Source organism: Chiloscyllium punctatum, chromosome 42 (genome assembly GCF_047496795.1).
Source record: "Chiloscyllium punctatum isolate Juve2018m chromosome 42, sChiPun1.3, whole genome shotgun sequence".
NCBI lineage: Eukaryota > Metazoa > Chordata > Chondrichthyes > Orectolobiformes > Hemiscylliidae > Chiloscyllium > Chiloscyllium punctatum.
In genome coordinates, this window is record NC_092780.1 from 40,149,845 (window position 1) to 40,438,202 (window position 288,358).

At 42.7% G+C, this 288,358-nt stretch overlaps 3 protein-coding genes across 8 annotated transcripts in view; all 3 read left to right on the top strand.

The window, feature by feature from the left end:
* Positions 1-20,964: 20,964 nt before the first annotated feature.
* LOC140465914 (integrin beta-3-like) lies at positions 20,965-120,472 on the top strand. The gene is made up of 15 exons (XM_072561847.1): positions 20,965-21,099; positions 44,936-45,021; positions 57,314-57,512; positions 63,430-63,682; positions 69,902-70,064; positions 76,885-77,046; positions 79,056-79,151; positions 82,380-82,469; positions 82,946-83,080; positions 89,532-89,964; positions 104,352-104,571; positions 109,102-109,202; positions 110,399-110,518; positions 113,599-113,765; positions 114,728-120,472. Exons 1-15 carry the CDS (start codon positions 21,030-21,032, stop codon positions 114,797-114,799), a joined length of 2,367 nt encoding a protein of 788 aa, XP_072417948.1. The 5' UTR covers positions 20,965-21,029; the 3' UTR covers positions 114,800-120,472.
* Positions 120,473-131,003: 10,531 nt separating this feature from the next.
* Positions 131,004-191,306, top strand: mettl2a (methyltransferase 2A, methylcytidine). The gene is made up of 9 exons (XM_072561848.1): positions 131,004-131,117; positions 131,662-131,753; positions 133,702-134,102; positions 156,053-156,102; positions 159,074-159,134; positions 164,541-164,680; positions 168,434-168,540; positions 189,253-189,318; positions 189,776-191,306. Exons 1-9 carry the CDS (start codon positions 131,020-131,022, stop codon positions 189,925-189,927), a joined length of 1,167 nt encoding a protein of 388 aa, XP_072417949.1. The 5' UTR covers positions 131,004-131,019; the 3' UTR covers positions 189,928-191,306.
* A 43,156-nt stretch (positions 191,307-234,462) lies between these two features.
* tlk2 (tousled-like kinase 2) overlaps positions 234,463-288,358 on the top strand; it is a 206,894-nt gene continuing 152,998 nt past the window's right edge. For 3 of the 6 annotated variants that reach the window (XM_072561849.1, XM_072561855.1, XM_072561850.1), the window contains exons 1-2: positions 234,489-234,589; positions 271,693-271,877. In XM_072561849.1, the coding sequence (XP_072417950.1) occupies positions 271,817-271,877 (61 nt within the window). In that variant the 5' untranslated portion in view covers positions 234,489-234,589; positions 271,693-271,816. Of the gene's footprint in view, positions 234,590-271,692; positions 271,878-271,967; positions 272,131-288,358 lie in introns of all 6 variants that reach the window. The other 3 variants (XM_072561854.1, XM_072561853.1, XM_072561852.1) reach the window with 3 other exon arrangements.

The following is a 288,358-nucleotide window of genomic DNA, read 5'->3' on the forward strand; positions in this document are numbered from 1 at the left end:
ACATTCAGAGCAAGGGAACATTCAGAGCAAGGGAACATTCAGAGCAAGGGAACACTCAGAGCAAGGGAACACTCAGATCAAGGGAACACTCAGAGCAAGGGAACACTCAGAGCAAGGGAACACTCAGAGCAAGGGAACATTCAGAGCAAGGGAACACTCAGAGCAAGGGAACACTCAGAGCAAGGGAACACTCAGATCAAGGGAACACTCAGATCAAGGGAACACTCAGAGCAAGGGAACATTCAGAGCAAGGGAACACTCAGAGCAAGGGAACACTCAGAGCAAGGGAACACTCAGAGCAAGGGAACATACAGATCAAGGGAACACTCAGAGCAAGGGAACACTCAGAACAAGGGAACACTCAGATCAAGGGAACATTAAGAGCAAGGGAGCATTCAGAGCAAGGGAGCACTCAGAGCAAAGGAACACTCAGAACAAGGGAACACTCAGATCAAGGTAGCACTCAGAGCAAGGGGACACTCAGAGCAAGGGAACAGTCAGAGCAAGGGAACACTCAGAACAAGGGAGCATTCAGAGCAAGGGAATATTCAGAGCAAGGGACCACTCAGAGCAAGGAAACATTCAGAGCAAGGGAACACTCAGAGCAAGGGATGATTCAGAGGAAGGGAACATTCAGAGCATGGGAACACTCAGAGCAAGGGAACACTCAGAGCAAGGGTGCATTCAGAGCAAGGGAACTTTCAGAGCAAGAGAGAACTCAGAGCAAGGGAGCATTCAGAGCAAGGGAGCACTCAGAGCAAGGGAACACTCAGAGCAAGGGAGTACTCAGAGCAAGGGAACACTCAGAGCAAGGGAACACTCAGATCAAGGGAACACTCAGATCAAGGGAATACTCAGAGCAAGGGAACATTCAGTGCAAGGGAACACTCAGAGCAAGGGAACACTCAGATCAAGGGAACACTCAGATCAAGGGAACATTCAGAGCAAGGGAGCATTCAGAGCAAGGGAGCACTCAGAGCAAAGGAACACTCAGAACAAGGGAACACGCAGATCAAGGGAGCATTCAGAGCAAGGGGACACTCAGAGCAAGGGGACACTCAGAGCAAGGGAAAAGTCAGAGCAAGGGAACACTCAGAACAAGGGAGCATTCAGAGCAAGGGAATATTCAGAGCAAGGGATCACTCAGAGCAAGGAAACATTCAGAGCAAGGGAACTTTCAGGACAAGAGTGAACTCAGAGCAAGGGAACATTCAGAGCAAGGGAGTACTCAGAGCAAGGGAACACTCAGAGCAAGGGAGCACTCAGAGCAAGGGAATATTCAGAGCAAGGGTGCATTCAGAGCAAGGGAACACTCAGAGCAAGGGAACACTCAGAGCAAGGGAACACTCAGAGCAAGGGTGCATTCAGAGCAAGGGAACTTTCAGAGCAAGAGAGAACTCAGAGCAAGGGAGCATTCAGAGCAAGGGAGCACTCAGAGCAAGAGAGCATTCAGAGCAAGGGAACACTCAGAGCAAGGGAGCATTCAGAGCAAGAGAGCATTCAGAGCAAGGGAACACTCAGAGCAAGGGAGCATTCAGACCAAGAGAGCATTCAGAGCAAGGGAACACTCAGAGCAAGGGAACATTCAGAGCAAGGGAACTTTCAGAGCAAGAGTGAACTCAGAGCAAGGGAACATTCAGAGCAAGGGAGTACTCAGAGCAAGGGAACACTCAGAGCAAGGGAGTACTCAGAGCAAGGGAACACTCCAAGCAAGGGAACATTCAGAGCAATGGAGTACTCAGAGCAAGGGAACATTCAGAGCAAGGGAGCATTCAGAGCAAAGGAACACTCAGAACAAGGGAACACTCAGATCAAGGGAGCATTCAGATCAAGGGAACACTCAGATCAAGGGAACACTCAGAGCAAGGGAACACTCAGAACAAGGGAACACTCAGATCAAGGGAACATTCAGATCAAGGGAACAAACAGAGCAAGGGAGCATTCAGAGCGAGGGAACACTCAGAGCAAGGGAACATTCAGAGCAAGGGAGCACTCAGATCAAGGGAACACTCAGAGTAAGGGAACATTCAGAGCAAGGGAACACTCAGAGCAAGGGAACACTCAGATCAAGGGAACATTCAGATCAAGGGAACATTCAGAGCAAGGGAGCATTCAGAGCAAGGGAACACTCAGAGCAAGGGAACACTCACAACAAGGGAGCATTCAGAGCAAGGGAACAGTCAGAGCAAGGGAACACTCAGAACAAGGGAACACGCAGAGCGAGGAAACATTCAGAGCGAGGGAACACTCAGAGCAAGGGATGATTCAGAGGAAGGGAACATACAGAGCAATGGAACACTCAGAGCAAGGGAACACTCAGAGCAAGGGTGCATTCAGAGCAAGGGAACTTTCAGAGCAAGAGAGAACTCAGAGCAAGGGAGCATTCAGAGCAAGGGAGCACTCAGAGCAAGAGAGCATTCAGAGCAAGGGAACACTCAGAGCAAGGGAGCATTCAGAGCAAGAGAGCATTCAGAGCAAGGGAACACTCAGAGCAAGGGAACATTCAGAGCAAGGGAACTTTCAGAGCAAGAGTGAACTCAGAGCAAGGGAACATTCAGAGCAATGGAACACTCAGACCAAGGGAACACTCAGAGCAAGACAGCATTCATGAGCAAGGGGGTACTCAGAGCAAAGGAACATTCAGAGCAAGGGAGCACTCAGAGCAAGGTAGCACTCAGAGCAAGGGGGTACTCAGAGCAAGGGAACACTCAGAGCAAGCGAACATTCAGAGCAAGGGAACATTCAGAGCAAGGGAACATTCAGAGCAAGGGAACACTCAGAGCAAGGGAACACTCAGATCAAGGGAACACTCAGAGCAAGGGAACACTCAGAGCAAGGGAACACTCAGAGCAAGGGAACATTCAGAGCAAGGGAACACTCAGAGCAAGGGAACACTCAGAGCAAGGGAACACTCAGATCAAGGGAACACTCAGATCAAGGGAACACTCAGAGCAAGGGAACATTCAGAGCAAGGGAACACTCAGAGCAAGGGAACACTCAGAGCAAGGGAACACTCAGAGCAAGGGAACATACAGATCAAGGGAACACTCAGAGCAAGGGAACACTCAGATCAAGGGAACACTCAGATCAAGGGAACATTAAGAGCAAGGGAGCATTCAGAGCAAGGGAGCACTCAGAGCAAAGGAACACTCAGAACAAGGGAACACTCAGATCAAGGTAGCACTCAGAGCAAGGGGACACTCAGAGCAAGGGAACAGTCAGAGCAAGGGAACACTCAGAACAAGGGAGCATTCAGAGCAAGGGAATATTCAGAGCAAGGGACCACTCAGAGCAAGGAAACATTCAGAGCAAGGGAACACTCAGAGCAAGGGATGATTCAGAGGAAGGGAACATTCAGAGCATGGGAACACTCAGAGCAAGGGAACACTCAGAGCAAGGGTGCATTCAGAGCAAGGGAACTTTCAGAGCAAGAGAGAACTCAGAGCAAGGGAGCATTCAGAGCAAGGGAGCACTCAGAGCAAGGGAACACTCAGAGCAAGGGAGTACTCAGAGCAAGGGAACACTCAGAGCAAGGGAACACTCAGATCAAGGGAACACTCAGATCAAGGGAATACTCAGAGCAAGGGAACATTCAGTGCAAGGGAACACTCAGAGCAAGGGAACACTCAGATCAAGGGAACACTCAGATCAAGGGAACATTCAGAGCAAGGGAGCATTCAGAGCAAGGGAGCACTCAGAGCAAAGGAACACTCAGAACAAGGGAACACGCAGATCAAGGGAGCATTCAGAGCAAGGGGACACTCAGAGCAAGGGGACACTCAGAGCAAGGGAAAAGTCAGAGCAAGGGAACACTCAGAACAAGGGAGCATTCAGAGCAAGGGAATATTCAGAGCAAGGGATCACTCAGAGCAAGGAAACATTCAGAGCAAGGGAACTTTCAGGACAAGAGTGAACTCAGAGCAAGGGAACATTCAGAGCAAGGGAGTACTCAGAGCAAGGGAACACTCAGAGCAAGGGAGCACTCAGAGCAAGGGAATATTCAGAGCAAGGGTGCATTCAGAGCAAGGGAACACTCAGAGCAAGGGAACACTCAGAGCAAGGGAACACTCAGAGCAAGGGTGCATTCAGAGCAAGGGAACTTTCAGAGCAAGAGAGAACTCAGAGCAAGGGAGCATTCAGAGCAAGGGAGCACTCAGAGCAAGAGAGCATTCAGAGCAAGGGAACACTCAGAGCAAGGGAGCATTCAGAGCAAGAGAGCATTCAGAGCAAGGGAACACTCAGAGCAAGGGAGCATTCAGACCAAGAGAGCATTCAGAGCAAGGGAACACTCAGAGCAAGGGAACATTCAGAGCAAGGGAACTTTCAGAGCAAGAGTGAACTCAGAGCAAGGGAACTTTCAGAGCAAGAGAGAACTCAGAGCAAGGGAACATTCAGAGCAAGGGAGTACTCAGAGCAAGGGAACACTCAGAGCAAGGGAGTACTCAGAGCAAGGGAACACTCCAAGCAAGGGAACATTCAGAGCAATGGAACACTCAGACCAAGGGAACACTCAGAGCAAGACAGCATTCAGAGCAAGGGAACACTCAGAGCAAGGGAACACTCAGAGCAAGGGAGCACTCAGAGCAAGGGAACACCCAGAGCAAGAAAACATTCAGAGCAAGGGAACAGTCAGGGCAAGGGGACACTCAGAGCAAGGGAGCATTCAGAGCACGGGAATATTCAGAGGACGGGAACATTCAGAGCAAGGGAACACTCAGAGCAAGGGAACACTCAGAGCAAGAGTGCATTCAGAGCAAGGGAACTTTCAGAGCAAGAGAGAACTCAGAGCAAGGGAGCATTCAGAGCAAGGGAGCACTCAGAGCAAGAGAGCATTCAGAGCAAGGGAACACTCAGAGCAAGGGAACATTCAGAGCAAGAGAGCACTCAGAGCAAGGGAACACTCAGAGCAAGGGAGCACTCAGAGCAAGGGAGCACTCAGAACAAGGGAACACTCAGAGCAAGGGAACACTCAGAGCAAGAGAGCATTCAGAGCAAGGGAGCACTCAGAGCAAGGGAACACTCAGAGCAAGGGAGCACTCAGAGCAAGGGAGCACTCAGAACAAGGGAACACTCAGAGCAAGGGAGCATTCAGAGCAAGGGAACACTCAGAGCAAGGGAGCATTCAGAGCAAGGGAGCACTCAGAGCAAGGGAACACTCAGAGCAAGGGAGCACTCAGAGCAAGGCAGCATTCAGAGCAAGGGATCACTCAGAGCAAGGGAGCACTCAGAGCAAGGGAACATTCAGAGCAAGGGAACACTCAGAGCAAGGGAGCACTCAGAGCACGGGTACACTCAGAGCAAGGGAGCAGTCAGAGCAAGGGAACATTCAGAGCAAGAGAGAACTCAGATCAAGGGAACACTCAGAGCAAGGGAGCACTCAGAGCAAGGCAGCATTCAGAGCAAGGGATCACTCAGAGCAAGGGAGCACTCAGAGCAAGGGAACATTCAGAGCAAGGGAACACTCAGAGCAAGGGAGCACTCAGAGCACGGGTACACTCAGAGCAAGGGAGCAGTCAGAGCAAGGGAACATTCAGAGCAAGAGAGAACTCAGATCAAGGGAACACTCAGAGCAAGGGAACATTCAGAGCAAGGGAGCACTCAGAGCAAGGGAGCACTCAGAGCAAGGGAATATTCAGAGCAAGGGAGCACTCAGAGCAAGGGAATATTCAGAGCAAGGGAGCACTCAGAGCAAGGGAACATTCAGAGCAAGGGAGCACTCAGAGCAAGGGAGCACTCAGAGGAAGGGAATATTCAGAGCAAGGGAGCACTCAGAGCAAGGGAATATTCAGAGCAAGGGAGCACTCAGGGCAAGGGAACATTCAGAGCAAGGGAACACTCCGAGCAAGGGAACATTCAGAGCAAGGGAACACTCAGAGCAAGGGAAAACTCAGAGCAAGGGAATATTCAGAGCAAGGGAGCACTCAGAGCAAGGGAGCATTCAGAGCAAGGGAACACTCAGAGCAAGGGAGCAGTCAGAGCATTCACAGTCTGAGGGATCCCCCAGGAAATTTCATTCTTTTGTTCCATGTCCTTTTGACTCACTTACAGGCTAGGCAGCTTCTAATACTCAGAATGAAAGAATCCTTTTCCTGAAAAGTAGGAGACTAATCTTATCTGTCAACTGTGACCTTCAAACCACACCTGTGCGTGAATGACTTGGAAGAGGGAGTCGAAGGGTGGGTCAGTAAATTTGCAGATGATACGAAGATTGGTGGAGTTCTGGATAGTGAGGAGGGCTGTTGTCGGCTGCAAAAGGACTTAGATATGATGCAGAGCTGGGCTGAGGAGTGGCAGATGGACTTCAACCTTGTCAAGTGTGAGGTTGTCCATTTTGGAAGGACAAATAAGAATGCAGAATACAGGGTTAACAGTCGGGTTCTTAGTAAGGTGGAGGAGCAGAGGGATCTTTGAAAGTTGCCACTCAGGTGGATAGAGTTTGTAAGAAGGCCTATGGTGTATTCGCGTTCATTAGCAGAGGGATTGAATTCAAGAGTCGTGAGGTGATGTTGCAGCTGTACAGGACCTTGGTAAGGCCACATTTGGAGTACTGTGTGCAGTTCTGGTCCCCTCACTTTAGGAAAGATGTGGAAGCTTTGGATAGGGTGCAGAGAAGATTTACCAGGATGTTGCCTGGAATGGAGAGTAGGTCGTACAAGGATAGTTTGAGAGGCCTTTTCTCATTGGAACGGCGAAGGATGAGGGGTGACTTGATAGAGGTTTATAAGATGATCAGAGGAATAGAGAGAGTAGACATTCAGAAACTTTTTCCCCGGATACAACAGAGTGTTACAAGGGGACATAAATTTAAGGTGAAGGGTGGAAGGTATAGGGGAGATGTCAGGGGTAGGTTCTTTACCCAGATCGTGGTGGGGGCATGGAATGTGTTGTCTGTGGGAGTGGCAGAGTCAGAATCATTGGTGACCTTTAAGCGGCAATTGGATAGGTACATGGATGGGTGCTTAAGCTAGGACAAATGTTCGGCACAACATCGTGGGCCGAAGGGCCTGTTCTGTGCTGTATTGTTCTATGTTCTATGTTCTAACCCACACTAGCACACATGAACATCTCAGCTCACTAGTACACCTTCTGCCACCAGCACACACAGATCCAAGGTTGAACTAGATTTTAATTGGTGTTCTTGTGTATGCTGGAAAGAAGACAAAAAAACACATTTTTATCCAAACGCACATTTTCTATTCCATCATGTTAGTAATGATATGTGGGGTTACGACGAAAAAGCAGGAGATTGGCACTAGATAATAGGACCTGTACAGACAGGGTGGTCTCCTTCGGCACTGAAACGATTTTGTGATTCTGTGATTTTCACAGTCTGAGAGAGCCCCCAGGAAATTTCAATTTCATAGAATCCCTACAGTGTGAAAACAGGCTATTCAGCCCTACAAGTCCACACCAACCATCCGAAGAGTAACCCACCCAGATATATTCCCTTATTACTCTACATTTACCCCTAACTAACGCATTTAACCTACACATCCCTGAACACTATGGGCAATTTAGCACAGCCAACTCACCTAACCTGCACGTCTTTGGATTGTGGGAGGAAACCTGAGAACCTGGAGGAAACCCACGCAGACATGGGGAGAATGTGCAAATTCCACACAGTCGCCAGAGGCTGGAATCAAACCTGGGTCCTTGGTGCTGTGAGGCAGCAGTGCTAACAACTGTGCCACTCTGTAAAGCAGCATTTGTAAAGCAGTTCTCCCTTTTAAGTCCATCACTGTGAAACTTCCTTGTACAGGGTGCACATGGAGGCTCAGAGGTTAGCACTGCTGCTTCACAGTGCCAGGGACCTGGATTTGATTCCAGCCATGGGCAACTGTTTGGGTGGAAATTCTCCCCATGTCTGCATGGGTTTGTTCCAGTTTCCTCCCACAGTCCAAAGATGTGCAGATTATGTGCACATTTAGCATGTATTGTGCTAAAATGCAGGCTTGGTGGATGAGTCATGGGAAATGCAGGGTTACAGGGATATGGTGGCATGGGGCTGGGTGAGATGCTCTTCGGAGGGTTAGTGTTGACTCAATGGGCTGAATGGCTTGTCCTCACACTGTAAGGATTCTATGACTTTGTCAGGTATGCCATTCTAGACTGTCTCCAGACAGCCAACGAGTTTATATCCACAGTTATCTTTTGTCTGTACATCCTTTTTTTTTTAAACAAACACATGCTGCAATTAAAAGATCAACATGTCTGTAGATACTTCAGCAAGGTTGGTGACTTGCTCGCTGAGCTGATAGGTTTATTTGCAGACGTTTCGTTACCATACTAGGTAACCTCATCAGTGTGTCTCCAGAAAGCGTTGGCATTCTGTCCCTTTTGCCGTGTGTGTGTTTGGGGCCATTGGGGTTGGTGGTGTTATTTCCAGTTTTATTGCTGGTTCTGTTTCTGAGTGGTTGGGATATGGTGTCCAACTCTATATGTTTGTTATGGAATTCCAGGTTGAGTACCAGGCTTCCAAGAATTCCCGTGATTGTCTGTTTGGCTTGTCCTAAGATAGATATGTTGTCTCAGTCGAATTGGTTTCCTTCATTGTCCATAAGTATGGATTCAAGTGATAGCTGATCATGTATTTTGATGGCTAGTTGTGTTCATGTACCCTGATGCCTAATTTCATTCCTGTTTGGCCTTTGTAATGTTTCTGGCAGTCTTTACATGCTATTTTGTATAAAGCATTGGTCCTGTTGGTTGTGGATATCTGATCCTTTATAATTGTCACAGTGTGACATAGTCTTCAGAAACAAAAAGCATAGTCCACTGATACCTACATGACAGACCCCAACAAGAAGACACAACACATCCAGACATACTGGCCACACTGTCATACATCAAGGACATATCAGGTATGACCACCAGACTACTTCAACCCCTGGGTATCATGGTAGCCCACAAACCAAAAACTACACTACGACAGCTACTGGCAAGTATAAAGAATCCAATACCTATAACCAACAGGACCAACATCATATGCAAAATGCCAAGTAAATACTTCCACAAACACTACATAGGTCAAACAGGAAGGCAATTCACCATCAGGGTACATAAACACCAACTAGCAACTAAGAGACATAATCAGCTATCACTTGTATCCATACACATGGACAAAGAAGTACACCAATTCGACAGGAACAACGAATCCATCCTAGGACAAGCCAAACAGAGACATACACAAGAATTAATGGAAGCCTGACACTCAACCCAGAACTCCATTAACAAGCCTCTACAGTTGGATGGCATATACCAATACCGAAGAAACAGAACCAGAAACAAAACCAGAAGTGACATGATCCAGCCCAGCAAACCAAGACACATAAATAGCAAGCAGGCAGAACACCAGCAATTCGCCGGATGATGTTACCTAGAATGGTGACAAAATACCTGCGAGCAAACTTACCAGCTCAGCAAGCAAGACAACAACCTCATCCACAACCTGAGCTATAAATCTTCTCAAAACTCTGAGGTACTTCAGTGTTCAGATCCATCATCATGACAAATTACAAAAAGGTTATATGAATATAAATTCTTCTTACTTGAAAGCCAAACTATTGAATTCTGTTTAATGTTGTGCCCCTCATTTTGTAATCAAATTTAGTGCAGTTAAATATGCCATATCCTTTGACATTAATTCTTATTTATCTTATTCCCACCTAGATGTTCAGCAACTTCAAAACTCTAAACATTAATATCCACCTCCTCAGGGTTTATTGCTCCTTCATATAATTTTGTGTCACAACCGGATACCATTTTTATCATTAACATATGTGAGCCATTCATGTGAAAGATACCATTAGCTGTGTGAAATCATCTGACAGCATTTGTGAAGAGAATGCAGAGTTAACACTTCGGGTCCAGTGACCCTTCTTCAGAATTGATTGCAGCGAGGAAAATTTATGCTGATGATGGGGTGGGGAAGGAGTGGGTGTAGATGGAGCCCACAGACAGAGATAAAGACCCTTAGGCAGACTAGGAATTGGCTGATGGTAAACTAGGGAAGGAGAAAATCTGATAATGGGGACAATGAGTAGGTGAAAATGGGTTGGTTGTGCTAAAGTAGCCCATGTCATGTAATGTGGGGTGTGGTGCTGGAAAAGTGCAGCAGGCCAGGTAGCATCCAAGGAGCAGGAGAATTGACGTTTTGCTCCCATTGATCAAGGCTAATTTGTTTCTCAACTCCATTCACCCGTCTGCTCCCTGTAATATTTAATCCACTTATTAATTAAGAATCTATCTATCTCTGTCTTAAATACACTCAATGACTTGACCTCCACACCTTCTGTGGCAATGGGTTTCACAGATTAACCATCCCCTCGCTGAATAAATTCTCTGCTATCTCAGTTCTAAAAAGATCACCCTTCACTCTGAGGCTGTGCCCTCAGGTCCAAATCTCCCCTTCTAGTGGAAACATCGTCTCCAATGCTGGTCTTTAATGAAAGGCACCGTGGGAAAAGATGTGGTAAAAGAGGCTAAGCTAGTGGCATTAGTGAAAGTAGTAAAGGAAACTCCAAGAAAAATCAAGGAGTTGCAGGAGAGCACACAGCCTAGGCATTCTATAAAGAATTTGCCTCTTTGAGTAAAGTTTACTCAGAAAGAACAGGGAGAAAAAGGAATGAAGTTATAATTTTGAGAGATACAGGATCTAGCCATTCTCTAATAGTAAGAGATGAATGTATTCGCACTCTTTCTGACTTGTTACCTGTGGTAATTTGTGGGATAGATGGACAGAAATTTAAGCATTCCCTTATGTAAGATCAGGTTGGAGTGCCAACTCAAGACTGAGGAAGTTACACTGGGACTGATTGACAGAGTGACAGTTCCAGGAGTACAGTTTCTTCTTGGGAATGAATTAGCAAGATAAGAGTGACACCCCTTGTTGCGGAGAAGCCAAGGAAGACCAGGGAACTGAGGAGTTAAAAGAGAAAGTTTTCCAGACTGAAAATCCCATGATCATAAGTCATATCATGAAGTAAAAACTAAAGACAAAGACGAAGGAGTTGAGGTTCAGTTAGCAGACACCCTGAATGACGCATTGATGCAGGAAAAACCTGAACAGGCAGAAGATCAGGCAGAAGTGTTTAGTCCTGAAAAGCTAATGGACTTACAATAGAAAGATGAGACAATAAAAGATATATATATATATATATATATATATATATATAAAATATAATATATAAATGCATACTCAGAAAAGGAGTCAGAATATATTCCTGAGGGTTATTATCTTAAAGATAGAATCCTAAGACGAAAATGGAGACCACAGCAGGTTAGTGCAGAGGAGAAATGGGCAGAAGTGCAGCAGATTGTGTTGCCAGTAACATACAGACAGGAAGTGTTACGGGTAGCACATGAATTACCAGTGCAGGTCACTGAGGTGTAAGGTACAAAAGCATTTCTATTATCCTGGAATGCACACGGATGTGGTTAACTTTTGCCATACGTGTCATACATGCCAAATGATAGGTAAGCCACAGGCAGTAAAAAAAACCAGCACCTTTGTTGCCATTCCTGCATTTGAAGAACCTTTCACATGGGTTATGATTGACTGTGTAGGTCCCCTCTCGAAAACTAAAAGTGGAAACCAGTACTTGCTAACAATAATTGATGTGTCTATCAGATTTCCAGAGGCAGTTCCATTGTGGAGTATTAAGGAAGAAAAGGTGGAGAGGAGCTAGTAGCTTTCTACATGCTGTATGGGCTACCCCGAGATACTCAATCAGACCAAGGGTCTCATTTTACTGCTAGGGTGTTTAATGAAGTCATGGATAGCTCAGGCATACAGGACTTTAAATCCAGTGCGTCCCATCCTGAATCCCAGGGAGCTTTGGAAAAGTGGCATCTGACCCTGAAGGACATGTTAAGAGCATACTGTCAAGGTTATGCGAATGATTTGGATAAATAATGATTTGGATGAATTCGACTGGGACAACACTACCATTATAGGGCAAGCCAAACAGAGTACAGCCAGGGAATTCCTAGAGGCATGGCACTCATCCACAGACTCTATCAACAAACACATCGACCTGGACCCAAAATACCGGCCACTACAGCGGACAGCTCGAACTGACAACCGGAAGCGGCAGAGACAGGCCACTATAAATGCCGGAGGAAACAGCACAGAAGCGCTTCACAGGAGGCTCCCAAGCACTGAGGATGTCACCTAGACAGGGGACGAAACGTTTGCAAGACAAATTCCCAGCTCGGCAAACAGAACCACAACGAACACCTGAGCTACAAATCTTCTCCCAAACTATGGAGAAAGGAAGCTTGGAATTTACGACCTAGTGGACTAAGGAGAGTAAAGAGTTTGCTTGTCTGGGACCAGTTTAGATCACATCTAGTAAAGAATGCTGTTTATAACATCTGAACATATAACACAGACGTAGCTGTAATTTCCGGAAGACTTACAAGTGTTTTTCAACCAACAGATGTTGTTATCAATAAGCCATTTAAAGACATGATGAGAATGAAGTGGATTAACTGGATGCATGATGGAAAAAAAACATACACGAAAGGAGGCAGTATGCAGGCTCCATCACTGCCACTGATCTGTGAATGGATCATTGATTCATAGAAGGAAATAAATTTCAAATGCATTAGATGGTACAGAGGACAATTATCCATAGGATGACATGGATGAAGAAGAAGTGGACGATGTGCTACATCTAACTATGGACAGCGAAGATGAAGAGGATCCATATAAAGATATCATTCATCCTCATGCTTATGAAGCTTAATTTGGTTCCTAAGATGTTGAACAGTTTGATTTAGCAGAATTTTAATGAACTTTTGTATTTGACATGTTTAATTTAAGATGTATCATGTAATTGTGATTTAAAGACTTACTATATTTCTACTTGACTAAGGCCTATTATATTTCTACTTGATTTTTTTGTACGTATAAATAAAAGCTTACAAATTCATTTTTGTTTCTATTGTCTTTATCTAGTAATTACCGTAACTCATTGTATTTTTTTTCTTTATTTGTTTAGAGACCAGTTGGGCTTCTGCAAATAATACATCAGTTCAGACTGTAGCATGAATTTCAACTCCTCAAAAATAGTATCCATGTAATAGTTGACCCCATAAATATAACATTAAAAAAGTCTAAAAACTGTTGACTTTCACACACATATATACAATATGTGTCTTACTGTTCAGACATTAGGCCACTAGAGGGAGTTGAGTAACTCAGGAGCTCTGACAGCTATTCACAGCTGCCTTGCTCAGTGTGAGTTGTGCGTAGCAGTGCTGCCACACTCCAAACTGATTGCAAGGCAGAAAGTTGTCAGTCTCATATTTCCGAGTCACAAGGTTGGGGCTCCAGCCCCATTCTCAAGACTTGAGCATGAATCCTGGAGTGACACATCAAGTGTAGGACTCAATCTGTTTCTCCGTAAGGTGGAAGCGGGTTGTATAAGAGGTGGATGCCCCACTATGTAAATCAGGGGCAATAGGATCTCCTGAACCTGTTCTAATCAATACTGAGAGACACTTCCCACATTAATCATGGTCTCTCTCAGAGGGTAGAATGTTTCTTGGTTAGTTGGTGAGTATCTATATCATGCTGCTCACCAACCATGGCTGTGTGGGACAGGCACAATAGATTAATTGATCTTTACATGTCTTTCATGTTCATACGTTAACAGTATTAAGAGGGTGCTGCATCATCAGAGGTCCAATCAGAGGGGCAGGAACATTCTGGCTGGATTTCCTTAGGCTTTTCCCGGTATTAGGAATTCAGTAGAAAGACGTCCTGTGTTAAACATTGTTCAGGTTAGGCCACAGGCACTCAGGAATAATTCTTAGAGAATCTGTCTTGTTAAAGCAACCTCTTGTCCTTCAATAAAAGCAAAATACTGCAGATGCTTGAAATCTGAAATAATAACGGAAAGTGCTAGAAAACTTCAGCAGGCTCACCAGCATTTGTGGGCAGCACAGTGGTGAGCACTGCTGCCTCACAGCGCCAGAGACCTGGTTTCGATTACTGCCTCGGGCAACTGTCTGTGTGGAGTTTGCACATTCTCCCCGTGTCTGTGTGGGTTTCCTCCGGGTGCTCCGGTTTCCTCCCACAGTCCAAAGATGTGCAGGGTAGGTGAATTGGCCATGCTAAATTGCCCGTAGTGTTAGGGGAATGGATCTGGGTGGGTTGCTCTTTGGAGGGTTGGTGTGGACTTGTTGGGCCGAAGGGCCTGTTTCCACACTCTAAGTAATCTAATTCCCTGTTCCAGTGCTTTCCCGGGTCCCCACTTCACAACTCTTTCTCCAAACTATTAATGATGTCTTCAGTGCTATTCCCTGTTCTTGTCTGGAACTGGAAAATTTCAAAAATTTTGCTTCCTATTTCCTACTTTCTCTCACCTTCACCTGGCCCAGCTCTGACACTTCCCTTCCCTTCCCTTCTTTGACTTAATATTCTGGGAATTCTGGGAATAGACTATCCACCAATATCCACTGACTAATCTTCCTGACACCCTGCTTGCAAGGAACCCACTCCATTCTCCCAGTCTCTCTATCTGTACTGAAGATGACACTTTCTATTGGGGTGCCTCTGATATGTCCTTTCTTTTTTCCCAACAACACAGTTTACAGGGTCTTCAATTATGTCTAACCCATCTGTCACACTTCTTGCTGCGCTCTTTGCCCTCCCTGTTAGAACAACAATAAGGTTCATATTTTCCATCCCACAAGTTTTCACATTCAAATGATCATCTCCTGTCATTTCCACCACCAATGTGCACACAGAAACAATTATAACTCACAAGAGGTTTTGAGACTGATTTAAATTTACAACTGGAAAATTCACTCAGATTTGCACATCCTCACAACATAAATAATTCTAACATTGATCCAAAAAGGACAGACCTCAATTTCAGTTTGCTGCTAAGGGATAAACCCACAAAGAAGCCAACATAAAAACATACATTGCTTCACAGTTAACCTGCTTGCTTGCTTTTCCATCCTCACCTTCCCTCCTCTCCTATCTTTCAATCCTCCCTTTGAGGTTGGAGATTGGCCGTATATCCACATGAGGTAGAATACAATAGCACAGTAAGTTGTGGTCTGCCAGTATCCTGGCTTTGCCAAATGTTGAACTGAGATAAGGGTAAGCGTTCCTGAGATGTACTGAGACATTTCTGAGTTAAGGTCAGCTGTACTTCTGTGACAGTGGCATTTTTTACCAGTGGAATCAAGGGAGGGTAGCTAAATGAAATATAGTGAAAAGTGGATGGAGGTGGCGGTGTATTCGTCATAGTGTCTTAAGAGTCCTACAGCACAGCGATAGGCTCTTTGGCCCAAACTGATTCATGCCAATCAAAATGTCCATCCACGCGAACCCTATTTCCCTGCACTTGGACCATATCCTTCTAAACCTTTCCTATCCATGTATTTGTCCAAATGTTTTTTAAATGTCCTTAATGTACCCCCCTCAACCACTTCTGCTGGAAGCTCATTCCATATGCCTACCACCATCTGTGTAAAAACGTTGCTCTTCATGTTCCCAATTATTATTTCCTCTCTTATCTTAAACTGTATTTTGGGGGGAATTGAGGAACTGCAAAAGTAAACAAAAATAGTTGGAGTTATGTACAGGCCTCCAAATAGTAGTCAGGAGCTGAGGGACAAGATACGCCAGGAGACAGGAAAGATGTGTAAGAAAGGCAAAGTTACAGTGATCATGGGGGATTTCAATATGCAGGTGGACTGGGAAAATCAGGTTGGTAGTGGATTACAAGAAAAATAATTTGTGGAATGTCTACAAGATGGCTTTTTGCAGCAGCTTGTGGTGGAGCCCACAAGGGAACAGGCAATACTGGATTTAGTGTTGTGCAATGAAGCAGACTTGTTCAGTAGGCATCTAGTTGATTTTAACCTCACTGCGAATCCTCTTCCAAGGATACCCACCTTGAAGAAGTTCTCCTCCTCTCTCTCTACAAGAATCTCAGTGAGTCTTTCTCTTTCTCACTGCACCCCCCAGGTCATCTCCTCTGCCCTTCAGCCTGCTCTTCAGCCATGTGCTGAAACAGACTCACTACCACAGCCACATCTCCTTCCTCAGTGCCTGCCTCCACCTATCCCACTCTCAGCTACCTTCCCCCCCAGACCCACCTCCCTCCACCCTGAGCTCCCAGCCTCAGTCCTGATGAAGGACCTTTGCCCGAAACGTTCATTCTACTGCTCCTCAGATTCTGCCTGACCTGCTGTGCTTTTTCAGCACCACACTCACGGCTCTGATTTCCAGTATCTGCAGTCCTCACTTTCACCTGAATATTAATGAGGTAACTCATGGTGTGAACAACACTCCTCTGAGATCGGAAACTGTTCTGCCCACAAGTCCATGTGATGCCAGCATCATTTCTCTGTATTAAGCCTTTCAGACCCTTACACTTTTATCCAACACCTTGGCAAAGTTTCATGTAATTTTGAAAAATCTGAAATGTTGACTCTATATTCGATCCTGCAGCAGTATGACACAAATACAAGCCACAAGGTAAAAACAATGACTGCAGATGCTGGAAACCAGATTCTGGATTAGTGATGCTGGAAGAGCACAGCAGTTCAGGCAGCATCCAAGTAGCTTCGAAATCGACGTTTCAGGCAAAAGCCCTTCATCAGGAATAAAGGCAGTGAGCCTGAAGCTTTATTCCTGATGAAGGGCTTTTGCCCGAAACGTCGATTTCGAAGCTACTTGGATGCTGCCTGAACTGCTGTGCTCTTCCAGCACCACTAATCCACAAATACAAGCCACAGCCTACCCCAAAAAATCCCTGCTGTCGGCTTGGATTACATTGAAGATTAAGAACATGTTTAAAGGAGTTGTCAGCTTAGATAGAGATGGACTGTTTCCTCTGCTGGGTAAGTTCAAAACAAGTGGCATAAATGTAGAGCTACACCATTCTGGGTGATGTCAGAAGGGTAATGTTAGGGATGGGAAACAAATGGAGACCATCCAACGACGCCCACATCCCACAAATGAGTAATTTTAAAAAAAACATTTCTTCACACACTGGCTTTTAGAAATCTGGAATATTTTCCCTCAACAAGGCAATGAGGCTAGATGTAAATTAGAAGTTTGAAAGCTGTAATTGATTGCGTTTTTTAAGTAAGAGATATAGGAGGTGAACGAAACTCTGACACAATTCAGGCCTAATTCAACTGAACGGTTGAATAGGTCTGGGTTCAATGGTCTCCTCCTAGTTCTGTATTGCTGCTTTTGCGTGTGTATATCTAGGATTAACCGGTCTGTTGCTGTTTATTGTCCAGGTTATTGTGTGAAGAGTGGTTGTCTGAGATTCACAGGAGCAAACCCCCACCCAGGAGATACAGCAGATAAATACAAAGTCTGGAATGAATGTGTCTGAGAGTCAGAGGAAGTTTTACAGCTCTTCTTCATAATCAACTTGCCTTCAGAGATCTGCTTTCTCATTCTTTCACAGAGTGGAGAACAGTTCAGCAGATTCTCAGACAGAAGGATGTTGGGCATAGACAGCAGGCATTTCGCCTGCTCGAAGATTGAGATTTGCTTGAATGACTACACAGCTGTCACAAGCTTTAACTTCACTTTTCCATCTAATTATACTTAATCATTGCTTTTGTTCCTTACTAAATCATTTATCTCAAAGAACACAGCATTTTTTTTAAGAACTGCATTTTCTCATCATTTCCCTCATAGCCTCAGAACCCCCTTGGATCTGTCCCTGTCACCATTACATGGGACCAGAGCAAAATGGAACAATCTGAAGGTCTCTGTGGAAACTGTTGCTTTGAAATTGTCTCTACAGTTCAGTGGTCAAATCATTGGAAGGAGTATCGCTGCCTATTGGTTTCATCTGATGACCTGAGCTTCAGTTATCCCATCTGGGCAAAGTGTCAAACTGGATGGTGAGGTTTACCACCATCTGATGGCCTCAGTATAGGTTTCACTCTCTGTACCCTTCCAAGATTCATTTAAACTGCTCCTTCCCTTGCCACAAGTAAAGGGTGTTACCTAGAGATAAAATTCTGTAAGGGTTAACCTTCTTGTTACACAGGCTCCAACCATTCCACTGATGTCATACATTGTCTGTGAGTGGAGACAAAGAGTTCTATCCTCACTTTCAGACATATCTGTATCAGCTCCCTCAGGTCCTAGAAATGATAGCTAATGAAATGTAGCTGCATTTATTGCTATTGCGCAATATACCTTTTCGTTATCTAAAAACAGCACCTCTTCTGTGATAATATTCCATGGTGGTGTATCATCCCCCAGTCATCACTAGGTGGATCCAAGAGAAAGAAGAATTGGTGGCATGAAACTAGTGCAAACTGCTCTCACTGACATACTGTCAGAGGTGCAAATATCACAAGGTACCAGGAGTGATCATCTGGAAACATGCTTCATTGGCCTCACCGCCTTCACACCTTGCCTTTGATGTTGAGCACCTGTGACAGAAGCAGTAGAGTGTACATAGCTGACAGCTACTGAGCATTCTGATTGGCCTGGGTCTCCAAGGTGACTGCTCCTCCTTCCATTGGGGCAGCCACAGTCTCACACACTGTAGCACGCAGTACTCAGAGGGCAGTCAGACTCCTCTGGTGTATGTTGCAATGCCATTCAGTCGCAACTTGCAGTTAGGGCTGCCTGCAATCCTTTTTTCTCAGTTGTCAGACCTGGTAGGTGGACTCTGATTGGTCAGAGTGTTGCCATGGAAATGCAGCAAAGATTAACAGTCTCTGAGACCCCTTACGTTCCCATGAGAAAGATGCAATTTATGAATGAATTCTAATATTTTCGGTTATAACCAATTGTCCAAACCAAGCAAAATTTAGAATTGGCAGGTCTTTAGGACATTACCTGGCTCCCTGGATTAATAGTTCAATGATAATTCTAGTAGACCTTCATCTCCCTCAAACTGTGAGTTCAACCAAGGCTGCCCAGGTCGGCAAAACTCAAAACTTCATGCCATCAATGGGATACAGTATTTCCCTCTTTTTCTGGACGGACTGCAGCATGAGGACTCTTAAAGGCCCAGGGACAACTTGTTCCTGCTCTATGACATCTGCACAGGAATGGGAGTCACCAACGCTGCTTCCTGCTGCTCTTACCTTGCCATGAGCGAAGGCCTGATGGCTTGGATTTTAAGTATGAAGCTTAAAACTGCCCTGTGTGATTCGGTGTTTAACTCACACTGCAGTCAAATTGAAAGCACATAATTAAGTGAGAGAAATTGTTCTGGCTCATTATGGAGTGAGGCCCTGTATGACACCTGATCCACGGCCTGTCTTAATATCTTCGATAGATTTCCCAGCTCCTTATCTAGCGGGTTGACAAAGGTGACCAATATTTGCTGTCGTTCAAACACATGGAAATCAGGTTTTACCTCCGAGTTCATTCTGTCATTGGCACCTGACTGAAGCTTTCTGTCCAATACTTTCACCAAAGTGAGTATGCAACAAAATAACGGCTCACAGCAGGTCTCACCTCACAGCAAGATCAGACTTCTGGATATCTACAAATTTGGGATGTTTGAGGTTGGAGGTTGCACACCCAGATTCAGTAACTGAAATCGAGCTGATCCAACTCAGAGTTTTCAGCTGTTCATTTTGGAAGTGAATGCAGCTGTGGAGAAACTGGGGACAGCTTTGCTTTGTGAAGGAAGTATGCACAATGGAAATATTGCTAACCCAGCTGACACTCAGAAGGTTTCTGCTGTGAAGGGTTTGTTTAGACGTGTAATTCAGAGCCTTCCTTTTGAGAGCTCATATAGGTGTTGAGCATAATTTTATGATAGAATGAATAACTCTACGCAGGAAGTGAGAGAACAAGTGAATAATTAAATTCCCAGCACCAGCACCGAGAGCTCAGGATTAAGACTGGAACAATGAAGAGTGAAGAATTTGTGAAATTTGTCACACAGAACTTGTGGCTGAAGAGACAGGAACTACAAAATGGTTCGTTTATCGATTCAGAAGGGATAGCATCTTCAGCATTTAATGAGACCATAGCAGTAAAACACCAGTCAGCTTAATGAATCTGTTCCACTATTCGATGAGATCAAGGCTGATCTGATAAACCTTAACTCCATTTTCCTGCCTTTTGCTTATAATTCTTAAGTGATTTTAAAAAGTCTATCTATCTCAGTTTTGTATATACTTAAATTCAACCTCAACAGCCGAGTTTTGTGAGGAGAATGATACTGGAGGGAGTATCGGGGGAGTGGGGAGTGGCAATGAGGGCAGCAGGAGAGGGGATGCAGCTCACCACGGGTATTACTTTAACAGAGTCCAGGTAAAGACTGAGTTTTCTTGGAATCTTGGAGCAGGTTGTTGTGTCAGGTGATGGCTTTGGAGAGATGCAGGTTTACCAGGAAGCAGCCAGAGGCTAGAAAATTTCAGGTTGTTTTCTCTGAAGTGGCAGAGGGTGAGGGGAGACTTGATAGAAGTGTATAAAGTTATGAGACGCATTGATAGGGTTGATGGTCAGAATCTTTTTCCCCATAATTGAAATGTTATATAATAGGGGGCATGCATTTAAGGTGAGAGGGGCATGTTCAAAGGAGATATGAGGGGCATATACGGGGTGGCAGACACAATTGGGGTGGTTTAAGGGGCTTTTAGATAAGCATATAAATATGTATGAAATGGAGGGTTATGGGGCAAGGGCAGGCAGAAGGGATATGTTTAACTTGGCGTCATGTTCGGCACATATCGCGGGCTGAAGGGTTTGTTCCTGTGTTGTACTGTTTTATGTATCTGTCCATAGCCTGTGTACATTAATATCAACTCCCTCTGTATATATGCATACTCTCTGCCTGTGCGTGTTTCCTCACTCTCTGAATATATTGATGTAGGTGTGTGTGTTTCTGGTCCCCCAGGCGGCGCTCCATGATCTGATATTAAAAGTCCGGGCGGGGTTATAAGTTGGGAAAGTTTTTTTTCCCCTCTCTCTCTACCTGTCTCGCTGCTCAGTGTTGTAAAGATTGTCGAGCCGGCGGCTGCTTGTTTCAGTCCCACAGCACAGTGTCCGAGCCTCAGCAATGGGAACACTCAGCCTGGGAGCTGGCTGCATCACACTGCTCGCTGCTCTGTGCATGACCACCGTCTGGGGTAAGTACAGCGGGGTACAGGAAACTATTTTTGGAATTAGTTCATGTGAACGATCCAGCGGCAGTAGGAGGATGCGGTGAATGGATGAGGATTCTAATGGAGAAATGAGATATTCCTACAGGGGACTTGCTCCTGAGCACTGAGACCAATGTCTGATCAATAATAGCCAGATTGCTGCCACCCCCGTTTAAATACTGGCAGCTAGATTTTAAAGATTCGTTTTTATTTGTGAAATGAAGATCTAGCTATTTTTGACGTCCAGAGTGAAGTATACCTACTGCCAAATTAAATGAACATGGGTCAACAGCTGTACATTTAAATCATTGTGGGCACATTTAAAAAAAAATGTATGGGACCTGTAATCTGTAAATGTATCGAGAGAAAGGCTGGAGAAGTGTTGAGGTGTAATGGATGATGATTCTTCTAGGCCAGAAACTCTGGGTTCAAGTCCCACCCCAGCAATTCATGGCCACGGAAGGTGTCGTTATTAATCTGTAAATCTTTCAGATGCTTCTTCTGGTGGGATAGTGTGGCTGAGTTTCCTGTTCAGCCACAACCATGTGAGAGCTGCAACTCAACTCCATACTCACATTAAAAGACATCTTTGGTCACCTGGCTCAGAGGGAGTGCCACACACTCTGTAACCGATTGCAGGAGGGTGTAGACAGATTGGGTGGACAGAGCAAGTCAAGTTCAACACAAGAAGAGTGTGATGTGGTTTATTTCATTAGGAAGAATCAGGGCACCCAATACCAATTGGGGTGGCAGAGTAGCTCAGTGGCCAGCACTGTTGGCCCGACAGCGCCAGGGACCTGGGTTTGATTCCACCCTTGGGTGGCTGTCTATGTGGAGTTTGCACATTCTTCCCGCATCTGTGTGTGTTTCCTTTGGGTGCTGGGCTTTCCTCCCACAAACCAAAGGTGTGCATGTTAGGATGGATTGGCCATGCTAAATTGTCCTGTAGTATCCAAGATGGGTATGCGTGGTGGCTTAGCCATGGGAAAATGCAATGTTTAAAAGTAGCAGGTGTGTCTGGGTGAGATGCTGTTGAGAGGGTCAGTGTGGACTCGAAGGGCCAAATGGGCTGCTTCCACGCTGTGGGACTTTTATGAACAGTGCAATTATAAACAGCATCAAAGAAGATTAAACTTTTTTTTCACAGAAATCATTGAGCACTCTAAATGGAGGCAAACCGTATGAAAGATTAAACCTGTATATAATACTGTTAAGAATGTGAAAGCTTTAGAGAGGGTGTAGAAGAGATTTGCTAGAATGAGTGTAGAATGTGGGATACAAAGTGTGTAGGGCTAATGGATAAGAGAAGTTGAGATTGTTCTCCTTGGAGCAGAGAAGGCTAAAAGGAGATTTGGTTGAAGTGTTAAACATCATGAAGGGCTTCAAAGCAAGAAACTGTTTTCAGTGGCTGAAGGGTTAGTAATGAGACACCATAAATTGAAGGGATTTTTTTAGAGAAAGGAATTCAGAGGAGATATAAGAAATTTTTTTATGTAAGGAGTGGTTAGGATTTGGAATGCATTGCCTGATAATATGGTGGGTACAGATTCAATAGCAACCTTAGATTGATTTTTGAAGGAGAAGCTACTGACAGGACTGATGGAAAAGGCCAGTGAGTGGGCCTAGGTGGATTACTCTCAAACAGGCAGCATGAACCCGATAGGCTGAATGACCTTTACACGCTGGTACAGTTCTACGATTGTAAGATTCTGTAATTGCAAATATGTTGGGCATGAGGTTGGGGAAAATGGTGATTTTCTCTGTTGTAAGATTGGAGACAGACAATCACCATAATTCTGTCTTCACTGGGTTACAATGTATGAATTTAGGCAGATTTCAACCAAGCAACATCAAAGTACAAAGAGCAGTACGACATAGGAACAGGCCCTTCAGTCCACTGAGACTGTGCCAACACAAGATGCCTTCTGAAATGCAAAACATTTTGCCTCTACATGCTCAGTATTCTTCTGTTTCCTGCCTATACATATATCTGTCAAGATGCCTCTTAAATGCTGCCATTGTACCTGCCTCCACCACGTCCCTCTTTGTAAAAATGAAATTGCCTCTGACATCTCATTTAAACTTTCCCCCTATTACTTAAAACCTATTTCCCCAAATAATTTACTTTTCTATGCTGGGAAGAAGACTCTGACTCTCTATTCTATTCATGTCTCCATAATTTTGTAAACTTGCATCAGGTTGTCCTCATCCTTCAATGTTCAAGTGACAACAAACCAAGTTTGTTCAATCTCTCCTCGAAGCTAATACTCTCCAAACCAGGCAACATCCTGATAAACCATTTTTGTATCCTTTTCAAAGCCTCCACATCCTTCTGATAATGTGGCATCCAGAACTGTATGTAATATTCCAAATGTGACCTCATTAAAATTCCATACAGCCACAACATGACTTGCTAAATTTTATACTCTGTGACCTGACTGATGAAAAAAAGCATGTCTTATGCCTTCCTAAAGTTAAAAATCATACAACACCAGGTTATAATCCAACAGGTTTATTTGGACTATAATCTGGTGTTGTATGATTTTTAACTTTATCCACCCCAGTCCAACATTGGCTCCTCCACATTATGCCTTCTTGATCACCTTATCCACTTGTGTTGCCACTTTCAGGGAACTGTAGACTTGTACACCTTGATCAATCTGTACCTTAATGCTACTAAGGCTTCTGCCATTTACTGAATAAAAATTATTCATTTGTAAACGAAAGTTGAATGTAAAGTAGTTTTGAACATAACTTTTTAGACCTCCAACTTGCAATTGTGAATCGCTTTTAATTGTAGGACAGATACAGAAGTGGAGCCATTATCTCGTCAGTACAGCTTGTTTCCAAATGTATCAGCAAAGTTTAAACTCCCGTTCCTGGCTAGCCTTTCTGTTCCAATTAATCTTCCTTTAAATGCTTGCAGAAGCAACATTTGTAACACTTCTGTGAAAATATGTGGGATGTTTTGGACATCTTAGATAAGGTGGAAGATAGTAAATCATAATTATGAGGTAGCAACAGTCCCACAGATTACAAGAGTGAAGCTTTTCTGCCAGTATCCTATCATTGACCCCATTGACTCTGTCATCATGACCTAGCATACTCTTGATTCCCCAAAGCTTTAGATTTAAAATGATCATCCTTATGTTTAAGTCCCTTTTTGTCCTCACAACTCCTCTAACGTTGCAGGTGGCACAGTGGCTCAGTGGTTAGCGGTTAGCATTGCTGCCTCATAGTGCTAGGGACCTGGGTTCAATTCCACCCTCAGTCAACTGTGTGTGAAGTTTGCACATTCTCCCCATGTCTACGTGAGCTTCCTCTGAGTGCCCTGGTTTCCTCCCACAGTCCAAAAAAGTGTAGGTTAGGTGGATTGGCCATGCTAAATTGCTTATTGTCCTTAGGTGAATTGGCTATAGGAAATTCAGGGATGAGGTAGGGGAATGGGTCTGGGTGGGATGCTCTTAACAGGTAGTTGGTGTGGATGTTTTTGGGCTGAATGGCCCGTTTCCACACAGTAGGGATTCTGTGTATCACTTCCATCTAACATCTCTGTTCTTTTAATCCTTGTACATCTGCTTTCATTCTTTACTCCTCCAATGATGGCTGTCAAAGTATCTGGTTCCATGCCCTAGAATTACCTTCCTCAGTTTTAGTGAACCTTTCTTCCTTCCAAGACCCGCTGCACATCTTTAAAACCCATCTATTTGCCAATATCTTCATGCCAATTGTTAGCTTGGTTCATGATGCTCTGAGGTACCTTCAGATTTTCAGATACGGTGAAGTTGTGAACTAAAGGCTTGTTCTGGGTCATGACAATAGTGGAGAATTGTGTGAAGGTCAACACCATAATCTACAATGCATCCTTAAACTTACACCCTTTTGTCTGCTATTAGTAATATTGTTGCTATGTGTGTATCAGCCATTTCCCCATATTTTAGTTCATAAGTGTCAACTGTGAGTGTGTTTTGTGTCTTTAACACACAATGGTTAAAGACTGGGGTATGAACAATCATGACCACATCACTGTAGAATTGTTGGTATTTGTCTATGAATAGACAAGTTGAATTGAGTTCTGGCATTTCTCTATGAAAACCTGTCCAGAGTGTTTGATTCACCAACTCTGATTAATTTAATAGTACTCTCTCTCCTTAATATCATTGAAACTCACCAGCTAACGTAGGGAATTTTGAACTGTTAAAAGCACTGGATTTTTTAATTTAAACTACTTTTATTCATAAAATTTGTAAGGGAATATTGCAATACACTCTAAATGTTGTAATTCACATAGTGCAATTTGGCTCATTTACATTAAATGTTTTTGTGCACCTAATCCCACTTAGAATGCAGATTATGTCTACATTTATATCCTTCACCTGTTCAGGACACTGCAGTTTAACAATCAGGCAAGTCCCAAATCCACCTAGGCTGGAATTGAACTCCATGCTGTTGGCACCAATCTATCCATACCAATTGCCTTCCTCTCCCCTCCAAAACGTCTGAGTTGCTATATCAACATTTAAAAACATGTTATATCTTGGAGCTATGGAAAATGATCTTAAGAGCCTCCAACTTCTTTCCATCACATTGCTGACCAGAAATCGATATGATTCTTACCATCTGCCATTGGTTTATTCTCAATGTGTTATACCATTCTTAGGGATACATCAATCCTGGAATGGAACTTGAACCTGGAGCCTCTGGTTCAGAGGCAGGGACACTACACACTGCACCAGAAGACCTGACATTTACATTACATTAGATATTCCTTGGGGGGGGTTTTAGGTTGTGTTATTATGCAATACATTGCTGATACCATGAGGTGGACTGCCTGGATACCAACCACCTGATTGTGGTTGGGCTAGAGCGTTACCAACAATGCCAGTGTGAGGAGTTGTTCAGCAGTCTATGGTGGAGGATCGGCCACAAATAGTTGTCAGCAGAAGACCCTCTTGTCTTGTGTAATAAAGAAGTAGTTTAGCAGGACGTGGGTTACATTAACAGCATGTGGGAGAGAAGACACATGTGCCTTCAGCAGAAGACTGGGCCATTCAACAGCTATGTGATATCATCCAACTGGGCAGAGCTTAGTATAGCTTAAACATGAACTCTTTCAGAATCATTACCTTGTACATCAGGCTTTTCAACAGGTCCCAGGTTCTCAGTATACATTAGCAGAAAAGCCTTAAACTGTGGCATTTCTCCATTGAGCCTTTGTACACTTCAAGAAGGTCAGGGCTGATCCCATCCCACAATATCTAAATCAACTCAGTTTCTGGGAAATAATGATCACAATACAAATGAAGTTTGAAATAATGTACTTTACAAACATGAATCTTAAACCTAAAAATAGCCAAATACATTGGAATGAGGGAAAAGCTGGTAATGGTTCATTAAGTAGATAAGTAAAAAGTTCAGTAGATAAATAAACAGTGGGAAACATTTAAAGAAATAATGCAAAATGTTCAACAAAAATTAATTCAATTTAAGAACAAAACTTCAGCAAAAACATGCTATCCATGGTTTATCAAGGAGGTCAAGTTCAGTATTGGATGTTAAAAAAGAGATTTTGCAAAGAATATTCATAAATCTGGGGATTAGGAGTGTTTTGGAAACCATGAAAGAACCACCAAAAAGATGACAAAAAGAGAGGCGATAGAATTTTACACATAAATAAAAAGGAAGAGAGTAGTTGAAGTAAATGTTGGTCCCTCGAATCAGAAACAGGTGAAGTTATCATATGAATAAATAGCAAAGACATTGAATAAATATTCTGACCTATCTTCCCTAAACAAGACTAAAATATGTACCAGATATACAGGGTGAACTAAGGGCTATTAAGAAGGAGGAACTTGAGAAATATAGAAACAAAAAAAAGGAGCAGGAGTAGGCCATTCAGCCCTTCAAGCGTGCTCCCCCATTCAATATGATCATGGCTAATCATCCAACTCAGCCATATTGGATGAAACCCTGTTCCTGCTTTCTCCCCTTTGGCCCTAAGAACTAAACCTAACTCCTTCTCAAAAACATTTGTCCTCAACTGCTTTCTGTGGCAGAGAAATCCTCACCCTCACCATTCTCCGGGTGAAGAAAATTTACATAATCTAAAGAAAAGGGATCAGAAAAATTTAAGAGAATAAAGTCTAACATTTTACCAGGATCTGTTAGTCAGATTGTCTCTACAACTATTATTTTTGAAACTATGCATGTACTGCCGATAATTTTCCCAAATTCAAAGCACTTTCATTGGATTGAAAGTCAGCAAATGCAACACCACTCTTCAACAAAGGAAGAGGAAACAGTATAGGGAGCTACAGGCCAGTTATCCTGATAATTGTGATCTGGGAAATACTGCAACAATATTAAGGTGGTTTATCAATTACTTAAATCATTTCATAATTAGACAAAATATGTGCACAAATTTGGTCTCCTTATATAAAGTAAGATATACTTGCCTTGGAGGTGATAGGATGAACATTTATTGGGATTGGCTCCTGCCCAATGAGAGGGTTTTCCTGTAATGAGGGGCTGAGTAAATTGGGTCTATATTTTCTAAAGCCTATAAGAATGAGATGTGACCTCACTGAAACCTTCAAGATTCAAGCATTTTGACAGGGTAGGTACTGAAAGGTCATTTCTTCTGACTGGGGAATCCAAAACATGGGGTCACATTCTGAAGATAAGTCTCATGATAAGGGGCCATCAATTTGCACTGAAAGGAGAGGAAACTTGTGAAGTTTTGGATTTCTCAATCCCACAGGATTATTGGCACTTCATCATTGATTGTTTGTGCTGGCATTGACAGATTTTTTAGTCTCTGAGATTCAAGGGAATTGGGAAACCAATAGAGAAATAGAATTAAAGCTTTTTATCCAATGATTGTAGTGTATTGAATGGTGGGACAGGCTCAGTGAGCCATATGATCTATTCCTCCTATTTCTAATATGGTTATCACAGGCTGTCACTTCCAGGAATACGTCTCTTCTCAAAAGACCTGACAGCCTTTGTCAGCTTGTCCAAAGTTGGTGGTTTACATGGTTATCGCACTTGTTGTCATTTGCAGTCTCTGGAATAGAAAACAGGAAGAACTGAGTGGCACAGTGGTTAGTACTGCTGCCTCACAGCTCCAGGAACCTGCATTTAGTTCCACCCTCACGTGACTGGCATCTGTGTGGAGTTTGAATGTTGTCCCTATGTCTGTGTGGGATTCCTCCAAGTGCTCCAGTTTCCTCCCACAGTCCAAAGATGTGGAGGTCAGGTGGACCGATCATGCTAAATTGCCCATAGTGTCCAGGGGTATGCAGGCCAGGTGGATTAGCTATGGGAAATGCAGGGTGGTTCTGGGTGAGACTGTTTTAGGCAAGTCAATGTGGATTTGATGGGTTGAATGGCCTGCTTCCATACTGTAGGGATTCTGTTATCTGTGGGCTCCTCATTATGCAGTTTGCCATAAAAGAATTTAACAATCTTAGCCATTAGGCTACGATGATGGTATTGAGCTGTCCTCTTGCTTCAAGCTGCTAATGACCAAGCTCTCTACGTGTGCCTTTGGGATAATGTTTTAGGAAATAATAATGTCTCATCTAATATGACAGTAGTCAAACATGCTGAAGTCAATGTAACCTGTATTAAATTACTTCTTGGTACACCAGCATGTTCCTGTTCTGTCCCAGACTTATTTGCAGTTAATTATTTAAGACCAGTACACCCTGTTAGACTGGTATGAGTAGAAGGTCAGTGGCAGTAAATCTAACCAAGGAGATCCAAGCAGAATCTCTAGGCTTTTCTAGACATGTTCTTCTGTATCTCCTTTTGTTTTCCAACATCTTTAAAGATGAAAAAAAAGCAACTCTGTGGTGAGTTGATCAGGTACAGTTTTTCTATTTCCTTTTTTTATTGTTTTATCGAGTGATTTGGTGAAAACTTTCCTTTTTCGTTTACCTAAGCTAAAACTAAAGTTAAATTTAAGGTTAAAAATGGCAGGAGATCACAGGCCCATGTGGGAGTTCAGGGTCAGAGCTGATGTCCCTGGCTCCTTCACGTGCAGGAAGTGTGTCCAGCTGCAGCTGTTGTTAGAACGCATAATGGCTCTGGAGCTGCGGATGGATTCACTTTGGAGCATACGCGATGCTGAGGGAGTCATGGATAGCACATTTAGTGAAGTGGTCATACAACACATTAAGATTGCTGAGAAAGAAAGGGAATGGGTGACCAGAAGGCAGAGAAAGAGCAGTAAGGAAGTGCAGGTGTCCCCTGAGGTCATCTCCCTACAAAACCGGTATACCATTTTGTATACTGTTGGGGGAGAAGGCTCACCATGGCTGGCTCTGCTGTACAGAAGGGCAGAAAAATGAGTGGAAGGGCTATAGTCATAGGGGATTCAATTGTAAGGGGAGTATGCAGGGCGGTTCTGTGGTCGAAAATGAGACTCCTGAATGATATGTTGCCTCCCAGGTGCACAGCTCAGATCGGCTGCAGAACATTCTCAAGGGGGAGGGTGAACAGCCAGCTGTCATGGTGCATATCGGCACAAACTATAAAGGAAATAAACAGGATGAGGTCTTATAAGCAGAATTTAGGGAGTTAGGAGCCAAGTTAAAAAGTAGGACCACAGAGTTAGTAATCTCAGGATTACTACCAGTGCCACGCGCTAGTCAGTGTAGGAATGATAGAATAAGCAAGATGAATGCATGGCTTGAGAGATGGTGCAGGAGGGAGGGATTCAGATTTGTGGGACATTGGGACATGTGGGACATTCTGGGGGAGGTGAGACTATTACAAATTTGATGTTCTCCACCTGGGCCGGACTGGAACCAATATCCTTGGGGGCGCTTTTGCTAACGCTGTTGGGGTGGGTTTAAATTAATGTGGCAGGGGGATGGGAACCAAATGAAGAGATTAGTGAACAGTAAGGAAGCAGTAACTAAAGCCTGGAAGGAAATAGATAATGAAGTCAATGTGACTAAGGGGAAGAGGAGGCAGGGAGCAGATGATGAACGCAAAGGGACTGGTGGTCTGAGGCAAGAAGTGTAGTTAGTAAGGCAGATAAACTTAGGCTTGGATTAGTAGCTGGAAGTATGATGTTATTGCTAATACTGAGACTTGGTTGAAGGTAAACATCTCAGGATATTGATGCTTCAGGCAGGATAGAGATGGAGGTAAAAGGGGTGGAGGAGTTGCATTCCTGGTCAGAGAAAATATCATAGCTGTGCTGAAGGAGGGCACTATGGAAGACTTGAGCAGTGAGGCAATATGGGCAGAGCTTAGAAATAGGAAGGGTGCGATAACAATTTTGGGGCCGTACGACTGCCCTTGCAACAGCAAACGTGAGATAGAGGTGCAAATATGTAAACAGAACATGGAAAGATGCCGGAGCAACAGAGTAGTGGTGATGGGAGATTTTCCCAATGTTGACTGGGATTCACTTAGTGATAGAGGTCTAGATAGAGCAGAATTTGTAAGGAGCATCCAGAAGGGTTTTCTAGAGCAGGATGTAAATAGTCCAACTTGGGAAGGGGATGTACTGGATCTGGTGTTGGGAAATCAGCCCAGCCAGGTGGTTGAAGTTTCAGTAGGGGATTACTTTGGGAATAATGATCACAAGAACATAAGTTTTAGAATAGTCATAGACAAACACAAGAGTGGTCCTAAAGGAAGTGTGCTAAATTGGGGAAAGGCCAACTATACCAATATTTGGCAGGAGCTGGGGAATGTAGATTGGGAGCAGCTGTTTGAAGGAAAATCCATATTCGGTATGTGGGGGGCTTTTAAAGATAGGTTGATTAGAGTTTAAGAGAGATAGAAATAGCAAGGTTAGGGAACCATGGATGACAGGTGAAATTATGTGACTAGCTAAGAGGAGAAAGGAAGCATACATAAGATCTAGGCAACTGAAGACAGACAAAGCTTTGGAAGAATGTCGGGAATGTAGGACCGATCTGAAACGAGGAATTAAGAGGGCTAAAAGGGGTCATGAGATATCCTTAGCGAGCAGGGTTAAGGAAAATTCCACAGCCTTTTTTTATCTATAACGAGCAAAAGGGTAACCAGGGATATGGTTCGCCCACTCAAGGACAAAGGAGGAAAGGTATGCTTGGAGTCAGAGAAAATGGGTGAGATTCTTAACGAGTACTTTGCATCAGTATTCACCGAGGAGAGGGACATGGCAGATATTAAGGTTAGGGATAGATCTTTGAGTACTCTAGGTCAAGTAGGCATAAGAAGGGAGGAAGTGTTGGGTATTCTAAAAGGCATTTAAGTAGAAAAGTCCCCAGGTCCGGATGGGATCTACCCCAGGATACTGAGGGAAGCGAGAGAGGAAATAGCTGGGGCTTTAACAGATATCTTTGCAGCATCCTTGAACTTGGATGAGATCCTGGAGGACAGGAAAATTGCTAATATTGTCTCCTTGTTTATGAAGAGTAGCAGGAATACTCCAGGTAACTATAGACTGATGAGCCTGATGTCAGTGGTCGGGGAGCTGCTGGAGAAGATACTGAGGGATAGGATCTATTCCCATTTGGAAAAAAATGGGCTTATCAGTAATGGGCAGCATGGTTTTATGCAGGGAAGGTCATGTCTTACAAACTTAACAGAATTCTTTAAGGAGGTGACAAAGTTGATTGATGGGGGAAGGGCTTTGATTGATGGTCGTATACATGGACTTTAATAAGGCATTTGATAATAGAACATAGAACATAGAACATAGAACAATACAGCACAGAACAGGCCCTTCGGCCCATGATGTTGTGCCAAACTTCTAACCTATATTAAGCACCCATCCATGTACCCATGCAAATGCCGCTTAAAGGTCGCCAATGATTCTGACTCTACCACTCCCACGGGCAGCGCATTCCATGCCCCCACCACTCTCTGGGTAAAGAACCCACCTCTGACATCTCCCCTATACCTTCCACCCTTCACCTTAAATTTATGTCCCCTTGTAACACTCTGTTGTACCCGGGGGAAAAGTTTCTGACTGTCTACTCTATCTATTCCTCCGATCATCTTATAAACCTCTATCAAGTCACCCCTCATCCTTCGCCGTTCCAATGAGAAAAGGCCGAGAACTCTCAACCTATTCTCATACGACCTATTCTCCATTCCAGGCAACATCCTGGTAAATCTCCTCTGCACCCTCTCCAAAGCTTCCACATCTTTCCTAAAGTGAGGCGACCAGAACTGCACACAGTACTCCAACTGTGGCCTAACCAAAGTCCTGTACAGCTGCAACATCACTTCACGACTCTTGAATTCAATCCCTCTGCTAATGAACGATAATACTCCATAGGCCTTCTTACAAACTCTATCCACCTGAGTGGCAACTTTCAAAGATCTATGTTCATAGACCCCAAGATCCCTCTGTTCCTCCACCTGACTAAGAACCCTACCATTAACCCTGTATTCCGCATTCTTATTTGTTCTTCCAAAATGGACAACCTCACACTTGGCAGGGTTGAACTCCATCTGCCACTCCTCAGCCCAGCTCTGCAACATATCTAAGTCCCTTTGCAAACGACAAATGCCCTCCTCACTGTCCACAACTCCACCTATCTTCGTATCATCTGCAAATTTACTGACCCACCCTTCGACTCCCTCATCTAAGTCATTAACAAAAATTACAAACAGCAGAGGACCCAGAACTGATCCCTGCGGAACTCCACTTGTAACCGGGCTCCAGGCTGAATATTTACCATCTACCACCACTCTCTGACTTCGACCGGTTAGCCAGTCTTCTATCCAATTGGCCAAATTTCCCTCTATCCCATGCCTCCTGACTTTCCGCATAAGCCTACCATGGGGAACCTTATCAAATGCCTTACTAAAATCCACGTACACCACATCCACTGCTCTACCCTCATCCACATGCTTGGTCACGTCCTCGAAGAATTCAATAAGACTTGTAAGGCAAGACCGACCCTTCACAAATCCGTGCTGGCTGTCCCTAATCAAGCAGTGTCTTTCCAGATACTCATAAATCCTATCCCTCAGTACCCTTTCCATTACTTTGCCTACCACAGAAGTTAGACTAACTGGCCTGTAATTCCCGGGGTTATCCCTATTCCCTTTTTTGAACAGGGGCACAACATTCGCTACTCTCCAGTCCCCTGGTACCAACCCCGTTGCCAGTGAAGACGAGAAGATCATTGCCAACGGTACTGCAATTTCCTCTCTTGCTTCCCACATAATCCTAGGATATATCCCGTCAGGCCCGGGGGACTTGTCTATCCTCAAGTTGTTCAAAATGTCCAACACATCTTCCTGCCTAACAAGTATCTCTTCTAGCTTAACAGTCCGTTTCACACTCTCCTCTTCAACAATACGGTCCCTCTCGTTCGTAAATACTGAAGAGAAAAAGGTTCCCCTTGGTAGGCTGATGGAGAAAGTGAAGTTGTATGGGGTCCAGAGTCTTCTAGCTAGACGGATAGAGAACTGACTGAGCAACAGGAGACAGAGAGTAGTAGTGGAAGGGAGTTTATTAAAATGGTGACCTGTGAACAGTGATGTTCCACAGGGATCCATGCTGGGACCACTGTTGTTTGTGATTTATATATAAATGATTTGGAGGAAGTATCGGTTGCCTGATTAGCAAGTTTGCAGATGACACCAAGATTGGTGGAGTAGCAGATAATGAAAGGGTCTGTCAGAGAATACAGCAGAATATAGATAGATTGGAGAGATGGGCAGAGAAATGGCAGATGAAGTTCAATCCAGGAAAATGCGAGGTGATGCATTTTGGAAGATCCAATTCCAGAGCGAGCTATACAATAAATGGAAAAGTCCTAGGGAAAATTGACATACTGAGAGATCTGGGTGTTCAGGTCCATTGTTCCCTGAAGGTGACAATGCAGGTTAGTAAAATGGTCAAGAAGGCTCTCCTTCATTGGATGGGGTATTGAGTACAAGAGTTGGCAGATCATGTTACAGTTGTATAGGACCTTGGTTCGACCGCATTTGGAATACTGCGTACAGTTCTGGTCACCACATTACCAAAAGGATGTGGATGCTTTGGAGAGAGTGCAGAGGTGGTTCACCAGGATTTTGCCTGGTATGAATGGTGCTAGCTATGAAGAGAGGTTGAATAGATTAGGATTATTTTCATGAGAAAGACAGAGTTTGAGGGAAGGTCCTGATTCGGGTCTAAAAAAATCATGAGCAGTATAGACGGGGTAGATAGCAAGAAGCTTTTTCCTAAAGTGGGGGCTCCATTACCCGGGATCACAAGTTCAAAGTGAGATGGGAAATGTTTAGGGGAGATATGTGTGGAAAGTTCTTTATGTAGAGGGTGGTGAATGCCTGGAATGCATTGCCAGCGGAGCTGAGAGACGGGCATGATAGCGTCACTTAAGATGTATCTAGACAGTTACATGAATGGGCAGGAAGCAAAAAAAACCAACCCTTAGAAAATAGGTGACAGGCTTGGATGGAGGATCTGGATCGGCGCAGGCTTAGAGGGCCGAAGGGCCTGTTCCTCTGCTGTAATTTTCTTCATTCTTTCTTTTTATGAAGAACCTCTCGATGCTAGTCTTGATTGCTTCCCATCACCTCAATTGATCCACTGTTTCACCATTCTCCTATTTTTGTAATACTTTTAACATCCTCGATGTTTTCTTAGATCAGCAATTTCATGTCTAATTTCCACATTTCCCAGGACCTTCAGCCAGCAGGATCTTCTAGCTGCAATAATAAGGTTCTTGTCATCATCACTATTACCCTGACTTCATTAGGTGTGAGAGGAGCACTTGGAAAGTAGCCAGTAACTCATTCTATAATGTTGGGATGCACACTTTGGTTAACCAGACTGGTGGATTTTTGTAGATTGTGTGTATACAAAGAAATGGCTGCCCAACACCTCCTTAACTTAGGAGATGGTGAAGATGGGTCCCTGCAGCAGACAAAATGGGCTGAGAAACAGGAATTAATTCCTCCTGACCTGATCAAAGACTCTCCAATGGATACCATGTGACCAGTGCCTTTCAGCGCTGAGGAATGGTCTTCTACACTCCAGCAAGAACTACAAGTCGGCATTGGCTTTGCTGAAGTTATCACATAGTGATTCATACACTCTCCCTTTAAACACATTTTAAAAAAATAAACATATATGATTGAAAGTCCAATCAATGCAGTCAGCTGTGCTGCTCTCAGCACTGAGATCTCTTTCTGGATATCTCTGGTATCTGGAGGAATACTGTAGGGCTGATATTGGCCTCATACAGTGAGTTGGAGAAATCAAATGGTCTCCACTTGTTCTGGCTTTCCCCCCGCTCCATGCCGTTCCTGGTTTTGCAAAGTGCTTTTCCCTGTCACTAATTTCCAGCAGGTTTCAGAGCTGGGATTTGCTGGGTACTGCATTTGGAACTCAAGGATTATTCTGTGCCTCGGGCATTTTGCTGTTTATTTGGACACTGGTGGTTTACAAATCCCACACGCATCCTGCTGCACCCCCCCCCCCCCCCCCCTCCCAGACACCCCATCATCTGTTGAGTGATATTCTCTGCTGTCTATCTGGATAGACACCTTGGTGATTCCTCCACCCACTATAGTTTCTTTGCAGCTATAGAAGATGTGATACCTACCCAGTTATCTCTTCCCTCCTCACTATCCAAAACCTCAGACACACATTCCAGGTGAAGCAGTGCTTTACCTGCACTTCACACAACCTAGTTTTCTGTATTCACTGCTCACAATGTGGACTCCTCTGTATTGGGGAAATGAAATACACATAGAGCAACTGCTTTGCACAGCACCCACATTCTGTTAACAAAACTGACACTGAGCTTCCTGTTGCCTGCCACTCTGACGCATCACTGTGTTTCTTGGCCAATATCTCTGTCTCAGGATTGTTGCAATGCTCCAGCAAAGCTCAATGCAAGCTGGAAGAATAGCACGTATTTTGCACATGGGATCTCTGCAGTCTTCAGGACTTAATATTGTGTCCAATCATTTTAGGGCCTGACCACCTTCTCCCATATCCTTATACGAACCCCCATACACCTGACCTTAGGAGGTGATGACCTAGTGGTATTGGCTATTAATCCAGAAATCTAAAATAATGTTCTGGGGACCTGGGTTCAAATCCCACCACAGCAGATGGTGGAGTTTAAATTTAATTTTTAAAAATCTGGAATTAAGAGTTGATTGATGATCATGACACCGTTGTCAATTGCTAGAAAAACCCATCTGGTTCACAAATGTCCTTTAGGGAAGGAAATCTGCCATGCTTCCTGGTCTGGCCTACGTGTGACTCCAAACCCACAGCAATGTGGTTGACTCTCAACTGCCCTCTGAAATAGCCTAGCAAGCCAATCAGTTGTATCGATCGCTAGAAAGTCACAACAAAGAAAGGAGACCGGACAGATCATCTGCCATCATCCTTAGAACCAGAAAAGACAATGGCAAAAACACAAACAATCCTGTCGACCGTGCAAAGTTCTCCTTACCAACATCTGGGAGCCAGTGCCGAAATTAGGAGAGCTGTCTCACAGACTAGTCAAGCAACAGCCTGATATAGTCCTTCTTACAGAATCATACCTCACAGATAACACCCCAGACACCACCATCACCGTCCCTGGATATGTCCTATCACACTGGCAGGACAGACCCAGCAGAGGTGGCAGCACAGTGGTTTACAGTCAGGAGGGAGTTGCCCTGGGAATACTTGAAATCAACTCTGGACACCATGAAGTCTCATGGCTTCAGGTTAAACATGGGTAAGGAAACCTCTTACCATGTACTGTCCTCCTTCAGCTGATGAATCTGTACTCCTCAATGTTGAATAACACATGGAGGAAGCACTGAAGGCGGCAAGGGTGCAAAATGTACTCTGGGTGGGAGATTTCAATGTCCACCACCAAGAGTGGCTTAGCAGCAGCATTACTGATTGAGCTGGTTGGGTCGTAGAGTCATAGAGATGTACAGCATGGAAACAGACCCTTCGGTCCACCAGATCCATGCCAACCAGATATCCCAACCCAATCTAGTCCCACCTGCCAGTTCCTGGCCCATATCCCTCCAAATCCTTCCTATTCATATACCCATCCAAATGCCTCTTAAAAGTTGCAATTGTACCAGTCTCCACCACATCCTCTGGCAGCTCATTCCATACACGTACCACCCTCTGCGTGAAAAAGTTTCCCCTTAGGTCTCTTTTATATCTTTCCCCTCTCACCCTAAACCTATGCCCTCTAGTTCTGGACTCCCCGACCCCAGGGAAAAGACTTTGTCTACTTATCCTATCCATGCCCTTAAAAGTTTGTAAACCTCAGCCTCCGACGCTCCAGGGAAAACAGCCCCAGCCTGTTCAGCCTCTCCCTGTAGCTCAGATCCTCCAACCCTGGCAACATCCTTGTAAATCTTTTCTGAACCCTTTCAAGTTTCACAACATCTTTCCGACAGGAAGGAGACCAGAATTGCATGCAATATTCCAACAGCCTAACCAATGTCCTGTACAGCTGCAACATGACCTCCCAACTCCTGTATTCAATACTCTGACCAATAAAGGAAAGCATACCAAACACCGCCTTCACTATCCGATCTACCTGCAACTCCACTTTCAAGGAGCTATGAACCCGCACTCCAAGGTCTCTTTGTTCAGCAACACTCCCTAGGACCTTACCATTAAGTGTATAAGTCCTGCTAAGATTTGCTTTCCCAAAATGCAGCACTTCGCATTTCTCTGAATTAAACTCCATCTGTCACTTCTCAGCCTATTGGCCCATCTGGTCCAGATCCTGTTGTAATCTGAGGTAACACTCTTCGCTGTCAACCACGCCTCCAATTTTGGTGTCATCTGCAAACTTACTAACTGTATCTCTTATGCTCACATCCAAATCATTTATGTAAATGACAAAAGGTAAAGGGCCCAGCACCGATCCTTGTGGCACTCCACTGGTCACAGACCTCCAGTCTGAAAAACAACCCTCCACCACCACCCTCTGTCTTCTACCTTTGAGCCAGTTCTGTTTCCAAATGGCTAGTTCTCCCTGTATTCCATGAGATCTAACCTTGCTAATCAGTCTCCCATGGGGAACCTTGTCGAACGCCTTACTGAAGTCCATATAGATCACATCTACTGCTCTGCCCTCATCAATCCTCTTTGTTACTTCTTCAAGAAACTGAATCAAGTTTGTGAGACATGATTTCTCACGCACAAAGCCATGTTGACTATCCCTAATCAGTCCTTGCCTTTCCAAATACATGTCCATCCTGTCCCTCAGGATTCCCTCCAACAACTTGCCCACCACCGACATCAGGCTCACTGGTCTATAATTCCCTGGCTTGTCCTTACTGCCCTTCTTAAAAGTGGGACCACGTTTGCCACCCTCCAGTCTTCCGGCACCTCACCTGTGACTATCAATGATACAAATATCTCAGCAAGAGGCCCAGCAATCACTTCTCTAGCTTCCCACAGAGTTCTCGGGTACATCTGATCAGGTCCTGGGGATTTATCCACTTTTAACTGTTTCAATACATCCAGCACTTCCTCCTCTGTAATATGGATATTTTGCAAGATGTCACCATCTATTTCCCTACAGTCTATATCTTCCATATCCATTTCCACAGTAAATACTGATGCAAAATATTCATTTAGTATCTCCCCTATTTTCTGTGGCTCCACACAAAGGCCGCCTTGCTGATCTTTGAGGGGCCCTATTCTCTCCCTAGTTACCCTTTTGTCCTTAATATATTTTTAAAAACCCTTTGGATTCTCCTTAATTCTATTTGCCAGAGCTATCTCATATCCCCGTTTTGCCCTCCTGATTTCCCTCTTAAGTATTCTCCTACTTTCTTTATACTCTTCTCAGGATTCACTCGATCTATCCTGTCTGTACCTGACATATGGTTCCTTCTTTTTCTTAACCAAACCCTCAATTTCTTTAGATTCCAGCATTCCCTATACCTACCAGCCTTCCCTTTTACCCTGACAGGAATATACTTTCTCTGGATTCTTGTTATTTCTGAAGGCTTCCCATTTTCCAGCCGTCCCTTTACCTGTGAACATCTGCCCCCAATCAGCCTCCAATCAGCTTTGCTTAATACCGTCAAAATTGGCCTTTCTCCAATTTAGAACTTCAACTTTTAGATCTGGTCTATCCTTTTCCATCACTATTTTAAAAAGAATAGAATTATGGTTGGTGGCCCCAAAGTGCTCCCCCACTGACACCGTAGTCACCTGCCCTGCCCTTATTTCCCAAGAGTAGGGCTAGTTTTGCATCTTCTCTAGTAGGTACATCCACATACTGAATCAGAAAATTGTCTTGTACACACTTAACAAATTCTTCTCCATCTAAACCTTTAACACCATGGCAGTCCCAGTCTATGTTTAGAAAGTTAAAATCCCCTACCATAACTACCCTATTATTCTTATCGATAGCTGAGATATCCTTGCAAGTTTGTTTCTCAATTTCCCTCTGACTATTGGGGTGGTCTATAATACAATCCCAATAAGGTGATCATCCCTTTCTTATTTCTCAGTTCCACCCAAATAACTTCCCTGGATGAAATTACAGGAATATCTTCCCTCAGCACAGCTGTAATGCTATCCCTTATCAAAAATGCCATTCCCCCTCCTCTCTTGCCTCCCTTTCAATCCTTCCTGTAGCATTTGTATCCTGGAACATTAAGCTGCCAGTCCTGCCCATCCCTGAGCCATGTTTCCGTAATTGCTATGATATCCCATGCTAGACTGGGTCAGGACCAGGTGGTGAAGGAACCTAAAGAGGAGAAAACATTCTTGACCTCATCCTTACTAATCTGCTGGCATCTGTCCATGACAGTATAGGTAAAAGCGACCACCGCACTGTCCTTGTGGAGATGAAGTCCCTCCTTCACTCTGAGAGTGACCTCCATCGTGTTGTGTGGCACCTTGCGAAATGGGACAGACTTCGAACTGATCTAGCAGCTCAAGACTCGGCATCCATGAGGCACTGTGGGCCATCAACAGCAGCAGAGCTGTACTCCAGCACAATCTGCAACCTCATGGCCTGGCATATCCCCCATTCAACCATTACCATCAAGCCAGGCCATCAACCTGGTTCAATGGAGGAGAGTGTCAGAGGGCATGCCAGGAGCAGCATCAGGAATATCTAACAATGAGGTATCAACCTGGTGAAGTTACCAAAGAGGACTACTTGCATGCCAAATGGCATAAACAGCAAGTGATAGACAGAGCTAAGCGATTCCGCAACCAACGGATCAGATCTAAGCTCTTCAGTCCTTCCAGATCCAGTCGTGAATGGTGGTGGACAATTAAACAACTCACTGGAGGAGGAAGCTCCATAAATATCCCCATCCTCAATGATGGAGGAGCCCAGCACATCAGTGCAAAAGATAAGGCACAACAATCTTCAGTTAGAAGTGCCGAGTGGATAATTCATCTCAGGATCCTCCAGTGGTCCCCAGCATCACAGATATCAGTTTCCAGCCAATTCGATTCACTTTATGTGATATCAATAAACAGCTGGAGGCACTGGATATTGCAAAGGCAGCGGGCCCTGATAACATTCCGGCAATAGTACTGAAGACATGTGCTCCAGAACTTGCCACGCTGAGCCAAGCTGTTCCAGTTACAACACTGGCATCTACCTGACAATGTAGAAAATTGCCCAGGTATGTCCTGTCCACCAAAAGCAGGACAAATCCTACCTTGGCCAATTCATCTGGCTAGCACATCTTTGGATTATGTGAGGAAACCCACACAAACACTGAGAGAAAGTGCAAACTCCACATAGACAGTCACCTGAGGTGGGAATCAAACCTGGGTCCCTGGTGCTGTGAGGCAGCAGTGCTAACCACTTAGCCACTGTACCACCCTGAATACAAAACAACATTGACTGCTATCACAGCCAACCCATTGTCAGCCACTAATAATCCCCATTAGCAGCTATTGACTCTCCCAGGCTGACCTTTGCCATTTCCTTTGTCCGCCCAACTGTTTTTCTTTCTCAAGGCTCTATCTCCACCTATCAGTGACTCCTTCCTTTTTCTCCACCCATCTTCAGCATATCAACCAATCTTTTTACAGCCCCAATCTGTTTTGAAGAAATGTCACTTGATCTGAAACATTAATACCTGCCTTTTGACCTCTTGAGCTTTCTCCAGAATTGAGTAGGGTCAAGGCTCACCTAACACTCCTCACATGCACTTTCCTGCCCTTTCTTCATCACCCTTGATTCCCAACTGATCAAGCATTAAATATCTCAGCATTAAATATCCACAAAAATTTTGCCCCACAATTTTGTAGCAAGGAGTTCGAAAGACTCACAGCTCTCTGACAGAAGAAATTCTTCCTTATAATAAATTGGTGCCCTTTTTTTCTGAGGCTATGCCCTTTAGTCTCAGACTCTCCATGAGGGGAAACATGAAACATCATCTCAGCATTTACCCTTTAAGAAGCCTGTAAGTTTAAAGAGCTAAGCTCTTATTCTCCTAAATTCTAATGTTTTTAAATATGAGCCAGGTCTGACTCCAACCAGCAGAGATTCCAGTTTTGCTATGGTTTCTTGATGCCACATTTGGTTTAATGCAGCCCTTGTAACAAGGGCTGAGACTTTCACCTCCCCTCTAGAATTCAGCTCTTTTGTCCATGTTTGAGCTAAGGCTGTAATGAGGTCAGGAGCTGAGTGACCCTGGTGGAACCAAACTGGGCGTCACTGAGCAGGTTATTGCTGAGCAGGTGCTGCTAGACAGCAATGTTGATGACACCTTCCATCACTTTACTAATGATCGAGAGTAGACTGAAGGGATAGTAACTTGTCGGGTCGGATTTGTTCTGCTTTTTGCATATAGGGCATACTTGGGCAATTTTCCACATTATGAAGTAAATATACTTAAACAGCTTGGCTAATTTGTGTTATGTTCCGGAGCAGAAGTCTTCAATACTATTCTCATAATGCTGGAAAAGCATAGAGGGTCAGGCAGCATCCAAGGAGCAGGAGAGTTGAAGTTTAGAGCATAAAAGTGAATCAAATTGGCTGAGGACTCAATACTGTAATTGTAAGGACCATTGGAGGAGGCCAATATGGATCATTCATTTGACACTTCTGGCTGAAGATTGCCGTAATTGCTTCAGCCTTATTATGTACAGTAATGTGTACTCCCCTATCAGAGAGAGGGTTGGTGGAGGGTTGCTTTTCAGACTGGAGGTCTGTGACCAGTGGTGTGCCGCAAGGATCGATGCTAGGTCCGCTGCTTTTTGTCATTAATATAAATGCTTTGAATGTGATCATTGGGGGTATAGTTAGTAAGTTTGCCGATGACCTCAAAATTGGAGGTGTAGTGAACAGCAAAGCAGGTTACCTCAGAATACAACAGGATCTTGGTCAGATGGGCCAATGGGCCAAGGAGTGGCAGATGGAGTTTAATTTAGGTAAATGCGAGGTGCTGCATTTCAGAAAGGTAAATCAGGGCAGGACTTATAAACTTATTGGTAAAGTCCTGGGAGTGTTGCTGACCAAAAAGACGTTGAAGTGGAGGTTCATAGTTCCTTGAAAGTAGAGTCTCAGGTAGATAATATAGTGAAGGAGACATTTGGTATGTTTTCCTTTATTGGTCAGAGCATTGAACATAGGTGTTGGGAGATCATGTTGCGGCTGTACAGCACATTGGTTTGGCCACTTTTGGAATATTGTGTGCAATTCTAGTCTCACTCCTTTAGGAAGGAAGTTGTGAAGCTTGAAAGGGTTCAGAAAAAAATTACAAAGATATTGCCAGGGTTGGAGGGTTTGACTATAGGGAGTGGCAATAGGTCAGAGCTGTTTCCCTGGAGCATCAGAGGCTGAAGGATGACCTTATAGAGGTTTACAAAATCATGTGGGGCATTGATAGGGTAAATAGATAAGGTCTTTTCCATGGTTTGGGAGAGTCCAGAACTAGAGGGCATAGGTTTAGGGTGAGAGGGGAAAGATTAAAAGGGATCTAAAGAGGCAACCTTTTCATGCAAAGGGTGGTGCATGGATGGAATGAGCTGCCAGAGAAACTGATGGTGGCTGGTGCAATTATAACATTTAAAAGGTATCCTGCTGGGTACATGAATAAGAATGAGAGATATGGGCTAAGTGCTGAGCAAATGGTGAGCTGTGAGGGTTTTTTTCTTTTTATCAGTGTAATTTCAGTGAGAGGATGCAAAAAAAGAGAGAAATGCTGAAATTAAAGTTTTATTAATACTTGGGTTAAAAAAAGGAAAGTTTCAATATAAATTGTGCCATGCTGTGAGTTTTTGATGTTTAAAATTTTGGTTTGTTAAAACACTGGTTCAGAAAGTCCTTTTAATTATAGGGAATAAGCAGGCAGGGAAAGAGTTAAGTTCTTAGTTTTGTGAAACAAGAGGTTCAGCTGAGCATGACTCAGATCAGATAAGAACTTACAGTTAACAATGGGGTGCTGGAGGCAAGGATAATGGGTTAACAAGATGGAAAAGCAGTCGCTATGTAGAACTGTTTAACAATATTGGAAGCATTCAGTACGCAAGGTCAGCTAACAAAGGAAAAAGTATCCATTGTATAAATCTAGTTAACAAGGTTAAGAACATTCACTGTATAACAGTAAAGGGCTTGGTCTCTGCTATTGATATTTGTCGACTGTAACGATCACTCAATTAATATGTATGTTGCCTTATCTGGATGCTGCTCCTGTAAAGTGACTATATACTTCATTGAGAAACTACTCTTCCAGAGAAGACCGTGAACTCATCTCTCTGTGCACATGGGCGATCATTCTCTCTCTCTCTCCAGGGCCCTGAATAAAGATGAAAGAGGTAAAACTACACTGGATCTCTGAGCATTTTGCTTCAACTGAAGGGGAATGGGGCAGCAATGGGACTAGATTGATTTAGGATATCTGGTCAGTATGGATGAGTTGGACCGAAGGATCTGGTTCTGTGTTGTACATCTCTATGACTCCATGACTATGATTCTGTCATTGAGGATGGGGGTATTTGTGGAGCGTGTTCCTCCAGTGAGTCATTTAATTGTCCACTAGCATTCATGACTGATGTGGCAGAATTGCAGAGCTGATCTGTTAGACAGATTTTGCAGTTTGGTTTGCAGCTAATCCTGTTTGGTATCTTCGACAGGTTGAAACCTCATTTTTATGTTTGCCTGTTGTTGCTCCTGACATTCCCTCCTGTAGTATCCACTGAACCAGGGTTGTTCCTCTGGCTGAATGATAATGGTAGGTTAGAAGATATGCTGGGCAGTGAGGTTGCTTCTGTTAAATCTGAACAATTGTCATATTGGACTTGAAGCATTTACTCTTCTTTAGCTCTCCACAGATGCTGCCAGACTTGCTGAGTTTCTCCAGCAATTTCTGTTTTTATCACTAACTTTATATTCCATTTCACTTGCAGTGAGCAAAAGTAGTTCTTCGTAATGACTTGATGTACCCGCACACTAACTTTATGAGATTCATGGCTCATCCACGTCCTTAGATCCCATTCTCTTTCAGAGTTTGGGGGGGCTCGGTGGTTAGCACTGCTGCCTCACAGCACCAGAGACCTGGCTTCGATTCCAACCTTGGGCGACTGTGTAGAGTTTGCACATTCTCCCTGTGTCTGCGTGGGTTTCCTCCAGGTGCTCCGGTTTCCTCCCACAATCTAAAGATGTGCAAGTTAGGTGGATTGGCCGTGCTAAATTGCCCATAGTGTTAGGTGCATTAGTCAGGGGAAATGTAGAGAAATAAGGAATTGGATCTGGGTGGGTTACTCTTCGGAGGGTTAGTGTGGACTTGTTGGGCTGAAGGGCCTGTTTCCACACTGTAGGGGTTCTAAGTTCATATTATATATAGGTGTACACTTTGTCAATAATTGTTGTTATCTTTTTCTCAGGTGATAATCTCTGCGTATCAAGAGGAGCAGCAACGTGTGCAGAATGTTTACAAATTGAACCATATTGTGCCTGGTGTTCGCAAGAGGTAAGAGGGGGGGAATGCAGGTATTGTTGCTGAATTACCATCATCATCCTTGGTGTTACCGTGGACCCAGAAATTAAACTAGGCCAGCCATACAAGTATTGTACAGCTACAACAACAGGTCAGAGGTTAGGAATCCTGCAATCCTGACTCCCTAAAGTCTGTCCACAAAGCATAGGTCGGAAGTGTAATGCAATACTCTCCACTTGCCTGGATTGGTGCAGCTCCACTATTGAGCCGTAGAGTCATGCAGCACAGAAATGGACCCTTCGGTCCACCTAGTCCATGTTGAACAAAATTCCAAACTAAACTAGTCCCACCTGGCTGCTCCTGGCCCATATCCCTTCAAATCTTTCCTATTCAGACTTACCTAAGTAGCTTTTAAACATTGTAACTGTGCCCACAACCTCTCAACATCCTACACTTCAATGAGAAAAGCCCCATCCTTTCTTTATTACTCAAGCCTTCCATAATCAGCCACATCCTTGTAAATCTCTTCTGAACCCTCTCCAACTTAATAATATCTTTCCAATCCACAAGAAGTTTGAAACCATTCAGAACAAAGCAGCCTGCTTGATAAATACCCCATCCACCACCTTCAACACTCACTGCCTTCACCACCAATGTACAATGGTTGATATTTGTTCATTCTATAACATCTACTGCAGAACTCACCATAGCTCTTTTGACAGCCTCTTCCAAATACGTAGAAGGACAAGAGCAGTAAATTCATGGGGACAGGCCCACTTGCAAGTTTCCCTTCAAGTCATACACTATCCTGACTTGGAAATATATTGCTTTGCCTCCACTCTCACTGTATCAAAATCCCGGAACTTTAACTGCCTTCGTAATAGCACAGTGGGTGTGTCCACACCAGATGGACTGCAGCAGGTCAAGAAGGTAACTCAGCACTACCTTGTTGAGGGTGACTAGGGATAAGTGCTACATGCTGGCCCAACCAGAATGCTTCTAACTCATGAAAGAATAAAATGAAAGAAAAATGATACCCGTGAACTTTTAGTGGTTCTGCATGATTTTCAACTCGAATTGGGTTGGGTGATTCAGTGTAAATGTAAAGAAGAATTTGATTTGATTTATTGTAGTCACATGTACCTAGGCACAGTGGAAAGATTTGTTTTGGGAGCAGAACAGGCAGATCATCGTAAATAAGGACATAGAGATTAAAGGGTTTTAGACAGAGTGAGGCAAACAGGTTACACTGCCCAGGAGATGTGCAAAGCAAGGTCATCAGTATTTGAAGTTAGAACATAAGAACTAAGAGCAGGAGGAGGCCATTAGGCCCTTCGAGCCTACTGTGCTATTCAATAAGATCCTAGCTGATCTTCTCATGGACTCAGCTCAACTTACCCGCCTTCTCACTGTAACCCTTAATTCCTTTATTGTTCAAAGCCTCAACTGTGCTTCAATGTGTCATGCAGTGTCAATGATCTTCTTTGTGGCCTTAACATAACCCATCCTCACCCATGTACTTCATGATGGCCTAGCAGGCAGTAATAGTACAACACTTGGAGTTGTGCATGAATTACACTTCAGAACGCAACAGGCAATACTTCAACCCTGGAGTCACCTCAAATCATACTAACAGTAACTAGGTTATTTGCCTTAGATTAAGTTCTCACTAGTAGAAAAACAAAACAATGTTGTTTTCTGAACTTTTTGGTCCTTCCCAATTTTAAATAGCCGAAACGCTCCATTCCTACACTAGCAAGGTTTCAGTGTGTAAAGTAACTGTCGTCTTAGTAGACTAAAAGACTGTGTTTTCATTCATAGAAGCTAAAAATCACACAATACTAGGTTATAGTCCAACAGGTTTATTTGGAAATACAAGCTTCCTCTAACCTGTTGTGTGATGTTTAACTTTGTGCACTCCAATCCAACATCAGCACCTCCACATCATTAGTAGAAGCAGTGGTGGTTTAATCTGAGGGTCACTACACTACACTCAGGAGGTTGAGAAGGTGGGATCTAGAAGATAATCTCAGCCAGTGCAGGAATTGAACTTATACCATTAGTATCCCTCTACATCACAAACCATCCAAACAACTGAGCCAAACCAGATCCCTAGCTGCAGGATCCGTGCTTTACCAGAATGAAACACACTCAACTGTGTTCCCAAATATACAATTTCCAGCATTCAGAAGGACAAAGGCAGGAGGTGAATGAAAGCACCATCACCTGCAATTTTCTGTCCAAATTACGCAGATTTCATTGGGAGAGTTTCTCTGAATTGCAGTTAAAGACCGGTCCTTCAGTTCCCCACATTTACTTAGAGCAGACTACGTCAGATATTGTCTTAACATTTCAAATTTAATTTTATTCAGCTGTACAGGAAGGAAATTCAGGAAATGATTTATTTGTGTTTTTGAGACATGATAAATTTCAGCTTAACATGGTGGCCTTTTTTCAGTTCTTTGTTTTCTGTGTTATAAACTTGTTTGCTTTACATTGGCAATGTAGAGTCAAGTAATTTGTTTAATTTATAGTATTATATGTGTATAAAATAGGCACATGCTTTATGCTCAGGGTCAAATACTACCCTTGGAAATTTAACGCAGTGGCAAGTAAAATGTATAATAAATAAATGTCAGGAATTCCCTTCCTTCAGGAGAGTGATGAGCCACTTGCTTTTGATATTCAATCACATTAATATTGAGTTGTACGCATCAATATTCTAGGACATCACTAAGGGGAACAAATGGTGCTGGAGTAGGCCTTCTGAGCCCAGGGCCCATTTGCTACAACTGCTTTTCTTTTTGTTCCTTTCTTTTTTCGTTTTTTCTTTCTCTTTTATATTACTTACCTCTTGTTGAAGAGCTCAGTTGCAGCAACGGCACTGGTGATAACTAGTGAGCCCTGTGCGAACTCGTGGTGACAGTGTCAGAGGTGAGTTTGGGTTCCCTGTAACTTCTGCATTAACAAGGCAGTCCTAGTGCTGACCCATTACTGCTGTGGCGGAAGTAGGTGTTGGCCCAGCACAAGACCCAGTGACATCTGCAGTGGTTGCATCAGTGCAGTTGACCTGAAGTGGACTCATGGCAGCAGTAGAGTCAAGTTTAGGCTGCTGCGGTATCTAGTGGCATTGGAGATACCTGCATTGGTGAGGTTCATTGAGGACTCATAATGGCAAAGGCATCGGTGGAGGTGAGATGGCGCTGAAGAGCGGCAACTTTCATTCCAGTGGTGGCGTGACTAAGGGTCACCAGGCCCATGGCCCATGACTGAGCACTTAACAAGAAGACCTATAAAGTTGAACACTTTTTCTTTATTTCTTTATTTTTCTGATTTTATATTCTATGCTTTGGGCTATTTTTCTGTGTTTTAAGATGGCGCTGAAGAGTGGCGACACTAACGGACTTTTCAATGTAAATTGTTATGAAGATGTAAGGGATACTGTAAGAGAGTTAAAAGCGAGCAGAACTACCTGACACAACACCAAGTGTTCTGAATAAGGTAACACTGTAACATTTGGTCAACAGCTAGATTAGCTGGGTTGCCTGAAGATGACAAAACATATTCAAATTCGGTCAATCAGTTCAAATTATGCATCAAAATACCAAACTCCAATCAAGTTTGAACTTAGTATATTGACAATCTTAAGAGCCAGTGACACAATCCAAAGCTTTGGGGGTATAAGACCGGGAAAACCTGAACAGTTCGGAGAGAACTGCCAAGCCACCAGCAATTTTAGACTGCCCGAAAAATAGCTCTCTTAAAGGTACCTTTATAAATCAATGACCTGTGAAACAGAAATCCTTAAGAAGAAGAAAATCTACAGAGAAAGATACCAAGAGAAGATTCGACAGCTGGCTGGTTTTGAATTTTTAATTTTGGTAAATCTTAATCGGGGTTTTATCGGACTAGTATTCTAGAAGGGAAAGTAAAAGATAGGTTAGAGGAAGGAGTTGTAAATAGTTATTAGTTAATTATTCTCTGTTATACTTTAAGAAATAAAATTGTTACTTTTTACTTTAACTAGTTCTTGGACTCTCAAATTTTCACAGATGCAGACATGGGTAGCACATGAACTATCTGTGGGAGGTCAACTAGGGGTATGAAAGACTCAGGCTAAGGTACAACATTTTCATTGGCCTGGAATGCACAAGGAAGTGATTAACTTTTCTGTACATGTCATAAATGCCAAATGGTAGGTAAGCCACAAATGGTAATAAAACCAGCACCTTTGTTGCCAATTCCCACATTTGAAGAACCTTTCACATGGGTTATAATTGATTATGTGGGTCCCTTCCTGAGAACTAAAAGTGGGAACCAGTACTTGTTAACCTTAATGGATGTACCTACCAGATTTCTGGAGGCAATTCCATTATGGAGTATCAAGGCAAAAAGAGTAGTAGAGAGGTTAGTAGCTTTCTTCACACGGTTTGAGCTACCCAGAGAGATTCAGTCAGACTGAGGATCAAATTTTACTGCTAGGCTGTTTAAGGAGGTTATGGATAGCTTAAGTGTACAGCACTTTAATTCCAGTGCTTGTCATCCTGGGAGCTTTCGAAAGGTGGCATCAGACCTTGACGACCATGTTGCGAGCGTACTGTCAGGACTACCCAAATGATTGGGATAAAGGTATCCCATTTGTATTTTTTGCCATTGGCGATGCTCAAACGAATCTACTCAGTTCACTCCCTTCAAGTTAATATTCGGGCATGAAATGAGAGGCCCTTTGAAATTAATTAAAGAAAAATTGATGGGACCAAAGTCGGAGATCTCACATTTAGATATGTATCGGAGGTGAGGAAGAGACTAAATCGAGTAGGTGAGTTAGCTAAACAGCACCTAAAGAGGGCATAGTATAGAATGAAGCAGGTGGCAGATAAAAGCTCTGAGACTCTGTTTTCCCGAGGGGATGACCTGTTAGTATTGTTACTAGTGATAGGAGATCTCTTCAAAGCCAGGTTTAGTGGTCCTATCAAATTGAGAAAAAGTTGAGACAGGTGAACTATCTAGTAAAGATACTAGATAGAAAAGAAAAGGTGTTGGGTATGTCATGTGAACATGCTGAAGCCATATTATACTGAAGAGAAAGAACTGGAGAAACAGGTGTTAGTTACTGCCCTGCACAGTGAGGAATCAAATCCACATGATGTGGATTTTGATGTGCCTCAAAGTAGATTAAAAAATGAAGAAGTCCTTGAGGAGTGGGATAGGGTAGTAAACTATCTGTCTCAGGAGCATAGAATGCAGTTGAAAGATTTGTTACTGCAGTATAAAAATCAGGTGGGGAGGACCATTGCTATTGTACATGAAGTAGACATAGGGAATACTGCTCCGATAAAACTATTGGCTTGATCTTTTCAAAGCCAGACAGGTCCAGATGGACGCAGAGGCCATGCTAGACGAGGACATCATCGAACCAAGCCAGACCGAGTGGAGTTCACCGATCATCTTAATTCCCAAACCGGACGGGACTCAACAATTTTGCATGGATTATCAAAAGTTCAACACTCAAATCCAATTCCTAGATTGGAGGACTGTATTGAGACAGTTGGACAAGCCAGTTACATCACTAAGTTGGACTTACTGTGTGGTACCTTTTATCAGAGACATTGAAATAAATTTCTGTTTGTAACCCCAAATGGGCTATATCAGTTTAAAGTGATGCCCTTTTGAATGAAGAACGCACACGCCACATTCCAAAGTCTCACAAACAGAGTTGTGGCTGGGTTAATAAACTGTGCAATCTATGTGGATGATGGAGACATCTTTAGTAAGTCCTGGAAAGATCACATGGTATAGCTGGCAGAGCTCTTTGAACGAATACGAGAAGCAAAACTGGTGATAAACTTCAATAAAACTCAATTTGTGAAAGCAGAGGTGACGTCTTGGGACGTAACATCTGTCATGGAAGGTTCACTCCACAGAACACAAAGATGAAGGTCATCGAGGAATTTCCACGACCAACCTCAAAGAAAGAGGTGCTGCGATTCTTAGGACTCAGCAGATTCTATCGAAAGTTTGTTCCAAACTTCAGCAGTATAGTGGCACTGTTAAGCGATTTGCTGAAGAAGAACACAAAGATAAGATTAGATTAGATTCCCTACAGTGTGGGAACAGGCCCTTCGGCCCAACCAGTCCACACTGACCCTCCAAAAAGAAACCCACTCAGACCCATTTCCCTCTGACTAATGCACCTCACACGATGGGCAATTTAGCATGGGCCAATTCACCTAGCCTGCACATCTTTGGACAGTGGGAGGAAACCGGATCACCCAGAGGAAATCCACACAGACACTGGGAGTATGTGGAAACCCCACACGAACAGTCACCTGAGGCTGGAATCGAAGCCAGGTCTCTGGTGCAATGAGGCAGCAATGCTGACCACTGAGCCACCGTGCCACCCATACGTTTCAGTGAACAGAACCATGTCAGGAGGCATTCGACTATTTGAAAGTCATATTAACCACCAAACCAGTTTTAGCTACACCAAACTTTTCAAAACCTTTTAAAGTCGCCATCGATGCTAGTGATATAGAAGTTGGAGCTGTCCTCCTACAGAAAGATGAGGATGGGATTGAACTGTCAGTAGGTTATTTTTCAAAGAACTCAACATCCACCAGAGGAAACACTCCACAATCGCAAAAGAACTATTGAGTCTGATACTGGCCTCTCAACATTTTAATGTGTATGTCACAAACAATGTGTCTGAGACGGTTGTGTACATGGATCACAGTCCTCTTACATTCTTAGAACACTTTAAGGACAAGAATATGAGACTATTTCGTTGGAGTCTTTATGTTACAGACTTTTAATTTAAAAATCGTACATGTTGTAGGCCATAAGAATGTAAACACAGGTGCATTATTGCAGATTTAATTGACAAAGTTTCGATGTGATTTTATATATATATAATAATACATACAGACACACAGGTTTCTGGGAAGAAGTCCAGGTGAACATATATTGAAGTTATCTGTATGTTAGGGTAATGTGTTTAAAGGAGAAAGTGAGGACTGCAAATGTTGGAGATCAGAGCTGAAAATGTGTTGCTGGAAAAGCGCAGCAGGTCAGGCAGCATCCAAGGAGAGGGGGAATCGATGTTTCGGGCATGAGCCCTTCTTCAGGAATGAGGAAAGTGTGTCCAGCAGGCCAAGATAAAAGGTAGGGAGGAGGGACTTGGGGGAGGGGTGTTGGAAATGCGATAGGTGGAAGGAGGTCAAGGTGAGGGTGGTAGGCTGGAGTGGGGGTGGGGGTGGACAGGTCAGGAAGAAGATTGCAGGTTAGGAAGGCGGTGCTGATTTCGAGGGTTGGGACTGAGTCAAGGTAGGGAGAGGGGAAATGAGGAAACTGGAGAAACCTGAGTTCATCCCTTGTGGTTAGAGGGTTCCTAGGCGGAAGATGAGGCGCTCTTCCTCCAGCCGTCATGTTGCTATGGTCTGGGGATGGAGGAGTCCAAGGACCTGCATGTCCTTGGTGGAATGGGAGGGGGAGTTGAAGTGTTGAGCCACGGGATGGTTGGGTTGGTTGGTCCGGGTGTCCCAGAGGTGTTCTCTGAAACGTTCCGCAAGTAGGCGGCCTGTCTCCCCAATATAGAGGAGGCCACATCGGGTGCAGCGGATGCAATAAATGATGTGTGTGGAGGTGCAGGTGAATTTGTGGCGGATATGGAAGGATCCCTTGGGGCCTTGGAGGGAAGTAAGGGGGGAGGTGTGGTCGCAAGTTTTGCATTTCTTGCGGTTGCAGGGGAAGGTGCCGGGAGTGGAGGTTGGGTTGGTGGGGGGTGTGGACCAGGCGAGGGAGTCACGGAGGGAGTGGTCTTTTTGGAACGCTGATAGGGGAGGGGAGGGAAATATAGCCCTGGTGGTGGGGTCCGTTTGGAGGTGGCAGAAATGACGACGGATGACACGATATATATGGAGGTTGGTGGGGTGGTAGGTGAGGGCCAGTGGGGTTCTGTCCTGGTGGCAATTGGAGGAGCGGGGCTCAAAGGAGGAGGAGTGGGAAGTGGAGAAGATGCGGTGGAGAGCATCATCGATCACATCTGGGGGGAAATTGCGGTCTTTGAAGAAGGAGGCCATCTGTGTTGTACGGTATTGGAACTGGTCCTCCTGGGAGCAGATGTGGCGGAGACGAAGGAATTGGGAAATTGGGAATTGAGATAGAAATGGAGAGGTCTAGGAAGGGGAGGGAGGAGTCTGAGACAGTCCAGGTAAATTTGAGGTCGGGGTGAAAGGTGTTGGTAAAGTGGATGAACTGTTCAACCTCCTCGTGGGAGCATGAGGCCGCGCCGATACAGTCATCGATGTAGCGGAGGAAAAGGTGGGGGGTGGTGCCAGTGTAGCTGCGGAAGATGGACTGTTCCACATATCCAATGAAGAAGCAGGCATAGCTGGGGCCCATGCGAGTGCACATGGCTACTCCTTTGGTTTGGAGGAAGTGGGAGGATTGGAAAGAGAAGTTGTTCAGAGTGAGGACCAGTTCAGTCAGTCGAAGGAGGGTGTCAGTAGAAGGGTACTGGTTGGTACGGTGGGAAAGGAAGAAGCGAAGGGCTTTGAGTCCTTCATGATGGGGGATGGAGGTGTACAGGGACTTGATGTCCATGGTGAAGATAAGGCGTTGGGGACCGGGGAAGCAAAAATCATGGAGGAGGTGGAGGGTGTGGGTGGTGTCCCGAATGTAGGTGGGGAGTTCTTGGACTAAGGGGGACAGGACCGTGTCGAGATATGTCATTTCCGCCACCTCCAAACGGACCCCACCACCAAGGATATATTTCCCTCCCCTCCCCTATCAGTGTTCCGAAAAGACCACTCCCTTCGTGACTCCCTCGTCAGGTCCACACTCCTCACCAACCCAACCTTCACTCCCAGCACCTTCCTCTGCAACCGCAAGAAATGCAAAACTTGCGCCCACACCTCCCCCCTTACTCCCCTCCAAGGCCCCAAGGGATCCTTCCATATCCACCACAAATTGACCTGCACCTCCACATTTACTGCAACCGCTGCACCCAATGTGGCCTCCTCTACAGTGGGGAAACAGGCCGCCTACTTGCGGAACGTTTCAGAGAACACCTCTGGGACACCTGGACCAACCAACCCAACCTCGTGGCTCAACACTTCAACTCCCCCTCCCACTCCACGGTGGGGCAGGAGCAGACTGAGACAATGGGTCGGCTGGGGCAGTCAGGTTTGTGGATTTTGGGCAGGAGGTAGAAACGGGCGGTGCGGGGTTGTGGGACTGTGAGGTTGGAGGCGGTGGATGGGAGATCCCCTGAGGTGATGAGGTTATGGATGGTCTGGGAGATGATGGTTTGGTGGTGGGAGGTGGGGTCATGGTCAAGGGGGCAGTAAGAAGAGGTGTCTGCGAGCTGGCATTTAGCCTCGGCGGTGCGCTCAGATTTCTTCAGTTTCCTCATTTCCCCTCCCCTCACCTTGTCTCAGTCCCAACCCTCGAACTCAGTACCACCTTCCTAACCTGCAATCTTCTTCCTGACCTCTCCGCCCCCACCCCCACTCCGGCCTATCACCGTCACCTTTACCTCCTTCCACCTATCGCATTTCCAACGCCCCTCCCCCAAGTCCCTCCTCCCTACCTTTTATCTTAGCCTGCTTGGCACACCTTCCTCTTTCCTGAAGAAGGGCTGATGCCCGAAACGTCGATTCTCCTGCTCCTTGGATGCTTCCTGACCTGCTGCGCTTTTCCAGCAGCACATTTTCAGCTAATGTTTAAAGAATAGGAAAAAAAGAAGCCATCTTTTCATTGTGATGGTTCATGTTTTTTCTTAAGGGGGTTGAGGTGCTATGAAGGTGTAAGCTATACTGTATCTTTAACAGTTAAAAGCTATCAGAACTAGCTGACACAGCACCAAGTGTTCTGAATAAGGTAACAATGTAACATTTGGTCAACAGCTAGATTAGCTGGGTTGCCTGAAGATGACAAAACAAATGTAAATTTGGCCAATCAGTTTAAATTATACCCCAAAACACCAAACTGCAATCAAGTTTGAATTTAGTATATTGACAATCTTAAAAGCCAATGACACAATCTGATGCTTTGAGGGTATAAGACCGGGAAAACCTGAACAGTTGAGAGAGAACGGCCAAGCCACCAGCATGTACAGACGGCCCGAAAAATAGCTCTCTTAAAGGTACCTTTATAAATCAATAACCTGTGAAACAGAAATCCCTTAGAAGGAGAAAATCTACAGAGGAAGATACCAAGAGAAGATTTGACAGCAGGCTGGTTTTGAATTTTGAATTTTGGTAAATCTTAATCGGGGATTTATTTGGACTAGTATTAGAGAAGGGAAAATAAACGATAGGTTAGAGAAAGGAGTTGTAAATAGTTGTTAGTTAATTATTCTCTGTAATACTTTAAGAAATAAAATTGTTACTTTTTAACTTAACTAGTTCTTGGCCTCTCGAATTTTCAGTTTACCGCACGGAATAAATCTTTTCAGTGTTGCTGGTTTAAATTAGCAGGGGAGGTTTACCCCATGTCGTAACAAAATAATTTAAATCAAATCAAATTGAACTCGACCAGTTATATGAATGTTGCAAGACCGAAGTTTATTGGTGGTTGTGAACTCTGTAGTAAAAGGCTCATTTCCTGGCTTACCAAAGTTTCTTTACGCCCAGCAAACCACAAGCCAGAGTATGATGCAAGTCTCTCCACTTGCCTGGATGAGTTCAACTTCAATAACCCTGAAGAAGCTTGACATCGAAAATATAGCACGTAACCTAGCAACCTAGACTCCATGACTAAGCCAGGAGGCCTGGATCTGAATGAGAAGGAAGAACTGATTCATCACTCTTCCTCGGAGGATGATGCTGAAGCAGTGGACAACAAAGGAGTGAGGCCGTAGATGCTATTGCAGGACATGTGATGATTGACCATGCTTCAGCACCTCAACTGATTAGCTCCCAGGCTTATGCCATGTAGCATCCAACCTGAATCACAGAGAAATGTTTTCCATCCAGCATACATATCTATATAATCCCATTTCCATCCCAAGACATGGAATATAGGGTCTCCAATACTACCATCATCTGAACTTATTGTGGTATCATTTCAAGAGTGACATTCCAATATGTTGATGAGAAAGTTGTCAAGATGTGGTCAGCAATCATCACAGTCTAGCCTACAGCTAGAATATTCTTGCCAATAATACATATTGAACTTTTACAGTGAAACTGTCCACTGGTCAATCTTGTAATGAATCTGCCAAGATAGCAATGTCTCCAGCTGACAAACTGAGTTTTACAAAGAGCAGATTAGAGCAGATTGAAGTGGAATTCTGTAAAGATATATTTATACTGCAGAGACAATGCATCACAAACCAATAAAGGAATTAGAAATGTCATGCTAAGAATTATTGAGGTGGTTTGACATGTTATAGATTTTGGAGTTAGTTGTTTACCTCAACAGAGTGTAAAATTATCTCAGAATTTTTGGCAAGCCAATATATTGGACATTAAAAAAATTTACTGCTCAATGAACCGAACAGGCAATGACAGTTACTAAAATAGAAACTGATCTGGTTTTGGGGATCCTGTATTTAACAATTATTCACCACAGAACAGTTGGCTGTTTTAAACAATTTATCTAAGTGCAATCACACTCGTTCATCAGATATTTTCCACCAATCTTGATCTGTTCCTCCCAGTAGACCTAGGATCATGACAAAGTTACTTGAAAAGGTATAGCTCAGCTTAGTAACCATTAGGACAAAGGGAATGGTAGGGAATTTATAAACCTATTACACACATCTGTACTAAAGGTTGATGCTGACAGTTATGCTAAATGATTAAAATAAAACAATACTGGGGAATTGCAAGCCATGATCGGGCATAAAGACTGTCCAGTGAACCAATGTCCAATCCATTAGCCATTATCTTTTCTCACCTGAGAAATGGTAAAGGGATATTCATAATCGTTCCCATTGTAAAGGGATATTTTTAATGATGCTGAATCCAACATATTTGGAGTGCCTTTCAACTTATAAAATTGTAACATGCTTTTGAGGGTGATTGTCACTCTGTGAGGATTGAGTAATTGCCCCGTATTTTGAAGATCTCTGAATGAATGTGCCCATTGTAAACTGGAATTATTAGTGGTATAAATAGAAACACCTATTTTAAACTGGCATTGAGAGCATCTAAGGGGTTTGATGAGTCTGATTAGCTGCTTCCATCTCAGAACAACATTGCAGGATGTACTATTCCTGTCTTCCTTCACAAGTGTTCTTTATTGTGAACATTACTTTTGCAGACTCTGTTATAAGTTATATTTTTATTTACAAAGAGGATTGTTTTTTGACTCATTTCAGGACTTTGGGAGCAGCTCTTCATGGTGTGACCTCAAAGAGAATTTAATCCTGAAAGGCTGCGCAGAGAATGCGACCGAGTATCCCCAGAGTTATTTCCGAATTGAGAAGAACTTGCCCCTCAGCAGCAAAGGGTCAAGTGACAATCCGGAGAAAATTGTGCAATTTTCTCCTCAAAAGATCAGCCTCAGCCTGCGTAGAGGTATGGACTACACAAGAGCTACATCTCCTGTTTCCTGCACATTTTTGTCTCTATTCTCATGTCCATTTCTCCTCTCTGTGGGCAAGGGTTGGGAGAACCTCCCCTAAATCATGCATCTCCACCTTCGCAAACAATCCCTGAACTTTCCTTAGTGGCTTGATCACTGGAACTTATATTTCTAATGGCACCAGTAACTCCTGCGATTGAATTTACCATTGGTAAGTCGATGTTTGTCTTCCTGGATAAAGTGGGAGCGAGTTTGAGTTCTCCCTTAAGCTACAGCAATGCAAACCAATTTGGATGGAAACTCTGAGGCAGTGGCTGAAGTGACATTTCACTGCCCAAATGGAGAAAGACTCAATGTGATGACCCTGTGGAATTCATTGCCACAGAAAGTGGTTGACGCCAGACTATCATGTGTTTTTAAGAAGGAGGTAGACATAGCTCTTGTGGCTAAAGGGATTAAGGGATATGGGAAGACAGTCAGATAGGGTAGCAAGGTTTATGATCAGCTGTGAGGAGCTGAATGGCCGACTCCTGCTCCTATTATCTATGTTTCGATGGAAGAAAGAGCGTGTTTTAATACAGTACCTTTTACTACCTCAGAATCATAAGATATAAGAGCATTCAACCCAACAAACCTACTCTGCCATTCAATGTGATCATGGCTGATGTGATAATTCTCAATTCCACTTTCCCATCTTTTCTCCATAACTCTAGAATCCCTTAGTGATTGAAAATCTGTCTATCTCCATTTTAAATATACTTAATGACAAACTCTCTACAGTATTCTATGATGAATAACTCCATCAATGTACAATTCTCTCAGAGAAGAAATTCCTCCTCATCTCTGTCTTAAACACATGACCCCTTATTCTGGACTTACACCCTCAGGACCTAGACTCTTCCCCAAGGGAAAAGAACCTCTCCACATATAGCTATGTATCTTGTATGTTTTAATAAAGTCATTTCTCATTTTTCTAAATTTAAATGAGAACAGGCCCAATCTAATCATACTATCTTCATAAGACAGTCCCTCCAAATTGGATATTAGCCTAATGAACCTTCTATAGATTGCCTCCAATGTCAATATAAAGGCCCAAAACTGTTCACAGTATTCCAGTTGTGGTCGATTGTGTGCCTTGAATAGCTTTAAAATGAAGGCCAACTTTCTATTTGCTCTCCCTATTACCCACTTTACTTGCAAATTATGGACAAGACTCCCAAATCCCTTCTTCTCAATTCGGAAATAATTCTGGGGGTACTCGGTCGCATTCTCTGTGCAGCCTTTCAGCAATCTTTCTCAATTTAAATAATATTCAGCTCCTCTATTCTTCCTGCCAAAGTGCAAAACCTCACATTTCCCCACATTGAATTTCATCTGTTTCCAAGTTTTTGTGCACTTGCTTTACCTGTCTATGTCCCTCTGCAGACTCTTTGCATCATCAACAACACTTGCTTTCCCACATATTTTTGTGCTGACTATAGTACATTCACTTGCCACATCAGTGTCATTGATATATATTATAAATAATTATTGTTCCAGCACTGACCCTGTGGCACTACACTAGTTACAGATTACCATCTGAAAATGCCCTCTTTATCCCAAATTTGTCTTCTATTAGTTAGCCAATCCTCTATCCATACTAATATACTACCTGTGTACCATACCTTCTTAGTTCATCTAATGTGCCTTCTGAAAATCTAAATACTGCTTTCTACTGCTTTCCCTTTATCTATCTGCCTTGTTAGCTCCTCAGATAATGCTAATAAATTTGTCAGGCTTGATTTCCCTTCATGAAGCCTCGTTGACTTTGTTTGATCATGCAATTTATTTCTAAATGGTCTTTTATTACATCTTTTGTAATAGGCTCTAACATTTTTTTTCAATAATGACATTAAACTAACTATATTCTAGTTACCTTTCTTTTGTTTGCTTCCCTTTGTAAATGAGATTAGATTCCCTCCAGTATGGAAACAGGCCCTTTGGCCCAATAAGTCCACACTGACCCAATGAAAAGTAACCTCATCCAGACCTATTCCCCTACCCTATATTTACCCCTGACTAATGTACCGAACACTATGGGCAATTTAGCACGGTCAATTCACCTAACCTGCATATAGAGTCATAGAGATGTACAGACCCTTCCTATTCATATACCCGTCCAAATGCCTCTTAAATGTTGCAATTATACCAGCCTCCATCACTTCCTCTGGCAGCTCATTCTATACACGTACCACCCTCTGTGTGAAAACGTTGCCCCTTAGGTCTCTTTTATATCTTTCCCCACTCACCGTAAACCTATGCCCTCTAGTTCTGGACTCCCCAACCCTAGGGAAAAGACTTTGCCTATTTACCCGATTCATGCCCCTCATAATTTTGTAAACCTCTATAACGTCACCCCTCAGCCTCTGACACTCCAGGGAAAACAGCCCAAGCCTGTTCAGCCTCTCCCTATAGCTCCAATCCTCCAACCCTAGCAACATCCTTGTAATTCCTTTTTGAACTCTTTCAAGTTTCACAACATCTTTCCAATAGTACGGAGACCAGAATTTCATGCAATATTCCAACAGTGGCCTAACCAATGTCCCGTACAGCCGCAGCATGGCCTCCCAACTTCTATGTTCAATATTCTGACCAATAAAGGAAAGCATACCAAACGCCTTGTTCACTATCCTATCTACCTGCGACTCCACTTTCAAGGAGCTATGAACCTGCACTCCAAGGTTGCTTTGTTCAGCAACACTCCTTAGGACTTTACCATTAAGTGTATAAGTCCTGCTAAGATTTGCTTTCCCAAAATGCAGCACTTCGCAGTTATCTGAATTAAACTCCATCTGTCACTTCTCATCTTTGGATTGTGGGAGGAAACCCACACAGACACAAGGAGAATGTGCAAACAGTCAGTCACCTGAGGCAGGAACTGAACCGGGTCCCTGGTGCTGTGAGCCACCATGCCGCCCAGAACTGGTTGGGCAACAGGAGACTGAGAGTAGTAGTGGAAGGGATTTTCTCAAAATGGAGACCTGTGATCAGTAGTGTTCCACAGGGATTCATGCTGGGACCACTGTTGTTTATGACATAGATAAATGATTTGGAGGCCAGAATAAAGGTCATCCTGATGTTCTTGATAATAAAATAAGTACTATTGAAGTGTAGACACTTGTAATGCTAGACATGCTGTAGCCCATTCAAAACATATTGTGTACAATACATAACAAAGAGCAAAGAAAATTACAGCACAGGAACAGGCCCTTAGGTCCTCCAAGCCTGCACCGATCCAGATCCTCTATCTAAACCTGTCACCTATTTTCTAAGGATCTGTGTCACTTTGTTCCCTGCCCATTCATGTATCTGTCTAGATACATCTTAAATGACGCTATTATGTCCGCCTCCCACCACCTCTGCTGTCAACGCGTTCCAGGCGCCCACCACCCTCTGCATAAATAACTTTACACACATATCTCCCCTAAACATTTCCCCTCTCACTTTGAACTCATGACCCCTGGTAACTGAGACCCCACTCTAGGGAAAAAGCTTCTTGCTATCTACCCTGTCTATACTGCTCATGATTTTGTAGACCTCAGTCAGGTCCCCCTCAACCTCTATCTTTCTAATGAAAATAATCCTAATCTACTCAACCTCTCTTCATAGTTAGTGCCCACCATACCACTCAACATACTGGTGAACCTCCTCTGCACCCCCTCCAAAGCATCCACATCCTTTTGGTAATGTGGCAACCAGAACTGTACACTGTATTCCAAATGTAGTCAAACCAAAGCCTTATACAACTGTAACATGACCTGCCAAGTCTTGTATTCAATACATGCCGTGTGCCTTCTTGACCACTCTGTTGACCTGCGTTGCCACCTTTAGGGAACAATGGACCTGAACATCCAGATCTCTCTGTACATCAATTTTCCCTGGACTTTTCCATCTACTGTATAGTTCATTCTTGAATTTGATCTTCCAAAATGCATCACCTCGCATTTGCCTGAATTGAACTCCATCTGCCATTTCTCTGCCCAACTCCCCTTCACTGTCCACTGTCCACCAATCTTAATGTCATCAGCAAACTTGCTAATCAAACCACCTATAACTTCCTTCAAATCATTTATCTATATCATAAACAGCAGTGGTCCCAGCCTGGATCCCTGTGGAACACTACTGATCACAGGTCTCCAATTTGAGAAACTCTCTTTCACTACTACTGTCTCCTGTTGCCTAGCCAATTCTCTATCTATCTATCTAGTACACCCTAGACCCCATGTGACTTCCATAGGAGAAAACCATTTGTCCCTTGTTTCTAGTCCATATTCAATAATAGAAGATTAGTTGATCTGCTTGGGATTTTAACTTCACTTTTCTGTCAGCTCACCTGTAACCCTTGATTCCTTTGTCATACAAAAATTAGTATATATTTGAACCTTGAATATATTTGAATTATCAATTCAGTACCACTCTCTGACAAGCAGAATTCTACATAATAACCACTCTCTGAATATGAATCCTACTCAATTTAATCTTTTTTTGATCTGTGTCCCCAAGTTCTAAGCGCCCCAACCAAATACACATGTGGGTTCACAATTCAGAAAGATGGAAGAGAAACAGGTTTACACAGACCAATGGGAAAGTCTATTGACAGGATAAAGTTCCAAAGATCTCAAGTTCAGATTTCAGTAATAGTTTAAATTGTCTGTCACAGTCTTTTGTAATTTTTTTTCCCTTCAATTCAACACTTAATCAACTAGACCTAAATCATGTTAGAAATCTTTCTTTTAAACTTTCTTGCGTTTCCATATTTTTCCTCATCAAGAGAGGAGAGACGGATGCTTTTGGTTCGTAGACTCTGGAAGTTTCTCTCACTGCTGTCCTAACTCTAATAACTTTTAATAATCTGCAGCTCAACCAATCAGAAGGTTAGGATGAAAGGAAGGGCTGATGAAGGGCTTTTGCCTGAAACATCAATTTTCCTGCTTCTCGGATGCTGCCTGACCTGCTCTGCTTTTCCAGCACCACTCTAATCTAGACTCTGGTTTCCAGCATCTGCAGTCCTTATTTTTACCAATCAGAGGGTTGTCAATAAACAGACTTTCCTTTCTCAAAACACTCTCAGTGCCACTCAACCTCTGATTCTCTCTCTCATTGCTTCTAAAATCAACATTGTCAGGCATAACAAAGAAAAAATTGCACTTAATTTTCAAGTTGGAAAACTCTCCTGGTAATTATTATTTAGCAGTCCAACTTCCACTTCACCTTAGTCCCTTATAAAATGAAAATATGAGGTTTCACTGATGCTTTGTATGTTTGTTGTAAGTCCTCTACACTATATACTGCATCTCCTTTACAATAACATGGACAATGCTATGCCTTCCCTCAGTGTATGCTGGCTGCCAAACTTTTGCCGGCCACCCAAAATATCTTTATCCTTTTGTAGTGGTGTCTTTAATGGTGCTGGAATCCCAGGGCTAGTAATCTCTCAGAGTTTCCCAGTGTTGGCTGCTGGGATATCCAGCTGACAAAGGCCCTCAAAGGAATGAGCACCACCGAACAAGGGAGATAGGGATGGTGGGGAGGGAGGGCAAAAGGGTCTGAAAGTGTTAATACACCGGAGTGCCTTGATGATGTGAAATGGACTTGCAGACAAAGCCTCATGAAGGACTGAGGCTGAGCATTCAAGTCCTTCTTGTAGTCTCTGTAGGAATGTCTATCATAATCTGAGACTGCATCCCATGATTCTGGACCTCCATCCACCTTCCAAGTTCTTCTTACACCTATCATGTCGAGCCCTGTAGAATTTTGAATACCACATAGTAAGTGACTAATTCTGAAGAAATGTCTCTTGCCACTGATCCTGGATTCAGGATGTTGATTTCTCAGGTTTTCTATAAGTTTCTGCTTTCTCACTTCCCACAGGAGAATCCACATCATTCACAGTCCAGGTACGTCAAGTGGAGGACTATCCTGTAGACATTTACTACTTAATGGATCTCTCATTTTCTATGAAAGATGACTTGAAAACCATCCAGGAACTTGGCACAAGGGTGGCTAAAGAAATGGCTGAAGTCACCAGCAACCTGCAGCTGGGCTTTGGAGCTTTTGTCGACAAGCCAGTCTCTCCATATATTTACATGACCTCAGAAGCAGAAATCGAAAACCCCTGCCTTCGGTAAGCAAAGAAAGACTCATGTTTATATTCATCATCTTCACTAATACCATTGAAAATGGCACAAAGTGTGTAGGTAATGGTTCCCAATGCTCCCAACACTTGAGAAATCCTTGTAGACTGTCGAAGACTGGTGCTAATACTAATAGTAACAACTAATAGAGTCTTAAAGTTGTATAGCACAGAAACAGACCCTTCCATCCAACTTGTCCATTCTGACCAGATGTTTGAAATTAATCTAGTCCCATTTGCCAGCATTTGGCCCTTATTATTTCTACACTGGGAGGTGATGGCCAAGTGATATTATTGTTGGGCTGTTAATTCAGAGATCCAGATAACGTTCTGGGGACCTGGGTTTGAATCCTGCCACGGCAGTTGGTGGAATTTGAATTCAATAAATATCTGGAATTGAAAATTTTATGATGACCATGTCGATTGTTGGATAAACCATTTGGTTCATTAATGCCCTTTAAGGAAGGAAATTGCCATCATTACCTAGTCCAGCTGACATGTAACTCCTGACACATAGTAATGTGGTAAAAACAATAACTGCAGATGCTGAAAACCAAATACTGGATTAGTGGTGCTGGAAGAGCACAGCAGTTCAGGCAGCATCCAAGGAGCAGCGAAATCGATGTTTCGGGCAAAAGCCCTTCATCAGGAATAAAATGTGGTTGATCCTTAAATGCCCTCTAGGCAAATAGGAATGAGCAATAAATGCTGTCTGGCAAGTGTCATCCAGCAAATGAATTTTTTAAAACTTCACATACCCATCCAGATGGTGCTAATAACGCCATGGTCATGGGCTCAATCCCCACACTGACCAAGTTCGTCACTGGGGTTTAAAAGTTGCAGGTTCAAGCTTACAGGGTATGTGTTTATGGGCAACATGGTGGCTAAGTGGTTAGCACTGCTGTCTCGCAGCACAAGGGACCCGCATTCAATTCCAGCCTCGGGCAACTGTCTGTGTGGTGTTTGCACATTCTCCCCATGTCTGCATGGGTTTTCTCCGGATGCTCTGGTTTCTCCCACAGTCCAAAGATATGCAAGTCAGATGAATTGGCCATGCTAAATTGCCCATGGTATTAGGTGTCAGAGGGAAATGGGTCTGAGTGGGTTACTCTTCGGAGGGTCAGTGTGGATTTGTTGGGCCAAATGACCTGTTTCCATACTTTGGGGAATCGAATCTAATGGTTTTAAATGTTGTAACTGTGACCACCTCCACCACTTCCTCTGGCAGCTCCCACTGTATAAAAACATTGCCCTTTAAGTCCCTTTTAAAGATTTCCCCTCTCACCTTAAACCTATAAGAGGTACAGTTCGTAAGTTTGCAGATGACACCAAAATTGGAGGTGTAGTGGACAGCAAAGAGGGTTACCTCAGATTACAACAGGATCTTGAACAAATAGGCTGATGGGCTGAGAAGTGGCAGATGGAGTTTAATTCAGATAAATGCAAGGTGCTACATTTTGGGAAAGCAAACCTTAGCAGGACTTATACACTTAATGGTAAGGTCCTAGGGAGTGTTGCTGAACAAAGCGACCTTGGAGTGCAGGTTCATAGCTCCTGAAAGTGGAGTAGCAGGTAGATAAGACAATAATGAAGAATGAGTTTGGTAAGCTTTCTTTTATTTGTCAGAATATTGAGTACAGGAGTTGGGAGGACTGCATTGTTGATGGTGCCATTATTTAGATGACATTTTAAACCACGGCTCCTTCAAGTGTGAGATGAAAAGAATCTTAAGGGCTACTTCAGAGAGAAGCAAGATAATATCTTCATTATCCTGGCCAAAAATTATCCCTCAACTAACAACACAGAAAAGTAACACAGTTATCTGATCATGATCATTTTGTTGCATGTGGAAACATTCAGTGCACTAATTAGAAACTGGGTCCCCTGTTCTACAATGGTGACTACTTTGAAAAGTTGCTTTGAGGTTGTAATGCCACTTCTATCAGCATGCCAGCACCAAAACTATCTTACCCTCCCCTAAACTGTTCACACTGTACAGGCAACATTCCCTGCATGACACCCTGGTCCACCCCTTGTATCACTCTTAACACTTCCTCACCTCCCCCCCCCACCAACTCCCATGGGACCTTCCCATGCAACCATGGCAGGTAACAGTTGCTCTTTTACCTTCTCCCTCTTCAGTTTCCAAGGCCCCAAGCACATTTTCTAGGTGAAACAGCAACTTAGTTGTACATCTTTCAATCTTATCTACTGCATTTGCAGCTCAAAGTACATTCCCCTTTACGTTTGGGAGACCATACAAAGACTGAATGACTACTTTACAAAACAACTCCACTGTGTCCATATCGATGATCCTGAACTTCCAGTTGCTTGCCACATCAATTAAGCACCTTAAACATGTAGTAACAGCTCTGATTTGGTTCTGGTGCACCACAAACACTTCATTTTCTGCTGGGTCACTTCAATAAGGACTCAGTGTTGAGTTTGACAAGCTCAGAACATTGTCCTCCATTTGATTAAAACACCCACAATGTCACATCTGTGTCTTCGTGGTTTTTATCTGAGTGGAGCTAATCCATTTGCTTGTTTTCACACCTAGCATTAACACCTATTCTACATCTCAATAACTCCTTTACCACTATTTGCACTCCCTTTATCTTTCACTCTGGTAACCCTCACCATTTGTCCCATGTGTACTTCTTCCCATCCCATGATTTTTCAGCCCCCTTTAGTTCTAAAGAAGTCATACAGACTCAAAAAATTAAGTCTGTTTCTCTCTCCAGCATATTCTGTCTACATTTTTATAATTGCAAGACTTCCCTTATTTCTGGAAATTTACATTGCATAAATAAAAATAAAGGTTATGATTTTAGAAAGCAGACTTAATTTTACTTGTGCACCCAAGCTCAAGTTTAGATCAAGTTCTTTTATTATTGAGCCACTGGTCCCAGCACCATTTTTGTTCACTTTGTCTGAAGCCTCTCCAATCTTTCGCAGGAAGACTACTCAATAGTGGGGTGGCATGGTGGCTCAGTGGTTAGCACTACTGCCTCACAGCACCAGGGTCCCAGGTTTGATTCCAGCCTCGGGCGACTGTCTGTGTGGAGTTTGCACATTAGATTAGATTAGATTAGATTACTTACAGTGTGGAAATAGGCCCTTCGGCCCAACAAGTCCACACCGCCCCGCCGAAGCGTAACCCACCCATACCCCTACATCTATATCTACCCCTTACCTAACACTACGGGCAATTTAACATGGCCAATTCACCTGACCTGCACATCTTTGGAGTGTGGGAGGAAACCGGAGCACCCGGAGGAAACCCACGCAGACACGGGGAGAACGTGCAAACTCCACACAGTCAGTCGCCTGAGGCGGGAATTGAACCCGGGTCTCTGGCGCTGTGAGGCAACAGTGCTAACCACTGTGCCACCGTGCCGCCCACATTCTCCTCTTGTCTGCGTGGGTTTCCTCCCACAGACACAAAGATGTGCAGGTTAGCTAAATTGTCCATAGCGTTAGGTGCATTAGTCAGAGGGAAATGGGTCTGGATGGCTTACTCTTCAGAGGGTCAGTGTGGACTGGTTGGGCCAAAGGGCCTGTTTCCACACTATAGGGAATCTAATCTAATACAGCAGTAAACTAGTACTACCAGTGAGTGTACAGGATTTTACTGTCCTATTCCAGTGTATTACTGAACATGTACAGTAGCTTCAACAAAAATAAACTGCTGGAGAAAACCAGCAGATTTCGCAGCCTCTGTGGTGAGAGAAACAGAGTTAATGCTTCAGGCCAATGATCTTTCAGCAGAACTTTGTTTCTGGCATTTTCTGCTTTTATTTCAACTTTCCAGCATTTGCAATATTTTGGGTTTGTACACAATAGCTTCACATTGGTTGGACAGTCTTATTAAATGGTATGACCACCCAACTTTTGCTAATTGATGTCCCTTCACAATCAGCAATAATAATTTGTTTGTATATTATATTTTTATGTCATGACTCATTGGGTACCGTGCAAGTGGATAGGGTTGTTAAGAAAGCATATGGTGTTTTGGCTTTCATTAACAGGGGATTGAGTTTAAAAGCTGCGAGGTTTTGCTGCAGCTCTACAAGTCCCTGGTGAGACCACACTTGGAATATTGTATCTAGTTCTGGTCGCCCTACTATAGGAAAGATACAGAGGCTTTGGAGATGCTGCCTGAACTGGAGGGCTTGCCTTATGAAGAAAGGTTGAATAAGCTCGGACTTTTCCCTCTGGAGAGAAGGAGGAAGAGATCGAGGTGTACAAAATAATGAGAGGAATAGATAGAGTCAATAGCCAGAGAGTATTCCTCAGGGCAGGATTGACTGGTACGAGAAGTCATAGTTTGAAGATATTAGGAGGAAGGTATAAAGGAGTCATCAGAGGTAGGTTCTTTACGCAGAGAGTTGTGAATGCATGGAATGCATTGCCAGCTGTGATGGTGGAAGTGAAGTCATTAGGGACATTTAAGCGATTGCTGGACACGCACATGGATAACAGTAAGTTGAGGGGTGCGTAGGTTAAGTTACTATATTTTACATTAGGATTAAGTCTCGGCACAATATCGTGGGCCTAAGGGCCTGTTCTGTGCTGTACTTTTCAATGTTCTGTGTTCTATAAATCAAGCCTCACTGTAAATATGTTTTGATTGAGATGCTGTAAATCTTATTTTTCTGATTAACCTCCAAGATATGTAGAAATAGTTTGAGGTTTATTTACATGACTCAAACATCATGGAACTTTGAAGAACTTTCAACATCCAGGTTGTCATAGCTAGGATTTTCTCTAGAATTTTCTGAGCCTTGGCAGTTAGTCACTTGACTCATTAGCTCTACCCACAAGATCATACAGCCAAGCACTGCATAAGGATCAGTAATCAGACAGGCTTCATCAGACATCATGTAATAGTCCAGAGTGAAGCCCATATTGCATTTGGCATGGGAAATCTGAATATTCAAATTGAAATAGAAATTGTCGGTCCTCCACCATAACAGGCCTCAGCACGGATGAGAACCATCATGAGAGGGATTTCACAAGAGATTAAAGAAACTGGGATCACTGTCCTTGGAACAGAGAAAGCAAATTGGAGATTTAACATGTAGCATACATTCGATCCATAATTATGACTTTTTGATGAAGGAGCGAGTGAAGAACCTGATAGATTGATTGAAAAGCAGAAGTACGCAGAGTAAAGATGATTGTCAGAAGAATCTGAGGAAATGAAGATTTTTTTAAACCAACAAGTTACTTTGGTTTGGAATGTACTTCCTTGAAAGGGTGGGAATTTCTGATTCAACTGTAACTTCCAAACAGGATTAGATGTAGACATTTCATTTACAGGATGACAGGAAATGAGTTGGAGATATGGGACTAATTAGATGGCTCTTTCAGGGTGTCAGCCCAAATGCTGAATCACCTCTCTTTTTTTTAAAATTCATTTGTGTGACTTGGGTGTCGCTGGCTGGCCAGCATTGACAGCCCATCCCTATTTGCCCTTGAGAAGGTAATGGTGAACTGCTTTCTTGAATCGCTGCAGTCCACTTGCTGTCAGTTGACCCACAATGCCATTAGGGAAGGAATTCCAGGATTTTGGCCCAACAACTGTGAAGGAATGGCGGTATATTTCCAAGTCAGGGTGGTGAGTGGCTTGGAGGGGAACTTGCAGGTGGTGGTGTTCCCAAGTACCTGCTGCTCTTGTCCTTCTAGGTGGAAATGGTTGTGGGTTTGGAAAATGCTGTCTAAGGATCTTTGGTGAATTTCTGCAGTGCATCTTGTAGATAGTACACACTGCTGCTACTGAGCGCCAATGGGGGAGGGACTGAATGTTTGTAGATGTGGTACCAAACAAGCAAGTCACTTTGTTCTGGATGGTGTCAAGCTTCTTGAGTGTTGTTGGAGCTCACCCATCCAGGCAAGTGGGGAATATTCCATCACACTCCTGACTTATGTCTTGTAGATGATGGACAGGCTTTGTGGTGTCAGAAGGTGAGTTACTCGCCACAGTATCTTTAGTCTCTGACCTGGTCTTGTAGCCACTGTATTTGTGTGGTGAGTCCAGTTGAGTTTCTGATCAATGATGTTGACAGTGATTGTAACACTGTTGAATGTCAAGGGGCAGTGGTTAGAGTGTCTGTTATTGGTGACGGTCATTGTCTGGCATTTACGTGGTATGATTCTAAGCACAAGACCAATGTTCATTGACATTTTTGTGATTTCATTTTTAAGAATTGACAGGTCATGTAGACCTGTCTTTGGATTTATAAATGCACTCAAGCTGACGGAAGAAGTGGAGAAGTTTAATGAGGAAGTAATCAAACAGCAGGTCTCTCGAAATCGCGACACACCAGAAGGGGGGATGGATGCCATACTTCAGGCTACAGTGTGCACGGTGAGTAAAGGTAGACCTTGCCCATCACCCACCAAAGCTTCAGCTGATGTGGATCATCAGAAGGAAGGTCCTGCACCTCAAAGCACTCCCAGTCAGATTTCTTCTCTTAGTCCCTGCATAAACCAGCCTCCATCCTAATCCGGATGCCACTTTTACGGCCAGGACATCAACCAATTTACAAACTCCTCTCTGGCATCGTACACTTAACTTCCTAATGGAGATTATCACCATGTGGAAAAGAAAGTAATTAAAAAGCAAAAGCAGGCCATTACTCTAACCAGTTTGGGCTGTCATTTATCCATCACTGGCTCAAACGATATGTACCTCCTCTGCCTGAGTTTTGGAACTCCTGAATATCAGCAGTACCAGTGTAAACAATAAGTTTTGCCACTATATTAGCTATATGGACAACATGAGTCTCTCAGATTCCATTTCTCCTCTCCATCTCTGCGCAAGAGTTCCTCAGTGTAGTGTCCTAGGCCCAATCATCTTCAGATACTTCATCAATGGCCTTTCCTCCATCATAAGGTCAGAACTGGAGTTGTTTGCCAATGATTGGACAATGTTCAGCACATTTGTGACTCCTTAGATACTGAAGCAGTCCACATTCAAATGCAAAAAGATCTGGACAATATTCAGGCTTGGACTGACGAGTGGAAAGTAACAATTGCACCACACAAAGGCCAGGCAATAACCATCTCCAATAAGCAACAACCTAACCACCCCTTGACATTCAATGGTGTTGCCATCACTGATTTTCCCACAATCAACACTCTGGGGGTTATGATTGACCACAAACTCAACTGGACTCACCACACAAACACAGTGGCGATAAGAGCAGGTCAGAGGCTAGGAATACTGCAGGGAGTAACTTACCTGCTAACTCCTGAAAGACTGTCCACCATCTATAAGGCACAAGTCAGGAGTGTAATGGAATATTTCCCATTTTCCTTGATGAGTGGAGTTCCAACAGCACTCCGAAGGCTTGACACTATCCAGGACAAAATAGTCCACTTGATTGGTACCACATCCACAAGCATCCGCCGATGCTCAGTATGTACAAGATGCACTGCAGAAATTCATCAAAGATCCTTAGACAGCACCTTCCAAACCCATGACCACTTCCATCCAGAATGACAAGGGTAACAGATAAATGGGAATACCACCCTCTGCAAGTTCCCCTCCAAGCCACTCACCATCCTGACTTTGAAACATATTGTCATTCCTCCATTGTTTCTGGGTCAAAATCCTAGAATTCCCTCTCTAAGAGCATTGTGGGTCAACCCACAGCAGGTGGATGACAGTGGTTCAAGAAGGCACCTCAGCACCACCTTCTCAACAAAGGATGGGCAATAAATGCTGGCCAGCCAGCAATGGCTACATCCCATGAATGAATAGCAAAAAACAAATCCACATTTCTTTAGATGGGTCACTGAGCAGTGGCCAGGAATGTGGACAAGAGTTGGTGTCTTTCTTTGCTGAAGAATGACCAAGCAAGCCACATAGTTGTACAACCACGGACAATAAATGTTAGCGCGGCAATCACCTGTGAGTAATCTTTTTAAAATAAAAGTTGACAGAAAGTCTCCCAAGCTAATAGGAGACAATCTTTATAGCCCCAGAAACTGTGATTGAATCCAGTGTAATGGTATGGCAGTGAGGTGCCATATCACCAGGAGATCTCAGGGATTCTGTCCATGGGGCTGATGAGGGGAGTTTCAGGTTAACTAACATTGTCTCTCCCCACCCACAACTACATCAATGTTTTGTATGACCAATCACAGTCAAACTACTTAATGTCTCTGCCTCAAAACTGACCTGCAGAAAGAATCATGAGATAAAGCAGATCAAAGGTATGTAAAAATATGAATAGGCCATTTTTCCCTTCAAGTGTGGTTCCATCCTGTTAGGTAATTGATTAATTACATGAAATAAATTCCCTTCCGTTCATCCTTGAAAAAGAGAGAGAAGACAACTGATAGTCTGCGCAATGCCAATTCATTGAACCTTGCAAAGGGGTTAACTCTTTGTGGTCTGATTTGAATGCACCTTTGTTGTCTGCTAAATGTTGTTCTGTGCAATTTGTGTTTTTTTGTTCACTGGAGCTTGAAAATCTGAAATTAGTTTACATTTTGGGGAATGTTGACGATTTAAAAGTGTGATATGTGCTGTGTGTGAGCCAGTAGGGAACATGTATGGATAATGTAATGTCAGTTTAAGAAACTATCAGTGGTTGTGCATAGCAGAAATCTGTGACAAAATATTAATTTAAAAGGTTAGGTTCGTAAAGCTTGAGAAAACTTCATCTTTGAGAATTGGCTCCATGTTTGGAATTCCAGTTTCTGGCCAGAACGAACTTCAAATATTGTTCCCGCACATGAGTGAATCCTTGATTCCAGATAATAAGATTTGCTCATTGTAAAGATACTTGGGTGTGAGAAAATGCAAAAAAAAATAGGAAAATTAGAATCTTGGAAATGCAATTCTGTTTGAAAAAATTTCTATGGGAAGCGAGGAATAAGATAGCTGCTCCTCTGGCGATAATCTTTGCATCATCACTCTCCACGGGAGTAGTACTGGCTGATTAGAGGGAGGTGAGTGTTGTTCCTCTGTTCAGGAAAGGGAATACGGAAATCCCTGGGAATTACAGACCAGTCAGTCTTATAGTTTGATAAGCAAGGTACTGGAAAGGATTCTCAGAGATAGGGTTTGTGACTATTTGCAAAAACAGTTTGTTTGAAGATAGCACGGCCTTGTGAGGGGCAGGTTGACTTCTATGAAAAAGTGGAAGGGTGTGTTACTAAGTTTGCCGATGACACAAAGGTCGGTAGTGGTGTAGGTAGTGTCGAGGTAGATAGCTATTGCAGGCTACAAGACATTGTTAGGCTGGGTGAGAAGTGGCAGATGGAGTTCAACCTCGATAAATGCAAAGTGATTCATTTTGGAAAGTCCAATTTGAATACTGAATACAGGGTTAAAGACAGGATTCTTGGCAATGTGGAGGAACAGCGGGATTTTGGGGTCCACGTACATAGATCTCAAAGTTGCCACCCAAGTTGATAGGGTTGTTAAGAAGGCAGATGGTGTTTTGGCTTTCATTAGCAGGGGGATTGAGTTTAAGAGCTGCGAGGTTTTGTTGCAGCTCTATAAAACCCTGATTAGACCACACATGGAATGCTGTGTCATCTGGTCGCCTCATTATAGGAAGGATGTAGATTCTTTCGAGAGGGTGCAGAGAGATTTGCCAGGATGCTGCCTGGATTGGAGGGCTTGTGTTATGAAGAGAGGTTGAGTGAGCTAGGGCTTTTTACACTGGAGAGAAGAAGGAAGAGAGGTGACTTGACATAGATGTACAAGGTAATGAGAGGCATATAGATAGAATAGATAGCCAGAGACTTTTCCCCAGGGCAGAAATGGCTGTCATGAGAGGTCATAATTTTAAGGTGATTGGAGGAAGGTATAGGGGAGATGTCAGAGGTAGGTTTTTTACACCAAGATTGGTGGGTGTGTGGAATGCACTGCCAGCGGTGGAGTGCCAGCAGTAGAGTCATAGACATGAAGCACATTTAATTGATTGCTGAACAAGCACACAGATGGCAGTAAATTGAGGAATGTGTTGGAATGGTTGATCTTAGATTACGATAAATGCTCGGCACAACATCGTGAGCCGAAGGGCCTGTACTCTGCTGTACTGTGTACTACTGAAGAGCTGTAGATGTTATAAACATGGACTTCAGTAAGGCGTTTGGTTAGGTTCCCCATGGTAGGCTGATGGAGAAGGTGAAATTGCATGTGGTCCAGGGTGTATGAGCTGAATGGATAGAGAACTGGCTGGGCAACAGGAGAGTAGTAGTAGTGAAAGGGAGTTTCTCAAAATGGAGACCTGTGACCAGTGGTATTCCACAGGGATCCGTGCTGGGATCACTATTGTTTGTGATATATATAAATGATTTGGAGGAAGGTATCGGTTGCCTGATTAGCAAGTTTGCAGATGACACCAAGATTGGTGGAGTAGCAGATAGTGAAGGGGACTGTCAGAGAACACAGCAGAATATAGAAAGATTAGGGAGATGGGCTGAGAAATGGCAGATGGAGTTCAATCCAGGCAAATGCGAGGTGATGCATTTTGGAAGATCCAATTCAAGAGCGAACTATACAGTAAATGGAAAAGTCCTGGGAAAACGGATGTACAAAGATGTTCAGGTCCATTGTTTCCTGAAGATGGCAATACAGGTCAATAGAGTGGTCAAGAAGGTACATGGCATGCTTTCCTTCTTAGGACGAGGTATTGAGTAGAAGAGTTGGCAGGTCATGTTACAGTTGTATAAGATTTTAGTTCGGCCGCATTTGGAATACTGCGTACAGTTGTGGTTGCTACATTACCAAAAGGATGCGAATGATTTGGACAGGGTGCAGAAGAGGTTCATCAGGATGGTATGGAGGGTGCTAGCTATGAAGAGAGGTTGAGTAGGATTATTTTCATTACAAAGATGGAGGTTGAGTGGGGACTTAACTGAGGTCTAAAACATCATGAAAGGTATAGACTGGGTGGATAGCAAGAAGCTGAAAATGTGTTGCTGGAAAAGCGCAGCAGGTCAGGCAGCATCCAAGGAACAGGAGAATTGACATTTCGGGCATGAGCCCTTCTTCAGGAATTCTCCTGCTCCTTGGATGCTGCCTGACCTGCTGCGCTTTTCCAGCAACACATTTTCAGCTCCGATCTCCAGCATCTGCAGTCCTCACTTTTTCCTGGATAGCAAGAAGCTTTTCCCCCAGAGTGGGGAACTCAATTACTGAGGGTCATGAGTCCAAAGTAAGGGGGAAACGTTTAGGGAAGATATACGTGGAAAGTTCTTTACACAGAGGGTGATGGGTGCCTGCAATGCTTTGCCAGCGGAGGTGATAGACTTGGGCATGATAGCGTCATTTAAGATGTATCTAGACAGATACATGAATGGGCAGGGAGCAAAGGGATATAGATACTTAGAAAATATCGACAGGTTTACATAGAGGATCTGGATCGGCGCAGGCTTGGAGGGCCGAAGGGCCTGTTCCTCTGCTGTAAGGTTCTTTGTTCTTTGTTCTATGTTCTAAAATCTGAGAAAGCTGATAAAGGAAATAGGAAAGATAAATTTAACAAAGGAGGTGGACTTTTCCTAAAATATAACACTTATTTTGCAGAAGGAGGACCAACAGATGTAATTACATGCAAGAGTTTATATCCCTGTCCATTTTTTCCATAGTAGAATACTAATTAACCCATTCTACCTGACATGGAACGGATGGATGCATTCTTAGAAATTTTAATCCATGTATGATGTTATTTTACTGCTACTGGGAGAAGTAATCTGTGGATAGAGAACTGGAGGATAAAAAAACACAAATTAAGGAAGTGGCTCATTGGGGTTTGAGCAGAAGTTAACCAAGGGAACATTAAGAAGCTAGCAGCAGTTATTACAAGGAACACAGATGAACAGGGTGTTGGTGGAAGCGTGTTTTGTGTGCAATAAAGACGGGCATTTTGCCAAGAACCGTCCCATTAAGAACTTATGGTTCTAACAAGAAGGCATGCCAGGACAGGGATTTTAACAGACACAGAGTAATCTCTAGCCAGTTGCCAATGGAAATGGATAGTAACACAAGGCAGCTGTAGCATTCCACGGGAAAGGAAAACTGCAATATTGAAAAAGAACAGTTCCTGTTGAAGGGGTAAAACAAATTTTAGGACTATTAAATTACTGCAGGAATTTTGTAGAAAATTACACTGAACTACTCAGGCCCTTACAAAACCTTACCAAAGTGGGATCGGCTAGCTCAGAGAAAGCTGAAAGGGAACCTGAAAGGAGATAGCCTTTGAAAAAATCAAACAGACACTGGCCACCGCACCAGCACTAGGGCTCCCTGACCTGAAAAATCCCTTTCACCTCTTTTGTAGTGAAAACAATGGCAATCAGTCTGCAGTAGTGTTACACAGACAAGTTCCAGCCTGTGGGAAATTATTCAGCTAAAATGGATCTCGTCATGATGAGATAACAGTCATGTGTTCGAGCCATCCAGTGTGCTACCTGTGCACTAATGACATCCTCCCCCTTGACACAGCTGCGGATGGTGATAAAACACTTTCCACACAGTATAGTCCAGTTATTGGAAGCTAGCAAACTGAGAGGCGGCATGCTAAATGGGAAGCCACACTGTTGTCAGGAGACAAGTACATGAAAGTGGTTAAAGATCAGAGAGAGAACCCAGCAAACTATGTGAATCAGGAAGGAGAAACACATGATTGTATCCCCTTCATGGAGCAGGAAGAGAAGAGACAGGGTTGAGTTAAGGAAGAGCCATCAGAGGGACCAGATGTGAAATTAATGTTTATAGGTGGAGTGCATAAGTATTATGATAGTGAGGCCTAGACAGGGTGGGCTGTGGTTAATTTAGCAGGAAAAAGGACAGAAGAATGTCACTGTGCACAGGTAGCCAAACTAAAAGCATTAACTGCCGCCCTGCAATTAGGTAAGGACAAAGGATTAACATCAACACAGACAGTAGATATGCCTTCAATGTAGTCCATGACTGCATGATAGCATTGACAATGAGGTTACACTGTTACCCTTAAATAATTGCTATTAATTATTTTTCAACCAGTAGCAATGTCACTAAGTGTGAGACATCCAAATCCCATCAGAGATTCAATGGATGCAGTAAGACTTTTTCTACGAATTTTTGGAATGTTTGCCATATTTTGTTGTGTGTGTGTGTGTGTGTGTTTGGGGGTGGGGGTGGTAGTTGCTGGGAGGCATTCTAATGAATCCTTTGTTTGCTTCAGGATGATATCGGTTGGCGTCAGGAGGCCACACACATGTTGGTCTTTGTTACTGATGCTGGCTCACACTTCGCACTGGACGGCAGGCTGGCTGGTATCACCCACCCTAATGATGGGCATTGCCACATGAATCTGAACAATGAGTACAATGCCTCCACTATCCTGGTACGTTCAGAAAGCAATATAGTTCCAGTGGGGTGACGGCGCAGAATGTCTAAAGACTGCTGGTTCCATCAAGTTCCCACCATGCATTGCACTTCAGCTGTCTGAAGCACTGGTTGAAAATTCTAGATACATGCACTTGATTTCTGAACAGCATTCATCCATTTTGAGATCTCCCAGTCTACTACTCTGTCCAGCCTTTCCCACTCTCACAGCCACCAGTCTCCCAGTAGCACTGGTCAACAGTCATCAAGTATTCACTTTCTCAATCTACATCTGCTGTTGAGACCCTCCAATCTCTATCAGCTAGCCAAACATTGTCCAGTTCACTCTGCAGGGTGTTAGCTGGCCTTTCCACCAACTGTCATGAAATTGTAATAAAATTTTCATCACACAACACAATCGTCAGGCAAGACCCAGGGGGAGGTTTTTCTCTGAATCAGATGGTTGTGGTTAAAACATATACCGGTACAATGTTGAGGGACTGCTGCATTCTTGTAAGTAATGCCTCTTAAATACAATGTTAAACTGAGGCCCCAGCTAGACATAAGAACGAGGAGCAAACTATCTGGCCCATTGAGCCTGCTCTGCCATTCAATAAGATTATGGCTGATCTTTTCATGAACTCAGCTCCACTTACTTGCCCGCTTAATTCCTTTACTGTTCAAAAATCTGTATTTGCCTTAAAAACATTCAGCGAAGTAGCCTCAACTGCTACACTGGGCAGGGAATTTCACAGGTTCATAACCTTTTGGGCAAAGAAGTTCCTCCTCAACTCAGTCTTAAATCTGCTTTCCCTTATTTTTGAAGCTATGCCCCCTAGTTCTAGCTTCACCCACCAGTGGAAACAACCTCCTTGCTTCTATCTTATCTATTCCCTTCTTAATTTTGAATGGCACTGTTTTGAAGAGTTTGCTGGTGTCCACACATTGAAAAAGAAACAAATTTCACCCTGTTTATTTAACGGTCACAAATCATACAATCAGGTAACAATTTTCTCACTTTCCAGTCAGAGTGGCATGCCATAAATTATGAGGATGGACTGCCCAGAGTTAATCACATGAGTGTGAGGGGAGAAATGGGATCACGGTGAATAGCATCTCACTGATAAACTGTGACAATCAGCTTTCCAATCTCTTAAGATCCTACTGTGAGATATGTTACAACACAGCGGTGAGTCCCTCTGCTAAATAAAGCAAACACCTAGAAAAGCTCACCTCACCTCATAATCTGTTAAAGTATGGTGACAGAGAACTCCCAAATTCCACTATTTAAAGAAAAGATATCAATTTATTCCTTAATTCTAAAAGTTACCATTGAACAACAACTATTTACAACTCTAAGCCTCCTTTCTCTTAACTGCTTGTTATCTGCCTCCAACTCTATAACAATATACTGTTTCAATAGCCACCCATATTAAAATTACATCAACTTAATTTCAAAACCAGACAGCGGCTGTCGTCTTCGGTGTCTTCCTTCTTTTGGCTAAAGATCTCCCTGGGTTGTCTTCTGGCTTTTACTGGAAAGATATTTCATATGAAAAAAGTACCTTTGATAGAGAGTGTTTTGAATGGCAGTCTCTCTCTAAATGGCAGGTATTCTCACTGGCTAACTTTCAAAGTGTCTGCTTCTTTATACCCCTAATGTCAGATCATCTCATTGGTTCAAATGTTGACAAAACAGTAAATTCAAAATCGATTGGGTTTTAGTATCCTGAGGCAGAAGTTAAACTGATTGGTTAAATTAAAATGGTTGTAAACAAAGCAACCAAAACACAGGCATTTGTTTTCCAGCCAAATATTACATATTTTCAATTTTGCAGTGCAGTCTGAGGCTGCTAGTCAGTCACATGACAGGTGCCTGCAAACTCTCACTGCAAAACAGCTTTATCTCTCTCTTAAAGGTACAGTACGCTCCTTCAACAGATATTAAAACTGAACCAGGGCTTAAGAGAGGAGTTTTACTTAAAGTATCTGGAAACAAAACTCATCTTCATATGTTTCATGTTACAGGATTACCCATCACTTGCTATGCTGGCTGAAAAACTCACGGAGAATAACATCTTTCTGATCTTTGCAGTCACTGGTACAGTGACTGAGATATACAGGGTAAGCTTTAGAAAAGTGTAAGATCCTCATGAAAAGAAGAAGTGACAAACCCAAAGGCCAATGCAGATTCCTAAGGACATTGTCAGTTCTGCTAATGGGTTCACAGCGTCCTTTTCTGTCCCAGAGGATAGACAGGGAAACCTGAACAGGAGGTCGCTCCTGCACTGAATTCTAAATCTCAACTGATCATCTCATCTAAACACAAACCCTGTTTAGTCTCTTTCTGTTGGTTTATCCTGTGCTCATTTTCATTCTCTCAAAGAATGTAATCATTGTTGGTTAGTTATGTTCTCTATAACTCTATTGTTCTGTGTAGATCTGTATGTAACACGGACATGCAAGAAATATGCCCAAAACATTGATTCTTCTTCTCCTTTGATGCTGCCTGACCTGCTGCGCTTTTCCAGCAACACATTTTTAAGTTAATGCAAGAAATCAATCCAGGGAATGGTGCCTCAGAGCTGGGAATGTCACTTGCTTGGCCACTACTGATTACCCAGAGCTAATTGCCATTGAGGACGTGGTACAGAGCCCCCATCCTGAATTACAACAGTCAGTGTGTGGGTACACCCACGGTGCTGTTAAGAAGGCAGTTGCAAGATTTTGAGAGAGTGACAGCAAATGATGATATACTTCCAGGTCTGGATGGTATATAGCTTGGGGAGGAGCTTGCAGATAGGAGTATTCCCTGGTATTTTATAAGGCACTAGGTACCTGAAAGAATTAACTGACATCACAAGATAATCTTCATCCATCTAAAGGAACTTACCTGGGCGGACTTAACCAGAGCTGCACAGATTTCTCCATGTGTTCATCAGAGAGTATAATTAGCAGAGTGTCCAGTATATGTTAACAGCGTACTCTTACATTGACTCTGATGTCTTTGGCAAACAATCATGTATCTTAGATGTCATGTAACTAGCTGGTATGTATGTTGTAATCAGTCCAGAATCCCACAAATAAGAATGAGCTTGTCTTGGTTGAAATCATTTGTTACCAGCTTTACTCACTTGGTATAAGGAGCTTCAGTAGAAAGATTGGTGGCATCCAATCTACCATGATTAAAAGACCAAGTAATTACTTTGTAGATTGGGCAGCACGGTGGCTCAGTGGTTAACACTGCTACCTCACAGCGCCAGGGACCTGGGTTCGATTCCAGCCTCGGGTGACTGTCTGCATGGAACTTGCACATTCTCCCTGTGGCTTTTCTCCAGGTGCTCTGATTTCCTCCTACAGTCCAAAGATGTGCGGGTCAGGTAAATTGACCATTCTAAATTGCCCATAGTGTTAGGTGCATTAGTCAGGGGTTAATGTGGGGAATGGGTCTGGGTGGGTTACTCTTCAGAGGGTCGGTGTGGACTTGTTGAGTCGAAGGGTCTGTTTCCGTACTGTAGGGAATCTAATCTAATCTATTATTTTCCACTTCATTCATGCTCCTTCACAGTCTATTCTTCACAGCCGAGAATTATCCACCCATTCCTTGGCCTCCCCCGTGTACCAGTCCACTGCCTAGGGTATCCCATGAACCAGTCCACTCCCTGCACCCCCTCCCCCATGTACTAGCCCATCCCCTGGGGTCTCATACCAACTCACTTGCTGCACCCCCCTCCCTCACGTACTAGCCTATTCCCTGGGGTCTCCCATACCAATTCACTTGCTGCACCCCCCCTCCCTCACGTACTAGCCTATTCCCTGGGGTCTCCCATACCAATCCACTTGCTGCACCCCCCCTCCCCCACGTACTAGCCTATTCCCTGGGGTCTACCATACCAATCCACTTGCTGCACCCCCATCCCCCACCTACTAGCCCACTCCCTGGGGTCTTCCAACATACCAGCCTACTCCCCGGGTCTCCCTTTCCCCAGCCTATTCTCTGATCTCTCCCAAAATACCAGCCCACTCCGTAGGGTCTCCCATGCACCAGCCCACTCCCTTGCTTCCCGTTTATTTTTTGACTAAAAGATATTGAATGAGCAATTTACATCTGCCTTCACATTACGAATGAGTACCACAGTGCTGTCTGTGAAATTGGAGATATTTGACTTAATAAAAATAGATAGTAAAGGGAAGTGACAAAGGTCATAATCGCAGCAAATTAACATAATGCCTAGTCAAAATGGGATGAGAAATAGGGATTAATAAGGAAGTCAGTACAAAGAGCACAGCTGAGACACTAAATGGATACTCTACATCTCTCTATGGCAGTATCTTTTTTTGGTAATGTCGTAGTGGAAGAGAAGGTAGTTGAAGCATTGGGTGACAGGTATCGAAACAATACAATAAAACAAAGAACTATAGATTCCAGATATCTAAAATAAAAACAAATTGATGGAGAAACTCTGTAGGTTTGGCAGTATCTGTGATAAGAGATAACGTTTCAGGTCTGGTGGCTCTTCATCTAGTGAAGAGTCACTTGACTTGAAACATTGCTCTGCTTTCTTCCTACTGAGGCTGCCAGAACAGCTGAGTTTCTGCAGCAGTTTCTGTTTTTGTTACAGAAACAATGTTAGTTATTGACCAACACCCCTCAGACAGCACTTTCTAACTCTACAACAGCAGATACATCCCCATTTGCAAATTTCTGTCCAAGCCACTCACCTTCTTGGTTGGAAATATCATCAGTGTCAAAATCTCTCAAAATCTCTCCATAACAGCAACTCACTACCACCTTCTCAATCCTCCTCAAAAACAGTCATGGTGCCAGAGGACCAGAGAATTGTGAATGTTGTACCCTTCATTAAAAGAAGGTATGAGGATAAGCCCAGTTAGGACAAGCAGTCAATTTAGGGATAACAAAAGTATTAGACATACAATGAACTTTGACAAACATGCATTAATTAAGTAAAAGCTGCATAGATTTGTTGCCTCTTCAGTTGAACTTCATTTCTGGGCTTCTGTCTGTCAGTTTCCACGAAATGAGGAGGCTGATACATACAGCAATGGTAACAAATTGTTAAGGCCATACTTCAACTTCAGACACAAACAATTTCTGGGAAAAATCCTTACTTTCAGAAATGTGTGATGTTCACATTAGTGCCTATACAAAGTCACTGACAACAAGCTGGAATTAGGGAATGGATCAATACAAGGGATGAGCTTGAAATGGAGTAACAGGTTGGGTTGACAGTGAAATCAATTGATAACTGGCTTGATTGTCAATGTGAGGGGATATGTTGAAGCTTTCAGATGAATGAAGCCTTATGTTGTGTAATCTTGCTTACTCCACAGAGTTACACTAAAATGCTTCCTGGTTCTACAGTTGGGACTATTTCCAGGGACTCCAGCAATGTCCTAGATATCATCATTGATGCCTATCAGGTAAGTTTGAACACAGCTTGCAGAGGTAATTGTTTGAATCAACCTTGTCATTTACCTGAGGAGCAATGATTCAGGCTCCTGCAACTGCTCCTGCTCCTTCTCCCAAGGAACTCCATCCCAAATGACATGAATTCTGGATTATTAAAGGAGGTCGGGAAGGAGACACCTCGCAGAATTCTCCAATACTGTTTGGAAATGGGAAAAGTGCCACCAAGGAATGCAGGCTGAGGGATGTCTCATCCGTGTTCAAGAGAGGAAAGAGAGATAAACCAGTGGAAAATAGAACAAGCTCATATATAACTGGAAATGATAAATTAAAGATCCACAGGTCAGGAACTGAGAGGTGAGGGAAACCATTGATAAACGAATATTAGTCCAAGGAACTGCAGATCAGACATTGATAGGCCCGGGACAGCAGGACAAGCAAGAACAAAACTAGGCTTTAAACTAATGTCCATGTTCTTCCTTATCTTCAGAGAATCCGCTCCATTGTAGAAATGGAAGTTTTGAATCTGCCAAAGGAACTGTCAGTAACCTTCGATGCTCACTGTGGGGATAATGGATTTTTCCCAGGACAGAGAGTCTGCTCCGGGCTGAAGATTGGAGACACAGTAAGTAGAGCAAAAGGCAGCCCACTGAGCAGAGCTAAACACCAGCCTGTAGCATGGTAACAAGCACTTATACCCTTAGTCAATGCCCATCACAACACAACAAAGCTGGTTTTGGATCAGAAATATTGTACTGTCGGCACTTCAACACTCAGAATCCCAAAGCAACATTCTGAGATTTGTTCTGTGGGGTTCTAGTTCTTGCGCAGTCACTGCAGACCTTTGTAACTGTGCTCTTTGAGGTGAGTTTTGACTCCAATTTTCAATGCTGAAAATGTGTTGCTGGAAAAGCGCAGCAGGTCAGGCAGCATCCAAGGAGCAGGAGAATTGACGTTCCGGGCATCAGCCCTTCTTCAGGAATCCTCCTGATGCTGCCTGACCTGCTGCGCTTTTCCAGCAACACATTTTCAGCTCTGATCTCCAGCATCTGCAGTCCTCACTTTCTCCTCTAATTTTCAGTCCCAGGTTAGGACCACAGAGACCATACATTTCCTGTTCCTGCAAACCCAATCCTGGAAAGGCTTTTCCAGAAAGCTGGATGTTTATTTCACAGTGTTGGAGCATCCTAGGAGATGTGAGAAGGTGCCACTGGCTATGGATGAACCTGGCCACAAGGCATGCCTCCCTGCGCTGGCACTAAACTGCAGCACAATGGAAAAAAAAGTGAAATCCAAAGCATTGCTCCACCCCTTGACCTTCACATCCTCACCTCCCCCACACACAATGCCCACATCCCATCTGTGCTGACCTGTGTCAATTCAGTCAGCCCATGTCCCTCTACCCATCCCCAATAGCACCTCTACCTCTAATGCCCCTTTACCCATGCACATGACACCTCATTACTCTCATGCTAACCTACGCTGTAGTACTCGCCATCCCAGCCCTTTGTAGACCCAATGCCAAATTAGTGCCAACTCATACCACCACATAGCCCTACCCACTATATTTTCCTGCCCTTTACATTGTAACTCATCACCTCGAGTGAAGCTCAGGAGCCACTTTAAATTACATAATGTTAGGAGAAAGTGAGGACTGCAGATGCTGGTGATGCAAGTTGAAAAGTGTGGCACTGGAATAATACAGCTGGTCAGGCAGCATCCGAGGAACAGGAGAGTTGACAGTTCGGGCATAAGCTCTTCATTAGGAATTCCTGATTGGCAGAAGCTTTGCTATAGACAGTGCAGTTTCAACAATTTTTGTGATTCGTCAAAATGGACAACATCTGCTGAATAATCCTGAATGTGTGAAAACTTTGCTGTCAATCAATTCAGGATTGTCAGTCAGACTCATAGCATGACACACTTGTACGCAGTGTTCCTTTGGCTTTCTACGTACAGATCAGCAAGTTGATGAGGATTGCAGCAGTGAGTCTGGTTCTGGTTTTCACATTGAATAAAGTAAAAATCAGTGTGTCAGCTATTAAGTCATCCTATTCCGGTTCCTCAATACTGAACACTCCTTCCTATCCTATCTCCCCCTGTTGTGGACCAGACAAAAGTCCTTGAAAATATTTTAAGAAGGTAGTCTAGACACTAACTTTTTTCTTACTTTAAAGGAACCTGCAAAATGCTGTTCCAGATTCAATTTGACGGGTCAAGCTACTCAATGTTAAGCAAAACACAATTTACTCAAACACTATAGTTAAAATATAACAAAAGAAAGAGGAACTTGGAATTACTTAACTGTGTTAGCAATCTTAACAGATTAATAGATATAGTAACTATTACTAATTAAATGTTACAATTTGGTAACATTCCATAAACAGGCCCCAAGACAAAATTTGAAATTCAGAAATCAGATTTTCCCACACGCAACGCCTGCAGTAGGAAGAGAAACCCCAACTTCTCATTGTATCTGAGAGAAGGGAAGAATATCTTCTACTTCTACTTCTGCAAAACTCCAGCAACTTCTGTCTAATTTCAAAGCTTAAAAAAAAGCTAGAAATCCTGGTCTTTGAGAACTGGTCACACCCTTTCAGGCTGTTTTTACTGTTCCAACTTTTTTTAAAAATCCCAAGCCCTCACATGTGGTTTATGTTACCTTAGACTGCTCGATACCTCTCATTCAATCTCTCAAAAGAAACCAGACAAAATACACTCCTTGAAGTCACAGCATCATCACACTTCCCCTACTGTCTTTTTCTCTTTCTCCCACCTCAACCCAATCCCCTGCTGCTTTCCCATCATTCCTGACTGCCCTTCACCTCCTCCTCATTCCTGTCTCTCCTTGAAGTTTTCCCCTCCCTCCTCCTTCTCTTCTTTTTCTCCCATCTCTCCCACCTCCATCCTTTCTCTCCATCTTGTTCTCTGCTCAGTCCAAGAGGTGACATTGTTAGAAGCTCCTCAAAGAATGAAAGGTTTTGACAGGGTTGTTAAGAAGGCATACAGTGTTTTAGCTTTTATTAATAGAGGGATCGAGTTCCGGAACCATGAGGTTATGCTACAGCTGTACAAAACTCTGGTACAGCCGCACTTAGAGTATTGTGTACAGTTCTGGTCACCGCATTATAAGAAGAATGTGGAAGCTTTGGAAAGGGGACAGAGGAGATTTACTAGGATGTTGCCTGGTATGGATGGAATATCTTATGAAGAAAGGCTGAGTGACTTGAGGTTGTTTTCGTTAGAGAAGAAGGTTGAGAGGTGACTTAATAGATACATATAAATAATCAGAGGGTTAGATAGGGTGGAGAGGGAGAGCCTTTTTCCAAGAATGGTGACGGCGAGCACGAGGGGCATAGCTTTAAATTGAGGGGTGATAGATATAGGACAGATATCAGAGGTAGTTTCTTTACTCAGAGTAGTAAGGGTATGGAATGCTTTTCCTGCAACGGTAGTAGATTCACCAACTTTAAGTACATTTAAGTCGTCATTGGACAAGCATATGGACGTACATGGAATAGTGTAGGTTAGATGGGCTTCAGATTGGTGTAACAAGTCATCGCAACATCGAGGGCCAAAGGGCCTGCACTGCGCTGTAATGTTCTATGTTTTGATAGATAGAGGCAGCATAGATATTCCCACTTGTTTGGAAGTTTAAGCCGAGAGGACATCAATATACAATAATCCAATAAGAAATTCAGTAGAAGCATTGTCACCTAGGGAGTGGTGAGAATGCAGAACTTGCTACAGTATAGTACAGTTGAAGTTATTGTATTAATGGGAAACTAGATAATTACATGCCAATAGGGTGAAAGATGATAAGAGGGGAGGAGACTGGTGCGGTTCTTGAGTGATAACAAAACCAAGGGTTCAATTCTTGTTCCATCTAAGGTTACCCTGAAAGACATCCTTCTCAACATCTCCCTTCGCCTGAGGTGTGGTGACCCTTGGCTTAAATTGCCACATATCATCGCTCTCTAATGAGACAACATCTAATGGTACTCCAAGATGATGGTTTAAAGAGCTAGTACCCTATAACCTGGATACAACAATCAGAATTCAGTTAGAACATAGAACATTACAGCGCAGTACAGGCCTTTGGCCCTCGAAATTATGCTGACCTGTGATACCAATCTGAAGCCCATCTAACCAATACCATTCCATTATCATGCATATGTTTATCCAATGATAGAACATAATTAAATAGTTTTACATCATGTTAAAGAGAGAAAGATTTTACCCCATCCACATCACCCTTGTGGCACATGTCCCTGTGTAAACATTTCAGACTGAGCATTGCCAAAGGTGTAAATGAGAAATGTCTTGTGACATAAATTCCTTGTCAATGTCTAATCTACCTTATATTTTTAACCCATTTGTGACAGTGCATAAGAACAGCTGGGGACCAACTTACTGCTGAACATCAGGGCCCACATGGTTTTGAGCACAGAAGCCTCTTGTGGATATTACTGATTGACCTCAGCAATAGATGCCATGGAAACCACAGTCACCATGTGTCTAAGGAGCTGGTTCTGAAGAAGCTCTTCCCTCAATCTTACCTTATGTGCAGCATCAATTACTACATTACATTCCTTCAATAATAATTGCAATTAAGTTTTAAATTCCTTTTATGTAATAAAGAATTAGTCAGATTGTAATTACAGAACTTCCCAAACTGCAAAGGCGAGCCTAATTAAAAAGTATCCCAGGGCCTAAACTGAAGTGATTAAAAGGCAACAGGAAGTTCTGACATTTTTTAATTCCTTCAAGATTAACAAAATATCTTAACACTTCATGTTCCAAATTCTTTTTGAACCTAATGGACTAATGACTGGTACTTCAAACAAAGCACTGAGCTCAACATGTCCATATCAGTATTTAAGCTAAATGCAAGTTTCCTTGAAACTATCAGTATCCTATTCCTTTCTCCATTTTGCTCTCATCAAGAATTTACAGGATCCCTACAGTGTGGAGACAGGACCTTCGGCCCAACAAATCCACACTTACACTCCGAAGAGTAACCCACCCAAACCCATTCCCCTTACCTTATATTTATCCCTGACTAATGCACCTAACCTACACATCCCTGAACACTATGGACAATTTAGCATGGTCAATTCACTTAATCTGCACATCTCTGGACTGTGGGAGAAAACAGGAACACCCAGAGGAAACCCGCACAGACATAGGGAGGCTGTGCAAACTTCACACAGACAATCACCCGAAGCTGGAATAGAGCCCGAATCCCTGGCTTTGTGAGGCAGCAGTACTAACTACTGAGTCACCATGCCACTCCTAAAGGAATCCCCTTAAAGGAATCAAGAACTATTTTTATACTGGAGATGGTAGACATGATTGAAAGAATGGTCAGGTAGGATTTCAGAAATCTTCTGAAGAAGATGGTAGAAATGAAGATGGATAGGGAAGGAATATCAGAGATTGTTGTTGTTGTTGGCATGGACCATGCCATGCCTATAATGCAATGCCATGCCTATCAGCTGCAAACTCTGCTGAGAAAGACCCTTTGGATGTTCTGCCAGTTGGGCAGCATTATACCATTGTCTGGAATTAGGTCCCAAGAGGTGAAAATCTCTCCTGATAGCAGCTTCTAACCAATCAGATTCTGGTAATACCTGTGCTTGGCAGGAGGCTGAGAGAGAAAACCCAGATTTCAAGGATCCAGGAGAAAGGGAAGTGGTTTTTGTGGAGGCTGGACTTGCAGGGATAGAGATCATGAGGAGAGGGTGCAAGGGATTTGGAAGCAAGTGCAGGAGTTGGTTATCAGTCTTGACGTGAACGTTCTTGATCAGGCACCGAGGCCCTTTGATCAAGGACCAGATGGACTTTATCCTTGTTGTGGAAGGGAAGGGAATCAATTGCACCTCGCTCTTCTAAGAATACAAGGAACTACCTGTGGACTAGCACTAGAGACCAGTGCAGAGAGATGGTGACATGGCTAGGAGTTTATTGCTTTCCACTCTAATGACATTCCTCTCACTGCGTTAATGATAAGTTATCACATGAACTGCAGAAACAGTTAAGCATTACTTGTGCTATAATGACAGGGCTCTATTACAAACGTCTACTCAAACCTTAAGCAGCTATTTCAATTTGTAGACACAGGCAGACGTTGTTCAATTTTTAAAGGGCAGGGGATTTAAATAACATACCAAAAGAGAAATGCTGGAAAATCTCAGCAGGTCTGGGAGCATCTGTAAGGAGAGAAAAGAGCTGATGTCAGCTCTTTTCTCTCCTTACAGATGCTGCCACACCTGCTGAGATTTTCCAGCATCCACAGTAATTTGCTTTTATCCAGATTTAAGTAACATGATAGTTTGACAGTTTCACAAATCGTGTCCACCCTTCATGAGCTTTTATGCCTTCTCTAAAAATTGTAACACCTACAGTGTGGGATGTGATCCTTGTTCTAGTGAAATTGGTGTCTGTGCGAACTCAGCACTGAGGTCAGAAGTTCAGAAGAAGAGTCATACCAGGTACAAAATGCTTTTCTCTCCACAGATGCTACCAGATCTGCTGAGTTTCTGCAGCATTCTTTGTGATTGTGTCAAAATGATCTTGTCAGATTGGTGTTTCCCCCAAAGTGTGAGTCAAATAATGACAGCTAATACACAGACTGATGTCCACAGCACAAGTTCAAACTCCATATAAGTCACTTATTGTCAACCTCTCCGCTTAGTTGAGATATAGTGACCCTCAGTTTAAACTGCTGCCAGTCATCTCTCTGTATTGTGACAGCAGCCCTTTATTAGCTGTCATTATCAACCCAAGTGCAATAATTATTACGTATGGAGTAAAAGTGGCCTATGAATTATGACACAATGAATTCAGATAGACTTTAAAACTTGTACTCTTCTTATGACTTGGCCAACATTCTTCCTTGAATCCATTCCACCAAAGATCATTCTGGTCATTCAACTTGTCGCTGGTGGAATAATGGCATAAATTGATTACCAAATTTACCTTTCTTATTGCAGTGACAGTGTTTTAAGGAAGATGTACAGCACTTCAAAGTATCTTTAGCTTTGTAAAAATAGGAATTCTTTCCTTGTCTGCAGGTTAATTTCACGGTGAAATTGGAAGCCAGGGAGTGCCCAGTTGGTGAAAAAGTGAAGACCTTTACGGTGAAACCCATTCTGTTTAGAGATTCCCTGGAGGTGACAGTCGATTTCAACTGCGACTGTGAGTGTGAGAAAGATGCTGTAGAAAACAGCACTCGGTGCTCTAATGGCAATGGGACCTACGAGTGTGGAGTGTGCAAGTGTCTCCCAGGCCGCCTTGGACCATCCTGTGAGTGCACAGACAGTGATTTCTCAGTGACTGAAGAGGCCTCCTGCACCCCAGAGGGAGGTGGGCCCATTTGCAGTAACCGGGGGGATTGCTTGTGTGGACAGTGCGTCTGCCACAACAGTGACTTTGGGATCATATCCGGCAAGTTCTGTGAATGCGATGACTTTTCTTGTGGACGCTTCAAGGGCGAACTGTGCTCAGGTGAGTTGCAAAATCCACTACTACTTGAAAATGTCGATCAATAGTCTCAACATTTGTCCATCACCAGCGAGTAAGAGGCACCTGTCACTGCCCTCCCCTAGATTCCCACAGGATTCCTTTATTTGATACATCCTCACAAAGACTTTGGCTCAAACATGTACAAAGTCAAACATGTACAAGGGTAAGCTTCTTGGCCTTCGAGTCTCCTCTGCCATTCAATAAGATTGTGGCTGATCTGATTATCACCTCAACTCTACATTCCTCAATCAGCCCAATTAATCTTTCCCCCATTCTCTGGATAATCAAGAACCTATATACCACTGCCTTAAAAGTATTTAAAGATTCAGCATCCACTTTTGAAGGAGGAAATTCCAAAGATTCACAACCCTCTGAGATGTTTTTTCCTTTTCTCTGTTTTTAACCTTATTCTTAACCTTTGACCCCTAATTCTATATTCACCCATAAGAGGAAACACCCTTTCAATGTCCATCCAATTATGTCACCTCAGGACATTTATCAGTAATTATAAATTAGTGATTTGGAGTCAAATTCTCGAAACAGGGCTTAAATAAGTATTATCTTAAAATCATCTTGCTGCATGCAAATTGCATGCCACAATTTATACATTATTCCATTACAACCATTATGAAGATAAGACTGGGGAAGTTAGATTGGTTCTACTTACAGAAACGTAGGCTGAAGGGAGATTTGATAGAGGTATTCAAGATAGAGATTTGCTAGAGGTCTGTGTAGAGCAAATAGTGAAAAACTGTTCCTTATTCATGACCACACCGAGAATGAGAGACGACAGATTGAAAGTAATTGGCAAAAGGAACAAAGACAAGTGGCCAGACTTGGAATACCAGGGAGTGTGATGGAGGCAGGTTCAGTTGAAAATATTCATTAGGGAATTAAACTGTTATCTGTAAAGGAAAAGTGTGCAGAAGTTCTGGGTGAGAAATGGTTATTTAGAGATCCACTACTGACAGAATGAGCTCAATGGCCTCTTTCTAGACCCTATAATTCTGTGAGCACTTTGGAAGTATTTAGTTGGTTGTAAAGTCTTTTGGAAGATCCAGTGGTCATGAAAAGGGCTATATAAATGAATTCTATTTTATTTTTGAGGAAGGGTCACTGCACCCAAAATATTAACTCTGATTTCTATCCACAGATGCTGCCAGACCTGCTAAGCTTTTCTAGGAATTTCAGTTTTTGTTTCCATTTTATTTATTTGGTCTGACATGTTATGATCACTAATTTTACATAGGTTTAACAGCTGTAGCCATCTTCAAATGAGACGATTGCAAATAGTTGAATTTTAGTTGAAACACTATTCATGCCCTGTGTTTATTTCATTCTGGTTTTATTCGGGCTTATCATAAGACAAGCTCAATGGCATGAATCAGGCAGGCCCCAGATATTTATAAAAGCTGGGGGGAGATGGAAATGCAGACAACCTGCTAGGTGTAACAACAGAGTTTCGCATGAATCTTTTTAATCTGCAGCCAGTCAGATTTTGAGGAAGACCTGAGAGTGGAATTTAGGGAGAGAGCACACTGTCGATCATCAACTCACAAGCAGTGCCGGAAAGGCGCCTTTTTGAAAATGTGTTAATTCATGGGATATGGGCATCGCTGCCTGGGCCAGCATTTATTGCTCATCCCTAATTCTTCTTAAGAAGTCAGAGATGAACTGCTTTCATGAACTGTTGCATTACATCAGAGAAAGAAAAAAACAACTGAGGAATCAAGAAAAAGCTTAAAGGTAGAGGTAGATCAAAGAGGACCAATAACTGAAAGCTCCTGTTGGCACAAAGGGTGGTGAATATGCAAAACTCTCCTTCAAAAAGTGATGGTATAATTGGAACTTTGAAGACTGAGATTGATAGATCTCTGGTCGGGTAAGGGTATTATCAAATAAAGGACAAAGGTAGCTGAGTAAAGCTGAGGTACCGATCGGTTATGATCTCATTGAATGTTTGAGCAGATGGCTGGCTCTGCTTTCTTTTTGTCTTCCACTTTGTCATGTTATCGTTTCCTCATGATGTGATGATTCATCTCATCACAATCTGTGTTCTTACATTGAGCAATAAACCAAAATGTTTGCCCAGAAGGTATTTTTCACACAAGCCACAACCTTTACATAACGTGACAGAGAAAATGTTGTCTGTCAAATTAACTAAGCCACCCATATTCAGGCCTACGTCCCTCTGCTCGTCTCAACACCCTCTGTTCCTTGTGTCGCTTCCAATTAAACAACTTTTTCAGTACAGTCAGCTCCCTAAGATCTTGCTAGAGTGATATTTGTTAAGAAAACAGTTTTTGTTGCTCCGGTCTAACATCATGACTAGTTGTTGTAGACTTTAACACATCTAAATTATAAATGCTTAGGAAATACCAGACCAGGAAATTACATGCTCAAAATTCTGTATCTGCTAATTGCTTTCCATTCTTCACTCCTTCCTAGAGCTACCTAATTGACTAATCTTGTTGTCCCTCATGGACTTTCCCAAAGATTTTTCCTGAACTGGAAGCTGTTACCAAGATCACAGATTCAGTTCCTGTACTGGACACTATGGCTGTTGCCCTTGTCACAAGATAATGTCTTACCCCAACTTGCATTGTACAGAGAAAACTTGCAAGACTTTACATTATCAAGAAAAGATTGACAGGTTAAAATTCTGCTCTTTTGTGAAAACAAGGCAGAGGGGTGACCTAATAAATGTCTTTATCAAAAGCTTACATCATTTTAGAGTGCACCCAGAGCCAGTGTTTCATCTTGTGGGGAAAGTACAATTAGAGGATGTTATCATGAGATAGTCCTCAGAAGAGGCCTCACTCATTACAGAGAGATGATCAGAGGTGGATTTAACCAGAGGGTCACTCAGGCGAGGGGAAAGATTGCGAATGAGATTGAGAATGATCATGGTAACCTCAGCTAGTATGGGAATTGAATCCACACTGTTGGTCTCACTCTACATCACAAAGCCCCAGCAAACTCCAAAAGAACTGTGGTTGCTGTGAATCACAAACAAAAACAGAAATTGCTGAAAAAGCTCAGCAGGTCTAGCAGCTTCTGTGAAGAGAAGTCAAAAAGTTTTGGGTCTGGTGACCCATCCTCAAGACCTGAAACGTTAACTTTGATTTCTCTTCACAGATGCTGCCAAATCTACTGAGCTTTTCCAGCAATTTTGGATTTTGTCCCCAAAAAACACTGATGAGGAATTCAAAAAAACTTCTTTGCCCAAGAGAACATCACAGAACAAGGGGGGGTGGGAATCACTGAAGGAAATAATATAGATACATTCGAGGGGAATCTAGATACCCTCTGAAGAAAGGAATGGAAGGTGTGGATTTACATGAGGATAAATGTGAAAAGGCTCAGGTGGAGTATAAACACCAGCATAGGTTAGTTGGACCGAATGGCCTCTTTCATTGCTGTATGTCTGTTGTAATATATTGACACCAAAGTGCAATGGGCCACTGTAGTCCCCATGCTAATATTTTGTGCAATCCTTTCCTGTCAACACCTCTTCCATTGCAATGTTGCAGCATCTCAGGAAGTGTAAGTAGATGCTCAATGCACATGCAACCAGGCTTTGCTAAGTTAGCAATATTTCACCCGTGGGTGAATTACTTTTTGAGCCTGTCATTCTGATAAGACTGAACATAGAATGGCTCAAAAACATATGGTCTTTAAGAAAAATCTACCCTTGATTTGGAAATATTACACAATTCCCATAGAAATATAACTTCGAAACAATTTCAGTCACACTCTTGTAAATATGTGGTGTGTAGAAAGATACAGCATCAGATTGAGCTGTAAACACCTTTCTAATTGTCATTCCTACTGAGCTGGAACATTACATCTGGCCAGAGTATAATGAAACAAGTTACACACCTCACAGTGGAATTATTGATATTGCCCCATTTGATACCACGAACAACACGAAAGCTTAACCTTCCGTATCAAATGACGTTAGTTATGGACCACAAACAATTAGTGTTTCACAATCAGAGACAGAAATTACTGGAGAATCTCAGCAGGTCTGGCAACATCTGTGGAGACAGAAACAGATTTAACTTTTCGAGTCCGATGATCTTTCTTCAAAACCGCTGAGTTCTCCAGCAATTTCTGTTTAGATTTCAAATTTCTGATATCCTGCAGTTAGCCGTTTATTGTAGTGTTTCACAATATTCAGCAAACTACAGTGCCCCATCCTTAATGACGCAAGCAAATCATGTTGGTTTAACTTTTGAAGCTCATACTTTCAGGAAGCATCCAGTTTTTAGATGTCAGGTACACAGCCTCCATTTGTTCCTCTGACCCCATCAGAATGGAGGTACAACTTTGCCCCCAAAAACCCCAGTAACCATACTGGAACCCAGGTCCAACCAAAGAAATTCCTGGTAAAGATCCCATTCAGATCTTGACTGAGCTCCATGTTTCCCATATTCTGGGTTAGAGCCCTCATTCATCTTTGAGATGTTGTCATTTAACCCAACTATCTAAATTCAAAGAGAAAAGAAACTCTCAGGAGCAACTTTCCATTCAAAATTCTCATCCAATGTCCACCTGTAAAATATTGTTAAAATTTATTCGTATGTGGGATTTGAGCACTGATAACTAGACCAGCATTTATTGCCCATCCTCAATTGAGAATACAGTGGTGACTTATTTTCTTGAACTACTGCAGTCCATCTATTGAGGTAAACCCAATGTTGCAGGTTGGCCCAACAACAACTGATGACTCAGATCACTCTCTGTACCACTCTCCTTCAGAAAGAAGTGAGGATGGTCTCTTTGGGATCAATGTGATTCAAAGTTGAAACACCTGACTATTGAAGCTCAGAACCCAAGTTCACCATCTACAATCTGGTACTCAGAAATCCTATGCCAGGACTATACATATTCCTCATTTTGTGATTGATCCCTTAATTTGGTTCACAAGATATATCAAAGAACAGTACAACAGAGAGTCACACCCTGGCACAAAGGAAGATGGCTGTGGTTGCTGGAGGTCAGTTATCTCCACTCTGCAGGTGTTCCTCAATGTCTTCAGCTGCTCCATTACTAGCCAGAAATGGGAATGTTCGTTGATGATTGCACAATGTTCAGCAATGTTTGCAACAACTCAGTTACTGAATTAGTCCATGTCCAAATGCAGCAAGATCTGTACAATATCCAGGTTTGGGCTGACAAGTGGCAAGTAACACTTGGTCTGCACAAGTGCCAGGCAAAACCCATCTCCAACAAGAGACAGCACCTTCCAAACCCACAACCACTACATAAGGACAAGAAGGACGAGGATAGTAGATACATGTGAATACTATCACTTGCAGGTCCCTTTCCAAATCACATTCCATCCTGATTTCATTCTTGCTGGGTCAGAACCCTGGAGCTGTCTCCCTGACAACATTGTAAGTCTGTCTACAACAAATAGACAGTAGTGATTTTGGGAGGCAGCTAACCACCACAACAAATGCCAAGCCACATTTCCCACATCTGGGGAGTGCGTTTAAAAAAAAGACCATTCAGATTGGTACCAGCTCTTCCAAAGAGCAAGCACTTAGTCCTACTCTACCACTTCCTCTCCCTGCATTTCTTTTCTCCTTCAAGTGTATATCCAATTCCCTCTTGAAGGTTATGATTGAATCTGTTTCCAACATGCTATCAGGTTCCAAATTGACACCTTTTCTTTTCCTCATGTCTTCTTGGTCCTTTCATCTATTACCTTTAATTTATGATCTCTGGTTACTGACCTGTCAGCCAATTCCTCTTTATTTAGTCTATCCAAAGCCTTTGAGATTTTAAACACCACCGGCCCAATCAAATCTTCCCTTAAATGCTGCTGCTTACAAGAGAACAATCAAACTTCCTCCACTCCTTCCACATAGTTATAGCCTCTCACCCCTGACATCATTCTAGTAAATCTCAACTGGATGTTCCTCTTAAACAATAGGACCAAGAAAACAGTAGGTGATATTCCCATGATCTAAGTGACCCAGAATGTTTTGGAGAAACTCAGCAAATTTGACAGAATCTGGTATGACTTTTCTTCAAACTCGAAGGGTTAACTCTATTTCTCTCTCCAGATTCTGCCAGACCTAGCTGAAATTCCCCAGCATTTTCTGGGTTTATTCCTGCTCTCCAGCATCCATCATACTTTGCTTTTATTTTGTTAGAACCACATTTGAAGTCAGGGGTCCTAAGCCTTTCAAAACTGAAATGTGCCCCTTTGAGGAGAGATTATGTGCTTCATTTTTTTTTCTTTATTCTTCCATGGGATGTTGGCATTGCTGGCTCAGCCAACATGTGGTTACCCATCCCTAGTTGCCCTTGCGATTGTGGTGGTGAGTTACTTTATGAACCACTGCAGTCCAGTGGACCTGACTAAAGTTCCAGGATTTTGACATCTGTACATAGCAAAAATACGTGCATGAGACAAACCTGTATGTCAAAGTACAGTCTGATATGTTGATAGATGCTGTACTGGTCAAAAGATTTGTATAGTCATTGTAAAATCCTCATTCATAGAATTAGGTCTCAGACTTTGCAAAGTCTACCCATTGATGTTCTGTTTATCCAGTACCAAATGTCTGGCATCAAAATGAATTAGAAAAATGAGAATTTCCCTGAAGTGAACCATGCCTATCATGCCACAACCAGTATATCTATTGGCTGGAGGCAATTCCAGCCTAAAATTCTTAGAAAATGAATCAACATTTAACACATTGTGACTTACAAAATAAAATTTAGCCAGTGCTATTTTTAGAGTTCTTTTTTAAACTCTGTGGGTTGTGTGCTTTTTCCCCTCTGTTTAGTCATTCCACCCTATCAGGATTGAGGAGCACACATATTTGTGAGAACAGAGTGAAGCAGAATATCAACCCATTTGGTATAAAGGGAAGTTAAATAACCTCATGATGGAGAAAATAACAGATGGTGATGCTAGATCAAAAATGGAAGAGAAATATTCTTGAGAAGCATAAACATCCGCACAGAGCAATTGGTGTGAGCCTGTTTGCACTGTAAATTCTACATAAAAAACATATTGAGCTCCAATTCTGGAGAGGAAGTGAAGATTCTCAAACATTTCTGGCAGTAAAACGCTCAGACAGGGCTAAAGGCCACGACAAACCACCTCTTAGTCTGCTAACATGAGCTACCACTAAAATAACTCATTAGTATTAATGGGTACCGCTGTCTCTCTATTTGTTTATGAGATATGAATGTCACTGTCAAGGTCAGCATTTGTCACTGACCAAAATCACCCTTGAACTGAGTGCTTGCCTTAACCATTTCAGAGAGCAGTTCAGAGTCCAGAGCAGGCTGTTGATTACATGGACAGAATCCTCCTGGTCCTCACCTTCCACCCCATCAACCTCTGTATATGTCATCCTCCGCCATTTCCACCACCTACAAACAGATCCTACCACCACAGATACATTTCTCTCCCCACCCCAATCTGCGTTCTGAAAAGACCATTCCTTCCGCGACTCCTTTGTCTCCATGCCCGCCCCCCCCCGCCCCCCCACTCCCCCACCCCCACTCCCCCACCAACACCTCCCTTCCCAGCACCTTCCCCTACCACCACAGGAATTGCAAGACCTGCGCCCACACCTCTCCCCTCACCTCCATCCAAGGTCCCAAAGGAGCCTTCCACATTCATCAGAGTTTTACCTGCACTTCCACGCATGTCATTTACTGTATCCATTGCTCCTGATGTGGTCTACTGTACTTTGGGAAGACAGGACGCCTACTCACAGAGAGCTTCAGAGAACATCTCTGAACACCCACACCAACCAACCCCACCACCCTGTGGCTGAACACTTCAACTCTCCCTTCCACTTCGCCAAGGCCATGCTGGGCTTCCTCCATCACCAAACCCTAACCACCCGAAGTCTGGAGGAAGAACACCTCATCTTCCACCTTGGGACCCTCCAACCACATGGGATCAATGTCGATTTCACCAGTTTCCTCATTTCCCCTCCCCCACCTTATCCCAGATCCAACCTTCCAACTTGGCACCATCCTCATAACCTGTCCTACCTGTCCATCCTCCTTCCCACCTATCTGCTTCACCCTCTACTCTGACCTATCACCATTAACCCCACCTTCATCCACCTATCACACTCTCAGCTACCTTTCCCCCAGCCCTAACCCCCACCTCCCATTTATCTCCCCACTCCCTTGATTCACAAGCCTCATTCCTGATGAAAGGCTTTTGCCCGAAACATCAATTCTTCTGCTCTTCGGATGCTGCCTGACCTGCTGTGCTTTTCCAGCACCACACTCTCGACTGCAAATCACATGGTCAACTTCAATATTACAACAAGAGTAAGAAAAGTCAACCTCATTGTGGTTCTTGAGCCACGTGTAGGCTAGACCAGGCAAATAATAGCACAAGCACCACAATGGTGCTCATGTTATTTATTGTTAAAGTGGGAGATAGCAAAAAGTTTTTAAAAATTAAAATAAGTGCAGATTTGGCAGGTGGGCTTGTGTAATCAAATCCCTATAGTGTGGAACAGGCCCTTCAGCCCAACAAGTCTACACCGACCCTCTGAAGAGTATCCCTCCTAAATCCATTCCCCTACTCAATTACCTCAAACTATTACATCCCTGAATACTATGGGAAATTTAGCATGGCCAATTCACCTAAACTGCACATCTTTGGATTGTGGGAGGAAACCCATGCAGACACTGGGAGAATGTACAAACGCCTCACAGATAGAGGCTGGAATTGAACCTGGGTCCATGGCACTGCGAGGCAGCAGTGCCAACCACTGAGCCACCATGTCACTAGGAATCCAGATTTCAGGATCTGTATGAGTGCCATATCCTACAAGCTGGGCTTGTATCTTCTGAAGTTTGGAAAAGGAAAAGTGACTTGATTGAAATATAAAAAGTCATGAGTGATTTTGGCAGGACAGAGGTGGAAAGGATGGTTCCTCTTGAAGGCGTATGGGATTACACTTTCAAAATACAAGTTTGCCAATTTAAGACAAAGGTGAAGAGAATTTTCTTTATTAGAGAATACTGTGTCTTTGGAATGCTCTTAAAAGAGATAGAGTTAGATAGCACAATAATGAATGTGGTTGTGCAGTGATCAAATCGGTTAAGATTTTTTTCAACGACAGAAAATACTTGAGGGGCTGAGTGGCCTTCTCTTTATCTCCTGTTCTATTTCTTAATGCATCATAGTAGCAAGAGATTCTGCCCCCTTGGGCCTGTTCCACTATTCAGCCAGACTGTAACTGTACCTCAGCCCTCCTTTGTTCTTAATACCAATCGCTTAAAGAAATCTGTCTATCTCTGTTTTAATAGTTCAATTAACCCCACTGTGTCTACAACCTTCTTTGGCAGAGGAGTTCCAAATTTTCAAAACCCTTTGTGTGAAAAGGTGTGTCCTCTTTTTCCTCCTGAGTAAATTGGCTATAATTTTAAGACTGTAGCCCCTAGTACTGCACTCTGCCACAAGAGCTACTCAATTTTTAAAAAAATATTTTAAATGCTAAAATTAAGATATTGATTCTCAAACATTTTTGCCTGTAAAACACACAGGCAGGGCAAAAGGCCATTACAGACCATCTCTTGGCCCACTCACATGAGCTGCCACTAAATAACTCATTAGTATTCATGGGTACCAGCTTGGGCCAAAGGGCCTGCCCCCGTGCTGTAGGAGTCTATGACTCTATTGTACCTCTCTTTCTCTTTATTTTTTCCATGAGATATTGGCCTCACTGTTGAGGTCAGCATTTGTCACCAACCTGTAATGGCCCTTGAACTCGGTGTTTGCCTTAGTCATTTCAGAGAGCAGTACAGTGTCCATGGCAGAATGCCGATCATATGGTCAACTTCAACACTTCAACACAACTGGGAAGAGCCAACCACGTTGTGGCTCTTGAGTCACATTTAAGGTATACCAAGACAAGCAAAAAACAAAAAATAACTGGAGAAACTCAGGTCTGGCAGTATCTATGGAGAGAGAAATAGAGTTAACATTTTGAGTCTAATATGACTCTCTTCAGAACTTCTGAGGATAGCAGCAATGTCCATCACTAAAGGACATTAGCAAACAAAATGGGTTTTTACAACAATTGACAATAATTGTCACCATAACTGAGCCTAACTTTTAAGTCAAGATGACTGACTTCAATTTACCAGCTGCTACATGGGATTTGGATCCACTTCCCCCAGAACATTAACCTGGGCCTCTGGAGTATTAATGTCGAGAGTGTGGTGCTGGAAAAGCACAGCAGGTCAGGCAGCATCCGAGGAGCAGGAGAATTAACATTTTGGGCAAGAGCCCTTCATCAGGAAAACTCCCAGCATCAGGAAAACCTCAGCATTCTCCCCTCATGCATCTGCAGTTCTCACTTTCTCCAGCATCTGCAGTCCTCACTTTCTCCTCTGGATTATTAATTCCAGTTCTTTCTTGACCCAATTTATGGAAACTGTAAATACTACACTGATTTTTCAGCACTAAATGCTAACAATTTATAAAATTTGCTACAAAATGTAAGTAAATTATTAATCAATACTGGACATGCAAATATATAAAAATTATATCAAATAATAATACTGCAAGAGAATACATTTATTTCAATTTTTAGAAATGTTATAAATTCACAATAATTTTCTCAGAACTATTTACCTTACATTGATATTAATCAAACAAAATCAACAGAAACATCAATCTAATTCAGAAATGACATCATTGTTTTATGCACTAATGATGTCTCGTGATGCTTGCAGAGCACTGTCTAGATCTGTCTAGCTTGTCGTCATGAGAGTTATGGAAATAAAAGTGCCACCAGCCTGTTCTCTCACAGCCTAAATTTCAAAACTTAGGGGATTTGAAGACAACCAGGTCCAGTCCTGTCCTGTACCTATCCACAGTCCATTGGCTTGCATTCCCAAACAGTACTAAAGGGCCATTTTAATGAGCAAACATTGTTAGTAAAGAGACCCAAAGTATGTGGCAAGACATTTCAAGCCCATTATCTGATGGTGCCCATCCAATTAATAAGTGCCTGTGACAATTAGAAATTCAGCCCAAAAAATCTGAAACAGAATATTCTGAACAATAATAGCTGTTTGCCAGACAAGAATCTGGAGAGGAATCAAAAGCAGGTGGGAAAATGAGAGGCAAGGAAGAAAAAGGCTTGGGAAAAAGAGGGGAGGAGTTGAGAAGCCAGTCAATGTTTTGGGTAGAGATTGCAATCAGAACTGGATAGGAAAGGTAAGTTTTATGGAAACTGAACAGAATAAAAGGACAAGAAAAGCAAAGGTTGTAGGCCAGAAAAGCCAACTAATATTGAATTTCCTGTTTTTGTTTGGTTAACCCAGTTGCCTAACACGGTGAAACCATCTTTGTGTTTACTCAATAGGTTATGATTCACCCACTACTGAGTGTACACTTCCTCTTCGTGGAGACACAGCCCATTTCCCCAAACCCAGAGAATTTACCCACAGTCTGACAACTGTTAAGAGTTAGCAACACCCAAGTTAAATAGTTGCAAATCATACTACATTCTTAGATTAGGAAGGAGGGTGGGTTGACAGCTCACAGGGTTGTCCACAGGCATGTATAGTCAACATAGTCCCAGGAGACCATACAGCTGCTCTCTCATTAGAGAGAAATGACTTATGGGGGTTTAAATTGAGGTCACCACCCCTCAGATTAGGGGAGAAGTTAAGAAGGAGAGTCATACAGCACGGTCCTTCATGCTAACCTTAGCCAGTATAAAAATTGAACCTGCACAGTTGGTATTACTTACATTTCACACTAGCTGTCCAGCTAAATGAGCTAACCGACCCTCATATGCAACCCTGCATAACTATCTACAAGCAAGTGAACAATAAGAGAAATAAGATGCCTTTTTAACTATATATATTAGAACAGAATGTTAGTTTAAATGGGATATTGAAGAATGGCTATGAATGGCCTCTATTATTTAGGCGAAAATGAGGACTGCAGGTGCTGGAGATTAGAGTCAAGAGTATGGTGTTGGAAAAGCACAGCTGGTCAGGCAGCATCTGAGGAGCAGGAAAATCGACATTTCGGGCAAAAGTCCTTCATGAGAAACATTGATTTTCCTGCTCCTCGGATGCTGCCTGACCTACTATCTACCTTTTACTCTTTTCCTTTAAGTACATTTATTCTGGAATGTAAAGTTTAACAATACTGGATTTGAACAATTTGTAAGGTGGTCTTGTCGCGACTGTGTTTGTGGCTTTGGTCTGCTGGTTCTAAACATTCCTCCCTCATGATTAGGTCTGTTGTAGACTCATTGATAGAGATTGATGACTGCGATTGATCTGTAACCCTGTAATGTTTGTCCCATATGGTCCCATGAGAGAAGTAGGTATTAGTCATTTCTAATCTAGCAATTCTCTGTTCTCTTTCCTTCATTTGTTTTTCATATTCCAGAATTCTTTTGACCTTGTTTTCTCGCATGCTCCTATTCTGCCTACTGTCTCTTTCTTTCTCCCTCTTCCTTTTCGTTCTTGATTATTTCCTCCATCTTGTTCTTTCTCTTCCAACTAATGCACTGTTCTATGCCACTTCCCGTACTCTGTTTCCTCCTATATTTGGTGCTTTTTCTCCAGCATGTCCTTTATATTATTGAAAGAGGATAGGGTGTAGTGTGGTGGCCCATGGGGTGTGGAAGGTGAGTGCCAGATTAGCATTGTTTGTGGGCAATTAGAGCAAAGGAATGTCAAAAATAGAAGCAGGAGTGTATAATTTGGTCCTGCTCCACTCCTCAGTACAAACATGGCTGACCTTGAGCTTCAAATCCACATTTGTGCCCATTCCTACATCTCTCAATTCCCTGTGAAATCAAAAGTCTGGTCTATACCAGCTTTAAATATATTTAACAAAGGAGGACCACAATCCTTTAGGGGTACAGAATTCCAAATTGTCACAATCCTTAGAGTGAAGTAATTTCTCCACATTTCAGTCTTAACTGATCAGATGCTTATACTGGGACTATGCCTCCAAGTTCTGGTATTCCCCAGCCAGGGAGAGCATTTTCAAGGCCCATCTTCAAAGTCGTAATAAGATCACCTCCTATTCTTCTAAACTCCAGATATAGGTCCAAATTCTTCAGCATCTCATCATAGGAAAATGTCTCAGGCCAGGCACTAGTCTGTACTGCTTCCAACTGAATGCATTCATTCTTCCTTAAATACAGAACGAAGACCACACAAAACTGCATACAGTATTCCAGGTGTGGTCTCACCAAACCTCAGCTTAATTGTAACAAGACTGCTTTGCTCTTGTGCTATTATCGCATTGCATTGGGGAGGTAATGGCCGAGTGGTATTGTCGCTGGGTTGTTAATTCAGAGAACCAGATAATATTCTGGGATCTGAGTTTGAATCCCATCACAGCAGATGGCGGAATTTGAATTCAATAAAAATCTGGCATCAGGAGTATAATGATGGTTCACTAATGCCCCTTAGGGATGGAAACTCGAATCCTTTCCTAGTCTGCCCTATGTGTGACTCCAGACCCACAATAATGTGGTTGACTCTTAATTGCCCTTATGGGCAATAAATGCTGACCTAGCCAGTGATGCCCTCAACCTGAATAGAAAAAAAGATGAAGGCCAATAGGAATTGCTTGCTGCACTTGTATGGCACACTGTGTGTTCCTTGTTTATAAGAATATTAATCAAACTCAACATTTAGAAGTTGTTGACATGAATTATGAGTAGCTGAGGCCTCCTTTCAGCAGTTGGCAAGTCACAGCCTGAGATTGAGATTGGCTCAATTTATCCGCACTCTCTTTCAATAATATAAAGAATGTGGGAGAAAAACCACCAAGCGTACATGGAAACAGAATATGGGAAGTGGTCTACAACAGTTCATTTGTTGAAAGTGAAAGTACAAGATGGAGGGAGTGATCAAAAACAAAAAAGGAAGAGGGAGAAAGAAAAAGACTCCAGGGAGAATAGGAGAATGTGAGAGAAAACAAAAGATCAAAAGAATTCAGGAAATTGAAAAAAGAGAATATAACAAGACTGCAGGAGAGGATGAGAAAATCAAAGAAAGAAAAAAGGGATTTGCTAGATGGGAAATGACCAATACCCCACTTCTCTCATTTTCTTTCATCCTGGTACCCACATGGGACAAACGTAACTGAGTTACTGAACAATCGCAATCATCAATCTCTCTCAATGATTCTACAGCATTGTGCTTCCAATGTGTTAACCGATCCTCTATCGATGCATACATATTTTGAAAAATCCATGAGCCCTTTCCCCGTGCATGAACCTTTTGTGTGCCACCATGTTACATGCGTTTTGAAAGTCTGTGTTACTTCTACAATGTCTGTGGCTCTGACCCTCACTGTCATTCTTCATTCGCCACAGGGAACGGCAGGTGTGAGTGCGGAGAGTGCAAGTGTTTCCCAGATTGGACCGACAGTTACTGCAACTGCACCATCAAGACTGACAACTGTGTGCCCGCTTTCGGGCTGATCTGCAACGGGCGAGGTCACTGCGAATGTGGGAAGTGTGTTTGCACTAGTGGAGCATTCGGAGACCAATGTGAGAAATGTCCCACCTGCCCAGATGCCTGCTCCTTCAAAAGGTGAGTCCAGATTTCCCCATCACTCCCACAGCTCATCAAGCAGCTTGGAAGAAAGGCAGTGACATTGGTGCAGTTTTTCCATATTCCACTGCATTCCACTTTCCAATTACAGGCTTGACTGCCATTCACACTCTCTGAGTTCATCCTGAAGGGGAGAATGGGGAATTTGCCCATCTTGGTTGGGGCGATTGGAAGGAAGGACGATATTTGATCCAGAGGCTTCTATTCGCTGTGGCTAAGTGGTAACACTCATCTCTGAGCCCACAAGTTTAAATCTCACTACAGAAACCTGAACTCAACATCTCAGCTAACCTTCCTGGACAACACAGAGAGAGTACTACATTTGTCAGGGGAGGCTGTCTCCAAATTGAAACTGTATTTGCCCTCTTTGGTGTTTGTCAAAGATTTCATGCCACTAGTTTGAAGAAGAATAAAGGAGATAGGATGCCCTGAGGCAATATTTATGTCTCGTCAACAACACTAAAATAAATGATGCAATTATTATATTGAATCAAATTGGCTAATCTTGAAGGCATCTGAGAGACCACATCTAAAATATTGTGTATAATATTGGTCTCCTTATGTAAGGAAGAGTGTAAATATGTTAGAAACTGTTTATCAGACTAATACCTGGAATCGATGAGTTGTCTAATGTGGAAAGATTGGATAGGCTAGGCTCACATCTAATGGGGTGAAGAAGAGTAAGAGCCCTGCCGAGTTTTCACCATCCCTCCAGACCTCCCCCTCACTGAGGACGAACGATCAGTCCTCAGCAAAGGACTCACCTTCATCCCCCTCCGTCCACGCGTCAATGAATTTAATACACACCACGACGTCGAACAATTCTTCCGTCGCCTCCGCCTCCGAGCTTACTTTCACAATCAGGACTCCTGCCCACCTTCCGAGGACCCCTTCGTCCACCTCCAACACACTGCATCCACCTGCTGGCCTATTATCTGCCCTCGACCTCTTCATTTCCAACTGCCGCCAGGACATTAACCGCCTCAACCTGTCTACCTCCCTCCCCCACTCCAACCTCTCACCCTCACAAAGTGCAGCCCTCCAATCCCTCTGCTCCAATCCCGACCTCACCATCAAGTCAGCAGATAAAGGGGGTGCAGTGGTAGTCTGGCGCACTGACCTCTACACCGCTGAAGCCAAATGCCAACTCGAGGACAACTTTTCCTACCGCCCCCTCGACCATGACCCCACCCCCCATCACCAAACCATCATCTCCCAGACCATACAGAACCTCATCACCTCAGGAGATCTCCCACCCACAGCTTCCAATCTCATAGTCCGGGAACCCCGCACTGCCCGGTTCTACCTCCTTCCCAAGATCCACAAGCCTGACCACCCTGGCCGACCCATTGTCTCAGCATGCTCCTGCCCCACTGAACTCATTTCTACCTACCTCGACACTGTCCTATCCCCCCTAGTCCAGGAACTCCCCACATACGTTCAAGACACCACCCACGCCCTCCACCTCCTCCAAGACTTCCGTTTTCTTGGCCTCCAACGCCTCATCTTCACCATGGATATCCATTCCCTCTACACCTCCATCCGCCAAGACCAGGGCCTCCAAGCCCTCCATTTTTTCCTCTCCCAACGTCCCCAACAGTACCCTTCCACCAACACTCATTCGTTTGGCCAAACTGGTCCTCACCCTTAACAATTTCTCCTTCGAATCCTCCCACTTCCTCCAGATCAAAGGGGTAGCCATGGGCACACGTATGGGCCCCAGCTATGCCTGTCTCTTTGTTGGCTATGTAGAACAGTCGATCTTCCGTAATTACACCGGCACCACTTCCTCCGCTACATTGATGACTGCATTGGTGCCACCTCATGCTCCTGCGAGGAGCTTCAACTTCACCAACACATTCCACCCTGACCTTAAATTTACCTGGACCATCTCTGACACCTCCCTCCCCTTCCTGGACCTCTCCATCTCCATTAATGACGACCAACTTGACACTGACATTTTTTACAAACCCACCGACTCCCATAGCTACCTGGATTACACCTCTTCCCACCCTACCTCTTGCAAAAATGCCATCCCGTATTCCCAATTCCTCCACCTCCGCCGTATCTGTTCCCAGGAGGACCAGTTCCACCATAGAACACACCAGATGTCCTCCTTCTTTAGAGACCGCAATTTCCCTTCCCACGTGGTTAAAGATGCCCTCCAACGCATCTCGTCTACATCCCGCACCTCCGCCCTCAGACCCCACCACTCCAACCGTAACAAGGACAGAACGTCCCTGGTGCTCACCTTCCATTCTACCAACCTTCGCAAAAACCAAATCATCCACTGACATTTCCACCACCTCCAAAAAGACCCCACCACCAGGGATATATTTCCCTCCCCACCCCTTTCCGCCTTCCGCAAAGACCGTTCCCTCCACGACTACCTGGTCAGGTCCATGCCCCCCTACAACCCACCCTCCCATCCTGGCACCTTCCCCTGCCACCGCAGGAATTGCAAACCCTGTGCCCCACCCCCTCCCTGACCTTCATCCAAGGCCCTAAAGGAGCCTTCCACATCCATCAAAGTTTTACTTGCACATCCACTAATATCATTTATTGTATCCGTTGCACCCGATGTGGTCTCCTCTACACTGGGGAGACTGGATGCCTCCTACCAGAGCGCTTTAGGGAACATCTCCAGGACACTCGCACCAATCAACCATACTGCTCTGTGGCCCAACATTTCAATTTCCCCCTCCCACTCTACCGAGGACATGGAGATCCTGGGCCTCCTTCACCGCCGCTCCCTCACCACCCGACGCCTGGAGGAAGAACGCCTCATCTTCCGCCTCGGAACACTTCAACCCCAGGGCATCAATGTGGACTTCAACAGCTTCCTCATTTCCCCTTCCCCCACCTCACCCTAGTTCCAAACTTCCAGCTCAGCACTGTCCCCATGACTTATCCTACCTGCCTATCTTCTTTTCCACCTATCCACTCAACCCTCCTCCCTGACCTATCACCTTCATCCCCTCCCCCACTCACCCATTGTACTCTATGCTACTTTCTCCCCACCCCCACCCTCCTCTAGCTTATCTATCCACCCTTCAGGCTCTCTGCCTTTATTCCTGATGAAGGGCTTTTGCCCGAAATGTCGATTTTACTGCTCCTCGGATGCTGCCTGAACTGCTGTGGTCTTCCAGCACCACTAATCCAGAATGAAGAAGAGTAAGAGGTCACTTGTTTAAAATGTACAATATTCGGAGGAGTCTTGATCATGTGGATGTGGAGAGTATGTTCTATTGCACAGGGAAATCTACAACAGAGTCACAGTTTCAAAATAAGTGAGTGTCTGTTTAAAGCAGTCATAGAGTCATAGAGATGTACAGCATGGAAACAGATCCTTTGGTCCAACCCGGCCATGGTGACCAGATATCCCAACCCAATCTAGTCCCACCTGCCAGCACCCGACCCATATCCCTCCAAACCCTTCCTATTCATATACCAAACTAAATGCCTCTTAAACGTTGCAATTGTACCAGCCTCCACCACTTAATTTTGTCCAAACCGGTTCCTCCAAGATTAGTTGTGAATTTCACTGTTTGTTAATTTTCCCAGATGCACACCGATGTCCAGCAATACATGAATTCAAAACAGCAAAGGTAGTAACTGTGCAGGTTCTCTCTCTTTCTCTCTCCTGCACTGACCTCACCATGTGCTTCCATTGTCTGTTCTTCTCTCTTTTAAAACTACTGTTGTTTTGACTTTTTTTTCCAAAGTTCCAAAACAATGCAACAGCATATAAAACAGTAATTGCTGCTCCTGGAATTTGAGGAAATCACCTCCAGCACCTAAAATACCTCAAAAAAGGAGCAGCTGTTACAGCCAGAAATTTTTCCCGTCCTCCATCTTGGATTACCAACCTTTGGAAATCTCTTCCTTAAGATGATGGAAGTAGATTACTTAAATATTTTAAGGCAGTGGTTGATAGATTCTTGATGACCGAGAAGGTGAAAGGTTATTGGGAGGCTAGGTGGAAAGGTAATATGGAGATTACAAAAAGATCAGCTATGACCTCATGAATTGGGATGGCAGACTCGGAGGCCTTTTCCTGCCTCACCTTCTTTGTATGCTCTTATGATCTCTTTACTGTTTGAGGGAATTTACTATAAGCACGCTAGCTACCTTATTTCTTATATTACAATAATTTGGACATTTCAGGAGTACTTAGTTGCTTTGGGATGCTCTAAAATTGCAACGGCACTTCAGAAATGCAAATCTTCCTTTGAAGGAAGATTGAACAAAAAAAAACTAAAGAACCAGAAAAACTAACTGAGAAGCTCATTTGAAGAGAAAACAAATTTCAAAGTGAACACTGATGGGTCAAATCAGAAATAGGTTTGCTTGCAATGTCCTGTTAACCTGTTGATTCTCAGATTTCAAATCTAATGAATTAGTGAGGACCAGGAGAAGAAAAACTTGAAATTAATTTGCTTCAAAACCAAATAAAGTTTCATAGAAGTCTTAATTTTGTTTGCACCTCGTTCCTTCCTTCTTTCGCAGGAGCTGTGTTGAGTGTAAAGTGTTTGAGACTGGGAAATTGATGGAGAATGGCACGTGTGACAAGGTATGCAGGGATGAGATCCGAAGAGTGAGGACGTTGGGTAAGTTTCCAAAGTGACCTGTCAGGTTAGATGACTAGCATTCCTGCCTACACACTCAGACTAGAGCACTGGTGGAACAGCATCACCCAATAAACCTTTCCTAAAGGCATAATGTCACCCAGTAAACCCTTCCCCAGTCACAGTGTCCTCCAGTAAACCCTCCCCCAGTCACAGTCTCCTCCAATAAACTTCAATAAATTCCTGATGAAGGGCTCCGGCCCTAAATGTCGATTTTCCTGCTTCTCAGATGCTGCCTGATCTGCTGTACTTTTCCAGCAAAACGCTCTCAACTCTGATCTCCAGCATCTGCAGACCTCACTTTCTCCAATAAACTCTTGCCCAGTAATAGTGTCTTCTTATAAATCCTCAATAAAAACCGAACAAACTACAGATGCTGCAAATCAGAAACAAAAGCAAAAGTTGCTGAGAAACCCAGCAGGTCTGGCAGCACCTCTGAAGAGAAATCAGAGTTAATGTTGACCTGAAACATTAACTCTGATATAGGTCCACCACTGCTCCCAGACCTGCAGATCTTTTCTAGAGATTTTCGTTTTTGTTTCCAGTATGCCCTCCCCAGTCACATTCTCCTCCAATAACCCTCCTTAGGCACAGTCTCCTTCAGTAAATCCTTTCCAGTCAGTGTCCTCTAGTAAGTCCTTCCCCAACCACAGTTTTCTCCAGTAAATCCACCCTAGTCACAGTGTCCTCCACTAACTTAGCAGTTTCCTGTGTGGCACTTTGTCAAAGGCTTACAGAAAATCCAAAAAGATAATGGCCACTAGCCCTCCTTTGTCTAACTTGTTTGTTATAGGCATTGTTACTTGAGGATTGTGCAGTGAAGAGATTGTAACGAGGTCAGCCAGGTGCACCTCATGGAATATTGATTCCTTGATTGGACTAGATTAACAGTCCCAATCAGGGAGCCCTAGCTGACAGATATAAATAGGAGTGTCAGAGGTTCTATTAACTCTGAGACCTGACTCAGAGGAAGCTAGATCAGTGTCAAGATTTCTCCATGTGTATGTAAAGGGTGATGGGATATTGGCTTCTATGGAGTTATTGCAGGTTGGTTCTGGACAACAGAAGGTGATTGTGGTACGCTGCTGCAATGCCCAATTAGGAATTGGTGGCCAATTTGGTTATCTTTCCATTTCATTCAATCACACTTGATTATTGTCCTGTCCATCTCTCTGTAGATACAGAAACTACAGATGGTGTCATCTGTACCTATAAGGACGAGAATGGCTGTGTTGTTCGGTTCCGTTATCATGAAGAGTCAAATGGAAAATCGATTCTGTCAGTTATTGAAGAACCAGGTTAGACCAACAGTTATTCCTTGTATTGGCTCGGTTCCTCTGTATATGATTATTTTGTTTCTTTTTTTCAATTTTCATGTTAATCAATACAAATGCAATGTCTTGTAAAAATCATAATTTTACATCAGTGAAGGTTAAGGAGAGTGACATTCACTTCACACAAGCTCTAGACAATGACCAGTTCCAACAAGAGAGAATCTAACTATCTCCCCTTGATGTTCAATGCCATTACCATCCACAAAAACAACATCGTGGAGGTTACGAATGACCAGAAACTGAACTGGACTTGCCACATAAACACGAAGGTTCCAAGAGCAGGTCAGAGGCTAGGAAGGCTGCAACAAGTAACTCCTCTCCTGACTTCCTAAAGCCTGTCCACTATCTACAAGGCACAAGTCAGGAGTGTGATACAATATCCTGGATATCCTGGATACAATATCTGGATGAGTGCTGCCCCAACAACCCTCAAGAAACTCCGTGTTATCCATCATAAAACAGTCCACTTGATCCACAACTTTAAACATTTATTCTTTTCACTGCAGGAAATTACCAAGCTACCTTTAGCAGCACCTTCCAAAACCAGGACCTGTGTCACAATGAATTCATAGAAACTAAACCATCTTAAAGTTCTCCTCCAAGTCACACAGCATCCTGACTTGGAACTACATTGCTGCCCCTTCATTGTTACTAGGTCAAAATCTTTCACTTTAACAGTGCTGTCGCTGTACCTGCACCACATGGAGTTCCAAGATTCAGCTCAGCACCAGCTTCACAAAGGAAATTAAGAATGGACAACAAATGTTAGCCTTTCAAATTAGGATAACATCCCATGAACAAAGCAAACATAAGGTAGACAGTTCAAAATAAAGGTTTCAAAAGAAGGTAAAACCTCCAATCGGAGGAGGTTAGTAACCACCGGGCTTAGATTCATATTTGTGGGAAATAAAACTGAGATGACATGAGGATAGTGGTTGGGGTTGGAAGTAATGGTGCACAAGTTAGCTGTGTAGTTATATTTCTGAGCAGATTTTCGACTTGTCGTCCCGGTGTGAAACTGACATTGCAAATCAACAATGACATAAACAGGATTGTAATCTGGGCAGTTTTATTACCAGGCCTCAATTTGAAAATCTGCTCTGTCATTTTGCCCATTATAACAACACATTGCTTAATCCCCCTTCCAAGTTGATGTTGCTCCAACTGATGCTTAACAAGACCATTTCATGGCAATACAATTCAGCGAGTGATATAATTCAGCCAAGAGTATCACTTCTACCCTCTCATAGGAGGAAGTTCTGCTGCCAAGAGATGCTAACCACACTGATTGGCTAGCATCGGTAGTGAGTGCTGCTGGGTAAACAAGGGGATTTAGATTTCCGGGGTGAGGCAAGTCCAGAATCTTGGACAGGGAGGAATTGGGCAGTCTTGAGAGGGAGGTTGGGGGAGTAAGTTGTGGGTTTTGGAAGCTAGGCAGGGAGGAACAAATTGAGGGTAACATCTTTGAGGGGTTACATGTAATCCAGTTGTGCCCCTAACGCATGTCCAGCTTCCTCTCCCCTCACCTTCTTTCCAATAATACTTGGATCAACTGCCTTAGTAACAAGCTCAATCTGCCATTAATTATTAATTAAAACTAGCAGGCAGCCTGCCGACTTCAGTATCTGCCCATTTACTATGGGTTAGGTTGGAGGTGGATGGTGAAGGGCTACCCACCATATTTTATTATCTGATCTCACTGTGGAAAACATATCGTGTTGTGGGGGTGTGAGGCCTGCATAAAATCCAGCCACAAATGAGTATAACTATTATATCACCCTGATGCCACCTTTAAGGATTCCTGATATCAAGATCTCATCTGCATGTTTGTCACATTTGCTCATTTAAATCCTCATTTTCTGACACTTCTTAAAATTCATCAATGATCCTGTATGAGCCCTCGATGTTAGTTTTGTGTTTGAATGGCAGCAGGCAGTGGCGACATGCCAGCCTTATTAACATGCACAAATGGAGTCCCTGAAAAGGGGCCCCAATTTGCTGGGTAGTGCAGTGACTCAGTGGTTTGCACTGCTACCTCAGTGCCAGGGACCTGGGTTTTATTCCAGTCTTGGGCATTGTCTATGTGGAGTTTGCACATTCTCCCCCTGTCTGCGTGGGTTTCCTCCAGGTGCTCCAGTTTCCTCCCACAGTCCAAAAATGTGCAGGTTAGGTAAATTGGCCATGCTAAATTGCTCATAGTGTTCAGGGATATGTAGGTTTGGTACATTAGTCAGGGGAAATGTGAAGTAATAGGGTTGGGGAATGGGTCTGGGTGGGATACACTTTGGAGGGTCAATGTGGACTTGTTGGGCCAAATGGCCTGTTTCCACATAGTAGAGATTCAATGAATGTAATAGTTTCCCCTCTCTTTAACTCAAGATTCAGTCCCAAAACCAGATCACAAATCCTTTCCATTTAAAAATATATCGTTAACTGTTGCGTCTGCCTTTCATTCCTGGATATTTGATAACAAGGGGTATTAAGCACTCAATCCTGAGCATTAACTGAGCCATGTCTCTGTTGAACCTCATCCTAATCCCATGTGTTTTCAGCTCATCTCCCCATATTAGCTCCTTCTTAAACATTGCCAGAAAGAGACACGAAGTCAAGGCATTTTGTCTTGCACTCATTGAGTCTGAAAGATCTGTCCAGTTTGAATTTAGTTGGTTAATTTCCACTGCATTTCTATGACAACTAAAGTCCAACCAATGAGTGCCCTACTTGCCTGCTGTTTTTTTTCTGAAGTGTGTTTTCTCCAGTTTCGGTCCCAGTGGGAACAAACCAGAAAATGCATGTTTTTTTTGCCAAGTTTAGTTTCACCCTTAGAATTGATGTGCCTACAGTTTGATACTTTTTCTAAAATCCTTAATGTTGTTGTTTTTGGGGGTGTTTCTAATGTTGCTGCTATTTTTATCAGCTCCCATTGCTGCTCCCTTTTGCTATGTTCTGCTTCATTTCATCTTTTATCTAACATTGAGGAGGAGGAAGACCACTTTCCAAGTTGCTACATTAATGCAACATGTTTTCCTATTCTACCCCTGCAGAGTGCCCCCCACCAGTGAACATCCTGCTGATTATCCTGTGTTTGATGGGCGCCATCCTGTTGTGTGGTTTGGTGGCTCTATTGATGTGGAAGTTGCTGGTCACCGTCCACGATAAGCGAGAGTTTGCCAAGTTTGAGGCAGAAAGAGCCAACGCAAAGTGGAATACGGTAAGACACACACACGCGCACACACACCTCCCGACACAATCTCGAGCCCCGCACACCACATATAGTTCGACACATGTCCCTCATAGACTGATAGGAAAAGGCACACTGATTTGTTTTAATTTATTGTCAAGTGTATTTATTACAAATACACTGCAAAGTGTTGTTTAGTGTCACCACTGTCTGGCACCATCTTAAAACAGAAAACAAACAAAAACACAGAATATAAAGCCATAGAAATAAAACATTAAAGTTCATCTTATAGTCTTATAAAAATAAAGTTAGGTGAACTTTGGAATAGCTCTTGCTTCTAGCTCAGTCCTGAGCCTGGATCCAGGTTCCTCCACCCAACACCTCGACTCCCTGCTGCTAAACCGACAACACTGCTACAACTGCACTTTACCATGCTGCGGCTGCTGCTGGAGGAGTTGCCACTCTCCAGCGCCATCTTATCTCCACCAGCAATGCCACTGCCATGAGTTCACGCTGAGCCTACCTCTCCAATGCAGCCACTGCCTGTGCTGTAAGGACCAAACTTGCCACTGTTGCCACATCCACTGTCAGGCATCAAGGCCTAGCCTGAGACCTGCTCACTTGTAGCAGTGCACTACTGTTGGGAAACTGAATTCTATAAATGTGGTCAAACAGTGAACACCTTGCACATTAGCTAGTGTGCAAATAATGGTCATAGTTGATGATATTTAAATAACACTGTATTTTGTAAATTTAAAAACATGTTCTGAATAGTTCTGAAGTTCATCAATAGGTTTTAGTGCTGTGCGACTACTTTGTGTAAAGCTGTATTATACTAATCTTTATGTGGCTGTATACCCCTATCACTGTCTCACTGCAATGATCCCCTCAGACAGGTACTGCACTTACAATGTAACTGGGCTACATATTCTGTAAATGCACTCACTGAGCAAGATGCAGTTTCACCATGTTTACATCTTGTTTCCTTTCAGGACAACAACCCACTGTACCAAGGGCCAACGACAACCTTCACAAATTTCACCTACACCGGCAACACAGACTGAGGGGAGCATCGGCACTGAGAGGGTTATACAACCCACAGCAAGGAGAGCTTCAAATGGGCTGCATGGGGCACAAAAACCAAGGGGCTTAGCGTTTTATTTCTGAATGAAATGGCTTTCCTTTCACTGGCCAATGTCGCGCTGGACACAGGCACAACTTCACTCTGTAAAGCCTACCTTCCCTCAATAGTGGGTCACTCGACCTAGAAACGGCACTGAGACACAGTCAGGTGGCCCTAGTGTATTTCCTCAGTAGGTGTTTGAACCTGCCACAGTGAAGATTTCTGATATCTGAACAGTCTCTCTGAAGATCACAATAGGTCAGCACACTGCAGCATGTACACCTTCACAAAGGGTATTGATTGAGCAAATAAGACAAACCAATTTCTCTGACTAGTAGTTCTGTAACCAAAGGACAGAACTTTGAAGTCATTGTCAAAGAACCAAGGCAGAGATAAAGAAAATTGTTTTTTTACCTGAGCAATTATTATGATTTGAAACATGCTGGCTTAAAGGTTGATAGATGTAAATTCAACAGTAAATTTCAAAGGTGAATTAGTTAAATATTTGAAGGGATAATTTTGCGGGTCTTCTGGGACTAATTGGGTTGCTTCATGTACTATATGATTCAATCCAAGACTGCCAGCTTTAAATGCTGCTTTGCAGATAAGACCATAAGACATTGGAGTAGAAATTAGGCCATTCGGCCCATTGAGTCTGCACCACCATTCAATCATGGCTGGATAAGTTTTTCAACCCCATTTTCTCACTTTCTCCTGTAACCTTTGACCATGGTTGGAGCATCATAATTGGGCCTCAACAGTCCTGGGTTTAGGAAGCAGGGGAAAGGTCCCGTACCTGACTGTAATCCCATTGTTCCCACTGGAAGTGGGCAAGATTGGGTTTCAATTGATGCTGTCTGGGTGTGTTTGATCAGTTGATAGAGGTATACAGAGTTAGGGGAAAGGAAGGGAGAAACTGGTGGATCATCTTAGGAGACAGCAGAATCTATAAACTGACTCCAATTCAACTGAACGCGTCCTTACAGACACAACAGAAGCTGCATATTTGACTGCTGTGGGTACATATACTGCACAGCAGCTCAACAGTGTCACTTGATCCTGCTTCCCAACTCTATCCTGGGAATGTGGCTCAGTAACTCTATAAACCCTGTCCAATTTACATCAAGGTAAAGTTGCCGTAGTTCTGTTGGCCCATAGACTACTCTGCATTACAATCCAGCCAAATAAGCTAACCAACCCTCAACTATAACCTACAGTGGCTCAGAAATCAATGGAACTGAGTGCTGCAGACTGTATGGTGTGATGTTCAACAGATTCACTGAGTTCAGAGTAATGAAGGTGGGAAAGGAGGGAGAAGATGGGGAAGTTAACCAGGATTCCCAGTCCTGATTTACATCCCAGAACACTCTGCTCTTTAAATCTGTATAGGTTGCTGCACAAACAGCTTGAGACTGAAGCCAGAAAGAAATATGATTAAGTTATACATCCTGTGGTAGTGCTGTTTTCATTCTTGTTTATTGAATTTAGTTTAAATACTGTTGAAGTACCTCATATGTACATATTTATCTTCTCGTGGTGAAGGAAAACCAGTTCATTTCATTGAATATTTTCTAACCTCACACAATGAACATTGTTGACTGTTAGCACAATACAGAATAGCTTCTAATCATCATTCCCACTCTTAGAAGCCACAACCTGACAATTCATTCCAAAGTTTAAACACTTCTCTGCTGACAGAACTACCCCCGACAACTAACCTACAATAGCAGGTTGGACTTATGTAGGGCCTTTGAAGTGTAAGCGCGCAACATGGACACTGAGCTAATGATAGATAAGATGGTGTGATACAGTGGGAGGGTTTAGGTGAATGACAGTTCGGTCAAGGATATGGCTTTTTGATAGGAGGAGAGGCTGAGGGAGAGAAGTCTGGCCTCCTAAGCATCCTCCTAGTAGCTTCATAGAGATATGAGGTGGAGTTGGGGGTTGGGAATCTCCTGGCTGCTCCATAGAGGAACTCTCTGGTGATTGCCTTTCATGGCCTCAATACCATTGCTGGAGAGGTGCTCCCTCTAGTTGCTGATGTCTGCCTGCCTAAGCCTGACACCTTGCCTTTTGACCCACCCTTCCAGGGCACAATGACAAAGGGGTAGACTTTTCCCTCTGCCTATGCCACCTCTGTCAGCAGCATTGCCCAGTGCTGACTTTGATTGGCTGCCAGTTCTGAAGAGTGGACAGCATGATTAATTGGCTGGAGATATAGCAACAGGATTGGCCAGTGCCAGTAAAATAGCCACCACAATGCCACCATACATCCACACAGTCTTCAGACCACGGTTGCTCTCAACATCAAGATTCCTGGCTTGCTAGTAATATCCCAACCATCATTTCAATGAACAAGTGAATGTGTGACTAGTCCATCGGTGAAATAGACTGCCCATAGTAACAGAAGTTAACTTATTCCAATGCAGATTTGCTGGAGCTTCATCAGAAAGTAAGATTTTGTGACAGAACGCATGGGTATTTGAGACAACACTTGGGAGGATTGTAACACACCTGGGAGGAATCAATGACCTATAATTCTCAAGACTGTCTATATCACCAGTGATTTTATTTTCCCAATATCTGGGCTATTGCCAAAATGCTGATAGGATTTAATTGTGAAGCTTAGTCAACATTTCCATTACCTTTGTATGATACACCACCAAGAGGCTAGACATTGAACTGAATGGGATCGATCTCTTCCTTTGTCTCAATTCCAATAACCTTCTATTAACTGAGAAAATTCAATGTCCATGAAGTATGCTAATTCCCAGATAAAAGGGAGCCACACAAATTAACTTTTTGTCAACATTTTTTGTAGATATCTTAAATCAAGATATTTTGAAACACAATCAAGCCAGTTAGAGTCAGCATCTATTTGGTTGGAAGCAGTAGGGAGGTGTTTTGAGATGATTCTTGTTCTGGTTAGGAGCTAGGGGAAAAAAAAGAGGAAGGTTTCAGATTTTCTCCAGATAAACTTGGATTAGGAGCAGCTATGAAAACTGACTCCACAAGATTTTGAAATTGGCATAGGTTAACCTTTGTTTAATTATCTCTTTGTTGGAGATGGGTTCTACTCTATAATGCATGTTTTTCTTCTATTGCTTTTGTTGTGTGGTGACTGGAATTGGGGAAATTTTGCATTGTGATAAATGATAAATTTAACTGTATGCTGATGGAGTAACAAAATATCAGTCAGGTGTGGATAAGGAAACAAGTAGCACATTCTGGTTTGGTGATTCAGAATGTGGGTGATGTCCCACTCAGTCATTCAGCTCTCTTGGAGTTCCAGGCAGACTGATTCTAGGGTGTGTAGCCTGTTTGCCCTGCTGGCTAGGACACTTTGTTCCCCCTCAAGTTAGTACTATATGAAAGTCAGAAACACAAGTACCAAAGTCACTGATTGGACCATCTCTTGCAAGGACACAAAGAAGGATTACTATGGAGTAAAAGATAGAAAGACAACTGAGCAGAATTTGCCTACCCAGGGCCTTGGTTGACATGCCATTTGTCCTCAGTGCACCACAATTGAGGTGCCAGTAACTTAGTAAGGACACTTAGTGCTGACCATTGACACTGGGTAGCATGTGCCCAGGTATGGTTGTGGGATAGCCAGTTGACTCTCACTGTCTAACACAGAGTGAGAAACGGGCACCTGGCTGGCCACAAGACTGAGTTCTGTGTCAAGACAGTGCCTTCTGCACATAGAGGGAAGAACACCCACTTCCACAGCTCCTTTCATCACCCACTGAGATATTTTTTACAGGCAAAGTAGTGCTTTTTGAAAGTGTGGTCTCTGTTGTAATGTAGGAAATGAGGTAGACAATGTGTGTAAAACATTATCCTACAAGTAGACCAATGATAATGACCTAGAGAATCTGTTTTTGCAAAGTTGGTTGAAAACCGATATTGACTTGGAGACTGGAGAAAACTTCCACTGAAACAATGCCATGGAACCTGCTCTGTCCACATGAGAGGGCAAACAGTGTGGGCTAAAAAGAGGGAGGGAGAATGAGAGAGAAGTCTGTGAACACTGGCTTCTTCTGGAAGGGCAGGATTCTCATTTCACAACTCACTTTGTGTGAATTGATAGCACTTCTTGATCAACTCTGGTTACTGCAGGAGGTTTCATTTCAAAATATTAATCCATCTTTAAGCATAAGCCCTCAGCAAATCTGTCCAATCAGGTCATACTTTCCACCTGTCTTCATCTATCCCCACTTCACTACCCAGCTCCTGCCACCCCCTTTATCTGCAGTTCCTCTTACACCCACTCCCAGTCCTGAAGAAGGGTTACACCCGAAACGTTGACTTCTCCACCTCCTGATGCTGCCTGGCTCACTGTGTTCTTGCAGCCTCCTGCCTGTCTACTTTGGATTCCAGCATCTGCAGTTTTTTTTTGTCTCTCAGCAAATTTGTGGCCAAAGTTTTATTTACACAGAAATGTGGGTTAAACAATAACATCAGTGCTTTAGATTTTTATACATTTGTAAATATCAGTAAGTCTTTAATAAGTTTCCAATCCAGAACATAATGTGTAGTCTGGCTTTTAGTGTGATTATCAATCATTCCCAGGTCAGCTTTAACATATAAAAGTGCTCTGTCTTGCATTCTCTGCTGCTCCAGAATTGTAACCCTACATAAACATGCATCATACTGAATCATGACACCGGAAATGAATGAGTAACAGTTCAAGGTGAATTCCAGACACTCTGTGTCTACCTGCTGGGGATTGAGGTACTCCAGTCATATTCCATTCATACAGACAATGTAACCTCCAACCAGAGCTAGCAATGCAAAGAATAGGACAAGGGTCATCACTGAGCTCATTTCTTATACTGTCACTAAACAAACAGGTTAGAAACACAATTAAGACTGTTCCAGGAGTTCTGCTGGATGGGAAAGTGATTGGGATATCAGAAAGGGGAATCTGCTTCCTACCCCAATTCTCCAATCAGTACTCCTCACTTTTTCTTCCCACCCCATTACCTTTTCCACCCAGCCTCCCCCATACACCATCCCTCTAAACCCACTCCCACTCTACCACTGATCTCTCTCCCCAACACATCTCCACACCAATCCAGCCCCCACAGCATCACTCACCTTCCGTTCTACCACTGCCCCCTGTTGAGAAATGAATAAGTCAGAGGATTTTCCCTCGTATTGGAATTACAGCAGGGCTGGTCAAACCTAGTCAGTGGTTCCTTTCCTAACTGTGTCTCAGTCCGGAAGTCAGAGTGAGATGGGGGGTTTTTCTTCTAAACAGATTCTTACTGATCTGTGGAATGAGGCCACTCTGTGATAATGGTTAAGGCAGTTCTGTTCTCTGCTGGGAAGGAGACCTGTGTCTGAAAAGCCTTTGGTTTCTGAATTTTACAAAAGTGTTGTCAAGTATAAGAATTATAAGAAGTATAATTATCCACTGCTTTCAAACAGATATTATTAATACATTGAGACTGATGTAATAAAAATACTAATTTTATAACATCTCGACACAAGTGTGAGCTATGTGAAGTACATAATTCTCCCAACTGGATACTACTCAAGCAGTGTGTGTTCAGTGACAGGACCTTGTGATCATCCCGCACTAACGTAGGATTCTCAGATTACACAAATGAACCTATTTCGTTTTGAATGATAAAATGCTGCAGCATTTTGACACTGAAATAAAGCAAAAGTAACAACTTACAGCTCTTCCTCCTGTCATTAATGTAGATCAGACAGAATCTCTACTCTCCTCAAACATTTCAATCCACATTTATTACACTTTATACATGATTCAGGCTGACATACTATTATGACAACCCTAACCCAAATGTAGTACATTTCTTGTGTCACACAACTATTTAACCACTGCTACATTTCATCCATGACTGCCCCTGTCGAGAACTTACATATAAAGAAGGAGACTAGGCCGAAGAATAATGGCAGCACTGCAGCAATTCCAGAGGCTCACCACCACTTTATCAAGGATGATATATTATCTTTTCCAGTAATATCAACATTTCATAAAAGAATAAAAATGTGCATATCAAGTATCCAACTATTTCATAGTAGAATGTGTACACTGCAATTCATCTAAGGTACAATCCCAACATTGTAAGGATTTGCGATCCAGGGTTTTGATCCAACAATAGAAAGAACAGCAATACAGTTTGAGATTAAAATAATGTGTGACTTGAAGGGGAAACTGCAGATGGTGATGTTCCCATTTGTTGCTCATTTGTCCTTCTTTTGGGTAAAAAATTCTAAATCAAGGTTGCATTTGACCGAGTGTGGTACCAACAAGCCTGAGCAAAATTAGAGTCAATGGCAGTTAGGAAATGGATATCTCGCCACTGGTTGGAACCATACTTGGCATAATGAAAGATGGTTTTGATTGTTGGAGGTCAGTCATGTCAGCTTCAGGGTAATATTCTCGATCTAACTATCTTCAGACTCCTCATTAACGACCTCCCTTCAATCATAAGGTCAGAAATGGGATGTTCACTGATGATTGCACAGTGTTCAGCACCATTTGTGACTCCTCAAGTACTGAAGCACTCCTTATCCAAATATTTCAAGACCTAGATAATATCTAGACTTGGGCTGACAAGTGGCAAGTAACATTCATGCCACGCACTGTCACAAAGAGAGAATATAACCATTTTTCTCAACATTCAATGGCATCACTATCACTGAGTCCCCCACTATCAACATCCTGAGGATTACCATTGACCAGAAACTGAACTGAACTAGTCAGATAAATACTGTTGCTACTACAGCAGATCAGAAGCTATGAATTCTGCAGGAAGCAACTTACTTCCCGACTTCCCAAAGCCTGTCCACCATCTACAAACCATAAGTCAGGAGCATGAAGAAAAATTCCCCCCTTACCTGGATGAATGAAGCTCCAACACTCAAGAATACTGACATCATCCAGGATAAAACAGCCCCCTTGATTGGTATAACATTCACGAACATCCACTTCCTCCACCACCAATACTCAATAACAGCAGAGTGTACTATTTACAAGATGCACCGCAGAAATTCACCAAAGATCCTAACACAGCAACCCTTCCAAGTCTAAAACCACTTCCATCTAAAAGGACAAGGATAGCATAGCAGATACTTGGTAATGCTACCACCTGCAAGTTGCCCTCCAACCCACTCACCATCCTGACTTGGAAACATATCACTGTTCCTTCAGTATCACTGGGTCAAAATCCTGATACTCCCATTCTAGCAGTACATGAGTCTAACTCCAGTCCAAGGTGTAGCAGTTCAAGAAGGGAGCACACCACCACCTTCTCCAGGGAAATCAGCAATGTCCACATCCCATTCACGAATAAAAAACTTTCCTCCATGAAACATCCCACTATTATTTTAATATCCTCTCTATCATCCAATTATATTCTCCACCAAGATAACAGGTTATACACTCATACAGCTTGGAAATACACCCTTTGGTCCAACCAATCCGTGCCAAACATAATTCCAAACTAAGCTGGTCCCATCTGCCTGCTCCTAGCCCATTTCCCTCCAAACCTTTCCTATCCATGTATCTATCCAAATTTCTTTTAAATGTTGTAAATGTGCCCAAATCCACCACTTCCTCAGAAGTTCATTCCACAGGCGAACCATCCTCCGTGTAAAAAAAATCTTCCCCCATGTCTTTTTCAAATCTCTCTTCTCTCACCTTAAAAATGTGCTCCCCTCTTCTTGAAATTCCACATCCTAGGGAAGAGACAACTACCTTTAGACCATAAGACCATAAAAAGTAAGGCCATTCGGCCCATCGAGTCCACTCCGCCATTCAATCATGGCTGATGGGCATTTCAACTCCACTTACCCGCATTCTCCCCGTAGCCCTTAATTCCTTGTGACATCAAAAATTTATCAATCTCTGCCTTGAAGTCATTTAGCGTCCCGGCCTCCACTGCACTCCACGGCAATGAATTCCACAGGCCCACCACTCTCTGGCTGAAGACATGTCTCCGCATTTCTGTTCTGAATTTACCCCCTCTAATTCTAAGGCTGTGTCCACGGGTCCTAGTCTCCTCGCCTAACGGAAACAATTTCCAAGCGTCCACCCTTTCCAAGCCATGTATTATCTTATAAGTTTCTATTAGATCTCCCCTTAATCTTCTAAACTCCAATGAATACAATCCCAGGATCGTCAGCCATTCCTCGTATGTTAGACCTACCATTCCAGGGATCATCCGTGTGAATCTCTGCTGGACACACTCTAGTGCCAGTATGTCCTTCCTAAGGTGTGGGGACCAAAACTGGACACAGTACTCCAAATGGGGCCTAACCAGAGCTTTATAAAGTCTCAGTAGCACAACGGTGCTTTTATATTCCAACCCTCTTGAGATAACTCTATCTCTACTCCTCATGATTTTATAAATTTCTATAAGGTCACTTCTCAACTTCCTATGCTCCAGTGAAAAATGTCCCAGACTATCCAGCCTTTCTTTAAAACTCAAACCTTCCATGCCCAGCAATAACCTGGTAAATCTCATCTGAATCCTGTCAAGCTTAATAATGTCCTTCCTATAACTGGGCGAATAGAACTGTACAAAGTACTCCAGGAAAGGCCTCACCAATGTCCTTAGGCAAAAGTGAGGAATGTAGATGCTGGAAACCAGAGTTTAGATCAGAGTGGTGCTGGAAAAGCACAGCAGGTCAGGCAGCATCTGAGGACCAGGAAAATCGACGTTTCGAGCAAAAGCCCTTCATCAGGAATATTCCTGATGAAGGGCTTTTGCCCGAAACGTCAATTTTCCTGTTCCTTGGATGCTGCCTGACCTGCTGTGCTTTTCCAGCACCACGCTCACCAATGTCCTTGTCAACCTCAACATGACCTCCTTACTCCTATACTCAAAGCAATGAAGACAAGTGTGCTAAGAGCCTTTTTAACCACCCTGTCTATTAGTGATACAAACTTCAATTAAAAACAGTCACCACAGATCACACAGGCGTCCAGCATCTCCCACATGCTGCAGCCATAAGGCATTGCCTGCCCAACCATTTTATTTTATTTAACTAATCATTGTTTCAAGTTCAGAAAGAGAACTGCACAATAATTTATCGTTTGCATTAAGTAGTTTCACACATTAAGCATAGATTTAATCAATCACATGTATTTATTTAAGCTATTATCCCAATTTAAGCTATGGACTTCACGAAGGCATTTGACAAGGTTCCCCATGGGAGACTGGTTAGCAAGGTTAGATCTCGTGGAATACAGGGAGAACGAGCCATTTGGATACAGAACTGGCTCAAAGGTAGAAGACAGAGGGTGGTGGTGGAGAATTGCTTTTCAGACTGGAGGCCTGTGACCAGTGGAGTGCCACAAAGATCGGTGCTGGGCCCTCTACTTTTTGTCATTTACATAAGTGATTTAGATGCGAGCATAAGAGGTACAGTTAGTAAGTTTGCAGATGACACCAAAATTGGAGTTGTAGTGGACAGCAAAGAGGGTTACCTCAGATTACAAGAGGATCTGGACCAGATGAGCAAATGGGCTGAGAAGTGGCAGATGGAGTTTAATTCAGATAAATGTGAAGTGCTGCATTTTGGGAAAGCAAATCTTAGCAGGACTTATACACTTAATGGTAAGGTCTTAGGGAGTGTTGCTGAACAAAGACACCTTGGAGTGCAGGTTCATAGCTCCTTGAAAGTGGAGTCGCAGGTAGATAGGATAGTGAAGGCAGCGTTTGGTATGCTTTCCTTTATTGGTCAGAGTATTGAGTACAGGAGTTGGGAGGTCACGTTGCGGCTGTACAAGACATTGGTTAGGCCATTGTTAGAAAATTGCGTGCAATTCTGGTCTCCTTCTTATCAGAAAGATGTTATGAAATGTGAAAGGGTTCAGAAAAGATTTACAAGGATGTTGCCAGGGTTGGAGGATTTGAGCTACAGGGAGAGGCTGAACAGATTGGGGCTGTTTTCCCTGGAGTGTTGGAGGCTGAGGGGTGACCTTATAGAGGTTTACAAAATTATGAGGGGCATGGATAGGAGAAATAGACAATGGAGAGGATGGATGGATAGGATAAATAGCCTGGGGTCGGGGTCGGGGAGTCCAGAACTAGAGGGCATAGGTTTAGGGTGAGAGGGGAATGACATAAAAGAGACCTAAGGAGCAACTTTTTCACGCAAAGGGTGGTACGTGTATGGGATGAGCTTCCAGCGGATGTGGTGGAGGCTGGTACAATTGCAACATTTAAGAGGCATTTGATTGGATATATGAATAGGAAGGGTTTGGGGGGGATATGGGCCGGGTGGTGGCAAGTGGGACTAGATTGGGTTGGATATCTGGTTAGCATGCACAGGTTGGACCGAAGGGTCTGTTTCCATGCTGTACATCTCTATGACTCTATCTGAGTCCATGTGTGTCTGTTGATGTGGAGCTATTTGCATGTTGCTGAAACTGCATTATATCGAGGCAGGTGAATAAAAAACCATCACACTCAGGATGTGTGACTTGTAGGTGATTGGATCGGATCAAATCAGGACAACAAGTGTTGGGTGAGGAGGTGGAATCTTGATGGCAGAACAGGAGGGTGTTTGGTGAGAAAGCCAAAGAGCTACACAGAGAGCTTGGAGCCCTCAGGGGCTGCCAACGAAACAGCTAAAATGAAGCCATGTAGGTTAGATTAGATTCCCTACAGTGTGGAAACAGGCCCTTCGGCCCAACAAGTCCACACTGACCCGCCGAAGAGTAACCCATCCAGACCCATTTCCCGCTGACTAATGCACCTAACGCTACGGGCAATTTAGCATGGCCAATTCACCTAACATCTTTGGACTGGGGGAGGAAACCCACGCAGACACGGGGAAAATGTACAAACTCCACACAGACAGTCACCCAAGGCTGGAATCGAACCCAGGTCCCTGGTGCTGTGAGGCTGCAGTGCTAACCACTGAGCCAGCCCTAGAGGCAGATGAAATAAATGGCATATGTCAGAGTCAGGCAAAATGGAACCAAACCGTATTGTTGAAGAAGAGAGTATGAAACAGACTGGTAAGCTAGAGGAGATACTTGTTAGGAAGGAAGATGTGTTGGGCATTTTGAAAAACTTGAGGATAGACAAGTCCCCCGAGTCTGACTGGATATATCCTAGGATTAAGTGGGAAGCAAGAGAGGAAATTGCAGAGCCGTTGGCAATGATCTTTTCATCTTCACTGTCAACGGGGATGGTACCAGGGGACTGAAGAGTGACGAATGTTGTGCCCCTGTTCAAAAAAGGGAATAGGGATAACCCGGGAATTACAGGCCAGTTAGTCTTATTTCGGTGGTAGGCAAAGTAATGGAAAGGGAACTGAGGGATAGGATTTACGAGTATCTGGAAAGACACTGCTCGATTAGGGACAGCCAGCACGGATTTGTGAGGGGTAGGTCTTGCCTTACAAGTCTTATTGAATTCTTTGAGGAGGTGACCAAGCATGTGGATGAGGGTAGAACAGTGGATGTGGTGTACGTGGATTTTAGTAAGGCATTTGATAAGGTTCCCCATGGTAGGCTTATGCGGAAAGTCAGGAGGCATGGGATAGTGGGAAATTTGGCCAGTTGGATAGAGAACCGGTCGAAGTCAGAGAGCGGTGGTAAATATTCAGCCTGGAGCCCAGTTACAAGTGGAGTTCCGCAGGGATCAGTTCTGGGTCCTCTGCTGTTTGTAATTTTTATTAATGACTTGGAAAAGGGAGTCGAAGGGTGGGTCAGTAAATTTGCAGATGATACGAAGATTGGTGCTGTGGATAGTGAGGAGGGCTGTTGTCGGCTGCAAAGGGACTTAGATATGATGCAGAGCTGGGCTGAGGAGTGGCAGATGGAGTTCAACCCTGTCAAGTGTGAGGTTGTCCATTTTGGAAGGACAAATAAGAATGCGGAATACAGGGTTAACGGTAGGGTTCTTAGTAAGGTGGAGGAGCAGAGGGATCTTGGTGTCTATGTTCATAGATCTTTGAAAGTTGCCACTCAGGTGGATAGAGCTTGTAAGAAGGCCTATGGTGTACTAGCGTTTATTAGCAGAGGGATTGAATTCAAGACTCGTGAGGTGATGTTGCAGCTGTACAGAACCTTGGTAAGGCCACATTTGGAGTACTGTGTGCAGTTCTGGTCACCTCACTTTAGGAAAGATGTGGAAGCTTTGGAGAGGGTGCAGAGAAGATTTACCAGGATGTTGCCTGGAATGGAGAATAGGTCGTACGAGGATAGGTTGAGAGTGCTAGGCCTTTTCTCATTGGAATGGCGAAGGATGAGGGGTGACTTGATAGAGGTTTATAAGAGGATCAGGGGAATAGATAGAGTAGACAGTCAGAGACTTTTTTCCTGGGTGGGGTGGAAGGTATAGGGGGGATGTCAGGGGTAGGTTCTTTACCCAGAGAGTGGTGGGGGCATGGAATGCGCTGCCTGTAGGAGTGGCAGAGTCAGAATCATTGGTGACCTTTAAGCGGCAATTGGATAGGTACATGGATAGGTGCTTAAGCTAGGACAAATGTTCGGCACAACATCGTGGGCTGAAGGGCCTGTTCTGTGCTGTATTGTTCTATGTTCTATGTTCTTCATCTCTCACACCTGGAAAACAGCCGAAGATTCAGTAGGGCCACCAGAGAAAATTATAGCAGAGATAAAGAAGGAAAATATTCAAAAATTTTAATGTTTGGCATCAAATAGAATTATTTGATTTCTGTTTAAAAAATACTGTAAGGATGTTTGTAAGAACCATGAGAAGTTGAAGCAATGGAGGCACTTTGTTCTGCGATCTTGGAACAGTTTGTGTACTGTCTTTTGAAGTTCACTTGATTTGGCAGTTGAAGGATTTGTGTCCAGGTGCTAGTAATTAAGAATTAGTAGCAATTTCTGTTGAAGAATGTCATTGAGCAATGAATCTGCAGGTGGACAATACTATCATAGAGAGATAGCCGAGATAAAGATTAAACCAGATCAAAAGGTCTTGTTCAATTAGGTGACCAATGGGCAGACGAGGCAGTAAAGAAAGCAGTCACAACAGGCTCCGAACACTGAAAAGGTGCTGACTGCAGCTCGTGAAGAGGTGTTAGCATCACATTGCATTCAGCAAAGCCTCATAAAATATACCATTAAAATGCTTGAGTGTTCTCTGTTGCAGAGGATGGGCAGATGTTGGCAGTGGAAAGGAATGAGAATCTATGTACAAATTACTGTCAGTAATGTGCCCACATTGACCCAGTTAGACCAGTCTAGAACCGCAACTCACACCAGACTAGACCAAGGTGGCCATAGGAACAATTACAAATAGACTTCACAGGAACCCTTTCTCTGAGTCAGGGAGAAACAGCTCGTTGATCAAGAATCACTAATTTAGGGGTTGGGTGAATCCTGTACAACATGAGACTGTTCAATGAGAAATGTTGTACAAACAATAGCGGATGAGATAATCCCAAGATGGAGAATACCATAAAGATGGATCTAGATCAATGAACATATATTACAGGATGACTGAGTAAACATTAAGGAGTGATTAAGATGTGTCAAGTAATTCAGGAGACACACAGAATTTTGGCCTTTATTACTTGGAATTTAAAAATAGGAACATTTTATTACAACACAACAGAATGTTTTAGAGGCTGCACGAGGACTAGAGTACAATTTTGATCTCTTAGTTAAAAAAGATACACTGGCACTAAAGTCAGGTTCAAAAAAGATTCAATAGACTAATTCCTGCAATGAAGGGATCAACTTATTGAGAACAGCTAAACAAGTAAGGCCTTTACTCGTTAACACTTAGAAAAATGATGGATGCTCTCTTGAAATAGACAAGGTTCTTATCGAACAAAAACAGAAGTTGCTGGAAAAGCTCAGCAGATCTGGCAGCAGCTGTGAAGAGAAATCATGTTAATGTTTTGGGTCCGGTGACCCTTCCTCAGAGCTTTTCCAGCAATTTCTGTTTTTGTTTTTGATTTATAGCACCCACAGTTCTTTTGGTTTTTAGTCAAGGTTTTGAAGGAACTTGAAACAGTAAATGATTCCACATGTGGAGGAATCTTGAACTGGAGGACAATTTTTTAAAACTGAGATGAGAGGGAATTTCTTCTCTCAGAGGTTAGCAAATGTCTGGAATTCTCTACCCCAAGGAGCATAGATTACTTAAATTATTTAAAGAGGTAATGAATAAATTTTTGAAATATTGAGGATTTGAGGTGTTAGGCAAACTTGAGAGGGCAGACTGGTTTACTGCTGCTCCTGGTTTTTATGTTTATAGAAAGTTTGTAAGTAGCTGGGAATCAAACGAAATTTCAACCGAGTTTAGGCATAGCAGAGTCAATGCATAGGAAATAGAGAATTAGGAAAAGCCTTCCAGCAGATGACACAGGGATGGGTAGATCTGTTGCTCAGTATCCTGATGGGAGCAGTTGAGCCATACTCTCTAAGGTAGTGGTACGTCTTGTGGTAATAGTTCTTTCCAAGTACCTCCTTCAGAGCGATTTACAATCAGATGATTCGACAGAAACTGTCGGATCCTTCTGGAAAAGTAACTGTGTGTGGCTTGTCTTTTATTGCCAATGCACTCAACTCCAACTGACTGAACCCAAAGGTAGGCTAGGGGTAGGTACAGCAACTTTGGGAATGATAATGTGAGTGGTGGGCACACTCACAGATCAACAAACCTACCACAAATGTAACAACACTTCACAATACCTTCCAAGTACTACTACAGAGGATACAGAACTCCAGAAAATGGAGCTTGTAAAAGACATTAAATGTTTATAGGATAATGTTCAATGTGAGCTGGTACGTGTTGTTCTGAACATCTTCAATACTGGTTCATAAGAATGGTATACCCCATGTATAAGCTAATGCTTACTTGATTAATCTGTCATAGCACAGACACCATGGGCTGACCAACTACCAGCTCAGGGGCTTAACACATATATGAGATTAATGCGGAATGTGTTAGACATGATGTTACATTGATCTCCAATGATGGAGTTATTATATGAGAGAACATAATATACAACAAATGCAGTAGAGATAGTGAGAAACATCAAAATACTAGTTTAGGTAAATGCAGTGAAGGAACCTAGTTCAGTAGCATAACCCATCTGATATACAGAAGATATTACAATGGGAACTTGATCAATTGGGCAGCATGATGGCTGAGTGGTTAGTACTCCTACCTCACGGCACCAGGGACCCGGGTTTGATTCCAGCCTTGCGTGACTGTGTGAAGTTTGCACATTCCCTCCATGTCTGCGTGGGTTTCCTCCCACAATCCAAAAGATGTGCAGGTCAGGTGAATTGGCCATGCTAAATTTCCAAGTCAGGGATAAATATAGGGTAGGAGAATGCATCTGGGTGGGTTACTCTTCAGAGGGTCGGTGTGGAGTTGTTGGGCCAAAGGACCTGTTTCCATACTGTAGGGAATCTAATCTTTTATTTTAAAAAAAGGGGCAATAGGCTGAGAAGTGGCAGATGGAGTTTAACTTGGAGGTACTTCATTTTAGTAAAATAAATAAGGGCAGGACTTATAAAGTTAATGGTGGGACCCTCGGTAGTGTTGACAAACAGAGAAATCTAAGGGTTCAGGTACATTATTCTTTGACACTCATGTCACAGGTAGACAGCGTAGTCAAGAACTGGATTAGTGGTGCTGGAAGAGTGCTCTTCCAGCACCACTAATCCAGTATTTGGTTTTCAGCATCTGCAGTCATTGTTTTTACCAGCATAGTCAAGAAGTCGTTTAACACGGCAAATAGGACTAGATTAGGTTGGGCTATCTGGTTGGCATGGACAAGTTGGATCGAAGGGTTTGTTTCCGTGCTGGACATCTCTATGATTCTATGCTTGCCTTCATTGCTCAGTCCATTGAGTATAAGAGTTGGGAAGTGGTTGCACTGCCACTTTTAGAATATTATACACTTCTGGTCACCCTACAATACTAAGGATATGATTAAACCGGAGAGAGTTCAGAACATACTTTCAGGATGCTGTCGGGACTAGAAGGTATGAGTTACAAGAACAGGCAGGGACTTTTGGTCCTTGGTGGGTCGGAAGCTGAACTTCTGCAGCAACTCAAGGTTCCCACCTTCCTCCCAGCGTCACCGACAGGTCTTCCCCTATCCCGGCATGCCGTTGCAGCCATACCTGGAGGACCTCCCGCTCCTCCACGATCCCAGCATGCTTTGGGTTTTATCATGGCAGCGCTCGTTCAGACAGAGTCTAAGCTTCAGAGACCGCAGTTTGGGAACCGGTACTTGACTGATGCGGATCGCGTTTTTCAGCATAATGCCTGGTAAGACACGTGGACCGAATCCTTGAGAGAGGTTCCCCTTCTGCACTGGCCAAATTTGCATTGCCGTAGTTCTCCTATAAATGCTCCCCTGCTCTGTGGACCGTTCATGAACCTTTCGAGACACGTCCATTCATTAGGATACTCAGATCTTCTTTTATTTCTCCATTTGTTTTCTTGCTGAAGTATGAAGTTCACCGCTATCTCGCTCACGTGCATAACATTCCACTTTCCCAACTTTAGCACGCAAAATTAACCAATGTTTCACCTTCATGACACTCACAAATAAATTTTTAACTTCTTTCTTGGCGCGAAGGCTGTATTAATCGTCTATTTAGAGAAGTCTAATTTTTCTTTTACTATCAGTGTACTATCACGGCATTATGTGCTAAGCATGTTGTATTGAACAGTGCTGCATGTAGAAGTCACATGGTCCTTTCGCTGAAGGATATGAATTGCATTTTTGCCGCAATTCAGAAGCACAATATTGTTTCCAATAGACAGGAGTTGCTGGATCGAATTGCTTTCATTTTCTGCTGTTATACAGGGATAATGTGGAGTGGTCTGAAGAACAAGAGGCTACAGCCAGGAAAAAAGTTGAGGAAAACTGTGCCCAGCTGGTTTCTTCAGAGAAACAAGGTGAGTGAATCACAGGAACTTGCCTTTCACAAGCCAGCATCAGTTCAAGGAAAACCCTGAAAAAATTCTAAACAGCAGAAGAGATATTTTATTGCTCCGTATACATTTGGCAAGTTGAACACACCATACTTAACTTCTGCCTATAAATGAACTCAATTTTCCAAGAATTGGGAAATTTCTTTGATATTCACACAAACAACTGGTAGCTATTTCATTATACCATCATCAGCTGCCACAGTTGACAGTGCAATACACAGGATGACAACATCACAAGAGAATAACTGGTGCAAACTGTGGGAGTGATCATTACACATTTTAAAATCATCACTCACTACACAGCCTCACAAATGAATCAAACCTGTGACTTGATGTGTAAAATCACTTTATGTATCCAACTAATTAGCAGCTGGTTATTGAAAGAATGAGGAAATTAATGTTGAGGCAGAGTAGATGATTTCATACAACTCCCAAAGAAAATTCCATGTCTATATCTCAAGAATAAAAGAAGTTGTGCAATTAGTGCATAGATCCTCATGTTTCATTTTGGACAATGTGTTAAAAGTAATCTTTGATTTTGTGTGCTTTTTAACATTTTACTCCAATAGTGGTGTTCCAAAGAGATTAGAACTGGGTCCTCTTTTGTCGTTAATATAAATGACTTGGATGAGAATATAGAAGGCATGGTTTGTATGTTTGCGGGTGACACCAAAATTGGTGGTATAGTGGACAGTGAACAAGATTATCCAAGATTACTAAGAGGTCTTGATCAATTGAATCAATGGGCTGAGGAGTGGCAGATGTAGTTTAATTTGGATAAATGCGAAGTATTGCATTATGGTAAAACAAACAAAGGCAGAACTTATACAGTGAACGGTGGTAGGCCCCTGGGTAGTGTTGTTGAACAGAGACCTACGGATTCAGGTACACAATTCATTGGAATTAGTGTCACAGGTAGACAGGGTGTTTAAGAAGGTGTTTAGCATGCTTGCCTTTATTGCATAGACCTTTGAGTATAGGTGTTGGGAACACCATGTTGAGGTTGTATAGAATGTTGGTAAGGCCTCTTCTGGAGTACTGTGCATAGTTCTGGTCACCCTGTTTTGAACAGGTTATTTAAATTGGAGAGGGTTCAGAAAAGATTTACCAGAATGTTGCCTGAAATGGAGGGTTTGTGTTGTAAAAATACACTGGATAGGTTGGAACCTTTCTCACTTGAGCATAGAAGATTGAGGGGGACTTATAGAGGTTTACGAAATCATGAGGGGCATAGATAAGGTGATAAGCAAAGATATTCTCCCTAAGGTGGGCACGTTCAAAAGTAGGGGTCATATTTTTAAGGTGAGAGGAGAAAGATTTAAAAAGGATGTGAGGGGCAACCTTTTACCGTGGTTAGTGTGTGGAATGAACTGCCAGAGGAAATGGTGGATGCAGGTAAAGTTACAGCATTTAAAAGATATTTGGATAAGTAAATGAATATGAAAGGTTTAAAAGGATTTGGGCCAAATGCAGGCAGGTAGGACCAGTTAACTTTGGAAGCTTGGTCGGCATGGATTAGTTGGACCGAATGGTTTGTTTTCCATGCTGTATGTCTCTATCTCTGTGTCCTTCAGTCCCTGTCTGTCTGTGTCTGTTTGCTTTTCTCTACTTCATTTATGGTCAATGTTCCTTCCTTCCTTCCTTGATTTTATTCAAGATCTACTAGATAGTCTCCTATCCAAATGCCTTCTTTTCCAGGATCTGAAAGATTTGGAACTTTTGTCTCTTTCAGTGTTAGCTGGAAAAGCTTTATAATTGAGGTCCACAGTGCTTTTCAGTTGATGTTTCAAACATAGACCTTGTAACCTCTAATTATGAATGTTAGTTGAATATTAAAGAGTATTGCTGTGATACATTAGGCTATAATAAAAATAACACTGTCCTTTTTAAATTTGGCTTGCTTTCCAAACAGCGGAGTACGAGAACAAGGCTAACAGTTACTGGAATGATTTTTACAAAATTCACGAGAACAGATTCTTCAAAGATCGTCACTGGCTTTTCACAGAGTTCCCTGAGTTGTTTCCCAATTGTAAGTCCTCTTTGGATAAATCTGGGCTGACTGCAGCAGCATCTGACCATAGCAAAACTGAATCCAGGAGCTGTCTTGACCAGACCATTGAAAATGACTTTCACTTACCCCAGATTGGTACAGAAGAGACAGAGCAGAATAATTTCAAAGTTGAGGTTGACAATGTGCAGGACAGCCAGAAAACAGACAGGCTTGTGGACTTGTCTTCAGGGAATATGCTGGATGAGACAGGATTACCAGACACAAACCAAGCAGGAGCATCCGCAACATTCCGTATACTTGAGGTACTGTGGAATATTTTGTGATTATTTTACAGGTACATAAGTAGAATATACAGCACTGAAACAGGCCATTCAGTCACAATGGTCCCAGCTAGTATTATTGCTCACCTCAAGTCACTTATCATCTTATTGCATCTGACCATCATGAACCTCTATTGCCTTCTGCCTAACACATCTGCTCAGATTCTGATTAAATGCATCTGCACAATTCACTTCAACCAGTCCCTGTGGTATGGAGTTCCATATTTACACATGTTTTGCAGAAAGAATGTACTACTTAAGCACCCTAATTACTTAGTGTTTGACCATGCAGGATCATGTCAAATAGGAGGGCTCCAGACAGACACAACTGGTCTGTGCTGTGATGGAAGCAGAATTTTCATTCTCTCTGTCTCCAATTGTTCAAAATGTGATTTCAGACATTTGGAGCAATGTAAATTTAAATTTGGTGTTCTACTTTTAAGACTTCTTTATCTGCAATGTGAAAGAGATCAACTATTCCTTAATCTACTTCTCAAATAAGGATCAGAAATTGCTGTTTGTACAAAAAAAAGTAGGATGCTTTGCTGCATAACGAGGATCCAGTGTTAACCTCAGTTGGATTTATTTATTGGCAGAGTACATCTTTCCATCTGTAATGTGAAGATGATGTCAAAAAGTTCATTAGCTCTTGTGACTGTCCCATCATTAATAACACAGGATCATCTAAAGCTTTTGCCAAGGTTACCACCACTGTACTTGCAGTTTCTGAAACTAATATTGAAAGCAACTAGTGGGAGGAATAGCAGGTTATCAAAGTTGAAAAAAGTATCTGGAACAGTAGAAAAGCCTGTTTCTGTCAAAACAAAATATACTGTATCAAATGTAAAAGAAACAATTCTGAAGAAGCTATTTTAAACTCCTGCATAAACTAAGGGAGTACTGCATTGTTGGAGATGCCATCTTTCAGATGAGGTGTTGATTGACCCAAAGCCCATCTGCCCCATCAGTGGATGTGGATTATCTCCACATTTGGAGATGAACAGGGAGTTTTCCCTGATGACATGACCAATATTTAGTTTACAGTCATTACCAAAATAAGTTATACGGTCAAGGTGTATAACTGTTTGTGGGAGCTGCTCTGTGCAAATTGATGACTGTACTGGGGAGGCAATGACAAAGTGATGATGCCACTGGACTAGAAATCCAGAGTCCCAGGCTAATGCCCTGGGAACGTGGGTTCGAATTCCAACGTGACAGATAATGAAATTTGAATTCAGTTTTACTAAAAGCTGGAATTATGGTGACTATTAAACCATTGTTGATTGACATAAAAACCTATCTAGTTTTACTTTTACCGAAGGAAGCTGCCATCCTAACCTGATTTGGTCTACATGTGACTCCAGATCCATCATAATATAGTTGACTCTTAAATGCCATTTGGGCAACTCGGATGAGCAATAAACACCCATATTCCATGAAGAAAAAAATGTTTCTAAAGCACTTTTGGACATGTTGAGATCCTAAAATATTTAAATATAACCAAAAGGTCAGTCTGATGTGAAGTATTTGAGAAGCAAAAGAAACAAGATAAACAGCAGCATGTTTAACATAATCACAGATTTTAGCTACGCATGGGAACATTTTAACTTTTAGAGGGAAGGAGGCTGAAGTGCAGCTCTAACTACAGCACCTATGAGACCAACAGTGTACCAGTTGATGGAATGGTGGTTGATCAAGAAGTCCACATAATCAATTTAAGCACACAGTAAGTAATAGAAATGTAATGCAGGGGGTATACACTGTGATACTTTACTTATAACATAAATCACTTAAATAATAATGCAACTTTGCCTTAAATAAAACTTACCAGCAGAGAACCTTGTCATATCCTCAACTGACTAGGCGGACATTATGGAGATTGCAATAATACAGTCAATCTCTTGTAGTTCAGCTAATTAATTTTTTGCCTGTTTACCAAGTGTGCAGGTTAATACCAAGTTTGCTGTAATTTATACAGACTGTAGTGAATAGGCTGATTTGTCTCAGTTGATTGTAGAGAGTTGGATAAGTTAGAGAAAGATTTTCTAACTTTTAAAAAGAATGCATCATATTTCCAAAGTAGAACGACTGTCAGATGATCTGTAATGGTCACCTCTAGCCCATGAGCTTTATTTTCCATTGCAGCACTGAGTTAGTAAATCTGAGCTACAGCGACAGTTAGGATTCGACATTGACTGAGCATTGAACTTGCCTTGTGTAAGAGGATATTCGATCAGACACTTGCCTTTCAATATCAAATGACCTCCATTTGAAGTGTGGACAGGATTTCATCTGGCCCCAAGTATGGTGAAAGAACCCCTCAGACACATGTTGCCCCTTGTGTGAAGGATGATGAATCGCCAATGCCTGTGTCATTACACCCCAATATATTGCCTTCTAGAGGAATGATCAAAATACCAGACAATACGTTTGTCTCATGTTGGAAGTCAGTGTCAAGCCTTGTGACTTGAGTAGGAATATAAAGGGACCAAAAGACTTTATTACAATCTGTAGCCTGAAAATTATCATTAGCACTGTTACCTTTGATATTATTGTAAAGCCCTCCCTTCACAGATTATCCAACCTTTGTTTACTCTACCACAATTTCTGATGACCCTCAGTGTCTGTGTCAGTAACTTATCCTGTATGTGAATCTGTAACTTGTCATCACTGGACAGACAAGATATATGTTACTTCAGTCCCTAATTACAGGTTCCTGTGGCTTTCTTTTCGTGTGTCTTATGCTGAGCCTTTTGCACAACATCACCTTTGTGTTGCTTTGTGGGAAAGGTCACAACTTTGTTAGTTTTCTTCATCAGAAGCAACAGGTGCTTTTTGAAAAGGCACACTCAAGAAGGCTGTACCCAACAGAATGATGCTGATAGGAATAGGTGCTTAGGTCTTCATATGAGCTCTAGCTCTGTAATAATGCAGCTACTGCATCTTGCTTTGAATGTAATCCCCGTAAAGTTGCTTGCTTTATTTTCAAACATTTTTTAAAACCATCTTCAGTTTAAAGTCAATAGTTGAAATATGGGGAGAAAATCTGTCTTTATTTTTCAAACATTATTTTAGAACATAGAACAAAGAACATTACAGCACAGAACAGGCCCTTCGGCCCACGATGTTGTGCCGAACATTTGTCCTAGCTTAAGCACCTATCCATGTACCTATCCAAAGGTCACCAATGATTCTGACTCTGCCACTCTTACAGGCAGCGCATTCCATGCCCCCACCACACTTGGGTAAAGAATCTACCCCTGACATCCCCCATACCTTCCATCCTTCACCTTAAATTTATGTCCCCTTGTAACACTCTGTTGTACCCGGGGAAAAAGGTCTCTGACTGTCTACTCTATCTATTCCCCTGATCATCTTATAAACCTCTAACAAGTCAGCCCTCATCCTTCGTCGTTCCGATGAGAAAAGGCCTAGCACTCTCAACCTATCCTTGTACAACCTATTCTCTATTCCAGGCAACATCCTGGTAAATCTTCTCTGCACCCTCTCCAAAGCTTCCACATCTTTCCTAAAGTGAGGCGACCAGAACTGCACACAGTACTCCAAATGTGGCCTAACCAAGGTCCTGTACAGCTGCAACATCACCTCACGACTCTTGAATTCAATCCCTCTGCTAATAAACGCTAGTACACCATAGGCCTTCTTACAAGCTCTATCCACCTGAGTGGCAACTTTCAAAGATTATGAACATAGACCCCAAGATCCCTCTGCTCCTCCACCTTACTAAGAACCCTACCGTTAACCCTGTATTCCGCATTCTTATTTGTCCTTCCAAAATGGACAACCTCACACTTGACAGGGTTGAACTCCATCTGCCACTCCTCAGCCCAGCTCTGCAACATATCTAAAAGAAAATGTCACTGTTTCAATTCTAGGTGAAGTGGGGAAATTTCTTAACATGAAGAATTTCAGAGAATGGGCTGGATCCACAATGTCAGACAGCCAGCACCACTGGCACCATGATCATAAGAGAACCCCACCACTGTGGAAATTACATGATATCAGATTCAGATTGTCAAAGCCTACAGGAAGGGACTACTATCACTGACCCAGATTTGATATACATATCCAAATTCAGTGTGAAAATTATTTATAAATAATGCTTTTATTTCAAATTCTCCAAACATGAGCGATTTTATTGATCATGAATACTACAATGAGATGATTGCACATTTAATCTGTCAAGCTTGTGCTGGTTGAGGGAGAGATGTTGGGCAGAACTCTAGGAGAATTAGGATAACCTCTCCAATTCAGTAGTACATTGCAATTCCACCTTGGTCAACTCCATTACAATGGGTAGTAAAAGGTGCCTAGCTCGGTTTATAGGAATTAGATTTACCCAATTTTGATCTTTAATCTTCTGGATGTGCCTGTTCTGATGGAGGTTTGCTCTTTGACCTTTCAGGTTTTCCAAAATTAGAACACAGAACAGGACCTACTCTAAGATCAGACTAAACTAAATATCCTTTATTGTACTGTCTTCCATGTGCCTACACAAGAGTCGCTTAAGTGTCCCTAATGTATCTGACTCTATTACCACTACTGGCAGTGCATTCCATAACCTATCTCTGACATCTCCCCTAAACCTTGCTTCAATTGCCTTCAAATTATGCTCCCTTGTGACAGACATTTCCACCATGGGAAAAGGTCTCTAGCTATCCATCCTATCTATGTCTCTCAATATCTTGTCCACCTCTATCAAGTCACTTCTCATCCTTCTTCGCTCCAATGAGAAAAGTCCGAGCTCCCTCAAACTTTCTTCATAAGACATGCCCTCCAGTCCAGGCAGCATCCTGGTAAATCTCTGCACCCTCTCTAAAGCTTCCTACAATGAGATGACCTGAACTGAACACAATATTCCAAGTGTGGTCTAACCAGGGCTCTAGAGAGCTGCAGCATAACCTCGTGACTCTTAAACTCAATCCCTCAACCAATGAAAGCCAAAGCACTATACGCCTTCTTAACAACCCTATCAACTTAAATAGCAACTTTGAGGGATCTATGGACATGGACCCCAAGATCCTTCTGTTCCTCCACACTGCCCAAGAATCCTGCCTTTACCTCTGTATTCTGCATTCAAATTCAACCTTCCAAAGTGAATCACTTCACACTTTTCCAGATTGAATTTCATCTGCCACTTATCAACCCAGTTCTGCCTTCTGTCAATGTCCTATTGCAACCTACAACAGCCGTCCAAACTATCCACAACACCACCAATCTTCATGTCATCGGAAAACTTACTAACCCACCCTTCCACTTCCTCATCCAAAATCAGTTGTAAAAATCACAAAGAGCAGACATCCCAGAACCGTCCCAGCGGAACACCACTGGTCACCGAGCTCCAGTCTGAATACGTTTCATCTACCACCACCCTCTGTCTTCTATGGGCTAGCCAATTCTGTATCCAGACAGCCAGATTTCCTTGTGTCCTATGCCTCTTTACTTTCTGAATGAACCTATCATGGGGAACCTTATCAAATGACTTGTTAAAATCTATGTACACCACATCCATTGCTCTACCTTCATCAATACATTTTGTCACATGCTCAAAGAATTCAATAAGCTTTGTGACTGACTATCTGTAATCAAACTATGGTTTTCCAAGTAATCATGAATCTTGTCTCTCAGAATCCTCTCCAATACTTTGCCCACAACTGATGTAAGACTGATGACCATCAGTCCCAGGATTATCCCTATTCCCTTTCTTGAATAAGGGAATAACATTTGCCATCCTCCAATCATTGGGTATTATTCCAGTGGACAGTGAGGACCTAAAGATCATTGCCAAAGGCACAGCGATCTCTTCCCATATCCGAGTTTTGAGAAGGTTTGTAGCTCAGATTGTGGTTTTGGATGTAAGTTTGCTTGCTGTGCTGGAAGGTTCGTTTTCAGATGTTTCATCACCATACGAGGTAACATCATCATGAGCCTCCGGTGAAGCACTGATGGTATGGCCCACTTTTTATTTATTTGTTTAAGTTTCCTTGGGTTGGTGATGCCATTTCCTGTGGTGATGTTATTTCCTCTTCTTTTCTTAAGGGGTGGTAAATGGGATCCAAGTCAGTGTGTTTGTTGATAGAGTTCCGGTTGGAGTGCCATGCTTCGAGGAATTCTCACGCATGTCTCTGTTTGGCTTGAAGTGGTGTCCTTCGTCATCTGTATGTAAAGATACTAGTGAGAGTGGGTAACGTCTTTTTGTGGCTGGTTGATGTATCCTGGTGGCTAGTTTTCTCCCTGTTTGTCCAATGTAGTGTTTGTTGCAGTTCGTGCAAGGTATTTTGTAAATCACATTAGTTTTGCTTGTTGTCTATATGGGGTCTTTCAAGTTCATTAGCTGTTGTTTTAGTGTGTTGGTGGGTTTGTGGGCTACCATGATATTTAACTATATTGGTATAGCATTGAGTATAGGAGTTGGGATGTCATGTCTTGAATATACAAGACATAGGTGAAGCTACGTTTAGTGTACAATTCAGGTCACCCTGCTCTAGGAAGGATTTTGTAAAACAAGAAAGGGTACAGAAAAAAATTATAAGGATGTTACTGGGATTGGAGAGTTTGAGTTATCACAAGAGGTTCGATAGGCATTGGTGACACTGCACCTGATGTATTGTGCACCGTTTTGGTCCTCTAATTTGAGGAACGATACCTTATTGGAGGCAGTTCAGATGAGGTTCACTAGATTGATCCCAGAGAAGAGTTTGTTGTATGAAGAGAAATTGAATGGTTTAGTCCTACACACGCTGGAATTTTAGAAAAATGAGGGGAGATCAAATTGAGCTATTGGAGATGATAAAAGATGTAGATAAAATAGACATGGAGCAGATGCTCCTCTTGTGGGGGATTTTAGGATGAAAGGTCTTACGATAAGGGGTAGCAAATTCAAAACAGAGTTGAGGAGAAACTACTCCTCCCGAAGGGTTGTGAATCTGTGGAGTTTGCAACTCCAAGTGCAGTGTACGCTGGGACAGTGAGTAAAGTTAAGGTGTTAGACAGATTTTTAATTGGAATGGGTTGAAGTGATATGGAGAGAAGGCAGGAAAATGGGGGTAAGGAGCATATCAGCCATGATCGAATGACGGATCAGACTCGATGGGCTGAATGGCCTAATTTTGCTCCTATACCTTATGAACTTATAAGGCTGAGACTTTTCACTGGAACATGTGAAGCTGAGGGGTGACCTTATAGAGGTTTATAACATAATGAGGGGAATAGGAGGTGCAGTGGACAGCAAAGAAGGTTACCTCAAATTATAATGGGATCTTGATCAGGTGGGCCAATGGGCTGAGAAGTAGCAGATGGAGTTTAATTTAGATAAATGTGAGGTGCTGTATTTTGGGAAAGCAAATATTAGCAGGACTTGTACACTTAATGGTAAGGTCCTAGGGAGTGTTGCTGAACAAAGAGACCTTGGAGTGCAGGTTCATAGCTAATGTTGGACCGAAGGGTCTGTTTCCGTGCTGTACATCTCTATGACTCTGTGGCTATTCATCTTAGAGTCACAAAGTCTTTTGCTAAGGACAGGGAAGTCCATAACTAGAAGGTATAGATTTAAGGTAAGAAAGAAAAGATTCAAAAGGGAACTGAGGAACAGCTTTTTCGTGCAGAGGGTAGTGCGTGTATGGAACGAGCTGCCAGAGAAAGCAGTAGAGGCAGGTACAGTTGCAATGTTGAAAAGGTATTTGGACAGACACATAGGAAAGGTTTAGAGGGATATGGACCAAATGCAGGCAAATGGGACTACTACAGTTTCGGAAATGTGGTCAGCATGGACGAGTTGAACCAAAGGGTCGGTTTCCATGATGTATCCAATATAAAACAATACTCTGAACCAAGCTCCTTACAGATTGCTTCTTCCGTGGTTATTCTGTTTTGTGGTTGTTGGAGCAACTGTCTTCTCTTGAACATTTATGGCCTTTTCCCTTCCTGTCCTTATTCTAATTTCTTTAGTGCATCTTCCATGGGCAAGTATTAGAATTTCTAAATACTTGAATTCTGGCACTTTTTAAAATTCAGTATGTGAGATGTAGGTGTTGCTGGCTGACCAGCATTATTGCCCATCCCCTGTTGCCATTGGGAAGAGGGTGTTAAGCTATCTTCTTGAACCACTACAGTTCACCTGCTGTGGGTTGACTGTCAGTAGCAATAGGGAGGAAATTCCAGGACTTTGACACAGCCACAATGAAGGAAAGGCAATATATTTCCAGGACAGCGTGGTGAGTGGCTTAGAGGGGAATTTGAAGGTGGTAGTGTTCCCATGTATCTGCTGCCCATGTCTTTCTAAATGGAAGTGGTTGTGGGTTTGAAAGATGCTTTCTGAGTATCTTTGGTGAATTTCTATGGTGCATCTTGTAGATCGTACATACTGCTGCTACTGAGCGTAAGTGGTGGAGGGAGTGGACGTTTGTGGATCCACTGCCAATCAAGTGGGCTGCTTTGTCCTGAATGGTGTCATTGTTTCTTGAGTGTTGTTGAAACTGCATCCATCCAGACAAATGGGGAGTGTTTCATCACATTCTTGACTTGTGCCTTGTAAATGATGGACAAGCTTTGGGGAGTCAGGAGGTGAGTTACTTACCATACCATTCCTAGCCTCTGACCTGCTCTTGTAGCCACTATGTTTATGTGGTGAGTCCAGTTGAGTTTCTGGTCAATGGTAACCTCCAGGTTGTCGATAGTGGGAATTCAGTGATGGTAACTCTATTGAAATGCACGAATGTTACAGTCCAAGGTAGAATATATTCAAGTTAAAGTCATAAGAGTTTTACAGCACTAAAAGAGGACCATCATAGCTGCACCAGTTATCAAGCACCTATCTGCTCTACTCCTGTTTTCCAGCACTTAACCCAAAGCATTATAAACAATGTAATTTTAAGTGGTCATTTAAATATATCTCAAATGGTCTGATTGTTCCTGGCTCTACCATTCTTTCAGGCAGATACCTAACACCCTATGGGTGAAAAGACTCTTCCTTAAATTCCCTCTAAAGTTTTTGCTCCTTGCCCTAAGGGGATGCCCCTCGCTGTTTAGCCCTCTACTAAGAGGAAACATTTCCATCCTATCTACGCCCCTAAATTTTGCACACCAGTTTCCCCCTCAGCCTCTCTGCACCAAGGAAAACAACCCCACCCTGTATAGGTCTCTTCATAGCTGAATTGCTGTAGCCCAAGCAACTTTCTGGTGAATCTCGCTGGCACTCCTCTCCTGTGTGGACCAGAACTGCACACAGTAGTCCAGTTGTAGACTGATTAATGTAATTTCCAGCTCCATCAAAACCTCCTTGCTCGTATATTCAGTGCCTCATCTAATAAAGACAAGTGTCCTATGTAGAGTCATAGAGTTATACAGCATGGAGCAGACCCTTTGATCCAGCTTGTCTGTGCCGAACAAGTATCCTAGACCAACTGATCTAGTCCTATTAGCCAGCATTTGGCCCATATCTCTCTATCCCCTTTCCTATTTTTGTACCCATCCAGATACATTTTAAATGTTGTAATTGTACCTGCCTCCACCACCACCTCTGTCAGCTCATTTTATACACACACCAATCTCTACATGAAAAGGTTGCAGCTCAGGTCCCTTTAAATCTTTCCCATCACACTTTAAATCTATGCCCTCTAGCTTGGGACTTCCCTACCCTGGGAAAAAGACCTTGGCTCTTAACCCTATCCATGGCCCTCATGATTTTATAAATCTCTAGAAGGTAATCCCTCAGCCTCTGATGCTCCAGGGAAAATAGCCCCTGGCCTATTCAGCCTCTTCCAATACCTCAAACTCTTGTAAATCTTTTCTGAACTCTTTCAAGCTTAACAACATCTTTCCTAAAACAGAGAGATCAGAATTGAACACTGTCTTCTAAAAGTGGCCCCTTGTGCAGCTGCAACTCAGTGTCCTAACTCCTATACTCTAAGCTGTCTTATTAACTACCTATCCAACTCTTTTGTTTCCTTCAAGCATCTATGGATATACATGCCAAGATCACTCTGATCTTTTGTACTTTCTTGTACATTCATCTCGTACTCCCCTGCCTTGTTAGATTTCTCAAAATGCATCATCTCAACTTCAAGATTAAATTCCATTTGCTACTGACATGAAGTATAAGGCTTTCCTCCTCTATATTTACTGTACCACCAATATTTGTGTCACCTGCTGATTGTGCCTCCTCCATTTGTGCCTAGATCATTAAAGTATATTACAAACATTACAAACAAGGGACTCATAGAATGTAACAGCGCAGTACAGGCCCTTAATGTTGCGCCGACCTGTGAAACCAATCTAAAGCCCATCTATCCTAATCTATTCCATTATCATTCATATGTTTATCCAATGACAGTTAAATGCCCTTAATGTTGGCGAGTCCATTACTGTTGCAGGCAGGGCATTCCACTTGCTCAGAGGGTTCTCTGAGCAAAGAACTTACCTCTGACATCTGTCCGATATTTATCACTCTTCAATTTAAAGCTGTGTCCCCTTGTGCGAGCCATCACCATCCAAGGAAAAAGGCTCGCTGTCCACACTATCTAATCCTCTGATCATCCTGTATGACTTTATTAAGTCACCTCTTAACCTCTCTAATGAAAACTGCCTCAAATCCCTCAGCCTTTCCTCGTTGAACCTTCTCTCCATACCAGGCAATATCTTTTGCACCCTTTCCAATGCTTCCACATCCTTTCTATAGTGCGGCGAGCAGAACTATATGCAGTATTCCGAGTGCGGCTGCTCCAGAGTTTTGTACAGCTGCAACATGACCTCATGGCTCTGAAACTCATTTCCTCTACCAATAAAAGCTAACACACCATACGCCTTCTTAACAACCCTAACAACCTGGTTGGCAACTTTCAGGGATCTATGCACATGGACACAGATCTCTCTGCTCATCCACACTATCCAGAATCTTGCCATTAGCCCAGTACACTGTATTCCTGTTGCTCCTTCCAAAGTGAATCACCTCACACTTTTCCGCATTAAACTCCATTTGCCACCCCTCAACCCAGCTTTGCAGCTTATCTATATGGCTCTGTAACCTGCAACATCCTTCGGCACTGTCCACAACTCCACTGACTTTAGTGTCATCTGCAAATTTATTAACCTATACTTCTACGCCATCATCCAAGTCATTTATAAAAATGACAAACAGCAGTGGCCCCAAAACAGATCCTTGCTGTATGCCACTAGTAACTGAAATCCAGGATGAACATTTCCTATCAACCACAACCCTCTTCTTACAGCTAGCAAATTTCTAATCCAAACTGTGAAATCACCCTCAATCCCATGCCTCAGTATTTTCCGCAATAGCCTGCCTTGGGGAACCTTATCAAACGCTTTACTAAAATCAAGCCTTGGAATTGACCACTGGTTACAGGCTTCTAGATACAAAAACAACACTGTGCGTTCTGCCACAAAGCCAGTTTTGATTCCAATTTGCCAAAATTGCTTTTGCCTGTTAAACAGTCTGCCATGTGACACCTTGTCAGAAGCATAAGCAGATTGCATCCACTGCACTACCCTCACTTGCATCCACCACTTCAAAACACTTAATCAAACTTGACAGAAATTATCTTCCCTGACCAAACTATGCTGATTATCTTCCATTAATCTTTGCCTCTTCAGGTTGAAATTAATTCTGTCCTTTAGAACTTTTCCAATCTTCCCTACTATTGATGTTTGACTCACTGGCCTGTAGTTTCCTGGTTCATTCATACCATCCTTCTGAAATAATGTGAACACATTAGCTGTTCTCCAGTCCCCTGTCACCTCTCTGAGGTCAGAGAAGATTTGAAAGTGAATGTCAGTTCATCCTATTCTCCTCCCTTGCCTCCCACAGCATCTTAGGATATATCTTATTTGGACCTATTGATGCGTCCAATTTTAAGCCCGCGAAAACCCCTGCCCTCAATTGTGATTTGTTCAAGTGTTACTTGGTTCTTCCAACCTGATTTTCACGCCTACATTGATTTCTCCATGGTGAATGCAGAGGGAAATTACTCATTTAAAACCTCATCCATTTCTCCTGGCTCCGTCCTCTCATTGCTGCTTTGGTCCCTGCTGGGCCCTGCTCTTTCCCTAGTTATTCTCTTCCCCCTTAATGTTCTGATAAACTGCCTTTGGACTTTACTTCACCCCTCAATGTTTTCTCACATTCTCTCTCTGCTTTTCTGATTTTTAATTAACAGCCTGTACTTTTTATTCATCTTTAGGATGCTGATATCCTCACCATCCACCATATGCTTCTTTTTTTTGTTTCTCCAATCCTGTACGTTCCTGAACATTCAGGGGTTCTCTGGACATGTTTACCTCTCACTTCATCTTTATGGGAACTTGTTGGCCAGCATTCTCTATCCTGTCTGAAAGACCCCCACTGCTCAGAAGTGGATTTCCTTACAAGTAGCTACTCCCAGTCCACTTTGGCCAGATCTTGTCTTCCATTAAAACCTCTCCAACTGAAGGGCTCCTGCCCGAAATATTGATTTTCCTGCTCCACGGATGCTGCCTGACCTGTTGTGCTTTTCCAGCATCACTTTAATCTGCAGTCCTCACTTTCGCCTTATTACTAAAACCAGCCTTTCCAATTCAGAACCATTATTTCTGGTCCATTTTTATCAGTTTCCATGACTCCGAGTATTCTTTTTTTCGTAAAGCCACCTGACTATTAGGCTGCTCTCTTATTAGAGATGTTATGACTGGTAGTGGTCTAACCTGAGGCCCACTACACCCTGGGTAAGGGGAGAGGTTGAGAAGGAGAGTCCTTCGTGGTAACTGTTGGCATCACTCTGAATCACAAACAGTTTGCCAGGCAACTGAGCTAACTGATCCCTAATGTTTGGTAGTTTTGTGGTTATGCGTCACTTTGTTTTTGTCAACGTTCTCTTTCATTCTAAAGTTCCCACCTGCTGTTAATGTTTTAACTAGTACAGCATGTGTGCTGCTTCTGTGCTTGCTGCAAACACTTTGTCAGCTGCAAATATAACTGATGTTATCATTCAAACTCTAACCTTAACACCAGATTCTGTTTCTTCAAACAGTTTTTTTGATCATTACTTCCGCAGAGACATTGAAAAGAACTCTTAATAAACAATAAGCTCTTCTTCCACTCGCTCATGATCCCCAGTCCATATTTGCTACACTCACCGTTACCATTAGTCCCTATATGCTTCTAAAGAGTTGTCAACATCCCCATTTCATTTTCAGCATTGTCAAGGGTTTGATTCGGTCAACCAAATCAGATATTTTTTTCTCAAAATCCGCAAAGCAAATATATGGATTCCTGTCTAAACTGCTTTATTTCCTAATAAATAAACGTGTGAAACAAGAATTAAAAATTAGACTTCATGCAGTGAGTAGAATATATCTTTATGGAATCGTACACAATAATATCACTTTGCATGATTTCCTGATATCAGTGGGTGTTCTTGCTTTACATGAACAGAATTAATTCAGATATAATCTCATCCTGCTGCCTTCCAACTTCGTGCTTTGATGAAACCCAGCCATTTTATCTTGCTGTTTAAAAACCTTGCCTCACTGTGCCCTACGAGACCAGAGACTGCTTTATACAAGGAATGCAGCAAGTTAACATGCAGGTGAAGCAAGCAATTAAGAAAGCAAATGGGATTGGAATACCAAAGTGAAGTCTTGCTGTAGATGTATTGTGTTATTTGGATTACAGTGTACAGTTTCTCTCTGTTTAAGAAAGGATATCCTTGAATTGGAGGTGGTAAAGCAAACTTTGACTAAATTGACCCCTGCAATGACTGGGAGAAATTGGACCTATACCCTCTGGAGTTGAAAACAATGACAGATAATCTCATTAAAGTAGAGGAGGCGATAGCCTGGTGGTATAACCGCTAGACTATTAATCCAAAACTCAGTTAATGTTCTGGGGACCAAGCTTCGAATCCTTCATTTGCAGCAGCAGTGGCGGCGGGGAGCACGAGGGGCTGCGTGGCAGCGGTCATATTGCGCTGTGGGAAGGTGAGTAAACCCAAGACACTGTGTGTAGTGTCTCCCACCTGCCTTCCTCCTCTAACAAAAAAAAACTCTGGTGTGTTGATATGGTAAGTTTTCTCAATTTCTTTTTTATTGGTTAAAAAAAACATTTATTTTCCTTTTTTCCAATTAATTTATCTATTATTTCATATTATAGTTGTACTAAGTTAAGTTTAAGATTAAAAATGGCAGGCGATTTCAGACCTGTGTTACACTCCTCTTGCTCAACATGGGAGCTCAGGGACGCGGCTGATGTCCCTGACTCCTCCAAATGCAGGAAGTGTGTCTTGTTAGACTACATGACGGCTCTGAAGCTGTAGGTGGACTCACTTTGAGGCATCAGCGATGCTGAGGACGTCGCAAATTGGTCACACCACAGATTAGGATTGGTGAGGGAGGAAGGGAATGGGCAGAGAAAGAGCAGGAAAGCAGTGCCGATGTCCCCTGCGGTCATCTCCCACCAAAACAGGTAAACCACTTTGGATACTGTTGGGGGAGATGGCTCAGTAGGTAAAGACAGCAATAGCTAGGTTCATGGAACCATGGCTAGCTCTGCTGTTCAGAAGGGCAGGAAAAAAGAGTGGAAGGGCTATAGTCATAGGGAATTCAGTTGTAAGGGGAGTAGATAGACGGTTTTGCAGTTGAAAACGAGACTCGAATGGTATGTTGCCTCCCAGGTGCATGGACCAAGGATGACTCAGATCGGCTGCAGAAAATTCTGAAGGGGGAAGGTGAACAGCCAGCTGTTGTGGTGCATATAGGAGCCAATGATATAGATAATAAGTAGGATGAGGTCCTACAAGCAGAACTTAGGGAGTTAGGAGCTAAGTTAAAAAGTAGGACCTCAGAGTTAGTAATCTCAGGATTGCTACCAGTCTCACTTGTTAGTCAGAGTTGAAATGAAAGACTAAGCAGGATGACTGCGTGGCTTGAGAGATGGCGCAGGTGGGAGGGGTTCAGATTTGTGGGACATTGGGACCGGTTCTGGGGGAGGTGAGACTATTACAAATTGGACAGTCTATACCCGGGCCGGACTGGAACAAGTGTCCTTGGGGCTGCTTTTGCTAACGCTGTTGGCGCGAGTTTAAACTAATGTGGCAGGGCGTTGGGAAATGAACCCGGCCAAGTGGTTGAAGTTTCAGTAGGAGATTACTTTGGGAATAGTAATCACAATTCCATAGGTTTTAGAATACTCTTGGATAAAGACAAGTGCAGTCCTAAAGGAAAATTTGGGGAATGGCCAACTGTACCAAAACTCGGGAGGAGCAGGAGAATGTGGATTGGGAGCAGCTGCTTGAAGGTAAATCTACATTTGACATGTGGGAGGCTTTTAAAGAGAGCTTGATTAGCATGCAGGACAGACATATCCCTGTGAAAATGAGGGACAGAAATGGTACAATTAGGAAACCATGGATGACAAGTGAAATAGTGAGACTAGCTAAGAGGAAAAATGAAGCATACATAAGGTCTAGGTAACTGAAGACAGACAAAGCTTTGGAAGAAAAATCCCAAAGCCTTTTATTCACAAGGAGCAAGAGGGTAACGAATGAAAGGGCTGGCTCACTCAAGGACAAAGGAGGAAAGTCAAAGAAAATGAGTGAGATTCTTAACGAGTACTTTGCATTGATATTCACCAAGGAGATGGTCATGATGGATACTGAGGTTAGGGATAGATGTTTGATGTCAAGTCGGCATAAGGAGGGAGGAAGTGTTGAGTATTCCAAAAGGCATTAAGATGGACGAGTCCCCAGATCAGGATGGGATCTATCCCAGATTACTAAGGGAAGCGAGAGAGGAAATGGCTGGGGCCTTAACAGATATCTTTAGCAATTCTCCAGTCCTCCAGGACCTCACCCATGTTCAAGGATACTGCAAACATATCTGTCCCTTGTTTAAGAACGGTAGCAGGAATAATAAGGTAGTTATTGACTGGTGAGCCTGATGTCAGTGGTAGGGATGCTGCTAGAGAAGATACTGAGGGATAGGATCTATTCCCATTTGGAAGAAAATGGGCTTATCTGTGATAGGGACATTGGTTTTGTGCATGGAAGGTCATGTCTTACAAATCTCATAGAATTCTTTGAGGAAGTTTGATTGATGAGGGAAGGGCTGCGGATGTCATATACATGGACTTCAGTAAGGCATTTTATAATGGTTTCCCATGGTAGACTAATGGAGAAAGTGAAGTTGCATGGCGTCCAGGGTTTACTAGCTAGATGGATAGAGAATTGGCTGGGCAACAGGAGACAGAGTAGTAGTGGAAGGGAGTTTCTCAAAATGGAGACCTGTGGCCAGTGGTGTCCCACAGGGATCCATGCCGGGATCACTGTTGTTTATGATATTGGTAATTGATCTGGAGGAAGGTATAAATGGTCTGATTAGCAAGTTTGGTGGACTAGCATTTAGTGAAGCGCACTGTCTGAGAAGACTGCAGAATACAGATAGATTGGAGAGTTAAGCAGAGAAATGGCAGATGGAATTCAATCTGGGCAAATGCGAGGTGATGCATTTTGGAAGATCCAATTCAAGACCGAACCATACAGTAAATGGAAAAGCCCAGGGGAAAATTGATGTACAGAGACACCTGGGTGTTCAGGTCCATTGTTCCCTGAAGTTGGCAACACAGGTTGATAGAGTGCTCAAGAAAGCATACAAGCGTGCTTTCCTTCATTGGATGGGGTATTAAGTACAAGACTTGGCAGGTCATGTTACAGTTATATAGGACTTTGGTTCAGCCACATTTGGAACACTGCGTACAGTTCTAGTTGCCACATTACCAAAAGGATATGGATGCTTTGGAGAGGGTGCAGATGAGGTTCACCAGGATGTTGCCTGGCATGAAGGCACTAACTATGAAGAGAGGTTGAGTAGATTAGGATTATTTTCATTAGAAAGACAGAGGTTGAGGGGGACCTGATTGGGATCCACAAAATCATGAAAGGTATCAACAGGGTGGATAATAAGGAGCTTTTTTCCCCCATAGTGGAGGACTCTATTACTAGGGGTCATGAGTTCAAGGAGAGAGGGGAACTGTTTAAGGGAGATATGCGTGGAAAGTTCTTTATGTAGAGGGCGGTGGGTGCCTGGAATGCGTTGCCAGTGGAGGTGGTAGAGGCAGGCACAATAGTATCATTTAAGATTTATCTAGACAGATATATGAATGGGCAGGGAGCAGAGGGGTACAGATCTTTAGAAAATTGGCAACAGGTTTAGATAGAGGATCTGGATCGGCGCAGGCTTGGAGGGCCGAAGAGCCTGTTCCTATGCTGTTTGTTTTTGTTATTTGAATTTTGCCATGGCAGTTGGTGGAATTTGAATTCGGTAATAATCTGGAATTAAAATTCTACTGATGACAATGAAACCATTGTCATGTGTTGGAAAAACCATCTGGTTCACTAATGCCCTTCAGGGAAGGAAATCTGCCGTCCTCACCTGGTTTGGCCTACATTTGATTCCAGACCCACAGCAATGTGGTTGACTCTCAACTGCTCTCTGAAATGGCCTAGCAAGCCATTCAATTCAAAGGCAGCAAAGGACAGGCAATAAATGCTAGCCAGCCAGCGACGTCCATGTCCCACAAGTGAATAAAAAGAAGACCGTGATAGATTTCTCAACCAGTGGAAACAAAATCAGAACCTAGTGTGTGTGTTTTCTAATTAACCCACTGTACAACTGGTGGGAGTTGAACCAGGCTCAGAAGTATAGGCACTACAGAACCTTGTGTTAACGCCTGGTCAATCACACTATTAAGGTTTGTTAATGTCCTTGTTAAGATTGAGAAGCATGGTAGATATTAGTTGTCTTTGAGCACACAGGAAAAACTGTGACCCTGAGATGTTGAATGAAGCTTTGCGACTGAGGAAAGCTGTCACTACAAAGAAAAACTGAGAGTCTTGGTTTCTATCTCACCAGTGCTTTGGATTCAAGTTCCCCTTCCATGTCACTGACATCCTGACTTTGATGTATATTGCAATTCCTTCTCTGTTAAATTGGGTCAAAATTGTGGAATTCCCTCCCTAATGATATTGTGGTCAACCCACAGCACATGGATTGCATCAGTTCAAAAGGCAGCTCATCACCACCTTCTCAAGGGCAAGTAGGGATGGGCAGTGAACGCTAGCCACTCAGTGATCCCACATCCAACAAATGAATTTTTAATAAAGTTGGTAAAATGGTCCTGGTGTGGAAGATCAGGGAGAAGTCAACTTCCTGACAACTCTGCAGGAAGTGTCCAGCTGCAGCTCCTCTCTGATTGCATGGATCAACTGGAGTGTCAGCTGGATTCATTCAGGCATACGGGAGATGGGAAGTTTTATAGATGGGAGTTTCAGGGATATGGTCACACCAAAGGTTCAGCCTGATAAACGGCTATACACCTCTGAAACTAGTATGTCATTTTGAGTACAGCTTGGGGATTGCTACTCAGGGGAAAGCAACTGCAGCAGCCAGATCAGTGAAACCATGGTTGGCTCTGTTTTACAGCAGGGAGGGTCAAAGTGTGAGTGATGGTGAAAGGCGACTCTACAATCAGGAGCACAGATAGGTATTACTGGGGCATCGAGCGAGACTCCAGGAACATACTTTGCATCTCTGTTGCGAGGGGTCAGGGATGTTGCTAAGCAGGCACAGGTTATTCTGAAAGGGAAGGGTCAGCAGCCAGAGGGCATAGTCATACTGGTACTGATGACATAAACAGAAAGAGATGAGGTCCTGCAAAGGGAGTTTGGGGAGTTGGGTAAAATGTTGAAAAGCACAGATTCTACGGTTGTAATCTCAGGATGACTCCCTGTCACACGTGCTAGTGAGGCCAAAAACACGAAGGTAACACAGTTGAATGTGTAGCTAAAGACCTGGTGTAGGAGGGAGGGCATTAGATATCTGGATCACTGGGATCTGTACAAGAAGGATGGGTTGCACCTGAACTGGAGGGGTCTTGGGAGGTTTATTAGTGCCACTCTGGAAGGTTTAAACTAATGTAGTGGGGGATGGTATCCAGAGCAGTAGGTTAGCATGTGGAGTGATTGAGGAGGTGGTAGAGGGTAAGTAAATAGATTAGGAGGAGCAGGCAGGGCCAGATTAATGAACATAGTGGGACTAAATTATATTTATTTTAATGCAAGAAGTATCCCAGGTAGCAGATGAACTTCGAGTCTGGATTAGGACTATGGAACTATGATGTTGTAGCCATTACAAAACTTTGTCGAGAGAAGGGCAGGGCTGGCAGCTCAAAGTTCCAGGGTTTAGTGTTTCTGGAATACTAGAGGGATGTAAATAGGGTGAGGAAATTGCATATAGGAGAATGTCACGCCTGCACTAAGCAAGACTAAATGGGTAGAACTCAGGAACAAGAAATGTGCAATCACTGTGATGAAGTTATACTATAGGCTTCCCAATAGCCAGTGGGAGACATAGGAATATATAAACAGGTAATGGAAAGATGTAAAAACAACAGGGTTATGTAGTGGATGATTTTTAACTTCCCAGTATTGACTGGAAACTCCCTTAGTGCCAGGAGCTTGGGGCAGATTTTGATAGGTACATCCAGGAGGGTTTCTTGAAACATAATGTAGTTAGTCCAGCGTGGGAAAGGGGTGTACTAGACCTTGTACTGGGGAATGAGCCGGGCCAGGTGATCAAAGTTTCAGTGGGAGAGTATTTTGGGAAAAGTGATCATAATTCCTTACATGTTAAGATACTTATGGATATGATAAGTCTGGTCCTCAGGTGAAAGTTCTAAACTTGGGGAAGGCCAAATGCAGCAGTATTAGGCAGGAACTGGAGAAATTAAATCAGGGTAGGTGTTTGGGGATAAATCCACATCTGATGTGGGAGTCCTTTAAAAGCCAGTTGATCAGAGTTCAAGACCAGCATGTTCCTGAAAGAGGATGAAAGATAAGGCTGGTAAGATTCGAGAACTCGAGATGAGAAGAGATATTGAAAATTTAATCAAAAAGAAAAAAGATGTGCACGGTTTAGGAAATGGAAATTCAATAAGACCCTTGAGAAATGTAAAAGAGTCAGGAAAGAATTTAAACGAGGAATTAGGAAGAATTATGAAATGTCTTTGGCAAGTAGGATTAAGGAGTTTTGTTTTGCTGTGTTTTGTTTTGAAGAGGTTACAGAATGCATTGGTGAGTAGAATGCTGTTGATGTAGTGCACATGAATATTCAAAAGGCATTTGGTGCAGTGCCACACAATAGACTTGAGAGAAAAGTGAAATATTAAAAGTCAAATCTAAAAGGACAATAACAAAATTAGCTGAGTGATAGGAAAAGGTCGTGGTCAATGTTTTTTTTGGGGGGGGGCACTGGAGGAAGCTTTGTAGTAGGGTTCTGCAAGGGTTGGTATTGGGACTGTTGCTTTTCTTGATGTACAGGGGGCAATTTTGATACAAAACTTGGAAGCTTTGTAAACTGAGGAGGACAGAATATAATTCCAAAAGGATATAGATAAGTTGGTGTAGTGAGTAGATACATGGCAGATGAAGTTCAGCGTGGAGAAAAATGTGATGCATTTTGTTAGGAAAATCTGAGACAGAATATAAAACAGGGGGTACAATACTTAAGATTTTGCAGGAGCAGAGGGATCTGGTTATATATGTGCACAATTCATTGAAGGTGGCAGGACAGGTAGAGAGAGCAGTTAATAAAGTATACAGTATCTTGGCCTTTACTAATACAAGTAGTTCTTCTTTAATGCGATGGTTGTTCTTGTGCAACCCTGCATTACCGAAAAATAGTGCTTTAGAAACCGTGCTTGAAGTGACGGTGAGGTAATTGCATTACAGCCAATACATGTTTTAAAAGGTCAAGCTTTAGAAACTATGTCCCCAAATCGTCAATCGCATTACAGCGAATTCGCTTTAACAAAACGCGCAGAACAACCTGTAGGGGCATTGAGTACAGGAGCAAGGAGGTGATTCCAAATCTCTGTAAGGCATTGGTTAAACCTCAGTAAATATCGAGTACAGTTTATTGGAGGAATATAAATGCATTGGAGAGAGTGTAGAAGAGTTTAGCAGAATAGTTCCAGGGATGAGAAATTTCAGTTATGAGGATATTTGAAGAATTTGTACTCTGTGGGGAGAAGGTGGCTAGGAGGAGATCTGATAAAAGTGTTCAAAATCATGAGAGATTTGGAAAGAATAGCAAGGTAAACAGTCTTAACGCTCTGAAAGGATTGAGAATGAAATGAAAGATTTGGTGGTTTGCAAATGTTGAAAATGTGATGAGACAAAACACTTTTGCACAGTTCAAGTATGCAATGCACTGCCTGGAAGTATGGTGGAAGAGTGGGCCAAATGACCTGCACCGTAAGAACTGTGGGGGGGATGTGGATGCTCTGTCAACGTATGCAGTTAATACCAGGTGACTAGATTCTTTGTGTCTCAGAATGGAGGGATATGTGGAGATAAGGCCAAAATCACTGTGCTCATATTGGGGGGAGAAGCAGGCTTGATTGGTCTTTAAGTTTTATCCTTCTTCTGTTCCTTGTGCCCCAGTGAGATATTTGTTTTGATGTGATTACATTCACACTGAAACTCAGGACTATTTCAGACTGACATGAGAAAATCTTCAGTCAATTCTTTGGAATTCTCTGCAAAAGAGGTTGATAGATTTTTGGGAACTATGGGAATTAAGGAATATGAAGATGATGCAAGAAGGTAAAGTTGTACTTGGTGTTCACCTATGATCTTACTAACAGAATAGACCAGAATAGCCTACTCCAGTTCCTATTTCGTATCTGGTTATACTCCTCTAGATGCCTTGGGACGTTTTTTCCCACATTATTGGTGATATATAAATGCAAGTAGTTGAAATGATTCTAAACTTGGAGATCATTTGGAGCAACTTGAATAAATACTGTTCGGATGGATATATTCATGTTAAATTATGCACCAAACATTTCTTTCTTCTGCTTTTTACAGGTCGGTTGTGGAGTTGGAAATACAGTGTTCCCTATTCTGCAGACTAACAAGTAAAAACATTTTTCTTTGCGTTGCATTTTTTACTAAGTTGTGCATCAGATTAACCCTCTCTATCGGGAACACACAGGAAGACAGGTCGAGGGTCAAATGATAGCAGTGTTTCCTGTGCCTCTAGATTGTGGATTAAAAACCCGTCCTCGATGGTCTTGTGCATTTAACCCAGGCTGGGAGTCTTGTGGTGAAATTATATAGTCCCTTTCACTGGGCCAGAAAGTAGGATTTCAAATTCTACCTGCCGTGGAGATTGGTCATAACATGTACAAACAGGTCCAGTAGAATAGCTATTAATCCGGGCTGGCACCTCATAGTAGTACTGAAGGAATGTGTCACTGTCAGAGAGACCAAAGGACATAGGGCAGAAGTAGGTCATTCAGCCCATCAAGTCTCCCCGACATTTAGTGTAATAGTGGCTGATATGATCAGGCACAGCTCTACTTTCCTGTCTTTTCCACTTAATCAATGATTCCATTACTGATTTTAAAAAGCTGTTGGTCTCAGACTTGAACGTTTTTAATTGGCCTAGCCTCAATAAGTTTCTGTGGTAAAGAATTCCACAGATTCACAACCCTGAGAGAAGAAACTCCTCCTCATCTCTGTCTTAATTGTACAACCTCTTATTGTGAGATCACGTCCTGTCGGCCTACACTCTCCCAGAAGGAGAAACAACCTCTCTGCACCCACCCTGTGAAATCCTCTAAGAATATTGTATGTTTCAGTAAGGTCACCTCCTTTCTCTATATTCCATTGTGTAGAAACCCAACCGACTCAACCCATCCTCGTGAGACAGTCCACCCGTGCCTAGAATCAGCATCTCTGGATTGCCTCCAAAACAGGAAACCTTTCCTTCGATGATGGACCCAAACTATTCATACCATTCGATCTGTGGTCTGTCTAGTGCCTTGAATAGTTTTGGCATTTATATTTATACTCCATTCCCTTTGAAGTAAAGGCTAGCATTCCATTTGCCTTCCCTGTTACCTGTTGAACTGTCTCAGACGAGATATTATACATGCTCGAATGAATGTAAAATATTCCATGGTGCAATTCAAATCATAAGGAAGTTCTTTTGACCAATGAGTATAATTCAGAACAAAATTACTTAAATAGGATCATAGCTTTTCTTATTGATCAACAAAACAAGGGCGTTGCTAACATTTATTGCACACAGGGCAGATAAGAGTCAAAGGTTATTTATAAACATGCTATTTGTGAGACCTTGTTCTGAGCAAATTGATTGCCACATTTGCTTAAATGACAGCAATAATATCCCTTCAGGAATAATCCATTGGTTCTATTGTCCTGAGCTTTTGCAAAGGCACTAACAATATGACCTTTTTTTAGTTCTGGTTTTTGCTATTATCTCTGCACTGGTATGATGTTAAGAATCTCACAACACCAGGTTATAGTCCAACAAGTTTAATGACGGAGCGTCGCCCTGAAAGCTAGTGTGCTCCCAATTAAACCTGTTGGACTATAACCTGGTGCTGTGTGATTTTTAACTTTGTACACCGCAGTCCAACACTGGCATCTCCAAATCATGACTAGTATGATGGCAGGCTTTGCTCAACTGCTCCCTCCAGTGTTCATCTGGCAAATAACTGAAGAATTAAATGTTTGAGCTGTTACGTATTGTAAAACATTCTGACTGGTACAGGATAGGCAAGGCTTATTTTTAATTGATTAAATGTCCAATCTCTAATTGGCACTTGGTGATTAACATTGAGAGTGTGGTTCTGGAAAAGCACAGAGGGTCAGGCAGCATCTGAGGAGCAGGAGAGTCAACGTTTCAGGGGTAAGCCCTTCATGACTTGGTGGTTAACATTTGATCAATGCCACCTCCCACTATCTCCTGACTGGTTCCATAAGGTAGGAATTATACATGGGTGGTCCTCATTTTTGTAGGCAGTTTGTGACTTTTTACTAAGAAAAAAGGATAGTTTGAATTTTCTTTAAACCTCTTTGTTAAAGGAGAGTCATTTGCAGTCAGGAGCCAAAGGTTGATATCCTTGATCTCACGTCTCAATGTTTGTTTAATTGGTGAATTTTTCATTAAATCAGATATTTACTTATCGCTGACTATTTGCTTTTCCCTTGCATTTAATTTAAAGGCTATAGTTCTAGATCAGAATTTGACTTTTACTCTAAATTGAATGTGATAGGAACTTTGAGCCAAATTTCCAGCAATATTCACTTATTCTCTGTCTCACTCAGATGAAGTCTCCACTCACACTGACTCTCAACTCTGTGTTGCCACAATTTCGCAGAAATCATGCATAATGCAGGGTCTGGGGTAGGGTTCCAGGAAACGTTTAATTGTCTTTTGAATGCTGCACTGTACCTGCATCCACCACTTCCTGTGGAAGTTCATTCCAAACACGAATCACACTTTTTTAACAAAAAAAATTGCCCTTGATGACTTTTTTAAGTCTTTCTCCTCTCATCTTAAAAATATGCCCCCAAGTCTTGAAATTGCCCACCCAAAGGAAAAGACACCTGCCATACACTCCGCCTCTTACGCTCCACTGAAAAAGGTCCCAGCCTATCCTTGTAATTCAACCCTTCCATCCTGGCAACATCCTAATTCCATCTGTCACTCATAACCTCTTTCTGTCTCCTGTCATCAAACCAACAGTGCTGTGTTCAGGTTCAAACCTTACATAATACAGATAGGGAGGAGGTAGACATTCTGTTAAGGCTGCAGTGCTAAGCACACTAGTCATGCTGATAACTGTGCCAATTGAGGGTGAGTGGGGGTTCCAGTCTTATGCTGCTAGTTTAAAAAGTAAATGTGACAGTGTGGAGAGAAAATAGGCTGAGGTTTATAGTTCTGAGCTTCTAACAGGAGCTGCCCATGGCAACTATCCTAAAAGAGTCTTTGTTTATGTGTTGTTTGGGAAGGCTGTTCAGCTTACTGATGACTGGATTGATGCCAGTCACTAACTCTCCTCTCATATCTTGCAGTGATCCAGGACTGTTTGTATACTGCTGCGATTTTTCCTCTACTGCTGTGGAACTCGTCAAGGTGAGAAAGTTGCAATTGTGTACTTGCTTTTGTCTGTGAATGTGGCTGTCCCTGTAGCCTAATCCTATCATATTAATCAGTGCTATTTCAATACTGGTCGTAGTGTCAGCTCCACTTACCCACTGTTTTGAGTGTATTGGAATTGACCAGATGAGTATTGAGTACAGGAGTTGGGAGGTCATGTGGCTGTACAGGACATTGGTTAGGCCACTGTTGGAATATTGCGTGCAATTCTGGTCTCCTTCCTATCGGAAAGATGTTGCAAAAAGTGAAAGGGTTCAGAAAAGATTTACAAGGATGTTGCCAGGTTGGAGGAGTTGAGCTATAGGGAGAGGCTGAACAGGCTGGGGCTGTTTTCCCTGGAGTGTCGGAGGCTGAGGGGTTTACAAAATTATGAGGGGCATGGATAGAATAAATAGACAAAGTCTTTTCCCTGGGGTCGGGGAGTCCAGAACTAGAGGGCATAGGTTTAGGGTGAGAGGGGAAAGATATAAAAGAGATTTAAGGGGCAACTTTTTCACATACAGGGTGGTACGTGTATGGAATGAGCTGCCAGAGGATGTGATGGAGGCTGGTACAATTGCAACATTTAAAAGGCGTTTGGATGGGTATATGAATAGGAAGGGTTTAGAGGGATATGGACCAGGTGCTGGCAAGTGGGACTAGATTGGGTCGGGATATCTGGTCGGCATGGACGGGTTGGACCAAAGGGTCTGTTTCCATGCTGTACATCTCTATGACTCTAAGTGTGAGGTAATGCAACTCACAGTGCAAACCCAGATATATTTAGTAGGATACTGAAAAACGTAAAGGAATAAAGAGACTTCTGATTACGTGAAGGTAACAGGACAAGAAGATAAGGAGACCTGTGGGATATTTCCCTTTGATGAGAAAAGGTCACACTTTTACAAAACTTTTCAACTTTAAGGCAGCACGGTGGCTCAGTGGTTAGCACTGCTACCTCACAGCACCAGCGACCCAGGTTCGATTCCGGCCTTGGGCAATTGTCTGTGTGGAGTTTGCGCATTCTCCCCCTGTCTGCATGGGTTTCTTCTGGGTGCTCCAGTTTCCTCCTCCAATCCAAAGATGTGCGGGTTGGGTGAATTGGCCATGCTAAATTCTCCATAGTTGTCAGAGATGTGTAGGTTAGGTGCATTAGTCAGGGGTGAAAAGAGGTTGGGGAATGGGTCTGGATGGGTTACTCTTCGGAGGGTCAGTGTGGACTTGTTGGGCAGAAGGACCTGTTTTCACACTGTAAGGACTCGAATTCAAATCTTCTATTCATCAGGACAATTTGCAAGAATACAAATACAAGAGAAAAACTGTAAACCTTGTAGTTAACTGTCAATTATTGGCTGGCAGGCATTTATTTCCCATCCGTAGTGCCCAGAGAAGGTTGAGGTGAGCTGACTTCTTGAACAGCTGCAGTCTATGTGCTGTAGGTTCACCCACAATCCCATTAGAGAATGAATTCCAGGGTTTTGAAGCAGCGCTAGTGAAGGCACAGTGATATATTTCCAAGTCAAGTGGTGAGTGGTTTGGAGAGGAACTTGCAGCTGCTGGTGTTCCCATGCATCTGTCGGCCTTCTCCTTCTCAGTGGAAGTGGTCTTGGGTTGAAAGGTGCTGTCTAAAGATCTCTGAATTAATTGATGCATTTGCCATGACAATACTTCCACCAATCAGATTAAACTTGCAAACCAATGATACACTCCTATCATGCAATGTAAATGTCATTTTTAACCCCCTTGAATTGGTTTCTTGTGAATTGTCCTGATGAGATGATAAGGCTTCAACAAATACATCTGTTCTTCAGCAATACACATGTTACACATTACCAAAAGTCTGCACATCTACATGTTCCCTTTTTTTGTTGAACCATAGAGAACAAGAGCAATGAGAAGTTTCTAAAATAACAGTTAGGCCACAGCTGGAGCACCATGTACAGGTTTTGTTACCACATCGCACATGAAAGGGTGTCCAGGATGTTGCCAAATCAGGGGAATTTTGGCGGTGAGGCAAGTCTAGATGGGCTGGGGTTGTTTTCTTTGGAACAGAGGAGGCTGAGAGGAGATTTAGTTGAATAAGAAGAGAACTTGTAGAAAAATATAAGATTCTACAGTTTCTGTGGGGTGGCATGGTGGCTCATTGGTTAGCACTGCTGCTTCATAGCACTAGGGTCCCAGGTTCGATTCCAGCCTCTGGCGACTGTCTGTGTGGAGTTTGCACATTCTCCCCGGGTTTCCTCCAGGTGGTCCACCTCAAAAGATAAAAGCAGAGTTACAAATCACATTTTAAAAAATAGTTGGACCAAGAGCTGGAAAGTGGGGTCAAATCGGGTAGCTCATTTTTAACCAAATGTGCCCTCTCTGGAAAATTTTCTGTTCTTCTATGGAAATACCTTTAATTAAGACTACCCTTCACATCTACCTCAGCAGTGGCGTGATATGGTAAATTTTACACATTAGAGTCTTAGCTAACTGTTGTTTTATGGTGATCCTGTATTGAATAGAACAGAATCTGATCATGAGAAATAGGCGCAGGAGTAAGCTATTTAGCCCTTGTGCCAAGTCTGCCCCCATGAACCAAGTCTGCCATTCGCCAAACCAACTAACGTTTTGTATTTATGGCTTCTTGTTATTGAATGCTGTGGGGGAAAAAAATCCCTTTCTATCTATCCAGCAAGTCTCACAACCTTGTATGTTTCAATAAGGTCACTTATAATTCAATTATTTCTCCTCATCGCTAATCTAATTAATTGTGGTTTTTATTCCACTTTCCTTCCACAACCCTTACCTCCCTTATCAACCAAAAATCTGTTTATTTGAATATATTCAAGTTTCTGTTATATTCTCGGGTAGTGAATTTCAAACACTAAGGGCTCTCAGAAAAGAAATTCCTCTTCATCTCAGGGAGATGGGAGATCTTTTGTTTTTCAACTGTGCCCCCAATTTCTAACTTCGCCCATGAGGTGAAACATCCTTTCCCCCACATCCACTCTGCCAGGCCCTCTCAGAATCTTGCATTTTTCAGTAAAATCACTTCGCGTTCTCCGAGATACTAATAGGTATGCACCAAACCTGCGTAGCCTTTTCTCACGAGAAAAGCTCCTCCGTCCCAAGGATCAACCAAGTGAACATTCTCTGAGCTGAATTCAATGCAAATGTTATCCCTCCTCAAGTCAGGATGTCAAAACTGTGCAAAACTCTAGAGCTAGCCTCATTAACGTCCTTTAAGTTGTAGTGAGGCACATTAGATGTGGCTTGACTGAGCACATGGGATCTTCCTTTGCATTGCAAGTAGAGACAGGTAACAGGATCAGTTTGATTTTTTAAAATTCTCTTTTCCAAGATAGTGCTGACCTCAGCAGATGCTAAGCAGAATATAATCCATGTAGTTGTTGTGTTCGTTAACACAGTCACTCTTGTGATTACACCAAGTCAGTTCTGCTGCCAGTATCCTGTTGAAGCTTGCTAAAACTTGCTTACAGACAGCTGAGTCTGCATTGCAGATCAGTTGAACAAAACAATTAATTGTGCAACAAAACTATCCTAGTCATGTGGTGGGATAACTAAGAATTCCTGTTCACTAGTTGATGTATTGTTTGGAATACCAGAAGAAGTAAGAAATCTCTCAAAAAACTCTGCTACAGGCAATAAAGAATGAATTAATTAATTTTTGGCATGTACTGGGGCATGGCTAGTCCTTGTAAACCAACAAGGGGCCAGGTTCAATCCTCAGAATTGGCGACAGCCATTGTTCATTATTTACAGGTGGCAGTGAGCAGGCTATTTGGATTCACAGGGCACAGGATTCACACTGACCTGACTCTCACCCCCATCAGTCGTGACCATGAGTGGGAATCCTGGCTCGTCTCTTCCTGCTTTTGGAGCCAGAGCCACAGGGTCCACTTTTAACATTCCAGGGGGTTGCCTGTACCTCAGAGTCTCTTCCAAGGCAGAAGTGCTGTTTTACAATCCCCTACAGTGGCTGTCGATCTTAGCAAGGCTATGGCACTACATCATCACTGATCTCCTAATCAGTCTGCAACCAGGATGAGCATAGTCATTGGATATGCTCCATTCACAATCCTAACTCTGATCCTCTTTTATTCTATCCAGCTCAGGAAGTGGATAGTGGTTGTCACTGGGTTAGATTTGGGTGATTTTGGCACTGATACCACACTCAGCCTTACATAAAACAGTCTAACTTCAAGTTAACAGTCTCAGCTTCAAGTCAATGAAATTAATGACTCAGGTATTGGGGAGGGGAAGGCACCTCTTAAAGAGATGACTGTAAAGAATGAATCGGTTTCACGTGCAGCCTAATGACTTGGAAGCAAATAAACAAGGTACAGAAGGAAACCACTAAAAACAATGCACATGCTGGAAGTCTGAAATATGATCACAAAAAGCTGAAAAAAAAACTCAGCAGGTCAGAAGCAACTGTAGAGAGAAAGAAAGTTAACATTTCAGATGGACCTTTCATCAGAACTGAAGAGAAACTCTCATGTTTCTGTTTATCAGCCAATAGAAATGGGAAGGCTGGAATAAGAAGGTCATCTGTGGGAAGCTGCATTTAATGACATAAGATTTCCTGAAGCCAGTGAGAATGGTAATGGAGATAGTGATGAAACAACATTTGTTCAAATGAGGCTTAAAGTGCGACATAAAAGCAACTGGAATGGGACATGAAAAGATAAAGAAAGAAACAAGACAATCACCAACCCCAGACTAAGGAGGATATTTGGCCTTTGTTCTTAGAGCTTTTCAATTAGTTCCACTCTCTTGCTACTCCCTCAAGGCCAATGTTTCTTTTAAGTAGCACAGCTATGCGACTGCAGCAACCTGCAAATTCCATTATGGACTCTCTCAAGTCAGGCCCTTTTGATTGCCCCATAAAACAGTTACAAGAGTTCACCCATCACATAAAAAAGAAAGGCAGTTACTTTTATTTTCAATCTATCCAATTCTCTCTGAGTTGTTATTGAAATTTTCAGGTAATGCATTCCAGATCATCATAACTTGCTGCATAAAATAATTTCTCCTCTTCTCCCTTATGGTTCTTTATCCACTTATCTTACATCTGTGGCCTCTGGTTGCTAACCTTCCTGCCAGTGGAAACCGTAGGCACAGTACAAGAATCCACAGTGCCTGTCCCAGTTGTATCGTACCGCTGTGACAGAGTAGTTCATGTAAAGCAGCTGTGTTATAATACAATGAAGAATAAATTCTCTCTTAATCCCTAATTGTTCAAATACTTCATTCTCTGCTGAATTAAAACCGATTTGGTAATGTATCTGTACTTTTGGTGTGTTTTATTAGCAAATTTCAAGATGGAAGCACTGAGCTCTTCATGTTCTGCTGCAGATGACAAGTGATATACAAACTCTGTCCTTCTGTTTCTAGCTGAACTCTTGTTATGACCATTCTCGCTGCCTCGTTTTTGTTCACGATCTGTGCGATATGCAGGCCACCTACCCAATGCCAAACGAAAGCTTAGACATCATCATTCTCATATTTGTTCTCTCGGCAATACATCCAGACAAGTAAGTACATCCACTCCCAACCATTTATTGTATTCATATCCTTGACTGTATCTAATGCATAAGACCAGACTACAGATGTAGCATAACTTGGTGTGGGGGTGCAATAGATTTGTTACTGCAGTAGTGATCCAGAGACCTGGATGAATGACCAAAGAGGCGAATTAAAATCTTTTCTCAGCAAGTAGTTGAGCATATGTACAAGCATACAAATTAGGAGGATTCGGCCATGTGGCCCTTTCAGCTTGGTCCATTCCTTGAGCAGGCCAAAGCTGATCTGATTATGATCTCAGCTCTGTTTTCCTGCCTACCAACTCCACCAATACTTTTGAAGTTGGTTATCAGTCAAGAATATATCTAGCTTTGTCTGAAAAGTATTCAGTGGCTGTTTGTGGAAGAGGATTCCACAGATTCACCACCCTCTGAGAGACAAAAGTTATCCTCATCACTCTATTAAAAGGGCAACTTCTAATTCTAAAACAGTGACTCCTAGTCTTTGCCACAGGGAGAAACCACTGTGTTTAGCATGCAGAGATAGTGAATGCATTGGTGATAATCTGTCAAAATTGGGCTGTGACCAGCATTTATTGCCCGTCTCTAGTTGCCCAGAAGGCAGTTAAGAATCAACCACATTACTGAGGATCTGGAGTCACGTAAGACAGACCAGGTAAGAATGGTAGATAAGGGCACTAGTGAACTGGAAGTGTATCACAACAATTGACAACACTCACATGGTTGTCATTAGACTAGCTTTTTAATTCCAGATGTTCGTTGAATACAAATTTCATCATCTACTAAGGTGGGATTTAAACCCACATCGTCAGAACATTAGCCGGAGGTTCTGGATCACGTTATCACCACACCACTGCCTCCCCACATTTCTGGACATCTATTGTCCCTTGCTAATTGTCAGTTAAGAACCAGCCACATAGATTAGATCAGGGCAGAATGGTAGATTCTGTTCCCAAATGCACAGCTGTAAAGCAGCTCGATTTTTATAATGATTTTATGGTTTCTGTTGTAGAGGCTAACATTTAATTGCAGAATATATTAATTGAGTTTAAGTCTGACAAACCACTGTAGTGGGACTGAGCCCGTGTCTTCAGGGCGTGAGTCTTGGACTCTAGATTGCTATTTGTAGAATTCCTACAGGTCAGAAAGTGGCCATTCATCACATTGAGTCTGCACCAACCTTCCACATAGCATCCCACCCACCTACACCTGCCTGCCACTCCCTGTAAATCTGCACGGGGTTTTATCGTAGCTAACTCACTTAGCTTGCACATCCCTGGACACTACGTGGCAATTTTTCCTTAGCATGACCAATCCACCTAACCTGAACATCTCAAGTATGGGAGGACACCAGAGCACCTGGAGGAAACCCACAAAGACACAGGGAGAACATACGAGTTCTACATTGATAGTTACCCAAGGGTGGAATCAAATACAGTCCCTCGCACTGTGAGGCAGCAGTGCTAACCACCTTGTCACCCTGACGTTTCAATGAAACGTATGCCACCCTCTTTTGCCAAATACAATGAGTGGATGATCCAACTCATTCTCCTTCGAGGATCATGACCATCATAATCACCAGTCTTTAACTTATTCGGTTCAATTCTTTTTAAATCCAGAAGCAGCTGAAGGCAAGATTAGTAGAAAAGCAAGTTGTGTGGAGGATACAAAGAATGTGCAAAAGGGTTTTGACAAGATCTGTGAGTGGACAAAAAATTGGCAGTTGGGGTACGATGAGGGAAAATGAGAGGTATTGCACTTTGGAAGGAAGAATTTGAACACATTCTTGATCCAGGTTAGAGATGACATGAAAGCAACTACCCTTGGCATCAAGGCAGCATTTGACCAAGTGTGGCAACAAGGATCCCTAAGAATCATCACTCATGGGATGTGGGCATTGCTGACTGCCTATTTATTAGATTACTTAGTGTGGAAACAGGCCCTTTGGCCCAACAAGTCCACACCGACCCACTGAAGCACAACCCATTCCCCTACATTTACCCCTTCACCTAACACTACGGGCAACTTAGCATAGCCAGTTCACCTAACTTGCACATTTTTGGACTGTGGGAGGAAACAGAGCACCCAGAGGAAACCCACACAGGCACGGGGAGATTGTGCAAACTCCATACAGTCAGTCGCCTGAGGCGGGAATTGAGGCGCTGTGAGGCAGCAGTGCTAACCACTGTGCCACCCACTAGAGATTGTCCATCCCTGCTTTCCCTTGATAAGGTGAAAGTGAACTGCCTTCTTGAACTGCACTCCATGTGATGTAGGTAGACCCGCAATGCCCTTAGAGGGAATTCCAGGATTTTGATCCAGCAACAGTTTGGAGGTGAACGGTTGACTAGCTTTGGGGAGTCAGCAGGTGAGTTACTCACTGCAGTATTTCTAACCTCTGACCTGTTCTTGTCGCCACTGTTTTTATATGGTGCGTCCAGTTCAGTTTCTGGTCAATGATAACTGCCAGGGTTTTGATAGTGGAGGACTTATTGATGGTAACTCCAATGAATGTCGCAAAGTTTTAATTAGATTATTTCTTATTTGAGATGGTCACTGCCTGGCATTTGTGTGGCATGAATGTTGCTTGTCATATTTCAACCCAAGCCTGGAACTTGCCCCATTTGAACATGGGCTGCTTCAATGTCTGAGGAGTTGTGTATGGTGCCGAACATTATACAATCATCGGTGAACATCCCCACTTTACAGCTTATAATGGAGGGAAAATCATTGCACCAGCTTAAGATGGTTTTGCCTAGGGTACTATTCTGAGGAACTCCTGCAGAGATGTCATAGAGCTGAGGTGACTGACCTCTACAACCATGACCATCATCTTATGTCCCAGGTATGACACCATCCAGCAGAGAGTTTGCCCCCTAATTCTCATTGATTCCAATTTTCCTATGGCTCCTTGATGCCACACTTGGTCAAATGCGGCCTTGATGTCAAGGTGTGTCACTCAACTCACCTCACCTCACTTCACCTCTGGAATTCAGATCTTTTGTCCATGTTTGAACTGAGGCTGCGATGTGGTAAAGAGCTGAGTGGCCCTGGTGGAACCCAAACCGAACAGCTTTTACTGAGTAGGCGCTGCTTGATTGTACTGTCAATGACACTTTCCATCACTTTATTGATCATGAACAGTAGACTCATGGAGCAGTAACTGGGCAGGTTGGATTTGTCTTATTGTGTATATGACAAACCTGGGCAATTTTACACATTGACGGGTAGATTCAATAACACTTCCTTCTTCATAAAGTTGTATGTGGGGACTCTCGCTGATCATTGCTCATTGTTTTGTTCCATATGCAATTCTTCAGATATCAAAGCAATTTGCATGTATACAACATTCAGGCTTGGGTTGATAAGAAGCAGCGACTTCTAAAGCGGCACTTTGAAGCTAGTCTCCTGCAAGAGACAAACTAGCCACCACCCTTTGACATTCATTGACATTCCCATTTCTGATCCCCCACTGTCAAATATCCCAGCTGTTACCATTAAGCAGAAATGTAAATACTATCGCCTCAAAAGCAGTTCAGAGGCTAGACATTCTGTAATGTGAGCCTCTGCAAAAGTTTTCCACTACTAACAAATGTGATGTTTTCCGTTTGTCTGGGTGCAGTTCCATAACATTCCAGCTCAACAGCATCCAGATCAAAGCAGCTCACTTTGTTGTCAATCCATGTTCTCTCTTCAGCCTGTCCCTCTCACTAACTTTCCCAATTCTGTTCTCTTTCTCTACAGAATGCAAGCTGTCGTTAAGAGGTTGAGTCAACTTCTGAAACCAGGAGGAATGATTCTCTTCAGAGACTATGGGCGTTACGATATGGCACAACTACGATTTAAGAAAGGTAAGGGCACTTACCTGTTACCATTTCTTAACTATTACTAATGTAGAACCTGCTAAACTATCCCAAGCTTCTTACTAAAATCATAAGATTACAGAATTTTTTTCACAGTATATTGAGTATCATAATCACACAGCACTTGGATCTAACCCAGTTTTTCACATATTAGAGAATTGTGGTGGCTGTGCTTTGAAGCGTCAGTGCGGAAAATGTGAACTCAAGGTCATTGTTTGATTCTGGATTCTCATCAGTTCATGATCAAGACCCCATTGCCTCTACATTAGTGATGGAAACATCAGACGTGGATGGTTCTATGTGACTGTCAAATCACCAGCAGCATTTTGGCAAAGTAGGTACGTCTTTCAGGTCCCTGAATGATTAAAATGTGGGACTCATTTCTCAAGGAAGAAGCTGAAGGTGGATAGATTTAAGTATTACTCAGATATGCCAAAACACCAGTGGGTCCATCTGCAATATTTACTCCAAAGATTGGCTTCTAAATACCTATTGTATTTAATTCACTTCGAGAGAGGCTGTCACCTCTGAGACAAATCTGTGCTAATTTACTCCAGAGATAGTTTGTAATCTTGGTCTGCTTGTTTGAACAGACCGATGGATTATTAATCATTCGATGGAGAAGCAAGATAGGAGTTTTGGACTTTGAGCCTGCTTTGCCATTTAATACGCTTATGACTCATCTGATGTACCAGTAAATCTCCTCCTTGCCACTTGCCTCATTCCCACCCGACCACTGTACCTTTTGTTGCCCTTGTAGATCAAAAACCCCATCTAACTCAACCTTGGGTATATTTACTAATCCAGCCTCTTGGGGAAGAGAATTCCAAAGAGTAATGACGTTCTGTGAGAAGAAATTCCTCCTCATCTCTCCCTTAAATAGAAAATCACTTATTTTTAAGGGGTTTAAGATCATTCCAGTGGCCTCTGGAATGAGGGTAAGTCTCACGTCTGTCGTCTGCAAGATGTTAGAAAGGATTCTGAGGGATAGGATTTATGACCATCTGGGAGAGCATGGCTTGATTAAATGCAGTCAACACGGCTTTGTGAGGGGCAGGGCATGCCTCACAAACCTTATTGAGTTCTTTGAGGATGTGACTAGAAAAGTTGATGAGGGTCGAGCTGTGGATGTGGTGTATATGGACTTCAGCAAGACATTTGATAAGGTTCCCCATGGTAGGCTCATTCAGAAGGTCAGGAGGAATGGGATACAGGGGAACTTAGCTGTCTGGATACAGAATTGGCTGGCCAAAAGAAGACAGCGAGTGGTAGTAGAAGGAAAATATTCTGCCTGGAAGTCAGTGGTGAGTGGTGTTCCACAGGGCTCTGTCCTTGGGCCTCTACTGTTTGTAATTTTTATTAATGACTTGGATGAGGGGATTGAAGGATGGGTCAGCAAGTTTGCAGGTGACACAAAGGTTGGAGGTGAGGTTGACAGTATAGAGGGCTGTTGTAGGCTGCAGCGGGTCATTGACAGGATGCAGAGATGGGCTGAGAGGTGGCAGATGGCGTTCAACCTGAATAAATGCGAGGTGATGTATTTTGAAAGGTCGAATTTGAAAGCTGAGTACAGGATTAAGGATAGGATTCTTGGCAGTGTGGAGGAACAGAGGGATTTTGGGGTGCAGGTACATAGATCCCTTAAAATGGCCACCCAAGTGGACAGGGTTGTTAAGAAAGCATATGGTGTTTTGGCTTTCATTAACAGGAGTTTAAGAGTCGTGAGATCTTGTTGCAGCTCTATAAAACTTTGGTTAGACCGCACTTGGAATACTGCGACCAGTTCTGGTGGCCTATTATAAGAAAGATGTGGATGCTTTGGAGCGGGTTCAGAGGAGGTTTACCAGGATGCTGCCTGGACTGGAGGGCTTATCTTATGAGGAGAGGTTGACTGAGCTCGGACTTTTTTCATTGGAGAAAAGGAGGAGAAGAGGGGACCTAATTGAGGTATACAAGATAATGAGAGGCATAGATAGAGTCGATAGCCAGAGACTATTTCCCAGGGCAGAAATGACTAACACGAGGGGTCATAGTTTTAAGCTGGTTGGAGGAAATTATAGAGGGGATGTCAGAGGTGGGTTCTTTACACAGAGAGTTGTGAGAGCATGGAATGAGTTGCCAGCAGCAGTTGTGGAAGCAGGGTCATTGGGGACATTTAAGAGACTGCTGGACATGCATATGGTCACAGAAGTTTGAGGGTGCATGCATGAGGATCAGTGGTCGGCACAACATCATGGGCTGAAGGGCCTGTTCTGTGATGTACAGTCCTATGTTCTATGTAAGCATCTACTCTCTCAAGCCCCTCATAATTCTTCCAATAATTTCAGTTCTCGTTCTTCTAAACTCCTCTGAGGAGAGGCTCAACATGATTAACTTTTCCTTGTCAGATATTGCCTCCATCTCATGAAGCAACCCGGTGAACTTCTTCTGAAGTAGACCATAACTATATAGTACTCCAGGTGCAGTCTCACCAATGTGTTTACAGTTGTCAAACTTCCCGACTTTCATTCTCTCTTTCCCTTGTAATAAAGGCCACATTCCATTTACTTTTCTAATTACATCTTGTAACAGAAAGCTAACATGCTGTGATGCGTATATAAGATCACACATTTTTCCACATTGTACTCCATCTGCCAAATTCTTGCCCATTCACTTAACCTCTCTATATCTTCTTGCAGATGCAAATGCATCTTCTTTAAACTTGCCACTATATCAATCATGGTATCATCAAATGTAGCTGCAATACACTTGGTCCTTCCATCCAAGGCATTAATAAAATTGTAAATAGTTGAGGACTGAGCACTGTAGTACTCCTGTAGCACTCCACTCATTGCATTTTGCCAACTAGAAAATGACCTACAATCCAAAGTGTGTCCTGTTTGTTAGACAATCCTCATTCTGTTAATATTACCCCCAATGTGTAACATGTGACACTGTACAAAATACTGTTTGGAAATCCAAATGCATCTAATCCAGCCTGAGAGGTACCTCTTGAAAGGACTCTAATGAATTTTATTGGTATTTAGTAGATAAGATCAGGCAAATATTTACAACTTTTATAGTTTGTAAGGTCTTTTTGTGGTATATAGTTTCTAAGGTCTGTATTTTGTTCTAACATGGGACAGGAAAGAAAGGCCTAAGAGAAATTAATATTATTTAATATTAGGCCTCTTCTAAAATGTTTAAAGGCTTAGATTTGTAGAGTACAGAAACAGACCCATCAGCCCAACTTGTCCTTGCTGACCAGGTTTTGTAAACTGAACTTGTAAATCTTTTCTGAACCATCTCCAACGTAATAATACCATTCTGATAACAGGACTATCAGAACTGTATGCAGTACTCCAAAAGTAGTCTCATCAATATCTTGTACAACCGCAACATGACGTTCGAATTCCTATACTCTGAGTTATGAAGGCAGCTGTGCTAAACTCCTCTTAACCACCTTGTCTACTTGCAATGCAACTTTCAAAGAACAATGTACCTGAACCCCTAGGTCTCTTTGTTCGACAACACTGCCCAGGACTGTACCGTTTACTTATAAGTCCTACCCTTGTTTGTTTTACCAAAATGCAATACCTTGTATTTATTGAAATTAAACTCCATCTGCCACTCCTCAGCCTATTGTAATTCTGTTGTAATTTTAGATAACCTTGTCAAAGGCTTTACTAAAGTCCATGTAGACAAAGTGTACTGCTCTGGATCTATCATTTTGGTCACATCCTCAAAAAACTCAAATCAAATTTAAGATTCACAATTTCCCACACACACAAAATCATGCTAACACTCCAAATGCATGGGAATCCTAACTCTCAGAATCCCCTCGAACAATTTACTCACTGCTGATGTCAGATTCACCAGTCTATAGTTCCCAGACTTCTCCTTACAGCCTTTCTCCAATAAAGGCACAACATTAGCCACCCTTTAGTTTTCCGGCACCTCCCCCATGGCTGTAGATGATATGAATATCTGAGTCATGGCAGGAGACCTCAGAGTCCTGGTGTGCCCATCCACTCTATGTATGGACCAGGACCGGTGCAGCTCCCGGAGGCCCAAGTTTCGGAGCTGGAGCAGTGGTTGGGGAGACTGATCTGTGAAGCTGAGCAAATCATGGGTAACATGAATGGAGAGGTCAAATCGCAGGCTAAGATGCCACAAGCAGAAAGATAATGAGTGAGCCCCAGACACAATAAGAGGACTAGGCAGGCAGTGCAGGAATCCCATGTGGCCGTTCTCCCGAAAAACAAATAAACCACGTGGAATACTGTCAAGAGAAATAGCCTGTCGGGGAAAACAGCAACAACTACGTTGCACCACATTTGGTGTTGAACGGGGAGGACTAAATAAATGTACAAGTTGGAAGATCACATAGGGAATTCCCTATGTGAAGGGAATGGATAGGTGTTTTTGTGGCTGCAGGCGAGACTCTTGGATGGTGTGTTGCCTCTGTCTGAGTGGTTACAGGACATCCTGGAGGGGAGGGTGAACAGCCATTGGTCATGGTACACATTGATACTAATAACGTAGGTTTTAAAAAAAGACTGACGTCGTGAAAGCAGAATGTAGAGAGTGAGGAAGCAAGCTGAAATAGAGGACCTCAAAGGTGATCCCAATTACTAGCAGTGCCACATGCCAGAGTAGAAATAGCAGGATGTATCAGAATGGACATGTGGCGAAAGAGATGGTGGAGGGGTGCTTTTCCAATCCCTGTGGCATTGAGATCCATTCTACGGGAAATGGGACCAGTACAAACCGGTGAGGTTATACCTGGACAGGATCGGGACGGATGCCTTATGGGAGTATTTGCTAGAGTGGTTGGCAGGATTTAAACTGAATTGGCAGGAGTGCAAGGAGTCAGAGGAAAATGAATCAAAGAGAAGAACAAAGAAAGAAAGGGGAATAAGAGAAGTGATGGGCAGGGGCTTTAAAGGCCAGAAGTAAACAAAAGGCCACAGTAAAAGAAAAAAAATGGGAACAGGACAAGGAATACTAGAACGACAACCCTTAAGGCTTTGTGCCTGAATGCATGGAGTTTTCAAAACCCAGTGCTAAATTGATCTCACAAATAGATTTAAATAGGTATGACATATTCAGGATTTTGGAGACATTGGTAAGTAGGAATGGGAACTGAGCATCCAGAGATATTCAGTATTTAGGAAGGACAGACTGAAAGGAAAAGGCGATGGAGTTACATTCATAGAACATCATAGCGCAGTACAGGCCCTCGATGTTGCGCCGCCTGTGGAACCAATCTGAAGCCTATCTATCCTACACTATTCCATTTTCATCCATATGCCTATGCAATGACCATTTAAATCCCTTAAAGTTGGCGAGTCCACCACTATTGTAGGCAGTGCATTTCCCACCCCTACAACTGAGTAAAGAAAATACCTTTGACATCTGTCTGAAATGTATCACCCTTCAATTTAAAGCCTTGTCCCCTTGTGCTAGCCATCACCATATGAGGAAAAAGGCTCTCACTGTCCATCCTATCTAACCCCTGATTACCTTATGTCTCAATTAACTCACCTCTCATCCACCTTCTCTCTAATGAAAATAGCCTCAAGTCCATCAGCCTTTCTTCATAACACCTTCCCTCCATACCAGGCAATGTCCTAGTAAATCTCCTCTGAGCCCTTTCCAAATCTTCCACATCCTTCCTATGATGTGGTGACCAGAACTGTATGCAGTGCTCCAAGTGCAGCCGCACCAGACTTTTGTACAGCTGCAGCATGACTTTGTCGCTCCGAAACCCAATCCCTCTACCAATATAAGCTAACACACACCGTATGCCTTTTTAACAATCCTATCAACCTGGGTGACAATTTTCAGGGTTGGACGTCGAGATCTCTCTGCTCATCTGTGTGACTAAGAATCTTGCCATTAGCTTATATTTTATTTCTGTTCCTTCCAAAGTGAATAACTTCACACTTTTCTACATTAAACTCCATTTGCCACCTCTCAGCCCAGCTCTGCATAGACATTTTTTATCTATGTCCCTCTGTAACCTACAATATTCTTTAGCACTATCCACAACTCCACTGACCTTCGTGTCATCCGCAAATTTACTAGCCCATCCTTCTACACCCTCATTCAGGTGGTTTATAAAAATGACAAACAGTAGTGGGCCCAAAACCGATCCTTGCAGCATACCACTAGTAACTGAACTCCAATATGAACATTTCCCATCAACCACCACCCTCTGTCTTCCTTCAGCTAGCCAATTTCTGATCACCCTCAATCCCATGCCTCCATATTTTGTGCAATAGCCTACTGGAGGAACCTTATTAAATGCCTTACTGATATCCATAAACACCACATCAACTGCTTTAGCCTCATCCACCTGTTTGGTCACCATCTCATAGAACTCCGTAGGGTTTGTGAGGCAGGACTACCCATCATAAAAACTGTTGACTATCCCTAATCAACTTCTTCCTCTCTAGATGATTGTAAATCCTATCTCTTATAACCTTTTTCATCACTTACCTACAACCGATGTAAGGCTCACTGTCTGCAATTACAAGGGTTGTCTCCACTCCCCTTCTTGAACAAGGGGACAACATTTGCTATCCTCCAGTCTTCTGACAGTATTCCTGTAGACAATGATAACAAAAAGATCCAGGCCAAAGACTTGTCAATCTCTTCCCTGGCTTCCCAGAGAATCTTAGGATAAATCCCATCTGGTCCAGGGGACTTGTCTATTTTCACACTTTCCAAAATTGTTAACACCTCCTCCTTCTGAACTTCAATCCTGTCTAGTCTGGTAGCCTGTATCTCAGTATTCTCCTCGACAACATTGTCTTTTTCCAGTGTGAATACTGACAAAAATATTCATTTAGCGCTTCCTCTATCTTTTCTGACTCCATGCACAATGTCCCACTACTATCCTTGATTGGCTCTAATCTTTCTCTAGTCATTCTTTTATTCCTGATATACCTACAAAAAGCCTTTGGGTTTTCCTTGATCCTATCTGCTAATGACTTCTCACGTCCCCTCCTGGCTCTCTCTTTAGGTCTTCCCTTGCTAACACCCTAACTGAGCTTTCACATAACTGAGCTGAAAATGTGTTGCTGGAAAAGCGCAGCAGGTCAGGCAGCGTAGGAGATGAGTTTATGGATAGTCTGGGAGATGATGCAGCTTTTCCAGCAACACATTTTCAGCTCTGATCTCCAGCATCTGCAGTCCTCACTTTCTCCTTTCACATAACTAAGCCTCCTAACATAAGCCGCCGCCTTCCTCTTTAGTAAACCACAGCGCTCTCGCTCAACCACTTCTTCCCTGCCTGACAAGTACATAGTTATCAAGAACATATAGTAGCTGTTCCTTGAATAAGCTCCACATTTTAATTGTGCCCATCTTCTGCAGTTTCCTTCCCCATCCTATGCATCCTAAATCTTGCCCAATCGCATCATAATTGCCTTTCCCCAGCAATAACTCTTGCCCTGTGTTATATACCTATCCCTTTCCATTGCTAAAGTAAACATAACCAAACTGTAGTCACTACCACCAAAGTATTCACCTACCTCCAAACCTAACACCTGGCTAGTTTCATTACCCAGTATCAAATCTAATGTAGCCTAGCCCCTTGTTGGCCTGTCTACATACTGTGACAGGAAACCCTCCTGCACACATCGGCCAAAAACTGACCCATATTGAGGGAAAATGTTAGTTGAGAGTCTGTATGGGTAGAATTGAGAAACAAATTGGGCCAAAAAGCATTAGTAGATTGTGATATATACACCAACAACTTTAGTAACAATGTTGGGAATGACATTAAACAGGAAATCAGAGATGTATGCAGTAAAGAAACATCTGTAATTATGGGTATCTTAAATCTGCATATAGATTTGGCAAATCAAATTAGTCACAGTACTACAGAGGAGGAATTCTTAGGGTGTTTTTAGGACCAATATGTTTAGGAACCAACTAGAGAACAGGGCACCTTAGACTTTGTATCATGTAATAAGGAAGAAATAATCAGTAACATAATTGTGAGAGACCCCTTCAAGGTGTGTGACCATAACATGATCAAAGGGAGAATGAGGGAGTTGATTCTGAGACTTTTGTTCTGAATCTTAAAGGGAACTATGATAGTATAAAATGTGAGTTGGCTATGATGGATTGGAAAATGTTACAAAAAGAAATCACAGTGAATAGGCAGTGAGTGGAAGAAACCTATATTTGTTTCACTAATCTTTTTCTCTGCACGTACAAACTGATCATAAACTTTTCCCTGCAACTTGATTTTTGTATTTTATTTTCCCTCTCTTAATCAAACCTCCTTTGCTGAAATCTAAACTGCTCCTAATCCTCAGGTCTGCTGTTCTTTTAGGTCAATTTGTATTCCTTGGATTCCTAATTTCCCTTGTTAGCCATACTCAAGCCACCTTTTCAGATTTGTTTTTATGCTAGACAGGTCTGAACAATTTTTGCAGTTCCTCCATGCACTCTTTCAATGTTTGCCATTGTCTATCCACTTTCATCCCCAATATCGTACACCCAGCTCATGCCTCATACCGTCATAGTGTCCTTTATTTAGATTCAGGATCCTAGCCTCAGAATCAAAAAAGGAGGGAAGCAAAGAATGAACCTGCAGGCCAGTTAGCTTAACATCTGTCATAAGGAAAATGTTAGAAGCTATTATTAAATATACTGTTGCAGATCGCTTAGAAAGATAAATGGTAAACAAGCAAAGTCAGCATGGCTTTGCAAAAGAGGAATCATGTTCTTGAAGAAGTAACTTGTGCTGAGGATAAAGGAGAACCAATGGTTGTATTGTATTTAGAAGACATTTTTAGAAGGTGCCACATCAAAGGCTGTTGCAGAAAATCAAGATACCAAGTTGGCACGGATAAAAAATGGGCAAGGTATAAAAAAAAATTGGAGTATGAATAAACAGGTGTTCTTTTTCTTGTTGTCAAGCAGTAACAATGAGATGCCACAGGGAACAGTGGTGAACCTTTTATAATTTATCTAAAAAACTTGAATGAAAGGACAGATTCTTGATAGATTTCTTGATAGATTCTTGATAGTGGTTGAAAGATTATCGGGGTAAGCAGTAATGTGGAGTAATCAGCTTAGTCATGATATTATTGAATAGTGGAATAGACCTAAAGGTTTGAATGACCTACTCATGCTCCAAACTGATATGTTAGTATCATATATAGATCACTCTAGCCTTGGAGAGGATCATTGTTCCTGTCTGAGTGCACAATGCCAGGTGTAAAACAGCCTGCTCCCTGGTTGGTTTCAGAATGTATTGTTCTAAGAAATTATCCTGAATGCACTCTGCAAACACTACCTCCAGCCCCCCTTTGCAAATTTGACAGTCCAATCAGTATGAAGAGTAAATCCTTCCAACCAACTTGACTTGGGACCATACTGTTATTCCTTCACTGTCCCTGGATTAAAATTCTGAAACTCCTATAATGCAAGGATTGTGGATGTACTTGCACTACATGGACTGCAGCAGTTCAAGAGGCAATAAATTTTAGCCAAAGCAGCAGCCACATCTTGTAATCACTGCCATACCTTTCTTGTAAACCTCTGGTTTCTTTTGATTTATGCTGTGTCATTCACTGTAGCAATGTTAATACTTTCAAACATAGGAGCTCCTATACAGAGTATTTCTGTTCCTTATTAACGTTTGAAATCTCAATAAAGCCATACCACAGTTATTGATCTTAAAGAGTATGGTCTAGGGACAATACAAGGCCAGAGCCAGTTCACCAAGCACGGGGTTCATTAAAGCAGGGTGAATGTAAAACAGGCAGCACCGATCAGGTTAGCTTACTAGTCCGAAGACATGAATATAATTTGTTATTTATTAAAACTCAAAATTTAATTCTAAATAGTTCATTATTTAGCACAGTGGTTAGCACTGTTGCCTCACAGCGCCTGAGACCCGGGTTCAGTTCCCGCCTCAGGCGACTGACTGTGTGGAGTTTGCACGTTCTCCCCGTGTCTGCGTGGGTTTCCTCCGGGTGCTCCGGTTTCCTCCCACAGTCCAAAGATGTGCAGGTCAGGTGAATTGGCCATGCTAAATTGCTCGTAGTGTTAGGTAAGGGGGTAAATGTAGGGGTATGGGTGGGTTGCGCTTCGGCGGGTTGGTGTGGACTTGTTGAGCCGGAGGGCCTGTTTCCACACTGTAAGTAATCTAATCTAATCTGTAATGTAATCTAATTACCCAACACCATTACTGTACTTAATAAAACAAACTTTATTCAATGCGATTAATAAAAGACTTTTAAAATATGCCAACTAAAATTAAACACAATATCTAAAATTAGTATAAACCAAAAATTGGAAAGCTTTGGGCGGCATGGTGGCTCAGTGGTTAGCACTACTGCCTCACAGCAGCTGGGTCCCAGGTTCAATTCCATCCTCGCATGACTGTCTGTGTGAAGTTTGCACATTCTCCCCATGTCTGCATGGGTTTCCTCCAGGTGCTCCGGTTTCCTCCCACAGTCCAAAGATGTGCAGTTCAGGTGAATTGGCCATGCTAAATTGCCCATAGGTTAGGTGTGTTAGTCAGAGGGAAATTGGTCTGGGTGGGTTACTCTATGGAGGGTCGGTGTGGACTTGTTGGGCCGAAGGGCCTGTTTCCACACTTTAGGGAATCTAATCTAATCTCAATAGTAATATTAATCTCCACAGATTAGAGTGGCATCCGAGTGTTCACTGAGCAGATAAAAGTCAATAAGTTACCACTAAAAATCTGCAGAAGTTCTGGCATTATGTAAGTAGTTAATCTCAATTGTCTCGGATGAAAGATTTATATCTTCTGAGTACCCAAATAATGCATAAGGCTGTTATTTAATTCTAGCCATTGACCTCTGGCACCCATTACAAAATTAAAATGGACAAACTATAAGCCTATTGTTAATTCAGTTATTTCCTGGTTGAGATATTTATACTTCAATGTTTTTTCAACCCTGGCCTTTTCCAATGATTTGTCTTCAATTTCAAATCAAATTGTGACATCTATTACCGCTATTAATAACTCTTCCTTAAAGATCAGATTGAGTTTCCAGAAAACTCCTCCTTTATCCTCAGGTGCGGTTCCACATAAGACATCCACCTATATTTCTCAACATACTGTATAATAAGGTAGTAAGCAAGTTGCGTCATTTAATTTGAATGTCTTATCAAATGGACAGTTGCCTGAATTGTGTGACAGGAGTTTCTCATGGTGCCTCACATTAACACACTTTTATAAAATGCTCTACCTTGAGACAGAGTTGCTGTTGTCATATAGAGGTTACATCGCAATGGGAGACAATTAATTAACTTGGATGACTTGATCTTGGCAGATCATCTAGTCCATGAATTAGAGACCTTATAATCTTATTGGTAGAATACCCAGACCTCCATCCCTATTCTTTGCATAAATAATATCATCTATCTGTAATGGGGAAGGTGTAAGGTCTCTTTACTAAAATTGCAAATAATCAGGTCAAATTTTTGAAGGGTGCTTTATGACATTTTGGTTAAAATCAAATAGTAATACATCCTCAGGACAATATAGGTTTTAAAAATTTCAATACCTTGGGTGGTTCAATACAAAGGGTGGTTATTGGTCAAGTAGAGGAACAAATTACTGCAGATGCTGGAATCTGTACTGAAAAAAACATTGCTATAAATCACAATGAGAACAAACTAATGTTTCGAGTCTAGATGACTTATCAGAGCTCTTCATCTAGATTCGAAACATTAGCTTGCTCTCTTTCCACAGATGCTGCTCGACCCACGGTCATTTACAGTATTTTTTTGTTCGCAGTCAAATAGAGATTTGAGATCCAGGTCTTTAATTTCTCCTCCCACTCGGCTTCCTCAGCACCTGTCCATGGATCAACATTGGTTCCTAGATATTTTTCCATATCCCCGGGAGGATGTATTTGACGTTGCTCCCACTGATTGACCAGTTCTTCTAATGATTACGTAGAAAGGTCTGCCCCTTATATGAAAGTGAATCCCTTTGTCATCTTGATGTCAATAATCAGACGTGTACAATCACAGAATTGCTGCACAATCTTGAGATTTTTTAACCATCCCAAGATATGAATCGAAACGAGCGCAATATCATCCGCCAAGGCCAAAGTGGAGCAACTGAACTTTTTTTCCATTAAATGGCAAAAGAACTCCTAAATGTACCTGTCAAGGTGCGTACCATAAATCTAACACAATATTAAACAAGACTGAAGAAAGAGAATCACCTTTCTCAGTCTTAATCAGATTGGTTTTACGATGATTACTTTCAATTACTGTGGTGTTGTTGGTGTATAAATCTCCAATTAACTGTATAAAACTTAGGAACACAAAGCCTTTGAATAATAATTTATGTCCCACTGAGTCAAAGACTTTAACCAGATCAACAAAGTCAACAGAGATCTTTCTTGTTCCTTTCAGCACCTTCTATGATAGAGTCCTAGAGATGTACAGCACAGAAACAGACCCTTCAGCCCAGCGTCTCCATGCTGACCAGATATCCTAACCCAATCTAATCCCATTTGCCAGCACTTGGTCCATATCCCTCTCAACCCTTCCTATTCATGTACCTATCCAGATGCCTTTTAAATGTTGTAATTGTACCAGCCTCCTCCACTTCCTCTGGCAGCTCATTCCATGCACGCAACACCTTCTGTGGAAAAGGTTGCCCCTTAGGTCTCTTTTATATCTTTCCCCTTTCAACCTAAATCTATGCCCTCTAGTTCTGGACATCCCACCCCAGGGAAAAGACTTTGTCTATTTATCCTATCCATGTCCCTCATGATTTTATAAAACTCTCAGCCCTCAGCCTCTGCTCCAAAGAAAACAGCCCCAGCCGATTCAGCCTCTCCCTATAACTCAATTCCACCAACCCCGGCAACATCTTTGTAAACCTTTTTATGAACCCTTTCAAATTTCACAACATCCATCCGATAAGAAGGAGATCAGAATTGCAAAGGTGGCCTAACTAATGTCCTGTACAGCGGCAACATGACCTCCTAACTCCTATACTCAATGCTGTGACCAATAAGGGAAAGCATACCAAACGCCGCCTTCGCTATCCTATCTACCTGCGACTCTACTTTCAAGGAATTATGAACCTGTACTCCAAGGTCTCTTTGTTCAGCAACACACCCCAGGACCTTACCATCAAGCAGGTATGAGTTTTGCTGTGATGTGCTTTTCCAAAATGCAGCACCTCGCATTTGTCTAAATTAAACTCCATCTGCCGCTCCTCAGCCTAGTGGCCCATCTAATGAAGATCCCGTTGTACTCTGAAATAACCTTCTTCGCTGTCCACTACACCTCCAATTTTGGTGTCATCTGCAAACTTACTAACTATACCTCCTATGTTCACATCCAAATCATTTTATATAAATGATGAAAAGTAGTGGACCCAGTACCGATCCTTGTGGCACACCACTGACCACAGGCCTCCAATCTGAAAAGCATCCCTCTACCACCACGCTCTGTCTTCTACCTTTTGAGCCAGTTTTGTATCCAAGTGGCTAGCTTTACAGTTTTCCATGTGATCTAACCTTGCTAACCAGTCTTCCATGAGGAACCTTGTCGCACTCCTTACTGAAGTCCATATAGATCAAATCTACCGCTCTGCCCTCATCAATCCTCTTCGTTACTTTTTCGAGAAATTCAATCAAGTTTGTGAGACATGATTTCCCATGCACAAAGCCATGCTGACTCTCCTTGCCTTTCCAAATACATGTAAATCCTGTCCCTCTGGATTCCCACCAACACCTTGCCCACCACTGATGTAAGGCTTCTCAGTCTATAGTTCCCTGGCTTTACCACATTTCTTAAATAGTGGCACCACGTTAGCCAATCTCCAGTCTTCCAGCACCTCACCTGTGACTGTTGATGATCAAATTATCCAAGCAAGGGGGCCCAGCAATCACTTCTCTAGCTTCCCAGAGTTCTAGGGTAAATCTGATCAGGGTCCTGGTCCACTTTTATGCGTTTCAAGACATCCAGCACCACCACTTCGTAATGTGGACATTTTTTGAGATGTCACCATCTATTTCCCCGCATTTTATATCTTCCATGTCCTTCTTTACAGTAAGTACTGTTGCAAATTACTCGTTTAGTATCTCCGCCATTTCCTATGGCTCCACACATGGGCTGCCTTGCTTATCTTTAAGGAGCTCTATTCTCTCCCTAGTTACTTTTTTGTCCTTAATGTATTTATAAAATCCCTTTGGATACTCCTTAACCCTGTTTGCCAAAGCTATCTCATGTCCTCTTTATGCCCTTCTGATTTCCCTCTTAAGTATCTTCTTAATGCCTTTATACTCTTCTAAGGATTCACTCGATCTATCCTGTCTATACCTGACATATGCTTCCTTTTTCTTAACCAAACCCTCAATTTCTCTGGTCATCGAGCATTCCCTTTCCTTTCCTTTCAACCTAACAGAAAAATATTCTCTCTGGACTCTCATTAAATCATTTTTGAAGGCTTCTCATTTTCCAGCCATCTGTTTACCTGCGAACATCTGCCTCCAATCAGCTTTTGAAAGTTCTTGCCTAATACCGTCAAGATTAGCCTTCCTCAAATTTAGAACTTCAACTTTTAGATCGGTCTATCCTTTTCTATCACTATTTTAAAATGAATAGAATTATGGTCGCTGGCCCCAAAGTGCTCCCCCACTGACACCTCAGTCACCTGCCCTGCCCTTACTTCCCAAGGGTAGGTCAAGTTTTGCCTCTTCTCTAGTAGGTACATCCACATACTGAATCAGAAAATTGTCTTGTACACACTTAACAAATTCTTTTCCATCTAAACACTTAATGCTATGATAGTCCCGGTCTATGTTTGGAAAGTTAAAATCCTCTACCATAACCACCTTATTATTCTTACAGATAACTGAAATCTCCTTAAAAATTTGTTTCTCAATTTCCTGCTGTTATTAGAGGGTCTATAATACAATCCCAATAAGGTGATCATCCCTTTCTTATTTCTCAGCTCCACCCAAATAACTTCCCTGGATATATTCCCAGAAATATCCTCCCTAAGTACAGCAGTAATGCTATCCCTTATCAAAAACGCCACTCCCCCTCCTCTCTTGCCGCCCTTTCTAACCTTCCTATAGCATTTGTATCCTGGAACATTGGGCGGCCAATCCTGTCCATTCCTGAGTATTCTTATTACAACAGAGATAACTGCTATGAACCCTTTTTAATCTAAAATTTATATCTGCCACCTAACGTAAGCCTCTGAGCCACAACCTTTGTATAAAGATGGGGTAAAATAGGTTTAATTGTTATTTGTCTCCAGCTGTCAATCTCATTGAGGCATTCATTATCTTTAGCCTTAGGGATAAAACCTGTTCTAAGTTTTTTTTGAAAGGAATCAGGTATCATATCTAATCTGAGCCAGAGAGAAAAAGAGTCTGGGGAGATGGGTTGCACCACCATAGTGTTTATTTTTGATGTCCTCAAGCTTCGTACAATAAGGGCCAGGAGAACTTTTTGCACCAATCTCCTCAATAGCGATGGTTGCTTCACCCCCTTCAATAGGTCTCATCTGGCCAGTGTATGACTTAAATTTATTAAGATTGGCTTTGTTATTAGGAGTCAATGTTTTATCATTAAATATATTTTCCAGTTCCTCTTTTGATAGAGGACAGTGAGTAATAGCAGGCGCCCTCATAATTTCATGAGCAAGTTGTCTTCTATTATTTTTCCAAGGTAATTCAGTCTGTTTGAACCGAGAATTCTTTACTGCAAATTGTTTCCTTGCTCCACTATTCCTTCTATCCTTCCGTCTTCTCTTTTCCTTTGTATGCCCAGTCTTCTGCTTTTCTACATTCTTATCATTGGCTGATATTACATCACCTTTAATCAAGAAGTCAGTGATACATTCAGTGAGCCCTAACCCCAGCCCTCTTGCCTCTGGGTCCATCTTACTAATAATTCTTCTGTCTATATCAATTGATTATCTACATCCCAATGTTTAGGGTTCCAAGCAGGTGGTTGGCTAACCCTATCAAGCTTTTCGGACCTCACTTTGATGTAATATATCCTCTTCTAAAGTTTCCTCAACCATACTCCAAAGAGGTACATAAGGGGCAGGAATATGGCTTAGTCTTTGGTAAAGTTTTCCTTTTTATCAGAAATCTGTTTGGGTGTCTTGCTAGTGAGGATACTGGACATCCTTTTATTCATAGAAGAACTCCCCATAAATCTCTCAAAGGAGTTTAATTTCCTTGTCAGACCATTTGAAAGCCCTTCTTCCTGATTTTGAGTATCCAGTGTGTCCAGGCGTTTCTGGTTCGTAAGGTCAGCATGTCTATATCACTCATGCTGACCAAGGCCCGTCTTTGTAGTAAAGGTAAACTTGCATCTGGAACATATGAAAGCCCTTACTTATCTAGTTATTTAATTTACCCTACATTTAGCATAACTTTTGCCCCATACAGTCTTAGGGTCATACAGCATAAACACAGACCCTACAGTCCAACTGGTCCATGCTGAATGTAATCCCAAACTATACCAGGCCCATCTGCCTGCACTTGGCCCATAGCCCTCCAAATATTCCTTATTCATGTACTTGCCTAAACAAGTTGCTTAAACATTGTAACTGCACCCACATCCACCTCTGGAAGTTCATTCCACATGTAAACCACCCTCTGTGTAAAAAATTGCCCCTCATGTTTTTTTTAAATCTCTGTCCTCTCACCTTTAAAAATGTGTCCCCTAGTCTTGAAATTCCCTATCCTGGGGAGCAGACAACTGCCATTAGCTCTATCAATACCCCACATTATTTTATAAACTTCTGTAAGTGTGCCTCTCAACCTGCTATGGTCCAGTGAAAAATGTCCCAGCCTATCCAGGCATTCTATATAACTCAAATCTTTCATACTTAGCAATATCCTGGTAAATCTCTCCTGAACCCTCTCCAGCTTAATAATATCCTACCTATAAAAGGGCAACCAGAACTGGACACCGTATTCCAGAAGAGGCCTTACCAATGTCCTGTACAACCTCAGCATGACTTCCCAACTCCTTTACTCAAAGGATTGAGCAATGAAGGCAAGCGTGATAAACACCTTTTTAACCTCCCTGTCTGTATATGAAGCAAACTTCAAAGAATTGTGTACCTGAACCCCTAGGTCCCTCTGTTCCAAAACACTACCCGAGACCCTACCATTTATATAAGCCCTACCATTGTTTGTTGTCTGAAGCATCCAGGTTGGATATTTGTAATACCATGCTTTGTGTGAAGAATACTCATTGATGGGAGAAGGGGGTTATACAGGATGAAAAACAACCCATCTGTAGAATACTGTATCACAATCTCTCGTATTGTAGTTCTGTCATAAGTTCATGGAATAATTATTGGTTAGTATTGGCTACTGTATCTAGTTACAAATCACACAACACCAGGTTATAGTCTAACAGGTTTAACTGGAAGCACACTAGCTTTTGGAGCAACGCTCCTTCATCAGGTGATAGTGGAGGGCTTAATCCTAACAGAGTTTATAGCAAAAATTTACTGTGTGATGTAACTGAAATTATACATTGAAAAATTGATCGTCAGTTACATGACACTGTAAGTTTTTGCTATAAATTCTGTGTTACGATTGAGCCCTCCACTATCACCTGATGGAGTGTCACTCCGAAAGCTAGTGTGCTTCCAATTAAACCTGTTGGACTATAACCTGGTGTTGTGATTTTTAACTTTGTACACTCCAGTCCAACATCGGCATCTCCAAATCAGGACTACTGTATCTAAGCCTCCTCACTGTTATGTTAATGGATGTGATCTGTCAACCTCCAGTTGTTTATGTCTATTGTTACTAGAAGGTTTGAGTTTTAATTATATCATTAATAATGAGGGGTGGGCTACCTAATGCATTCCTCTATACATGGATTGTCAACATCTATCAAAAAGACTGAACCCTCTAGCCTGCATCTGGGCACCAGATTTAAATTAGAAATTTGAAATTGCCTCCTGGGTCTCAAACCTATCTCATCAGTTTGTGTCGAGATAGATACATTACCAACACTGCAGGACTCCCCAAGTGGATTTTGTGTGATTGCGACATTTCCCGCAGGTCACTATCTCTAATGAACCTGCAGGATGGTTATTTGTTCAGGACATGGCCCCAGCCAGACTGATGTAGGTTCAAAGTGACACTTCACAAATACAGTGTCATGATCCACATGAATCAAACAGCCATCTCTCAATTTTTCTGAAGTCAATCAGCCAGCCAGTAACTGTTGTTTCTTCCAGCGGGAACCAATGAGGAGACTCAACCTATTACTTGTACAGACAAGGCATAAAACTAGCATGGTGATGAAATGTATGCATGAAACCCCGCCAGCTCAGTGAGCAAACCAACAAACGCATCCACAACCTGACCGACAAATCTTCACAAAAACCTTATTAGAAGTAAAATCTGAGGGACACGTGCATCATTTAGAAAGGCACAGACATATATGGTTTTCTTCTGAGGGTTTATGTCTGACCAACCTGATTGGATCTTCTTTGAGAAAATGACAGGAGCAGTTAGTGAGAAGGTTTATTAGGATTTTGCCAGGAATTATAGCTCAGCCGGAAGCCTGCTTAATCTGGGGTTTGCTGAACATGGGAGGCTGAAGGGAAGATTTAATTATACCATTTAAAATTGAGGGGCTAAGTTAGAACAGATATAAAAGTGTATTTCCATCAACAGAGAGGTCAATAACCAGGGGGCACAGATTGTGAACTAATTGGCACAAAGATTCAAGAGGAGCTGAGTAATTTTTCACCTAGAGGTTGGTGATAGTCTGGAGCTCACAGCCTGAAAGGATGGTACAGGCAGAAACCTTTTCACATTTAGAAAGCAAATATGCATATGAACTTTGTATCATAAGCTACAGGGTTCCAGACTGGGAGCTGGTAAGTGCGGTTATGCTGGATAATTTTGACAGGCATGAACAGATTACAGGAAACTTTCTACATTAATTTGTGTGATTACAATGATGTGAAGATTCTTGTGATATTTTACTCTCTTAAGGATGGTATCTGTATGCAAGTTATTTCTACAAATTGACTACAAATGCACTTAGTCATTACAAAATCTTCCACTTGAAGCAGCTATGAGTTAGAGGGCAAAACTAACCACCGGATTAGATGAATATATCAATCTGGAGAAATAATGTAGGAAAGTGAAAGTGAACTTTCAAATCTTTAGTCAAAGAGAACACAGAGACTTCACTGTTGTAATACCTGGACAGTGAGTGCTCAACATAGTGAGGAAAAAGATATCCCATTCCTGCCACCTGCTCATTTCAATGAGTGCCCCACTCTCTCTCTAATGGTGATGGTGATGAAAACATTTATTGCATGGTTTAGTGAAATATCAATGACCCACAGTAACAGTCTCCACTAGACATACATGTACCACTACCTAACCCACTTCAGAATTGGTCACTGTGATGCAGGAAAGATGTTTTTTAACCACCAGACAAACACGGATGACACCCAGCTCTACCTCACCATCACGTCTCTCAGCTCAAAGTTAAAAATCACACAACATCGGGTTATAGTCCAATCGGTTTATTTGGAAGCACTAGCTTTCGAAGCACTGCTCCTTTTTCAGGTAGTTAGTGGGGCAGGATCATAGGACACAGAATTTATAGTAAAAGATCAACATGTCATACAACTGATGTGAAGTATTGAACAAATCTAGATTGCTGTGAAGTTTTTAATCATTTAGAATGGGGACACCGGTTTAGAGTGATTAATATGTAAATCCCAGAACTTCTTTCAAGTCACAGTCCCGAGATAACTTAAGGTCTTATAAAAATCAGTGACATCTCAGCTCAGACAATGCATTACAGGTTGGGATCTGTGTGTAAGTCAGACGGGTTCTATTTCCAAAGTAGGAATTTATTAAGTGTCACATGAACTGACTGCTGACAGATGTGTGCTTTTTGAACAAAACAGAATGTCAATGTCAATGCTCCCAGCTCCTCCACAGTTGTTAAATTATCAATCTGCTACATGACTTACAGTACTGGGTTAGTAAAATAGACTCTGTTTTAATATTGGGACAACTGAAACCTTCATTTTCTGACCTCCCTCAAATTGTGTTCCACATCTATTGCCTCTATCCTTCTCCCTGGCAACAATCTTTGATTAAATCAGTCTCTTCACAACCCTGGTGTCACATTTGATCCTGAGGGAGTTGCCAATTTCTCCTTCACGCCATTAATAAGACCACTGTGCGTCAGCTTCTCAGCCGTTGAAACCCTCATCCGTATCTTTGTTACTTCTAGACTATTCCAACACACTCTTGGCTGATGTCCCATGTCCTATCCTCTGTAAACTTGAGGTCGTCCAATATCCCCTGTGCTCATTAATCGATGTTAGCTCCTGGTCGAGCAACATTTGAATTTTAAAATTCTTATGTTTTCACATCTGTTTACTGTATTGCCCCTCCCTATCTCTGTAATCTCCTGTGCCCTGCAATTCTCTGAAATATTTGTGCTCCTCAAATTCTGGTCTCATCTGCATTCCCGATTTTGGTGGCTGCACCTTCAGTTGCCCCAGGTCTAAACCATGAAATAACTGACTTCGCTGACCAAACCTTTGTCACCCTTTTTATTCCTAACACCACCTTACGTGGCTCAGTGTCCTATTTTTCTTTTATCTTCTGTGGAACCCCTTGGGATGTTTTATTACCTTTTAAGTACATGTTGTTGTCTTTGTAGGTCGCTGCCTATCTGAAAATTTCTACGTTCGGGGAGATGGGACAAGGGTTTATTTCTTCACACAAGGTAATCAGACACTTTGCTGTTTAATCAAATTTGAGAATGTGAGAGTTGAGGGGATTGCCACTTTAGAATCGAAAGTGATTTGATTCACAGCTCCTGTGACATTTTGTGCTGAGGTGCTGTTTTATTGACCTGATCGCTTCCTAATATTGTCAGTGTTGCTATATTGGAATAAGTATTGCAAACAATTGGCCTGTTGTTCAAGTGTAGCCATTGGTGCATTGAATAGCTTGATTTTCCAGTCCTAATTATGATGTTCCAACATTGATGTTCACCACTATTGATGGCCGTGACAGAATTAGGATCTCCAAGCAGCCAACGTGTGTTGGAAACACAATTCTGGTTTTATATAGTTCATAAAATCGCTAAGAATGGGTTAGTGACTGGCACCTGATTAAAACAGTACAGAGGTAGCAAAGCTTTAGCTCCCTTAACCTGTGCTACTGCCTTCTCTCTCCAGATGAACTGGATGAGCTCTTCACCTCTGCCAACTTGAAGAAAGTCCAGAACATCGTGGATCGACGCCTGCAGGTTAACCGTGGCAAGCAGCTAACCATGTACCGGGTTTGGATCCAATGCAAGTATCGTAAATCTTTGGAGAAAGGAGAATGAAGATTCCTAACCTTGTGGGTCAAGCACCTTTTGAATTCATCTGACTTGATCAGTGTCTCAAACAACAAGTTGTCACTGGTTCACACTGCTGAGTTGACTTTTGTTCTCTTGGTCCATAATCATAACCTTTACATCTGTTTATATGCAGCAATCCTTGGATTATAGTCACCATGGTAATAATTACTGTTTGTTGTTGGAGGTGAAATTATTGGCCAATATGTTCATCTGCTAAACATTTTCTCTGAAATATAAACCTGACTGACATTCCTTTCAGATACCTTTTAAGTCACCATTACTTGCTGCTTCCAACATTTTCTTGCATTCTGAAACATGTCTGCAGCCTCTATGTCACATGGGATCAGGAATAGATCATTCAAGCCCTTAATCCCAATCTGCCTCATGGCTGATCTATACCTCAATCTCATTTACTCACCTTTTCTCATATTCAAACATTTGTTGACATTTTCCAAACGTGGAAAAGATTGCTTCCTGCTTTCACTCTGAGGTAACTTAGATGTTAACATCTAATGTTAATGTTAACATTATGTCTGCCTGTTCCTGATTTTGCTCACCAGAAATGGTTTCCCCACATCTACCCTATCAAATTCTTTCAATATTTAGATGCCTTGATCAGCTCATTTCAAAGTCTTCTATACACAAGGCATACAAGCCAGTCACTGAACAACCATTCTCTGTCTGACTGATCTGGGTTCCTTTCCTCATTGAGCCCCTACGTCTGTAGACCACGGTGGTCTCACAGTCAGAGGACGGTTGTCATGAAGTGATTTTTCTGTTTGAAAAGGATTTGAGCTCACTGCTCCCTGAAGAGATCCCCTTCTCAGCAGAAGGCTTGAGCATTGCATCCAGGATGTCTCCTGCAGCGGTGACCCAGTGGAGAGGGAAAGGGAGTGTTCAGTGATCTTTTTGCATACTTCCTGATTTCTGTGAAGACCCAGGACCAGATCAATTGCTCAGCACACACTGGCTTTGTGAAAGCATCTTAAACTAAGGAATCTCTCTCTCTGCAAATCATGCCTCAAATTTCTAAGGTATAGGGCAGGATACAGTCTTAATGGAAAAGAGGTAGTATACAATGCAACAAATGTACACTGTAACTATCCATAGGCACTAGGATGGTCTAGGCTTTAATGCTAGAGAGAGTATCTCAGTGGTGCTGTTTTTAAATAGTTCATCTGGCTCCCTGAGTGAACCTATACAACTTATTGTAGTCTAACAAAGTTCAAAGCTCATCTTTTTATACTGTTTGACCCACTGTAGGAATGGGAACAGAAGTAAGTTTTAACTGTACTATAATTGTTTTTACTGAATGAAATTATTTGCAATAGCAGTATATTTAATAAATTGTATTTTTATCAGTATCCACTGGTTTGAGCAGCCTATCCTGTTTTTGTCACTCGTGGTACTGTTTGTGTCTGTTTTCTGAGTCTACATATGCTATATGTGAATATAACCTTGAGAACATTGCTAACACCAAACTTTCCCCATTGACATCTTGGCCAGAAACCAAACTGAACCAGGCATATAACACTGTAGCTCCAGAACAGGTCTGAGGCTGGGATTTCTGCAGCAAGTGATTCACCTCCTGACTCGCCAAAACATGTCCACACGCTGCAAGTCACAAGTGATGAACATGGTATACAGCTCTACTTAATCATCTGCTGGTTTAACCATCCATTCCCTCACCAACAGTCCACTCAGGCTAATGTGTACACTATCTAAAAACTGCAGTGCAGGGATTTGCCAATTACTTTCCATCCGACAGCATTGTGAAGATATCTTCACCACCCCTCCACCAACATTGTCTCAAAGGTAACTCTGAATGGGTTAGGAATGCTATCCATGTCAGTGACATTTGCAACTTGAGAATTGATGTTTTAAAATGATTTATTGTTGCTGTCTATGTGTTACATATCACTGTGTCTGTTATATATTAGTATAGTTCCCCTCATCCTATACATGTTCATGTTATTAGGCCCTGTACTTGGGTGTCACTGGATAAGTCATAGAATCCCTACAGTGTGGAAGCAGGCCATTTGGCCCATCAAGGTCACCATGACCCTCTGAAAAGCATCCGATGTCGACCCACCCCTACCCAATCCCTATAATCCTGCAATTCCCATGGCAAATCCACCCAGATTGCACATCCCTGCACAATATAGTCAATTTCCCATAGCCAATTCACCTAACCTGCATATCTTTGGACTGTGGGAGGAAATCCACGCAGACACAAGGAGAATATACAAACTCCACACAAAGTTGCATGAGGCTGGAATTGAACCTGGATCCCTGGTGCTGTGAGGCAGCAGTGCTAACCATTGAGCCAGTATGCTCACCCATCTAGTCACTGATCACCGGTGGGCATGAGTTCAAATCCCCAGCACAGCGAACGACTGACCACAAGATGTAGGACACCCACTCGGGTCGGGTCTGCAATTCAGTAAAATCATGGATGATCTGATAATCCTGAACTCCATTTTCCTGTATTTTCCCCGTAACTCTTGATTCCATTACTGATTAAAAGAATCTGTCAACTCAGCGTTGAATATGTTTAACAACCCAGGTCCAACAGCCATCTCGGTAAAGAATTCCAGAGAATTATTACCCTTGAGTTAAAATTCTTTTTTATCTGTGTCTTAAACGGGTGACCCTTTCCTCTGAGATTGCACCCTCTGATCTTAGACTCTTCCAACAAGGGAGAACAACCTCTCATAATTTACGTTGTCAAGGCTGCTAAAAAGCTGATGGAATTTAGTTTAATAAATCTGGAAATATATTGACACCCAGGAACATGTGTAAAGTGGCAGAATCTCTGAAATAAATTGAAATAAAGAATGGTAACCCAACAAAGGCTTAGAATAAAGCAAAATTATCAGTGGAGAAAAACTTCAATAAAGTAAATACTTTTAAATTATTAAAAACTGTCTTTATATTGTGCATGTGCATTTTTGAAAATATGAGTCAGACTTCACTCTTGGATCGTTAATGTCAGCAGACATCAGACTTCACTCTTTGATCGTTAATGTCAGCAGACATTCATAAACGTGGCTTGGAAAAAACCCATCAGGTTCATTAATGCTGTTTAGGGAGAAAAAAAATCTGCTATTCTTACCTGACCTGGTCTGCTGTACATGTGACTCCAAACCCAGATCGATGTGATTGACTTTTAACTGTTCTCTGATGTAGCCTCATAAACCACTCCGTTCAGGGACAATTAGAATGCACAACACACTCCCAGTGACACCAATGTCCCATTTGAGAACATTTTAAAAATCACTTTGTGGGCACATACATATAAACAGGAGTAGGCCAATTGACTCCTCAAGCCTGCACAACCTTTCAGTGGTGCCACAAACAGCAATATGGCAGAGCGACCATTCTTTGACATTGTTAATTGAGGGAGGAATAAATATTAGAACGCAGCAGAGAACTCCCCTATTGTTTCAAATAGTTCTGAGAGATCTGTCACATCTAACTCAGAAGGCAGGCAGATTGAGCACTCTATCTGGAGGGTGCTCCTGATTGCGGCACTCCTGCATGACACAAATGTTGTGTTCTATTCTCTGGAATGGAGCCAAATCTGCTGACTCCAAAGTATGTGTGTGTGTGTGTGTGACCGAATGAACCACAGCTTGACAACATTGGTACTCAGGTACATTTGTGCTGACACATTGTGATTTTTCAAACTTGTATTGAAATCATTTGAAATAATGTTCAACTTGTTTGGCGGGCTGGTTTTACTCACAAGAATTGGCTATCCGTGACCCAAGCCTCCTGACTAGCAATCCAAGACTCTGATTAGAGACCAACCTTCACCAAGAAACGAGCATTCCAATTATTCATCAGGGCAAGGCATCATTCCATCCTCTCGGTTACTGCCCTCTGGTGGCTGGGAGCCTGCTGTTTCCTCATGTCTCATTACTGTTGCTTTGGTGACTGCATTAAAGTTTTAGCATTTTCACCTCAAAACCTTTTAGTATCGTAATCCTGTGCTTGTGCTAGTCTGAAAGGAAAGACAACCTAATGTCACTGAGCCTTCTCAGTTCTTGCAACACGTTTTTCGTTCATTCAGAGAATGTAGACTTCTGCTATCTGGTCTCCTGCACCTTGAAAAATTACCAGCAATGGAATTGGGGATGAGAATCCTGGAATCTGAATCTGCTCTCCATTTTTTTTTGTCAGCCTAATTCTTTTCCAATATGGGAGATGAAAATGAGGTGCATTATGTCTGTTTTTTTTGTGTTGTACCATGGCTTTTATTGTATGTGTTCTACGTCCATTAGATTAGATTAGATTACTTACAGTGTGGAAACAGGCCCTTCGGCCCAACAAGTCCACACTGACCCACCGAAGCGTATACCACCCAGACCCAGACCCATACTCCTACATTTACCCCTTCACCTAACACTATGGGCAATTTAGCATAGCCAATTCACCTGACCTGCACATTTTTGGATTGTGGGAGGAAACCGGAGCACCCGGAGGAAACCCACACAGACACGGGGAGAATGTGCAAACTCCACACAGAGAGTCGCCTGAGGCGGGAATTGAACCCGGGTCTCTGGCGCTGTGAGGCAGCAGTGCTAACCACTGTGCCACCGTATGTCTACTAAATATGCTGATGATATAAAAATAAGGAAAGCAAGTTGTAAAGAGTACAATGCCGTTTAGGGAGAAAAAAATAAGGAGTGGCACAGTAGTTAGCACTGCTGCCTCACAGCGCCAGGGACCCAGGTTTGATTCTGGCTGAAGGCAACTGTCTGTGGTGTCTGCGTGGGTTTGTTCCATGTGTTCTGGTTTCCTCCCACATTCCAAAAGATTTGCAGGTCGGGTGAATTGGCCATGCTAAATTGCCCATAGTGTTAGGTGCATTGGTCATGGGTAAATGTCGGGAAATGAATCTGGGTTACTCTTCGGAGGATCGGTGTGGAGTTATTGGGCCAAAGGGCCTGTTTCCACACTGTAGGAAATCTAATCTAATAAGGCAGCTTGGAGGTATACAAAGGTCAAGCAATGGGGCAAGGATCTGACAAATTGAATATGATATGTAAACTTGTCCATTTTGGAATGAAAAGTAAAAAAAAGGCATATTTTCTAAATATAGTTAGATTGAAAGCTCTGAGATGTAGAGAGTGTCCTCATGCATTAAAGGTTAGTATGCAAACAAGTAATTAGGAATGTTACAGAATGTTATCATTTATTAGGAAGGGAATTGAATACAAAAGTTTGAGGTCATGCTTTGATTATACAAGAAGCTGGTGAGACCACAATTGTAATACATTGTACAATACTGGTTTCCTTACAGGTAATGTATTAATTGTGTTGGTAGCAGTGTAGAGAAGATTTACCAGACTGATAATCGGAATGAGTGGCTTGTCTTATGAGGAAATTTTGGGAAAGCTAAGCTTGTATCTGCTGGAGCTTTGAAGAGTAAGAGGTGACATGATTAAAACATGAGAGGTCCTGATAGGGTGAATATGGGGAGGATTTTCCTCTTATAAGAAAATCTACCACGATAGAGCTCAAAACTCCAAAATCAGCAGCCATCCATTGAAAATAGACACAAGGAGAATTTTTGTTTTATCTCACAGTTTTGAGAGTCTGTGGATTTGTTTTCCTGAAAGAGTGATGGGAACAGAATCTTGGAATACTTTTTAAGGCAGAGATGAATAGATTCTTGTTAAGCAAACAAGGTGAAAGGTTATCAGGGAATGGTGAGAATATGGATTTGAGATTATAATCAGATCAGCCAAGATTTTATTGAATGATGGAACAGGTTCAAGGGGCTGATGGTCTACTCCCTGCTCCTTATTCATACCTATGTTTGTATCAATGCATGTCCTCTTCAGCACATGCTGAGAGAGGACATACATTGCTACATCGGCATTTAAGGGTCCAGCTGCTTCCACTCCAATTCACTGCCCGAGTTTCTCAAAGCTGCGAAATCTGTCCAGGAGGGGTTAAATTTAACACCACTGTCTCCGTCGTTCCAGTGTATTTGGATACTAGCCACTGAATGCATGTTGTTGATGCCTAGAGCTCACTGCCCAGCTTACTGCCTACTCTCTCTGCTCCACGCTAGAGGGGGTAGGTTTAAGGTGAGAGGGAAAAGATTCAAAAGGGACCTGACGGGCAACTTTTTCACACAGAGGGTGATGCTTGTTTGGAATGAGCTGCTAAAGAAAATGGTGGAAGCTGATAAAATTATGACATTTAAAAGATATTTGGACAGATACACGAACAGGAAAGGTTTAGAGGGATATGGGCTAAACACAGGCATATGGGACCAGTTCGGCTTAGGAAACCTGGTCAACATGGATTGAGTCTGTTTCTGTACTGTAAGATCCAAGTGTCTCTCACTCAATTTTTGCCCTCGTCAATTCACTCACAATCATTACCCTTGCCTCCGCTTCACTCACTGGGTTGTGAGTGGGGCCCTCTCAAGGGTTGTGAGTGGGACCATGAAACAGTTAACGAGAAGGGTAGCAAGTGAGGCAGTGAGGGTTTGGGCCTGCTGCATCTCCACTGGAACAGACTAGCATTCAAAACATTGTTCCGTGACACCTGGGGCATAACTTGTATTGGTGTCACAGGCACTGCAACTGTATGGAGGGAGTTGGTGGTGTCCAGAACCCCAGCTTAATGTGGGTTCAAATCCAGCCATAGCAATTGGTGAAATTTGAATTCAATAAAAATTTGGGCCACTTGCCATGTAACCTCTGTTAGTTTTCATAAAACCCCATCTAGTTCAGGGAGAGAAACCTGCCAAACTTACTAGATCTGGGCTACATGTGACTCCAGACCCACAGCAATGTGGTTGATTCTTAACTGCCATCTAAGCGATTAGGAACAGGCACCTGTTTAATGCAACCTTGTCCCTCATGTTACTGCCTTTCACCACAATGCCACCATCTCAAAACTGCCAGCTTTTGTTGGTGATGTATTTAAATTTCAAAAGTATATTTTATCATTAAAAAAATCTTTATTTATGTAGATAGTTAGCAAGTTGGTTCTGTACAATCCTTGTATGTGGAGAAACAAACAAACAAACATTGGAGGTTAACAGGTCTGGCAGCATCTCTGGAGAGAAATTAGAATTAACATTTCGAGTTGAGTGACCCTTCCTCAGAATTTACGGTAGTGAGGAAAATGTCAGTTTATATGCAGAAGATAGGGAGATAAGCAGTAAATGAGAGGTGGGGATAAAGCCCAAAGAGACTGAAGAACAGTTGGAGAAAGAAGTGGAGTATGAGACTCCTTCATTATCAGGGAAACAAAGCATAGACTGGGTGACCACTTTGCAGAACACCTATGTTCTGTCTGTAAAAAAGACTCTGAGCTTCTCGTTGCCTGCCATTTCAACACACCACCTTGTTCCCTGGTGAAAATCCCTGTCTCAGGCTTGCTGGAGTGCTCCAGTGAAGCTCAGCGAAAGCTAGAAAGTACCTCATTTTCATCTTAGCAGCCTTCTGGACTAAATATCCTGTTCAATAAATTTAGGGCTTATCCTTACCCCCATACATCAGGCCTTCATATGACATGACTATTACACACAGGGCGGAAGTGGGTACTGCAGATGCTGGAGATTAGAGTCAATATTAGAGTGGTGCTGGATAGGCCAGCAGGTCAGGCAGCATCCGAGGAGCAGGAAAATCAACGTTTCAGGCAAAAGCCCTTCATCAGGAATGAATGGTTTTTGCCTGAAACGTTGATTTTCCTGCTCCTCGGATGCTGCCTGACCTGCTGGGCTTTTCCAGCACGACTCTAATCTTGACCCTACTATTACACACAACTGATTGTGAACCACTAACAGTCCCCATTAATAGCTATTCATTTTCCTAGCCAGATTGCAATCCACTGTTTTGTCTGTCTAACTGTTGTCTCTCTCTGGGTTCTATCACCACCTATCATTTTCTCCTTACCCCTTACCTCCACCCTATTTTCTGCATATAAATTTACACTTTCCTCACTACCATCAGTTCTGAGGAAGGATCACTTGACCAAAATGTTAACTCTAATTTCTCTCCACAGATGCTATCAGACCTGCTGAGTTTTTCCAGTAAATTCTGTTTTTGTTTCACATCGGGTGCAGCAGATGCAATAAATGATGTGTGTGGAGGTGCAGGTGAATTTGTGGCGGATATGGAAGGATCCCTTGGGGCCTTGGAGGGAAGTAAGGGGGGAGATTGCATCCACTGCACCCGATGTGGCCTCCTCTATATTGGGGAGACACGCTGCCTACTTGTGGAACGTTTCAGAGAACACCTCTGGGACACCCGGACCAACCAACCCAACCATCCCGTGGCTCAACACTTCAACTCCCCCTCCCACTCCACCAAGGACATGCAGGTCCTTGGACTCCTCCATCCCCAGACCATAGCAACACAACGGTTGGAGGAAGAGCGCCTCATCTTCCGCCTAGGAACCCTCCAACCACAAGGGATGAACTCAGATTTCTCCAGTTTCCTCATTTCCTCTCCCCCCACCTTGTCTCAGTCAAATCCCTCGAACTCAGCACTGCCTTCCTAACCTGCAATCTTCTTCCTGACTTCTCCGCCCCCAACCCACTCCGGCCTATCACCCTCACCTTGACCTCCTTCCACCTATCGCATTTCCAACGCCCCTCCCCCAAGTCCCTCCTCCCTACCTTTTATCTTAGCCTGCTGGACACACTTTCCTCATTCCTGAAGAAGGGCTCATGCCTGAAACGTCAATTCTGCTGCTCCTTGGATGCTGCCTGACCTGCTGCGCTTCTCCAGCAACACATTTTCAGCTCTGATCTCCAACATCTCCTAGAGAAAGATTAGGGCCAATCAAGGATAGTAGTGGAACGTTGTGCCTGAGGAAATAGGGGAAGCACTAAATGAATATTTTTCATCAGTATTCACACTGGAAAAAGACAATGTTATCGAGGAAAATACTGAGATACAGGCTACTAAACCTGATGGGATTGAAGTTAATAATTCTGGAAAGTGTGAAAATAGAAAATCCCCTGGGCCAGGTAGGATTCTCTGGGAAGCCAGGGAGGAGGTTACAGAGCCTTTGTCTTTGATCTTTATGTCATCATTGTCTACAGGAATAGTGTCAAAAGACTGGAGGATAGCAAATGTTGTACCCTTGTTCAAGAAGGGGAGTAGAGACAACCCTGGTATTTATGGACCAGTGAGCCTCACTTCAGTTGTGGGTAAAGTGTTGGAAAAGGTTATGAGAGGTAGGATTTACAATCATCTAGAAAGGAATAAGTTGATTAGGGATAGTCAACAGATTTTGTGAAGGGTAGGTCGTGCCTCACAAATCTTATTGAGTTCTTTGGGAAGTTGACCAAACAGGTGGATGAGGGTAAAGCGGTTGATGTGGTGGATATGGGTTTCAGTAAGGCATTTGATAAGGTTCCCCATGATAGGCTATTGTACAAAATACAGAAGCATGGGATTAAGGATAATTTAGCAATTTGGACCAGAAGTTGGCTAGCTGAAAGAAGACAGAGGGTGGTGGTTGATAGGAAATGATCATCCTGGAATTCAGTTACCAGTGGTGTGCCGCAAGGATCTGTTTTGGGGCTATTGCTGTTTGCCATTTTTATAAATGACCTGAATGAGGGTGTAGAAGGATGGATTAGTAAATTTGCAGATGACACTAAGGTTGATGGAGTTATGGACAGTGTGGAAGGATGTTGCAGGTTACAGAGGGACACAGATAAGCTGCAGAGCTGGGATGAGAGGTGGCAAATGGAGTTTAATGTGGAAAAGTGTGAGTTGATTTACTTTGGAAGAGGCAACAGGAATAAAGAGTACTGGGATGATGGTAAGATTTGTGGTAGTGCAGATGAGCAGAGAGATCTTGGTGTCTAGATACATAGATCCCTGAAAGTTGCCATCCAGGTTGATAGGGTTGTTGAGAAGGCATACGATGTGTTAGCTTTTATTAGTAGAGGGATCGCGTTTTGGAGCCAGGGAGTCATGCTGCAGCTGTACAAAACTCTGGTGCGGCTGCAGTTGGAGTATTGCATACAATTCTGGTCATTACATTATAAGAAGGATATAGAAGCTTTGGAAAGTGTTCAGAGGAGTTTTAGTAGGATGCGGCCTGGTATGGAGGGAAGGTCTGACAAGGAAAGGCTGAGGGACTTGATGCTGTTTTCGTTAGAGAGAAGGTTGAGAGATGACTTAATTAGACATACAAGATAATCAGAGGGTTAGATAGGGTAGACAATGAGAGCCTCTTTCCTCGGATGGTGATGGCTAGCATGAGGGAATATAGGTTTAAATTGAAGAGTGATAGATATAGGACAGATGTCAGAGGTAGTTTCTTAGAGTAGAAGGGACATGGAACGCACTGCCTGCAACAGTGGTAGAGTTGCCAACCTTAAGGGCATTTAAATGGTCATTGGATAAGCATATGGATGAGAATGAAATGGTGTAGGAGAGATGGGCTTCAGATTGGTTCCACAGGTCAATACAACATCGAGGGCTGAAGGGCCTGTACTGCGCTGTAATGTTCTGTGTTCATCTGATTCGATACCAGTGAATGGTTAGGGAGGTTAGACACCATGTTTTCATTGAATTGAATTTGAAGGAGATTGTAAGATCAAGGAGTTACACAGTAAGTGGGAGGGCCCTGGGGACTGTTCCAAACAAAGAGATCTAGGGTGCAGGTATGTAGATCCTTGCAAGTGAAGTCACAGATGGACAGGGTGGTCAAGACTGCATTTGATATGTTTGCATTTATTGGTCAGTGCATTGAGTATAGGAGCTGGGAGGTCTTTTTAAAACTGTACAGGACATTAGAGAGACTGCTTATAAAATACTACATTCAAGTCTGGTCTCTCTGCTGTAGGAAAGATGTTGTTAAACTTGAAAAGCTTCATAAAAGATTTAGAAAGATATTGCCAGGGCTGGAGAGCTTGAGGTTTAAGGAGAGCTGAATAGGCTAGGGCTATTTTCCCTGGGCATCGCAGTCTAAAGGATGACCTTACAGAGATTTATAAAATCGCAAGGGGCATGGATGGGGTGAATAGCCTATGTTTTTTCCCCAGGTAGTGAAGTCCAGAACTAGAGGAATTAGGCTTAAGGTGAAATGGGAAAAATTTAGAAGGGACTTGAGGGGCACCTTTTTCACACAGCGGGTGGTGTATGTATGGAATGCGCTGCCGGCGGAGGTGGTAGTGGCTGGTACAATTACACCATTTAAAAAGCATCTGAATGAATATATGAATAGGAGGGGTTGAAAGGGATATGGACCAAATCGTGGCAAATGGCACTAGATCAGCTTAGGATATCTGGTTGGCTTGGACAAGTTGAACCAAAGGGTCTGTTTCCATGCTGTACATCTGAGTCTAATTTGTTGTCAAGGACTAGGAGTAGCCTATCCCTCAATGTGACAACACTGCAGGAATTGTCCATCTTGAACTATATACATTGAAATGAGTAATAAGGGTGTCTGCTGAGTCTTTTAGATTCTGGGATTGCCAGTTGAACTGGATGTGCTCCAGAACAATATTCTTCTTGGGGCTAAAATTAGCATCAAGCCCTGCTAGGACTGACTGAAATATATAGAAACATGGAGAATAGGAGCAATAGTAGTTCATTAAGTCATTCAAGCCTCCTCCGCCATTTAGAATGATCATGGCTGTTCATCTGACTGAGCAGCATGTTCCTGCTTTGTCCCCATACCCTTTGATTTCTTTAGCCTTAAGAACTTTTTATCTAACTCCTTCTTGAAAACACTCCATGTTTTGGCCCCAACTGCTTTCTGTGGCAGAGAATTCCACAGGCTGACCATTCTCCTCATCACAGTCCCAAATGGCCTCACTGTATGTCTAGATTGTGACCCCGGTTCTGGACTCATTGCCACCTTATCCAGTAAAGATCTTGTGTGTGGTGAGATGCATCAGCCATAAGACAATACTTGTCTTGAACTATTGCTGTTTTAAATGAGACTGTTCTGTACCTGTGGAAATCCCATGAATGTTAGTGTGGGCTTGTCTGTTCAGGTCACTTTAGGCCAGACCTGAAGGTATTTATTAACACCACATACTCGAAAATTGTACAGCAGGGCTCTCAGTTCTGAGCAGCTTCAGTTTCACCCCTTGAGCAAAGTCCCTTTCAATGATTACTCAGGTCACAGTTAGAATGCTGTGCACCTCAGAGGCTTTGCCCTAAAACTTATCTCTACACTGAGCCTCTCGTGCCTGGTGTTGTGAGGGAGAAGCAGAGGATCAATTTCCCTTTGTGCATTTGTTTTATTATGCATGCAGATTCCTAGAAAGGATTCAAGGGAGAAAAACATATTGACATGGACAATCCAAAAGAAGCTGTGCACTGACAAATGAATGACATACGGTAAGGTAATCTATTTGCAAAACTTACATCCACTATGTCTCCAGTTACAAATAATTGAACCCAAATGTCAAACAAATGTAGATTCTGTTTCTGGCAGAGTGTGAAATACATATGGATTGTGTTCAAGACACTAACAGCCTACATCAAATGCCATGTTCTGGGGGTGCTCTTTCCAGAGTCTCATTCCTGCCAGTTGGCAAACTCCTAGTTTTACTAGTTGACTGGGTGATCATATTTGTTTGCAAGACATGGTCCATTAATTAGTGGGTGGCATGGTGGTTAGCACTGCTGCCTCACAGCGCCAGAGACCCGGGTTCAATTCCCGCCTCAGGCGACTCTCTGTGTGGAGTTTGCACATTCTCCCCGTGTCTGCGTGGGTTTCCTCCAGGTGCTCCGGTTTCCTCCCACACTCCAAAGATGTGCAGGTCAGGTGAATTGGCCATGCTAAATTGCCTGTAGTGTTAGGTAAGGGGTAGATGTAGGGGTATGGGTGGGTTGCGCTTCGGCGGGGCGGTGTGGACTTGTTGGGCCGAAGGGCGTGTTTCCACACTGTAAGTAATCTAATTTTATCAACATTCTGACTCTACAATTGAATATGCAAAAGTTTGTGAATAATGCTCTTTATCCACAGCAAAGAGCATGATTGAAATATGATCAGGGATGTCCCTATTCCATTAACCCAATGGTATGTTCACTACAAAGTGCATTCTTGATTCATTCAAACCAGAGACCAGAGAAGCCCACAGATGGTACGTGGTTATGATAGCATCTTCTTTGGGTGCTGCCACAAATCCTTCTTTTAATCCTATTTTGGAAGGCTTAATAGTAATAAGTGAAGGATTAGCTACCAATAAGCCTTTAACAGAAGAAACATGGATTTAAGTAACAAGATGTAGCTTATTACATAATAGTAAGGTTACACGATCTTAAGTTTAGGCAGAGACATTTTTATATCCTAAGAGATACTAACATAGGTCTATGCTGAATGGTTGTAGAGTGTAGAACTGACTAACAACTAAATAACAAAAACTGACCTCTCGGAAAGTCATTTATATATCAGTAGGTGGAGTTGTTCGAAAGCATCTATGTTAACCCTTTAAAACCAACTGCCTTATAACAATATATTCAATCCCAGCTCTGTGGCAGGTTGGCAAAGCTCTGCAGCGCCATTGCCCCTCATGATATCATTCAGTGCTATAAGCAAATTAGTTGCATGACACTATTCAAAGAAAGGCAAAGGTCCCAACAAATATTTATCTCCAAACACTTGATCTAACTATTTATTTGATTACTATTTATGGGAGCTTCTGTGCACAAATTGGCTAGTCCTTGGTCAACGTTTTCAGTAGTGTCTTCAAAAGTAGGTAATTCACAATAAATTATTTTGGGCTCTCCTGAGGTGTAAAAGGCACTATAGAAATGCATGTCATTGATTCTATCTATTCAGTTGTATTGCACAATAAAGCAATCCTCAGTTAGGTTTCTAGCCTGGCAACCGCCCAGTATCTGAAAAGAAAGAATCAATAATAATGACTATAGGGAAGTGCTATCTCTCTCACCACAAACATGTACCATTGTTTCCTAACTTGATAAATACTGGATTTATCAGCATGGGTATTTTCTGCAGCAGGTTCTTCTTTGAACTTTGTCATTGCATCTCTATCACTCTATGACATTACATGCTCTTTCCTTCTAGTTCAGCGTCTATGTTTATTACTCCTTGAACCCTTTGTGTGCCTGAAGCTGTTTGCTCTCAATGACAGAGAGAATCCGACAACAGGATGGACAACAGATTGGTTGGCAGTGAGTAAGTGGTGGTTTTTACATGATAAAATGAGATGGTGACAATATCTTTGTTTAAATATCAGTATTCTGTCTAGTTCATTCACAGATGTGAATGTATATGTCATTGGCAAGGCCGGCATTTATTGCCTAAATCTAGACTCTCCTGAAAAGGAAGAGGTGAGCCATATATTTCACATTGAATAGCTGGGATATTTCAGAGGGAGGTAAGAATGGTTTTTCCCAACAATGGATGTGATGCTAACAAGCCTACAATTTCTTGCTTGTCTTTCTCTCTCCCTCTTTTTTAGAATCAGTGCATTCCATTTGCAGTTAACTAAATCTGCTGGCACCCTTCCAGAATCAATCGGAAGATTACAACCAATACATTCATCATCTGTGCAGCCACTTCCTTTAAGACACTAAGACACAGGCCATCGGACCCAAGGGATATGTCAGCCTGGAGTTTTTGTATTCTTTTACGGGATTAGGACTTCACCGGCAAGGACAGCATTAGTTGTCCAGCACTAACTGCTCTTGAATTGAGTGACTTTCTAGTGAGAGAGCTATATCGGTCCCCGGAATGGGAATATTTGGCGTTGCCTTTTTGGTGCCAATCATTTGACTCCGCCGTTTTGGCTCTAAACTGTTTTGCCGCTCATTACTTTGGCGCTGAGCTGTTTTGGCGCCAACACATATAGATAACCATTGTGTGAAAATTTTGGTTTGTGTCTCTTGCTTAGAATGTTTGGCTCTACAAGAACCTAGAAGGAAAATTGTATTACAGCTTTCCAATGTGAAGACAGAAGGGTTTAAGTATCATTAAGGCAGTAGATGACTATTAACAATTGTGAAATGAGAAAATTATTACAAAACGAGATTTGAATCTACAGCGGGTCATTACAGCTTTGACTATCAACTCTTGCTAGTTGAGAAAATTACATCGGGTCGTTAGTCACCCTCTCTTCTTTAACCAAACAAGACTTTTTGTTTATTCTGAATTGGCGCCAAAACAGCTCAGCGCCAAAGTAATGAGCGCCAAAATGGCGAGGCCAAATGATTGGCGCCAAAATATACCCGACTCATCGGTCCCATCCTCAAACCTTATGTGGCTTGTAGTCATTATGGCTATCTGATTCCACCAAGCTAGCTGTGAGCTCTGCCTCAGTGGGTAGTTCTCTTAACTTTTACTTAGAAGGTTGGGGCCTGAGTTGTACTCCTGAGACTTCAGCATAAAATCCAGCCTAATGCTCATGTACAGAAAGACTGCTGACCTGTTGGAGGTGCTGCCTTTTTATTTAGTCATACATGGCTCAGTGGTTAAAACTGCTGTCTCATGGCATCAAAGACGCAGATTTGATTCCAGCCTTGGGTGACTGTGTGGAGTTTGCACATTCTCCCCATGTCTGAGTGGCTTTCCTCGGGGTGCTCCGGTTTCCTCCCACAGTCCAAACCTGCGCAGACTTGGTGGATTGGCCATGCTAAATTGCCATAGTGTACAAGAATGTGCATGCTAGGTGGATTAGCCATGGGAAATGCATGGTTGTAGTGTAAGGAGGTGGGTCTGAGTAGGATACTTATCAGAGGGTCAGTGTGTACACGATGAGCTGAATGGCCTGCTTCCACAATGCAGGAATTCTATGATAGGCTTATGGAGGTCAGTAGCTTGAAGGGAAGCTTGCAGATGAGTGATGTTCCCATGGATCCACTGCCCTTGTCCTTCCAGATAATAGAAGTTACAAATTTGGAAGGTGTTGTCAAAGCAGCCTTGATGAGTTGCTGCAGTGCATCTTATAAATAGTTCACATGGTTGCCACTGTGCCTCGGTGGTGAAGGGACTGAATGTTGAAGATGTTGCACAGGGTGACAAATCAAGTTGGCTGCTTTGTCCCGGATAGTGACAAATTTCTTGAATATTGTAGGAGCTGCATTCACTCAGGTGAATGGGGAGTATTTTGTCACACTCCTGATGTGTGTTTTAAAGGTAATGGGCAGGCACTGGGGAGCCAGGAGGTAAGTTACTCACTGCAGATTTCCTAACAGCTGGCTTGATTTTGTAGCTACAGTATTTATTTGGCTAGTCCACTTCAATTTCTGGTCAATGGTAACTTCAGGATTCTGGTGGTGGGGGAATTCAGCAATGATCATGCTCATTGAATGTCAAGATTCTCCCTTGCTGAAGATGATCATTGCTGAGCACTTGGGTGACACATAAGATGTTAATTGAAGGAGTTCCAACCTCTCATGACTGCAGCACTTCAGGACCACAGCTCATCACCAAGATCCTCAAGAACTATAAGAGTAAGCAATAAATGTTGGCCCACAACTACATCCCATGAATTATTTTTTAAAAAACAGTGAATATAAAAGATCATGTGGTGTTAATAAAAAAGATGAGGTCCACAAATATCTTAGCCTATAATAACACCTCAATCAATATCAGAAACTGATTATCTGTTCACTTATCACACTGCTGTTTGTCAGAATTGCTGCATTTCTTTTGCATTTCTGACATTGTGCCAGTGACTACACATTGAAAGAATATTGAATTGACTGTAAAGCGATTGGAGATGTCCTGAAGTTATGCCCTGGTAAAAGTGCAATTCTATCTTTCTGTCTTTCAAAGTTGCCATTTCTGTATAATATTGAAGATGAAGGCCACCACACTTAGACCACAACCTAGGAACTCTGGCTACTTTAGGGAGAGTCGGCCATTTAGCCAACAGTTTGTACCTTTTTAAGACACTTTTGAGAAGTTTGGTGGGAACCTGGGAAGGTGCGAAGCCAATGGAGCCCATGGGAATGTTTGGAGCTCATTGACTTATTGAGACAGAAACAGTAAGTCACTTGCCTTCCATCAAGCTTTAAACCAAAAGTATGCAATTGTACACTCACAATAGGTGGGATCAGCAATTCAACTTTTGAGGAAGAGAGCTGTAGGATCTACTGATGTTAGGCTTTTAAAGGGAAACAACATTCTACACAGACCAAGCTGCGTAAGGACCCATACTCCCTGGCCATTTTAATACATTGTCCTTCTGTTTGCTGTGCACTTCCCTGCCCTAGGTATTGCTGACTAACATACACACATCAACATGGCCATGCTAAATTGCCCATTGTGTTCAGGGATGTGTCGGTTAGGTGCATCAGTCAGGGGTAAATATCGGATAATAAGGTAGGGGAATGGGTCTGGGTGGGTTACTCTTCAGAGAGTCAGTGTGGACTTGTTGGGCCGAAGGGCCTGTTTCCATGCTGTAGAGATTCTATGATTCTAACACTTTAGGACAGAGCATCTGGAAAAAGATAGGGAAGTTGTAGGAGGATGGCCAAAGGTGCCAGCAGCACCCATTGCCCTGTTCCTCCTGCTTCCAGATGACAACGGAGGTGTGCCTCATGCTGGAACAATGACATTCATGGCTACACACACAGAGAAACACAGAACCAGACATAAAGTGAAAGGAGTGCCATTTATTAAAATAAAAGTGCCAAATAAAATAGGGGATTCACCCCGAATTTCTACCCTCTGACTTGCTGTAGTAGTATATTTGTGGGTTTCAATTAAATTTCTGATCAATGGTAACCTCAAGGATGCTTTTACTGGAGGATTCAGTGATGTTCAAACCATGAATGTCAGTGGGAGAAAGTGAGATTCTGTCTTGATGGAGGTGGATGAAAGAGAATGCTGAAGCAGCTGAAGATAGCTGAGACTTAAACACTGACCTGAGACACTAAAGGGCTCTTGTGGCATAGTCGTATCTCCCTATCTCTGAGCCAGGAGACCCAGGTTCAAGTCCCTCCTGCTTCAGAGTTGTGGCATAACATCCCTGTACAGGTTGATTCAAAAATACCTACCTTGAGGAGTCCTTCAGTGATGTCCTGGAACTGAAATGGTTGGCCTCCAACAATGACAACCATTTTTCTTTGTCTTATGTTATGACTCCAATAAGGGAGAGCTTTTGCTTTGATTGACTTCAGCTTTACGAGGGCGACTTGGTGCCACACTCAGTCAAATGTTGCCTTAATGTCACAAATGCCACTTTAAAACCCTTCTCACTGGATGAATCCATGGAGCAGAGCTGTTTTTGATGTGGCCATTAATGTTGAAAGACTAAAGCTGGATCTGAAATCAGTCAACGTCAGATGGAGGATGCACTTTTCTGGAAATGTGAGGGGAGTGATTACTGTATCATTACAAAGTGATTCTTCCCATGGCTCCAAGTGATTAAAACCTCAAGAATGAAACTTAGAGCTTAACAGAATCTGAAGGAATTGAAGGAATTGTGGGCGGCACGGTTAGCACTGCTGCCTCACAGTGCCAGAGACCCGGGTTCAATTCCCGCCTCAGGCGACTGACTGTGTGGAGTTTGCACGTTCTCCCCGTGTCTGCGTGGGTTTCCTCCGGGTGCTCCGGTTTCCTCCCACAGTCCAAAGATGTGCAGGTCAGGTGAATTGGCCATGCTAAATTGCCCGTAGTGTTAGGTAAGGGGTAGATGTAGGGGTATGGGTGGGTTGCGCTTCGGCGGGGCAGTGTGGACTTGTTGGGCCGAAGGGCCTGTTTCCACACTGTAAGTAATCTAATCTAATCTAATATGTTCATCCTTCTTAGGTTTGTAAATTCTCCAGCAAGTGAAACAAAGTTTATATTTTAGTTTTGTAAAGCTTTTGAAAACCAATTGGATTCCATTTCACATGACTTTGATTTTGATTTGATCTGGTTTGATTTGATTTATTATTGTCATGTGTACTGACATACAGTGAAAAGTACTGTATGGCGTACTATCCAGACAAATCATACCATACACAAGTACATCAGGGTAATAGAACAGAATGCAGAATACAGTGTTGCAGCTACAGAGAAGGTGGAGGGAAAGATCAACTTTAATATATGAGAGGTCTCTTCAGAAATCTCATAACAGCAGGGAAGAAGTTGTTCTTGAATCTGTCAGTACATGCTTTCAAACTCCTGAATCTTCTGCATGATGGAAGAGGGTGAAAGAGAGAATAACTGGGGTGAGAGGGGTCTTTGATTATATTGTTTGCTTTCCCAAGGCAACAGGAAGTGTAGAGGGAGTCAATGAAAGGAAGGCTGGTTTTTGTGATGAACTGAGCTGCGTTTACAATTTTCTGTAATTCCCTGCAGTCTTGGGCACAGCTGTCGCCATTCCACACTGTGACATATCTGGATAGGATGCTTTCTACATTGTATATATAAAAATTGGTAAGAGTCATTGCAGACATATGCCGAATTTCCTTAGCCTTCTGAAAAAGTAGGGGCATTGTTGTGCTTTCTTGTTTAAAGTGTCAACATGGATGGACCAGGACAGATTGTTGGTCGCTTCCTGAAGTTGATGATCAGCTCCTACGTTTTGCTGACATTGAGGGAGAGATGCCATTAAGCTGCCTATCTCTTGTACTCTGTCTCGTTGTTGTCTGAGCTCTGATCCACTGCAGTTGTGTCATCAGCAAATTTATAATGGAATTGGGGCTGAATTTGCCACACGGTTGTTGTGTGTATAAACAGTATAGTAGGAGGCTGAGTACACAGCCTTGTAGGGCACTGGGGTGGAGCATTATCTTGGAAGAGATGCTGTTGCCTACCCTTATTGATTGTAGTCTTTGGGTCAAGAAGTCAAGAATCCAGTTACAGTAAAGGGAGCAGAGTCTTAGGGTCTTGGAGTTTTGTGATGAGTTTTGTTGGAATTATGGTTTTTGAAGGCACAGCTAAAGTCAATAAATAGCAGTTCTGACATAGGTATCTGTGTAACCCAGATGTTCCAGGATGAATGTGGGGCCAAGGAAATGGTGTCTAGTGACTAGTGGAGTGCCTCAGGCATTGGTGCTTGGCCCTTTGCTGATATATCAATGATTTGGATGAGAATATACACAAGGGATGATTAGTAAGGTTGAAACAAAAAGTATGGTGCTGGAAAAGTACGGCAGGGACCTCAACTCTCCTGCTCCTCGGATACTGCCTGACATTATTAGTTTCCAAATCTCCCCTCCCCACACCTCATCCCAGATCCAACCCTCCAACTCGGCACCGCTTTCTTGACCTGTCCTACCAGTCCATCTTCCATCCGACCTATCTGCTCCACCCTCCAACAATGTATCACAATCAACCCCCACCTGCACCTACGTTTTGCCTTCCCAGCTACCTTTCCCAGCCTCACCCTCCTAATTAACTCCTAGCCCACCCTACCCCATCCCCACCACCCCACATTCCTGGCAAAGGGCTTATGCCCGAAACGTCAACTCTCCTGCTCCTCGGATGCTGCCTGACTCTAATCTGTTGTGCTTTTCCAGCACCACATGTTTCAACTCTGATTCTCTAGCATCTGCAGACCTCACTTTCTCCACAATTTGTAAGTTTGCAGAAGACTGGCAAAACTCTCCCCAATCACGACTTGGTATCAGTGGACAATTCAATGACCAGAGGATTAGCTGCTCCTGTCCTCAAACTCCAACCTTATCCAGCGGGGGAGTGAAAACCCTGGACCAGAGTTGATGGTTGATGGTTCTTCCTTCCCTTAGTCTGTGAAGCCAATTCTAGAGTGCCTCCAAACTAATTAAACCCTAAATCGATTGACCCTGAGACAGGCTGACCTCTGTGTGACGCCAGGATCTTGTTCAGTGAACCATCCGGAAGCTAGTAGAAATATTTGACTTAGATTTGTGCTGTACAGAGCATAGGCAAAACGTTTGAGAAATATTTAATCCTTTTACAATTTATCCAAAGTGATCATTTTCAAGAACAAAATAAAGATAAATCTGAAAACAAATTATAGCTAGCCATACAGAAGAGCACAAACAGGATATTTTTTAGAGTTTCACAACGAGCTTGTCCTCTGGGTGTGAGAGTAGCAGTGATGCAAGAGATGGAAAGAAATTAGCACAAGCAGATGTTAAACCACCAGGGAGAGGATGACAAGGTAACATTTAAAAAAACAGCAAGCCCTTAGAGCTCATTCCCCAGAGTTTGCAAATCTACCCCTTTAGATTACCCAAGAAATTAGATTTACAAATGATACGATCCAATTAGCTCCAACATCCGGTTATTCAAAGCATGATGAAAGCACAGTGTTTCTGCTACAGAGGATGAAATCTTCCATTTTACAGTCTAAATTCAGAGGTGGATTGGCTTTGCTTGTGAGATGATGCAGTTCTCAGCTTGTTACCTATCTAAGCTCAAGGACCATGGCAAAAACTTTGGTGGGGTTTGGGCAGAAAAGTGATTCTTTAAGGGCCCAAAGTCCTGATGCCAGGGCAACTGGACAGACATTCACTCCCCATAGGTCTGGAGCATCTCACGGACTCTCAGGATGATTGACTGCAGCCAAACATTTTAGCCCTTCCATCTTGCCCTGGTCAGTCTGCCCCCCCCCTCCCCTTACTCATACAAACTGACATTTTTGAGCAGACTCCATGCCCATTATACACATACCTTCCTCCCTCAGTCATTCTCTGTGCCCAGTGCAACCTGGACCAGAGTTACCCAATCTCAGTCACAGGTCAGGCAGCATCCAAGGAGCAGGAGAATCGACGTTTCGGGCATGAGCCCTTCTTCAGGAATGAGGAAAGTGTGTCCAGCAGGCTAAGATAAAAGGTAGGGAGGAGGGACTTGGGGGAGGGGCATTGGAAATGCGATAGGTGGAAGGAGGTCAAGGTGAGGGTGATAGGCCAGAGTGGGGGTGGGGCGGAGAGGTCAGGAAGAAGATTGCAGGTTCCTAACCTGTAATCTTCTTCCTGACTTCCTAACCTGCAATCTTCTTCCTGACCTCTCCGCCCCCACCCCCACTCCGGCCTATCACCCTCACCTTGACCTCCTTCCACCTATCGCATTTCCAATGCCCCTCCCCCAAGTCCCTCCTCCCTACCTTTTATCTTAGCCTGCTGGACACACTTTCCTCATTCCTGAAGAAGGGCTCATGCCCGAAACGTCGATTCTCCTGTTCCTTGGATGCTGCCTGACCTGCTGCGCTTTTCCAGCAACACATTTTCAGCTCTGATCTCCAGCATCTGCAGTCCTCACTTTCTCCAATCTCAGTCACAGCCTGACATTGACAAACACTCCCCTCCACCCAAAAAATGCACAAAGCAGCTGTTACTCGCTCAAAGTCCAACAAGCACGTGACCTCACATGCTGCACAGTTGGGAGTCAGCATATTGATCACTTGTGGGCTGAGGGGGAAGGGGAACTTAATTCTGACAAGTTGGCCTTTTAGTCGCCATAACATGACATGCAAATACATGTGAAAGAGATTCCCAAATCTGGCCACCAGGAAGCGCGATCCGTTTTTAAATTTCCAAGAACTTAACTGCAGACTGGCTTCCTGCTCCCAGCATCTCAAGAATCTGATGCTGTATTACTTAAATGCAAAAATCTAGACTTCTTGTTTAAGAAAGAAACCAGGAGATTTCAAATACATTTACTTACTAAGGAATATGTGAAAAAGTAAATGGAAAACAAGCTCAAGCCTCCTATGCATCTGAATGGTTGAGTTTTGGATTGACCCCATGGAGATTTATAATAGCACTGTCACCATCACCATCTTCACTAGCTGAGGATGCAGTTAATAGAATATTACAGTTACAGAAGGAGGCTATTTGGCTCATCTGAATGTATATTGATTATCTGAAAGTAAAGTAGATATGGCTCATAAATGATAAGAGAGATTTGTGGATATGGAGTTCCTTCCATTACATCAGGACATCGTTAAGCACTTTAAGCCAACAGAACACTTTTCAAAGTCTAGTCATTGCTGCAATGCTGGAAATGTGGCAGCCAATTTGTGTACAAGCTCCTGCAAACATAACCAAATAATCACTTTGGTTTCATGGGGCCTTTAAGTCCACCCATGTGCGAGATAAAGCCTTGATTTTACATCTCCTCAAAAAGGGATTTGTCTTGAACAGTGCTGCACTGGAGTGTTCGTCTAGAGGAACCAATGTGAAATTTAAACTGGTTAACTTCTTCAGAAGGGTCACTGGATTCAAAACAATTCCTCTGCTTTCTGTGCAGAGATGCTCTTGAAATGCTGAGTTTATCCAGCAATTTCACTTTTATTTCAGATCTTCAGTATCCACAGTTCTTTGTTTTAACCTCAGCAGATTGATCCATTGATGCTTTCATACCTTAAGGCTGAGAACCTTTCAGCTCCTAATTGTGCAGGCTCAGAATTGTGCACTCTATGCTTGTTTTGAATGGAAGTGAAATTATATCATCTGCCCCGACAGCCATGGGTGCATCTGTACACACAGTGACTGCCACAGACGTCAGATCAGCCTTCTTGAGAGTGAACCCATGGAAAGCGACTGGTCCGGATGGAATCTCCGGCCATCCACTCAGATCCTGTATGGATCAGCTAGTGGGAGTATTCGTAGACATCCTTAATCTCTTCTTACTCTGATCTGAGGTTCCCATCTGCTTCAAAAAGACCACTATCATCCCGGTGCCAAAGGAAAAACAGGCAACATGCCTTAATGACTACTGCCCAGTGGCTCTGACATTCATCATTTTGAAATGTTTGGAGAGGATAGTCACATAGAGCCCTACAGCACAGAGACAGGCCCTTTGACCCAAACTGGTCCATGCCGACCAAAATGTCCATCCATGCTAATCCCATTTCCCTGCACTTGGCCCATATCCTTCTAAACCTTTCCTATCTGTGTATTTGTCCAAATGCCTTTTAAATGTTGTTATTGAACACACCTCAATCATTTTCACTGGCAGCTCATTCCAAATGTGTATGACCCTCTGTGTAAAAAGGTTGCCCCTCCAGTTCCCTTTTATTCTTTACCCTCTAACCTTAAACTGATGCCCTCTGGACCTTGATTCCCAAACCCTGGGAAAAAGGCTGAGTGCATTCACCCTATCCATGCCTCTTATGATCTTCGATATGAAATCCCCTCCATCTCCTATGCTCTTAAGAAAGAAGTCCTAGCTTGTCTACCCTCTCTCTATAACTCAGACACTTGAGTCCAGGCAACATCCTTGTAAGTTTCTTCTACACTCCTTCCGTTTTAATAACATCCGTCCTACAGCAAGGTGACCAAAACTGAACACAATACTCCAAGTGCAGCCTCACCAATGCCGTGTACAACTGCAATATAACTTTGCAACTTCTATACTCACTGATGAACGCCAGAATGCCAAAGCCTTCTTCACTGCCCTGTATACTTGTGACTCTACTTTCAGAGAACTGTGAAGAGATCACTACAGTCCATTCACCATGAAACCCCTGCCTTGATTTGACATTCCAAAATGCAAGACCTCACATTTATCTATATTAAACTCCATTTGCCATTTCTTGGCTCACTTCCCCAGCTGATCAAGGTCCTGCTGCAATTTCTGATAACGTTCCTCACTGTCCACGATACCGCCTGTTTTAGGGTCATCAGCAAACTTACTAATCATGTCTTGTACATTTCATCCAAATCATTGATTTAGATAACAAACAGTAATGGGCCCAACACTGACCCCTGAGGTACTCCACTCGTCACAGGCCTACAGTTCGACAAGCATCCTTTGACTATTACCCTCTGCTTCCTACCATCAAGCCAATTTTGAATTCAATTTGCCAGCTCTTCCTGGATCCCCTACAATCTAACCTTTCGGAGCAGCCTACCATGTGGAACCTTATCAAAGGCCTCACTGAAATCCATGTAGACTACATCTACTGCCCTGCCCTTGTCAAACATCCTGGTCACTTCATCAAAGAACTCTAACAAATTTGTGAGGCATGATCTCCCACACACAAAGCCATGCTGACTACTCCTAATCTCCTGTCTTTCCAAATACATATATATCTAATCTCTCAGAACCCTCTCAAGTAACATACCCACCACAGATGTTAAGCTTACTAGTCTGTAATTCCCAAGCTTTTCTTTACAGCCTTTAGAGTCATAGAGATGTACAGCATGGAAACAGACCCTTCAGTTCAATCCGTACATGCTGACCAGATATCCCACCCCAATCTTGTCCCACCTGCCAGCACCTGGCCCAAATCCCTCCAAACCCTTCCTATTCATATACCCATCCAATATCTTCTTAAATGTTGCAATTGTACCAGCCTCCACCACATCCTCTGGCAGCTCATTCCATACACGTACCACCCTCTACGCGAAAAAGTTGCCCCTTAAGTCTCTTTTATATCTTTCCCCTCTCACCCTAAACCTATGCCCTCTAGTTCTGGACTCCCCAACCCCAGGGAAAAGACTTTGTCTATTTATCCTATCCATGCCCCTCATAATTTTGTAAACCTCTATAAGGTCACCCCTTAGCCTCCGACGCTCCAGGGAAAACAGCCCCAGCCTGTTCAGCCTCTCCTTGTAGCTCAGATCCTCCAACCCTGGCAACATCCTTGTAAATCCTTTCTGAACCCTTTCAAGTTTCACAACATCTTTCCGATAGGAATGAGACCAGAATTGCACGCAATATTCCAACAATGGCCTAACCAATGTCCTGTACAGCCGCAACGTGACCTCCCAACTCCTGTACTCAATACTCTGACCAATAAAGGAAAGCATACCAACCGCCTTCTTCACTATACTATCTACCTGTGACTCCACTTTCAAGGAGCTATGAACCTGCACTCCAAGGTCTCTTTGTTCAGCAACACTCCCTAGGACCTTACCATTAAGTGTATAAGTCCTGCTAAGATTTGCTTTCCCAAAATGCAGCACCTTGCATTTATCTGAATTAAACTCCATCTGCCACTTCTCAGCCTATTGGCCCATCTGGTCCAGATCCTGTTGTAATCTGAGGTAACCCTCTTCACTGCCCTTCTAGAATAACAGCACAACATTTGTACCCTCCAGACTTCCAAGATGTCACCTGTGGCTAACGATGATACAAAAATATCAGCCAGGGCCCCCTGCAATTTCTTTTCTAGCCTCTTGCAGTGTTCTTGGATATATCTGGTCAGGACCAGGAAATGTATCCACCTTCATACATTCTAATAAATCGAACATCTCCTTTACTGTGATATAGACTGTCCCCAAGATATCACCACTAACTTCCCCAGGTTCTCCAGTTTTCATGTCTTTCTCCACAGTAAACACAGAGGAGAAATATTCATTGAGAACCTTGTCCATTTCCTGTGGTTCTACACATACATGTTCACTTTCGTCCTTGAAGGGCCCAATTCTCTCTCTAGTTATTCTTTTTCCTTTAATACACTTAAAACACCTCTTTGGATTCACCTAATCTTCTCAGCCAAAGCTATCTCGTGCCCCCTTTTTGCCTCCTGATTTCCTTCTTCAGTAAATTCCTGTATCCCCTGTATACCTCCAGGGATTCCCTTGATCCCAGCTGCCTGTACCTGAGCCACATCTTTTTTCTGGTCAATGTCTCAATATCTCTTGTCATCCAGGGTTCCCTATTCCTGTCAACCTTGCCCTTCACCCTCATAGGAACATATAGACCTTGAAGGCAAAAGGGAGGACTGCAGATGCTGGAAACCAGAGTTTAGATTAGTGTGGTGCTGGAAAAGCACAGAGGGTCAGGCAGCATCCGAGGAGCAGGAAAATCGACGTTTTGGGCAAAAGCCTTTCATCAGGATTGGAGGCAGGGAGCCTTGAACATATAGACCTTGAACTCTAGCTATCTCACTTTTAAAGGCCTCCCACTTGCCAGAGGTCCCTTTGCCTCCAAACAATCTACTCCAATCAACCCCTGCCAGCTCCTGTCTAATTCCATCAAAATTCACCTTGCCCCAATTCAAAACATATGGACCAGTTTTGTCCCTCTCCATAACTATTTTAAAATTAATAGAACTATGGTCACTGGTCCCAAATTGCTCCCCTACTGTCACCTTGATCACCTATCCTGCCCTATATCACAAGAGGAGATCAAGTTTTGCCCCTTCCCAAGTAGGACCCTCTATATACTGCTTGAGGAAACTTTCCTGAACGCACTTAACAAATTCCACCCCATCTAAGCCGTTAACACTGTGGCAGTCCCAGTCTATGTCAGGAAAATTAAAATCCCCTGCTATGATAACACTATTGTTCCTGCAAGTCTCCCTGCATAATTCTACTTCTAATTCCCATTGACTATTTGGGGGCCTATAGTACAATCCCAATCATGTCACCATCCCCTTCTTATTTCTTAGCTCCACCCATAAAGCCTCATTGAATAATCCTTCAATTATTTCATTGTTCTTCCAGTCTACTTCAGGACCATTGCCCCACCTACCCCACACACCTGAGCCAGCCAGGGGCCAGATGCTTGACTCTGACTGCACTCCCCAGAGGGATCAGTATTCTGAATTCATAACTGCTAGTAACTATTCCAGGATCAAAGTCTCCAATACAGGCAATACTAGTGTCTAGGATGCACTTTTGGATTCTACCTCTTGCACAGCATGACAACAATATTGAGTGAAACAATTTGAAAAAACACACTGTCACTACTGCACTATCATATTTGCTGCACATGGGCTCAGATCTAGGCACAATCTCTATAATATACACATGGTGGACAAAACTTGCCAATCGCAGAAACTGAAATGTCCCCTGGAACTTACTGTGGTAAAGAAACTGTGAATGGACTTTGATTGGTTGGATGTAATTTGACCAGGGCACAGGCAAAGAACTGAAACCATTCCACAGCAGTCACAATTATCATTTGGACAGGGTTGTATCAGTTTAGGTCACAGAGCAATGGTTCTATGAGAGGTTCATGGCAGAACTCCACAGTAAACACGTAGGAATAGTCAGTATGCAGAGGCTTTGATTATTAGTCTGCTCTAGACAATTACCTTGAATTACTGGTGAGCAAATATATAGAACACAAATCTACAAACTGTGGAAAAATACCACCAAACAAAACTGTCTGACAGCTCAGATACTTTAATAAAAGCAAACTCCCGTGGATGTTGCAAATCTGAAACAAAAACAGAGTCCTAGACGAGCACAGCAGGTATTCACAAGCAAAATTAATGTTTCTTTAGATTCCAAAGAAGTCATGCCAATCTCTAAATGTTAACTCTGTTTCTCTCCCTGCAGATGCTGCTAGATCTGTTGAATTTCTTCAGCATTTTCAGTTTTTATTTCAGCTATTTTGTGCAGTTCTTGTGAACTTCTATGAGGAGAGCATTGACAATTGCCTGGTACTCAGCATTAGTTGCTTGAAGTAAATCAAATTAAACCATATGGGTCAAAATGCCAATATAGAATGAATCATGGATGCATTAGTCTATTTTATGCATTCAAAGACATTTACAGCCCAGAAGGACAGCGTTCAGCCCACTGTCTCTGCACAATCAACAAAGATCTGATTAACTCATAACATGATCCAACTTGTGGCCTATAGCCCTGAAAGTGATGGCAATGCAAGTGAATATCTAAATACTGCTGAACTGTTACAAAAATTTCTAATACAATCACCCTTTAAGGCAGTGAGTTCCATATTTCCACCTTCTCCTGGGAAAGAAAAGGCTATCTCCTCAACTTTCCTCTTAGCTTCTATCATTTACCTTAAGCTCCTTTCGCCCTGGTTATTGACCTTGTATTAATAAGAAAAATGCCTTCCTATTCACCCTATCTATTCCCCTCATAATCTTAGACGTCTCTGTCAGGTCTCCTCACAGCCTTCACTGCTCCAAGGAAAGCAATCCCTACCTATCCAATCTTTGCTCGTAGTTTAGCCCCTCGGGATCAGGCAGCACCCTGGTCAATCTGTGCACTGTGCACAGTGGAATCACGTGTGGTGACCTGAACTTTTTTTTAATTCACTTGTGCAGCATGGGAATTGTTGGCTGGGACAGCATTTATTGCCCATTCCTGGTGGTGAACCTCCTTCTAGAACTGCTGCAGTCCATGTGCTGTAGGTAGACCACTGCACACAATACTCCAGCTACAGTTGTGGCTGAACCAGCAGTTATTCAATTCCAACATAATCTCATTGCTCTTGTATTCTACACTTTGGTTAATGAAGGCAAGTATCCCATGTACCTTCTTAACCTCATCTCCCTGCCCTGCTATCTTTTCTGGATATGCATGCCAAGGTCCCTCTGACTTTCAGTATTTTCTCTAATGCAACCATCCATAGTGTACTGTAATCCCTTGCCTTGTTAGCCTTTGCCACATACATTACCTCCTGATTCCTGGGTTGAATTCCATTTGCTGCTGCTCTGCCCATGTGACCAGTCTGTAGTAATCTTCCTGCAGTTTATAGCTATCCTCCTCACTAATTTATCTTTTGTGTCATCTACTTGATCATATCCCCTACATTTAAGTCCAAGTTATTAATGTACTCCTCAGACTGTAAGAGCCCTAGCACCAATCATTGCAGCACCCCCTACAAAAAGACTGATATATAGAAACACCCCTCAACTATTCCCTTTGCTTCCTGCCTCTCAGCCAATTTGAGATCCAATGAAGCGCACTGCCTTGGATCCCTTGGCTCTTACTTTCTTGACCATCTCGACCTGTCATGGGTTGTCTGAGGAGCTTGTCCCAACATGGCCCTCAATTTTATTCTGATCTATTCCAAAATGCCAAAACTACATCAAACTTTCAAACCCCTATGCATCCCTTCTCACCCAGCAGCTGAAGGCTCAGTCAGGATAGCTTAAAAATAAAACTCATTTCATGGTTGCTCAAAACTTGGAGGGAAAACAACTTTTGGGTGATTGCCTCTTAAAATATGGAACAATTGCACACTACACTATTCCATATCCCAGAGTCAAAATAATTATGTTTTTTGAGAGCTGTTCTTGAGATTTACTCAAGAGCTATTATTTGATTTTTGGAAGCTACTTATTGGGTTTCAGGGGCTCTTTTTTCTCATTTTCAGTGGCTCATTCTTTAGATGATACAGTCATGTAGTGACAATTATTCCTGCATTTGTGTTTGGACTCACACAAGCAGATTTGGAAGAATTCATCATTGTGCTCAATAGTTATTAACCTTCCATTAAATTTAATTTACAATCCATTAAAAAAAACATTAATTTTCTAGGCATCACAGTACTTAAATTGGTACAATTCAGACGTGTCCTGAACAAGTTTTTTTTTAAGAAAAATTGATGCACATTTCTACACACTGAAAGCTTCACCTTAAACATACTTTCCACCAACAGGTGAGATCATAGCTAATGCTTTTCCAATGCATAAACCAAAAGCTGGACCACCTTAGCCTGGGAAGTTGGATCCTTTTACTGCATCTCTGATCTCAATCTCAGATTTATATTTAATAACTGACACATAGTGTTGACTATTATGGCATTCAGAGTTGAGAGTGTGGTGCTGGAAAAGCACAGCAGGTCAGGCAGCATCCGAGGAGCAGAATTTCGGGTATAAGCCCTTCATCAGGATTTCTTAACCTTATACGAGGAATTACCTCAGTGATTTCAAGTTTTCTGGCTCCCAATTAATTGTGTATTTAGTTACTGACAGGTTTAAAACTAATCTCCCTCCTTTGTAGCCTCCCCACCATCTCCAACCATCTTGGAGTCTCTATCTCCCCAACGCCTTTGCAGCCTTCTCTTTTCCCCACCATGCTTGTAGCCAACTCTACCCCTCCCAGCTATGCTCACGAATGAGCTTACAAACAACTCAAGTGGGAGGGAAATAGTCTGTAATTGGAGGAGCAGCTCCTCATCAATGCACTACATTTAAAAACTGAGGCAATTTTTCTCTGACTCGCTGTCCCCATGGTTGAATTTTTCCAGGGCTTTTGAGAGCTTTTGGGAGAGAATTAACCAGTTGCCCTGGTATACACCCATTAAACTTTTGATGATGAGGCTGTTACAAACTTTGTTTCTAGTCACTTGTTTATAAAAGTTGGACACAAACAGTTCAGTCAAAATATCAGAATTACCCAAGAAACAACGAACACAATTTCAGTCAAAATGAGCGCGTAATGTTCTGTGCCTTCCCTTGATAATCATAGTGATACATAGGAAATGTAGTAGAACTACTTTGTTGGAATTGATGGCAAACTAAAATAGATCCCAGAAAGTAATTACCAAAAAAAAAGGCAAGACCCACTTGGTCACAGGTTTAGGCCATGGTTCAAACTCTTTCGGAAGAACCAACTTCTTACAAAGCAGGTGATTCCTTGAATACAGAAGCAATGCCAAACATCTGAAGTATCAGTTAACACCAAAACAGTGATGAAAATCAGAAGGCTACTGATTGTAATTTTTGGATGATGTTAAAAAAAAAGCCAGATGTAATTATGGCAAATGTTCCACAAAAGTGAGTTTATTTTCATCTCAAACAGTTATTGAAGTTGTGTAATTAGTTCAAAGGACTTACTTTGAGAAAAAATACACGTTTAGACATGCATTTTGAAGTATACTTGTTTTATTTTAATAAATTAATGGAGTGTAGGCATCTCTGACTAGGCCAGCATTTATTGCCTGTCTTTCGTGCCCTTGAGAAGGTGGTGGTAAGCTGTCTTCTTTAACTGCTGCAGTCCATCACAGTGAAGTTCATACACACGTATACAGCATTCTCAATCACAAGACATTTTGCAATATGACTGGTAGAAATAAGAATTCAAAATTCATGTTTTCATTGCATTTATTGGGGAAAAAAATTTAAAAACATTAGGGAGTATCTTCCCATACTTTGACTATGTGGTGATTTCGAGAGTTTCAGGCAGGGTTCCTTTTGTGAGCCCTGCAACGTTTCTCATGCAATTCACCACTGCTCACCTCATTTACTACACATTCAACCCCACAATCATACTCTTGCGCAAACTTAAACTCAATATGAGATGGAAGTGTTCACCAGTTTCCGGTGCCATATTTAAACTCCCATTGTATACTAACTTAAACTGTGAAGCCAGCAACTGCCCACAGTGTGTAGCTCTACCTTTGCAGTCATCATTACTAAGAGGAACATGTTGCTTCACCGATAGGGACCTGGAGGACAGAGTAATGGAGAGGAGGGCCATCTTCTGTCCTCAGGACTGCCAGAGGAGACTATGGCTGCTAATACTGCCAGCCTGATCTGAAGTAGCCATCGAGTCGGTGCAGAGTCCATAATCCACAGGAATTTGCAGCAATTCTGCAACTACATTTATGAACGTCTGACTCAGCAAGGGTAAGTGCCACCATCCAGGAACAGGAATAGACTGTTCAGTCCATCAAGCCTAGCCCACTATTCAAAATGATCACGGCCGATTGAACACTTCAATGCTTTTTACTTGCCCGAATTCCCATAACCTTGTACATGACTGGAAATCAGAAAGCTAACGATCTTTACCTTAATTATGCTCAAAGACTGAGACTCCACAGCCCTCAGACAGATCTCTCCACTACCTCACGCTCGCTGTAATTCTCTATCCAACTCCCACAAAGGTTCATGGTCCACCACTTTCACTACTACAAAGTTAAAAACCGCACAACACCAGCTTACAGTCCAACAGGTTTATTTGCAAGTACGAGCTTTCAGAGCACTTCTCCTTCATCAGGTAGCTGTGGAGCAGGATCATAAGGCACAGAATTTATAGCAAAAGATCACAGTGTTGTACATGCAACTAATACAATATATTGAACAAACCTAGATTACATCTCCATCAAGGACGGCACCTCTCTACCACAAACCCACGGATAACCTCACGATGCTGCACTTCTCTAGCTTTCATCCTAAACATATTAAAACAGCCATCCCCTATAGACAAGCCCTGTGCATACACCGGATCTGTTCAGAGAAGGAGGAACGCAACAGACACATGACCAACAATAGGTAGTGATTAATGGCAGACTTTGTGATAACAAGGCCTGATGTGTGGAATAGGGGGTTCGGATATAGGACAGTTCGGGCCCTAAAATGATTGAACACGACAATGAGTCCGGAGGCTGCAGGGTTCCCAAGAGGAACATGAGGTGCTGTTCTTCCAGCTTGTGCAGAGCTTCACTGGAAGACTGCAGCAAGCCAGAGACAGGGATGTTGGCCAGGGTACAGGGTGGGGTGCTAAAGTGGCAGGCAACTGGAACCTCAGTTTTTTTTTTAAGGACAGAATGTAGATGTTTTGAGAAGTGGTCGCCCAGTCTACGCTTTTCCCAATGTAGTGAGACCACATTGTGAGCAGCAAATGCAGTAGACTAGATTGTATGAAGTGCAGGTAAAGTGCTGCTTCATCTGGAAGGTACGGTCTGGGCCCATGAATGCTGAGGAGGGAGGAGATAAATGGGCAGGTGTTATACTTTTGGCGATTGCAAGTCTGTTGGGAGTGAAGGAAGAATGGACCAGAGTGTCCAATAGGGAATGGTCCCGGCAGAAGGTGGAAAAGGGAGGGGAGGAGAATATATGTGTCAGTTGGTGGCATCTCGCTGAAGGTGGTGGAAATGGCGGCTGATGACTTTCTGGATGTGGATGCTGGTGAGATGGTAAGCAAGAACAAGGGGAATCGTATTGATGTTACAGGAGGGAAGAGAGGGATGAGGGTGGAAGTGTGGGAGATGGGTTGGACCCTGTTGAGGGCTCTGTCGATAATAATGCTGGGGAATCCTCAGTTGAGGACGAAGGTGAACATTTTCGAGGCTCCCTTATCAAAGTTGTCCTCCTTGGAAGATATGCAACAGAGGTAGAGGAACTGGGAGAATGGAATGGAGTCTTTACAGGAAGCAAGGGTGCAAGCATGTATAGTCCAGGTAACTGTGAGAGTGGATATTAGTGGCCAGTCTTTCCCCAGAAATGGAAACAGAGCTGTTGAGGAAGGGAAATCAATGCGTATTTCTTTGAACGAGAGTCCTCTTCCCATCCCACAGACCTCTTCTCCCACCTCCAACACTCTTTTTCCACCTTGACACCTTCCTCTGGCCTTTTACCTGCACTTGAACTGTTCATTGAGAATCGTTGATAGGACGTTGGTTGCCTCAATTCCGCTACACCCCTCACCCAATCCAACCTATCTCCCTTGGAACTGACTGCATTCCATGCACTTAGATCCAACCTTGACTTTGTCATTAAGCCTGCTGATAAGGATGATGCTGTTGCAGTCTGGCATACTGACCTCTACATTGCAGAAGCTGAGCACCAGCTGCCAGATACCTCTTCCTATCTTTCCCTGAACTTTGACCCACCATGGCACATCATGCCACTGTATCAACTACGATCACTGACCTCATTTCATCAGGTGATCTTCTCCCCACTGCCTCCAAAGCTGATTGCCCCTCAGCTCTGCACAGCTCACTTCGACCTCCTTCCAAAAATCCACAAATGGATTTTACCTTGAACATGCAATCCCACTACACATCCATCCCCCACCAGGATGGTCTTCGGACTCTCCGCTTCTTCCTGGAGCAAAAGCCTGAACTGTCCCCACCCATTACTACCCTCCTCTGCTTGGGCAAGCTCGTCCTGACCCTCAACAAATTCTCTTTTAACTTCTCTCACTTTCTTCAGGTAAGAAGCATGGCCATGGGTACCAGCCATGGGCCCCAGTTATGCCTGTGTGTTTGTAAGTTATGTGGAAATTCTTTGTTTCAGTTCTATTCCAGGCCCCACCCAAAACATTATATATGCTATATCAACAATTTTATCAGTTCTGCTTCCCTCTCTCATCCAGTGTTGGAAATGTTCATCGATTTTGCTTTCAATTTCCACTCCGCCCTCCTTTCACCTAATCTATCTGACTCCTCCCTTCCCTTTCTCAACACCTCTGTTTCCATTTCTGAGAATAGATTGGCCACTAATATCCACTATAAACAAACTAATGTCCAAGGTTACCTGGACTATACATCCCCACACTCTTGCTTCCATTCCATTCTCCCAGCTACTCCATTTCAGTTGCATATGTTCCAATGAGGCCAACTTAGAAACTTCTTCCTCAACTGAGGATTCCCCAGCACCATTGTCGACAGGGGCCTCAACTGGGCTCAACCCATCTCCCGCAATTCCTTCCAACCCCCTCTCTATCCTCCCGCAACAGCAATAGAGTTCCCTTTGTCCTTACTTACTATTGCACCAGCATCCACATCCAGAAGATCAGCAACACCCATTTCCACCACCACCAGTGAGCTGCCACCAACATATTCCCCTCCCCTCCTTTCCACAGGGACCATTCCCTCCAGGACACTCTAGTCCACTCTTCCTTCACTCCCAATAACCCCAAGGCATCTACCCCTGCAACCGTCAAAGGTGTAACACATGCCCATTTATCCTCTTCCTTCCTCACTATCCAAGAGCCCAAACATACCTTCCAGGTAACGCAGCAATTTACCAGCACTTTGCACAATCTAGTCTACTACATTCACTGTTCACAATGTGGTCTCCTCTACATTGGGGAATTGAAGTGTGGATTGGGTAACCACTTTGCAGATCATTTTCATCCTGCCCATAAAAAAAGACATTGAGCTCTAGTTGCCTATCACTTTAACACACCACGCTGTACCCTGGCCAACGTTTCTGTCTCAGGCTTGCTGCAGTGTTCCTGCGAAGCTCTGCACAAGCTGGAAGAACAACGCCTCATTTTCTGCTTGAGAACCACCCTCAATATTGAGTTCAATAATTTTAGGGCCTGAACTGTCCTACGTTCTAGCCCCCTATACACCAGTTATCACATAGTCTGCCATTACACACTACCTATTGTTATCCACTAATAGCTATTCATCCTCTTAGCCAGATCGTTATCCACTCCTCTGTCTGTCCAACTGTTCTTCTGTCTCTTTGGGCCCTATCCCCACCTATCATTCATTCCTTACCCTTTCCTCCCACCCTATCTTCTTCATATAAACCAACATTTTCTGAGTTACCATCAGTTCTGAGGAAGGGCGACCAGACCCGAAACTTTAACGCGGATTTCTCTTCACAGATATCTGCCAGACCTGCAACTTCTGATTTTGTTTCAGATTTACAGCATCTGTAGTTGTTTCGGGTTTTGTTTTGGCAAAGTCTATAGCACTGATATTGTCAGAGGGAAAGAAAATAAAATTGGGTGATCTGGTACAAATTGCACTGGTAACAGCCTTGAGTTGAGGATTGAGAGATCCCAGATACATGTAGAGTCTCCAGTGGATTCTTAAAAAGAGCCAGTTGCATTAAACTTCAGTGCAGCTATCACCTTGATGGCCATGGGATAGGATGAATATCTACCCCTTCAGATCACAAGTCCTGCTCCAGCAGGAGTCTCAGTTTCGAGACAGTGTCCCAGAATATCTTCATTGAATGGCAGCACTAAGCTTTGCTCATTTGAAGTGAATAGCAGTGAAGTTTGTAAACTCGTCCTCTGGAACTTCCTCTGCTGCAAATCCTTCATGTGAGGTTGAGAAACACATGATGCATATGTGATATAATGTAACATGGTGCCAAACAGCAAAATGTCCACCCCTTGACTATTCAGTGCAGGCAAACTGAACCCGGGTCCTAATGAAGAGTCACTGGACTCAAAACGTTAGCTCTGCTTTCTCTCCACAGATGCTGTCAGACCTGCTGAGTTTCAGAACCAATTCTTGTTTTTGTTTCAGATCTCCAGCATCTGCAGTTCTTTATTTTATAACCATGACAAGCTGCCTAACTTTGTATCTGTGCTAAAAGACAAGGCAATACAGAACTAGTGAGCTTCTAAATTCTGGAACAAGTGGCAATGCCCAAAAAGCAAGGCAGCAATACTGTGAAGTCATACAAAGTGAGTGAGAGCTAAGAGAGCAAGCAGAGAGCCCTGAGATGTACCCTGTTCTGATGTATGACACTGAGCCTCTGTGCACAAGAGTCTGGCAGCACCATTACAATATAAGGTGTCAGCAAGCTCCAAAAAGCCAGAGTGAAATGCTGAACTTTAATATAAATTAACCTGAGATATGCCATGAAAATTTGATGAAACTGGTACATTGCTAATGCCAACTTCCATAGATGAAAGGTTGGGGCAGTTTAATGTTGGCCAAATGACAGTTAACGCAAGGGCCCAAAGAAGATGGCAGTGAGATGCAGCCAAAGGCAACTGCTCTAAGTTTCAAGTTGAGAAGTGATACTATCTAGTTTTTCATCTGTAACTGGGAGAATAGCAACCTACATCGAAATGAGGCATGATTAGGTGATAATTGAGACATTGATGTATGCAAATTAGATCTCACTGTGTACTAGTGAGATCTAGCTGTTGAAATCCGAAGGAGAAAATTAGACTTTTATTTCTCAACATGAAGAATCTCAATTTCCTCATCATTACCCATGTTGTTCATAGGAAAATTAAAATCCACATGAATAACATGCAAGTATTCTAAGAAACAATGTTTCAAACACAGCTCATAGCATTTCAAATATGAATAAAATAAAACCATAGCATGACAGGTTATCCCAGCACGAATCAAAAAGGAATTCAACTAACCCTTGGATAATACAATAGATCCTTCTAAAGATGTGAAAATACAAAGACTCTGTAAAAACAGGAGACTTGAAGGACACCACTGGGAATTTGAATACAATCGAATTATTTGCCTAGTGGAACTGTATAGTTTACTTGAAATTAACATAACAGCCATTTTGCTTTGGTTTTAATACTTTAGGCTGCAAAGCCATCATTTTGAGCAGAACTCAGAACTCACAGCAAAACCATCAGAAAAAGACGGTTCCTAATAAAGACAAGGGAGAGCATCGAAAGGAGACCTATACTGTACTAGCAATGTGTATTGTCATAAAAGTGAAATAAAGATGCTTTCACTCTGGCCCAAAACATATTCTGTTCAGTCCATCTGCAGAAGCAACTTCCAATTACCCAACCAAATCACAGCTGCTGAATTCTGACTTGACATTTTCAACATTTGCACCTCTAAAAGAGAAATCTATAATTAAACCATTCCTGCAATGATAGCAGGAATCTTTAGAAGATGTATATTGTATCTGTACTTGTTTAATCTTTTAAAGTTTATATTTTAGCTAATAGCTGTATATTGTTTACTTGGTAATTTCAGCAATAGTTGTGTAATAAACTTATCTTTATTTTGTTTAAAACATAAAGCTGTGCTGCCCTTTATTTCTTAAAATTGAAATACTAAAAAAGTAACAAATGTCTAAACGAGCTATACAAATTTAGAGTTTGCAGACTATGCTGAGGACATGATGGTATGGAATTGACATTATTTAACATTACATGATAATTTTAATATGTTTTTACAGGGTATCATAGAACATTGACAGCTGCTTTCCGAATCATAGACAGAGAGGAACAAAATGTCTACTGTTAAGGTGAAACTGAATGACTGCTTCCATTGATAACAAAGCAAGATGCCTGTAATTGTTTATTTTCTCTTCAAAAGGAAAGAAGCAGAAGAGGCAAGACTTTTGGAGAACCACACTACTGGTGAACATCAAATGTGGATTACTTGGATTGAGTGAAATTATTTTTGAAGTACATTAGAACTTTGAACCTCATGTGGCAGGGACAAGTAAGCCTAATGGAGAACTGGGATCATTGAAGAACTTCTGTCAGAAGAGCAATATGCAATGAAAGGTGTCATAATATGGATTTTAATTATGTTAGTTGGCTAATTTCTTACTTAATTACTTCCTATCAAGTAATGTTTGTTATAGATTGATGTTCATTTATTTGTTACAGTAAAAGTCTTAAAAAAGTGAAATCTTGTCCTTCATTTCTTTCATTGGGAAATCCATTTCCTTTTACTAGCCATTGGTCTCTGCTGGAAACGTAGCAATAGCACTTTTTCTTTGACAACCTTTCTTTCACTGACGAACAATCGGGTAAAATGTAACACCAAGTCAAAAAAGGAAATATTAAGACAGTGAGTCAAATGCTTGGTTAAAGAGGTAAGCAGTGTCATCAAGGAACAATATGTGGTGTTGAGATGAAAGATTTAGAGAGGAGATTCCACTGGTAGAGTTACAAACAACAGTGATGTGCAAAGAAATTAGGAGGGTGGAAGAGTCCAGATTTGAAGGAATACAGAAACTTTAAGTCCTGTACAGCTGGAGCAGGTTTCAGAAACAGCAAGAATGAGTCCACAATGGGATCCAAATTTTAAAATCATACAGTTGGTACAGCAAGGGAGTACCATATTCAAACTCAGTGTAAGCTTCCTAACAGTTGTACAGTGTTGCAACTCAAATCTCACTTAAGTCTGTCTCCTCACTGGCAGCAAAGGAACTCATAGAGCTGGATAGCACAACAGCACAGTGTAATACCCAGATTCCTTTGTATCCCATGTATCATGAATGAGTGATATTTTAATAGGCAGTTATATAACCTAGAGATAAAAGTGCTACTGCTGCTCCAAGACTAACACATTATAAAAATTATTGCCAGAACCAGTTCCATTGCTGTTTCTATTGTAGTGGCACTAGTCTTTTTATTCAAAGCTACTCACAAAACCACTTTATTTTTGTGTATGACCTTCATGTTTTTATAAAAAGAATTTGTATTTATACAGTTTCTTTCATTTATTTCAAAGTTCTTTATAGCTAATGAAGTATTGGTGAAATTGCAAAACAGGCAAGTATAGCAGTTAAATTTTTGTACACCAAACTCCAACAAACAACAAAATAAATTTATGATTTGGTTGAGAAATAAATGTTTGCAAGCACACTAAGGAGAAGTCCCTTGCTCTTTTTTGCAAATGTGCTATTGAACCTTTTACATTCATTTAAGGTACTCAAGATTCATTATGGGTTCAAATATGTGGAGTAGAACTTGAACCTTCATGATGGCCATTGGGCTATGGCATGAAGGACAGTTAGCTAAATGGCTTGCCCTGTGGTACCAAATAATACTGATAATGGGAGTTCCATTGCTGATTTTGCTGAAAACAACTTTATGCCTTCCCCTGAGAGTGTGGAAGGTAAATAATCACTTTTTTAAAAAAGAAAGTCAAGAAAATAGCACAGGACGAAGCAGCAACACATAATAATTTAGGGACCTGTCTTTAGATTGAGCACCTGAGAATAACGATGAATTTGTAACAGGTATGGTACAAAGCTAACATGGAAATATTATGAAGGAAACTCCAAATAGTGTCACTTTAATCCTTCGGGTGAAACCTACTCTTTCTAACCGGTTAAATGTTATTTTCTCAGTAAGTGAACAGAATAATTCCAAATTCAGATCCCAACATGAGTGCTGTAGTCAGTTCTGGACACCACAATGGTAAAATCAGATGTTGACCCTGGATATAGTGTGACACAGCTTTCGCAGAATGGTGCTAGCGTTTAAGCTTAAATTATTAGAAGAGGTTTCAAAGACGTAGATTGCATTCATTGGAGGAGAAATTGAGCAATTAAATGATTGATGCTTTAAAGAATTTGATAGATAGGTAAAGAAAAACCATTTCTTTATTAGGAGGGGCAGATCATTAAATGTTGGGGCCTGAGGACATAATCTTAAGTCTAGAGTTGCTCATTCAGGGATGAAATCAGAAAGCACTTTTTTCCCCCACAAAGAATAGCAGAGATTCATCATTCTCTCTAACAAAGGATGCTAGGTCAATTGGCTTTTTTTTGTTGTTTAAGGGTTTCAAGGGAAAGGGAGCTAAGGTGATAAAACAGAACTGAAGTACATTAACTCATGTTCACATTGACTTGTTGAACTGGCCCTTTTTAATTTTTTTTGTTCACTGGTTGTGGACCAACATTTGTTGCCCATCCCTAACTGGCCTTGAACTAAGTGGCTTGCTGGGTCAACACAGACAACAGTTAAGACAACCATATTGCTATTGTTCTGAATTCACATGTAGACCAGGCCAGGTAAGGGTGGTAGAACTCCTTCCATAAAGAACATTTAGTTAGCGAGTTTTGATAAGATTTGTAGCTCAGGTTGAAGTTCTGGATGTAGGTTTGCTCGCTGAGCTGGAAGGTTCATTTTCAGACATTTTGTTGCCATACTAAATAACATCATCAGTCAGCCTCCGAATGATGCACTGGTGATATGACCCGCTTTCTATTTATGTGTTTAGGTTTCTTTGGGTTGGCGATGTCATTTTCTGTGGTGATGTCATTTCCTGTTCTTTTTCTCAGGGGTGGTAAATGGGATTAAAGTCAATGTGTTTATCGATAGAGTTCCATTGGAATGCAATGTTTCTAGAAATTCTCGTGCGTGTCTCTGTTTGGCTTGTCCTAGGATGGATGTGTTGTCCCAGTCAAAGTGGTATCCTTCCTCATCAGAATGTAAGGATACTAGTGAGAGTGGGTCATGTCTTTTTGTGGCTAGTTGATGTTCATGTATCCTGGTGGGTAGTTTTCTGCTTGTTTGTCCAGTGTAGTGTTTGTTACAGTTCTTGCAAGGTATTTTGTAAATGACATTAGTTTTGCTTGTTGTCTGTATAGGGTCTTTCAAGTTTATTATCTGCTGTTTTAGTGCGTTGGTGGGTTTAAGGGCTACCATGATGCCAAGAGGTGTGAGTATTCTGGCAGTCATTTCTGAGATGCCTTTGATGCAGGGGAGAGTGGCTAGGGTTTCGGAACGTGTTTTGTCTGCTTGTTGGGGTTTGTTGCTGAGAAATCAACGGACTGTGTTCATTCGGTATCCGTTCTTTTTGAATACACTGTATAGGTGATTTTTCTCTGCTCTGCGTAGTTCCTCTGTGTTGCAGCGTCTGGTGGCTCGTTGAAATAATGTTCTAATGCAGCTTCGTTTGTGGGTGTTGGGATGATTGCTTCTGCAGTTCAGTATTTGGTCTGTTTGTGCTGTTTTCCTGTAGACACTAGTTTGAAGAACATTTAGTTTCCAAACAGTAGTCTGGTTTATGTAGAATAGAACAGGGGTATGTGGACAATCTTTGTCTGAATAACATGCATCTATTACACTACTAGATATAAGTATGTATTCGACCAAATTGTTGACCAGTTGCAATGTCTGAATTTGAGCTCTATATACTTCATACAGAGCTTTTGGTTTTCTTTGCTCATTGAATGGGAGAACGTGAGGACTGCAGATGCTGGAGATCAGAGTCAAAAAGTGTGGTGCTGGAAAAGCACAGCTAGTCAGGCAGCATCTGAGGAGCAGGAGAGTCAACATTTTCAGCATAAACTCAAGACACTCCTCATGAAGAGCTCATGCTCAAAACATCAACTCTCCTGCTCCTCAGATGCTGCCTGACCAGCTGTGCTTTTCCAGCACCACACTTTTGACTTTGCTTATTGAATGCCTTATAAACAATGATCATAAGTGCACTTAGTTCACTTGTACTGTGATAGATTCTCAAGTTATGTTTTAAGTCAGAACCAGCCCAAAGCTATAAGAATTTATTTGACTGTTGAATCTCTAGTTGCTAAATGGGAAGCAAGACTAAATGTAGTATTCAAATTCAGCAGTATTCAAGGATTGGAGGACAACTGGATTGAGGAAGGCAGGAAGATAGAGAATGGGGAAGGTAATTGTATATCCAAGATAGATCTGAAATTTGTAAATCGGTCATTACATCCTCCATGACTATTGTGGTGTACCATCCCTGTTTACTTGACATCTCCATGTGTCTCAAGATGGTTGACCTTGTCACAGCCTCCATTAGCTCTTAGCAGATAGAACTCTGGATTAACATCACAGCTGAAAGACAACACTTCTGATATTGCAGTTTTCAGTGCTGCCCTGAAGTGTCAGCCTGGACAAAGAGTTCAAGACCGAAAATGGATGAAGAAGAGATGTCATTGCTAAGATAAGTTGACACACAAAAGATGTGATGTTAAACAAAATCAATATTTTACTTTTCAGATTGAACAAAACAACCTTAGTTATTTGGGAACTGATTACTCAGTAACATGTGAGTTGACCTTGTAGTTTAGATGTTAAATAAATTGATGTCTTTCTCAGTTGCATGATTCATAGAAGCACAGGGGAAGATCTCCAGATGTCCTGGCCAATAATTACCCCAAACTAGTGTCAATATAACAAACTATTATCATATGATTGATCTCATTGCTGCTAGCGGGACTTTACTTCAATAGCTATGAAGTGTTTTTGATCCATGAAATCATGCAATGTATTATTATGTAAATTATTTATTTCCTTCTGGAATATGAGGTCATTCTTGGCAGCAAAAGCTTATTGGTTAACTTTTACAATTGGGCAATCTCCGTATGTCCATTTTTGCCATTACTTTACAGAAAATTCTATAATCAATTATCTAGCAATCACTCTGCATAAAACATTAATAAACACAATAACAGTACAGTACTCCCCTGAATGTAGGATAAACATCTAACCATTAGTCAAGTCCAAAATCAAAGGGCTGATGATACAAGATGTGGGCTTAGAATGGGGGTGCGATCAAGGCCTTAATTGTATTTTCTAAAACGGACATGAAAATTAATTAAAAATTATATTATTTAATGCTTCCACATCATCAGACACAAAACAAACAGAAGAAAGAAGAATCTGTATGGTGCGTAGTTTAGGAAGTTCCACTGGAAAACAGGTCTATCCAATTGAAAACCGGACAGGTGCCAGATCAAATGTTAAACTTCATGAACTGGAGCAGTTCAACTTGGCTCACCACCATCTTCTCAAAGGTAATTCATGATAGGCAACAAATGCTACCTGAGCCATCTTGTGAAATAATTATTTTTTTTAAATCATGATGGGACCACGATTAGTTTTGATCTGAAGTCTCTTTTTGGTGAAACATCCATTAAGTCCATGGTGCTAAACGTCACTGAAAACAGCTGGAGTCACAAGGAACAGAATTAATCAGACTTGAAAACAAAATTTGCTCATGATAAAAATGCATTGAAAACCACCACCACCACACAAAGTTGGGACCTTAAATCTAAGACACATGTAGCATCTCAAGTGGACATAAAAATCGCATGGCATTCTATGGAAGATAAGGGACATTGTGGCCAGTATTGTCACTTAATAGATTGGTCTTTTCCACATTGTTGTTTGTTGACATGCAGATGGTCTGCTAGCTTATCCCACATTCCAACAATGACTTAATTCCAAAAATATAAATCAGTTGTATATCTGAAGGTACCATTTAAATTCAAGATCTCTTCTTTTTAAACAGATGGAGGCCTTGTTGAGAACTAGCCCGATGGCAGCGTAAGGAACACCCTGACGCCAGAAGCTTGAGATTCCCTGCTCATTGTGCACTTGTATGTTTTATGTGGGGATTGATGATGGTCATATACCTCAAATCCTCTGGTGCAAGCAACACAATTGGAGGAGCTCACTTCCCTGGCGGTGGTGGAAATAAATTGCAAGAAGTTTGAAATTGTGCAGACATTGCACCCACAGGATGAGAGTTTGGGTGTCGAGTCTAGAGGGGTGGGAGGAGTTTTTGTTGTAATCTCGCGAGAGGACACACTCCGCTTTATTGTTGATTAACTTTTAATCGCTCGGCGGGCCCTCTCTCCCCCTCCCCCTAAAGGGACATCCTCGCTTTAAGAGCCAGTGACTCCCCGGCCTCTGGGACCGATGTCGCGTTGCTCAGGCCGCCACCAGTCCCCGTGATACTCCCTGGTTGTCCGCCTGTCTCCGGCTCGCAGTCTCGGGGGGGGGGGGGTGGTGGAGGGGAGCGGATTACTGACTGACCGCAGGCCCGGCCCCGGTCACAGGCCAAAACTGTCCGCCGTGTGAGGGATCCGCTGCCGGGGGAAGACCCAACCGGACAACAGCAGCAGCAGGTAAGGCCAGCTGCTTGGTGCCGGGGGGGGGGAGGAGGAGGAGGAGGAGGGACAGGGCCTCGGGACCTCCTCCTCCATCTACCCGGCTTTCCCGCACGGCTGCTGCAGGTGGTTGTCCCCTGGAGGGGGGTGTGGGGAAGGGACGGACTCCCCGGCCTGTTTCTAACGGCCGCCGCCTCGCCTGTGGCTCCTGAGGCAAACTTCCAGCCCGAGGCCTGAGGCCTGGGGGGGGGGGGGGGGGGGTGAGTGTGGGAGAGAAGCACCTTTAGCCGTGGTTAAGAGAGGGGATGTCACCGAGGGGTTTATATTCAGACTACCCCTCCCTTGCTGGAGACATGGGACTGGTTATTTTCTCCCCTCTCTTCCTTTCCCCTCTTCTTTGCCCCCCCACACTCAAAAAAAAGTTGCTAAATAGTGTCCTCGGCCCGCGTCTATGCGCATGCGTTATTGTTGTACGGCGGTGGTATCCCTCGCAGTGCGCATGCGTACTCACGGCTATCCGCCTAGCTACCAACGAGCGCATGTGCAATTGACAGGTAGCGGGCACTGCGGCTGCGCAAGAGGTCCTAGCGGCAGAGCTCTTGCAAAATAGTGAGTTATGATTTTCTTTGGGGGGGTGGTGTCTGAGGGGAGGGAGTGGAGAGAACGAAGATAAAATCTCCTTGGGGTATTTGTTATGTAGCACTGAAAATAGGGAAAGACCTTTTTTTTTCCCTCACTCAAACCATCTTTTTTTAAAAAACTTATCAGTCTATTTCACCCCTCTGGGTGGGTAGGCATCTTCCCATCTCCTAGCCCCTTCTCCTAACCCCACCCCCTCTGCTCTTGTTCCTCCTTTGTTGCCCACTCAACCAAGGTGAAAAGGTTATTTTTCATTTCTAATCGTGTCAAGTCTCTAAATATAAGACCCCCTAGCCCATAAAGAAGTTAGAAAATATTTTTTCTACTTTGCCCAGTACTGCCTAGGGATGCTTGCATGCTCCCATCCTTTTAAAGTATCATACTGGTATAAACCACTCTTACCAGATCATTAAAAATCGAAAGCTTAATTGTATACAAATTTTTTTTAGTTTGAAGCTTATTTGACTGTCTAAACATTATGCATATGGTTTTGGATGTCTTTTAGTACTCCTGGAATGTGTTCTAAATTTATTCCTGGAAGATCATCTAATTCTGAATTGTTGAATGCAAACAGTGGCCACATTTTCTTGTTATATTTCTACTGTGTAATTAAATTTGAAAGTTGCAGTGATTTTTGATAAATGTGTATTTATGATGCATACGTTTTCTGAAAAATAACTTTTTTGCTTTGTTTATCGCGTTACAGTTTTCCCATGTTCTTTATGGGTTGTGATTGTTTGCCTGTCTTTATTGAAAGAGCATCATTATCTGGTTCTTGAATAACCTTTTTGCCCTCAAGACCATTTTTCTATTCATTTACTGGAAAACTAGATTTTTGGATTATATCTCGACACTGGCTGAATGTAATGTGGGGGTAGCCTTAGCATGGGTTTTGGCCAACCTTTGTGTAAGTTGAGACTGAAATCCAAGCTATAAGTTTCATCCTATTACCATGAAAGATGGCATGCATAACTTTCTGGGCACTTGACTACATATAATTCTTGTCTGTGGATTTGTTAATATTAAATATCAACAAATATTTTTATTCTGTCTAGGATATCAGCATATTTGTGACACATTAGTTCTGATAGACTCACTAGTTGTGACAGAGAAATTCCCCTCTTGCTGCTTTGCAGAACAGTTCCTGATAGCTAGCCATAGCTGTAAGAATTTATTCAGCATTGACTTAATTTTGTAAGGGGTGAATGGGAAATGCAGAATGACTTTATAAAACTGGAAGGTGCTGGCTAATACCTGCCCTGGTATTACTCTGTTGGAATATTTTTAGACATGTTTTCATTTGTCTAACTTGTGCTCAATCTTGTATCTACTTGAGACACAGCTTGTGATACCTGCCTTTTGCATGCAGACTGAGTCAGACTAGAATTATTAGTCAGATTTAATTTCAGATTGCGTATGATGTACCAGACGTTTTCCTTTAATAGCTGAAGAATTGCAAATGCTTTGTTTTTGCCTTTTTGGTGTTTTGGCATAACTATTTTACCAGCTCCTAAATGGTAATTCTTGCCTCATTTGTCTTTTTTAACAAATGAATCAAAATAGCCTTCAGTCAGTTGACCAGTTAAGGGTACCTAAAAGGATACAGAAGTGAATTAAATAGTCTTGTAATCATGTTCTTTTAAACTGCCAGTGAACTGAAACATGTTCTGGAACACCTCTGTTCTCCAGGTGTAACTTGATGGAGAAAATAAGCTTGCAAGCTAGAACCTCCATTGGCATTGATAGCTCATTGCAAAGTCTCATGCATTTGACACATGACTCAGTTTGATTGGGGGAAGTGGGTGGCACTGCAAGAGAAGCGAACTCTTGTTTGAGAGGCTTTACTTCAGGATTTATTCCACAGTCTTCATGAATTGTGGCTATACCACACTCATTCCAAAGTTGTCACTGTATTCAGCCATTTTGTGCATTGGATAATGTATATGGGCTGACCTAACCTATAGTGCACATTTTTCTCCCCCATTGGTGCAGATTCTACAGTGGTGATGCTAAGTTGTATATGTAAGTTTTGCGTCTGAGAGGCAAGGAATGCTAAATATTTCAAGTTTCCTGATCTTGCTTTCCAAGAGATATTGAAGACCAAACTGATGTGCCAGGGTTTGTTAATGGCCTTAATAATCAAGATCATGCCGGGACACCATGAAACTGTCAATTCCAGTTTGTTCAGTTGTGTATAGACAAATAAAGTTTTGGATCAATGAGTCATATGATGAATTCAGAATTCCTTTAGTTTATATTTTCAAATGTATTTGTGACCCAATGGTCGTGTAAATATCATCACTATTGTGATGGCGCGATGCTGCATTGTATTTACAATTAAGCTGAAAATGTGTTGCTGGAAAAGTACAGCAGGTCAGGCAGCATCCAAGGAGCAGGAGAATCGACGTTTCGGGGATGAGCCCTTCTTCAGGAATGAGGAGGGTGTGCCAAGCTGGCTAAGATAAAAGGTAGGGAGGAGGGACTTGGGGGAGGGGTGTTGGAAATGCGATAGGTGGAAGGAGGTCAAGGTGAGGGTGATAGGCCGGGGTTGGGGTGAAGAGGTCGGGAAGGAGATTGCAGGTTAGGAAGGTGGTGCTGAGTTCGAGGGATGGGACTGAGACAAAGTGGGGGGAGGGAAAATGAGGAAACTGGAGAAATGAGTTCATTCTTTATGGTTGGAGGGTTCCTTTTACAATAAAGCTGGCAGTATTAATAGCTGCATGTTTCTAGTGAACTTACTATTTGAGTAAGAGACGATGCAGATATTGGACTAGACATTAGTGCAGGCGTGTAAACATTTTGACAGTAAATCATGTGACCTGGCAGGAAGTTCCAGCAACACTAAACTAGGGCATCAATTAAAGACTTTATAGATGTATTATTTCTCCTCTTTCCTGCAAAGCTGTAAATGGTACCTTTTTTTGTTTTTGTTTTAGTGCATTGTCATTGAATAGGTCATCTTCTATATTCTTGTATGTTTGAAGTTTACTTAAAGTTTGATTAGTGCTGCTGCTGTACCAAACTACAAATGTTTTTACAAAAGAAATTTTGGAATTTGCTGACGGTGAAGACTAAGTGAAGGGCCAAGGCCCACTGTTCAGAGCACCATCAAGGCTGAAGAGATAGGAAACAAAGTTCCCTCCCCCAAAGTAGAGGATCAGGAGGTAGCATCAGAGTGATGCCCATGACTGAATAACTGTGTACATAAATACTGGATAGAGTAGGTTTTGTAGCCTATAGGACTACTTCTTCTCAATCTAGATTTGTTTTCCCCAACGTAATAAGAAAACAACAAAGAAGCCATAACTTTCTGATCCCTGAAAGAACAGGGCTAGGTGATGGAACAAAATGAAATTTGATTTCATTTTCTAGTATTTTATTGAGAATTTTAAGGTTCTGCTTGAACCACTAGCTGCTATTTGGAACATATATATTGCAGAACTGCTAAATTCAAAACAAAAAAAAAAGGTAGGGTCAGATAATTGTAGACTATTCTTTAAACAAATAGATGCAGACTAAAATTGATTGTTCTTACTTTTTAAATTCTATTTTTAAAAATAAACTTGTGTAAAGTTTTTGTTTATATAATATATTTTTATACAAATAACACACTCCTCGGGATGTAGAAGTTTCCGGCTGGTCCTATCAAGTTGCCCTTGAAAGTGATAGTGAACTTGAACTCCTGCAGTTTATTTGGTGTAGGTAGATCCACAGTATCATTAGGAGAGGAGTCCCGGGATTACTTTTTTTTTTGACATTAATGGAACAATAATATTTCCAATTCAGGATGATGATTGACTTGGAGAGCAACTTGCAAGTGGTGGTATTACTATTTATCTGCTGCCCTCCTCCTTTTATAGATGGGAATGAGCTTGCAAGGTTTCTAAGGAGGTTTGGTGAATTTCTGCAGTGCATCAACACAAATTTGTGGAATGTAAGAATGTGGTGTATGTCTTGTAATCAAACAAATGTGTAAATCCTTTTTAATGTGTCAAATAGATTAGTGATAACATTTTAAGAAATATCAAAGACCACATGGCTTGGCTTGGCATTGAAGACAATGTGGAGACTAATGGTCAATAAATGCACTTCACCCAAGAGGGGTAGGCACCCAGGGTCACCTAACCCAAATGTGAATTATGTGGACCTGGAAATAATGGCGCTGTATCAGCTTGCTGATGTCACAAAAATAAATCTCTGGGACTTCACCTAGGATATTTTGGGACGTACCGAAGAAATTGTGGGGCCCCTTGCAGAAATATTTATATTATCTGTAACAGAGGTGCCACCTGTCTAAAGATTGACTGACTGATATTGTGCCTTTTTTTTTGAAGAAGGGTTTTAAGGAGAAGAGAGAACTATATAGATTTGTGTGTCTGACTTTGGCAGTGATTCTGAAAGATAGGATTTATATGTATTTGGAGAAGTAAGGAATGATTGGGGATAGTCAGCATGATTTTGTGCAAGGGAAGTTGTCTCATACTTGAGTTTTTTTTTAAGGAAGTAACCAAGAAGATTTGGCACAGTGGTTAACACAGCACCAGGAACTCAGGTTCAATTCCTGCCTCGGGCAACTGTCTATGTGGAGTTTGCACATTCTCCCCGTGTCTGTGTGGGCTTCCTCTGGGTTCTCCCGTTTGCTCCCACAGTCCAAAGGTGTGCAGGTTAGGTGAATTGGCCATGCTAAATTGCCTGTAGTGTTAGGTGAAGGGATAAATGTAGGTGAATGGGTCTGGGTGGGTTGCTCTTCGGAGGGTCGGTGTGGACTTGTTGGGCTGAAGAGCCTATTTCCACACTGTAAGTAATCTAATCTAAAGTAATCTAATTTGAGGGCAGAGCTGTCGACATGTTTTACTAAAGTCCAAGTAAACATTTTCGCAAGGTTCCGCATAGTAGATTAGTTAGTAAAGTTAGACCACATGAGATTCGGGTTGAGCTTGCCAGTTAGATACAAAATTGACTTAACGACAGGAGACAGTGAAGTTAGAGGGTTGGTTTTTTTTTCCCAGACACACAGCATCCGACCAATGATGTTCAACAAGAATTTGTCCTGTGTCCACTTTTGTGTAATTTTATATAAATGAATTTTTAGATTAGAATATAGGTGGCATGATTAGTACGTTTGCAGATAACACCGGATTTGAAGGTATGGTGGATAGTGAATAGGGTTATCTAAGATTACAAAGGGATCTTTATCAATTGGGTCAATAGGCTGAACAGTGACTGATGGAGATTAATTTTGGATAGATGCAAAGGCAGGACTTGTACAATGAATGGTTGGGCCCTGGGTAGTGCTGTCAAACAGACACCTAGGGATTCAGGATGTATAATTGTTTAACATTTGCGTCACTACAGGGTGGTTAAGAAATGACAGCCAGACTACTACGACCACTAGGACTCATAACCGCACACAAACCAACAGCCACTCTCAGACAACAACTCGCCAGGATGAAGGACCCGATACCCAGCACGAGCAAAACCAACGTAGCGTACAAAGACCCATGCAAGGACTGCACAAAACACTACATAGGACAAACAGGAAGACAGCTAACAATCAGTATTCATGTACACTTGTCCCTTATCTCAAGAGGGTTGGAATATAAAAGTACCGTTGTGCTACTGAGACTTTATAAAGCTCTGGTTAGGCCCCATTTGGAGTACTGTGTCCAGTTTTGGTCCCCACACCTCAGGAAGGACATACTGGCACTAGAATGTGTCCAGCGGAGATTCACACGGTTGATCTCTGGAATGGTAGGTCTAACATATGAGGAACGGCTGAGGATCCTCTGATTGTATTCATTGGAGTTTAGAAGATTAAGGGGAGACTTAATAGAGACATACAAGATAATACATGGCTTGGAAAGGGTGGACGCTAGGAAACTGTTTTCGTTAGGTGAGGAGACTAGGACCCGTGGACACAGCCTTAGAATTAGAGGGGGTAAATTCAGAACAGAAATGCGGAGACATTTCTTCAGCCAGAGAGTGGTGGAACTGTGGAATTCATTGCCGCAGAGTGCAGTGGAGGCCGGGACGCTAAGTGTCTTCAAGGCAAAGATTGATAGATTCTTGTTGTCTCGAGGAATTAAGGGCTGTGAGGAGAATGCGGGTCAGTGGAGTTGAAATGCCCATCAGCCATGATTTGAATGGCGGAGTGGACTCGATGGGCCGAATGGCCTTCCTTCCACTCCTATGTCTTGTGGTCTAACACCAACTAGCCATGAAACGACACTACCAGCTATCCTTAGTAGCTGCACACACAGATGACCAGCAACATGAGTTCGACTGGAACAACACTACTATTATAGGACAAGCCAAACAGAACAGCCAGGGAATTCCTAGAGGCATGGCACTCATCCACAGATTCTATCAACAAACACATCGACCTGGACCCAATATACCAGCCACTGCAGCAGACAGCTGGAACTGACAACTGGAAGTGGCAGAGACAAACCGCTATATAAATGCTGGAAGAAACTACACCCAAGCGCTTAGCAGGAGGCTCCCAAGCACTGAGGATGTCACCTAGACAGGGGACGAAACATCTGCAACACAAATTCCCAGCTCGGCGAACAGAACCACAATAAGCATTTAGCATACTTGCCATCAGTGCTCGCTCCTTTTGAGTATAGGAGTTGGGACGTTATGTTGAGGTTGTACAGGACACTGGTGAGGTCTCTTCTGGAGTACTGTGACCAGTTCTGGTCGTCTTGTTTTAGGAAGGATATTTTCAGTTGGAGAGGGTTCAGGAAAGATTTCCCAGGATATTGCCAGGAATGGAGGGTTTGAGATATAAGGGGAAGCTGAGACTGTTTCCACTGAAGTGTAGAAGGTTGAGGGGTGACCTTTTTTAGAGGCTTAAAATCATAAGGGCTATAGAGAAGAATAGCAGGTATAATAGGGGCCATATTTTTAAAAGTGAGATGAAATGGCAATTTGCTTTTTATTTCAAGTGATTCGTGTGGAATGAACTTCCAGAGGAAGCAGTTTATCTGGGTACAGTTACAAGGTTTAAAAGACCTTTTTTAGATAAGGATGTGAATAAGAAATGTTTGGAGGGATATGGGTAAATGCAGACAGGTGACACTAGTTTAGTTTTGATTATAGTTGGTATGGATGGTTGAAGTAAAGGGTCTGTTTCCATGCTGTATATATAAAAAGAACTTGGTTAGTTGCAAGTCAACTTGCAAGCACTTCTCAATAAGAGACATGCAGGTAGGCATTTGGGCAGTTAGAATTGTAGTCATGCAGTCCTACAGCGTAGAGACAGGCTGTACGGCCCAAACTGGTCCATGTTGACTGACTGATTTTTGATGACATTTGGGGAAATGTGTGGCAAATGTTTAAAAGGGGCTAAAAGTTGAGTTTGGAATGGTTTGAGTGCAAGTTGGATGTGAGCATAAGAGTTCTAGGTAAATGGAAACTTCAAGTACAAAAGCCAGATGATAGCTTTGTGTGCTGATTATTTATTCAGATGAGCATTTGGTACAAGCAAACTGCTGGAGAAAGCTGGCAGCATCTGAGGAGGGAAAGCAGAATTAATGTTTTGAGTTCAGTGACTTCTTTTTCAAATTTCAAGCATTTTTAGGTTTTTTTTATTTTAGTTACAATTTAGTTTCTTGTGATGAGTACCTCCATGAAAGATGATACCACGTTCCTGGAAACAATATAGAAGATATTTACTAAAATGAAATGAGAAAGTAGATGCTTTAGTTATGAGAAGTCTAGGGACATTTTTGGTGCTGATAGTGCTCCAAATTGAAGCTTTTCACAGATTTAAATCTAAGTGTCTTTTTATTTACTTATCTGTACAGAGATGTTATTACATACCTCAGGAGCAGTAAGACTTGAGCCCATGTCTCCTGGCTCAGAGAATGGGACACTGTCACTGCAGCCCACAAGAAACCAAAAATACATTTTTGTTTGCTGACTTCTTAAATTTAAGAGCAAAAGGGGATGGGGATATCTTCAGAGGGTTGTGAAAACTGAAATGCCTGTCCAGGAACTGGTTGAGGCAGGATCCATAAATTACTTTTTGAAAGAAAAAGTGGATGAATATTTAATAAAGAAACATTTCATGGGAGGGGGAAAGATTAGAGAAACAGGATTCACTGGGCAGCTCTTCAACTGTGGACCGACTGGCTTCATTCTGTGCTGAGGGATTTAACAATGTAGAATATGTGGAGTTGGGTGCTCAGATAACGTGGTCCATATTTTAAGATTATTCTTACTACTTCAAACATTTTCCATGGGCTTGAAGTTTCCTTTTTGGTTTCTCGGCATAGTCAGAATGTGCACTTTTTGGTTTTGTTCTTTCTCTCCCTGCCCTCCCATGAGGCTATAGAAAGGATGCATTGACTCAGTTTGTATACATGCTGGAAGACTTGTTACTGACATTAACAATTTGATAAGTACCTCTTCCATTGCACCTCCAACAAACTCAAAAACAACTTTTCCAAAAAAAAATTCTCAAGTTTAAACATGATAATGAACTCTTGCACCTAAGTGAATGGATGAAATTGTGCTGTTTAAAGCAGGCATGCTGCCCCTTTTTTTTAATAAAATATTTTTAAAGAAGTGTTTTTGAGGGAGGCAGGCTGAAGGGCCTGCTGCTAACCTGTTTAAGGTATATAGTCTGGGCTCTTCTATTTCGGTTCTGAAAGCATGTCACATCCAAAACATTCATTTCATTTTAAATGTATTTGTTAGCCAGCTGTACGGGATATATACAGAACTAGTCACTTGTCAGGTGGGCAATCAGAATTCTAATGTATGTTTGAAAGGAGGCATCCACATATGCTGAATGAGGAGTGGTATACATTTGGTCAATGGAAGTCTGTGCTTTTTCCCTATTTCAAGTTATATTAGCAGAACCAGGTATTTTATCATTGGTATCATTTCTAAAATGGCTTTGGTTCAACCAGCTTAAGTTTGTTTTTTCCAAACTTAGTTTTCAGTAAACTGATGCATTGTTTTCTGGTTGAAGACAATATTGACAAGGCATGGGCTAGCAAGTACTGTGCATCTTCAATTAAATATAGTTAAGATAAGATCAGATGTTTTATGATATTTCCTCCTTTTTGTTATATTTTGTATAAAACTTTGTGGTGATGTCACAGCACCTTGTCCTGTCTGTGTTCAGTGTAGCAGGCAGTTGAGCATCTGTGGGTGCAGCTTTTATTGTTCTCCTGGGTAACGTGATTTTTTTTTTTAAAAAATGAAAGTCATTGCATTTTTTACTTTTCTGAACCCAAACTGCCATCTCTGGCCCAGTTTTTTTGGGGAGAAAAAAAACACACCAGAGACAAACCTGTTGTTTGCCTACCCTAATCCCAATTTTAAAAACTGTCCCAGATTTGTAGATGACACCAAGATGGAGAGGTGGAATATGTTGAAGCTACAGAGGGACTTGGATAGGCTCAGAGTGGGCAACAAGTGACAGATGGAATATAATTATGGGAAACTGAGGTTACGCACTTTAGTAGGAATAATATGTATAGATTGATTTTTCTAAATAGGAAAAGGCTTCAGAAAGGGAGACCTAGTTCAGGATTCTAGTAAGGTTGACATGCAGGTCCAGTTAACTATCAGGAAGGCAAATGTGCTACTGACAATGCAACAGTAGGAATTTAGTGCTGAGGCTGTATAAGGCTCTGGTCAGACTGCATTTGGAATATTGTGAGCAATTTTGGCACCATACCTAAAGAGACTATGTCCTGACATTGGAGAGGGTCCAGAGATCATTTAAGAGCATGATCTCTGGACTAAAGTGTGTCACACGAGGAGCAGTTGAGAATTGAGTCTCTACGTAAACTAATTTGGAAGGATGGGAAGGGTACGATCTGATTGACACTTAGAATACTGAGAGGTCTGAATAGCATGAACATGGAGATTTTTGACTAGTAGGAGAGACTAGGACCCAAGGTCACAGCCTCAGTGAAAGGATGACTCTTTAGAACTGGGTAAGGAGGAATTTCTTTAGCCACAGGGTGGTTCATATCAGTGATTTGGCTTTCAGTGCTTTGCAGCATTGAATGTATTTAAGACAGATGTTCTTGATAGGAGAGTCAAGGATTGTGAGAAGAAGCCAAGAGAATGGGTTTGAGAAAGGAATCAGTCATGATCGAATGATGGAGCAGACTTGATAGCAAAATAGCTTAATCCTTTTCCTGTCTCTTGTTGTCATTTTTTTTTAAAATGGTGACTGTGGAAATGTCATCAAGTGTAATTTAAAACCCAAGTGATTCATTAATGTCCTTCAGAGAGGAAATCTGCCGTCCCTGCACGGTCTGGCCTAAATGCAACTATAAACCAACAGCATTATGAATGTGTGTTCACAGCCCACTGAATTGGCCAAGGAAACTGCTCATTCAAGTGGCAGCTAAAGGTAGATAATAAATGTTAACCTTGTCAGTGTTGCTCACCTCTCAGCATCAAAACTTTTTTTTTTTTGAAAAGGCTGATTTTTTTTTTACTTCTGTTTGCTCTTCAATCTGTAGGGGAAGTTATTATTCAGAATACCTTTTTACTATTACTGGTTCTATTTAAATGCAGATAATGGATCTGTGTTTCCCTCCTGAATTGACAATATAAAGACTCTAACAAATCGAATGATCATATGTCGAATCATGTTTTTTTTTTGCTTTCCCTGTTTATACTTTCATTAATAGTGACTCTGGGCATGTTCTAGGTTTACTCTGATGCGGTCAGGTGCAAGATTGCTGTGGGCTGCAAGAGATCATTGAAACCCACTTGAATTTGAAAGAGTTCAATTGTACATGATTTTTATATCCAAACAGTGAAAGGGCCTGGAGTTACCAGTTTAAAAAAAACCCAACTTGAACTTTTTTTTGAGGGTGTGTGAGAATGTCTGTTGGGTATAAACAGGTAGGCAAAGAGTTTTTTGTGAAACAAGAGGCTCAGCTGAGCATGACTCCGATCAGATAAGAACTTGCAGTTAAGTGGGGTGCTGGAGGCAAGGGTAATGGGTTAACAAGGTGGAAAAGCATTCATTTATGTAGAGCCATTTTAACAATATTGAAGCATTCAGTAAGTAAGGTCAGCTTAATGAGATGAAAAGTAATTCATTGTGTGAAGCTAGTAAGGTTAAGAACACTTATTGTGTAACAACAGCAGATGGCTTAATCTTTTTATTATTCTAATTTATCATAGAATCTGTACAGTATGGAAACAGGCCCTTTGGCCCAACAAGTCCACACTGACTCTGAGTAACCCACTCAAACCCATTTTTTTTTTCCCACCCTGTATTTACCCCTAGCTAATGCACCTAACCTATACATTGCTGAACACTTTGAGCAATTTAGCATTATGTATTCACCTAAACCAGGACCCCTTTGGATTGTTGGAGAAAATACATGCAGACTGGGGAGAATGTGCAAACTCCACACAGACAATTGCCTGAGACTGGAATTAAACCCAGGTCCCTGGCACTGTGAGGTAGCAGTGCTAACAACTGAATCACTGTGCTACCCCAAAAAAACAATTGAATCCTATCCCACAGTCCCCACATTTATGTAGATCCTCCCCACTATGACTCAGATTGTGTTTTGACAATCCAATCCGCACCCAGGACATGTATGGTTTCTTCTCCTGGGAATGGTGCTTTCTGTTTCCATAATCAAAAGCCATGAATATACAGATTGTAGAAGGAATATGATGTGTATGAAGAGTTTTCTCTATGTTTATAGAGATGTACAGCATGGAAACAGACCCTTTTGGTCCAACCCGTCCATGCCGACCAGATATCCCAACCCAATCTAGTCCCACCTGCCAGCACCCGGCCCATATCCCTCCAAACCATTCCTATTCATATACCCATCCAAATGCCTCTTAAATGTTGCAATTGTACCAGTCTCCACCACTTCCTCTGGCAGCTGGTTCCATACATGTACCACCCTCTGTGTGAAAACATTGCCCCTACGGTGTCTCTATATCTCTTTCCTTTTCCTCCCCCTGGCTCCAACCCTGGCAACATCCTTGTAAATTTTTTCTGAACCCTTTCAAGTTTCACAACATCTTTCCAATAGGAAGGAGATAAGAATTGCATGCAATATGCCAACAGCAGCCTAACCAATGTCCTGTACAGCTGCAAAATGACCTCCCAACTCCTGTACTCAATACTCTGACTGATAAAGGGAAGCATACAAAGTCCAAATGTTAGTGAAATTCTATTCCACTTAACATGCAGTACACATGTTGCGTTAAATCTCTAATCCAGTAAATTAGATCCATGCTAAACGTTAAAATGCAGCTTTGGAAAGTTCAATTTGCTGCCGTTTTGAGTTAATACAATAATACATTACTTCAAATATAATGCCATTTTGGGTCTCTCACAATTTGTGAGCCTATAATTTTGGTCTGATCAAACAGCTGATTCCCACTTAGAATAGTGCAGCACAGGAACAGTTCCTTCAGCCCACCATGTCCGCACTGACCACAGCGCCATTGTAAACTAAATGCATCTGCCCACATGTCATCCATATTCCCCTCTTCACTTCCTGTTCATGTATCTGTCTAAATGCCTCTAAGTGTTAATATCGTATCTGCTTCTACCTTCTCCCCGGACGCTGCTTTCAGGTACTTGCCATCCTCTGTGTAAGAAGCTTGCCTTTACACCTGCATTTAAACTTTACCCCCCTCATCTTAAGCCTGTGCCCCTTTAATATTTGATATTAACACCCTGTGGGAAAGAAGAATTTGACTATCTGTTACTCAAATAACTCTATATTCTTCTAGCAGGTTGCCCCTCAGCCTCTTTTTTTTTTTGTAGGGGAAACCATCCACGTTTGTCCAACTTCTTTATAGCTAATATGCTCCATCCAGGGAACGTCTTGCTAAACCTCTGCACCCTGTTCAAAGTCTCCATATCCTTGTTTCTATCTTTTCCTTCAGCGGCTGCTCAGGTGGTAGCAGTGACAGTTCTAAGGAATGAGCTGAGCCATTTTGCAGTCATCTTATTTTACATTAAATCTGATTCATTCATCTGGGCTGTTTACTCCTGATCTCAATAAAAATACACACTCCTCATATATCACATGCAGTAACTAAGGTGTCATTCCAATGCAGTGTCAAGTCATAGACTGAAGCTCTCTCTGCCTCAGCATCTGAAAATCTGTTCACTTGTGTGAGCTCTAAGTTTGGGAGAAAGTGAGGATTGCAGATGCTGGAGATCAGTTTTTTAAAAAAATGTGGTGCTGGAAAAGCACAGCAGGTAAGGCAGCATCCGAGGGTACTGAGAGATAAATAGGAAAGTAGCTTGGAAGACGATGATGGGGTGGAGTGGATAGGTGGGAAGGACGATGGATAGTTCAAGAGGGTGCTGAGTTGGAAGGTTGGATCTGGGATGAGATGGGGGTGGGAAGATGAAGAAACTGATGAAATTGACATTGCTTGTGGTTGGAGGGTCCCAAGGCAGAAAATGAGGCTTTCTTCCTCCGGGGGTTAGGTGGCTCTGATTTGGCAGTGGAGGAGGCCCAGAATTTGCATATCGTTGGAGGGGAAGCTGACCCCTTCAACTCCACCAAGGGCATGCAAGTTCTGCTGCTGCTTCTGCCCCACCCAGTTCCCGATGAAGGGCTTATGGCTGAAATGTCAACACACCTGCTCCTTGGAAGCTGCCTGACCTGCTGTGCTTTTCTAGCCCAAAAGTGTGGTGCTGGGAGTTTGCCACCTAAAATGTGGTAAAGTCCTCATTTTCTTACTGCTGTGGTCAGGTCAACATTTGTTGACCATTTTCTCACCATTTGGTTGAGTTGGCCAAAATAAAAATACAATTAGTGTTTCTCATATCCTGAATGCATTTTGGCCAATGAAATGCAGTCACTGTGGTTTTTAATATGGAAAACATGGTGGCCAGTGTGCTCACAGCAAACTCTCTCATATGTAGACTAGTAACCAGATCTATTTGTGACTGTTGTTTTGAAGGGTAAATGCTAGCTAAGTCACCAGTGGGAACTTCTCTGCTATATTTGAATGCCAAAACTACTCTCCATATTCCAAATGCAGTCTGAACAGAGCTTTATAGAACCTTAGCATTACATCTGTAGCTCTCCTGAAATGAATGTTAACATTGCATTTGCTTTTTCAACTATTGCTAGTGCTTAAGAGAATCCTGAACTTGACTCTAAGTCCATTTATTCTTCAGATTTCTAAAGCCTTTCCATATTTAGAAAATAGTCTGCATCTCTGTTCTTCCAATGCAAGTGCATAACCCCTCTCTTTCCCACATTCTATTCCATCTGTCATTCTCCTGGCCCATCCAAGTTCTCCCACCATGCCCACGCTTCCTCAACACAATCTGTCCCTACACCTATCGTTGTCATCTGCAAGCTTAGCAACAATGCGCTCATTTCTTCTTTCAGATCACTTAATATATAACATGAATACCTTCTGGACAGTATCATGCGATGCTTTCAGAGGGTTGAAGTTTTGGCCGAATGGTCTGCTCCCATGCTGTAGGGATTCTGATTCTTTTAACTGTGGTCCCAAAACAGACTCTTGCAAAATTCTACTAGTCACCAGTTGCCACTTTGAAGAATACCCCTTTATCCTTGCCTTCTGCCAGTTAGCCAATCCTCTCTCCATGCCATACCTTACCCCTCACACTAGAGGCTCTTATTTAGCAGCCTCCTGTGCATCACCTTATCAAAAGCCTTCTGGAAAACTTAATAGATCATTAATACCAGCTCTCCGTTGTCTAATTTACTTGTTACCACCTCTGAATTCAAACAGATTTGTCAAGCATGACCCCTCCCCATCTATGCTGAATCAGCCATCAGCCCTATTTTATCATGCACCTCCAAGTGCTACATAATCTATTCCTTTAATAATGGGCTCTCAAATGTGACCAACAACTGAGGTCAGGCTCACCACTAGCCTATAGTTCCTAGCATTTGCATTATTCTGTGATTGACTCCTTTATCATTGCTTCTGAACAATCTTACCTATGGCATTGCAACATTCCCTCTTATCAGTCTTGGCTTGAGCACAAGTTCATGGTCCTGGAGTAGAATATGAACTACCACTGTGCTACGTGTAACAACATTGTAACTTCATTTTTAAAAAAAAAATAACAGGATGTACCCATGGGTGGATGTGAAAGGTTCCTTCACACTTTTTTGTTTTGTTAGAAAGGGCAAGTGTGTCTGTGTGTAGGTATCTCATTGCTAATGAGAGCTTGTATGTAATTTTGTAGCTATGTTCTTGACGTTACAACAATAACTATACATCAAAACAAATTCTAAATCTGCAAAGTACTTTTGGACGTTTGGAGGTCATAAACTATGCCATACACTTCAAAGTGCAGCAACCGCTGATTTGAGAATGTTTAGGGTATAATCAGGGAAAGAGTTCTGAATTTTGTGAAACAAGAGGTTCAGCTGAGCATGACTCAGATCATATAGCCCCTTACAGTTAATAATGCAGTACTGGAGGCAAGGGTAATGGGTTAATAAGGTGGAAAAATATTCATTATGGTAGAGCCATTTAACAAGATGAGGTAGCATTCAGCATGTAAAGGCAGTTAACAAGGTGAAAAATATTCATTTATGTGAAGTCACTTATTTGTTGTGTAACAACAGATGGCTTAAGCTTTACTGTTAATAGTCACCCAATTGATATCTGTTGCCTTATCTGGATGTTCCTCCTTGTAAAATGACTATATAGTTCATTGCGAAACTGCTGTTCCAGAGGAGACTGAACTCCTGTCTCTGTGCACATGGCAATTGTTCTCTCTCCCTCTAGAGCCCAGAATAAAGATGAAGGTAAAACTACACTGTCTCTGAGTGTTTTGCTTCGACTGGGTGTGGGAGAGGGGGCAGGATGACAATATTTGCACAGTCAGCAGGATCCAAATGAAATATTATGATCGGACGGTGTTGTCGGCTTACCGGAATATTGGCATCTTGAGACGGACCAAGTTAAGAATCCTTTGTGCCGGAGACAGTCCCCTTGCTTGATTACTCTCCATTCTAAGGATTCCTTGAATGGTAACTAGCTCAGTTGAGAGACACAGTTTCACAAGCGCACTGGCAGGTTGAGGTTTGAGTCCTCTGCATTGTGCTGTGGTTAAAGCCCTCTGTGTCTGAGTGAGTTTTGAGCCAATTGAGAAAGGGGTTTAAGCCCCCTAGTAGTGGAATTTGAGGCTCTGAGGCTTTCTTATGGGTGAAGAGTGTGCCATGTGGTCCACTGCAAGGGCTTTCTCTTTTTTTTTAATCAATGTAATTTCAGTGAGTGGAGGCAAAAAAAAGCTGAAATTTAAGGCTGTACTTTACTTGGACCAGAAAAGGCAGTTTTGATGTAAAGTTTGATGTTTTAAAAATGTTGATTTTGTTAAAATAACTGTTTTGCCTCATTGAATCGGGATCTCAAGGTGTTTTTTGTCAGCTATGTAATGGGGCAGATTTTGTTTTTACATTTGAATTTTAAAAAGGACATAATGTACAATTATCAAACTTATAACCTTTTTAAAGCAAATTGAATGTGTTGAGCCCCTGATTTTGTTTGAAATTCTACAATGCCTGGTTTAAAAATAGTTGGATTGTGGTCAGGCTTCAATCAGATGAAAGTATTATATTATAATATCTTTGTTTTTAATGCAGAGTATTCACAAAAAGATGAGTGAATTTGATGCTCTAAGATGTTAGAGAATATTAGAACTTGAGGCTGAGCTGCTTAAATTCTCTTAATTATTGTTAAGACTACATTGAACTTGCAATATGAAGGGAATCAAAGAATGTTGATCTCTACCAAAGTTGCCATTGTAATTCTGACTTTTTTTATTTGGGAAGTTTCATTTTGAGAACACGCTTTAAAAATATTCGGCATTTGTTACCCACTAATATTAGAGATTTAAATCTGAACTGAAACTGCCTCTTCAATGGCTAGAGTACAGGAAACTTTTTTTTCTTTTGTTTTCTTGCTGTTCTGTCATGTCTACACTGGATGCAAAACTGTTTAATGATCTTATGGCTCTCCTGCACGATACTGGAAACACAAGCCTTGTGCCATTGTCACTGGACTGTTGATCTAGAGACCTAAAAAAAATGTTCTGGCGGTGTTCAAATCCTGCCTCAGCAGATGGTGGAATTTGAATTCAATAAAAAAAAATCTGGAATTAAGTCTAAGGATGACCACTAAACCATTGTCTTTTTTCTTATTTTTTGTTGTAAATATCCATCTGGTTCACTACTGTCTTTTTAGGATGGAAACTGCTATCCTTATCTGGTTTGGCCTACCTTTTTTTTGATTCCAGGTCCTTAGCGATGTGGTTGATTCTTGATTGCCCAGAGGCAGTTAGGGATGGCTAATAAATGCTGGCCCAGACAGCAGCACCCTCACTCCATTTTTTTTAAGAAAAGCAATAGGATGTTAATCTTTTTGGAATGAATTATTTTAACACTTAGGATTTCAGAATGTCACTTAGCTCTATAGTACAAGTCTGATCCACTGTTTGCATGATTAATGTTAGAAATGGCACCTTTATTTTTTGAAAACTATTTCAATGGCAGTGGTCTGCATTGGGAGAGTGGAACTGGCCATGTTCAGTCTAAGTTGTAGAGACTGCAAGCATATAACCCCTTGATCTACTATTTTGAGGTGAACATTAGTTCATTAATTGAAAAGGAATCTTGCAGGACGGTATTGACTACTAGGTGCAAGCGGCACATTTGTTTTGAGGGGTACTTGCTACTTTAAGATGTTGAAGCTAATGGTTTTTAATTGTTTTTGAACAAAGTTCCTGTTTTTTTTCCCTTTTTACATGGCAAACTGTTGCCAGTGAAACCTTCCTGTGTCTTTAATTTATGACTCAGTCATAAAAATTCACATTTCTTGCATTTCTTTTATGATATCTATAAAAGAAACAAAGCTGTTGATTACAATAGGTTGGCAACTATCTTACCTAGTGCAAAAACACTGACATTAGTTCTTAAAACTACCTATCCTGTTAGTTTTGAACTGTAATAATCAACACTATAGTTAAGGGGTGGTTACTTAATCCCTTAATTCAGAGGCAGACTCCACTTAATTACCTCACTGGCTGTATTTTTTAAAAGGATTGTAGCGTAGTTGATGTTCAGTTCATGGAAAGGATGTATGTAACTTATTTTACCCACATTTTTGCCTCTAGCATCATGCACGTGAGCAGTTGCAATGGGTTAAGGGGCAATGGGATGCCCACCTTCAAGTTTTGAATCAACTGTTCATTTGCATCACATGGCTTTAACTGGTATTCCTTTGGGCATGAAATGTTCTAGTCTGCAATCCATTGCTCGTCCCTTTCAGCTCCTTTGAAATGTACTAAGGGCAAGACCTGATTTTTAAATAAGGCTTATTGGTATGCCATGCTGACTAATTACTGAAGGTGAATGATTTTTCTGGTAATCAAACTGTTACAGTTTCAAAGCAGGAGGATGGAATCTGAAATGGGGGATGCCAAATCCCTTTGACAACTTAAAAAGAAACATGTTTTACAAAGGGGAAAATTTGGTTGTCGTTGAAGCAGTACACTTGAATATTGCAAGATGAACTCCTGTGACAATGTGTTGCTTGTGTAAAAGTTTTTACATTATAATTTCAAATTGCTGCCATCAGCCTTTTTGTTTTATGCTGTGGTTGTATAAGCTTAAAATGGTTTTTACAGTTGGTTTTTCTGGGGTCCTCATTTTACCGGAATGAACACCCTGTGCTCTCTGTCCCTCTCACTTGACACTGTTCTTTGTCTCATTTTCACTAAAGCCTACTCTACTGACCTACTTGCTTGCATTTTGTTTTCTTGTTGCTGAAAATTTGACTGATTCTGTCTCCCTCTCTTTTAAGCTTCTTCAACAGCTCTTCTGAGCAGCAGCTTGTCTGTGTAGCTGCCCTCCTGCCTCCTGATCCTTGGAGCCATGGCAGCAAGCTGGTTGTAAAACTGTGGGGAAACACCAAGGCTAGTCGTCAGGAAGACTTGCAAACTGGTTTTAATGAGTCCTTGCTATATGATATTTGTGGGTGGCTGCAAAAGACATGTTTATGGGACCAAGTTGCATAAAATGGTTTTCACGTCATATAATATATTATGTTCGGAGGGGCTAGATTTCCAAGTTTATATTACCAAGCATCTTTTGACGCTTCAAATTGAAAGACCTGCAAGTTTCTCATGTCCATTACTATTCCACTGAAATTTGAGCAGCAGAGCTGGATTGGGTCCAAGTTGTATTGTCCTATTCATTGTATAACTAATGTAATTCAGTGAGTTGTTGTGACCTGGAATGCATTGCTAGAAAGAATTATGGTGACAAACTCAGTAGTAACGTATAACAGGGAATTGGATTTCTACTTATAAGTGTTTATAACTTATAAAGAGAGGTGGGACTAAGTAGTAGGTTGCGATTTTTGAGAAGATTTGTAGCTCCGGTTGAGGTTCAGGTTGTAAGTTTGCTAGCTGAGCTGGAAGGTTTGCCTTCGGATGTTTTGTCACCATACTAGGTAACATCAGTGAGCCTCCAATGAATAGCTGGTGTTATGTCCTGCTTTCTATTTGTGTGTCTTGGTCTCTTAAGGTGGGAGATAACAACAACATTTTCCAGTTTTTTTTTCCTCTCTGGAGCGGTTGGTAAGTAGTGTCCAAATCCATTATTGATGGAGTTCCTGTTTGAATGCCAGGTCTCCAGGAATTCCCATACGTGTCTTTTAACCTCCCAGGAAGGATGTGTCACCCTTCTTTGCCTGTATGTAAGGATACTCGTGATTAATTGATCATGTCTTTTGGTGGCTATTTGGTGTTTGTGATCATGGTGGCAGTTTTCTGCCTGTCTGTCCAATGTAGTGTTTGTTGGTCCTTTACATGGTATTTTATAAGTGACATTTGTTTTGCTGGTTTTTTGTATAGGGTCCTTTTTTTTTTAAAAAAAAAAGGTTCATCAGCCACTGTTTGTGTGGTGGTAGGTGTGTGGGCTACCTTGATGCCAAGAGATCAACGTAGTCATTTCAGAGATGCCTTTTGTATGGTAATATGGCTAGAGTTTCTAGACGTGTTGTGTCTGCTGGTTCGGGTTTGTTGTTTAGGAATTGGCAGACTTTGTTTATTGAGTACCCATTCTTCTTGACTGTGCGGTATAGGTAATTTTCTTCTGCTGCTCATCCATTCCTGGGTGCTGCAGTGAGTTGTGGCCTGTTTTTTAAATAATGCAGTTCTATTTGTGGATGTTGGGATGATTTGCTTTTGTAGTTAAGTACCTGGTCTGTATGTGTTGTGTTTTTTTTTTAGTAGACGCTGATCCATTTAACTATTCGTTCCACAGTGACATCTAGGAAGCGGAGTCTGTTGATCTCCTCCTCTTTGTGAAATTTATGCCAGTAAGGATGTTGTAGGTTTCCTCTAATTTCATCCGTTTTGTGATGACAAAGGTGTCATCCCCTTAAACCCAAAGTTTGAGTTGGATAATGGGCACTGTGGAACGAACATGTTTAGAGTCCGATGTACAGCACGGAAACAGACCCTTCATTCCAACATGTCCATGCCGACCAGATATCCCAACCCAATCTAGTCCCACCTGTCAGCACCCAGCCCATATCTTCTTCCACCCCCCCCACCCCACAAGCCTTCCTCCTTCCTATTCATGTGCCCATCCAGATGCCATTTTAAATGTTGCAATTGTACCAGCCTCCAACACTTCCTCTGGCAGCTCATTCCATACACCCACCACCCTGTCTGGAAAAAGTTGCCCATTAGGTCCCTTTTTCTATCTTCCTCTCACCTTAAACCTATGCCCCCTCGTTCTGGACTCCCTGACCCCAGGAAAAGACTTTGCCTATTTATCCTGTCCATGCTATTCGTGATTTCATAAGCCTCTAAGGTTACCCCTCAGCCTCCAATGATCCGGGGAAAACAGCCACAGCTTATTCAGCCTCTCCCTGTAGCTCAAATCCTCCAACCCTGGCAACATCCTAGTAACCCTTTCAAGTTTCACAAAACCCTCCTGATAGCAAGGTTACCAGAATTGCGCACTATATTCCAAAAGTGACCTAACCAATGTCCTGTACAGCCGCAACATGACCTTCCAACTCCTGTACTTAATACTCTGACCAGTAAAGGAAAGTATATCAAATGCCTTCTTCACTATACTATCTACTGCGACTCCACTTTCAACCTGCGCTCCAAGGTCTTTGTCCAGCAACACTCCCTAGGACCCTACCATTAAGTGGTATATAGGTTCTGCTAAGATTTGTTTTTCCTAAAATGCAGCACCTTGCATTACCTGAATTAAACTCTATCTGTTACTTCTCAGTCCATGTCTACAGGAAAGCAACACGCACAGACCAGATACTTAACTATAGAAGCAATCATCTCAATACCCACAAACCGAGGTGCATAAGGGCATTATTTAAACTGGCTACAACTCCCTGAACACCCAAGAACGATAAGCAGCAGAAGAAAATTACCTATCCAGTGTATTCAAGAAGTAAAGGATACACAGCCCGTCAATTCCTGAACAACAAACCCAAACAAGCAGACACAGCACCTGAAAATCCTAGCCACAATACCATACATCAAAGACGTCTCTGAAATGACTACCAGACTACTCTGACCGTCGTCCCGATTCCTACCCCACACAGTTGAAGCAAACACTGTCAGAGACACTGTGTAGTTTTTACCACTTCCATCTTTATTCCGGCCCCTGGCGGGAGAGCGAGTGATTTGAGATAAGAGTTCAGTCTTGTCTGGAACAGCAGTTTCTTCATGAACTATATAGTCACTTCACAGGGAGGAGCATCCAGATAAGGCAACATAGATATTAATTGTAAAGGTCACCCAATCAGTAAGTGTCAATAGTAAAGATTAAGCCATCTGCTGTTACATGTTGAATAACTGACTTCGCATAATGAATATTTTCCACCTTGTTAACTGCCGCTGCATATTGAATGCTACCCCATCTTGTTAAATGGCTCTACATAACGACTGCTTTTTCCACCTTGTTTACCTATTACCCTTGCCTGCAGCACCATACTGTTAACTGTAGGTTATCTGATCTGAGTCATGCTCCGCTGAATCTCTTGGTTCACAAAACTCAGAACCTAACTTTTTTTTTTTCCCCTGCCTGCTTATAATCTCACTACCTCTTAGATTTGTGGGCTACCATAATGCTAACAACAGCTGACAAACCTAAAGGACCCTATACAAACAACCAGCAAAACTAATGTCATTTACAAAATACCATGCAAGGACTGTAACAAACACTACATCAGACAGAGACAGGCAGAAAACTAGCCACTGGGATAGACTAACATCAACTAGTCACCAAAGACATGACCCACTATCATTAGTATCCTTACATACAGGCAAAGAAGCACAGCACATCTGTCCTAGGACAGGCTAAACAGAGACACGCACGGGATTCCTAGAGGCCTGGCTCCATCAATAAATCTGGACCCCATTTCCCAACCTCTGAGGAAAAAGAACTGGAAATGATATCACCCACCTTAACAGACCAAGACATATAAATAGAAAATGGGATAGAAACAACACTTCACCGGAGGCTCACTATGGTAACCTGGCATGGTGACGACACATCTGAAAACAAACCTTCCAGCTCAGCAAGCAAACTTACAACCTGAACTAAGCAGTAGTTCCCAGAAAAGCAATGCAGGTATATTGTCCAAATGGCTTCTTGTGTTCTGATTCTAACTACTTGAGGGGTCTTGCCTGGTGTTCTGCCTAATCTCCCATCTGGGGAGACCTTAACACCACTGGTCTGCTCATCAGTTCTTCCACAGTGAATTTGAGTTTAGCTGTGCTGCAATGGATGATTCTGATGAAGGACAGGCACTGCCATAAGACTATAAGACATAACATGGAAGTAAGGCCATTCAGCCCATCGAGTCCACTCAATCATTCACTCATGGCTGATGGGCATTTCAATGCCACTTGCGCGCATTCTCCTGTATCCCTTAATTCCTTGCAAAGGAATTTCCACTCTTTCCATCACCTTAGCACCCCAAATCTCAAAAGTTGTTGGGCTATTATATGGTATGTGTATTTTAATTATACTTTTTCATTTTCAAGCTGGGGTAACCTGGTCTCCAACTTGCACTCAACAGCAATAGCTGCAAGAAAAGGGCCTGTAAGGTCATGTTGCGGTTGTACAGGATAATGGTTAGACCACTTGGAATATTGCGTGCAGTTCTGGTCTCCATCCTAGCAGAAAGATGTTGTGAAACTTGAAAGGGTTCAGAAAAGATTAACAAGGATGTTGCTAGGGTTGGAGAATTTGAGCTATAGCGAGACTGAACAGGCTGGGACTGTTTCCCTGGAACGTCAGAAGCTGAGGGGTGACCTTAGAAGTTTACAAAATCATGAGGGGCATGGATAGGACAAATAGAAAAAGTCTTTTCCCTGGGGTCAGGGAGTCCAGAACTAGAGGGCATAAGTTTAGGGTGAGAGGGGAAAGATATAAAAGAGACCTAAGGGGCAACTTTTTCACGCAGAGGATGGTACATGTATGGAATGAGCTGCCAGAGGATGTGGTGGAGACTGGTACAGTTTATGTTTTAAGGTATTTGGATGAATATATGAATAGGAATGGTTTGGAGGGATATGGGTCGGGTGCTGGCAGGTGGGACTAGATTGGGTTGGGACATCTGGTCGGCATGGACGATTTGGACCGAAGGGTCCAATTCTGTGCTGTACATGTCTATGACGCTGAGAGACACTGGAGCTGAATACTTACTGGGCCACAATCTAACTGCTCCATGGACTGATGGAGGCTCGTGCTGCAGAATGTCAACTGAGGGGCTTGTGACAAGTCAACAGAAAGTGGCTCTCACTTGTATAATGAGTGCTAATGATGAAGACTGATATTTACATAGACTCTTCTTCTTGCCAGAGGTGCACAAGATGAGAGTTAAATCACAACACCAGGTTATATTCCTGATGAAGGAGTGGCACTCAAAGCTAGTGCTTCCAATTAAACCTGTTTTGCCTATACTGGATTAGTGGTGCTGGAAGAGCACAGCAGTTCAGGCAGCATCCAACGAGCAGCGAAATTGACATTTCGGGCAAAAGCCCTTCATCAGGAATAAAGGCAGTGAGCCTGAAGTGTGGAGAGATCAGCTAGAGGAGGGTGGGGTGGGGAGAAAGTAGCATAGAGTACAATGGGTGAGTGGGGGAGGAGATGAAGGTGATGGGTCAAGGAGGAGAGGGTGGAGTGGATAGGTGGAAAAGGAGCTAGGCAGGTTGGACAAGTCAAGGAGACAGTGCTGAGCTGCAAGTTTGAAACTAGGGTGAGGTGGGTGGAAGGGGAAATGAGGAAGCTGTTGAAGTCCACATTGATGCCCTGGGGTTGAAATGTTCCGAGGTGGAAGATGAGGCGTTCTTCCTCCAGGCGTCTGGTGGTGAGGGAGCAGCGGTAAAGGAGGCCCAGGACCTACATGTCCTCGGCAGAGTGGGAGGGGGAGTTGAAATGTTGGGCCACGGGGCGGTTTGGTTGATTGGTGCGGGTGTCTCTGAGATGTTTCCTAAAGTGCTCTGCTGGGAGGCACCCAGTCTCCCCAATGTAGAGGAGACCACATCGGGAGCAACGGATACAATAAATGATATTAGTGGATGTGCAGGTAAAACTTTGATGGATGTGGAAGGCTCCTTTAGGGCCTTGGATGGAGGTGTGGGCACAGGTTTTACAGTTCCTGCGGTGGCAGGGGAAAGTGCCAGAATGGGAGGGTGGGTCGTAGGGGGGTGTGGACCTGACCAGGTAGTCACGGAGGGAACGGTCTTTGCGGAAGGCGGAAAGGGGTGGGGAGGAAAATATATCCCTGGTGGTGGGGTCTTTTTGGAGGTGGCGGAAATGTCGGCGGATGATTTCCCTCACCTCTATCCAAGGCCCTAAAGGAGCCTTCCACATCCATCAAAGTTTTACCTGCACATCCACTAATATCATTTATTGTATCCGTTGCTCCCGATGTGGTCTCCTCTACATTGGGGAGACTGGGTGCCTCCCAGCAGAGCACTTTAGGGAACATCTCAGAGATACCCGCACCAATCAACCAAACCGCCCCGTGGCCCAACATTTCAACTCCCCCTCCCACTCTGCCGAGGACATGTAGGTCCTGGGCCTCCTTTTACCGCTGCTCCCTCACCACCAGACGCCTGGAGGAAGAACGCCTCATCTTCCGCCTCGGAACATTTCAACCCCAGGGCATCAATGTGGACTTCAACAGCTTCCTCATTTCCCCTTCCACCCACCTCACCCTAGTTTCAAACTTGCAGCTCAGCACTGTCTCCTTGACTTGTCCGACCTGCCTATCTCCTTTTCCACCTATCCACTCCACCCTCTCCTCCTTGACCTCTCACCTTCATCCCCTCCCCCACTCACCCATTGTACTCTATGCTACACTCTCTCCCCACCCCCACCCTCCTCTAGCTTATCTCTCCATGCTTCAGGCTCACTGCCTTTATTCCTGATGAAGGGCTTTTGCCCGAAACGTCGCTTTTCGCTGCTCGTTGGATGCTGCCTGAACTGCTGTGCTCTTCCAGCACCACTAATCCAGTATTTGCTTTCCAGCATCTGCAGTCATTGTTTTTACCTGTTTTTTGCCTATAACCTGGTGTTGTGATTTTTAACTTTGTACACCCCAGTTCAACACCGGCATCTCTAAATCAAGATGAGAGGCATAGATAGTGAATAGTCAGATGTTTTCCCAGGGCAGATGTTAAGATTGGAGGAAGGTTTAGGGGAGATATCAGACGTGGGTTCTTTACACAGTGGGTGAGTAGAATACACTGCCAGCAGTGGTGGTGGAGTCAGATACATTAGGGATATTGAAGTGATCCTTGGAAAGGCACATGGATGATAGTAAAATGAAAGGTATGTAGGTTAATTTGATTTTCGATTAGGATAAACGGTCGACACAACATTGAGGGCTAAAGGGCATATGCTATGTTGTATTGTTCTATGATTCTGAAGATGCTTGGCAGCTAGTTTTTGGTCATAGCAATGTACAGCACTGAAACAACAGTCCCTTCGGTCTCTGTAATACTGATTTAATACTTGTGGCAGATGTAGTGCCAGTGGAGGATTGTTATTTGTCTAGCTAGCTGACTGTTACTGTCAGTCATTGAAATAACAAATATTAAACATTTCAAAACACCATTTTCTGAATGGTTCTATTTGTGACCAGTACCACCGTGTATACATATGTAAAAGATCCTCCTCGGGCTTGACCTTTTTTTTACTGGTGAAGGCCACTTCTGTGAAGTTCCTTGATGTATTTTCAATGTTTAAAGGTGGCTTAAATGTTTGTGCAAGGACACTGTTGGGTTTCCTAATCTCCATTCTAGAGCTGAAAGAGTGGATGTACAAAAAAGGCAGAGAACCTTGATCACCGTTGGGAGAATTTGAGAAGAAATTTGCTTTCTTTTCATGTATTCGGTCATGGGGTCTGGGCATTGCTGGCTGGGGCAACACTTATTGCTCATCCCTTGTTTCCCTTCAGGTGGTGGTGCGCTAACTTCTTCAACCGCTGCTGTGGGTTGACAGTCAATGCTGTTACAGGGGGAGGTTCCAGGATTTTGATCCAACAACACTGAAGGAACAGAAATTTATACTCCACTCAAGATAAGTCGCTTGGAGGGGAGCTTGCAAATGGTGGTGTCCCCCTATCTCTGATGCTCTTGTCCTTCTAGATGGTAGTGATTTGTGAATTTGGAAGGTGCTATCTAAGGACTCTTCAATTTCTGCAGTGCATCTTAAGACCGTATACACTGCAGAAGTGTGTAGAGCATCAGTGGTGTAAGTTGTTTTTGTTTGTTGATAGGGTGCCAATCACGTTCTGGATAATGTCAAGCATGGTTGGTGACACCTATCTGGACAATCGGGATACTCCGTTCAAATTAATGACTTCTGTCTTCTGATGGGCAGGTTTTACATTTCTGTTGAGTAGTGTAAGAACAGAATCTTGTTGATGTGATGCTAATCAAGCAGGCTGCTTTGTCCTGGATGGTGTTGATTTTAGGTGGTGTTGTCGTTGCATTCATCGAGGCAAGCAGGGGTATTCTATCTGACTCGTGCATTGTGCCCCGTAGACGGTGGGAGGTATGGAGGACTGCAGCTGCTGGAAAAGTCAGTTGATAAAAATGTGGTGCTGGAAAAAGCCTAGCCAGTCAGGCAGCATCTGTCAAGCAAGAGTCAATGTTTTAGGCATAATTCTTCATCAGGACTGGGGAAGGGGGCTGAGAAACAAATAGGTGGATAGGATAAGGGTTTGCTTTGTTTTTGCAGGAGTGGTGTGCAGTTAGGATAACTGGTAGAATGGCGATAGATGGGCAAAAGTAGGAGGTAATTTGTGAGTGGTCAGTGGGATGTGTGGATTGGGTAGGTAGGAAGGAGATGGACAGGCAGTTCGGATCTAGAAGGAGGAGCAGAATTGAAAGGTTGGATCTGGGATGGGGTGGGGGAAGGGGAGATTTTGGATACTGGTGAATTAATTTTGAGGCTGTGTGGTTGTAGGCTCCCAAGGCACAAGATGAGGTGCTCCTCCTCCAGTTTGCAGATGGCCTTGTTTAGGTGGTGGAGGAGGCCAAGTATGGACATGTCATTGGGGGAGCTGAAATGGATGGCCACTGGAAGGTGGGGTTGGTTAGTGTATCTGAAAATGTTCCCTGAATCATTCCGCGAGCTTGCACTCTATATCTCCCTGATGTAGAGGAGACCACAGAGCAATGGATCCAGTAAATAATATTCTAGGATTTCTGCTGAATTTGAAATAATCCTTTTTTGGGGCCTTTTGGAGTATGGTGAGGTTGGGGGGGCAGGGAGGTATGGGCACAAGTTTCCTACTGGATGTAGGTTTGCTCGCTGACCTGAAAGGTTAGTTTTCAGCCGTTTCGTCACATTACTAGTAACATCTTCAGTGAGCCTCCGAATGAAGCATTGGTGGTGTAGCCACTTTTGACTTGTATGTTTGGGCTTCCTTAGGTTGGTGACATCATTTCCTGTTCTTCTCTGGGGCAGGAGAGTTGTGGGAAATGGGATCCAAGTGAATGTTTTGTTTGTTTTTTGTTGATTTTAGAGTTCTGGTTGGCATGCCATGTTTCTAGGAATTCTCGTGCGTGTCTCTGGCTTGTTCTAGGATGGATGTGTTGTCTAGGAAGGATACCCCAGTCGAAGTGGTATCTTTCCTCATCCGTATGTGAGGGTACTAGTGAGTGGGTCATGGCTAGTTGATATTCATATATCCTGATGGCCAGTTTTCTGCCTGTTCAATGTAGTGCTTTGTTGCAGTTCTTGCAAGGTATTTTGTAAATGACATTGACATTTGGTTTTGCTTGTGTAGGGTCTTTTCAAGTTCACACTTCCAGGTTTCACACCTCCAGCAGCAGGCAAAGGTGCTTGGAGGGAATGTGGACCTAACTAGGAAGTCATGGAGGGATTGGTCCCAAAGGAATGCAGCTGAGGTGGGGAGGAAAATTTATATTTTTGGTGGGGTCTGATTGTAGGAGGTGAAAAAATGGCAAAATGATATGCTGGATTTGGAGATTAATGGGGTGGAATAAGAGGGGCAGGGGCTTCTAGTTTTGAGGGCGTGGGGAGGAGAGTAGGGCTAGAGGAAACCAGTGCAAGAAATGTGATTTGAGGGCATTGTTGATCAAGGGAGGGGAAAGAACAGTCCTGGAAGTAAGAGGACATTGGGATGTCCTGGAGTGGAACAAGCTATTCCAGAAGAGTTAAGAGTAAGGGATTGCATTTTTTTTATTTTACAGGAGGAGATGTAGTTAGGGTAGCTGTGGAAGTTGGTGGGTTTGAAGTAGATGTCAATGCTGAGTTGGTTGCCAAAACCCGAAGTCCAAGAAGGGGAGTAAGGTGTTGTGATGGCCTAGATGAATGTGCGGTCTGGGTGGAAGGTGTTGGTGTAGTGGACGAATTGTTCAAGCTCTGCTCCCACAAAATCATCAGGGTTGGGGAGAAAAAGGTGAGGGATAGTGTTGTAGCTGTGGAAGATGGAGACATAGCTGGGACTCGTACAGATGTCTATAGCCACCACTCTGGTTTGCAGTAAGTGGGAGGATTGAAAAGAAAAGTTTAGGAATAGGATCAGTTCCACCAATTGAATGTGTCTGAGGAAGGGGACTGGGCAGGTCCGCACAAGAGGAAGAAATGGAGCACTTTTAGGCCTTCCTCATGGACACACATTTAGATTTACCTACAGTGTGGAAACAGGCCCCCCGGCCCAACAAGTCCACACTGGCCCTCCGAAGAGCAACCCACCCACACCCACTCCCCCACATCCACTTGCCCAACACCACAGGCAATCCAGTTTAGCCATTTCACCTGATCTGCACATTTTTGGACTGTGGGAAGAAACCGGAGCACCTGGAGGAAACCCACGCAGATACTGGGAGAATGTGCAAACTCCACACAGGCAGTTGCTTGAGACAGGAATTGAACCCGGGTCTCTGGCGCTGTGAGGCAGCAGTGCTAACCACTGTGCCGTCCATGGCACGTGTAAGGGAACTGGAAATCTATGGTAAAGATAAGGTGTTGGCAACCGGGGAATTTGGAGGAGGAGGGCGTGGGTGGTGTCTCTAGCGCCCTCTGACCTCTTCCTTCTCACCGATCTGCTGCAGTCTTTCCATAGACCTACCTCAATTGTCACCTGCCTTTTCCCACTTACTGCCATACCACCTACCTTGCCCTATCCCAGTCTCTTTCTCCCCACCCAGCCCTGATGAGTCTGACATGTCGACTCTCTTCCTTTTCAGATGTTACCTGACCTGCTATGCTTTTTCCAGCATCAGACTTTGACCTTTTTATTGATGGTGGGCAGGATTAAGGGAGACATTTAATATGCTGCAGTATTCCTCGCCTCTGCACTTATGACTAGGCCAGTTTAGTTTCTGGTCAAGGATAATCTCCCCCAGGCTTTTGTCTCTAATTGGTGTTGATCATTGCCTGCATTTGTGCAGCATTAATATTACTTTTAAACTCCAGCCTGATACAGCTCGACCCTTTCAGCATTTGAACATGGTCTGTTAGTATTGTGCAATGTCCAGTATGATTCACAATCATCAACGAACATCCTCACTTCTGACCTTTTTTTTTTGTGTGGTGGGAAAGTCACCTGAAGCAGCTGAAGCTGGTTAAGCCTAGGACACTACTCTGAGGAGCTCCTGCTGTGATGTCCTGGAGCTGAGATGACTGATCTCCAACAGCCTTGACCACCTTTTTTTTTGCTTTGTGCTAGGTTTGACTCCAAGCAGCAGTTTTCTTCTATGACTCTTTGATTCCACTTTTGGCAGGGCTCTTTGCCACATTCAGGCAAAAGTGACCTTTGATGTCAAGGGCTGTTACACTCTCTTGCCTCCCCTCACCTTAGGGATTCAGTTCTTTGGTCTTTGTCTGAATCATGGCTGTAATGAGCTGAATGGCCCTAGCAGAATCCAAACTGCATACCTGTGTGCAGGTGCTGCTTGATAGCACCGGAGGTGACATTTTCCGCTGGTTTATTCAAGGGAGACGTTTTTCTGGTTCCTAAAGGTCACTGGATTTGAAACATTTAATGCTATTTTCTTTTCACAGATGCTGCCAAATCTGAGTTTCTCCAGTAATTTGTTTTTATTTTAAGGTTTTGTATTGGTTGAGTTGCCTTGCCTGTGTTTCTGGCAGAGAAAACAATAGCTAGCTTGCATTGCTTTCACATTGGCATAAAATTAATTGGTTGAATCTTCTGTGTTAAGAGCTTAATGGGCAGAAAATAGGAGATGGCTCAATGTTACATGCACATTGCGCATGCGTAGTGATAGCACAGTGTCTGCACTGAGAGTATACAGTGTTATTGAACTATAGTTTAATTTCCCTAGTCATCTTTTTTTAAGATACTTCCTGAAAATTTGTGTCAAAAGCATCAGAGTTTTCACAGCCTGTTTACTGGCTCCTCCATTTATTTGGGGATATGGGCTTTGGCTAGTCCAGCATTTTTTTTGCCCATTTCTGCTTCCCTTGAGGATTGTGGTGAGCTATTGTCCTTCTAGATGGTAGTGACTGTGAATTTAGCAGGTGCTATCTAAGGGTGAATTTCTGCAGTGCATCTTGTAGACAATGCACACTGTAGTCCGTTTGGAGTAGGTAGACCTCAGTGATCTGGGGGGGGGGGGGGGAGATGGGTATTGATGATTTTAATCCAGTGGTGAATGAATGGTCATTTATAGTTACAAGTCTGAATGGTGAATACTTTGGGGATCTTGCATGGGCACACCACCTGTATTTGCTGCCCCTTTGGTCTTCGAAATGGTAATGGTCTGGTAAGTGCTGTCCAAGAAATATTGGTGAATTTCTGCAGTGCGTTCTGTAGATTTGTACACAGTTGCTGCAGTGATGGTGGCAGGAACAAATGTTTTTTGGTATGGTTATGCCCATCGAGTAGACTACTTTGCTTAGTCCTGGATGATATCCAGCCTGTTAGAGTTGCACTTCACAAAGCAAGTGGGCAACCTTCCATCAAACACTCCTGACTTGTGCCTTTCAAAGAAGGTTTTTGGGATTCAAGAAGTGAGTTGCCCACATCAAAATTCCTATCCTTTGACCTGCTGTTTGGAGCCACAAGATTTATATGGCTAGTGCCATTCAGTTTCTGATCAATGGTAATTTCCCAGGATTTTGATATTTAGTGGGAATTCAGTGATGATTAGATTCTGTCTCTTGTTGGAAGTGGTCATTACCTGGTGCATATGTGGTGTAAATATTACTTGTCCACGCCTGGATATTGTGTAGGCCATGCTACATTTCAACATGAACTGCTTCAGTATCTGGAGAGTGGCGGACAATATTTTGAACATTTTATGCAGTCATCAGGGAGCATCCCTACTTTTGACCTTGTGATGGGGAGAAGGCCATTGCTGCAGAAGTTCTTCAGGGTGCTTCAATGTCCTGGAGCTGAAATAACTGACCTCTACTAACCATAATCATCATCCTTTGTGCTAGGCTGTCTCCAACCAATGGAGAGTTTTCCTCCTGATCTCCCATTGATTCTCATTTTGTTCAGACTCTTCAATGCCACACTTGGTCACAATACAGCCTTAATTTCAAAGGCAGTAGCTCTCTCACCATCTTCAGTTCAGCTCTTGTGTTCTGAAGAAGGGTCACTAGATTAGAAACATTCTGTTTTTCTCTTCAAATAAGTTGCCATACCTACGGAGTTTCTCCAGCAATTTCTGTTTTTGTTTGTATTTTCTATGATAATTGAATCGTCACAACAATGCGTTGTTCTTCAAATAGTTCTTTTGATCATATTTTGATGCTAGGTTGCAGATACTGTAATCTCTATTTTGAAGAAAATTGGTGTACTCCCACCTCCTAAAGTTGCTTACCCCCTGCTTGTCTTTGAAGCAATTTAAGCAGGTAATGCAATCTTGACTGATCTTCTCTCTTCTCTTTACTATTTGCAGACGTACCTTCAGCTGGTTAGGTCCCTTTCTAAATCTAGAATTTCTTTTTTTTTTTAAAACTCCAAACCCCCTTCTTTGGGGATCCTGATTTATTCCTTTTTTTTTAAGCTTGGCTCTTTCTCCTTTTTTATCTTTGTCATGCTCATTTTCCTAATCAAAGCTATTGAAGTGCAAACTTGTCTTCCTGGGATCTTCACCACGGTATTCGCCTTGATTGGGAGAGCAAAATGAAAAGTTAGTTCATACCACCTCTGAATGTGACACTTTGGATGAAGCATTCTTTGAGAATAGCACTAGAATGTAGACCATGGTTGTGTTTCAATCCTGTGGAATGGGTATTGAACCACTAACTCCACTTTGAAGTATAGTGTGGTTTTACGCTTGACTGGATTAGTGCACTGGAAATTAAGTCCTCCTAGTCAGAGTCGTCACAGAAGTGAAAGATTTCATAAGTGAACAAAATGACCCAGCTTGAAAGCACAGACTTGGTTTCTAAATGGACAAGGAACAAGAGTAGGCCATTTGACTCTTTCAGCCTGCTCTGCTAATCAATAAGATTGTTGATCTAGTTTTAACCTCAACTTCATACTCTTGCTACCCCAATTTAATCTTTTATCCCTTTGGTAATCAAGAATCTATCTACCTCTTAAAAATATTTAAAGATTTTGCATCCACTGCCCTTTTTTTTTAGGAAGGGAATTCCAAAGATTGATTAACCTCTGGCTGTCCTCTAAATTGCAGAGTCTACAGGCTGAACCTGTGTAGCCTTGCTTTTTATGAAGCAATCTGCCCATTCCAGGTACCAGTCGAGTAACCTTCTCTGAACTACTTCCAATTCCGTAAATACAATGACCAGTACTGTATAAAGTACTCCAGATGTTGTCTAGCCAATGCCCTGGATAACTAACTAAAGCTTAACCTGCTACTGTTGCATTCACTTCCCCTCTCACATTAAAATAAAAAACTAGCATTCTATTAGCTTTCCTGATTCACTTGCTGTATCTGCATGCTAACCTTCTGTGCTTCATGCATTTGGATGCTCTCGTCTCTTGGATTCAGTTGCGTTCTGATAATAAAGTGTAATACATCCACTAGTTCCCCTTTTTAGCCTCTGTATAAATTACTACTTCAAAAAACTCCAATAAATTGGTTTAAATATCATTATTATTTTCCTTGATTACTTTGAGCTTATGCAAGTGCTGTGTTATAATGTCTTTATTAAAAGCTTAACATTGTCTGTCTAACCAATGTTAAGCTAACTGACTTTGGTTGCTTGCATTCTGCCTCCCTCCTTTTTTCAATAAAGGAGTTATATTCACAATTTTCCAATCTAAAGGAACTTACCCAGATTTAGAGTCATCAAGATGTACAGCATGGAAACAGACCCTTTGGTCCAACCAGATATCCCAACCTAATCTAGTCCCACCTACCAGCACCCGGCCCATATCCTTCCAAACCCTTCCTATTCATATATCCATCCAAATGCCTCTTAAATATTGCAATTGTTCCAGCCTCCTCTAGCAGCTTATTCCATGCCCGTACCACCGTCTGTGTGGAAAGAGTTATCCCTTAGGTGTCCTCTAGTTCTGGACTCCCTGACCCCGGGGGAGAAAACTTTGCCTATTTACCCTATTCATGCCCCTCATAATCTTGTATACCTCTAAGGTCACCCCCTCATCCTCGAGCTTTGGAAAATTAAAAGGCATTAACTGTCTCACTAGTTACTTCTTTAAAGCAATTCATCAGGACCCAGGAACAACCAGACTTGCAATTCCAACCATTTAGTCAGTATAATTTCTCTGGAGGTTATAATCCTTTTCTTTATTTCTTCGCTCCCCTTTCAATTCTTGATTTTTTTACAGCTATTTCTGGGACATTACTTGCCTCCGGTCTACAAATACACACTATCTGTCCAATTTAGCCACCAATACGAATGGCCAGGACTTATTTTGTTGGTGTTTTTGGTAAATATCTGAAGGAACATTTTCCTTTTTGGCTCCATTTCTCTTCTCTTCTTCCCTGATTTTTTTTTTTTTTCCCCCTACTTTTTAATTTTTTTTTGTGCAAATAATTGTTTGAGCATAATAACTAGAATTTATGAACCATTGACCTATAACCCTGCTAGTTAATACTCTAACCTCCATATAAAACTCTGCCTAAAAATATACATGCAGGGAAACACTGGGAAGACAGTTCCTATCCATAGGATTCACCTAAGGTGATCCTTCTGCTTGTCAGCATTTTTCTATTCTATTTTCCTTTTCCAGGTACTACTTGCAGGTGGCCAAGGGTGATGGGATCACACTTCTGAAGTCTCTGACTTAAGAGCCACAACATACAACTAACTGGCTGTCTTCAGATTTGATTGACTTTTACTGCAGAGGAAAGTTGGCTTCTGACCAAACCTTCACACCCACACTGTTCAGCTACCTGGGAACCATTCAAGAAGTTTTTGCAGACAGGCCTTTGTCATCAACAACTGGTTGCCAATCAATTACTTGTTGCCGGCTGATTTTCCTTTCGTAAACACCCCATGGCTCCATCTGATCTGTTGTCATGATTTGGAGATGCTGGTGTTGGACTGGAGTTTAAAAATCACACAACACCAGCTTATAGTCCAACTGGTCTTTCGGAGCACTGCTCCTTCAGGTGGTTGTGGAGAATAAGATTGTAAGACCATGAATTTTATAGTAAAAGTTTACAGTGTGATGTAACTGAAATTTTATATTGAAAAAGATGTGAATTGTTTGTTTTTTTTGAGCAAAATAAAATGTACAAATACAAGTACAAATTCTCCCTAAAACCTTTGTGTGTGTGTGTGTGTGTGTGGGGTGCCGTGGGGTCACTTGTAATGTGACATGAACCCAAGGAGCAGCACTTCGAACGCTAGTGCTTCAAAATAAACCTGTTTGACTGCATCCTGATGTTGTGTGATTTTAACTTATCTTTGTAATTTTACCCCACTGCTTGAACAGGCAACAGGGTAAACATCACTTACAATGAGTGCCAGGTAACACATTGTTTTTAAAACAAAATCCTTCAGCAATCTTTTGTTCAGCCCACTATCAAAAATGCAGAAAAATAAGTTGTCTTTACAGCTATCAGTGAGGCTGTGCTACAATGAAACAGTCCATTTCATTGATCATCCAAAGTGAGAAATTTTCAATTTTTAAGTTTTTTTTTTCTCATTTTGGAGATGCGCTAACCTATCTGATTATTTTTTTTACATAACTTGGGTAGTAAGTGTTGGCAAACTTTAGTTTTGTTGTAAAGGACACCCTGTTTGTTTGATCATTTATGCACTCTAGATCCTGGCACTTTCAAACATTAAGTCATTAGATGGTAACCTGGAGTGGGAACTGTATTTTCTCATCAGTCCTTTTCTCTGCTGGCTGTGAGTGACATGATAGATTGGTGTACTTCAGCTCAAGGTAATGCTTGAGATCCTCAAGTAAAGTAGCATTTACAGTTAATGCAGAGTCAAGTCATTGGTCCAGACTTTGAGCTTAGTGAGATGCTTCTCCCAGCTGATCTCCATGCTGCCCAGAAAGTGTCATGTGATTAGGATCTTCCCCTCTGCGTTTTGTATCAAACTTGAGGGATCTCCAGGCATCAAGCAGGTTACACAACCGATTGTAAGGGAGAACGTTTCAGTACAATGAACCATGAAATAACGTGCCTTCATGGTTCATTCTGGTGTAATGCATGTTTTGTCAATGCAAATGGTTATAACGCGATTGAATTGTGGGCATTGTTTGGACAACATGAACTTTCTACTGAATTGGGGGGTGGGGCATAGTTTTTTTTTCTATACTGCAAGGTTACAGAAGAATGCAACTGTCAAGTTATGCTAGAATGAAACTACTTTTCAAAACTAATTTTGGAGGAAGCAGAGCAAAGATTGGTGCATGAAGGTAGAAGTTGAAATATCAGCAATTTTTTTTTTGTAGCCAATATTCTTCTAGTTTTGCATGGCTAGAGAGATTTGCTTTTAGTATTGAGTTTGGTATGTCATTACGTAGAACAAAATGTAACTTTTTTTTTCAAGGGGTCTAACAGCAAGACTAATTGGTGAAAAGGGTCATTTCCAGTTAGCTCTGAATTTTGATTGCTTTCATCACTGGATCCAATGGAGAAACGAAACGTCATTTGACACGGCCCTCCGGATTGCTATGTTTAACTGCATAGGCGCTGTTTCTGGAAGTTGCTGTCAATTTCGGAGGAGTTATGATGGTCAGTGCTGATAATTTTCCTGTCTTTACTACTGCAAAATCCAGTCAATTGACCTGAAACCTTTTTTTTGTTTGTTTCTTCTTCCTCCAGATGCAGTTCAAACTGTAACTATGTGTCTTGGTGTTTTGAGTGACGTTTTTCAACATTAAACTGACAACTAAGGACAATGCGTACATTGACCCAAAAGTGGATGTTGAAAATTTGTACTGTCCTGAATTGTGAGCTGTTAATTTCAGCACCATCAGGAGCTATGGCAAGTTTTGAGGCACCTACATATGTTCAAGTAGAATTAGAAATGGAATTAAAATCCCTAGTGTGGAAACACTCCCTTCAGTCCAAGTCCACACCGACCCTCCTGAAGTGTAACACCCTGACCCTATATTTACCCCTGACTAATGCACCTAAGCAATGCATCCCTGAACACCATGGGCAACTTAGCATGGCAATTCACCTAACCTGCACAACTTTGGATTGTGGGAGGAAACTGGAGGAAACTCACTCAGTCATCCGAGGCTGGGATCAAACCCAAGTCCCTGATGCTGTGAGGTAGCTGTGCTAACCATTGAGCCACCGTGTCACCTAAGAGGTTTTGGAGAAATTAAGGAAAGGCCACTGCAAAGAAAAAATGCAGAGACTACAAGGGGCATGAAAATAGTGCAAGTTAAGTACAGGTTTAAACTGTTATGAATCGTGACTTTAATAAATGTACAAAATCTCTGGTTTTCCAACTTTTTTTTGAAAACTCACTCAGAATCCTGGTATTTGAGGTCCAAAGTCATTTTGATGTGGACCCCCACACCCCACACCCCCCTCACCTCCATCAAGGTTTTATCTGCACATCCACCAATATCATTTATTGTATCTGTTGCTCCTGATGCGGTCTCGTCTACACTGGGGAGACTGGACGCCTCCTAGCAGAGTGCTTTAGGGAACATCTCTGGGACACCCGCAACTATCAACCACACTGCCCTGTGACCCAACATTTCAACTCTCCCTCCCACTCTGCCGAGGACATGGAGGCCCTGGGCCTCCTTCACCGCCGCTCCCTTACCACCCGACAGCTGGAGGAAGAACGCCTCATCTTCCGCCTCGGAACACTTCAACCCCAGGGCATCAATGTGGACTTCACCAGTTTCCTCATTTTCCCCTTCCTCCACCTCACCTAACTTCTAGCTCAGCACTGTCCCCATGACTTGTCCTACTTGCCTATCATCTTTTCCACCTATCCACTCCACCCTCTTCCCCCTCCCCACCCCGACCTGTCACCTTCATCCCCTCCCCCACTTGCCTGTTGTACTCTATGCTATTTTCTCCCCACCCCCACCCTCCTCTCACTTATCTCTCCACGCTTCAGGCTCTCTGCCTGTATCCCTGATGAAGGGCTTTTGCCCGAAACGCCGATTTTACTGCTCGGATGCTGCCTGAATTGCTGTGCTCTTCCAGCACCACTAATCCAGTATCTCTGTTTGTGTCCTATAGCTGCCAGCAAACCAGGGACTGTGCTGGTTTTAGTTTCTAAATGAAATTCAGTAATAAATTCAGTTGCATTTCATTCTGTCAGTATGTTCATTCTTTTTTAAACTTGGGAACTACTTGCAGTGTTCACTTTTGATTTTACAAGCACTGAGTACTGTTTCTGCTTCCAGTCACCACTACAAATGGTGTGATTAGTGGGTCTGATTTCCACGACTTTGCCCTACACACCTTGTGTTTGACTAACTCCCTTTTTGTAATTGTAAGGAAATGATGAATTTGCCTTGTGGTGCACTGGATTTAAGAAAATAAATGCACTGTAATATGGGACTAATCTTCCATCCATTGACCTTGGCATGAGAAGAGAAATTCTGGACTGTATGCCTAAAAATAGAAACTGAGTACTTGTATTGGAAAAATGAAGACTCTGTCTTGACCAAAAGATTTAGAAGCAATATACAGCCAAAACTATTTCAATGTGTGAACTCAACCTTGTAGTAACTTCTGCCACAGAACGCTTTATCCTGCTGAATGAATGCCATTTTGCATTTGTTCCATTTTAAAAAGTTAGCAGTAATATTGATTGCAAAGCTTTGACTCATTCCTATTGGACTACAGTTACTTGGTTCCCGGACAATGGTGATCAGAGAAGGTTTGATCCTTTAGGAAGGAATTTGGTGTTCTTAATTTTTAAAAAGTAATGAAAGGTCAACATACTAGGGTAATTTTATTTCCAAAAGAGCTCCATGCCTTCATTCAGAGGTGAGGAGAAAAAAATCTCCATCTTTTTAATGCAACAAATAACTTGAAGTTTTTGTTTCAAATTATAGAAGACTGTTTTCTGCTTTCCTCGCTACAACTCAAGGTTGTGAGTTAAAGACTAAAACCAAGAACTGCCGATAAGACCATAAGACATGGAAGCAGAAGTTAGGCCATTCATCCCATCGAGTCTGCTCTGTCATTCAATCATGGTTGCTAGGTTTCTCAAACTCGTTCTCCCCCTTTTCTTCTTCTTCTCCTCCTCCCATTCCCCATAACCCTGGATCCCCAAGAACCTATCTATCTCTGTCTTCAATGTACTCAATGACATGGCCCCTACAGCCTTCTGTGGCAATGAATTCCGTAGATTCCTCACTCTTACCTGAAGATGTTTCTCCTTATTTCTACTCTAAGGCTATACCCTCTGATCCTATTCTCTCCTATTAATGGAAACATCTTCCCAACATCTCTGTCCAGGCCATTCAGCATTCTGTAAGTTTCAAATAGATCCCTCAACCCCTAATTATTCTAAACTCCATTTGAATATAGACCAAGTCCTCAAACATTCCTCATGTTAAGCTGATCGTTCCTGGGACCATTCTTGTGAACTTCCTGTGTACACTCTCCAGGGCCTTTTCCTGTGATATGGGCCCAAAACAGCACCTAATACTCAAGATGTGGTCTGACCAGAGCCTTATAAAACCTAATTTCATATCCAGATCCTCTCAAAACAAATATCCTCCATTGCATTTTCCTTCCTAACTACTGACTCAACCTGCAAGTTTGACTAAACTCCCAAATCTTTGTACTTCAGACTTCTGAATTTTTTCCCCATTTAGAAAATAGTCCATACCCCTCTTTTTTGTTTTCTAATCAAAGTACATGACCTCACGCTTTACCACATTGTACTCCATCTGCCACTTCTTTGCCCACTCTCCTGACCTGTCCAAACCCTTCTGCAGCCTCCCTCCACCTCAATGCTACCTATCCCTTTTACCATCTTCTGTGTTATCTGCAAACTTGGCCAGACCTCCCTCAGTTCCTTCATCTAGATCGTTAATGGATGAAGTGAAGAGTTGTGGTCCCAACACTGAGCCTTGCGGGACACCACTTGTCACCAGCTATCATCCTGAGAAGGATCCATTTATTCCCATTTTCTGCCAGACAGCTAAGTTTCTATCCATGTTAGCACCTTGCCTCCTAACATCATGGACCATTATATTACTCAGCAACCTCCTGTGCAGCACCTTGTCAAAGGTCGCCTTGAAGTCCAGGTAAATGACATCCATTAGCTCTCTTTTGGTCTAACCTCATTGTTGAGGACTTGGACAGAAGTGAGGTGGGGGAGGTGTGGGCGCAGGTTTTGCAATTCCTGTGGTGGCGAGGGAAGGGTGCATTGCTGGGGGGGGTAGGGGGGCATGGACCTGGCAAGAGTCGTAGAGGGAGTGGTCTCTGTGGAAAGTGGGTGGGGTGGGAAATAGGAGGGTCTGTTTGTAGGTGGTGGAAATGGTGGAGCATGATGTGGTGTATGTGGAAGTTGGGGTGGAAGGGGAGGACTGGGAGGATCTGCCCTTGTTACATATGAAGGGGTGGGCTTCAAGGGGAGAGGTATGGGAAGTGGATGAGATGTGCTAGAGGGCATCTTCAACCATGTGGGAGGGGCAATTGTGGCCTTTAAAGAATGAAGCCATTTGGTGTGTTCTGTGGTGGAACTGGGAGCAGATGCAGCAGAAGCAGAGGAATGAGTGTCAGTGGAAGGGTACTGGTGGGTATGCCAGGGAGATGAAGAAACAGAGGCCATGGTCGTGGCAGATAGAGGTGTATAGGGACTGGATATCCATTTTAAAGATGAGGCTTGGGGAACTGGGGAACAAATCCTGTGGAGGGTGTGGGTGGTGTCCATTATATATAGTTTGGCTGAACTGGTCCTCGCCCTCCATTTTTCCTTTTGAATCCTCTCATTTCCTCCCTACAAAAGGGGTAGCCATGAGCACCCACATAGGCCCTAGCTATGCCTGTTTCTTCATCGGTTACATGGAATAGTTACATCGGCACTATTCCCCAGCTTTTCCTCTGCGACATTGACTGACTGTGTATCGGTGCTACCTCATGCTCTCACGAGGAGATTCATCAACTTCTCCACAAATTCCACCACAGCCTTTAAAAGTCACTTGGACCACCTCAGACACATCCCTCCCCTTCGTGGACCTCTCCGTCTCCATCAACGGTGACCCACTCAACATTGACCTCTCTTCTACAAATCCACTGACTCCCACAGGTACCTGGACTACACCACTGCCTCTGGTAAAAATGGTATCCCCTATTCCCAATGCCTCTGCGACATCTGCTCCCAGAAGGACCAGTTCCGCCACAGTGCACACCAGATAGCCTCTTTCTTTGAAGACTGCAATTTCCCCTCCCACGTGGTTGGTGCCCTCATCCACTTCCTGCACCTCTGCCCTTGAACCCCACCTCTCCAACCATAACCAGGACAGAACCTCTCTGTCCTCACCTTCCACCCCACCAACCTCCACGTACATGGCATCATTTCTGCCATTTCCACACCTACAAAGAGACCCCCACCACCAGAGATATAGTTCCCTCCCCACCCTTATCCGCTTTCCGTGAAGACCGTTCCCTCTGGAACTCCGTCCCAGCAACCCAACCCACCCCACCCTCTCCTTCCAGCACCTTCCCTTGCCACCACAGGAATTGCAAAACCTGCACTCACACCTCCACCCCCCCCCCCCCCCCCCCCCCCACTTCTGTCCAAGGCCCCAAAGGAGCCCTCCACATCCATCAGAGTTTTACCTGCGTGTCCACACATATCCTCATTTACTGTGCCCATTGCTTCTCTACATTGGGGAGACAGTATGCCTACTTGCAGAGTGCTTCAGACAACATCTCCGGGACACCTGCACCCACCAACCCCACTGCCCAGTGGTCGAACACTTCACCTTCCCCTTCCCACTCTGCCAAGGACATGCAGGTCCTGGGCCTCCTCCATCACCACTCCCTAACCACCTGGAGGAAGAATGCCTCCTCTTCTGCCTTGGGACCCTCCAACCACACAGGATCAATGTTGATTTCACCAGTTTCCTCACCCCCTTGCCCCAGCTTATCCTAGTTCCAACCTGACACCACCCTCTTGAACTGTCCTGCCTGTCCATCTTCCTTCCCACCTATCTGCTTCACCCTCCTCTCTGAACTATCACTATTACCCTCACCTGAATTTACCTATCGCAGTCTCAGCTTCCCCATTCCTCTTCTCCCCCCCCCCCCCCCAATTTCACCATCCCCTCTGCTCACCGCCTTGTTCCTGATGAAGGCCTTTTGCCCGAAACACTGATTCTCCTAATCCACAGATGCTGCCTTGACTTGCTGTGCTTTTCCAGCACCACCCTCCTGACTTTTTTCACCTCGTGACTGGTGGGAATCTGGGACTCCACTGCCTCTAAGAATGATGGAGGCAAAAACTCTCAGCATTTTAAGTATTCATATGTACATTTGTGATGTCTTGACTGTGGGTCTAGATCTAGAAAATGGGATTAGAATAGTCTGTTTGTTTTAGACTAGTACAGACTCAAAGGGCCTTTTTTTTTGTGTACTGCACACCTGACTTTTTCAGCTCAGTTCTGAATGAGTTAATGTGTTGCTGGAAAAGCGCAGCAGGTCAGGCAGCATCCAAGGAGCAGGAGAATCGACTTTTCGGGCATGAGCCCTTCTTCAGGAATGAGGAAAGTGTGTCCAGCAGGCTAAGATAAAAGGTAGGGAGGAGGGACTTGGAGGGGTATTGGAAATGCAATCGGTGGAAGGAGGTTAAGGTGAGGGTGATAGGCCAGGGTTGGGGCTGAGAGGTTAGGAAGGTGGTGCTGAGTTCGAGGGTTGGGACTGAGACAAGGTGGGGGGAGAGGGGAAAATGAGGAAACTGGAGAAATGAGTTCATCCCTTGTGGTTGGAGGGTTCCCAAGCAGAAGGTGAGGCATTCTTCCTCCAACCGTCGTGTTGCTATGGTCTGGCGATGGAGGAGTCCAAGGACCTGCATGTCCTTGGTGGAGTGGGAGGGGGAGTTGAAGTGTTGAGCCACTGGGTGGTTGGGTTGGTTGGTCCGGGTGTCCCAGAGGTGTTCTCTGAAACATTCCGCAAGTCGACGGCCTGTCTCCCAAGGAACTTGTGGAACGTTTCAGAGAACACCTCTGGGACACATTACCAGCAACACATTTTCAGCTTAAAGCAAAAGTACACTATTTATTTAAAAACAGGTAAGGAATTAATCATTTCAGAAAGGATTGTGAATTTGTGGAATTCACTTTGCTCAGAGCAGTGGACACCTCAAAACACATGCAAATACAACAATTTCAGCAAGATCATGGAGAGATGATGGGCAAAACATATTTTGAACAGTATTGTAAGTGTTAATTAGGCAGTAACTATGAGATAGCACTTCCTCATTGCAAGTTGATGATCAATTTATGCTTTACTTATAGCATGCCATTTAGGGATTAAAATTTTCAAAAATGTTTTGACTACCTGATTTCCAACATCTGCAGTCCTCACTTTTTCCTACTTTTGGCTTAAACCAATTTAAAAAAAATCTTCCAAAGGGATTCATCCATACTGTCGACTTTGGCAACCCATTTTATATACCTCAATTAGATTTCCTCATCCTCCTAAGTATAGGCCAACACTGTTCAACCATTCCTCATAAAACGAACCACTCATCTCTGGAATTTGAGTGAACCTTCTGTGAATTGCCATTTTCCTCAAGGAGAAGTAAATTTCTGCAAAGTGGACTGGTGTTTGGCATCCAAGTGGGCTGTGATGTATAAAGTGTATTTAAATTAATGCTAAATGAATTGTATATGGTCATAGTTATCAGAATAAGTCAGTAGGCTATTTTCTCCCCTGGTTACGGGAAGATTTAAAAGGGGTAACCTTTTCATTGCAGAGGGTGGTGTGTGTATGGAATCAGCTGCCAGAGGAAGTACACTGCCCTCTTGGACTGGCCTACTTATCCATCTTTCTTCCTTCCTGTCCACTCTACTCTCCCCACCAACCTATCACTTTGCCACCTCCTAATTTTTATCTTTCAGCCCCCTTCCCCCTCCATCTTCCTGATGAAGGGCTTATGCCTGAAACATTGACTCTCCTCCTTGGATGCTGCCTGACCTGCTGTGCTTTTGCAGCACCACACTTTTTTTTTCGATGCCACGATTTACAGCATTTAAAAGGCATCTGGATGGAAATGAATAGAGGGGTTTGTGCCAAATGATGGCAAATGGGACTCTCTTAATAATCTGTTCAGTATAGATGAGATGGACTAGAGGGTCTGTTTTCATGTTGTATAGAACATAGAACAATACAGCACAGAACAGGCCCTTCGGCCCACGATGTTGTGCCGAACTTCTATCCTAGATTAAGCACCCATCCATGTACCTATCCAAATGCCGCTTAAAGGTCGCCAATGATTCTGACTCTACCACTCCCACGGGCAGCTCATTCCATGCCCCCACCACTCTCTGGGTGAAGAACCCACCCCTGACATCTCCCCTATACCCCCCACCCTTCACCTTAAATTTATGTCCCCTTGTAACACTCTGTTGTACCCGGGGAAAAAGTTTCTGACTGTCTACTCTATCTATTCCTCTGATCATCTTATAAACCTCTATCAAGTCACCCCTCATCCTTCGCCGTTCCAACGAGAAAAGGCCGAGAACTCTCAACCTATCCTCGTACGACCTACTCTCCATTCCAGGCAACATCCTGGTAAATCTTCTCTGCACCCTCTCCAAAGCTTCCACATCTTTCCTAAAGTGAGGCGACCAGAACTGCACACAGTACTCCAAATGTGGCCTAACCAAAGTCCTGTACAGCTGCAACATCACCTCACGACTCTTGAATTCAATCCCTCTGCTAATGAACGATAATACTCCATAGGCCTTCTTACAAACTCTATCCACCTGAGTGGCAACCTTCAAAGATCTATGTACATAGACCCCAAGATCCCTCTGTTCCTCCACCTGACCAAGAACCCTACCATTAACCCTGTATTCCGCATTCTTATTTGTTCTTCCAAAATGGACAACCTCACACTTGGCAGGGTTGAACTCCATCTGCCACTCCTCAGCCCAGCTCTGCATCATATCTAAGTCCCTCTGCAGCCGACAACAGCCCTCCTCACTGTCCACAACTCCACCTATCTTTGTATCATCTGCAAATTTACTGACCCACCCTTCGACTCCCTCATCTAAGTCATTAATAAAAATTACAAACAGCAAAGGACCCAGAACTGATCCCTGCGGAACTCCACTTGTAACTGGACTCCATGCTGAATATTTACCATCTACCACCACTCTCTGACTTCGACCGGTTAGCCAGTTTTCTATCCAATTGGCCAAATTTCCCTCTATCCCATGCCTCCTGACTTTCCGCATAAGCCTACCATGGGGAACCTTATCAAATGCCTTACTAAAATCCATGTACACTACATCCACTGCTCTACCCTCATCCACATGCTTGGTCACCTCCTCGAAGAATTCAATAAGACTTGTAAGGCAAGACCTACCCTTCACAAATCCGTGCTGGCTGTCCCTAATCAAGCAGTGTCTTTCCAGATACTCGTAAATCCTATCCCTCAGTTCCCTACCACAGAAGTAAGACTAACTGGCCTGTAATTCCCGGGGTTATCCCTATTCCCTTTTTTGAACAGGGGCACAACATTCGCTACTCTCCAGTCCCCTGGTACCACCCCAGTTGCCAGTGAAGACGAGAAGATCATTGCCAACGGTACTGCAATTTCCTCTCTTGCTTCCCACATAATCCTAGGATATATCCCGTCAGGCCCGGGGGACTTGTCTACCCTCAAGTTGTTCAAAATGTCCAACACATCTTCCTTCCTAACAGGTATCTCTTCTAGCTTATCAGTCCGTTTCACACTCTCCTCTTCAACAATACGGTCCCTCTCGTTCGTAAATACTGAAGAGAAGTACTTGTTCAAGACCTCTCCTATCTCTTCCGACTCAATACACAGTCTCCCACCACTGTCCTTGATCGGACCTACCCTCGTTCTCGTCATTCTCAGGTTTCTCACATACGCATAGAATGCCTTGGGGTTATCCTTGATCCTATCCGCCAGGGATTTTTCATACTCTCTCTTAGCTCTCCTAATCCCTTTCTTCAGGTCCCTTCTGGCTATCCTGTATCCCTCCACTGCTCTGTCTGAACCTTGTTTCCTCAACCTCATGTAAGCCTCCTTCTTCCTCTTTACTAGACATTCAACCTCCCTCGTCAACCAAGGCTCCCTCACACGACCATTTCTTTCCTGCCTGATCGGTACATACATATCAAGGACACGTCGTATCTGCTCCTTGAAAAAGTCCCACATTTCCACCACATCCTTCCCTGACAGCCTATGCTCCCAACGTATGCTCCTCAAATCCTGTCTTACAGCATCGTAATTTCCCTTCCCCCAATTGTAAAAACTTCCTTGTTGTGCGCACCTATCTCTCTCCATAACCAAGGTGAAAGTCACAGAATTGTGGTCGCCATCACCAAAATGTTCACCCACTAACAAGCCCACCACTTGTCCCGGTTCGTTACCGAGTACCAAATCCAAAATGGCCTCCCCTCTGGTTGGACAATCTACATACTGCGTTAGAAAAGCTTCCTGGACACACTGCACAAACACCGCCCCATCCAATCTACTTGATCTAAAGAGCTTCCAATCAATATTTGGGAAGTTGAAGTCGCCCATGACTACGACCCTGTGGCTTCTGCACCTTTCCAAAATCTGTTTCCCAATCTGTTTCTCCACATCTCTGCTGCTATTGGGGGGCCTATAATAAACACCCAACAAGGTGACTGCACCTTTCCTATTTCTGACTTCAGCCCATACTACCTCCAGAGGCAGATCCCCCTCAAACTTCCTTTCTGCAGCCGTTATACCATTTCTAATTAGCAATGCCACCCCCCCTCCTTTTTTACCACCCTCCCTAATCTTACTGAAACATCTGTAACCAGGAACCTCCAACAGCCATTCCTGTCCCTCATCTATCCATGTTTCCGTGATGGCCACAACATCGTAGTCCCAGGTACCGATCCACGCCTTAAGTTCACCCACCTTATTTCTGATACTCCTTGCATTGAAGTATACGCACTTGAGCCCATCTCTGTGTCTGCAAGTAGTCCCTGTCAGTGCTACCTTCTCCACAGCCTCCCTACAGTCTTGGACATCCTGACACACAGCTAGCTTACTTGCTGGACTACAAGTCCGGATCCTCTATGATTCTATGATCTAAAATTAGAGGAACCTGTGTGTAAGAGTTCTGTTTTGATTTCTTTTATTGGCTGTGATGGCATGTCTTCAAGGCTAACTAACAATGGACAATAAATGGTCATCTTGCCAGCAAACATCTTCCAAGAACAAATTAAGAAAAAGCAGTTCATAAAACCATACCAATGTTTTTTGTTATATCCTTGAATTTTTCAAAACCAGTCAAATGCAAACTATTATTGATTAGATTTTTGAAATATTGATTTTATTCAGACTAAATATATAAAATTTATCAGAGGTTATTGAGTTAATACAATCAGTGGCAAACAATAATTGGGTAAAAACAATGACTGCAGATGCTGGAAACCAGATTCTGGATTAGTGGTGCTGGAAGAGCACAGCAGTTCAGGCAGCATCCAAGTAGCTTCGAAATCGACGTTTTGGGCAAAAGCCCTTCATCACCAAACAATAATTGCTTTGTCTTGTTAGGGGCAAAGCCAATTGCAGCTGTTGCAATTTGTTATCAATCTTGCTTGGTGTATGCAGTACAGGCCTTTCAGCTTTTTGTTGTCACCTTGGCTTGTGTTTGTTTACAGTGCAAATGTGATTTTTGAAACTAGGTCTTGGAAGCAGGAGGTATATTTTTCTGGGAGAATTGCTGCATATTTAGCTGTTGTTTCTCAGCTGAGGGCAGCAGCTGCATTCGTATTCCCATTCCAGGTCACTAGAGCACATTCTCCAGGAGGTCTGGATTCTGGTGAGTCACAGGTTAATGGTGGAACCTGGTGACTGGAATTATTGCACAGCAGCTGAGGGAGAATGATCTTTTTCAAAACAAAAAGGGGAAAATTAAGGCATTAGAAATCTTGAAACATTGACATTTCAACCTAAATGAAAAGTTAATTTTAAGTGGGCAAAATGTACAATTGTTTTATTTTTATTCTCTGGTAGAGAGACTATAATAAAACATTAGGCATTTAGATTCAGGGTTTGGATGCAGTCATGACAACAGAAGTAACAACATGTTCCACCATTGTATTGATGGCTAGGGCAGAAAAATAAGTGGATAATGAAATAAATAAAACAGTCATCTGTTTTTGACGGACCAAATTAAGGAGAGGAGAATGTCTAGAAGTACGTCAGGGACATGCAGAGTTATTATGGATCATTTGAAATCTTTGCCGTTTGCTATCATTGGTTTGCTGTTGCTGAAGATTTTGGTTGCACTAGTGGATATCCTGTGGCATTGCTCATGTGTTGCCTAGAGCTCCAACGTGGTGAATAAGTGCTTAACCTGACCTATTTTTTTAAAAAAAGAGTATTGCTCAGCTGACTCCTGTGGGAAACATGGTCTAATTAGTTAAACCTAAGTAATTGAAGTTGCTTGTAAAATCTTGAAGTTAGTCAGAAGGGAATTGTAATGACTTGCAAATTTTAGATTCCAGGTTAATGACTAGCTTTTTCTTGTAAGATTGTTTTGCATCTGTAACTGCATAAGGAACACTCTCCACAGACCCGATTGGATACGAAAGTTTTGTCTCTAGTACTCCTTTCTTGCTCATCACATTTTGGTTTCCAAATTCAAACAAATTTTTATAAATGTGTCTGACCTAGTGTCCAAAATGTAGTTTTGCATTCTAATGTGAAGTTGTAGATCTTCACTACTTTAAAGAAATTCCATCTAAATTTTGAATTGATTCAGTCGAGTGCCAGTTCAAGAAAATTAACAATAGAAATCAGAACGCGGTCTCATAAGGGAACCATGAGAAATATTGTTACACGCTGGTAAAGTGTGGAACACTGTTCTGTGGTGTGGTTGATGCAGAGAGCATTGACTTATTTTGTCAGATGGTTAATGCATTGCTGATGGATATAAGAACAGTGAAGTACAAGGTAATAAGAATGGAAGGTGGCTTGTGTGGTGTGGACTAAATCTAGACATAAACCAACTGGCTGGCAGACCTGTACAGTGTGCTGCGCTGTGTTCTGTGTTCAATAGCACTGTGTTTTTACTGTCTCCCACTTTGCCTATTAATCTCTCTCAGTCTTCACTCTTACATACAGCTCTGTGTCCTTTTGATATATGAAGGACATGACTGATTTAGTTATCTATTACCCAGATCTTGTACAAAATCATCTTCAACCTAGTAGGCCCCTCTTGCCTTCCACAACCAATCCACTGCTAGGATCTTGCTAGAAAGTGCAGATAGCATTCTCTTCACTATATTTTTGAGTCAAGCCTATACCCAAAAACAAGTTTTCTATTGAGTTGTCTGCTTAAACCCAACATTTACACAAGTTCCCTGCCCTGGTCTTGGACCCCAATTGATGTTCACCTTCACCTCTTTGCCCAACTCTCCACTCTGAGTTGATCTTCATTATGAGAGCCACCTTTTGCTCTCATTTGCACTAAATTGCAGATCAGCCAGTTTCCTGTTTTGTGTTCTGCATGATAACTGGTATTGTAAATGTCCTTCTGCATATGCACTATCCACTTCCAAACCAATGTCATAATTCCCTGCAACTTTTAAAACGGGGGTGAACAAAAAGACCTCTTGCCTCCAAACAACCATCCCATTTCTTGCAACCTCTGTTTTCTTGACTTTTTAAATATATTTTATAGCAGAATTCACTTCACTAAATCTTTCCAATCTGTCCTTTGGCCATTACTTCTAATCAAAGTGGCTCTAATCAAAATTCCAAAGTGTTGTGCTGCTGACCATGGTTCACTTTAATGCTTGTCGCTCTGTATGCTTTGGACCCAGAACTTGTCTAAAAATGATTTGTCCTTCTAGTGTCCCTGAAAGAATCATTCTTTGGGATACAAACTGATTTTCCCCCATCTCTCATTCTGTATATGGTAGCATGATGTTTTATGTTGCTGGACTAACTCAGAAAATGAGTTCAATTGCACCATGAAAACATAAGGATTTGAATTAAAATCTGGAATTGAACAAAAAACAAGTTGATATTAGTCAGCAAGATTCCTGTCTGAGTGTACTTAAAAACCTATTGGGGGGGAAATGCTGGAAATCACAGCATGTCAGGCAGCATCCATGGAGACTAAGCAAGCTAATATTTTGAGTCCAGATATATAACCTAACTGGTTCATTCGTAGAACTTGCTGGAAAAGCTCAGGAGGTCTGGCAGCATCTGTGAAAAGAAATCTGTTAAAGTTCCAGGTTGAGTGACCCTTCCTCAGAATCACTCAACCCAAAATGTTAACTGATTTCTCTCCACAGATGCTGCTAGACCACCTGAGGTTTTCCAACAATATCTATTTTTGTCTCTAATTTAACTTACAGCATCTGCAGTTCTTTTTGGTTTTCATTGGTTCATTTTATCCTTTTTTTTGAGTAGCAAACCACCTGTCTGGTCACCAAGTGAGTCCAATTCTCCCATCAAATAATTTGATTTCGGAAGTAGTCAAGTAAGCAACTCAAGTGCACCAAAGCACTGTGTAGGAGTTCACAAAGAAGACCCCACTACAACAGTATCAGGGCCTTTTGGTGTAGGCAGTGCATGTTGGCGATGTCAGTAAAGCCCACATCTTGTGAATGAATTACAAAAGCATTAGATCAGCATCAAACTATCGCTTCCTTATCTATTACCTCCGTCATCAGACTGTCCAAAATCACATCTTGGATAAACCTGTTTATTCTACCAATGTTTTGATCTGAGCTAATTTGGTGCTTTGTTGTTTCCATCACACAAAGGCCAAAGCTTATCTTTTTACATTGTAGTAGAATCAGTTTTAGGGTAAGCTTTTCAGCTCTTTTGGGCCAGCCCTACCATTCTATAAAGTAATGACTGATCTGCCCCAAGCTTCTCCCCTTTCGCACCAGTCCTCTGAGCATTTCAACGAGCATACAGAGGGCTATCTTTACAATGGTCACATACTCATAACTTAAAACAAATCTTTAGTTAAGAGGATAATGTTGGGTGGGCAGGTGCTTCCAGAATTCCTTAAGGTATGCACCCTCTCTTTCCATTCTGTACTGTCTTTTGTGTCTTCTCTTGTTCCACTTGCTATTTCTAATTAGCATTAATCATCATTTTGCGTCTCTTGGGTTGTTATACAGTCTCTTATAAGCAATCTGAAAACATCAATGAATACACACTTGATTAACTTTCTCTTGGGTTTTCCTTCCTTCCTCCTTTGGTCAAACCTTGAAACCAATCTGGGTGAATGTAAGAGAGGCGGGGGGGAGGTGGGGCAATATAAGATTTAAACCTTAATCCAGTGATGTTTTTCTAACCTGTGTTGGAACAGGAGGAAGGTAAGTGCACACGGAAATGGAGATTTGGGTTCAGCTGTATTTAAACTGTGTAGTAACAGAAGAAGGTGAAGAATAGAATGATGTGATTTTTGTGATCATCTTAACTCAGGTTACCAAAAAAATTAAATACATACTGTATTGACAAATCTCAACCATTTTCCAAGTTAGTTTCATATAAGCAAACTTCTGCATTTATAAAAATAATATTTCAAACTTCTATCCAACCTTAATGTTAAATGGTGTTTTGTTTTTTAACCCTCCTTTTTTTTTCTTTTTGGTATATCTAGAAGTAGTGTATATTATAGAGGAATTCAGTTGCAATCAATGATACTGCCTTTTAAATGATAGAACATGGATTTGTCCCTCCCCTGTTGTCCCATTTGACCCCCCCCCCCATATAACAAATACTTTTCACCTTGTTAACTGCCATTACACACTGAATGCTACCTCTTGTTAAATGGCTTGATGTAATGAATACTTTTCCACCTTGTTAACCCATTACCCTTGCCACCAACACTGCATTGTTAACTGTAAGTTATCTGATCTGAGTCATGCTCAGCTGAACCTCTTTCACAAAATTCAGAACTTAACTCTTTCCCTGCTTGTCTATACCTGATGAACATTCTCACCCCCACATTCAAAATTAATTAAAATCAGGAACAGCTGACATTTGAGCACAAGCTCCTCAATTATTGCTATTGGAACTTGTTGGTACATGCAAAATGACTGCAATCAATGCAAATTACAACAGATGTGGCCTTGGGTTTCTTTAAGATTCGGGTGAGGCATGGATCTGGATCTGCCTCGAAGAACTGAGATTTGATAGAGGCAGCAATGTCCCAGGGTGCTTCATGTAAAACCAAGTGTGTAGACCATTTGTGTGTAACCCTAAGATGAATCTTAGCAGTGATTTAGGGAATAAGTGTTCTGAAACACAGCATACAAATATACAGTAACAATGTGTTTGTATACTGTAATGCTGTCAGATCTTTTTAGTCTATGTACCCTTTTAGGATAGGCATATCAGTTTAGCAATTAGTTTAAGATCTTTTTGGAAACACAGCACCTGATCAATGCAGTACGTTTGCAGTGGGGAGTCAGCTAGCTCAGTTAGATGGCAGGTTTAAGTTGCAGTTGGCATCAAACTTTGCTGGCTGAGATAACTGAACTTTTTGTTTTGTTCTCTCTCTCAACCTCTTCCCCCTCACCTGAGGCATGGTGACCCTCTGGTTAAATCGCCGCCAGTTGTCTGTCCAATAAGAGCAACCCTATGGTAGTAACATAATAATGACTTTATTTTCGTATCTTGTAATATTACACTCAAAAGTATGAATCACTGTTCTGTGACTATTGTGTTTTGGAGTTTGGGTGTCACTGGCAAGGCCAGCATTGATTGCTCACTCCTAAATGCCTTTGGTGGTACTGAGCAGCCACCTGAATACTCCCGTCCATGTGACAGTGGAGGGAATTCCAAGGACTTGTATCAAGTCGAAGATTATGATATTCAAGGATTTTGGCCCTAGTCATGATGAAGGAACAGAAATATATTAGGTTCAAGGTTGTTTCCTGGTTTATATGTTGACTTTATTCAAACTCTGAGGCATTCATGCTAAAGCCAAATCTTTGTTCTAGTAGCTAATACTACTTTAAACATTGTTAGCCCTTGTAATTTAATCCATCTTGAAACAGGACTTCTG

Excerpts from the sequence above, each read along its gene's own strand:
- LOC140465914 (XM_072561847.1), top strand. The coding sequence starts at position 21,030 with ATGGGAACACTCAGCCTGGGAGCTGGCTGCATCACACTGCTCGCTGCT. Across the intron at positions 45,022-57,313 it reads GTGCCTGGTGTTCGCAAGAG|GACTTTGGGAGCAGCTCTTC; the intron begins GTAAGAGGGGGG and ends GACTCATTTCAG. Across the intron at positions 70,065-76,884 it reads TTCAGGCTACAGTGTGCACG|GATGATATCGGTTGGCGTCA; the intron begins GTGAGTAAAGGT and ends TGTTTGCTTCAG.
- mettl2a (XM_072561848.1), top strand. The coding sequence starts at position 131,020 with ATGGCAGCGCTCGTTCAGACAGAGTCTAAGCTTCAGAGACCGCAGTTT. Across the intron at positions 131,118-131,661 it reads GTTTTTCAGCATAATGCCTG|GGATAATGTGGAGTGGTCTG; the intron begins GTAAGACACGTG and ends GCTGTTATACAG. Across the intron at positions 168,541-189,252 it reads ACAACTACGATTTAAGAAAG|GTCGCTGCCTATCTGAAAAT; the intron begins GTAAGGGCACTT and ends TTGTCTTTGTAG.